This window comes from Pithys albifrons, chromosome 4, assembly GCF_047495875.1.
Source record: "Pithys albifrons albifrons isolate INPA30051 chromosome 4, PitAlb_v1, whole genome shotgun sequence".
Classification (NCBI taxonomy): Eukaryota; Metazoa; Chordata; class Aves; order Passeriformes; family Thamnophilidae; genus Pithys; species Pithys albifrons.
Genome location: NC_092461.1, coordinates 73230722 through 73478112, shown reverse-complemented (window position 1 = coordinate 73478112; position 247391 = coordinate 73230722). Strand labels below are relative to the sequence as shown.

At 40.6% G+C, this 247391-nt stretch overlaps 4 protein-coding genes across 17 annotated transcripts; 2 read left to right on the top strand and 2 right to left on the bottom strand.

Annotated features, from left to right (window-relative positions):
• Window positions 1-26548: 26548 nt before the first annotated feature.
• On the top strand, window positions 26549-38334 carry RNF138 (ring finger protein 138). 4 transcript variants are annotated; one of them, XM_071554609.1, is made up of 7 exons: window positions 26549-27070; window positions 27916-28081; window positions 29556-29671; window positions 29840-29898; window positions 32532-32600; window positions 33138-33243; window positions 34036-34125. In XM_071554609.1, coding segments are annotated over exons 1-7 (630 nt in total). In that variant the 5' UTR covers window positions 26549-26957; the 3' UTR covers window positions 34037-34125. The 4 variants fall into 4 exon arrangements, with proteins under 4 accessions (XP_071410710.1, XP_071410709.1, XP_071410708.1 ...); XM_071554608.1 differs by having other exon boundaries at window positions 29837-29898; XM_071554607.1 differs by lacking the exon at window positions 29840-29898 and adding an exon at window positions 35489-38334 and having other exon boundaries at window positions 26567-27070; window positions 32535-32600; window positions 34036-34143.
• Window positions 38335-47376: 9042 nt separating this feature from the next.
• Window positions 47377-72863, top strand: MEP1B (meprin A subunit beta). Its single transcript, XM_071554261.1, has 15 exons — window positions 47377-47497; window positions 51614-51632; window positions 51818-51868; window positions 51972-52013; window positions 53002-53082; window positions 54141-54258; window positions 58372-58550; window positions 59998-60216; window positions 63343-63495; window positions 64250-64465; window positions 66919-67386; window positions 68916-69098; window positions 69554-69800; window positions 71642-71843; window positions 72792-72863. The coding sequence occupies exons 1-15, from the start codon at window positions 47435-47437 to the stop codon at window positions 72807-72809; spliced, it is 2259 nt and encodes a 752-aa protein (XP_071410362.1). The 5' UTR covers window positions 47377-47434; the 3' UTR covers window positions 72810-72863.
• Window positions 72864-78675: 5812 nt separating this feature from the next.
• GAREM1 (GRB2 associated regulator of MAPK1 subtype 1) lies at window positions 78676-200247 on the bottom strand. 10 transcript variants are annotated; one of them, XR_011697746.1, is made up of 10 exons: window positions 199789-200247; window positions 176020-176160; window positions 114968-115098; window positions 106477-107655; window positions 101322-101488; window positions 95741-98258; window positions 83753-83904; window positions 83505-83568; window positions 81234-81409; window positions 78676-78839 (listed from the first exon to the last, which is right to left on the bottom strand). XR_011697746.1 is itself a non-coding variant. In XM_071554601.1 (6 exons), the coding sequence occupies exons 1-6, from the start codon at window positions 199907-199909 to the stop codon at window positions 97346-97348; spliced, it is 2652 nt and encodes an 883-aa protein (XP_071410702.1). In that variant the 5' UTR covers window positions 199910-200247; the 3' UTR covers window positions 92699-97345. The 10 variants fall into 10 exon arrangements, 3 of the variants coding, with proteins under 3 accessions (XP_071410702.1, XP_071410703.1, XP_071410704.1); XR_011697745.1 differs by lacking the exon at window positions 81234-81409; XR_011697751.1 differs by lacking the exon at window positions 81234-81409 and having other exon boundaries at window positions 96454-98258.
• A 6531-nt stretch (window positions 200248-206778) lies between these two features.
• On the bottom strand, window positions 206779-245775 carry LOC139671562 (ras-related protein Rab-10-like). Of its 2 annotated transcripts, none has more exons than XM_071554605.1 (6): window positions 245516-245775; window positions 239560-239620; window positions 237579-237717; window positions 222516-222605; window positions 217192-217293; window positions 206779-208197 (listed from the first exon to the last, which is right to left on the bottom strand). In XM_071554605.1, exons 1-6 carry the CDS (start codon window positions 245685-245687, stop codon window positions 208123-208125), a joined length of 639 nt encoding a protein of 212 aa, XP_071410706.1. In that variant the 5' UTR covers window positions 245688-245775; the 3' UTR covers window positions 206779-208122. The 2 variants fall into 2 exon arrangements, with proteins under 2 accessions (XP_071410706.1, XP_071410705.1); XM_071554604.1 differs by lacking the exon at window positions 206779-208197 and adding an exon at window positions 215806-216834.
• Between the last annotated feature and the right edge of the window lie 1616 nt (window positions 245776-247391).

Sequence of the window (247391 nt, the reverse complement as noted above, 5' to 3'; positions counted from 1 at the left end):
AAACCCCCAAAACAACCACAAAAAAGCGCCAAAACAACCTCAAAAGAAAGGAAAAACAACAATAACAACAAAACTCCATACAGAAATAAAGCCAGTCTCATAAAACCCCTGGATGGTTAGCCATAAACTAAATCACAAGGAGTTCCACCTCAAGATGAGAAAGAACTTTACGATGAGGGTGGCAGAGCACTGGAACAGCTGCCCAGGGAGGTCGTGGAGTCTCCCTCTGGAGACATTCCAAACCAATCTGAACACGTTCCTGTGTAACCTGCTCCAGGTGACCCTGCCTTGGCAGCGGGGTTGGACTGGGTGATCTCAGGAGGTCCTTTCCAACCCAAACAGTTCTGTGGTTCTGTTAAAGAGTTCTCAGGGTGTTCTCTTGGCTGATCTGTCTTTGCTCAGCTGTATCCATGACATTCAAACTAGGCAGAATTGCTGCTTTTTTTTGAGATTTGCCTATTAAGGCATGACATACATAGTCCTTTTGCATTCATCAGCTGAGTAAGGAAGTGACATGGAAGGAAGACAACAGTGATGATCAATACGAAATAAGTGATTTTGAACATGTTCTTTACAAATACAGAGTATTGTAGTAGGTCTGGTTTTTAACACCCTGCCACGGACAGGGCTTGTAAATGTCACAAATAAGCCCTTGTGTTTGTGGAAATCAAGGTTTGACAAGACTTTATTAGAGCATAATCTCAACAGTAACCTTTGGAAATCATTAGGCAGTTTCAAAGTATTTGACAGGTCTGTCAAGAAGTGGGAAGCTTTTATGAAGTGCTGAACTGAGACAGGTAAGTATAGGAGAGAGCTTATGCTGAGGGAGGGCTTAAAAGCTGAGATCGCTCCTCCCAAACTGCAAATGTCACGGGCAGAGATATTATTATACCTTAGATTCAGTGGGAGATCACAGAATCACAGAATCAATTAGGTTGGGAAAGACCTCTGAGATCACTGAGTCCAGTTTATTGCTGAACACCACCACGGCACTGAGTACCACGCCCAGTCTTTCCTTAAACACCCGCAGGAACAGTGATTCCACTACCTTCACTCATTATGTTTCAAATGCAAGATTTACAAAGGCATAAGAAGCCAAAGCTCATTATTTCTCCAGTTGTCAGAGGTACTCTTTATGTACAAGAAGTAACAAATTTCTATGGTAAATCTTCATGTATAAGAACCTTTTTAAAAAAAGGAAAATAAAGACGAGGGGCTTTTTCTAGTTGATATCCTAGAATTAATAGATCCTAATTGAAAGCTAAATAAAATTTGGGAAAAAAAATATCTAATTGTCTCACCTTACAAAGTCAGTAATTTGGAAACAAATATTAACTTATTCATCTACATTGGGGTCAGCAACTTCCTCTGTGAATGAAAAGTTAAATGTTAATATAGACAGTAAGAAAAAAAATAATAACCCATACAAGTTGCTGTTTTTTAGGATTGGGCCCTTGAAATATTATCTAAAAGTTACTAAATATTGCAGGGAAAAATATTTTGACTTTGACAGATTATTAGAACAAGCTGAAGGCCAACAGCCATGAATATTTATGGCTTATCCACGTTTGGAATTTCCCCAGAGCTATTCCAAAATGTTTTCACAGATACTTTAAAGTAGAATCTCCATTACTCCAGAACAGTAAACAGGTTACATCCAGTAGACTGAAGTGGATCACAAGTCCCGATCCTGTTCACACATGATTTGAGATTAAAAATTATTTTAAAATTCTGAACATCATCATGTCCTTCTGGCAGAGACTCAATTTTTAATTCAAATTTCTGGCAGAGCTTCAAATTTTGTGTGGCTATTATCAGTCTTTGACAGCCATTACAGAAAGACAAATCATTCATTTTTATTGTAGTTGTGTTGGGGTTTTTTGTTAGAGCAGCTCTGCATTCTAAGCCTACATTTAAGCCTAAATTTATTCTCTGTATATAACATGGTGTCCACATTTTCTTTTTACCTAGTGTTAGCAATGTTGTGCTTAGAATTCTTTCTCTCATGATGATCTCTCCCAGTAAGACACTGTCCAAAAGACTGGTTCTGTCATTCTAGTTTCATGCAGCTCTGCCATCTCATGGTCTGCTCTCCTAAGACAAGGTCATAGAATCACAGAATCATTTAGGCTGGTAAAGACCTCTGAGATCATCGGATCTACTCTTTGAGACAACATCACCATGTCAGCCACACCATAGCACTAAGTGCCATGTCCAGTCGTTTCTTGAACGCCTCCAGAGATTGTGACCGAGAACTTTTGACGCAGCCTGAGACTTGCCTGGTGTACCAAGGAGGGATGCACAACCCCATCTTCAATGCATGCAGGAGTTCAGGTTGTTGTATCCCAGATCTGTTACTAAAAAAATGGTGTAGTCAATTAGGATTCAAATAATATTATCTTAATCTACAAGGCAGAAGGCACATTAGAAGGAATATAATATACTATTGCTAATGACTTGTAGAATCCCAGGCCTGCCATGTGGGCACATAATTTTGGTTCCACGTTCTGTACAAATAGGACAGATAGTGGACAGAAGTACAAAGGAATAATACAATGTCATGAATCCACACCATAACCAGACAGATTATTTAACTGAAAATGCTGGTTATTACAGAGAAAGTGATGGATCAGGTGAACAGAAGTGAGAGTGTATATAGGATGAGACAGTGCAGAGGAGGCCTAGTCCCCAGGAATAGAAAGAGAACAAATAGTAAGGAAGTGTCATGACTAGATCAGAACATAAACATCACTGAGACAGAAAAATAAGTGCACTATTTCAATTGTAACAAACCCCCAGAACATTACTGTAAAATTCAGAGTTGAAGCTGCTTAGTCCTCTACCCTTTGCTGCTTCCTTGCTGCTGCCAGTAGTGGTTTTTTAATCCCTTGGGCTGGAAGCTTCCTGAACTTACAAGTTTTGTGATTGAGTCTTTTATGTAGATCACCAAGCCAGACCTTTCTGCTTAACACAGCTACTGCTGAGGAAGTTTATTTGAAACTAAGTTTTTTCATCTGTTAATAAAATAATGTTTGTATTACTGTATAGGTTTAAAACAGAGGAAAAAGAATATAGAATTACAAGTGCTGCAAGCTGAAGTTGAATCCAATGCCTTCATTTGCAGTTATTTCAATAGTGTTGCTGTAAAAGTCTGTAAAAAAAGACTCCAAGCCAAGTTTTGTAGGAGATAAGATAAAGGCCAGTCACTTTAATGAGCAAATCTTGCTCATTCAGGAATACATAGACGCGCGTGCGTGCAAGCTCTAATTTCTATAGCTTTTATAATATAATCTATCCAATCACTACTGTCCACATGTCCAGTTCCACCTCCCCTCCTGGTTCCCACCCCCTGTTGAGTTGGGGCTGGGGTTGTCGGGACCCTCTGTCTTCATCCACCTCTTCTCCCTTGGCACACAAAGGTCCTTTGTATGCTCTCCAGTGCTTCGGGTCACTCTGCTCTCTGTTTATGTTTCACTCATATATTTTCCAATCTTGTACCTTGAGAAAGAGACTAAATAGCTGGCAGATCTTAGCTGCCTGTTCTGGAGCAAGGGTAGAGATAGAGTGTCCTTATACTATAAGCTGCTAAATATTAATACACTAAAATCTACAGTGTTACCTTTACTGTGTTCCTAAAATCTACAAAATATGAAAATTGGAAAATCAAAAACCTTTCCGGCATCAATAGGAATGTGGTAGTCACAGGTTAAAGCTCATCCTTGAAGGTTTACGTCATGAACTTCCAGCTCCTTGCAATCTTCAAGTGTACCTTTGAGTTTATGCTCAGTTCAAATTTTTGTAGAGTTACAGTAGTGATGTTGTTCACAGCAATTCACTGCAGCATAACTTGAAATGAGATTTTAAGATTTAGCTAAAATCACACAGGAAGCTACATGTTGGGGGGTGGAGTTGGTTGGTTGAGATTTTTTTTAATAAACTGCAGCAATACACAAATAGTTTCAAGTTAGGTACCAGTGTAGATTTACAGCCAGTTAGCTGTTGTGTGGTAACTCCTCAAGGTTAATCTGGGACCCTGATTTCTGAACTTTTGGATTTGCTTACGGCCTTCACAAGCCTCCTGGACAATGTGGTTGTCTGTGTCAGCAGTTCTGCACCAGTGTCACTTGTATGGAAGATGTATTGCTGCTGGTTGTGGTGTCTAAGGCTGTGGTCTCTGCAGTCTGCCATGCATGAGTATTCCTCTGAGTTTCACTGCATTCCATAGATCAGGAAAAGCTCTTTAAATGACCTTCTGCAGCTTGCAAGACTTAAAAAAACAAATCATCCTGTGCTGAATCAACAAACGTTTTCCCAAAAGACAAGGGAAAATAACAATTATGAAAGCAGATTTTAGACAGCAAGGCAGCAAGAACCGTTCCAGGGGCCTCAAGTGTGTACTAAGCCCAAGTGTACCAAGGCCAGGGTGCCTGGAACACGATCCAGGTGATCCTCTGACTCACAAGCTGGCTGACTCAGGGGGTTAGATCTGAAGATGCAAGGGTTACGTGGGAAGGTTTGCACAGCCATGCCTCAGGGTGGGTCATAAAGAGGAGTGGTGGTAGCAGGGGCTCAACCTCCAGCTCTTCTGAATCAATGGTACAATCTCCCTGGCAACTCGGGATTTGAACTGTTTTCATGGGCATGGAATGGGAATGGATGGTCGAGCAGTTCTCCTTCCAGGCATGATACTGTAGCTCTTCCAGCGAACACCTTCTGGTACCTAGAGAGAGTTAGGAAGAGCTGGTAGCTCCTGACATCCTGCTCTGGCTGGAAATTCCAAGGTAATTGTTCTCTGTAAGCACTCTTTTGTTCCCTTTAGAACCAGTCATCTGCTAAACCCCTGACTGAACCTAGGATTAACAGCAATCTTCTATTTTTTGCCAGTATTGCCCCAAGACTTCTACATTATCAGCCGCTTTTTATTAACAGATGTAAATCTAAGAAAACTCCATAAGAATCAACAGAAGTTTTTCATATAAATATGGGGACTGCACATAACAAAAGAGAGAGAGTAGTAGAAAAAAAGAAGAAATGAAGGAAAGCAAATGGATCTCAAACTCAGAAACACAGACCTTGGCTCCATTCAGCACAAAACTTTGGGACTCATATAAATCTTCTCACTACGCTTGTCTGAAAAAGTGAAGTTCTCATGTTCACTCAAACACACTTTCTCTCTTACTTGCCTTTTCCTAGTTATCTGAGAGACTTCTACCTTAGATCCTTACTGGTCATTTCTTTTAAACTGTGATTTGATACTCTTCTTGATTCTGGGGGTCCTTTGTCAGGGAAATTCCTGGGGATGTTGTCCCCACTTGCTGAAACTGAGTCACTAAATTAGCAAAGGACTGACTAACAAACTGGTTCTTCATGTGTAGACAACATCAGAACTTATTTCCCCAAACTAGTTTCATTTTTGCAGTCTTAGTCACATGCCAAAGCCCTTCACTTAATGCAGCCCTAAATCAAGGTGTATACTGGAGTATTTATGAGTTAGTATGTGTATACAGTACACAGCTTTGATTTGTAAGCGATCCAAAGCAAGTAGGTCTGTGTCAGGCGGATGGGAGGCAAGCACTGGTTACAGTATACATAAACAGAAATGCAGACAAATAATTGATAGTATGAATTAAAGCCAATTAATCAAATCCAGTTCCTGTGATTCCATTCTGATTTCACTGAGCTTAGCTTTCAGAGAGTTGTTAAATTTAAGTAATATAAAGAAAAAAAATCATTGGAGCAATAATTAGAGAAACGTAGAGACAACTGGGGATGTGAAAGGGCATTGTCAAATGGATGTGTGATTCCAGAAATTTTCACGAGGTAATCATGAACATACTATATCTGTTCACCTGAGGTGAATTCACACAAAAAAATCAAAATAAAAACAAAACAAAGCAAAACAAAACAAAATCATTTTCCTTGATATTTCCTGGATATAGAATATTGTCTGTCTATCCTAAAGCTCTTTTTTTAATACCACGCTATATTAAACAACTAAATAAATCCTGACCCTTTTTAATTTACTTTGAAAAGAAATTTACAGTAAATTTGACCATACCATTCCATGTATGAAAACCAATTTTCCTATAAGACACTGGATAGCAATTTGTGGGCACACTCCAGCAGCAGCAGCAGCATTAACAATGGGGCAGGACCCAGGGCTCATGCCAAGACAGGTCTGTTGCCTGTGAAAGCTGCCACTGCCAGCTGGGAACGATGCCTCCCCATGAACAATGCCGCCCCAGGGCCCCAGGGCACTGCTGGCACAGGCAGCAGCACAACAGAACTGAGACACTGTCATGTCCCTGAGTTACTTTTAATGCAGCCTGGTTGGGCCGTGGTTTAACATACGACGCAATATTTCTAATGTATGGATTGTTGTAACTCATCTCCCTAGACAAGCTACAAATTCTCACATTACCTGTGCAAGCTGTGGTGTTAAAATCTGCAATACTGAATTTACAATGCGTTGCTATTTGTTGGTTATTTTTTGGGTTTTTTTAAGCCAAACAACAATGTGCTTAATGCAGAGGAACTTGCTAATGCTAAATTTGTCTCTTCCTCTTCCTTAAAAGGGAGTTGTGGCACATTATTGCTGGATTCAGCTGGATTTCTCTTCTGCTTTTCAGCATATTTCATAATTAGGAGACAGAAGAAGATGAAAATGAGCCAAACAGTAGATTTTCACTTAGAAATAAGTATTTTCCTGGCTCACAAAGGGTACTTTTTGTGAGGTTTTTAGTTACATAAATAAAATAATAATGATAAAATGCCCTGAGATGATAACATCAGAGTTTTCCATTGTTCACCAGATATTACTCCAGAGGATAAAATCAGTTTGAGATTTCCTGTTTTTCCTGTGATTAGAATTGCCTTTCCACAAACATACTTCTTTTACCACATATAATAGACCAAACAAATAGAAAAGTCTAAGTAAACTTCCTTATTATTTAAAGCAATTTAGTCATTTAATCAACAGTTCAGATTTTCACTGCAAAAGGTATTTCGATGCATTGTAAACAAGTAGTGGTAGAAAGGTGATTTTGAGCTTGGTAGAATTTAACAGCTGCAATAGTCAAGTTGATGAGATTCATCTATAACACCACAGGCTGTTGAATAGGAAGAAATTTTTAAAACTGCCTTGATTGTATGCTCAAAGTGTGAGAAGTAACGTTTCCAAACCAACAATTTTTTTGGTTTCTACTTAATAGAATTCACTGTGTTCCTAGAAAATGCCTTGTTTCAACTCTCAGTGATTGTAAATTATCAGTTTTGAAAAAAAAATTAAAACTGAAGAGCAGGAGAAAAGCAAAAGAAAAATACTACTCAAAGTTGTTTTCTTTTTTTTTACTAATGTCATGATCAAAGATTATCTGGGGAAAGGTTAAAGCTACACACTCCTTTTATTCTGTGTGCCTGGAGAGCTTAGGAAAAGACGAAACTGTCCAAATGGCATGTAAAATCTATGAGGTGTACTCTGTTTAATAAATCTTTCAACCCTAGTGCTCACTGAGTAAAATCATGAATAAAAATAACTACTGGGCATTTCTGTTTATCTTAGGAGCTATCATGTAGATGTCTACTTAGGGAATAATTTCACAAGTAATTGAAGCCAACTTAAGCCTCAATTACTGACAAAAAAACCCAACACCAAAACCAACAAAACAAAAACAAACCAAGGAACAACAAAAAAAAAACAAATCAAAACCCCCAGACCAAACAGAAAGCAGTTCCATTCTTCTCAGTTGCTCTTCACTTTGTACCCCCATAGGTCTTTTCCAAGTGGACACATACTCACCTAAAGCAATGAACTAACACATCTGAGAATTAACCCTATTTTTAAAAACTGGTCCAATTTACTTGGCCAGGGCTGTACAAACAGGACAAATGGGCCGTGGCAGGAGACAGGATTAGTTCTTTCAAAGGAAGCCTGGGCTGTGAGTGACCTCTGCTTTCTGCAAAATACCCTGGAGGTGATGAAATGTTCCTTAGACAGTGTGAACTGGACCTGCAGAGGCAATACACAGGATATCACTTCGGTGCTGTTTCTGTTTGGATGAGAAGTCTGCTTGCTACTGTTCCTGTGAAGGAATGGGTTTACATGCAACTGAAAGAGAAAACACCTTCCATGGACACAGCTGCTTGCACTCAAAACTGCTAACGGGAGTCCAGTTCACAAGGTGAAAAGCATCAGCTGTCACAGTCTATAAAATCTGATTCTCTCAGGACACTACTTGCTAATGTAGACATAGCCACGTGTTACCTTCTCTCCCCCATTTTGAGGGCAACTTCAATCATCTGCTGGTGTCTGCACTGAAAGTACCAGAGCTGCTTCCTCAGTAATGGTAAGGGAAAGGGCTGACAACAGGGAAACAGAGAACATGTAATTTTGTTTACTGAGGCTGGGAAAGAAGTGAAAGGGTGGGAGGAAGAGAGGCTGATAAATTAAGTATGACAGTGCTGGCTCCCAAATTGGAAAGCCCTGACCACAGAATATAATCCCTTTTTCTTCTATGTCCTGTGCTAGACATGGCAAGGTAAAATCCAAACTTTCCAACTACTTGTAAATAGCCTGCTTAAATTTTTGCATTTAGTAATTCTGTTTAATTCAGAAAGGTATTTAACATTGCAGCTGACTTTTTCTCCTCCCTAAATGCCAGTTGGTAGGAGATTTCAAAATTTCATCTTTTGTTCCACTTTAAGATAAAATACTACAGGCAATACTACATGAAAAAACAATAGACAAATCTAGGAAGCTAAGCCAGCAGTTATGAGCTACTAACTTGCAAAGAAACATGAGTGGGGAAAAAAGCCACACCAATGAACAAAGCTGAACTTGGAAGGACAACACTGCAAGGAAAAAGCATCGGACTCAAATCTCAGATGAAGATGACAGAGCAATAGCCCGGGGCTAAGTAAAGAATAGGCAGGAGGGAAGGTCTTTGTGACTGCAGTGAGATGCTCAGAAGACACCACTACAGATAGGATCAGAGCTGGAGGCAAATATGAGGAATCAGGAATTGGGAAATCAAATACCAAAGAAAGTTTCAAAAGTTTTCCTACATGTTGATAACAAAAAATAAATTTCAGGCACTATTTTTTTACTGCTAATTTTCCATGAAAGAAATTATTTCATAAGTTTACCTTCTCTTCAAGTGCTAACCTGTAGAGATATCTGTACTTACATGGTTTATTTTTTAGCTGAATTCACAAGGATTTTCCCTGGATGAACTGTAGTTTTTCAAGGTACAAGCAGAAGATAGAAATTACACCATGATTTTATAAAACCAGCTTCATGGCAACACAAGCTTTCACCAAGGCACCATGTGTCTACTTCAGTTGAGCTTACCCAATTGCTTAGTTTTATGACTCACTCTAACAAAGGTTAAGACATTAAGGTTGTAGAAAGTTGCTCCAAATAATATAATTGTCAGAGATTACTTTCTCATATAGTAGTGTCTTTAGAATTAGGTAAATAGATCAAGGGTCATGATGTAAGTAACCCCAGTGACGTTAACATTCACATTTCAAGGCAACAAGCAGTGCTGCCTGCCATACGTGTGTGTATGCTCTAGTGTCCCCCTTTGGGGTGTAGGAAATACTTACCTCTTTCTGACTTGCATAAATGACAGGAAACTCATACAAGGAAATCCTCTTCAATCTTAGCATTTTCAACTAGGACAAGAGAACAAAGAGGACAGGCAGCTTCTTTATGTGCTCCTTTTAGGTCAATCAACTAACATCCCTTGTTGAGCTTCAACATGTATCCTCAATTGTAAAACCCAGACTCATGTGTGGGTGGGAAAATGCCCTGTGGCTCAGCAGCAGTGTTCATTACAGCAGGCTGAGGTTACACCAGAAGAGTGTACTCCAGAGCCTCTGCTTGGGAACCCCTGCTCTGTTTCTCATTCCCTTCAGTTACACCCTTCTACTTGTGCAGATTATCGGCGGGGGCAGGTTATTTGATGTATGCTCTGCCTTGATTGAAGAGACAGGGAGGCCACATTAAGGGCCCAGGAGGGAAAACTGTTACATGTTTTATCATGTTATGATGTTCCCAGCACTATTCTCTCAAGGTTGTGCTTGTATCCCTTCACTGGAGACTCTGTTATGTAAACATCATGGTTTCAGTAGCCCTTGCTGTTGTCAACAAAACTAATACAACCAAATGGCAGGCTGAGCTCAGCCTGCTAGAACTCATCTCATACTGCATTTCTCTGTCTTCCCCTGTGCCTGCCCCAGCAGTCAGCCCAAAGACATCCCCTCCGTGGGGAGTCCTGGGTGAGGAGCCCTGGTCCCCAAGTCCCCAGGCTGCCTCAGCAGTGGGTGCTGCAGGGACTCTACACTGACATTTGGAGCAGCTGCAGCAGCTCAGTGGTGACAGACAAGACTGGGACCATTTCTGGGGGAGAAACTGGAGAAGGCTCAAGTCTCAACAGAGCAGCTTTGTCATTGAGTGGACTGGGTAAGGGCCAATACTACCAGAGAACTAATAGACACAGAGGAGATGATGATTTTTTTAACTTCTTTGGGAAATCAGTCTAAAAACTCATGAATGAGCATCACTGTCAATACAGAGCTAACAAGCCCCTTTTAGTTTTGTGACTCTCCAGAGTAGTTTAACAATGCTCCACCCACTGAAAAATAAGTAAAGAAAGAACTGAAAAATATTGAAATTTTATGTCTGAGTACCAAGTATGAAGTATATGGGGAAATACATGTCCATCTTTGCCCTACTTGAAGCATGGTGCACTGTAGCTATGTCTTTCAAAACTCAGTAAAAAGAACACAGCATTTCTTATTTCCTGAGTATCTTATTCATATCATATAATGTTAATTGATTTGAGTTTGAAGGCCATGAAAGACTAAGTTAAATACTCTACAGTAATGTATTACATCACCACAGTTACAAAACACAATTATAGCTGAAGCTCATCAGACTACAGCCTGAATTCAGTTTGCAAAGTCCTGTTTTCAAATGAAATGCTTCCATTTAAATGAAAGACTTCCATTGCATGCTCAGAATTATTAACAATGATTAATAGCAAGAAAGAAAACTGTTTGGCCACTTCTTCTAGGATTATTGCATGAAAATTATTTCTGTCTTTCTTTAGAATGTTTATTTATTTTTAGAATATTTATTTATGTGGTGGAATACTTACATTTCCATTATGACCTTTTGCTCACTACCCAATACTGTAGCTAACTGTTGAACACTACTTTGGACCATTAGCACTCTCCTATTAATCTGGCAAAAAAATCTTACCTGCTGTTTTACTTTACTTTGCTTCTGCTTCAGATTTCCTTCTGTTTTCCCTCATTTTTCTTCAGTTTCTTTTGATAATTTTTATTGACATATTTGATTGCTATCTACTTCTAACAATTGTCTTTCTTTCCTTCCTTTTCCAGAAAGGAATTTTAATAAAACTGTTCATTTTAATATTTAAAATATTGTGTAACACTTATCTTGTAATGAAGTCTTCTGATACACACCCTAATTTTCATTAATATTGTCAAGTTTCTCATCTAAGATGTTCTCAGGTTTTTTTATTTCTTAACTAATTTTTTTTCCAGGAAACGAATCAGGCATATGTAGACGATTTATGTGTGTATTACAGTAAATGGAGACATATCTGTAAATGCCTACTCAGTCACAAACACGTGCACGTATAACAGATCTTGCTTGCATCTGTTCTCTGTGTAACCTCATTTGATGTAATTGGTTGTGAGTGCTGTTATCTTCAGGCCACCACAACCTTCCAGCCTTGTGATCATTCCAGCTCTTCCATCCACAGTCAGGTCTCTGTGTGTGCCATCTATTGAGTACTGGAAGATTATCTTCTGTAATTCCTAAAATCTCTGACACATTTTTACCAGTGTCTTCATGAGACTTCCATTCTCCATGTCAACAATGACAATGCCATTTCTACTTTCACGTATTATTGACAAGTACTTTTAGGCTTATTTTTTGGGGTTTTTAGTGCTTTGTTGTTTTTTAAAAAAGTATTTTATTTTTATCCTTCATGGTTTAATGTTTTCCATGTATTATTCATACTTATATTAAGTCAGACTTTAATAAGTGTGTGATTTACTGGAAAAAAAACCCCCTACAGATTCAGTCTTTTTGATATTTTTTGTTATCCTTGCACTTAATTATTTTACAGTGCGTAATGACCTTTTAGCACATTATATTTTTAATGCACTCCTATGCAAAAAAAAAAAAAAAGGTAAATTTGAGTATAATTTGGATGTAAATCTTAATAAAGTAACATCAAATGTAATGTAGCAGTAGACAAAACTAGAGTCAAGCCAGTGGCATGGTATGACTATTTTCCTCATGATTGATTGAATATCAAAGAAGACCAGTAACTGACAGGGGAAGTCCATCGATTTGGTTCTGACTGACAAGATTTCACATCCTGGAACATATTTTGTTGTAGTCTCTATAACAATCTGTGCTGCTATGATTTTTGTGGGTTTTACCTAAGATGAGATGTAATTCTTCTCAGATCTGTTTTTATTATTCATCAGTGGGGTAGCATAGGAGTAAATAGTAAGTACAGGAAATATTGCTGTCCTTCTGTTGTCATTACATATTTGATTTGGCAAGTTAATAATATGACTGTAGAAGCTGTTTATTTGAGATAATAATCACTGCAAAGTTTGGGCCCAGAAAATGCTGATAACTCCTCCAAAACCATAACTGTGATGGAAATTTCCAAGAAAATCACTTGGCCGGGAGATTACTTAGTTTTACTGCAGGCCAGATGCAAACTGAAAGACACAGAATGTGTTGATGCTTTCATCTTGGAGGTGCCAAATCTACTGCATTTCCCATTTTATTTCTTACTCAAAAGTAGGTCATACTTGACTTTGCTTCTGTAAAAATATCAAACTGCAGAAAATACACTGGATACTGAAAAGTATATTCATAATCTGCCAGATATTAGGTTTTTTATGATTCCATATTCAAATTTCCTCAATAATAAGGAAAAAATAATATTATCATAAAAATACACTGCCCAAAAGATATTGACAACTATTCTAATCATACTTAATAAAGCAGATGCAACTTTGACCAAATGAGAAATACCTAGGCATATCCCAATTCACTTATATGCATGACTAAATCTATCATGCATTTTCCAGTACTTGCAGACATAAGTGGGAACACTATATTTATTCTTCAGGTGTTCAGATACATGTGGAGACACCTAGAAGGAATCTGCTTTCCTTTTTATTCATCACAGGTGAAAATAACCAACAGTTGCTTTGTTAGATTGCTTTTGACAGTGGCATTAAGGTCACTGTGAGATGTTTCAACTCCTTCCAGGATTTTCTCTTGGCTTCAGCAGTCATTTACACTGCAGGCAGAGAAGCTCCATGCACAGGGATGCTTGATGTGAGAGAATATGACAAGAAAAATCACAGCTTTGTTTCCACAGCTTAGCACTCCTTGGGCACCTTAACTTCCACTAAAATTAACTTATATTTCTGTCCACTGACAAGAACATGTCTCATGTCTTCCATTGCCCCACACTGTTATTTGCCACAGACATCCCCATCACAGCTATCATCAGTGTACTGGGAGAAGAAATAACAGGCTAAAAACAGGTCTTCCATAATCTACAAATCAAGGTCTTCCATAATCTACAAATAGAGAGAGTAAATTTCTTCCAAATATCGGTTGTCATTGTTTATAAATTTTAGCCCTTAAGTCTTTCCCTATTTCCTTTTGACAGTCTATCATGCTGGCACAATGAATGTAGGCCATACCTGTCCAGGCCTGAGAAAATACCGTTTCCAGTGGTAATGGAAATTTGTTTTAAAAGGTAATCATTGACTGAATTATCAGCTTCAAGATAACCTACCACTGCCTACAACTATTTTAAGTGCCTTTTCACTTACATCTCTGTGCTCAACAGGCACGCGCCTTGGTAGGTAAAACAGCATCACCCTCAGCTTTCTATCTTCTCCTGAAAAGCAGTAGTATTTTGTAAGTGGCGTTATGGGGAGTCACAACAAATACTGATTGATCTGATTGATCATGGTGTTCTTTAGGCTTTAAAAAAAATCCAAGGTTACCCCTACTTCCTGGATATATTTCATGACCTCTGTTCCCTGCCTTAGCACCCCTGCACCCAAGGCAGTAAAACACTGGTGACCAAAGGGGTCCCTCCCTCTCTCCCTCTTTCCCTCCCTCCCTCTGCCGCTTTCCCCGGGAAGGAGGGGGATGCTACTTGAGGCTGCAGCCCTGGCCTCGAGGTGGGATGGGACAGGCAGAGGTGCTGTGGGGTTCCCTCTCTGTGCTGGGACGGTGGTGGCCAGTGCCCAGGAAATACCTAGAAATACACCTAGATTAATCTCAGCTCAATCTGCTGAAGGGTAAAATATGCCAGAAAATCAGTTTTGGCATAGCTGCTTTAGGATAAAAGTCAGTTATTCTGGATCACTTAAAAAGTCAATGCATAAAACCAGCTGTTCTAGAGTGAGTGTGTACTTCTGGTTCAAATTCCAAGTGAGTATTTCTAGTAGTTGTCTTCATCACAAATTTAATGTGATCCATTACAGAAGTGTTGCCCTAATCTGGATTAGGATGCAAGCACAGCATAAAGATGTCATCTAGAATCAGCACACAGCAATGAATACAGGAGCAAAATTAAAGAAAAAATGAAAAGCATCTGCTAGTGCCTCCCTTCAGAAGTGTGGCACTTGGCACAGGTATCCTGCTACTGATAAGAGCAGGCACAAGTATCACTTAAGCTAGTCTTCAGGAATAATTCTGGGGAAAAAATGTAAAAAGAAAAAAGTGTAAAGGCTTCCTTGCATGTTTTTGAGTCCCTTCTTTGTTTCCAGGATCACTTTTTGGCCTCAGAGCTCATAGTCAGCTTTGCAGTGTTCATTCTCAATAGTGATCCAGCTGAGCAGTTGCACCTTTTCTCCATTTCACCTGGCAGAGCTTGTTTTACTATTTATTCCAGGCCACAGATTATGGAAAATTATGTGCTTCTGAGCTGAGATGTACACATATATGTATGTCTAAAAATGCAACTGTTAGAGCATCCTCAGTATCTTCAAGAACTAATATTTAACTTCTGTTCCATTTGAGAAGTGTTAGGCAGCCTCTGACTTAAGGCTCATGGCAGTTCTCTGGAGGCTAAACTGAAGTGAAAATAAGTAGGACTTTAGCAGTGTTCAGAGTCAATATCCTGAGATGCCTATGTTTTATTTAATCTACCTCTACTGTGTAAAGTTTTGTTTGTTTATTTGTTTTTTACCTGTTTAGGTACGGCCAGAGTAAATAAAGCAGAGTGATACATTGGGTTAAGGGTGGAGGGGTTTTTGTTGTTGAACCTGAAATGTGAAATTTTCAAATTGTTTTTACAGTCAAGTGAACAAATCACTAACAGCAAAAGACGATTTTAATGCATGAGTGCAGTTGTTCTTCACCAGTCATTCTATCCTTTATATCAACTCTTTTTCCCACTACTGACAGTTTTAGAGGGAACGTGAACAAACTGGGAAAGGGTAATGTGATTGTATACTCTGTAACAATAAAAAGGGAGAGCTCTCAGACAGCATATGTGAACCTTGTGCAGGGTTATTTATAGACGATTTATCTCTTCTTCGGGGAAACAAAGAAACCTTTTCAACCCTGTCTAAATTAGAGGCATGATCGAAGTTAAAACCTGCCTGAGGGCAAACCGCGTATAACAATTCAGAGTTTATCCTTGGACAGGGAGCGTCTTGGGTTTGGGCTGTACTCTCTTGACAGACTGTGTAATCATTTATACTCCTGTGAAGTAACTGCAAAATACCACCTTTTGTCTGACTTAGGCTTTGATTGTATTTTCTATGGCTCCATGGAGTTATAGATAAAGAAAGCTTCCAAAGAAGAGATTGCATCCGAAATTCTCCTGTAAATCGATCACAAGCTGTTAAGTTAGTTAGAAATGTTGTTGCGGAGCATTCGGGCAAGCTTGGCAAGTTGTCTTACAGTGGTTTGAGAAGGTTTTGCCTCATCCTCCAACTCCCCTCTCTGCCACATGCGGATTTGCACCCAAATGCCAAACTTAGTAGAAGCGTCTCTCAGACACATGGTGTGACTCTTGCGGATGGTCCTGTTCAAGGGCAGGAGCTGGACTCGATGATCCTGGTGGGTCCTTTCCAACTCGGCATATTCTATGATCTGAAAGAAAAGCCCGTAGTACCTTCTACTGGACTGGAGAGTTGGGAGAGGAGGCAGAAGTGGATAACCTTCTATGGAGGGGCAGCACAGGAGGATGCAAGTGGCAACATCCTAAATGGGCACAGCATTAACCACCAGTGTTTGGGCCAGTCATTTATGGATCCAGGTGCCTCTCTTCCGCTTCTGGAAGCGACTGCATTTAAATCTCCAGGAAGAACTGGCAAAACGGAGGGTGTTCCAGCTTATTACCTGTTTCAGTGCAAAGTCAGCACGTTAAGTGAAATTTTGCGTTCACGCAGCAGGGGTTAGAGACACCAGTTTTCTCCTGACATTTCTGCAGCAGGGATGTGAGACATAGCAGAGGGCACACATGCACATTTATCAGAGAGGTGCAAGGACTTTTATCACCTTCTTGTCCTTATGCACCTGCTGTCTGCACACTCACCTAGGCTAAGCAATGTGCTCACTGCTCGCAGTCTGGTTCAACAGCTTCGTCTGGCTCCTTCAAAGCCAGAGGGACTGTGAGTCGGTGTGCATCCTTTCTTTTGTCCTTCCATGCAGCCCCTGGCTGTCATTTTACCCTTCGGATCCCTATCTCAACATGATGAGGAGCCTTAACCTAATGCAAAGAAAAGCCCTCTCCTGTCCCATTAGCACCAGAACTTTGCAATGCTGCTCAATGAAGGGCAGCAATGTTTAAGTCTCTGCAAAAAACTTCACCAAAGCTTATCTGCCATACCTGACAAATTTGACAAAAGCTGACAAAAAGCTTTCAAAAGCAGCTTCAGCGACCATTAATCTAGTATGCTTTTACTACTAAAATCAGAGAAGTCGGTAAGACACTCCCCCAAGCCAGATTCCGAGATGGCTAGATCAGAGAACCACTTATCACACAACAGCCTAACACCTCCCCTGCAACTGCTGCCTAAACCCCTCAAGTGTAATTCTCCAGCCCCTGACTTCATCACGTGTTGGAGAAATTCATTCATCTTAACAACGTGGATGGTTCACAGAATCACAGAATATCCTGAGCTGGAGGGGACACGCAAGGATCATGGAGTCCAACTCCTGACTCTGCACAGCACAAGCCCAAAGTGATTGTTCCTCATAGGAGCAGCATGGAATAATCTTCTATTCATCAACTCAGGGAGACTTTCTAGTAAACTGTAGATATGCATATTTGGACATTGTACAGCATAAACAATACAAAAAATGAAATAATCTTTGCTGTGATGACAAGTTTTGAAATCATGGACTGCAGGCTTTGTCTAATCCATGGTGGTTGGGTCCCTTACTTCTGCTCCAAGCCAGTCCTCACAGTCACGTGCGTTTTGGTGCTACCAGGAGGCTCCGCTTGGCTGTTTTCAGTGCTCTGCTTGCTGCAAGCAAGGCTGTAGGAGCAGCAGGCACAATTTAAATTTTCTCCTAAGAACAAATATCCTGCAGTGTTACACCGGGGATGTCATGTGGTGCAAAATTTTTATTCTTTTTTGTATTCCCTGCCTTATTTGAAGCCTGTTTTGAAGCATTTAGTTTGGGGTTTTTCTATGTACATATTCTGTCATGTATTTCTGGAAGTTTAAAGACTAATGTGTGGACATGCACTTACTGCTGTGCTTGTCTTCCTTCTGAAGGGATTCCAGCCAGAGATATTGCCAAGAATATGCAGAGCACATACCAAAATGGCCCAGAATGCAAAACACAGGTTTACAGCCTTGAACGCTAACTACTAAATAATTCCAGAGATGTATCCATGCATGAGAGCTAACACTATTAAAACCCCTTTTTAATGGCAGGTATAAACAAAAATTCCACCAGCATGATGGCGGAAGAATAAATTTTCGTGATTTATCAAGTTCGCATCTAAATGAGCTCTAAAACACTCTGACAGTACCATTGCAAATATTAAGCTCAAACCTAAACTTATGGGACTTAAATCTTCTTGACTCCCTACACTGGTTTTAGCTACAGAAAGGACAGAAAATACCTCATGATTGTGCTTCATCAGATTTGTTATATGGAGGTCCTGAGTTAAAGGAAATCAGATAGCCAATAGGAGCAGCAATATCATATCCAAATCTTATCCTTAATGAATCTATAAAAAAGTTTTACTGAAGACTTCACTGAGGTCAGAATTGGATCCTCATGCTGGAATATTTTTTGGTTTTAACAAAGTTAGTCTAGATTTTCACAGTAAAAACAGGGCAAGATGTGAACTGCAAGGGGTTCTGCCCCAAAAGTAAAAATGTTTCCCTTTTGTCCCCCAAATTTAATTATAAAATATTAAGAGCCAGTGTAAAGGACAAATAAAATCACTACAAACTAGTAATTGTTTCACTCAAATTGACTTTACTCTCATAAGCTGAATGTTGTTGTTATGTTCGGTATTAGTGCAATACCAAACCAGTAATAAAATGCTTGAGGAACTGAGCCAGTAGCAAAGGATATTCTTCCCTAGGTACAGCCACAATGTTGTAATAAGGCTTTGAACTAGAAAATACTCAGTGATGTATTAGCATGATAGTGTCATGGTGTTAAATGCAACAAGCTGCTACTTCTCATTGCTTAGGTATGTCTGAGTGAAATGAGAGCTAATTTAGGAACTTGTGAAAAATACATAGAAAAATATGGACCTATGCAAGATCTTGGAGATGCTGTAACAAGGTAGAGCTGTAATGTTGCTGACCTTGTAAAAGCACTTTTGAGTTTGTTATCCCAAAACAGTAAAGTCTGTGCTGGTTTAAAGGTAAACTGGCAGGAGAAATGAACCTGACTCAAGAGAGATTACAAGTCAGAGTTACATTTTACTGAAAAGATTACAATAAATACAATAATACAGAGAAAAAATTGGTTTGAACCCACAAAACCCAGATGTATAAAGTCCCCATGGTATTGACTATTCAATTTCCTAAGTTACATATTATTCAGATTGCTTGCTCAGCAAGCAATTACTAGCAGTTACTATTCTGACACTCATAAAAACTTGAAAATTTATCCACACATATTTGAAAACTGACCTGAAAATATTGTCTCTACCATGCAACAAGACAATGCTCTGTACTGAAAAATAAATAGAAATCCTCTGCACAGAGCTGTCTGTACTTAATGAGGGCTCCTGAGAATTGGTAGTTTGGTCATGTACGCTCCAAGCATATCACAGCAATTAAATGATGCTTTTAGAAAATGCCTGTAGTGGTAGTGTTCAGTATTTTCATCTGTTCTTCTCTAAGGTCATGGTTACATTAAGATTGTTTTTCTGGATCAATATCCTGACATGTTGGCACAGTCATATGCAGTGCTCACAGCACCCATTAGCAAGGCTGACCTTTTGCCAGCATAGCATACATCAGGTGCATGTCATACACTCATGCTGCATTTTGGCATGGAAAAAGATTCTTACAATATCTGGCCAAAATATCTAAATGCTTCTTTTATGGTTTGTAGTACCAAAAACATACCAGCTACATCTGCAACCAGTAACAACATACTACATCTTATTCCCAAATCCTCCTGCCCTTATCGCCAGTGCGAAGTCAATAAGGGCAAGCAATGGACCTTTGCCTCATGCACCACAGATCAGAAGGAAGAGCGGTGGTAATGTACATAAGTATATTCTTTTACTGAATTTGCATGTTAAATTGGTTAATTCTAGCAACCATTGCTGATAGGATATAATAGATAAGGAGAAAATATAATTGGTTTTGACAGCAAAGGAGAAACATATCTACATTTATTTCCTCTGCCCATGTCTCACAGCCAAGAGTGTATGCACAGAGTATTTAAAATGTTAGCACTCCTATCATTGTGAGTGCTGGCCAGACCACTAAAAATATGTAGAAAGCCTTATGATGGATACAACGAACAGCTACTTACAGCCGAGACAATAACCATTATAAGGTTTGGTGATTTGCCTGATTTTGAGTCCCACATGTGCTATTTCTACCACCCTAACACACATTTGTGTGTAGTATTTGCTGTGTATTCTTGTCTGGGTTTTGAGGTTATAATTTAAGGACTGTTTATGTGGTCTTATATAGGAATCTGTCATGGTAGGGGAGGGTTAATTTCTTTTTTCCTAAGTTGTGATAACTTCACGTAAATGGCTTCATTTTGAAGGTCCTTGAAGGCTGCAAGGTCTTACTGTGACTTTGGCTGTACATCTGAGGTCCATAAGGTGCAGACTGAGATCTCAACAAGCAACTTGTCGATAATTTACTTCTCTGATGATTATTTACCATGGCATTTTAGACTCTGACTCTCACAGAAGAGATGTCTTAGAGAGGTTATAGCCTGAAGGACCCATAGACAAATCAATCAACACTCCCATTTCCCACAGTGGGTGGGATGAGGGGAACGTGCTCTGTTCCCTTATACATTGCAGGGTAGTTTTCACCACTTTAACTGTGACCATATTAGTAAGTTATCATGGAGACACAATGCCAACTAAATTGAAGGAATCACTCACTCAAAGTGTATAGAGTTTTCACCTTTATCTGAGTTCATGCTTTAAGGTATAACAGTCTGCCAAATACTGTATTTTTCAGATTAGACTCTGTATTTACTTTGGTCAACTTCAAAATAATTGCCAATAATTTTAATCTCACCTATCAGTCTATAAACTCCTATTTTTTCTCACAGAGCAAATTCATAAATAGCTGTATTGTGAAGGTGGAGGGCAGTATTATGACTTAAAACTTAGAAATCTATTAAATCCAAAACTCTATTCAGACTGCAATATACAAGATGCACAATCATGAGACATATGAGAAATGTGCATTATACAATCTGTTGCACATTTCTTTGAAACTTTATATAAACACCCCAATATTTAGAACTATGTTTGCCTAAAAATAATGTTAAAATTATAAGCAGGGAAATTAAAATGTTATCTTTAAAATCATGCTGGTTTCATAACTACTGTAGTCACCACACCATTAATACAAAGCAAAGAGGGGTAACATGCTGGAGGTGCACTTCATTGTTTGCTACTGTCCCCCCGACCCTTACCTTTAATTCTGAAATACCTTTGGCGTAATTGTTTCAGGACTTTTGAGTACCTGAAGAAGTGATCTGGCCTAGCTGCTTCCACCTTTTTATTTCAAACCTAGAATGGACACACTGTACTAAGAAAGGCATGGAATATTTGTATGTGTGTTTTCATAGTGTTGATTACCATAACATGTCAAAAAGCTATTTTCAGTCTACACGTAGTATATTCAGACATGGTATATTTCATGATAATGATCTTTTTAGCCTACACACAGTGATATAATGATAGTGCTTGAAGAAATAAACCTGCAGCTTTTATATTACAGAGAATCCAGAGGAAGTAATTCAGCTTTTCTTTTGAAGAAGTATTTTAGGCACATCTGTTGTAAGAATACAGATGACTTAATCTGTTATTGATGATCAGACAATTCCTGTATCTTTTTTGTAGCACTGCATCATCCAAACAGTGTCTTGAATGATAAACAAATAAATTATTTTTCATTAGTTTATTATTTGAATGATAACTAAATAAATTGATACATTGTTTTGATAATATGCAAAATTTTTTATTAAATAAAAGAAATGCTTTTGCATGACTGTTCTCTTGTAGCTAGTAGGAAGGAATAATTAACCATCAGATCTATACAGGCTGACAGTCCTTGGGATGTCTGCAGAGAGATGAGAACAAGTGATAGCTCATCTGAAAGTGCACTGTGACTAGCAGTATTCCTCTTACTCAAAGAATGCCACTTAACCATAACAGATCCCTGTATTTCACATTTTTATTTTTTTAAACACTGATAGTATTTCTTCTGTAAGATCTCCAAGATGAATATTGAATACTTCCTTACCTTTATTTACAGTGTTATCCAATTTGTTGTTTAACACCTGGAAGAGATCCAAGCTATTTCAGCAGATATTTTATAAGTCATCTTCAAATCAGACACATGCTCCATGATGAAGACTATATAGCCAATATTGGTATTTGCAAAATAGTTGACAGGATTTCTTTATGTGTATCTTCTTCCACACTTTTTACAATCAAAAAGTCGTGAAAAGAACTGAATCAATAACTGCACTATGAAGTCACAAAGCACAGCCAAGGTGTGCAGAAACAGCATCACCTGGTACTCAGAGGTGCCAACTTAGGAATTGTGTCCTCAGTGCTGTGGCACTGGGGTGGGACAAGGGAAAGGTACTCTGTTACCACATTTCTTAAAGGTGTCATAGATCTGACTCATGTCTATAAATGCCTTGGAGATCCCCAAATGAGAACCTACATACTTTAAATGAAAGTTATTTGTACCTAAATGGAACAGTTGTACTTCTAAAAGGTGCTGTAGCTGTTTGCTGAGCAAATAGAAAATGCAGCACAAACATTAACACACTGCTAGAATTTCTCAAGAATGTTAGTCAGTGCTTTACCTTTTATACTCATCTAGACTAATAAAGATACAAAACTTTTTTTCCTAAATAGTGCAGAAGCACTGAATAAATATGTCCAAATAGAGGGCAATGAAGAACCACTTAATGATTTTAACCTATAAGTTATGCACATGGCAGAAACAGACATATATGACAGGATTTTAATGATAGCTCACACATAGCTTTGTAATTTTAGCTAAACTTCCATATTTATTTCTATACACAGAAATATAACGTGCATCACCAAATTGGATTTTTTAATAAAGAGCATTAGCATTGTTATGTTTTGCGCAACTGGTTGAATTAATCTGTTTCTCCATGTGACATTCTCATTTATTTCAAGTTTCATTATGATTTCTCTTGGATTATGTTGCAGTGTTTACCACTAGGGAGTGGAAAGTTAGGCAGTAAACTCTAAACATGGATGTAAACTCACTGAAACCAGTATTTTGTTAACTGGTACTTCAAGCAGTCAAAATTAAACCTTTTAATTTATTAATTACTTTTTTGTTATTTGGTGATTTTTATTTTTTTTTTTACTTTCAGGACAAAAATACCATTGGACAGATTTCTGTTGAAAGAGTTTTAGATGGGTCATTTCTTAAAATTTGTTCATGTGATTAATCCAAACAGCAGCTAAGGACTACTGCAAAGAGTTGCAAATGTGCTGTTCTTGCAGCAGCAGCATTGTCAAGAAAGCAACCAAAATAGTATTTGTACATTAAGTAGTTGTACAAAGTTGTACAATAGCTGTGCAAAGGTGATGATAAAATGTACCTCTTGAGTGGAAATTACCTCCTGCAAACAGTGGAAGTTTACGAGCAGTTCTAAAAGTTTTCACTGCTGAGATTTCATTTCACAAACACATTTTATAATGAGGAACAGAAAGCTGGCAGGGCCATTGGTTTCACTTAATCTAAAAAGTCTGATTTAAAATGCTTTCCTTCCAATAAATGAATTTCATAAACTTCAGCTGCCTGATTTCTCTTTACATGTTGTTTATGTGAATGGCAAAAACTATATAAGATTTACAAGGCTGGTGCCATGGTCTGTATTGCTCCATGGCACACTAGTTGTCAACTCCAAGGTCACAGCTTTATTAAAGGATCAAGATTTACAATAATGTTAACAAGAGCATGAATGTCTTCACAGACACCTTCCTGTAGTTTACTTCCCTGAGGTCATCTGCACAATTTCTCCCCCTGGCAAAGCTACTACTCAATAAATTCTGTGGTTTCTCAAACAAAGTTCAAATGGATCTCTCATGCTGCTTTAGTAATAAATCTTTGCTTCAAAAGATGTAACCCTCTTTACCTGCAGTAGTTAATTTAACTTCATAACAGCCTTCTTGAGTGATTAGAACCTGCTCCCTTTTACAGATTGAGAAACTGAGGCATAAGGACATCCTTAGCTGATGACATACAAGAAGACTGAACAGACTTGGAAGTTCATCTCTGCCAGCCTCTCATGTGCTGAGGCTGAAGACCATGCTGCCTCTCTCCCAGAAAGTAACACAAGGTGGTTGTGTAGCATCTGAACTGAGGCTTCTCTAATTCTTCCTTTTAATGTACTTGCCACAGCATGGCTAGGGTGCACCTGAAGCTGATATACAGCTGTGGTGTGGTCCTAGCTGGTACAAACACACCAGAGAAAGGTTCTGCAGGCTATTTACTATCTAAGGTGTGGTTCTGCGTCTTCTGGCTGTACCTGCAGTGTTGATCAAGTTACTGCCACCAGTGCTGCTCATTACCCATAAAGCCTACTCATATCTCCAGGTCTGGCTTCCTGCTTCATTTCAGGGAAGAAGACAATCTCCTTAAGTAGTAGGGGGTTTTTTGCCAGCTGATGAACAGCTCAGCAAACCCTTAGCAGCAGTGATGAGCGCAGGGGAGCAGTAACCTCCTGAGTGAGCACAGCCACAGTTGCAAGAGGACATCTTTCTACACCACCTCAAATCACAGGCTTCTGCTCTCCCGTCCAGGGAGCTCTTCTGCCTTTTCCACAGAATCTTCTCCTGACTTGAAGCAGGGTCACCAAATATCCCAGCCTAGGTGACCTAACCCTCTTTGGGCCCAAGGCTTTGAATGTGCTTCCCTTCAGTGTTTCACATCTCTGGATACATAAAGGTATGCAAATTTTGTCTCCACAGGGTCTAAAAAAGAAGGTATTTAGGGCAGTGACTGCCATTTGTTCTGCTGCCTCTGCTTTTGCTTAGCAAGTTACTAGCATTAATAGCTAAAAGTATTGTGACTGACACTGAACAAGAACACAGAGGCAGCAGAATCAAGGGATGCTTAACCTCTCGTCCTCATGTGAAGAGACCTTAGCTTCAGCTTCTTTCCCTGCAGCTCCCTCTCTTCCCTCCAAACCATGATCCCAGATGGTGCTGTGGTTATTTCCTCTTGCTGCTGATCACTAGCAACTACAAGCAGCAGCTTTGATGGATGTCTGCAACATTTAGACTCTAATTCAGCTTTGAAATACTGGAAGCTGAAGGCATATGTGGACCACAGGTGTTAGTATTTTGCACTCTCTCTTCCCAGAAACTCTAATCTCAGACTAGAGAGGAGGATCTCCCACCTGGTGTTCTGAACATCTTGCTATGGTACAGACAGCTGCAGTTCCAAGGAGACAGGGAAGGCCAAGGTGAACATCCGTTTCTTTTCAGCCCTGGCACTGGGAGAGGTTGCTCAAAGAAGTTGTGGATGCCCCATCGCTGGAAGTGTTCAAGGCCAGGTTGGATGGAGCTCTGAGCGAGCTGGACTAGCAAAAGGTGTCTCCTCCCAGAGGGCTTGGAACTAGATGACCTTTAAGGTTCCTTCCAACTCAAACCATTCTATGATTCCATGATATTGCACAAGTGACCAGGTTTAGCCTGAATCTTAGACTTAGTATAATTACAACCTTCACAAATTAATTGATATACTCTCTACAAATCCATTTATTTTTAAATAATTTCCAACATTTGGTTTGTTGTTCATATGTCAAGGGTTATGTCCAAATGAGGTCAGTCCTAGATGTGCTTAACAGGTCCAAAGTCTCCTCTTACCTGGAGAAATCTCTTGTCACCTCTAAACTGCTAGATTGATATTCTTAAAATTCCTTATCTGGAAGAAAAGTGCATGGTCACACCACTGAAATAAGATCGTGGTTTTGTTTTGCCTTTTTTTTTTTCTTTTTTTGCTCAGGATCACTCAGGACACTGAAATTCTGCCCCAAATATCAGTAATACCACTCTAGAACTACTGCATAAACTCACCACTACTACTAGTCACAGAATCACATACTCAGGTCAGAAAAGACCTCTGGGATAATCCAGTCCACCCTATGACGGATCGCCACCATATCAACCAGACCATGTCACGGAGTGCCATGTCCAGTCTTTCCTTAAGTACCTCCAGCGATGGTGACTCCACCACCTCCCTGGACAAACTAATCACGCTTTCTGGGAAGAAATTCCAGCCTGAACCTCGCCTGGCTCAGCCTGAGGCCATGTCCTGTCTCTGGTTGCCTGAGGGTAGAAACCGATCCCACCCAGCTACACCCTCCCTTCGGGGAGCTGTTCAGTGATGAGGTCCCTCCGTAGCCTGCAGGCCAAAGACCCGCAGCTCCTCACAGCACTTGTGCTCCAGACCCTTCACCAGCTTCACTGCTGTTCTCTGGACAAGTGGATCTAGAAATAAAGGAAAATAGGGGCAGCCGCGGTTTCGCTGCGCAGAAGGTGCCGGCAAACGCCGCTGTTGGCGGTTGCCCAGGCGCCCGCAGCAGGGCCAGGCCCAGCGGGGCGGAGCGGGGAAACCCCCCGGCCAGGGCGGAGCTGGAGGGGAGGGAACCCCCCGACCGGGGCGGAGCGGAGCGGGGAGGGGAGGGGAGAGGAGGAAACCCCCCCGCCCCGCCTGGGGCGGAGCGAAGCGGGGAGTGGAGGGAACCGTCCCCCGGCCGGGCCGGGGCGGAGCGGGGCGGCCCCGCCGTGTCGTAGCGGCGCCGCCGGGGCGGGAGGCGATCGCCATGGCAACGCGGGCCCCGCCCCTGCCCCCCGGGTGCCGCCGGGAGAGCGGCCGGAGCCGCCGCCTGCGTCCTGCCCGGGCAGCGGCAGGTAGAGCCGGGGCGGGGCTGCCCCGGCCGGGCCGGAGGAGGGGCGAAGGGTGGGGGGCGGCTGGCGCAGCGCAGGCCGGGTTCGCTCGGCTCCGCCGCCGCAGCTCGGCCGGGATCCCACCCAGGTGCCCCCCGGTGCCGGTGCCCCCAGCGATCCGCTCCCAGCGCCCCAGGCAGCGGGGCGGGGCGCTCCTCAGGCCGCCGGGGCGTGGCTTGTCCCTCGTCTCCGATCCTGCCGGAGAGGCCCTGACGTGTTTCCATGGCGGAGGGGCCCGCGGCGGCCCCGTCGTGCTTCAGAGAGGATGATTTTTACTGCCCGGTGTGCCAGGAGGTGTTCAAAACGCCCGTAAGGACCGCTAACTGCCGGCACGTGTGAGTATCCCGGCCCCCCGCCCCTTCCCAAGTCCCTTCCTCGCCTCCTCCGGTTCTCCGCCTTGTGCTCCTCTGCTCCCCCCGCTCGGATCCTCGGCCTGGAGCCTCTGGCTGCGAGGATGTCGAGCCCAGTGCTGCCCCAGCCTCCCTTCGCCTCTTTCTTTTGTAGCCGACGCGGAGTGGCCGCTTGGGGAGAGCCCCGGCGGGGTCTGGTCGGGGGTGGGCGAGTTTCACTGCACCCCCGAGCTGCACTCACGTTTTTTAACTTAATGGTTTTCCCCTTTTCAAACAAGGACTATAGTATGAGTTGTTTTTCTCTTTTCAGTTCGTCTATTCAGCATTATTTTTTCCAGAGGGACTCTTGATTACACCGTGCTACTTTGTAGAAAAGCAAAATAGTTTTGGCAGCTGGTCCGTGAGGAAAGAGCTGCAAAAGCCGCTGCACTGAGGTCTCTGGAAACGCGTGCTGAATGAAGCTTTGGCAGTGTTTTTGGCTCTGCTTAGGGACAATAAACAGGAGTTCCTCTGATAAGATTGTCCAATATCACGTGCTTGCTGTACCATTTCATATCTAATTAATGATCAATCTGATGTGCAGCTCGGAAACACTAGTCAATATATAGTAAGAGCTTTACCTAAATTGCATTGCCAAGTTCCCCTAGTTTCCATACTCTTCTTTGTAAGCATCATTGTTTCTATTTTCTTATCAAGAATTCAGTATTTGTATTCAGTAGACTATTACTGCGAAGTATCTTTTTTTCCTCAACAATCACCAGCTCTCTTCAAGGACAAAGTATCTCACTGCACATTTGCTAACCTTTGTTTGTGGTAACTTTTTAATTTAGGTTTTGCAGGAAGTGCTTCTTGACAGCTATAAGACAAAGTGGAACACATTGTCCTCTCTGCCGGGGGAGCGTGACTAAAAAAGAAAGAACGTATCCCAAAAGGGCTCTAGATGTTGAAAACAGTATGAAGAAAGCTTCTGGGGTCTGTAAATACTGTGAGACGCAGGTAGAGTAAAACTTAAAAAAAAAGTTGAATACATTTTTCTTATTTTTGTTCAGACACACTTGCAGTGTGTGTCATTCTTGTCTTAGGGCTAAAGAGCTTATAGCAGTTTGAACTTAGCTTTGTATGGCACGTGCATATGCTGGGTATGCAGTGCCTCACCTGTACCTAATATGTAAACTGAAAGAGTGTCTTGAATTGTCAATAAAGGCATTTTAAGTGAAGTGCCAGTTTTTCTCAAAAAAGGTGGAAAAACTGGATATAGCTATACAACTGGCAAAACAAAAGCCAGGGAGCTGAACGTGAAAGTAGCAGATACATGGAAAACCTCCGAAACTTTCAGAATGGAAATGAAAGTGTGTAGAGCCGCTATAAAACTTAATTTAAAACAAACAAAAAAAAGTGAATTGATTACTTACAGTGCATATAAGATCATATGTAACTTCCTCCTTCCTCATCAGCCTTTTTACATTCCCTTCGTTTCCCTTACAAAGGGGTCATTATTTTCAGAACTTTGGGTGAAATCCTGACCCCCACTCAACCCAAGAGTAATCTCTCTTCTGGTAAAAATGGATGCAGGATTTCAGCCACACGTTTCGTTTATAAAGATTGCACTGGATCCAGGTAGTCTTCATATTTGTTTCATTTCACTTGGGACTTATTTCTGCCCATGTGAAGATTAACACTAGTGGATCTTCACAGTTCGTTACCATGAAAAGCAGGGAAAAAGAAAGTGATAGGAAGCTGGTAAACTGGAAGGAAGAACCAAACAGAAGAACCTTAAAGGAATTCAGGCACAGGCATGTGAGATATGATCTTGTTCAGCCTCTAAACCTGTGAGCACCTTCTGAAGTGCTGTTGTACCTGAAATTCTGAGTTGGGACATGTCCAACACAGCTGTCTTCTGACAAATCTAAGTAACTCATTGTCTTACCTTGAATTAAAGGTGGATAGGCAGCATCAAGTTGGTGTTCCTTCACCTATTTTTTCCCCTCCCCTCTCCAAGAGAAAATGAGTACACCTAATTCAAAAAGAAAAAGTTCCTCTGCATGAGGGAGCAGCAGGCCAGAGAAGACTGAAGTGGTGCTTATCCCCTCATGGCCCCTCTTTGTTGTAGCTCATCAGTTGTTGATCCTGGGTCTGAGAGGTGCAGTTCCAGTGACTTTGTTTCAGTGAAATGGTGTTTACTCACATCTTTCACCCCTGACAGAGCCCTCAGATGCTCGGCAATTTGGGGCTGGGAATGACGATTGTTCACCAGTCTCAAAGGGTGACAGAGGCTCTAAGGAAAGAGGAATCAAAGGTGTTGTATTGGTGAAGCAAGTGTTCCTGCTCATAGGGGAGACACAAGTTCTGGTTTCTGCTGCACATGTTTATATAATTCCTGCATGCATCGCTTTCTGTTAGCAGAATTATCTCTTCCCTCTGTCCTTGGATTGTTTAGTATGAGTTCAGTAATTTGGCATTTCATTTTCAGGTTAGATTTTCGTGGATGAGACAGCATTATAAAACGTGTAAGAAGTATCAGGATGAATATGGTGTTTCTTCAATTATTCCAAACTTACAGATTTCCCAAGATTCAACAGGGAACAGGTAATCAGGGTGTTCTATGTATAACAATTCATCATCTTCTTTCCCCACCCCCTCTCCCCATGGAAAGTATTTTCTTCCAGGGAATTCTTTGTTTTTGCAATAATTATTGTGCATGTTTTTGTGCTTCAAATTCGAGTTTTTCAGGATTTTTTTCTTTACTCTTAGCAGACAGAAGAAAACCTTTCTGCACGATGGCTTTGGAATGTCTTCTAGAGACTCTCCTAAAAGTATTTAATATTTGTAGCTTGCTTTCCTTGCCTTGACAGCATTTGAGCAGCTTAATTTGTAACATAATATTTACCTCCGGGGAAGTTCCTGTCTATTTTTATTCCCCCTCCCCTTCCTAAGTTTGTTTTAGTGGGTATCCTGTTTCAAAACATTACTGTGCAAGCTTTTGCTTTCTGAATGAATTTATTTTGAACAGATTTCTTCTGAAATGTGCAAGGAAGTTCAGTATATTAGACACCATAAAATCAAATGACACCATTTGTTTTCAGGCAGTAAAGCTAAAGAACTTTTTTTTCATACATTCTCGGTGATGGTTGGGGTTAGGGATTTTTGGTTATTTTTTCAGAATTTTTTACATGTTACTTTCAAAGAGTTTTTTACATATATTCTGTCCTTTATTTACTTTATTTTGTCATCGATTTTCTATTTTTAGCAGTCTGAACTTCCCTCTGTTCGATTTTCAACCCATCAGTATATTGAAGGTTGAAGCTGTTACCAGAATTAGCTGCAGCAATGTTTCACCAATGTGTTTGGGTATTGTTACATCACTATTTATTGAGTATGCCACAGTAGAATCTTCATGCTTATGATATCACAGATGTATAAAAAAAATGCTGTGACCATATTTGTGACTGTAAATATTCCTGTTCTTAGTAGGATCAGCATGTTGTGACAGTTTCTTCTGGCTTAGCTATTGGTGCATATATGGTCAAATTTACTTCTTTAAATGTTCCTCTTTGTTACTCTTAGTTTAGGAAGTAAGTTTGTTGTGTGTTCAGCATAAGGAACTTTCCTTATTGTAGTTGAATGTTGTAAATTATCTGTATAAACACATGGCAGTTAAATCCTAAGTCAAAAAACTTGGAAAGTGCTACCTGTCTTACATTCATATAGTTTGTGATGGTTCTGGGGTTATTGGCAGTCATCTCCATTACCATTCTTGTTGACTAAGTGTTTGTTGTATTATACAGCATTTTCCTGTAAAGTTGTGTAATATTCCACCAAGGATCACCATGGTAACTAAATTATCTGGAGAAGTCCCAGTTGACCAGAAATTAGCAAATGTGGTGCCCATCTCTAAGAAGGATCAGAAGAATGATCCAGGGAGCTCCAGGCCTGTCAGACTGACCTCAGTGCCAGGGAAGGTCACGAGGCAGATCATTCTGAGTGCGATTATGTGGCATGTGCAGAACAACCAGGGGATCGGGCCCAGCCAGCATAGGTTTACGAAAGTCAGGTGCAGCTTGACCAATCTGATCTATTTCTGTGACAAAGTGACCTGCTTAGCAGGTGAAGGAAAGACTGTGGATGTTGTCTGTCTAGACTTCAGTAAAGCATTTGACACCATCTCCCACAGTATTCTCCTTGAGAAGTTGGCATCCTATGGCTTGGACAGGTGCACTGTTCTCTAAATTAAAATGCCCGTATGGCCAGGCCCAGAGTGTGGTGGTGAATGGAGTTACATCCACTTGGCATTCAGTCACTGGTGGTGTTGCCCAGGGCTCAGTTTGGGGCTAATCCTGTTTAGCATGTTTATCAATGATCTGGATGAGAGTGTACCAAGATACCAAGTTGGGTGGGAGTATTGATCTGCTGGAGGGTAGGAAGGCTCTGCAGAGAGACCTTGACAGACTTGATGAGTGGGCTGAGGGCAAGTGTGTGAGGTTCAGCAGGGTTAAGTGCCATGTCCTGCACTTGGGTCCCAACAGCCCCAGTCAGTGCTACAGGCTTGGGAAAGAGTGGCTGTAAAGGTACCTGGAGGAAAGGGACTTGGGGGTGCTGGTTGACAGCAGCGGAACACGAACCATCAGTGTGCCTGGGTGGCCAAGAATGCCCGTGGCATCCTGGCTTGGATCAGAAATAGTGTGGCCAGCAGGATCAGGAAAGTGATTGTCCCCCTGTACTTGGCACTGGTGAAGCCACACCTTGAATTCTGTGTTCAGTTTTGGGCTCCTCACTGCAAGAAAGACACTGAGGTGCTGGACCATGTCCAGAGAAGAGCAAGGAAGGTGATGAAGGGTCTGGAGCACAAATCCTGTGAGGAGTGACTGAGTGGGCTGGGGTTATTTAGCTTATAGAAAAGGAGGCTCACATGAGACCTCATTGGTCTCTAGAACAACCTGACTGGAGGTTGCAGTGAGATGTGGGTTGGCCTCTTCTGCCATGTCTCAAATGAAAGGAAAAGAAGAAATGGCCTTAAGTTGTGTCAGGGGAAGTTCAGATTAGATACTAGAATGAGTTTTTTTCACTGAAAGAGTGGTTAGGTGTTGGAAAAAGTTGCCCAGGGAGGTGGTGGAGTCACTGCTTCTGGAAGTGTTTTAAGATGTGTCAGAATGTGGCACATGGGTACATGATTTAGGATTGATTATGGTGGTGCTGGACTTAGACTTGGACTAGATAATCTTGAAAGTCTCTTCCTACCTTGATGATTCTGTGATTCTGTAAATACTGAGACATATCTTGACCTAAAGGAAAAGTTGTGAAAGTATATGTGCCATTGTATGTTGCCTTGAAATTCATAGGACTTACTGGATTTTTTTTCCCCTACCCCCCTTACTGTTAAACTTTTAAAATTTTCATAGTGGAGTAAAATGCTCTGTAGTTTCATTGCTGATTTTTTTTTCATTTAAAGTAGCAGGAGTGATGCAATATCTGATAATGGCGAGATGGCTAATAGTCAAATACTTCAAGGAGAAACTAGGTAGGCTGCTTATTTCTCTATGGGTGTTACTAAAATAGATCCAGGTAGTCGCAGTTCAAGCTTCTACTGACTTAAAAACACAAAAGCAGAACCCAAACCAAACAAAGCAAAAAAACCCACACACAAACACCTTCAAGAAGTTGTATTAAAATAATCCTGTAGTTTCTTCTAAATGTGCATGTGTACGTTAGAATTTGGGGGTTTTAGTACTTTCCTGAAGGTTTTCACTAAAAGATGTTACCAGAAAGTAAGAACAGGGTGTAGCTGCAATTGGAACCAAGTAATTTTCTGAAGCCCAATTCTCAGAGTAATGCATTTAGCAATACAAATTAAAAATGTGCCTTAAATTTGCAATTTGGAAGTAGCACTGGAGCTGCATAAGATCTGCTGCTATGTCAGGAAGGGTGTGTGGGTTTTTTAATTGCTTTTATGAAAAGAAGGGAAAACAATTAGGAGATAACAGATGAATTAAGCTGGCTGTAACAGTGTTTCTAAAACTCTCTTTTCTTTTTAATAACTGCATATTTCTGTTTACAGTGGACATCCAACCTTCAAATGCCCCCTGTGTCAGGAAGCCAATTTTACCAGACAACGCTTGCTGGATCACTGTAATAATAGACATCTTATTCAGACGGTTCCTGTGGTAAGTAGAGTTGCTTATGTATGTTTCTTAAGCTACTTTCAGTATAATTATGTGGACAATTTTAAATGTGCAGTAGCTGCTTTATGTCTGTAACAATCACTGTGGTCTGAGAAAGACAATATACTACATGCAATGCATTTAACTTGGAGTGACTCCTATGTGAAAACATTTCATGTCCAGCCTGCTGGTTCTAAGGCTTTTCTGACTGAGCTACCTCATGTAGCTTGATGTGAAACAAGCTCAGTTTTTGAACCTGAACTCTTCTTAATTTAGTAGTTCAGATCTGTTTCTATAGAATCCCATTTGTAATGTAACTATTGTTTCACATGAAACCTACAGTTACTTGAAAAATAAGGTGTAATCAAAGGAGGAAAGTCTAAAGGAGAAAAATCTGTTTGGTTTTCTATTCTTTTCATCTGTATATGGTGTGTTATTTTTCCTTTCGACTTACTTGATCATTTCAGTTGTATGAAGATTCTCCCAAACAATGAGTAGGATGCAGTAATCACTTTCTTTTGTAACTTGACTGTGTCAGACAGATGTGATAATCTTCCACTCCTAAGCGAAACACTTCAGAAAGCTGGCAAGTTGAAATGAAGTTTTTGAATGTTATACAATTGAGGAAAAAGCACACTGAGAACTATGATTTGATGTTCACATCTCTACTGTATTTTGGTAGTGGATGAGTAATAAACTAGTTATTCTTGTACAACACATCTTTAATGCATTCTGTATTACCAATAACATTTGTTTTTAATTCTCTCTCTCTTTCCCCTCCCTCCCCAAATTCAGATCTGTCCTATTTGTGTATCTCTTCCTTGGGCAGATACTAACCAGGTTACTAGAAATCTTGTTGGCCACCTAAATCTAAGACACCGATTTGACTATGGAGAATTTGTGGTAAGCTTTTTAATTTGATGCGGGGAATAAATAATAACTTATTTTTTAATAAATAAAAATGCGAAATAAAAATTTGTACGAACCTTGTGCCCTGGACATGCCATGTTCCTACTCTGGAACTCAGAAGTTGACCTGTCTGTTCTTAAACTTTCTATTAGCAACATGAAGTGCCACTGAGTATAGATGTTGTCAGTAGCTAAACTGCCCCAAACTGACTTAAGTCTTTAGCTTGGTATTCTCAATTGGAAGTATTTATTGCTTTTACTGTGTTTATTACAACAGTTTATTACTGCTGCTTCTTGGGTAAATACAATAGATGCTACTGTGGTAGAAATTGCTAAATCATAATCTTGGTACTCAGAGTACAGCTTGACTAGCCGATCCTGCTGCTACAGCCTCTTTTCTAGTATGTTGTAGGAGATACTGAAAAAGAGATGTGTCATTAAATTGGTGTTTAGGTTGCCTTCTTTCAGATATAGTCAGTAGCTGATTTGTAAGTGAAGCCAACCTGTTGGGTTCCACCTGTGGGTTCAGAGAGCTGGAGAGTTTGACTTGTAGTTTCTCTGGAGGTTGTCAGGCTTTGGGGTGTGCTTCTTGAGCTTTGTGTGGGACAGACATAGTATTTGAGGCATAGGCAGCCTCACTGGTTCAAGATGGCAAAGACGATGTATATTATTCTCTGAGCTGAGTGATCTCTGATAAAGGCATGAAGAGCTGGGAGTTTGATACAGAGGATCGGACCCTTCACTGTGCATCCATCTTACATGTTTGATGATGTAAAACTGGTGACAGGCATTCTGACTTAGGGAAACTGCCAGAATTGCACAAAAAGGATGTATTGCTCCTGGAAGTAATAGAGTACCCAGAAGATAGTTCTGCAAAAGTAGCAGGATTAACCACACATCTTTTGTGATCTGTGTTTGCTTTCTCATTTTAAGCCGTATATTCTCAACAATTTATGATTACTGTTGTCTGGGGTTCATGTTTTTATTAATGGAGAATGTTCTGGCTGGTTAGAAGCCCTGTTATAAGAATTGCATGACAGTCAGCTTTCCTGAGCTGGCTGTTCCATAATGGAGTTGAGCAAGGGAGAGAAGACGAACCCTTCTGCTTAATGAGCCTTGTCCCACTCATCTGATTCTTCTCCTGTATCAAGTGTCTCTTGGGATTCCATTCAATAAAAGATACTGTGCAACATAAACAATCATCCAGTACACAGAAAGATGAAGAGTCTTCATCTAGGTGCCAATTCCTATGTAAAAATTTGGAAGATGAATGATTAAACAAATGACTGTGATGCATCTTGAGTATTTGTCCATTTTGATGATGTTTTCATTTTGTTTAGAATCTCCAGCTTGATGAAGAAGCCCAATACCAAAATGCGGTTCAAGAATCCTGTCGTGAACTTCTAAAGTAGAGCCCCTTTCATCTTCCTGATCATCTCCGAGAAAAATTCCTTCTGCTGGTGATCTGAATTGTATATTAATAAACATGGTATTCAGTAACCACTTTTCGGGCTAAACTTTTTTCACACTGGTAAGGACTTTGGATAAATGATTTTGCTGAAACTAAAGCTTGACATCTTTACTGAGATCTGTCCCTGTGGAATTAGGGACCTTTTTGGAACTTTTCACTGTTGTCTTGATTTTCTCTAACCTTTACTACTCTGTTAATTACACTGTTTCTATGATTAATGTAGGGTATTTTAATTCACCAAAACCAACTTTAAAAGTATCTTTAGAAAGACATCAAGGATGCTCTGTTGCACTGTTGAGTTTGTTTATGTTCAGCTGTCTCCTGAGGTATCTGAGATAATTATTTATTTGTTTCTCTTCCTTCTAAGGACAAATTTTATTTGATGTTGTGATTAATTTTTTACTGTTGCTATGTGACTGAAAATAACAGCTAAAAAAATGAAAATATTTTCTATAGATCATCAACGCAGAGCAGACCTTCTTTCAGCTTTCATGGAGAAAGAATGATGCCATTGCCTGTGAATAACTACACCTATTTTTTCCCATTTTGGAGCATAACTGAAATAGGGTGCTTGCTTACTAATGTGACCAATGTGGAGTATTCCCTGTACTCCTAACTGCTAAGAAAGATGACATATTTTATGAGCAATTTTGATTACATCATTTCTGAGCAAAGGTGATGTGCAAAAGGTGTAATTTTTTGGTCTATGACGTAATTTTTTGGTCTATGACTGTGACCAGGTAGTTTTTCATTTGGTCGGAGTTTTTTAAGAATTCCTGTGGTTGCATTTGGAATTGAAGTTTGGTCTGCCCTGTCTTTCATGAAAGGCTGTGTAGCTAAATAACTAATTGGCTTCATAGCTACCAACACTCAGAAATGAACTTGTTTATTTTCGTAGAGCTGTTTAAAACATGTCCATTTTCTGGATCCAAAGGCTTGAGAAAACAGTGCAGAAGAAACAACTTGCTCTAAAATAGTTACCAATGAGTTCCTAGTCTAGATTTCCACATTGCCAGCAAGACCATTGCTTGAAAAGAGAAAATAGAGCAAAAAAAATCCAGTTGTAAAAGAGTTTTAAGATCTTTTATTTAATACTGAAGTGGAGGAGGGGAAAGAAGGCTGCACAGCATCCATTAGGGAGGTTTAAATAGAAACTGTTTTGAGCATATACCATCTAGAACTGACTCTTCATCCTGTGTTGCCATCACCCATTGCCAGCTATTGTTCTTACTGAGTGTTGCATATGTGGTGGAAAACATCCCCAGTAATTTTCTCAGTCTAGCTGGTGACGTGCGTGTGGTAATCAGTTGTGCAGCCAAAGTACAATCTGCTTCTTATGCCTTGCCTCCAATTTGGTTTCCAAACATACGTTTTGGTTATTCTTTAAATACCGGGATATTTCATACTCCAAAACTGGTAAGGTTGAAATGCCTCATTCTGCAATGTTAGGGGTTTCAGAATTGAATCTTAGTTCTAATTTATTGAGTGTTGGAACTAAACCACTATACATTGTAACTTGACTTCTCTAGCTCACATTTTTGAGAGTGTAAAACATTCCTGAAGGCATTGCTGTCTAAAATACAGAGAAAGTTGTCCATTTCAGAAGTGTCTGAGTGTTATATCCTTTTTATAACAACGTGAAATTTCTTGCATTTTGTTACCATCTAGCTGCAGTATTTTGACAGAAGACCACACTTCGATCTTGTATTCCAACTTCCCTATTTGCCCCCATACTCCTGCCTGTGTATTCTCACTTGTCTGTTAGCTCTAGTGCTTTGTGACCATATACTGATTTGAAGTGGTTCACTGATCCAACAGGAAATATTATTTAGATTTTTGCTTTCTCTTTTGCTCTGTAAAGCCAACTATGAGACAGTGCCTCTAGACAGAAAGGAACTTCAAGGTAGCCTGATGCTGAAGTTTTACCTTTTTGAAGTAAAAATATGTACTGTGGTGAGTTATTACTGCATACATTTCCTAAGGGGTTTCAGTTACATGTAAGTTTAGTTAACTTTTTTAAAAGTATCAATTAAATATTTATATGATCTGGCAATAAATGCCTACAGCCAATACAGATTCTGAATGCCTCATGGACACTGGAACTAGTTATTTCTATTACTTGAACATATCTTGAGAGTTGCAAGTAAAATAACATCTATTTTAAAACTCTGGGAAGCTATTTCTTTATAGCAATAATTAGCTGTCACTTGATGCATAGTTACTATGCATTCTATTATGTTTAAATGTTGAGAGATTTGAATACACATTTTAAAGCAAAAATGTGTATTAATGCAATAGTAAAAAAAACTCTTGCAAAATGTTTATCCTCATTATTTAAAATCTGTATTGGCAGGCACAGCCTTGCTTAGGATTTTGTACTTTTAATATGAAGCAATTGCATCCAATACATTCACTAGGTAAGCATTTAAAGAAAACTAAACTATTTAAATATTTGCTGCTGGTCATGATCTTTCTCACTGAAACTCAGATATGCACAAAAAGCTGTGCATTTGTGATGGGTGACGCTCGAAACATGCAATCTTTACTAGAAGATTGCTATTTAGCAATGTTTTCATGTTCATGTTGCATTATGTATGGTTTCAATATGTTACATTATGTTAGAATTGTACCTTCTGTATTTTCTCCTATTAAAGTATTTTATTTTCTGTTTGTCTTTTTGTTGCATAATAAAGATGATTAGTTCCCTTGGTGCTACTTCTTTTCAGATGTGGTCAATTGTATGCCTTCACACTGTGAACTATTAAAATGGCATGTGTGCTCCTGGAACTGATGAGTTGTGACTCATCGTCCATCTGTCAGCTGACAAGTTACCTTCTATCTCATCTTTCTATTTCCAGAAAGCAGAAAAGATGGTAATTTGGCCAAAATTTATTTTATGTTGGTTTTCTCCCTTCTGTGTTTGTAAGTTGCTGTACCATGTAATGTTAATACAGAAATAACATCTTAAAAGGAAAGGGAAAGAAGTGTGCAGCACTCAGGGCCATTAGCAAACCTTGTTATTTACAGGTAGACTTACTGAGAAAAGTTAATGCTTTTCTGAGGAAAGAATTGTTGGTAAGTTTGGGCTGGTTGCAAATTTGGTCCAGCCAGGTGGCAGGTAGATGATTTATCCTTCTGCACTGTGTTTTTGAGATGAAAAACCCTTTGGCTACTTGTGCTTTTACATTCTAAGGACATACAGATGATAATACAGTTATGAAATTGAATTAATATGTTATTTTGAACAACAGAAATGAAACAAAATTATGTAAATTTCCTTTTTGTTAGTTTATTTTTCCCCACAAAATCTAATTTTCTGATCACTAAATAAACCACTGTATTTTCTAAATCTGTTTATAAGCCCTTTATTAGAGATTTCATTTGATTTTATTTTACTACAGCAATTAATATTTCAGTACTTCGGAGAAGGTACTCCATGTGTGTGGTTCTCATTGGCAGTAGCTTAGCTATAGGATGCTGGAGCTTTGTAAAACTGCCCTTTGTCCTGCTCCAGTCCTAAGCCAGGGCTTCATTCCTAGGGAGAGAGTAGGACTTTTGTGCACTCAGGTCATCTTCGACAGGTAGTCAGGGCTAGAAGGTTTTCTAAGTATTTGGGAAGCATTCCTGGGTCCCTCTTTTTAGATTTGGCTTTTGAGTCTGGTGAAATGTCTCTGAGGACTCTGCTATGAAAGAGTATGGATAGTGTATTTTTTGTATCTTTGTTTTATGCAGAAACGGACACATCAATTCATGGACACGGTTAAGAGATGTGCACTTTGCCATGTCTGATAAACACTCTCATTTGTGAAATGACTGCAGAATCTGACAGCCAAGGCAGCCTTATTGCAGGCAAGAAGAGCTACAAGAATATTTGACAAAAACATCTTCAGGTTTCTTCTAGAACTGGAGAAACTAGCAATGGAAAGGCACAAAAACTGCTTAGTGTGTTCTCAATACAGTGTACATTTGCTCTAGAGATCAGGTTTCTTTTGTGTCCTGTTGTGACTGTATCTAAAAACATGTAGGAGTCAAAATTCAGGGCATCTGCAAGGAGAAGGCTTTTCAATAATGTTAAAGCTGCCACTTCGTAGTGAATTACCAGTCTCTTAATAGGGTCAAAGCATGGGGGTTTTTCTCTCATGAGTAAAGTAGGTCTGTACTGTTTCTTGTACTTGTCCTACTCCAGGTCTGCTTTGAGAAGGACCGGTTTTCATCTCTTAATTGTTCTAGCTGTAACTTTTTTTTCCACCAAGTCATATTTATCTCTGTTTTTGTGGACATGATCAGGAAAGAGCTAGGAAAGTGGATTTCATATTTATTCCCCCACCATTCCCCAAACTGTTAGGAAATCATTGCCAAATGCATCTATGGAAAGCATCTAATTCTATTTAAAATCTGTGCCTTAAGTACTCCATATACATTTAGGACTCATTCTTCAGCTCTGTGAAACTGCGGGTTATTTCCCAGGGCCTAGAAACAGAATACTGTTTTTATGGGATTGCTTAGTCACTGGGAAAAGTGCTTCTCACTACTACTTTCATTGTCTACTGTTGTGTTTCTGTCTCTTTTTTTCATAGAGTGGTTTGTGTTGGAAAGGATCATGTTTCAATCCCCTGCCACAGAGAGGGGAGACCTTCTATTGGACCAGGTTGCTCAGAGCTCCATCCACCTTGGCCTTGAATACCCACAGGGGTGGGGCATCCACAGCTTCTCCAGGCAACCTATTCCTGTGTTTCCTTGCCTGTTTTCTTCTCTGTGCATTTCCCGACAGCATTTCTCCTAAATGTATACTGTGTTTTCCCCTCCCACTCCCTTTTCTGTCTTTTAAAGTAGCCAGCAATTAAACTGCTACAATTATATTACTTGGCTAATAATTATTGTTTCATATTCTGTATATTTTATAAGCTCCTCTGGCTGTGCCTTTCATATAAGACTGGTGTGGGCCTCAGGGGTAAATACAGTAACTAAGAAGCTTAGCACCAATAATTTCCAGAGTTCTCCAGACATGTTTACTTCTGTGGCTGGAGGAGTTTATATTTCAGGATGTGCTTGTATTTGAAAAGAATCTGGAAGTCTTACCAGACAGCTTTTATTACTTTTGAATGCATTTTAAAGCGTTTACTTTATGGTTTTCTTGAGGGAAGGAAGGATCTATTTTTTGAATTGGAGAGATTAGGATGAGGTTTGAAATAAAATCATCTCATGAAGACCAGTTCTTTAATGATAACAGCACTTCCTTTTCAGAAAACCGTGCATGAGGTTCTCTGTTCCTGCAGGTATGTACAGAAGAGTATGGGATGTTTTTTTTCCAGGGGAACTGCTGTGGCCTTAGTGCTGTAGAGGGTGAGATTCAGGTGCCACCTCAGTTGTGAGACTGATCAAACTTGAGGAGTTTCTCTCATGAATTTTTCTTCTTTCATAACTCAAACCACAAGAGGGCACTGAATATTCTTGTGCACTCTCTAAATAAAGACACTATTAGATACGGGATTTCTATACAGATATTTAATAAAATATAATAAATCTTTTAATGGCGTTGTTTTTTTCAGGTTAAGAGACTGGCTGAGGTCATTCCAAAGTACAGAAAGAGTATTTCTAACAATTTAAAACTTTAGACTTAGAGATTTACTTGTGTGCTTTATCATCTGAGGCAAGTAAGCAGTGTTCTCCCGGGATTCCACGCTGGGAAGAACAGAGTGCTCCCCAGTTCACGAGTGAACATAAAATATAATACGTTCCTGCACTTACTTGCCAGACCTTCCCTTACCCAAGGGCGGTCTCCAGAGGCGTTTAAAGCCAAGGCGCTGTAATGCAGGCAGGAGTCACACGGGGGCAGCTGAGGACTGATGCATTCTGCGAGGGCGACAACGGGAGTAGTGCTGATGTTTGACTTCTTGCTTTCCGAAACTGTACCGTTGTCATCGCCCTCACTAATTCCCTCTGCTGCGGTGGTGAGGTCCACCCAGTGCCCAGGGCAGGTATGCGTCGTTATTCCCTCTAACATTCACAGTAGTTTGGGGTTGCTACAGTCCTGTGGTATGAGTAAAGGAATTGTCCCAGATAATGCTTATCTCCATCTTCTGAGAAAGAGCCAAGTATCCCTAGAGTGTGTTTTTTCAGTGGCGTGATACCTAGTGGCCAGCTACTGATAGGCAGCTCTGTAGTAGCTGCCTATCAGTGACAGCTTGTTTCACACTGTAATCTGATTCATATTTACCGTAAAATGTATTTGTGTAAAAACATGTCAGATGTGATTCAGATCTCTGTGAGAGAGAGGGAGAGGTGTAATCCTGTATGACTAGTCATTTAATTTATGAGGTATTGTTTTCTCACACAAAAAATAATGGTTAAAGTATGTCTGAAGTGGCAGTGGGCAGAATGGTATGCAATGTTATACCCAAGCTTCTGCTCTTTGCTTTTTAACCTTGCTTTTTTAAATTTAGCTTTAGCTAAGCAGTGTGAAGAAACTGAAGGTCTGCATTTTTTATTATTTTTTTAAAATAAAGTCTCAGTCAAAGCAACCATGTCTTGTTTGCTCTTCTGCAAGAAGACTTAACATTTGTATTTGATACCTTGCCTAATTTTCACTTAGATTATATCCCACATGACACTTACTAGGATTGTAAACATTGGAGTTTCCGATCTTGAAATATTTAGGTGTTCAACTTGAAACATTCTAGATTTGACTGAGGGTCTCTTACCTTGCCTGTTTATCTGATAACTTGTATTTTCAGTGGTGCTTTTGCCTCATCAGCCAAGAAGATACTATTACAGTGTTATCTCAGTTTGGGAGATAACTGAAAAAGTGAAACTAATTTGTGCAGGAAGCTTGAGACAGGGCAAGGACAATCCACTATCTGAGAGTAGTAGACCATCTGAACATTCTCCTACTCTTTCACATTTGGTCTATAAGCACTTTTAAGTGGGATATGTAACGTTCTGCAAAACTGCACCTGTGTTATGCAATGAATTCGTATCACTTGAGCTAACACTGAAACTTATGATCAGACAAGTTCCACCCAGCTGTCAACAAGCAACCATGAATCACCTTTGTTTGCTGAGCAGTATACCTATAGTACAATTACCAAAGCATTTATGCTGACTTACAGAAGATTAACAAAACTATTCAAATATGAAACTACCTACCAAAAATTCTAGAAAATCACTGTATATAGAGAGCTAATTTTATTTGGGTTTATATTTCCCTATAGGTAACTGATATTTCATTTTGAAGTTAAGTTCTTTTGACTTATAAAAGAGCATTCTTGCCCTCTTATACTTCACTTGTTTTTCTCAGTCTCTCTGCCCTCAGTCTCTTCCCAGATTATTACCCACAGATGTAGCTTTACAAAGAAGAGTAAAACAGGTGATGTTTGCCAGCTCTATTGGATGATGCCTGATGTGTGTTCTTTCTTCTACAGAAAGGCGAGGGGTAAGCACGGCGTTATCTTTTGCGTGTACTGTTGTAGTAGTAGCTGCAGGCAACAGAGCTGCTGGGAAGGCATGAAGAGCCGATGCCTGTCCAGGGAAATGTGCAGTCTGCTTCTGTGGTGCTCTCCACTTGTCTGGTGCTTGCAAAGTGAACTCAGCAGGAGATTCGAGCGGTCACTGCAGTAGATCTGCAGCAAGCTCCTCCACACATTCTGATGTCTTTTCACTGTTTCTACTAGCAGCATGGGAGCATTTGAGTCTATAGGGAAAGAAATCTAATTGACTGGCAAAAGCTCAGATTTGCAGGTGTCTCTTACAGTTACTCAGGGCTCATAAGATAGCTTAGCACCCATGAAAGTTGTGAAATATGTTTAAGGCAAAGAATTGCAAGAAAGAAAAAAGCAATCGACCAGTTAAAGACCTGCTCCTTCTCCTTTGCATTTAATGTTTTTATTTTTCTTCAAACTTGGAGCTTGCAATCACAATACTGGTGGAGTCTACCTGCAGATCAAAATGGTAATGGAAATAACATCTTTAAGTTCCATAGGTCCCTGACTCAGTCAGGAAAGGACATGCATTATTTGTGGCTGTTAAATGGTAAGGAATTTTCCCAATTTTCCGTCAGTCGGCATTTCAGTCTGCATCTCAGTCTGCAGCTTGCAAGCTGAGCTACCTGGACCAGATGTATTCCTCCACATATATGCCCTGTGGAATAAAAACATAATGTAAGACTGCCATTCTTTTTGTTCATCTGAAAATGCACACCATCTATTTAAATAAGTTGCTCTATCCTTTATTAATTCATCTCCAGTAATACTCAGTTATTTCTTACTATGGGCCTTAGTCTTAGAAGTCTGATATGGCTATTTTCATCTTCTAAGGAAGCAGGAAAACCCTTAAGGAAAATAAGGAGTAGATATATTGCCTGAACGGTGGTCACAAAAGTAGATAAGGTCTGTCAAAAAGATCTTCCATGATTAGATAGAAATAAAACTTTCTGAAGACTGCCCATCTATCTATTCCTCCTCAACATATATTAAAAAAATCCATTATGCTACTTCATGGGTGACACTGAAATGTCTACCTGGAGCTTCTATCTTAAAAGACCTGATGTTCCCTTGTTAACATACTGCTTATTTTTCCATTGTATCTTGTTTTATTATACCCACCAGATGATGGGTTGAGGCTTCAAAACTCTGAGTTTATTTAATGAAAATGCAGTGTGAGTTGGGGGAAGAATGGGTATAGGAATTGTATTTTACAATGCAGGGTTAGCATCTACCTTTCGTGCGTTGCCTGGTGTCATTATATGCCCATTCCAACAGCAACACCTATTTTCTTCAGATAACTCACTTTTTAGCCGGTCTTGAGAGTGGCAATGGTCATGACACAGAGGTTCACACAACCCTTCATCCTTCTATTTACGATTGACAAGAAGTTGTTGCGAGGTCTCAGTAGTGGTTGATGTGTCTTAGAAGTGGGGATGAGGGAACAGAGCACAATTGTGTTATTTGTGTCTAAAGAGGACCAAAGAAGCGAAAAAGCAGTTTTCTTCCAACACCAAGTAGTAACACCAAATTTGTGCCATTTCTTTTGAGTTCACCATCTCAGGAAAACCCTTGTTAGGTACTATAATCAAGAAATAATGGATGCAGTTGCATTAGTCTTTTCATTTGTAACAGGAGGTGTATTTTTTAAGCAAGTGTTAATGCTTTTTCATGGTTACCCTACCATGCTTTAGTTTGCATCGCAGAGCACTTTTGGAGTATCCAAATTGAATTCCTTTGTTTTGAAACTAAGCCAGAATATGTTCTGCAGATCCCTGCCTAATGCAGTCCAGTTACCATCACTAATGTCCAGTCCTAGGGATCATGGAATCATAGAATAGAATCATAGAATCAATTGGGTTGGAAAAGACCTCCGAGATCATCGAGTCCAACCCTTGGTCCAACTCCAGTCCATTTACTAGATCTTGACACTCAGTGCCACGTCCAATCTGCATTTAAAAATCTCCAGGGATGGGGAATCCACCCCCTCTCTGGGCAGCCCATTCCAATGCCTGATTACTCTCTCTGTAAAGAATTTTTTTCTGATATCCAACTTAAATTTCCCCTGGCAGAGCTTAAGCCCGTGCCCCCTTGTCCTATTGCTGAGTGCCTGGGAGAAGAGACCAGCGCCCACCTGGCTAGAACTTCCCTTCAGGTAGTTCTAGACAGTGCTGAGGTCACCTCTGAGCCTCCTCTTCTCCAGGCTAAACAACCCCAGCTCCCTCAGCCTCTCCCCATATGGCTTGTGCTCCAGTCCCTTCAGCAGCATTGTAGCTCTTCTCTGGACTCGCTCCAGCACCTCAATATCCTTTCTGAACTGAGGGGCCCAGAACTGAACACAGTACTCAAGGTGTGGCCTCACCAACGCAGAGTACAGGGGAAGGATCACTTCCCTGGTCCTGCTGGCCACGCTATTTTTGATACAGGCCAGGATCCCACTGGCCTTCTTGGCCACCTGGACACACTGTTGGCTCATGTTGAGCTTCCTGTCAATTAGTACCCCAAGGTCCCTTTCTGCCTGGCTGCTCTCCAGCCACTCTGTGCCCAGCCTGTAGCGCTGCATGGGGTTCTTGTGGCCAAAGTGCAGGACCCAGCACTTGGCCGTATTGAACTTCATCCCATTGGAATCAGCCCATCTCTCAAGACTATCCAGATCCCTCTGCAGAGCCCTCCTGCCTTCCAGCAGATCGACACTTCCTCCCAACTTGGTGTCATCAGCAAATTTGCTGATGATGGACTCAATCCCCTCATCTAAATCATCAATAAAGATGTTAAACAGGACTGGACCCAACACAGACCCCTGGGGAACACCAATAGTGATCAAATTGGAGCTCTTTGAGATGTGTACAGCATAGATACCAACAGATGTTTCAATATATGGATCTGTTCCATTTGGTTTGAAGTACTTGGTAGTGTGGGTGTTGCCAACCTAACCTAGAGAGCCTCCAAAAGAAGAACTACCATCATCATCTCCCAGCAACTGGAGGTGACAGCATGCAGAATTCAAGGACTGATGAACTTGCTGAAGAGGTCTTGACAAGAGCATTTCAACCTACCAAACATCACTGACACCATCAGTATTGGTGAGTAGAGGGTCACAATATTTAGTTACTTTTGTAGAAAAAGACCCTAACATAAGAACAACAATTTCCACAATTGCTACTTCTCAGTGCATTAGCAATGAAATAAGTATGAATCTGAGCAGCTAGAAATGGCTTAGGTGTCCTTATTACTTAGGATGTTCTTTTCTTGTTTATCTGCTCTGATACTTAAAATAGTGTGCCAAGCGTTACTAGTTTTTGTATAATATTTTGTGAGTCTGTATTTACAATACAAAATCTAGTTTTTATGATGGTCTAACCAATTAGTTGGTCTGGAAAATTAGAAGGTTAGTGAAGCCAAATCATACAATTGCCTACAGATAAGCATAAGAAGAAGCTGTGGCAATTTCAGTACTCGCTGACAGGTAGGACGTAGAAAAGATGAGTGTAATTGGAAGAAACACTCAAGAGTCACAGACAGTGGTGAGTGGTCATAGTACAATGCTACTGTAATTTTAAATATTCATCTTTATGGAATCTTTAAATAATCCAGAAGGATACCATTGTTTGAGCTAGTGACAAGTACGGTGTCTCACATCTATCAAGAGTAGAAATAGAATTGCATTTTCTAAAAGCAGGATACTGAAATTATGTTGCTGACAGACTTTTTTTTATATACACACATTTCTCATTTTCACTTTCTGTCAAAAAATACATAGTTATTAATGTATTACTGTCTTCCTTGCCAAGAGTCTTGCTAGCTTTCATTGTTCAGAAGGTTTTAGTGCCAGCTTTGTTCATTGAATCACAGGATGATTGAGGCAGGAAGGCACCTCTGGACACCACCTAGTCCAATTCCCCTGCAGCACCCCTGCAGGGTCACATGCATCAAGTAGCTGAGATTTCTGTTTGGTTGGGTTTTGACTGTCTCCAAGGATGAAGACTCCACGACTTCTCTGGGCAATTTGTTCCAGTGTTTAAAACCTCCTGGAATTAAAAAGATAAAACAAAATTCTTAAAATTTCTGAAATTTAAATGAAGTTTCTTATATTTCAGTGCATCCATTTCCCCTGTATATCCATTTTCTTGTTTCCATTTCATCCAATATTTTAGGTTGCATCCAATCCTTTTCCTCCCAGCAGTAATATAGTTATGATGGACTTTGCTTACTTGACAAGAGAAAAGTAGTTAAGTTAATCGTTGTTGGGAGTACAAAGGTTCTGATTTATGATATTTGCTGCCTTAAATACCAAATTGTTCTAATTCTGTCCATGCAACTCCTGACTGGAGAACAACATGAGCTTGTTTTCTGTGCCTGTGGTTCTAACTTGGCTTCTTCTTCAGGTGGTCTGGAGTCTGGTAAGAAAACAAAGAATATGTATTCTTTATGTGATTGAGTAAGTAATGCAGCTTAAGACGAGTTTGAGAGGAAAAGACTTAAGTTTATTGATTTTGCGAAACAAGAATTCTGTTGTGATCTGTGTTGGAAAGAGAGAAGATTTATGTTTCCTTGGGGTCTTAGTGTTGCTCTTTTTCATAGACCTGGCTATCCATAGAAAGAGCTTATCTTGTATTCCGCATCTAAGCAAGACATCCACTAGTATTCAAAGCATTGTTATCAGAATAACAAGTTTGGGGTTAGAAACAAAATAAGCATTGAAATTTATTTCACTACTCCATATTTAAATTTATTTTTTTTCTGTAATACAATATATTTCATATTGCAAGTGATGCCTTTTTAGCCGCTGGGTATACTTGAAAATGACTTCTCCTTGTTCCTGCAGTCCAGCTGAAATATTTAAGGTCAAAAAGTAACTGTTGAGATTTTTGTATTTCCTGTCTTTTGTAGTGAAATATAGCATTTTGCTGATGTTGGGATGCTTTCATATAGTGGTCAGGAATTTTTGGTGCTACACAATATAATTAGTTTGGAGAACAAACCCAACAGGTTGTTGAAAGTTTGTTCCAGCTGTTCATAGTTTTTGGGTAATCTACGGAGTATTTTTACAATATTTTCACAGACTAGGTATGCATCATAGAGTTTGTCAGGGTGATACTGAGGCCAAAGTTATTGACATGCAAACAAGTAAATAGTTGAATGCAGAAACAGAATGTTTTGTTGTTGAGATTCACAGGATTTGTTGGGAAAAAAGTGATGGAAGGAATTCCTTCAGCCTAAAACATTCAGTGACAGTTTTGAAACACTGAGGACCAGTCTGGATTTCACTGAGTTGCTGAATGGCATTGTTCGGTCATGGACTCACATTTTGATTTGTGCACCAAAAGTACCACGATATTTAGCAACATTGATTTCAGTTTGTGAGCTTTTGATGCTGCTAGAGGAACTTTTCCAGAAGTTAGCCTGTTTATACCCTTGGCCCAGCTGTACTTTCTGATTAGTAGATAGGGGTGCATTGTAGTTTATAGTTACTGAAACATTTTACTCCCATTAGTAGTTAGAAGGGGATACCACATATATGGGTATGATTCTTCTCCTCCATCAATACTCTTTAACATAGAATACAATAATGTGATTTTAATTTTTTAATATTGCAAGATTTAACTTCTTTTTCTTCACAGAAATCTGTGTGACAGTGGGAATTTAAAAGGAAATGAAATCTTCGAAATGTGTATTACATACTTGGCCTGTGTACTTTCAGCTTGTTTACAAGCTGCACTTTCATTTCAAACCTTGAATATGTTGATAGTGTCTTATGCATAGTGATACACAGTGATAATGAGACAATATAAGTGCAATAAAACTTCAACATGTAGGAGGAGTCTATTGACATTTCAAATATATGGATGGTTTGCCTGAAAAAGATATCTGGGGTTATTAAACTGTATCTGTGTACAGTTCTATGCCCTTTTTTTCCTCCAGAAGTCCCCATCCTTATTTCTCATGTAGCAACGTAAACCTCAATGATAGCAGTTAACTCTGAAATGTGAGATCAAAATCAATCCTTCAGCAGTTGCATCTGCATAACTCTGAAACAAGTTTTTCAGAAGACTTGGTGAATTTTATACAGTGATACTGGGTTTTTAAGAGTCACCTGTCTTATAATCTACCAAATTTTAAAAATACTCGAAAGTGCACACTGCTGAAACAGGACTCTTTCAGGAGAAATTCAGTCAGGAAAGAGATTCTACTCTGTTTTTGGTAACTGACGCTTCAAGGACAAAATCCTGCCTTTGGACTGGGCAAGGATATACGTGGGTGATAGTTTTCAGTAAAAAAATTAAGAAGTAAAAGAAGTTGATTAAAAGCTTTGCCTGTTTATATAACAGCTATTAAGTGTTTGATTATGCCAGCTGATACCAACTAAGAATTATCTCTTTTAAAGCTATAAACTATAGCTTCTATTTTGTTTTGGCTAAAAATGGTTTGGGCAATGAGAATAAATTTTCAAAATTCAACAAAAGTTGGGAAGCAACAGTTTGAGTTAATTTTAGTCCAGGTGAATGTCGCAGGTTTGGCCTAGCTTCTTACCAAACCTGGACTGCCCTCTCCCTCCCCCCTGAGTCCCCTTAGCAAAGGAAAAAAAAACTGAAAAAAAAATGAAAAGAGAAGAACTCAAAAGAAACTGAACTGAATTAAAAAGAAATTATATTTTTCTGACATTTGCAAACACATATATACAATGTGTACACACCACATAGGACCCCACCCCCAGGGAAAAGGGAAAAGGGAAAAAGGGGAAAAACAAACCAAACAACTTGTTAACCAGAAAAGAGGAAGAAACAATACCAAACCTAAATAAATGAAACAGACAAATGCAATTAAAGGAGAACAAGCATGAAATGATCTCACCCACGTCCCAGGCCAGGAACACCACAAGAACAGAACAGACTATCCAGGCTTCTCCCACACCCAGCTCCCCGGAAGAGGGAAAAACTAAACTCCTCCTCTGTTACGTGGAAAACACGTGTGGAATACTTGTGATGTCTGCTTCCTTGGTTACACCTAGTTACTGGGGAAGCTGTGGATCAAAACCATTACAGTGAATCAAAATCATAAAATGAGATTTCATACTTTTGTATATACAGTATCTTTTTCTTCCACTTTCTGAAGTTTTGGCAAGACAGTAATTTGAGATTAAAGATGAATCTTTAATTACAAAGCTAAAATAGGGCATTCTGACAATTTCAAAGCTTTCTTTCTGAACCTTGAAATTTCATGGATATAGGGTTTTTTTCTGTATTTGGTTTAAGTTTTTATACAAATGCCATCAGTTTTAAGGCTTGCAGTTGTTTCCCTCAAAATGGTTCCCATCATTATATGTTGAAAGTCAGGTGTAGAAGAACACATGCACTTGAATCTTGCATGAATGTTCTGGCCATAGTGTTGTCTTATACATCAAAAGATGGTAGAAATTACCACAATTAATATTCCTGAGAACTGCATGGACTTGACTTTTGCTGTTTTTCAGTACTCTGAACTTGTATTGTATTGCTCATTGCTTCTAATGGACGTTGTACATACTTATCACACTGGAAAACTAAGTCCTACATGCAAAACTGCATGTACAAAAGACAAATTATTTATATGGAGAAAGAAAGACTTGCGTTTTGCAGAATTGCTGTTGTATCTTACAATTTGCTATATCTGTAAATTATATTGTCAGAGCTTAGAATAGAAAGATGCTTTTTACCTTCAATTTGTGAACTTCTTTTCAAACATACAAATACAAGACACCCAGTAATGATTGCTTAGAAAGGTTGTTCATGATATTACTCACTGTGTGAGAAAGAGCTTTATAGTACTATGTTAAGTATGTCCAAGCCAGTCCAAAATGAAGTGTCTAGTGCAATAAAAGCATAAAGATTATATTCTATAGGCATGTAATGGCAAGGAAAGTGTTCTATGTCTATCTCGTTGTATGCCATTATATCTCATTATGGTCTGTGGATTTACTGTTGCAGAAAGAGTCTTTGAGTTGTTATTGCATAGGTAAATGGGGTCCAGATAGAATACTGAACTGGGGCTGAGGAGTCCTGGGCTGTGCACCCAGTCCTTCAAAGCCTTACTGTGTGATGCCAGACCACTTGTGGGGGAGTAGAATTTCCCCATCTTCAGCTTTACAATGCAAAGTTAAGCATAACTTCCATACATTCTGCACAGCTGCTGACTAGTAGCAATACTTGAATCCATAGAAATAATAGGCTCCTTTTTGTCCAATTTCTGAAAGCGCATTCAGCACTACCTGAGTTGTGTGAGAAAACCTTAGAGAAGAAGTACTGGGTGACTTACTTTTTGGGCAGCCTGAGGTGGGGAGGGCAAAAACTGACACATGAGCAAATAAATTTTTCCAGTCAAATGAGTAGTCAGTGAGTCCAGTCAATCCAGTACAAAGCCATGTGCTAAGCACTGTCAGATGAGTTTGAATCGCATCTCTCACACTGGTGAGAGAGTAACGCGAGCTGCATTTCATTATGTGCCTTTCTAATAACATCTTTTGTTCTTTCCCCTTCCAGCCTGCTCCAGAGACAACTGGTGAGTTCCGGTTAGAGATCTATTTGTATGCACAAGAGGCAGTCAACAAAAACAGCTGCTCATAAACATCGCTAGGACAGACACAGATTTATAATTACTGTTATTGTTATTGCATTAATTTTCACACTTCATAAAGATAACAGCAAGGGCTAATGTCCTACCTCACTTTTTTTTTTGTTTTTCAGAAGCAGATGTAGATGGAGGAATTGATCAAGACATATTCGACATCAATGAAGGTTTTTCAAAATTCAATTTCTCTTTTAATTCTTTTTGATAATTTGCATTGTAGTAGTCACAGATCAATACAATAACCAAATGTTTATCTCCTTTTCCCTTTAGCTTTAGGACTGGATCTTTTTGAGGGAGACATCAGACTTCATGGGGTGAGTTCAAATAGAAAATAGAAAACCAGAAATGTGTCATTGACTTACGTAATGTCGAGTATCACTGGCGTGGAAATGATAGATATATCCTGCTCCTACTAACAATAAATGTTATTTATATAACAATAAATTGAACATGTTTGGGGATGGAAAATGTTGCAGACAATGAAGGAGTCAGGAGCATTTGCAGAAACATTATCCAGCATGAAATCTGTTCAGCAATTAGATCAATATCATTAGCTTCTTCTTTCCTTTGCTGTAGTTTTTGTGTTGGAACTTTTAAGAGATTCAGCAGCACTGATCATCATTCAGGCAGATTTATATTTAAAAGTATTCTTTTATCTGTACAGTATTTATTCTGAGCCAATTAAATTTACTGAGCAGTGCTGCAAAACCTTCATCCATATAGATTGACTAAGACCAATGGAAGAATTAGATCTGTAGTACCACATTTTAAAGCATCTGGCCAGCTTCCTTATCTGATCAATTAAAAAAATATTACATTTACATCTCAAAAATAGCTAGTAGGAACCCCCAAAGTGTGTTGTATTCTGAAAGTCAATAGTGTTTTACTCTCCTTTTTGGGAGATATGCTTTGGCCTGAGAATGTCAATGGAAGCAAGGACAGCACTTGCTAAAGGCACAGAAACAAACTGTTGCATTATGAAAAATTAAAAAATTATTAATCTCTGTTCAGTTTTCAGGACTTTAGATCTTAATGCTTCCCACAGGAGCTGAAGCTCCTATGCATGTGCATCAAAACCACAGGTAATTTCTATGGAGTAAATGCTGCAGAAGTTGGAGACACTGGTAGAAGGGAGTGAAGGCATTTTAGACCCAAACCTTAGACTTCTGAGTAATCTTTCAAGGTTTTTGAGCTCAATGTTTTTCTTTATGTGTTACTTGGACTTGTAGGTTTGCTTTAGCGCTATTCTAGTCCCTGACACTAAATCACTTTTTCCTGAGGACTACAAACTTTCTTTCTTGGATGCAGGAACGAAACTCCATCATTGGTGACAACTATCGGTGGCCCCATGTTATTCCCTATGTCCTCGAGGACAGCCTGGGTACAGTATTTGTCCTTGACAATGTCTGCACGTTGTGTTGATTGAAATGTTAAATATGGGTTGATAAAGCTGCTATGGCATCTTTTCCGTTTTGGAGCAGGCATTTTCCACAGCAGGAATGGAGCTGAATGTGCACAAATGGAGTATATAATCTTGGTATTGGTGCTGGCTCTCTCCTCCTTTCTTGAGTTATTCTTATCCTCGCATTGCTTTGGGCCAGCAGATTGATTGGGTTTTGAAAGCTTGTGTCATTGCACACTATCTGTCAGAATGCTATTTTGCCTTCAGTGCTGTAGATGATGTAAATGGCCAGGTAAACTTCCTGGCTTTAAAAAGATCTTCAGTGCTCTCTTTACTTCTGCTCAGTAGAGTTTCATGTCTCAGACACAAGCTTTCTGGGCCAGGGACACATCATAGTTTGTCTCTCCATCCCTTTGAATTCCCTTGCCTGTGCCTCTGGATGGCAGAGATGGGTGATGAGACAGGGAGCTGAAGTTCTTACTGATACCACAGAGGGAGATTACACAACGTGGGGTCATCTTTCTGCTACATGACTGGGAAAAAAGTCACCCATCCCCAGTTTAAATTCAGATTTAAACTGGGTGAAACTATGCAAATTTCTTAGAGGAAATAACACAAATATAATGTGAGCAGTTCAAGTCCTGGAGAGATCTCTGAGAGATTTGCACTAGGTAAAATCTGATGCCTTAATTTCCTATTTATTTAATGCTTGCTTACGTAAATCTCAAAAAAAGTAAATGAAAGAATTTACAAAATTAAGACCCACACACTATCATTTTTTGTCATCATCATCCTGTCACACTTTATGCATAAGCACCTACGAAAAATTACACAGGAACAAACCAGGAGGAAGATATAGTGTCCCAACAGCCTGATTTATGTTTTTTAGTTCCTTACTTGCATCTTGGTTCAGCAAAATGCCTGCCTATTTTAAGCAAAGATAGCTGGAGCAAAGGCCACCCTTAGTACTTGTCTCGTACAGATAACAGTAAAAATTTTTTGGTTCAGTATTGACAAGAACACTGTTTGATTTGCAGAAATGAATGCGAAGGGACTCATCCTCAAGGCATTTGAACAGTATCGACTGAAAACCTGTATTGACTTCAAACCTTGGGAAGGGGAGAAGAATTACATATCTGTATTCAAAGGAAGTGGGTAAGAGGAACAATTCAAAATAACTTTAATTCTGTTTGCCTTCGGACTATTTTCATGGCCAGTGTTCTCTAAAACTCACATATCTTGATTACAATTTTGTATTTTTTCTTCATTTTCCCAAACTTTTTTAACTGGAAATTGTAGTTTCTGAAGTAGGCATCACCTTAGTGGTAATGAACAATTTCTTCCTGAAACGTATTTTTAAATACAAGAGGAAATTAAGTCCTTTAAGAGGTAATTTTCTGGACATGGTAAAATACATCAGAAGAAAGGCAATTATGTTCTTGACTGATCTTTGGATAGATGGAGTATCACTTTTAAATGCTTATTCTTACTACACCTTAGCATTTATGAAAAAAAAATCCAAAAGAGATAGGATAGTTCTAACTGTGGGGCAATTAATTTGAATATAACAATGGAATTGCATGTGAACCAGTGTCACACCAGCATTCAGATATAAGAGCAATATATTTAAATGCTGTACAGAGATATTTTACTGATGGTTCACTTTATCTCCTTTGATGAACAATTATGCTATTTCACCTTAAATTTTGCAAAATCCAATAAAGAAGTCAACATTGCTCCAGCTTCTTCCCTTCTAAGGCATTCTCTGTCAAAACAGTGCAATAAGAGAAAATATATTCTCCACTCTATGCTGAACCATTTCTCATTTAGAAAAGGTGAACAGGGAAAGCTTGATAGCCTGCTAAGGAAATTTGCTTTCATAAAATAATTTCCTGGTATGAGAATGCATCCATAAATGGGAAAAGATTTTCTGATAATAAAAATGTTGCTCTTTCCCTTGGCTTGTTCTGAGATATTTGCAGCAGATAATTGTTTCAGGATTTCTTCAGTCTCTGGCTCTATATTTTCTGCTGTTTATGCTGTGCACATGACATTGAAACTCAGCTCTGAAAGATGTATAAGTGGAGACTCAGGGTCTTTGTGCTAATGACTCCGGCTTCTTGTGCTAAGTAGAAAACTCATGTAGCTGAATTTTTTAGACCTTGGTCCCATAAAGTATGCATTGAATTTGCTAATAATTGTACCTGAAAAAGAACTACAATATTTAGCCTATGGCAAGTAGGAGGCCTCTGCATGATGTTTTATTTATGTCTGTTAAAAATAGATGAGTCATGTCAATGAAGGCAAACTGTTCTAGTTGGGTAGTATATCTTGCCTTCACTGCCTGGCGTGTTACTTGCCCTGAAATGTTTCCATCACCTCAGCTGACACATCAGCAGAAGCACTTTTTAAAAGGTTGGAACTAAATGGTGCACTTTCCTGAAAACACCCATCCAGTTTCAGTGAGTCAACTTGGGTTGTACAAAGAAATCAAGATTGACCCTTCATGAACTGGCTTTCATTTCACTCCGTTCCTAACTTTGGATGTAATTGAGCAAGGTGTAAGCTGGGTAAACCAACCCATTTCTTCTCTGCTGTTCCTAATGTTTTTTTTGGGGTTGTTTTTTTTTTTTAATCAACTAGGACTCTTCTAACTGCTGACTAAAGACTTTGTTCTGGAAGGTACAGGGTAGATAGGCACACAAAGTTCCTGGCAACATAAAGTTTTACCATACCAAGAAAAAGCTGGTAAATCATCTTTGCCTTTCTGATCTTGGCTTGCATCTATAAAACAGAGGAATGTGGAGGAACTTCGTGTCAAAAGGATTTGTAATAGGCCATAAAGTCCTCATCTAAATTACCCTTTTGAATTCAAATGACACCAACTACAAAAGAAGCCAGCTGCCAGTTTGTTGTGTTGACTGCCCTGTGTAAAAACACATTTGTAGTCTCTGATGTAGGTACAGTGTATCAACACCCAGTACAAAGAGTCCTCACCCTGTACACATTCTTCATCTACCATTTGCCATGTCTTGTCTACTTACCTGTATTATGTTGACAAGTATGTAGTTTTAAAGCCAAGTGAGTAGAAGTATGTGTAAGGTTTTCTAGCACACAGCCCTTCACCTCACAGTCTATGCATCTCTAGCAAAGGTTACACTGAGGACCTATTTAAAGACTTTTTCTTGGCTCCAACCTACATGCTGAGCAAACTACTCGAGGGGTGCTTGTGAATTACAGAAATGCAGAAGCATCAGATGTGGCAAGTGCTGGCAAAGCTCACAGAACTGTCTGGAAACCTACAATGGATGTGCCATTTCTCTTTACTCTTCTCTTGAAGAGAAGGTTCATTCAGCAGGAAAACTAGAACTGTGTGGTAGAGTCAAGTGGTTAGCAGATCAGGGAGGATCGATGTCCCTTCTACTATTTCTACATGGAAAATCAGGTTTTATGGAGCAATCCCAAGAGGCCACTTCAGCTCTTTGCCACTGTGGCACACAGCAAAGGAAATCCATGCAGAAGTGCTTTGGCACAGATCCCTGGCCAACCAGCTTGGTGCTGCTTTGTCAAAGTGTCTGGGAGCTGATAGTGGTTATCTGTGGTTCTAGGAGAAGGAAATTAATAGCTAGACATTAGCATAAAAACATACGTGGAATAAGTGGCATCATTGCTACTGTTGGTATGTATGTACTTGCAGCCCATCTTCCAAAAAGAGGGATAGTGGGATTGGACAGAGCATGTAGCCTGCACCTCTAGCCTCTAATAGCATTGCAGAAAGCATTGAATCAGAGGCAGTACAGCTCTCACACATCCAGGGAAGCTGGAACTTTCCCCCACTTTCTCCCCTCCTGAGGACACTGCTAACATGTGTTTCCAGGTGCCCATTGATCTGGAGTGCCCTGTCCCACTTGCCTAAGCTTTATTCTTAGTGCAGGGTGACACAGACCATGTATTTACTCCCCCTGTGGCTGTAGAATGATGGTGGTGTAGGCATATGGCAATCTGAAGGCAAAGGGAGGATGCATCTTCTGTCATTTGAATGTTAGTTTTGCCAAGTGTCCTGGATGTGCCTGTAGCCTGCTGTGCACTGTGCAGTGGCTGTGAGGCCAGAGGTGGCTTTAGTATGAGATGGACCCAGACCTATGGTGGACTTCTTAGACTTCTGCAGAACACAATAAAAAGCTGCATAATCAATATGAGGCCTTGTTCAGGGGAAGTTCTACATGTGCTTCATCCCAGGTCTCGTAATGTGATTTTAATGAGTAATCTATAGCCAAGGCCTGTGTTGCTATGTGGAAAAAGAAATACTGGGAAACATGTTGCACTAATAAATTACAGAGTCCAAAAGTGCATGGTGCGCTTATATTTTTAAATTTCTGGGGTGATAGGACTGCAAATCCTGTGACATATTTTATGCCCAATTAATTTTGTAGACTTCATTGGGTAAGTATTGATTTATTTGCTGCATAAAATATCAATTTAAATGTAGCTCTCTGTGCTTGCTAGCTTGTGGACTTGGGGTGCCGTTTTATTGGCTTGTGCAGACAGCTCACTGAATGTTATTACCCTTTAATAAAAACTTCCCACAAAGCTGTGGTTTTGATCTTCCTTGTGAGTGTGTGTCAGCACCAAGTGCTCTAGCACAGCAAGTCACAGAAAGCCAGAAAGGAAAGAGCTTCTGAAAAGCACTGTCAAATCCCCCAACACCTCAGAAGGCAAACACAGCCATGCAGAAGCCCACCTTGCCCGACAGCCACAGCCCCATGCAAAGCAAAAGGCCAAAACAGTGCAGAGAGAAGTGGCTGCAATGGCAGAGGTGAGAATATGTGTAAACCTGGTTCCCCTTATGACAGGGACAGGCTCAAAGGTTGCTCATGGTCATGTACTATGGTCCACCTGAAAATTGTTACTTTGCACTAACTTAATTGCTCTAAGTCGTGTGCCCATAGCCTTTGATCTTCCAGAGTACCAACAAAATCCACACCAGTTTTCTTCTGTCACAAATAGCTCAACATTTTTCTGCTAAATAAAATGCATTAGAAACAGTAGAGCCAGATCTGAGGGACTGCTTGTTCATCAAAACAGAACTAAATGTGAGAGGAAAGGATATGGTAAGGAATAGATCAATGGAAAAGTTCTCACTGTAACAAAACGTGACTTTAATGCTTAGGTTAAAAATATACTTGTTCCAGTCTGGTTCTGGAGTTTGCTTGTCATGGGAGTGATATGGATCTCACAGAGCCCTCTCTCATTTTATTTGAATGCTAGCTGCTGGTCCTCAGTGGGAAACCTCCAGGAGGGGTTGCAACAGCTCTCCATCGGCTCCAACTGTGACAGGATCGGGACAATCCAACATGAATTCCTGCATGCCCTGGGATTCTGGCATGAGCAGTCACGGTCTGACCGGGATGACTACGTGACCATCGTCTGGGACAGGATTCAGTCTGGTCAGTCACACCCCTGCTTTTCTTTTCAGGCTCTAGTGCTTGGCAGTTTAGCTGTGGAACATCCCTTCCAGCCATCTTTTGGTGGTCATACTGTTCTCTTACCTGGACTTACTTTTCGAAGCCAGTATATATGAAAAAATTAAATATCAAGGAACATCTATTTGGGACAGAAATCCTTGGGTTTTGTTGCTGTGGTTATTCCTAATGCCATGGCATCTCCCAAAGCCCTAAACAGAGATCTGAGTCCTGTTATGGTGCATGTTGTAGAGAAATGCAGCAGAGAAGTATAATTTCATTTGTTTAAATGACTACTTTTAAAGCCCTATTACTCTGGGAGCCCTTAACAAAATAAAAATAACTAAAAAAACCCCCAAAAAACCCAAACAAAACCCACCAAACAACCAAAATTAAAAAAAAACACTCTGAAAAATCCAGTGGGACCAAAGCCTGTAAAAAATCTCCAGTGAAAACACTGGTTGCTGTCTGTCTGCCCAGCTGTTACACCTGCTGTGGGCAGCAGTCCTGAGCCAGCAGACTGTGCAGAGAGGGTGAGCAGGCAGGAGAAACCCCTGCCACTGCCTGCATCATACCAGCAGTTACTTAGCAATGCAGCTTGTGGATCATAAGTGCTGGCATATTCGGCACGAGCCTGAGAGCTGGCACAAGGTTCCTCAGGACTCTCCTGAGTCTCTGCCTCTCTAGCTCATTGTCATCCTCTGTGACTTTCAGGCAGTTCAAAATCAAAGTTATATACACAGACTTGATGCTTCCCTAACACAGGTCCACACAGAAGACTGAAAAAATAGATAATGATCAAATGCACTCTTATTTAGTTGTGCTCAACAGTCAGGTACATATGCAAGTATATATTACAGAAAATGTCTTAGACTCTGTTATTTGATTTCCATTATGTTTTGCTGACTCTTTAGTGACAAGTTGCACTGTTGTTAGCCATTTGAAACTGCTGCAGCATTTTTACACTGACCAGAATATAGTTACTGTATTTTGACTAATTTAGATCCTTACCCTCCTTTGGGCAGTTAGCAATGATTTTTTTTGCTCATACTCAAGAAAACATCTGGAAACTTATCCAGTGACAGTTCTAACTTGGTTATTGTGACCTAAAATGACTAGCCATTAAACAACAGAGAATACAGATTTGAAAGAGGGAGGCATTCCAGTTGCAAATTGCAGTAATTTGAGTACAGAAACACTATTTCCACTTTTGGGTATCACAAGCCCATCAAAGTTTACAAGCAGTTTTACAGGAAAAGTTTTCTGGTAACAAAACTTCATCATCATGTTATGCCCCACAGGGTAAGTACAAGTAAATGACTGCAAAAAAAATACTTGGGGATCTGTTGGCTTCTTTGTTACTGTAAGACTTTACATTAAAACTTGATTCTCTTGGGCAACAAACAATCTTTCCTTTATTTTTGCCATTTAGGTAAAGAACATAACTTCAATAAATATGATGATAAAAAAACAGACTTCCTGAACGTTCCCTATGACTATACTTCTGTGATGCACTATAGCAAAACTGCATTCCGAAATGGAACTGAATCCACCATCATCACTAACATACCAGACTTCATGGATGTTATAGGACAGCGAATGGATTTCAGTGATTATGATCTCCAGAAACTGAACCGGCTGTACAATTGCTGTAAGTTTCTCCATCTTTTTTATGTTTTATGTTTCTGGAGATTGAAAGAAATGTGGGTGATATAAACATTCTTGGACTCATCCAGACACAAGTGAAAGGGGTGCTAATGTATTTGGAGAAGTGAATTCTGTTAAAAACACCAGAAATAATGGTTGAGCTGGAAGTAAGAGCCCTCCTGCAGAAACACTGTGCTGAGTATCAGAGTTTTCTGTGCAATTTTATCTGACCTTTAGTTAAAAACCAGCTTCACTCAGCAGATGATTTTTGTTCATCCCTTGGGTGGCTGTTTCAAACCTGTGCTTCTGCATGAAGCCTATTGTTTTTTCCCTGTATTATTCTACAGCTGTTACTCAGACACTGCACAGGAATGAGTATCTCAGGCTATCATACCTACTCCACTTTCATGGAATCTGAGACAGATTGTGTTCATTCAAATAGGATACAGATGGCTGTTATGAGGAAAATGCAGACTTTTTGAATTTTCCTGTTTAGTGGTCAAAAGCATTATTTTGATCAGGTGGGATTTATTTTAGAAAGTTGAATAAAGGTAAGAGACAGAGAAATATAGATAATTCTATTACCAAATTGGAATACAATTCTGTAATTGTTGCTGCATCAAATGTGCCCTGGCACTCAGATGAAAACTTTCATCTCACCCCCAAGTAGTGAGGACTGGCTTGCAATTATATTTTAAGCCTCATTATATAGGTACCTTAAACAATTATCAAATGTTTTATTAAAACTGCATTTTTTTGAGCATACAATTCTAATGGAAGTATTTCTATTCATGTAGGTCTAAACTTAACACACACTTACACAAAGCCTTAACTTCTAGCACTTGGCACACAGTCAATTAGGCATTATAGAAGTGCTTACAACTAAGGATGTTTTTAGCAGTGGATGGGGTCTTTCTTCCTCTCCATTAATCTTACACATTTTCCAATAGGGTCCTTCTTCCTCTCCATTAATCTTAGATATTTTCCATCATTCTTGTGCATTACAGAAATTCTTGATGACATTTTAACTTTCTTCATAACCCGTAGGCACATTCCCCAAGTAAAATAACTCCCAGTTATGTTGAAATCAGTGACAAAACTGACACCACCTTCAGTGCAATCAGGATCTGCCTTGTCCCCTAGTCTGTCCCTTGGCTTCATACAGTGTTCATGATATTTGCAGAGACATAAGTGGTTGTCAGATCACCCACCACTTGCCCAAGTGGCCCCTCTGCCAGGAAGGAGATGTCCTTCATAAATCCCAGCCCTCACTTGCCCAGCTGCTGGACTGATCCTTCCAGGTTAGATCCGTCCATGTTAGACTGAGAATGTCAAATGCGGTTTAGGTGCCAGATATCCTCCCAGAGAAATCAGAAGATTATATTGGTTGCTGAGCGTGATTTAAAGAAGAATTTAAGCTGAATTTCTCCTGTAGGCCTGTGTCTTTAGGAAATTGCATTAAAAATGGGAAAAAAAATTGTTCTTAAATTGAAAAAAACCCAACTCTCAGCACAAGAAATCCTGACTAGTGGTTCAGGGGCTGTTTTTATCTCTACTTGAAGACTGTCTTTCAGGCCATAGTAGATTTTAGTCTGCTTTCCACCTCTGGCATACTGCTTTACAGAACTGACCATACAGTTTCCCTCACCCATGGAAGTTAGGACTTGGCACTCATCCCTTAGGTATTTTCCTCCAAGTCCAGTCTTTCACTACATACCAAGAAAGTATCTGGTTTTGGAGCAGATGGAATTCAAAACCTGCCTCAAATAGTGCCAACTTCCCCTGTTTCAGGGATGAATCTAAGAAATACATTGTAAACAATTGGGCCTTGCTTTTCTGTTTTTCTGTCATTCAGGTCATCACTGCATACCAGCCAGTGCTTTCTAATTAAGGTTGTTAGGCCTCTTCTTTCCTGTTTGGGCAAATCAGTTTCATGTCTTGTTTTGTATTTGTATTTCGAATAGTTCTTTCATATAATAACTATCCATTTTTCCTTATCTGCTTTGCTGTGAATACCTTTTCTTAGTTTTTATAACATCGTACTAATACTGTATCTTAAAAAATATCAATCATACAACACTTCTGATAACCTTGCATCCTCTAGAGGGTTGTTAGCTTTTCACGAGGACAGCACAAAATATCTCTGCAGTAAAACTGATTTGGCAGCAGTTCATACTTAAATGCTTCCCTAAGCTATTGCTTAAGTGAAGCGTTTGGTGTGTTATTGAGGTTGAGTTTTGTGATATGCAAGGTCTTTTTGTGATACAATGAAACCTTTAAACCTTTAAGCCACAATATTTTATGTATAGTTCAAAACCATTTTATTAACTCAGTTGTTTTCACGTCGTGGCTGGTGTTACACAATGCTCAGACATGGTACAATGGGAAACAAAACTGAGAACAGGGATAAATCTGGACTGTGCCTTCCCTCGCCTAGTCAGAGTTTGCTTCAGACAAGGAAACATTTCATATGGTGTTCTCTCTTTCATATTGAATTGCACGGTCTTCCTTCATTTAATTTTTCATTTACATGTAAGACATCATAAAATTTGTATGACATGAGATAACTGGTGGTCCCAAATGTACCTTTGCCAAATGTTTGGGGGTTTCTTTCAATTCAGCATTCTGAAAATCAAGGTTTGCTTATTGCAGTGAAATAACTCCTGCTGTTCTATATTTCAAAATATACACTCCAGCTGATACATTAGTGAACTTTTATAAAATCTGTGGCCATGTATGGACTGGTCCAATGAAAGCAGAGGAATGAATGGGAAATCTCAGGACCTTTTTGCTGTAATATGAGGATGTGTGGATTGGGTTGATATTAGTGTTCCTTTTGTAAATGAAAGATGTGGTATGATAATTAGCAGGTGCCCTCCTGTACTTGCTAAGTGCCCAGGGGGTCCCGATGACATCAGTGTTAATCACCACATGTTTTGAGTTCCTGAACGTTATACATATGAATGTTGATAGTGTTTGAAGATTCTGATTATTTAGTTTTGTTCTGCTCTGAAGGCTTATTTAGTTTTTTTATTTAGTTTTGCTCTGAAGGCTTTGGACCTTCAGAATTAAAAGGTATGTTGTGTAATAGAGGCTCACAACTTTTTTTTTTTTTTAATAAATGTCATAGCCTCCTCCCTGAGTTTCATGGACACTTGCAGTTTTGAACTTGAAAATATATGTGGCATGATTCAAAGTTCAGATGATAACAGTGACTGGCAGCGTTTGTCTCAGGTTCCTGCTGGGCCAAATACCGATCACACGAATATGGGAGAATGCAAAGGTATGAGAAAAAACATCTTATCTTTCTGAGTAGCACTTTCTGCAGAGTCATGTGAGTTCACTTCGAGCTTGGCCTTGTTATCTGTTTATTTTTTGACAAATTGCAGTTTGTTTTTTTAACTAAGCAATATAAACCTACATACTTAGGCACATCATGTCATACGTTCAATTTTCTGCTTATTTGAGAAAATGGAATGTCCTTATCTCTTTTCATCTGTTTTCCAATCTTAGTGTCATATCCTGACATGAGAACTATGTAAAAGAGTTCTAACCTGTGGTACAGGTACACCAGAAAGACTGCTGCTTTTCTGAATAATTGATCAATAAGTCCTTGGAAAGGATTAGGATTTTGAAATGATGGATACTATCAGGGCTGAGATGAACAATTATTTGACAATATATCTAATTCTATCTGAACTTGTCAGAAAGCTTCCTGAGTTCAGGAGCTTAAACCAGTCCTCCAGAGAGTCAACTATGAATTACTAGCACTGGGTAAGGAGTAAAGCCCATGCTTTTGAGTATAAATTCCTAGAGACAGCCAAATGAGAAAAAAAAGTTGCAAGGAGGATGGTTGTGACTTTAAAGAATGGGAACAGCTAATAGTCCTCAGTCAAAGGATTTGTACAGGATCTACCTAACCCTGACCTGAGCATGTCTTCTAGCTCTATTATATTACAGTGTTAGGAAAACCCCTGCACCAGGAAAATTTTGTTTTCTCTTAGATCTACCATTAATTTCTCATTGACTTTTGGCAGATTCTGGCTACTTCATGCATTTCAACACCAGCACTGGAGAAGAAGGAAGCACAGCTCTGCTGGAGAGCCGAATTTTGTATCCCAAAAGGGGCTTTCAGTGCTTACAATTCTATTTATACAACAGTGGTCATGAAAGCGACCGGCTGTATGTCCTGGTCAGGGAGTACACTTCTGCCCATCCGAATGGCACTTTGAGATTCATTGAAGAGATAAAAGGTATAGAATAAAGTTACCTTTTTTTTTTTTTTAATCTATACTCAATATTTTTCAAAGTACTGGGGGAAAATATTATAGCAAAGTCACTCATTTCCTAGTGTTGATCTTTGGCTTCTTCTCTGTCTATGTAATTGATTTCTTGCTGGTGAAATTACACCTGATGGATGCTTAGTCAGCTATTTCCCTATCCTATAATAAATTACCACAAATTTCAAACTCTTGCATTACCAAGGTAGTTTTCTCACCAAAACAGCTAAAATTCCATGAGCAGTCATTTTAACTGTTTTAAAATTGCTGATATCAGTAGCAACAGACGAAGTTGGAGTATTAGAGTAAATTACAATTAATAAGAAAGTAATAATAAAGAAATGGAAAGTGTAAGTTCCCTGGAATGGAAGTTTTAAAAATATAAATAAAACTTAAATTACTTACAAACAAGGTTTGAAATTACTTAACAGAAATATATTTGCCAGCATGTAATGATTTGAGTTGTAATTTAAAGAAAATTAAATTCTTGTGGTTTTAGGAGCCTACGGCCTACAGAACGAGCAGTTGAGGTCAGTTAATGGACAAGAGCTCTTTAAGCTAGAATTGCAAAAATTGCCTTATGATTAAATTATTTTCTCAAATATTTAACTATTACTGTGTCTCCATTTCAGCTACACCGAGTTCAGTCTTTCGGTTACATAAGGGTCTGAGCAAGTTCTATAACTAAAGAGATATCAAGTCTTCTCTTCAGCCTATTTTTGTCCCTTTAGGCTCAGGTGCTGCTGCTGCCTGTTTTGCTTTTCTTTTTACCTGCCTTTTCTTCATCCCATGGTTTCACCCCTCTGTGCTATCAGGCATCCTTGATAGACATGTCAGGGCTGCTGATGTAGCTGTAGATTGCAGATCAGTTTGAGCCCTCCAAACTCTTTCAAACACTATTCTGAAACCACAATTAATTTTTTTCTTGCTTCTGCCTTCCTCTTCATGTATATTAGGTCCCATCTCCCATTTTTGCTTTCTCAAGTCCATGGTTTCCTTTTAAGTCTCTGGTCTTAAATGTGTGTTCAAACAGGCACACTATTTTTGACAATCTCTGGCAAAACTTTCAGGGGTGGTTTAAGACCATTTTCCCCTCAAGCTGTTTCAGTTTTCTCATGTGAGAAGTTACTCTCACCAACACAATCAGCAACCTGAAAGAAACAGTGACCCTACAGCCCACTCCAGCCATGGTCTGACACCCTGGCTGAGCTGCTTATGGGTTCAGACTGGACCACCACCCTTGATTTGCTGAGGTACAAGCCCTGAACCCTTCCTGCTGGTCTGTAGCAGCTGTGGCTGACTTCAGCCAGGAGCAGAGCAGGGGTGTGGGAGTGGGACATTTGCACAGTGGCTGATCTGCTCACTGAACATGAGTCAGAAACTCCACTCTTGCATATAATTTGTGCAGTTCAGAAAACCTTTAGTTTATGCAGAGAGCAATTTCATGGAAAATATTGGGTGCTTTTCTTCTTGTTTGTGGCTTTATTTTTTTTCCTCCTAATTATCATGATAATGAAAAATGTCAAGAAATTAAAACCCATTGCTGAGATCCATTATGTAGTGTTTAGGATTGTTAGGGGACTGACGCATGAGTTCTGTACCTGGGATTGGCACTGCTTATTCCATAAGTGCAGCTGGAAGTCTGGGCATCTGTGCAGATGAACATAAACTAGACAGCAAAAGAAATTGTTTTGCTGCATGTACTTTTAACAAAAGGTTTTCTACTTTCATCGGGCTCATAGGGGCCTGTGTAGAGGTCTTTGTGTATACTGTTCTTGGAGTCAAGTGGAATTTGCTAGTGCAGGCCCTTTTGGATTGCAGCATCAGACTTGCAGTGAGGTTTTATCACATGAAGTAGGTTTTGCAAATGACTGGCTTTAATTTGAACTTAGTACCATTAATCATTCGATGGATGAATGGTGCTTCTGCATAGTCAAGCTTCCAACAACCCATTTAAATATACAAAAACAAATGAATGAACCAGTATTGTAGTTCTAGGCTCCTAGAATCCTCTGGAGTAATTTTTCTTGAGGCATGTTTTTGCTCAGTTATTTGAATATAGCTTGTTCTGATTTTTTCTTTTTAATAATACAGGTGACAGTCATTTTTGTGCATTTCATTATCACAACATCTGGACTAATTTTATGCAAGTTTCTTTAAAAAATTAAGAGAAAAATCAGTTTTAAAACCCATCAGCAATGCTTTTACTCAAATTAAAGTGTTATTATGCATATTAAATCTGTTAAAAAATTATACTGAGAAAATATGATTATGTACTGAAAAAGTAACATCTACAGAAGAAATATTCCATCACATCAGTGCCAGCGGAACTGAGAAATTCTTACACTGGGTTGGTATAGAGTTCATAGACCTTAGCAGTGTCTGACTGTACTGCTGACTCAGAAACCTCTACCCTTGTTTTTCAGGTTCACCTGAGACTTACTGGCAGCTCCATCATGTTTCTTTGAATGTCACAAGTAAATTCCGGGTTGTGTTTCAAGGCGTGAGAGGAAGTGGCATATCAAATGGAGGCCTCTCTATTGATGACATCAACTTGTCAGAAACTCAGTGTCCCCACCATGTCTGGCATATCAGAAATTTCACACATCTCCTCAACACAAATCCAGCAGGGGTAGCAGGAAGAATATACAGTCCACCTTTTTACTCTAGTAAAGGATATGCTTTTCAGGTCAGCTTGTATGTAAATGGTACCACTGATAACCCATTTAATTTAGGAATATACTTGTCCTTGATTTCTGGAGCAAATGATGATCATTTGCAATGGCCCTGTGCATGGCAACAAGGTACCATGATTCTGCTTGACCAGCATCCTGATATTCGTCAACGGATGTCAAACCAAAGGAGTATAACAACAGACCCCCTGAAATTAACAGGTTAGTTAATATCAGACATGCCACCCAATACATGTAAAGCACAACCAAAAGACAAGGAGTCACATCTTCTCTTTGTGTAAAATTAGTGCAATTTTTTTAGCTTCTAGAGTGTTTCATATGCTTGCAGCAACAATATAATTGACCCACAGAAAAGAAAAAATTAAACCTACAAGCAAGTTAAGCTGGGACTCTGGATTTCAAAGTTGATTTGCATAAGAACAGGTGGATGATCTATTCCTAAGGTTTCTTTCATATACTCTGTGAGGATGCATTTATAACTGTTTTGATGAGAATGGAAGTTTTCCAGAAGGCTTGAAAAGAAAAATACTGAATTAACAATACATGCAGTTCATACCAGATAAAAGTACAACTATTAAACAAATCCCTGCCCTCCTTGTCAAAGGTACAGTGGTGTCAGCACAAATCTACAGATGGACAAAGTACTGATTCATGTTACATAATCTGTGCTTGTTCAAGGTATGAGAAGATAAGGGACAATTGTCCACAATAACTTGGAATGGAGGCAGTTGAGGTAAAATGTAACTGAAAAATGGTAGGGATCTATATATAGAGAGATATTGAAGAAAACACCCCTATTCATTATTGGATAAAGATTTGGATTTAAGCCAAAATTACTCTCTGCATCAATGTAAGGGTTTTGCCAAAAGAAACCAGCTCCACCACTGAATTGGTTCCCTGGGCTTTCAGACTGCAACATTATATATAGAAGGAAGGAAGGCACAAAAAATGTCTGATTCACAGTATTATTTTTAAAATGGTATGTTTTACATTCATTTTTCTATGACACTGGTTCTACATGAAAACAAAGCAGGTAGTCTGGAAAGACTAAATGTCTGCCCTGTAAATGAAAGATGTACCACAACAGATGTTTGACATTTTCCCTGTGCTTTTTGCTGTTATAGCCACAGTGCTTAGCCCTTTTTCCTTCCCTGACCCTGTGGACATGCAGTCTGTTTAAACTCTGCTCCTTTTTCCTTGTTTATTCACATATTGCTAATAGTTCCAGATTCCCCAGAGAAGTCTTGTAACATGTACCCATTCTCTGACCAGAGAGGTGATGGAGCAGGCAGCTTCTTCTCCCTCTGTCAGATACTTTCATAGACAATCAGGCTCAGCTTTGAGATTTAGAACAGGGTTTGATGAAGCAGGCATCAGTGATCTGTGATCATTCAGGTTGTTCAAGTACCCTGGGCTCTACATCTACTGCAAGAGATCCTCTTTTTTGAGCGGCACTGCATTAACTCATGTTACAGATGATTCATGTACTACTTATCTTCTTGCCCACTACACTTTGAAGAACTAAAAATAAAATACAACAGGTTTTCAACTAGCTCTCCAATATCCTCATCTCCCACAGGTTCTTAGTGCATCAGGCTAAGCCAAACCACTGGAGACCTCACTGTGCATCTCATCAGTGTGGAATCTCAGGCAATTGTGATTTCTACTGAGAGACTAATCCAGAGTGGTCTCATGTTTGCATTCATTTTATCTTTTTTCTTTTTTTCCAGGTTCTTCATCAGATTATTTTTGGGATAGGCCAGATAAAGTGGGATCCCCAGCAATTTTTCCCAATGGAACAGCCTTCAAGAGAGGTCCAGCACTTGGAACAGGGGCATTTTTAACTCATGAAAGGCTTAGAAGCCGCAACTTTATTAAAGAAGATGGTGTCTATATTCTTTTAACAATGGAAGGTATGTAAACATAGCTGATATTCTTTACAGTGCAGTAAATGATGTCACACACTTACTAAGTCACTAGTGCTGTAGATAAAAATACACATGATGTACTTTGCATGTGAGAAGTTTTTGAATTATGCCTGTATCTAAAGCCAAATCATATGTTTGAACAAATTTGTGGGTAGGTACATACATGGTGTAATTTCTTTATCTCATATGAAAGTGTATAAAACAATATTAACCTTGTGCAAATTATTTTGAATAGAGTAATTTGAATAAAATTTTCTGCTTCTTAAAAAAATCTAAAGGACATATCCAAAGCACATCATGCTCCTCAAAGGTAAAAAAGACTGTTTATCCATTTTATCTGTTGACAGGCTCATTGCTCTTTATTATTAGAAACTATCATAGGAATAATAAGAAAAATAACATGAAGTAAAGACCTTATTTCTTGTGGCTTTATCATGCAGATATATCACATCTGCTCTCAACTGAGCCAAGTGTTTCACCCACTGTTGTGAGCACAACAAGTGCCAGCAGCATCAAACCTGACCCCAACCCTACTCCTACCCACAAGCCCAACATCAACACTGAGCCCACGACCACACCGGGATCTGTCACCCGTCCAGAAGAGACAGAGGGCCCATCTTTCTGTGCAGACAACCCTTGTGAAAATGGTGGTGTCTGTGTCCTGGTGGATAGAGCACCAGTGTGCAGGTAACTGCCTTTCTTCACTCTCAAATACAATTCTAGGATGAGTAATGAAAGTTTCTAGTAAAATAAATCTTGGTTCTTAATGAAAGACAGACTGTAGCTGATTAAGGCAAGTATTTCCAACTGCTCCTGTGAGACTGAACTTACTACCAATTTGGGCAACAAACCCCCTCACCTCAGCATTTGACTACTTTCAAGTACTCTGATTGGCTTTCTTTTAAATTATATTTTAAATGTGTTTATTAATTTCTGGAATGTATTAGTCCAAGTCCTTAGAAGTCCCTGTAGTAAAATGTAAGAAGAGATAAATAAATGTGGTAGAAAGAAAAAAGCATTTATATCAGTAGAAAAAATTTTTAATACTTATCAGATAGGAAGCAGCATAGATATTATTTTAGAATTTGATTCAGAAATACTGTACAGTGCAAATTATGACCATAAATTACCAAAGTGTAGTCACTTGGCTTTGAAACCAGCAATGAAGGCTGAGGACTGTTTGCCCTGCAAGAAGATTCATATCAACTTTTATTAAATTATCAGTGGATGCATTTATGTAACCCACCTGCCTGATTAGCATTGTTCCAGCTCTCAAACAAGCTCTAAACCTGAAGACAGTGACCTTATGTGATGATGTGAGGCAAACATCTAAAGGCTGAGAGCCACAAGGCTCATTAAGTGTTATATCTTCCCATTTAGAAACCTTTTAAAAAGGAATTCTTGAGCAACTCATCAGAAGCAGGTCACGAACATGAGTAAATGTCAAGAAGCTGTTCCAAGAAGACAAAAAAACATACTGAATGTTATGCCTGATTTCAGAATTATGGAAAGAGAGCATTTATTTTCTGACATCTCTGGGCTATTTGAAGCTTTAGTGCCTTTGTGACCTACTTTCCATTCTACAGGTATATGTGACCACCAGTCAGTTTCCACTCTGATTTTCTCCTGGGAAATGAGTGGGAATGTGATACAAGAGTCTGTTCAAGGTGGATTACCTGAAGTTCCCCCAGCAACCAGTATCTTTGCAGTGTACTGCAAATGGACCAATTTTCAGGGTTGAGAGTGGTTCTGAATACATGGCTTAGGAACTAGAAAATTACTACATAAGGAATAACCAAGGTTAGAAATATAGGGGCAGATGTGCACTCAGTAGTATTGCACGTATGTCTTTTTTTCCAGTTAAATCTTTTGGACCCTCAAGTGCTCACTATAAAATGTTTCGGAGCTGATTGATGCTGTATAAGGTGATGGAATCAAAGTCTGGAGGTTGTTTTCAGTCTTGAAACAGGACAACTGCTAGGATGTTAATTTCTTTTCATACAAGTTCTTTAAATTTGCAAATAATCCTTTGTGGCAATGAGAAGGTCTGATCAGAATAGGCCACACCTACTAGTGGAGAAACACTAGGCAGGGAAAGGGGAATCTGGTAGGAACACCTTTGGCTGGCTCAGTCATTGTACTGGGGAGTTCCTGCAGCTAAGTTTTGGCTCACCTGCTCTCTGGTCAGAGAAGCCTTGAGAGTACTGCCATTCAGGAGCAGCAGCTATATAGAACAGCTGCAGTCAAGCATTAAGCAGGCAAGAAGATCACAAAGGTGACTGGGTTTTCTGGCAAAGGTTCTCTCTGAAGGCATGACCCGTGAAACAGCAGGAAGCTGAAAGAAGCACATTCAGATGTGTAAGGACAGTGGGCCACTCAAGACAACTTTAAAATAGAAGTCCATTTTAAGATAACTTCATTATGCTTCTGGACATAGAAACTGCTTTGGAGATGCCGTTTTTTGAAGTAGATCTTTTCATACTTTTAATCTTGAGGTGATGGCACATGTTTCTTCTTTTGCTTTCTAGATGCCCCACAGGTGATGACTGGTGGTACACAGGACAAAAGTGTGAAAGGAAAGGCTCAACTCGAGAAAATACTGTCATAGCTGTTTCTTCAACTGTAACTGTATTTGTTGTAATGCTTATTGTCACTATCACAACTGCACTGTGCCTTAAAAAGAAATACAGGAAAGGAAAGGAAAACAGGGAGAGTTTGACGCTAGAAGAAGTAAGTATTTTGCCTCTTTTGACAGATATACATACACACATATATGTCTATATTCACTAAAAAGTAAACAATCAAATTCAGTAAGAAGTAAATGGGAAGATGTCACATTTTTAAACTCTAAAGACTCCAGCTTAGAAATCAAAAAGCTCCATTTGGTGTTACTAATTTACACCAAAAACCTCCTTAATTCAAAACCTGTTCTGCTTGCCATAGCATCCCCATACTGCCCCAATGGCAGCCTACACTGAGTGGGAGAGTGTGAAGTGGCTCATTTTCAGTTTGTAATTAAACCACTTTTTCTGCTTAGTAGACTTGTATTTTATCTATTACTGCTTTTTGTACTAAAGATCTCCTCTTAAAACACCTGGATATGGTGCTAAAAAATGCAGCCCAAAATGTCAAAACAAAAAGCAAATCTAAAAATAATTTACCTTGTTCAAAGGCCTTTTTTATGCAAGGAACAAAGTAGCCATTGAAATCATGACTTAGGGATAGGTAAAGAGGACAGCAGATTAAAACTATCTGAATGATTGGACCAGAAATGCCATGTAGGGCATAGCAGCAATATTTGGGCAGGTTTTCATAGGAAACTTCATACAGTCCAAGACAAATGGACTCCTAGTTTACATAGAGGCTTATGTTACAAATAGCAAGTGACGTAGCTTAGAGAGACTCACATGGTATAGGAGAAATTTTGTAAGCAAATTGAAGAGGAATGGCCTTCCAGACAGCAGAGTTCCATTTTTAATTTTGCACTAATACTGTTTGTGTGATATCCCATTGACTTGCAGTACCTCTGTGCAGCGTCAGATACTTGACACTGTTACTTTATGCCCTTCCAATAAATAGTTTTGGTTTCTTTGCAAGTAACACTCTTACATTATAAACATATTTTCCTTTCCTACACACTTCTAAGATGTGGGTTTGTTTTCTTCTTTTCCCACTTAGACTAAAACATCCTTCTGAAGATAATGCAAACAAGCATCAAAGAGACAAGATGAACATCACTGCAAAACCACAACTACGTCATCATTCTTTCTGCTCCTTTTATCTCAACCATCATGATAAAGGTTTGTAAAGTCTGGAAAATAATTCATCATCTGGATAAAATACTGTGCTGAAGTCAGTGAAGCGTCTGGCAGCGTTGTGTATCATCATGCAATGGAGAAAAATGGAAATATGTTGTGTGACATGCCTGCCCAGTCCTTCAAGACTACCTGAACATGAAGAAAACATGTAAAACTGCATCCTTACTTTGAATCAATACAGCAAAGTTCAGCTTTGTTATATTATCATTGTACAGATGTTTATAATAAAGGGGAGCTGGACTCTATTCACAGGGTACCCTGCAGTTCTGAGTCCTGCTACAGCTGTCAGTCACTAGTGTGAGAGTATTTGGAGTGTGGAAGCGTCTGGTTCATTAAGTTATTTGGTTGTGATCTACTCACTGTAAAAGAAATAACAAGTAATGAGGAAAGTGATAAATGAACCTCACAGACATGCAAACATTAATGAGGAAGTCACAACAGAGACAATAACGAGGATCCAGAATGCTTCAGCCCCTGATTGATGGTCCATTAAAGGAACTACTCAGGCAGAACCCTCAAAAATGTCAACCAGAACAACAATTATTAACTGATAGGAAGGGGAAAACATGATTAACATGAGTATTATGGGAAAGTTGGGGCTGCATGGGAGCTATCAGAAAAGGCTTGTGGACTTATGTAAAAACACCTATGGAATATTTAGGGGATGCATCAAAGGATCCAAAGAAAAGTGTGGGAAAATATGGCCAGCACCTGCAGAGACTAGCCTTTAAAAGAGATCTGTGTGCCAGCGACCAGAGGAGACCACATGGATCTTAGGGATCATGGATCTAGGTATTAGAGCATGGAGGGACTGGCACACAAGAGTCTGTGTGCACACAAGAGTCTGTGTGCCAGTAACTGGAGGGACTGTGGGCCATGGGACATGTAGGTCTAAAGACCAGCATCTGGAAGGACTGCTGTGTGTGTTTTGTATGTGCCTTGAAAGGTTGAGGTGCCAGCAACTGGAGAGAAGGCCATGGGCACCAGGGCTGTAGGTGTGGGTGGCAGCAACTGGAGGATCAGGTCTTGTAAGATGGGTGTGTAAGAAGTCTAAGTACTGGCATCTGGAGAGACCTGTGTGTGTTAATAATTCTTTGGTGAATTTAATCCTCTGTCTGTATGCATGGTTCACTAGCAAACTTCAAGCTGCACTAGCTGGTGAGTTGGAGGAAACATTTTCACAACTGGTCTGAGCCAGTGATTAGAGTAGAGGAGCCCATGGTGCAGGCATGGATACTAGACAGGCTGAGAGCCTGTGACCAGTCTGTGAGTGTATGCATGTTTCACTGGCAGGCATCACATTGCTCTGTCTGGCAAGCAGGAGGTGACTTGTATACCACTGAAAGGATCCCCCGGGCATGAGTATTAAGGTTTAGAGGCCATGATAACATTCAAGGGGACAGCAAGTGTGGGTGTGTTTATGGATGTAGAGAATGAGGGCACACGTTTTCACCAGAGAACCTCCATTCCAGTTGACTGGAGAGGAGGAAGAGGCTGTCTGCCTTTATGTGAGTTTGCGTAGCACTATAGATGGGCTGTGCCCTGTGTGTGTGCAGCAGTCTGTACAGCCAGTCAGCCTCAGGGATCCTCTGTGTGTGTGTCAGTGTGTCTCGTGGATGCACATTCAACCTTGTTATTGGCCAGACCTGCAAGCAGGAAAAGTAGCAGTAGCTGTATCCTTTGGACTAGCATGTAGAGATCATCTGGGACCATTTCAGACTGGGCCTGTTGACTGGACAGACAGGGTCCCAGGTGGCTTCCTTAACAACCCTGACAAGTAGGGCTGTGATTCAGTAGGATTTAGAGAAAAAACTAGTTATAGAAATATAAGGGCCAGAGGAAGCAATGTGTACTTCCCTGAGGACACTTTGCAGACTAAAATGGCAGTCACTGTGGGCACAAGTCATCACATTTGCGGTGTTTTGGAGGGTGACTGTGAGAGACAGGAGTGCCAGTAACTGAAATGTCAGATCACACCAGATGGTTGGTAGACTGGTTGTGAACGTGTTCACATTTAAAGGTCAGCAGCTACTTTGATTCCCTGGGATGGGTGTTGGTGACCTTAATATTTGTCATGCAATTTACCTTAACTCTGGGCAAGAACAGTTCAAATGTGTGGAAATTTGATGAGGGAGCAAGTCTTCCTCTGAATGCTACTGCAGCACATAGCAACAAATATTTGTGCTTCTGTATCAACATCACATATGTAGTCCTTCTCTGATTGATATTCTCTGAAATGTAGTTATATTTAAAGCATTCATAGCTGGTTTATTAGCTTTTGTTGGAACCCAAAGCTTCATGAAAACAGGCAGACAAAATTAACAAAGATTTGTCAGAGCTAACAAGCATCCTGGAGAGGAAAATACCCTACTCTAGCTGTCTTAAAATAACTTCGCTATTTCCACACGTCTTCATCAGCAGATTTCATGCAAATAATCCTCTAAATGTGCCTTCAACTAAGATATGCACATAGATTTACATGGAGTTAAGAAGACACAAATGAGACTGTTCATAAATTCAACCCTGGCTAAAATCCCTCACATTATAAACAGTGAGCATTTCACAATTTCAGATGTGAATGCCTAAACTTGTGACCACAGAGACTGTTTATATTTTTCATATCCAGATTACATGAGATGGCATAAATACTTACCTGTGCTTTCATCAGAAGAGAGCTTAATACACTGAGCAATATTACAATACAATTTCAATACATTGTGTAAGATAAAAATTCCTTCGGGTACATCCTGAAATGTTAAACTTCCATGGGAAAAAAGCCTTAAGCTTCTCCATATTCATTTAAAACAGAAATCAGTGAAGAACACAACTTAAAACTGAATCTCCCAGTTAGTGTGAACGATTCACTTTTCTGAGGTGTGTAGATCCCATAGTGCCAAAAGAGACTGAGGTTTTAATAATGTCATTAACTGACCTAAAAATACTCAGAAAGAAAATAATTTTTTTTTCAAATACACAATGCAGAAAAATTACCCAGGAAGTCCAGCATCAGATTCAATACTGCACTTTATTGCTTATCACAGAAGATATACTACTAGCTCAAGGTCCTGAACAAATATACTTTTCTTAAAAATCTGTAGCACAAATGACATCATGACTGTATTTTTCTGAGAAGAAAGGAGGAGAGGTTTCAAATGTTTATGTGGTTTAGGAAATGAGGCATTTCAATTAGAGTTTTCTTCTTTAGGAGCACCTTTTACTTGGATTTTTAATTTAACTGATTGAAGTTGCAATGCCTCAGTAATGGTCACCTCTTCTGAAAACAGCAGCAAAGATTCACCAGCACAGGCCCTGCAGCTTTCCTCTGGAGACGACTTCCCTGCTTTACCAAGATTTTTCCTACATAGTTGTTAGGACTGCATCTATTATTTATAATGAAACAGCTTAATTTTGGAGACCTACATTTGACACATTTAAGGACAATATGGATATTCATGACAGACTAGATACTGCGTTGGATGGTTCAAGAGCCATACTTGGGCTAGCAGCCTGGATGCTTCCTTTCCTGCAGCAGATTTATTCACAGAAAGTTTTACTAAAAGTCTGTGATGTAAAGATCTCTCTGTGAAATCACTGAAAGTCTAATATAAACCCCACCAGTGCTAAATCTGCAACATTCCAGTTATCTTTCCTGTCCTCACACTGTAGTGATCCAGGTTAAAATTTGCAACAAATATTTACTCTGCCTGCATCCCTGCTCAGGCACATTCCACACTCTGCACATCAGTGTAAAAAGCTTGTTACAGGGTTCCCACAAAATATGCAGGACAAGCTGTAGATGTTGATCCCATGAGTTGCCTGCCCTGCTCCTGTTCCTTGTTTGAGTGCAGATCTCTGCATCCCTAGCAAAGACCCAGGCCTAAGTGAATGTTGTCTTCTCCTTTTCTGAGCTCTGCAAGAGCCATACAGCTGGACCCAGCAGAGTATGTGCACATTGTATTTAGAGCTGTGTGCATGACTCATTCGTCTCTGCTGCATCTATCAGGAATCACAGAATGGGCTTAAAAATAAAGTAATCCTAACATTCAAGCCAGTGGCTCAGATTTGGAATACTAATCAGAAAAAAAAAGTCGGCTATTGTTCTAGTTACCTCTTGGTCTTCCTTCAAGAATCTCAGCATTGCAGAAAATTTTTTAGGCATGCCACCTGCTATCTATGAGAACAGTATACACAGCCTGATATTCCTGACACATGAAAACTAGATCAATCTCACTGCTGTTTGCATCACACAGCCCAGCTTGCTCAGTCTGGCTTTTGCACAAGTAGCAAATGACTGAGTCATAAAGCCTATGGTATAGCATTGTAGACTAGCTCTGTCTGGTACTGCCTTGTCTAAATGCCAAAAAGGGACTGATTGTAGACACCAGCTCTCCTGTCTCAGCTCAGTGTTTTGGGTGTCTCATACCCGTCCTGCCCGGCAGACACAGTTCTAGGGTGCAGGGCAGCAGTCACAGCTTGTCATTTTCTTTAGGTGTGGATCAGAACAGAGAAGTAGTATTTCTTCTTCTCCTTATCCACTGTTATTAGAGCTCAGGATCTTTTGCTAAGACACAGATGCCATCAGCTAAACTACCTTTGATTCTCATCGATAGGATAGGATCTTAATTTTCCTGTCTACTTGGACGGCATTTTCAAGTGCTGGTACTACAAATAGTCATGTCTCAGAAAAAGAAGAATTAATTAAACTGCCTTTTCTGAACAGTCAGTTGCTGTTTTTCAAATCTAGAGTTATTGCTTTGAGACTTTTGTAGTGTTGATGCAGTAATAGCAAAATATCTGTACTTTGCTGTGTCCTATGAAATGATGGAGACATTAAATATACGGTGATCTCATTTTCTCATTTCTATCAACTACTATATTCTAGTTTATTAAAAAAGACAGCTCTGAAGTTGAGTTATAATGATTTGTTTTGCACAAGAAGATTGTGAATTTTTTGCTGCAGACAGATTACATGTGGCTGCTTTCTTGTCTCTCCTCTTTGAGCATCAACAGAATGAACTGGGAAAAAACAATGACCACAACAATTCATACTGATTATTACTTACACCAGGTACATTCTAACTGGTATCATAGAGGTTGTAGACAGGTTTAAAGATTTGCATTGAAGTTCTCATTTCTTTTGCTCACAAATAGCTAAACTTCCACTTCAGATGAATCAGTCCATGCTTGATCTCTGCCTTTGACCTCAGCTACTGTGAAAACAAAACAGCGTCAAAGAAGCTTCACTGGAATGTCTGCAACTTAAAAGAACAAAATCAAACCTCATTGTTTCCCAAGGCTGCAAGGCTTAATCCTACAGTATATAAAAATGATCACTCTTCCAATGCAATACTCATGGGAAAGAAGAATTGTGTGCTCTTTATGAGATTTCAATTTGATGGAACCTTTGATTAACTTCTTAATGATAGCCTCTCTGCTTAGCAGTTACTAATATATAACTAGAACTAGCCACCTTCTGCTGCTATGTATATGTATGTGCATTTCCCCTTGATATTTTTATTTTAACACCATCTGGATCCATGAAGTCTGTGCTACAAAAAGCCAGATCAAATCATGCCAACAGCACATTTCCCTCTTCATCTCTGATTGCTTTTTTTTTTCATACTTCTCATCATATTGTGAACACTTGGGCTTGGAGGGAGCTTTCACTCATGTAAATGATATTTGTTTGATCAAAACACAGCATTATAAATTACATAAAAATAACATTGCAACTTCAGTTTAGTTTGTTAAGTAAGCTACTAGTTTATTAAGTTTGGTAGTTATTAAGTTGTTTAATAAAATAATTAACTGTGGTGGGAGTGTCTGCTGCTCCTTAGAAGAGCCAGGTTTCATTCCAGGTGCTACTGTCCCTTCATCACCAGAAAAGGTTTGTCAGGGTAAGCTGGAGCTAAGGAGAGAAAAAGAAAATTAAAGGTTTGCCTTGGCCATAAGAATAATGACCACGCTTAAATTTCAGCATGTGTGATTAAGAGGTATGGAAAAAGAAAGTTTGCTAGGATAAGACAGTATGAATTTCCTGAAGGAAAAAAAACCTCTAAGGAAAAAAAAATTGAGTTAGCAAATACCTACTATGGGCCACTTCACGATAGTGTACAGGCCATGTCTCCCAAGCAGATCCCTCCTACTCAGCATCCCACCCATTTGCTCTGCTCTTCACAAGTTGCCAGCTCACAGCAAGACCAATTGCCACTACGTGTGTTCTTTTTAAACTTGTTTCCATTACCTTATAGCAATGCCCATATCTCTCACTTAGGAGGGCCGTGAGACCTCCGGCTGCCCCAGCCACAGGGCTGCAGAGCCTCTTTGGGCAGCTCCCTCCCCTGGGAGAAGACTAGATATAAATATTTATCCTCCTGCCTTAGGAGGGAAGTCTCCATCCTGCACTCAATGCCCTTGGCCAAGAAAAGAGTGGCCCATCCCAGCACTCTGCTGACTTTCCTGGCCAGATCCCCACAAGGCCACACAGTGGGAGTGACTGCATGAGCAATGTGGTTGACATCAAACCTCCTTGCTGGCTACACCCTGTCAATGAAGGACCTGCAGAGCACTGGCTAGCAAATATGTTTCCCCCAAGACTGAATCTTGAGCTTTGGAAGAAGTTTGAGTTCTTGAGAAGTACAAATAGCCACAGATACATCCATTTTTAATGCAGTCCCAGCAGCCTCTAAGGCATTTCTGAAGTAAAATATGAGGAAAGGAGGAATAGAGGTTTATTTTTTCCCCTAGGGTTTAAAAAAGCAAGCCACTCCACCCTTTGTGCTAAGAAAGTAGAAAAAATGCTTTTCTTTATGCCATAATCATGCCTGAGTGCCTAGATCGGGTTGTGCCACTTTTTTTCCTAAAAGCAAGTTATCTTGGTGTCCACTTGCCTTGATTTATATCCATATTGCACAAACCACTTTGCAGGCATGTCAGATCACTTTCAGATTGGCTGTGGTCAGCCTTACTTGTGTATTTGCTTTCTCACTTGTTTCCCACAGCATCTCACTAACCTGGAGACTACGACTGGGTAGGTTAAATTACATTTTTTCCCATTCCATAAATATTCTTCAGCTATACAACAATTTCCTCCTTCTTATTACATGACAACAAAACCATTTTTGACGTTTTGTTCCCCCAAAGCCCCATGGGCTGGGGTGCAGGAGCTCGGGCACGTGGGTGCTTGCTGATGCACACATGGGTGCACAGTGTGGAGCCAAGTGCACAGGGCCCATCATGCAACAGGAGGGTTTTAGAGCTCAAAAGATGGAAAGTTTGATATCTTTGGAAATGCAAGGCTGAGCATCAGTTTCTTAATCAGCAGTTACAGCTGCTGTCAACTGCCTTCCTGTCAACCCCCTGCTGAAGGTGGAAATGGTTCAGGGAATATTTTGCAATACAAAGATCACCTCTTAAAGGGGAAAGCAGAGCACTTTACCATCATTCAGCTGTAGGGCCAAAGCCTTTTGCACGTTGGTTTTAAAGCACTGGAAAAAACTAAATAGCCCAATAATAAGTAGAGAATTCCTGACCTTTCTTTACTGCCATTTTATTTAGCATATATGTGAATGATTAAATTGTGCTGAATAACGTGTAGTATCTGTGAGTTCATGACTTCCTTTAGCTTTTTTAACAAGAGTGCAGTAAACTCTCCTACCCCACCACTTTGTCTTTTGTCACAAGAGGTTCTGAAAGTATTTGAAATTTAAGTAGCTACTGGTGAAGTAAAAATATTTTTGGAGATGTCTCTCAAGGGAGATGCACTCCTAACAGTCTGGATCATCTCAGACGGAGCCATGCATTAGAAGGACTACCCTTGGCAAAAGTCTTCTCCCATCTGCTGCAGGGCATGTCATTAAACCTCTGAGTGATATTTAACAAAACGGCAACTCCATGCAAACACAGAAGTGTGCAGCACAAAACTTTAATGGAAGGGAAAATGTGGCTCCCTGCAGCCAGAGCCCTGACTCCTCTCCATGGATGTGCAAAAGAATGGGTAGGAAGAGCATCATGGTCACATCCAGGGACTTGAGGATGCAGGTCCAGACCTCTGAACTGGGTCATAGGGATAATCACTAAATCTTGATCCTTTTAAGCCCTGGCAGGAATGAACTTGAATGGGATAAATGTTCAAGCACTTAAAACGTACTTTTACAATTAATTGACCAAATACTCCTGGGAAATGGGAAATCAGTTTCCACATTTATTGGAAAGAGTTAAGTTAGGACTATTAGATGGCTTAAGTAAGAGCACAGAGTAAACTGCTCTCAAACCAGATTGAGAAAAGGCAACCCACCAATACCTGTTTGCTGGTCTGATGTTTTGCTCCCCAAATGGTGTCATTTAGTCCAGGCATCACAACAAGGTGATCACTTGGTGAGACCAAACCCAGGACCTCTCCCCGTACTGCTCTACTACAGCCACAGTTGTTGATGAGACACTTCTTCCCCCAAAATCTGACAGATGTTGGCTTCACCACTGTTGACAGACAGATCTCAATAGCTGGATGAAGGTGGTGTCAGGAGGAGCCCCAGGAGTTCCTGCTGATGGGTCAGTGGATGCTAACCCTGATCATGTTAAATCCAAGGTAGCCTGGGGTGGTGGCATCAAAAAAACACAGTTTGCCTGGTAGCTGAAGGGCACTTACACTCAGCTTTATATGCTACCACTTGATCTCTGTAATAAGTACTTTTTAGCCAGTGTTTTCTAAGCTCCTTCACTGTAAAAATAGGAAGATACCTTTGACAGCATTGCAGGTATGTTGAGAAATGTTATAAGAGTTTTTCCTGTTTTCAAGTAATGAAGATCAAATTTTTGAAATTTAAAACATTCACTTAAACCTTGTACATACCTTGAAACAGCTTCTCCCCCTGTCCCCCCACCCCTAAGCTTGCAGCCTTTTATTCCACACATTATTCAAAAACACAGCTTCCATATTACTGTCACGAGGTGTAATATTCAGCTTCAGTTTAACAGGAGAAAATGGTGAACAAATGAAATCAACACGTTTCATTCTTCCAGGTACAGGAGCCTGATGCTTCACCAGCATCTCCAAAAGCACAGGTTCAGGTAATTGAAAGACAAAGCATTAGAGAAATGTGCTTGAGCCTCAAAGTTCACAAAGGGGATGGTTTCTGATTATAGAATTTTAGTTTGTTTTTTTTTCCAACTTTTCCCATCCAGGATGCTCCTGAGTCCTTGCAAACTTGGAAACCTTAAACCACTAATTAGCTCCTAACTTAACTAGTTATAAGGGTATACCAACAGTATTGGTGTGTAAGAAGTCTTAAACTGGAAAGGAAAAAACCAGAAGCTGGCATTTCTAAGGTCAAGAATGCTAAAAATATATCAATACATATATATAAAGGAACCAAATCAGTTTTCTTAAGTAAAATTTTATGTTGTTACACTGTTATTACATACCTAACACACCTCTAGACAATATCACAGCACAGGTGGATACTAAAGATACCCTCAGAAATTCTACTGTTTCAATAAATTAGATAGAAATGCTCAGAATACACTTTCCTTTAATTAGAGTTCTTGACTTATAATCCTTCCAGATGGATTTTTTTCATTTTTTAAAATTTAAGATCTCATTGCAAATTTCAAAGAAGCTTGCCTATGTCCATGCTAGCTTTGTATTTTATTAAGGGACCAATTTCTGGCTTTATTGAAGCTTTAAATAGAGAGTTCTTTGGATTGCAAAGTGCAGCAGATCCATTAGCATCATATTGAGTGCCATTATACAACTGCTTTGAATTTCTGTGGCTCCATGCGTGCTATATTTGGGTACACAGCAAAGAAATTCAGGTGCTAAGCAAATGCTTTTGACAAGAGGTTGTTGGATAGCAGATCCCACCTGCACTAATGTGGTTAAAATGCCACAGTGGTGCAGTGTGGAGCAGGCATTTCAAGTTGCTCTCTTGAGGACAGAAGAGACATACTGAAATAGGAAGATTTGAAAAGGATTATTGTTTTATGTTAATCTATTTCTAAAGCAAGCTATCAAATATTTGATTAAACTCTGTGGAGAAACAAAGAGCTTGATTTATATAAAGAAGGTGGCACCTCTGCCAGGAGCTGTTGTGTAGCAGGTTAGTGTTGGCAGCTAGTGTTACTCAGTTATGGGTACTGAAAACAAAGCATTTAGAAATGAAGTCACAACTGAACAGCCACCATGACTACAAGTGACAGAAGTAGAATAGCTCCATCAACTTGCACGATAAACTGAAGCCCATTCATGGAATCAGTGGGTGCCTCGCGTGGATGAGCAGTGCAGGATTAGACTCAATTGCACATCACGCCGCCACTAGTTACAAACATAGAACAGATGTCAAGTAAATAGGGAAGTGTGGGACAAAACAGAAATAATTGTAAAACTGTGCCCAAGGATAAAATAAATTGATCCTAAGACACTAACGAACATTCTTGTATAAGACAAAATGAGTCCTTGTACTGGGTTGGCTTTTATTTTCTTGCTAATATTGCATAACAGAACTACACTGGCATGATGAGGAAGGGGGATAATAAAATAACTTATCAATGCACTATTAACTCTACATGCTCTTACCTAATAATAAGATATTGATGTCTCCTTTAATGCGTGTCCCATTGTTGAGAACTTTCTCATTACCCTGCAGTAGCATACACAAAATGGCTTTTTTAATATACTCATGGCCATGAATGTTTGGTGCTAAAGACTTGCTTAAATGGTCAGATATCCTATTTAAGAAACAGCAAACACTTACATTGCACATTACCAACATTAAATGGAATCTCATTATCCATTAGCCAGTATTAGTGCAATTTATAACTTACTTTAGTTTGAGTTTTGCAGAATTTCTTGATCTTTGCCACAGCATCAGTTGAGAATGTGGGTGCTATTTCTTTGCTCATCAGTTTGATATTATTAGGCAGCATTATTGTCCTGGGTATTTTCCTCCAGATGCAGAGAAGTATCATAAGATTAACTATTAAATAGATGAACAATTAAATACTGGACCACTGTTTACACAACACACAAATAATAAAATTTAAAGAAATTATTAGGTTTATCCATTTTATTACAGCTCAGCAAGTGAAATCCACACTCCAAGAGGATTCAATGAGGGCTCATGGAGGACCATGGAGCCAGCTGTCACTGGAGTGGGTCTGGGGCCAGGTAAGAGGATGAAATCTGGCAAAGAGGAGATGATGACAGGTAGAAAGGGTTGTTCTCAGCTCCACAGGCAGCATGGCAGCCATCCCTCCCAGGCACAGGAAGCGTCAGGAAGCAGTGGCAAGCACAGGCCAGGCCAGGCTCTGGCTCTCAAACAATGGAATCCTTCTGAGCAGGTCCTCAGGGAAAAACTACTGCCTGCTTCTGTTATCAGTACTGAAGACTATCACAACAGGATTCAGAGCACTTGAAGCCATGCTGACAAGCATTTTTTAACTGTTTGGTAAATGCCAGTCTCTCCCATTTGACACCAAGCCCCTCTCATGGCAGTGCTGACCTTGCTGCCATGCCCATCCATGGGGCTGGCTGGCACTGCCTCAGTGGGGCTGTTAAACAAAGGGACCTTGATGGATGGAGGGGTTTACGACTGCTTATTCCTCTTGGCACGCTATTTCTTGCAAATACCTTTCATGTGATATTTGTAATATTGTAGGCAGAACCATTTGCCCTTGGGACATAGGATATTTGGGTATTTCCCCACCGAGATGGAGGATGGATGGCAATTCCAGCAGCTGTGCACGGTCACACAGGGGTATGTCAAGGAAAGGAGAACACAATGGCACACAAGCCACCAGTATTTTTTGTTCCAGTGCCTGCTTCAACCTGAGCTGCAGCTAACGCCTTGAGGCAAATCAGGACACCAAGATCTGAAGAGACATCTGCCTGGAGATGCTTGCTCCTCACTGAGCAGCACCAGCTATCCACAGCAGCCACATACCCAGGACCAGACCAGGCAGTGGGCACGCAGCAAGATCAGTGCCACCAGCAGGGCAGGGGGAAATGCTGTATTAGTACTTGCCATTAATACTTACCGATTAAGGAAACCCAAAAATCAGTGCATATTGCCTTTTATACAGTTGAGAGACAAAGCACAGACCAAGTTACAACAAAGCTTAAATCCAAAATAATTACATTTTGTCACAATTGCTTCCACACAGCCCAAGCTACCGAGGAAGTGAGCTGCCAGTGCCTGAGGACAGACATGATTCGCTCCACAGCTCTCTTCAATCCCAGCGCAAAAACTTCCACATGTTTGAAACACGGAGCAAGTAAATCTTTTAATGCTCTCTGAAAAGCAATCAGCTCACCAAACGCATCATTCAGCAGCCTCTAATATAAAATAATTAAACCATGAAAAGCTGCTGCAGTAATCTTACTTAAAAATCCTAAATTCCTTTACATTTTGAGGATCTGATGGCATTGACTCCCAGTCAGATACATAGAGGCAGGGCAGAGACCACAGGAGCTTCTCACAGATCAGCTGAACAAACCTCTTCCACTTGAGCAGAAGCAGCTTAACTTTATGAAGACTTGTTGTTGCAGCAAAACTATCCAAGAGATACAGCTAAATCCAAATTCATTTCCAGTCAAATTATATTTTGATGCAGGTCACTAGAAGCTAATCTTTCATCTCTGTTTTTCATACATGAAAACAAAAAAGAATTTCAGATTAAGCAGCATTTATCATATTAAATAGAATTAAACCAAATGGAAAATTGCATAAAGAAACTCAGTTAAAACAATCAAATTAAAAAGCCCTTTACCTGTGTGAATGAAATCTTTGATTTTCTCAGAAGAGAAGAAAACCTTATTATTAAGCAAACTTAAAAGGCAGCCTGGATTACCCTTTTCCCATTTCCCTCCACTTGAACTGTCGGTCTGTCTTCACAAGCAGATTTTACTTCCTGTCTGTCAGGCAAGTTCACTTGCTTGTTCTCACATGCTAGAAAATCTTGTTTTCAGCATTGTAGAAGCACTTAGGCTGTATAGTAAACAGCAGAAAAGTAGCAGATGACTTTTGTTCATGAACTTTTTGTTAGTTACATGAATATATACACAGACACACAGGTGCATACACACATCTGCATTCAGTTATGTAGCACAGCTTCAGCAAAAACTCAAGCTAACTGGAAGCTACCCTGCATTTAACAACTTGTTATTGATGCTCTGACTTTTAAAGTGTTCCCATCTGAAAGCGTTTATGGCAAGTATTAAAACTGTAGAAATAGCAAAGCTTTCTAGAAGACACCTATTTCAAATTATCTCACAAATACTTCAGTATAATTGAAGGAAGTATAATTCTAAGTCTTACATTACATCAATTAAAAATGTATTTATGATATTGGCTTATGGCAAAATTGAGAGAAATAAGCCATTGCTGTTATGGAGAACAGCTCTCTGGAAAGAAGTTTTCTGATACAGAACACAAGCCTAAGAGACTCAATATTGCCTTGGATCAAATTTTTGCTGATGAACATTATCTTAGTTTCTCAGCTGGAATTCCTCTGGCTTTTAAAAATCCTATTTCGTTTCAAGGCAAATTTTGTCTGAGAAATAAATGCAGAAACCTGTGCAATAAAGTTGGTTTCACACAGAACTTGAGAAATGCTGAGATTTGGGGTCCAAGACAACATTTTCCTTGTTCTTTGGTATTTAGGCACTTATCCTTTAGATCCACAAGAATTAGTCAGTGCAAATTGCATCCACTGACAACTGGGAGGGGGGTTTTAACCCAGTCAGAAAAAAGCATCCCCTAATTCAAAGTGTTCTACACATTATTGCTTGACTTTGAAGCTCTGTGAGTACCAACAAGAAGTTGTAACACTTCAGAAAAGCATGCAAGAACAGAAATACCAGAGGCAGAGTCACATATGGTTTACAAGCACAACATACTGATACTTTTTTAGTGGTGGCACTGGGATCTTTGAATGCATCTGTTTCTATAACCTAGATTTTTGCTTAGATCTTCTGATTATAATCCAACATGAGGCACAGGTAAAAATTTGCATTTACTTTCAAACTCATTAGTGAAGACAGTCACTTTGAATATATACAAAATACCACTACTGTCTCTGAAAGTCCCTGAGATGTAAATCATTGAAGATGGGGAAAGCAGTCACAAGAAATGTCCTGGTGTTTCCTGTTCCCATTCCCTTGCCATGCCCTTTGCTCGGGGCTGCTGCAAGGGAGGTGGTACCAGGCTGCAACCGTGGGCTGAGCCACTGTGGCTCAGCTTTCGCCTGCTCTTTTCCTGTGTGTTGGTCCTTTGTGTTTGGAGATGAAAGGTGCAGTGTGACAGAGAGGCCTCTTCTCTCTCCTTTAGAAATTGCCTTCTCATCTCTGCTTTTGCACAGTTCAAACAAAAGACTTTGAAAAAGATTTCAAAGCTGCATCTTGTATATGGAAATTCATGGCTTCGGGCAGGTTCATGATCAACCCTGAGATTTCAGGCTTAAGATTAAGAACCTGCAGCCTAAATATAAGTCCTTTTACTTGTGCTTTGCCCTTCTCTGTTCTTCCTTTTTAAAGCCATCAATATAAATAAGACAATATAAATTTTCATGTATTGTCTGCATAGTTTTACTCTAAGTAGACATTTCAATTTACTTGCAAAAACACTGGGTTAAGGAACTACAAACTGAAGTCATTTGGATAAGTTGCAAAAATCAGACTCCAGCTGCCTGCTAGCCAATCTAAGTGATGGTAAACTTGGAAAACTGAACTCCATACAACTAGGCAGTAGCTGAAGGTGCCTCAGAGTGGGGAAAAAACCAACCACTTTCAGGGCAGTAGTAGCAGAAATACCAGGCCATACACTGGGCTCGGGGATGGATTCATTTCACATGTTGTTATGGGTTCACCTAGGTGGGCCTAGATTTGGGCTCTGAAGTCTGGACTAGGCAGAAGCTGTCAGTTGACTTGAGCTGGGCTGAGCTAACAGCTGACCTCTTCTAGCCAGTAACTTTGTATTCCATACCACATTATGACATCATCTCCAGGGAAGTAGGAACCAGTGTGGGAGTGGTTAAGGCAATCACTTCTCAGCCCTCCTCTTGGGAGGACGCACGATGCTGTCCCAGGGGGGATGGAGAGGACCAGGCCCACCACTGGCTCACAGGGTATCTCAGGAAAGTAAAATGTGTTGTTCGGGGTCTCTCCTTTCTGCTTGGGTTTGTCTCCCTGGGGAATAAGCTTCTTCTTAAGTAATGTGTAGTTAAGACAGTAGAATTTGTGAGTTTGTTAAGAAGTTGAGGTGGGGAACTTGTTGTTGTAGACTTGTGTGAGTGTATATTTGTACTCTCTTCTAATTGTCTCTTTCTTTCTGTAAAAAATATATGTAGATTTAGTATAAATGCAGTTTGAAGTGTTTTTTTTCTTTCCCCTCTCTTTTCCTCCCTTTCCCTGGTGTTAGGAGGGAGGCTTTTCTCTCTGTGCTTGGGGGGGTTGGCAGTTGCTTATCTCAAACCAAGACACATGTGAAGAATCAGGGAAGAAGAATGAAAGAAACTTCATTGGCCACAAGTTTTGTGGTCCTCAAAATAGTTCTCTGAACTCACTGAACAACAGCAGTGGGGTAAACATTTGTTACCTGCTTTTATATGTGGATATCACCGTACCTGATTCCTTCAGGCACTGCAGAAACCAAAATCATGTTTATCTGAGGTGGAAGCTCAGAGGTTAAAGATCTAAGAACAACAGGGGTGCAGACACCAGGAGTAGGACAGAAGAGGATGGGCTGCTTTGCCTGGACATGGCAGTAGGGCTCTACCTGGGACCAGAGGCAGCCACCCACACCTGCCACCGCACCATCACCCATGGGAAGGGCACCCAAGCAGCCTCTGGAGACAAAAAAATAAGTAAACAAGGGTAACAAAAAGAAAGAATATGTTGGATTGGGTTTATAGGTCAACCTGAGAAACCTGCATTAGTACTGTTTGTTTCTTTTTTAATTTGTATGTAGTTTATCCTTGGCCTGCCACACTCCTGTTGGAGGCTGTTTACAAGTCTTAGTTTTTAGCATTGCACAAGGAGGTCAGACTGAATTCTATAAAATAAAAATGAACATTGGAAAATCTGTGAAATGACACTTCATTTTTCAGTAAATCAGCTGTAGCAGAGTAAAATCAGAAAAAGGAACAATATGTGCCCTTAGATATTTTTTTTTTTAATCAGGAAGGAAGGGTTGTTGGAAACCTTACTGTACAGGTAAGAGAAAACTTTATATATCACTGCCTAGCTCAAAAAAAAATGTTTCAGAAATCATTAATAAGGCAAGAGTAACTGCAGATATATGTGGGGCAGCTGCAGACAGAGTGCTATGCCCATGTCTACTGTAGTTTCACTGATTTGTTAGTAAAAGGAGAAATTTCAGAGCCATGAAAATGAAACAGCTCTCCTGTTAAAACAGGATGAGAGTTGTGGTTGCTTAGCCTGGAGAAGAGCAAGTTCTGGGTGACTTTAGTGCAGCCTTTTAATATATAAAAGGAAATACACACAAGAAAGGTAGAAAGAGGCATTTTATCAGGGTCTGTAGTTAGAGGACAAGGGGCAGTCGTTTGAAACTGAAAGAGGGTGGATTAAGCTTGGACATAAGGAAGAAATTTCTTATGATGGGCGTGGTGGGACACCGGAACAGGGTACCCAGAGAAGTTGTGGGTACCTCATCTCTTTAAGCATTCAAGGCCAGATTGGATGGGGCTTTGAGCAATCTGGTCTAGGTAGAAGGCAGGAGCCTGGATGAAATGATCTTTAAAGGTCCATTCCAACCCAAATGATTCTGTTTTTTTATCAAATACTAATCCCGTGCCATTTATCAGTCTTTTTCAGGCATAAACTCACTCATACTCTTCAGGAGGAAACTGGAGGGCCAGTTACCAGGATGACCTATGCTTCATTCATCATCAGCAAGGGTTGCAATCTAGGACTAGCATTTAGGATAGTTTCTAGCTGTCATATATTTCCCCCACTTGCAGAGCTGCAGTTAAATAAGACAGGCAAGATGTATGCAGTTCTTCAGGGATCTGTCAGACCTTCAGCCAGGTCTTACATAGTTGACCTATTAGCATTTCCTCCTGCTTTCTGTTTGCACTAATCCACTGAAAACCCAGCCCTGGAGACCTGCCTCACTGACCCCCATATTCATTAAGAATAATTGTTGGTACTGCATAATGGAATAGCATCAGCACAATTAAAACAGCTCCTTCTCATCACAGAGCTTTTACAAGGTTGGCAGAGAGTCCTAATGAGATCCCTGAGCCCATCTATCACCCTCTGCAGTCCCTACAGCTGGTTTCATCTTTTGCAGCTGTGTGCCAGTCTGACACTGTGTGGCACATATCAGTACTACAGCAGCCGCTGCCACATGGTCAGAGGACACGTCCCTCCGCTTCGCTGCCAGATCCTCAGACTTGGCACCAAAATGATAGTGTCTCCTTCATCCCTATTTTCTTCCCTTTTATTCTTCTTCCTCCTACCACAGACTCCCTGCAAGGAATGGTTTTCATTTAATCCAAGTGTGTTTGGCAAGAAATTCCTTTTGTCCTGCCCAGGAGTCAAGGGCATTTTGAGGTCTTGTTGAGCAATAAAGATTTGAGTTGTATTTCTATGCCCCCATTGTGACAGTCTGGTTACCCATCTTGAGCTTTCCACCTTTGGAACCTGATGGAGAGAATGGTAAGAAGACACCTCCTTCTCAAAGCCACTCTTCATATCAGCTCTTCATTGTGCCAACTGAAAATGAATACAAATAATTTATCCTGGCAAAGGAGAAATACTGGGTCCAGGCGACGGAATAAAAATATAAATACTATCAGCTTTTAACAAAATTGGATTTTCACCGAGCACGACAATCACAGGGAAGAGAAGAGAAAATACACAGAATACAACTAATAGTGAGTTTTTGTGGAGCTGCCATTCCAACACTGCCCATACAGGCAGAGGTAGTGGTTAGCAAGCAATGCCAAGGGAATCCTTAAAAATCACAGTGCCATGGAAGGCAGATGGTCCAGCAGCACTGAGGGCCTGAGCAAAATCACTGAAGGCAACTGCCCAAGCAGGTCAGATTTTCTGTTCATTCTGCAATTGCAAATCCCATCACCTGCTCACAACACAGAGAAAAGGGAGAACACGAGAGGTTTGCCCAGGTCTGCAGCTTTGAGTCACTCTGGTGGACAGGAGAAAGTGGTTACATATGACATGTGCATCTGGTGACAGAGAGTGTTTATACCTGGGCAACAGAGCGTGGTGTGGAGTGCCCTGAGCTAGTGATGACCTGAGCTGGCACAGGCTGCTGCAACTAAGGACCAGTGACACGAGACCGGATGTCAGGATTTCTCAGTACCCTGAATCCCGTAGCAACTCAAGGACAGGAGACTCAGTGAGAGGGAGAACAAGGTGTACTCACACCTAACAAATCTAGGAGAGCTCTAAATAGCGACTGTATCACACCAAGAGGAGCAGCATGTCCAAGAGCATCAAGCTTGCACTTTCCAAAGAGAAGAGTTGTGTTTTCAGGTCCCTCCCCTGCCTCTATTCTTTATTATCCATATTTATATGTAGCCATGGTGACCAGTCAGACAGGAGATTTATGTTAGGCTTGGTGACTACTAGAATATATATATATAATATGTATATATATATATATATATATATATATATAATATACATGCCTGCTTCAGGACAGCACTTTCCAGATAGGGAGATGGACACAGTTTGATATGGCCTATAGCCCTTCACTTCCCCTTCATGCAGTGAAAGCTATCCTGTATATACTGTACATCTTTTTGCTCAGGCTGGAACCAACTGATTGGAGCATTCAAAATATTAAATATTTTCTTTCCCCTTTTAGGAGAATGCAGCAGAGATGTGCCCTAGACAGACCTGATCATGGTGAATGAGATTTTCCTTAACTCGTCAAAACAATTTTGCTTCTCTCTGCCCCTTCCCTCCTCCCACCCCCAGACCTCCACAAGGCACTTCCTGTCTCCACACACACTTCTTCCCTCTCCTGGATGTGAGGGTTGGAGGCAACTAAACCCCATCTGTCTCAAACCTAACAGCAACCACTGTGTCAGACTCTGCCCTGTTTTATGTCTCATAAACATGTATTAATGAGTCTTCCCATAAAACCCTCCACAACTACCGTTGTGCAGTAGTAAACCTTCCTTTGGCCCAGCATCAGCGAACAAAGCTTCAGCCAAGGGAATTTGGCATAACAGCAACTTATCTGCATAACATGTGCGTGGTTGTGGAGCTGACATTTCCCTCCTTTTCCAGTATCGAAGGAAATGGGAACAGGCAACCTGCAACCTATAGCACGTTTTGTCTCTAATTTTCTCCCCACCCAATAAATGCTTCAGAGACTTCCTCTGCAAAGCCAGGAGTATCTGTGCATGGTCTTGCACTTAAAAGCATATCCAAGTTATAATTGAATACTTTTCTCCAGAACAAAGATAATGTGGCTTGGGAAAACAATGTTTTAGGTGAATGTCTGGTAGAGACAGGCAAGCTGTCTGGCAACAAATTCTTTGGGGAAACACAGCTCAGTACTCTTGCTGAAGGGGATCAAGTGAAATTACAAGACAGAGAAAAGTAATGTGCCTTGAGAGGTTAAATGGAAAAGCCTGATTGCTCCTCTCAATTATCCCAACCTTACTTCGTGAATTCACTGCCTAAAAAGTGCTTGTTTCCAAATTATATTGAGATGAGCAAGAGGATAAGTCAGTGAAATTACTAAATGAAAACCAACCCTTTTATATAATTCATGCAACCCAGCTGATTTAGTACAACAGATTCTGTACACATTTGAAATATCATGAAAATAGTGTCTTTAATATACAGTTTATACACTTACAATATGTGGTTTAAATTTGTTCATATACATTACAGGGATATTTATTTGCACCTGGTTTAAATAATAATCTGCCTTCAGCCTTTTACACAAAAGCCCAAAACAGCACAGAATTCCACCAAAACCATGCTTCGTTTTATAATGGAAATGTACTAAGCCAAAGTTTTGGGGCTTTCTCTTTTTTTTCCCAAAGTGGGACATATCCAAAGTGAATCTAAAGAGCTAAGAACTAACATATTTTAATACAATTCAGAAGATTGTCCAAGTGAAGATAATCACTCTGCAAATTTTCACACTGTAAATTTGGTTCTTACGCACAAAAATGGTAAAATCTGAACAACTCCCCATGACTATTAGGAGTTTAAGACATAAGAAAACAAAGAGTCATTTATTGCTAGGTCTCAACAAGGGGCCTGCATTTCCCCATTGCCCTGACATCTCTAATACAGCGAATAAAAAGGACAATCCCTCATGCTGATTAAGATTTCATCAGTAACTTCTGACTTGTATATGGGAATGCTGCAGCTTCAGAGCGTCAGAAAGAGGAGACAGGAGAACTGGGCTAAGCCATAGTCCTCTCACACAGGGCTGGTGTTCAGCTTTTACAAAGCACAGAGTACCACCTGCCTGGCTGCAGGCAGGACTCTGCTGACCTGTGCTGTGGGCAGGCACCACACTGAGAAGGACACAGGTAGCTGGTGCCAGCGCAATTTACTTAGTGGGAGGAAATCAAGGAGTTCATTCAAGAAGGGAACATGAGAAAACACTTCAATTATTTATAGACAGGTTTGAAACATGGTGCCTTTTGAGACAGCTTCACTATTTATGCTGTTTCCCTTGGAGCTGTTGTTGTGGAATGAAGTCCATTAAAGTGGCAAGTAAAACTGTTATATTAGAAAAACCCCTGTGTAATACAGTTACTTCAAACAATTGCTTCTAGCAGCAAAGAACACTTCAAAATACACTGTCCTTCTAATTTTGGATGGACCAAATGTTTTCTGTCTAAGTTTCTAGCCATAGGCAATTTTTACAATATGGCAAGAATAAGAACACAAATACACACTTTGAGTTGCTTTCAATATAGCTTTGGTTAGCCAGGCAGGCAGCAATACAAAGAATCTTAATCCAGGCACAATGAGCATTTAAAGGAAACCAGCATTTCCCCTCAAGTTCCCTCTCCATCCTTCCCCTGCTCAATTGTGTGTCCACCTCCAGAAAAGCCTCCATGCCAGAATGCAGCTTTCACTGCCGAAGGCAGCATCAGTCCTTGTGCCTCCCCCAGGACTCTTGCATAGAAAGGACGTGTTCCCTGGTGCAGGACAAAGAGATGGCTCCATACAGAATGACAAGCCAGATTTTTTGCTACCAACACCCCTGGACAAACAAAAACCCCAGGGATAATACACAGCTCAGACACCAATAAACAAATAAGCACCAAAGGCCTTACATTTATTTAATCTGAGAAGAGAAATCCAAGGTTAGGAGTGGCCTATTATAGTAGACTGACCCCAAAAACTGTGAGATTTTAGGACCACTCTGGCACAATGTGTGGTGCCTGAATTCAATGGCTACATCTCTGTTAGTAGACAAAATGGGGCAGAGCTTGCTTTTAGACTCCAAGGACAATCAACACAATTCCCATAAACATGATTACCCTCGAAAACCAGACTGGTTTTTCCCCACTGCTGACCTCCAGCTGTGCCTGAGAGTTGCCACAGCCCAACAACTATCGAGAAGTGCTCCCTTCCATAAGCCAGGACTGAAAGGCCAAGCTACCGTACTCCAGTTTGCTCATCACACTACTGATTTCTCCAGAGCACATACTTCAGTCCAGCTTGGGCGTCACAGTAGGTACCTCGACAATGCAACCACACAATTCACAGAACACAGATATTAGGAACATCTAAATCCCAAAAAATGGCTTGGAAAATTAAGGTGATGAATGGCTAAGGGCAAAACAAAAGGTTAAATGCTAACACATTATGCATAAAAATAAGTAAGCAGTGCCAAGCCAAAACAAGACAACTGGAAGGACATCAATAGCAAGTTTGCAGTTAGAGGTCCTAGCTGGACTTTTGCACACAGGCTCTGCTTCTGCAAACAGTGCACATTTCTGGGCCTTTCAGTGGGCATATTTCAGCATATATGAAGTCCATACAGCACAGTCATGAATGCAAATTCCATCAGGCTGTTTGCAAGAGTAACCACTCCAAGCAGGTAGGCAGAGATAACAATATAGGTGTCCATCCATAGTCAACCACACTATTTTCTCAGGGATGTTACTATCCTGGGGAGAGTTTGCAGCATTCAATGTTAATATTACAAAGATTGCAATCTTTTTATTTTTCCTCTTTGAGATATTTTAGTTTTTTCACATGGAATGAACAAGTCAAGCAAAATAATGAAAACTACCTGACATTTAAGATTTGGCCCTTTCAAATTTGAACACACATTTGACACCGTGGGGGTTAAAAGGCAATTCATTTCAACTTGCATGTGTCTACCAACAAGCATACACATCTGAACAGTATTTCAATTGGATTTCATCTTATTTGCAGCTAGAATATTTTAGGATGTTAATTAAAAAGCATCCAGAGAAAGGTATTGATCTGTTGCTAAAAGTCAATGTATTACAAAAAAGAGTAGGATTATGAACTCTTGGGGTTTTTCTATTGGGATATTTGTTGGCTTTCTAGTACCCACAACAATTAGGCTTTGCTCCCTGGTTGGGAACTGGGGTTTGCATTACTGCAAGACAAATAATGCATCTTGACTTTGGCACAAAGACATGATATGAAATTTGACTGAGCAACAGAAAACTATTTGCAAATAAATTCTTTTTCATGAGTCAGTATGTTTGAGAAAACAGGCAAACCCAGACTCCTAATTTTGTCCCTGCTCTGTGTTTTCTCCTGATGCTCCCACTATGTACCCCACAAAGAAGAGATTTTTTTTGTACCTCAAAAAGATAAGAAAGGCAGGTGATGGCGTCCACCTTGCCAGGGCTCTGCTCAGCAGCAAGTAAAGGCAAAGTTGCTCTAGCATCCCTGGCTCTGACCACATGAAGATCCTGGACATGCACTTGTTGAGGAGGGACACCACAAACTGTTTCCTGAGGACCTCCAGAAATCTTTGAATCCAGTATACAAAGGAAAGGGATACCAGTGTTATTCAGACATAATTCAGAGAGCTCTGCCCACAACAAGAAATCTGCAAAGGACTATCAAGAGCTAATCCTACTTCTAGCTGCCTGAGCAATTAAATTGAGAGATCTCCAGGGGCAGACTAATGCCCCCTTACCACCTCTGTGCTCCCTTTAAACTGCTACTTCTGTGTGACGTCTATTGCAGTGAGCTTGTCATCTGGGCAACTGAATCAGCCCATCTTTCAATGCTACAGTCCCTCCCACTCTGATATCCACATCCTCCTGAGCCCACTGCAAACAAGACAGGTGAACTGAAAACATCACAAGCATTTCCCATGGCGTGGCCCAAAACCTCCCTTAGCCCATTCTCCAGCCATGCTCTGCTGCTGATCCCTCCCACCTCACTAATGCTTTAGTTCCAAGCCATGCTGAAGGAGCACTATCACCTTCCCACACAGATCCGATGGCGGATCAGTGCATTTTCACACAATTGTAACAGCAGCAGAGGAAACACAGGAGGTTGTTACCTTTCACCACAGCAGGGCTACTGCAAGGGATGTGCTAGCAGGCTGCTGCTGCAGGCAGATCTCCTGAGAAATGATCTGTGCACTGCACTGCCTTTCCCATGAGAAAGCTGCACGACCAGAAGTCATGCTATTTACTCCAGTCATCTGACTACAAAAGCAACTTTTGAAATCTACAGGTCATAAACTTTTAATTGGCCAGGGAAGAGTGGCTCAATAGAAAATCCCCTTTCTCCCTTCCCTCTGGGCAATGAGCTGACTCTTGTTTTAAAAACATTTAACTCTTTTTGCTCAAAGGAACACGGAAAATGCATCCACATTACAGACAGTCAGAAAGATACTGTTAATAAAAATAATGCTGCAAGAATAGTGTTTTAGTGGCACTTCACAGCAGTTCTTAACATTTTCAGATGTAGTGTCAAAAACAATGTTTTTGTATATCTGAACATGCTTTTTTAACAGAAATGGAAGAAAGTCACAGCATGTGGCCAAATATTATTTGAACAGCAGAATCCTGTAAGAAATACATTTTTTGCAGTTGACACAAAATTGTAAACTGTATTGGTGTGTGTATTTCAGCATCAAATTGTTCAGTAATAAATACGATTAAGCCTTAACAGACTAACAGACTATGGAGTAAAAGTTCCCTCAGTGTCCAGTTTTTAGCAGCTGTTGAATGTTCAGGGATGCACAAGGCACACCACTGCAGATTCTCTACCTTTATTATTGACATAGAAAAAAAAATCCATCCACCACTCAAAAATGTTTATCTGCATAGTAAGAATTTGTCTACTACTATTTACAGGAAGAAATTTTAGTGCAAAAAACAGGAAGTGATGCATTAGCTGAAGTGCATCAAGCACACCTTGACAGTTCCACTAATAACCAGTCAGCATCACATCTTGGGCCGCCAGCCATTAATGAACTGTAGTATTTTCTTAACCTGCAATTTGCTTAGTTTGAAGTCTTCTGATAGGATTTCTTCTGTAAGCTGAACCAGTAAATTGCCATCAATCTTCTCTGTAACAAAAAATGATATGACATCTTCTGACAGACCAATAAACCTCAAAGATTTAGACACTTCCTCTATCGAGAGTCCAGAAAGGTCCGTGGGTGGCTGCCAGGGAGAGCCATCCCCACAGGATCTTGGTGCTAACTGGAGGTGGAGGGGAGATGAGAAGGGGTAAGACACAGAAAATGTATCCTGCATGCCCTTTTTAATGAGATACTGATCTTCCAAGAGGTCTGGAGAGCCAGTTTTTGACTCCTCCTCTGCACCATCTATTTTAAGTGGCAATGGACTCATGTCTGTAACCGCTTTGTCTTCACTTGACTTCGGCGCCCGAGGAGGTAAGGCAGGACACGAATGGCTCTGCTTTGTGTTGCTGCCTCCCAGAGTCTTCTCATCAGTGCAGTCTAGAGAGTAACTTGCTGACTTTGGACAACTAGAGATGGTGTTTGTGAACTCTGCTGGGGTCAGTGGGGAGTACCCCGCTGGGAGATCACACCCATTGAAGTCAAAAGTCAAAGGTGCTGGACAGTTTCTCTTTGGCGTACCTGGAGTCTTCTGTCTGGGGTAACTGTAGCTCCTGCTTGGATCCAGCAGGAAATCACTCCTATTCAGGCCTTCAGCAGTACCAGAAAAATGGTTTGGCCAAGATAACCTGGAAGGCAGAGCTTCAGCTGAGGAGCTTCCCAAAGGCATCATGCCCTCTGGTTCTTTGGATTCAGTTTTCATCATGTTACAAGGGTAGCAGGAAACAGGTGTGCTCTCAGTTGAGTTGGTGCTGTCGCTCTCTGTGACATTACTTAAGGAACAAAGCAGAAAGGATGTTGTTACTATGAAAAAATGTAGCATTTGAATAAACTCATAAATCATCTGACAGAGTCAGAGGGTGACTGTCACAAGAAAAGAATCTTCTTTCCTCTGGCAGCACTTTTTAGATTTGAATTAACACATTGGAAGAATTAATGTATTAACAGTTCTTTTACCCCTTCTACAAGCCTGACAAGATGCTGATATACCCAAAAGCCTCATGTCTCGTTTTTTTCAGGCTTGTAAAAATGTAGATGTCTCAATTCAGTTCTGTGTCATCTCATAAATACTCAGTTTTACACTGCTGAATTCCTGAGGGATACCACCATGGATAAGAAACAGCTTCACATACACTAGAAGATGTTCTAATCCAATATTTTCTATTTTTATACCACAGATGTGTCATGATATGCAAAAGCTGGTATCAAAGCAAGTCACCATTGGACTAGACCATGTGCACCAGGGCACAGACACAAACTTAATGCTTACTGCCAAAGGAAGAGTTTTACCTGGAAGGGTAGGCAGACTTAGCTGGATGTGTTGAAGTATCAGGCTTTAGGCTTATCCCACAGTAACTTGTTTGTGTGTCCATATCTTTAAAAAACTTTGAAAAGAAATATCTGCTCTTCAAAGGCACCTAAAGAAAGCTACCCTGATCTACTAAGCTCAGCTTGTCTGAGGGAACTGATGGTTTATATATCCAGGTGTTCCCATGAGACAGAGATGCCAACAAAAGCATACAATCCGTTATCAAAAGCAAATGTTTGTTGCTTTCATGCCACTTTAAAAACAAAGTCTGAAAGATTGTGTTGATCTTTGGGATTTTGGCCAGATGAACCAGAATACTGGCTTATAAAATCCTTACTCAACACAACAGATGGAAGAAAAGAGTTGAAAAAAATCGTTTTAATTACTCACCTCTCTTTCCTGAAAACTAACTATTCAAGAAAGAAACTAAATAGTCATGTTGTGGCAGCTCAGTGAAAACTGCTTGAGAATAACAGCAGCTTTCAAAAAACCAGCATTGTTTGGAATGGATTGACACAAAATTACTTCCCTGTGTGCTTACAGTGAGTCAAAGAGGAAGCCAACCTGGCCCTGTCCAGCTCAAACACAAAGTGCAGATGAGTAAAAGCAGCTCTAATATCTATGAGCTCCAACAGATGCAGTTTCCCTGTGTCTAACCATCCCTCAGTCTCCACCCCATGCCATCCAAACTTTTTTCCTGTTCATGCCACTAATACAAGTCTGCCAGATAAAGCAGATGGATGTTTACCATAGCAGAGATGGGGTTTTTTTTCCTCCTCAACAAGGGCACACCATCAGCTGGTCATTTCTGGCTGCTTAAAGACCAACTGGTGTAAAATACACATTGCAAACCACTTTTCCCAAACCAAGACATTGGACTGCTCAGTTCAAAGAAAATGAGATCACTGATTTAAATGGCAAAGCAGCTTCACCAGCAATCTGGTTACTCCACATATTGCAAATTTTCTGGTAGCTTCCTCTGCAACACCAGGTCAATTTTACCAAAATGGAAATATCTGGTCTGGACCCAAGCTGGACATGAATTACATGCAAATACTGTGAAGTGAAGTTCAAGCTAAAACACTGAATCACAGAATTGTTTAGGTTGGAAAGGATCTCTAAGATCATCAGGTCCAACCATTAACCCAGCACTGCCAAGTCCACCACTAAACCATGTCTCCAAGTGCCACATCTATATGTCTTTTAAATACCTCCAGGGATGGTGACTCCCACATTTTCTTAGGCAACCTCTTCCAATGCTTGACAGCCCTTTCCGTGAAGAAATTTTCCCTAATATGGAATCTAAACCTCCCTTGGTGCAACTTGAGGCCATTTCCTCTTGTCCTATTGCTTGTTACTTCAGAGAAGAGACTGACCCCCACCTCGCTACAACCTCCTTCATTCCTGAGAGACTTCACTTCTGTTTTCCTGGTTTCTTGGAAGGCAGATGTATTCTGAACTACAAAGTGAAAAAGCAGCATTTGGTGTGCCCCAGATGCTGGGAGGTCTTGTGCTGAGCCTCCTGTGGAGTAGACCTTGACAGAACTACCCAACAGGCATTCATAAAAACAAGCAAGCAGCCTTGATCTGGAGTGATCATTGCCAGATACACAACACTAAGCTGCAAATGTGCAGTATGGCTTAGAAAGGCAATTCCAGCACAAGTTATTATACCAACAGCATCCAAGCTGAAATTATTTCAGTGGCATCTCAGATGAATTTGTAATGTTCAGACAGGTATCATCTTGTCACTGAAGGGGTACCAAAAATAATGGCAACAAGATATCCAAGGCAAAAAGAAGGTGAGGCTTCAGAAGTGCATACGCTTTCTAAAGTCAAAGGAAGAACACTGTGTTGTTGGAAATGCTATGCAGCAACATAATTCAGAATTTACTGTCAACTTTCAACTAGACTGAGTGGATTTTCCAGTTTGTGGGTTAGGTTTGTGCTGAAGTCTGTTTGATCTGAAAGTAATCTGGCTCCCTTCTGCCACACCTCACTTTGCACTCAGTGGTGTCTGCTGGCCTCTCTGTCCTCCATCACACCCGCCCCGTAGGTTCACATATAGTTGGCTCAACACACTTGTGGATTGTCACACTCAAAAATTTTTATGTCCCTGGTTATCAGAGCTGGCTGCACTGTATGCATGTGTAGCACTGAAATCACACCCAAAACACTAGCTTCGAGATGGTCTGATATTAAGATTCAAGCCTTTCAAGAATCATACAGAACTATACAGGATTTTCCATTCAGACAGCCTGTGTCACTTAAGAGTGACATTACCTGTAGCAATATATGCAGGTATTTAATATAAACTGCTATGTCCTATCTAGTAAAACATAGTTTCTGCTGGAGCTTTGCTTCCTTTTGAATTTTTAAAGATGACTTGACAGGTTAGCCCATTTCACAACTCAGCAAGTCTGACACTGTACCATGCCTTAGAAATGAGCACCTTCAAAAGGAATACTGCTAAATTTACCTTCCTCTAACAGTGCTAGTACAGTGCTCTCACAGATCAAACACATACATGTTGTGAAGTCCTGAAGAGTAGTAGGACAGAGTGGGGCTGGGAGAGCGGGTCTGCTGTCGTGCAGGTTTGACTGTACGAGGAGGGATGGAAGGACTGGTGGAGGACGGCTTTGAACTCCGCGGTGGGACTGGGGGAGCGTTCAGGAGTCTGCATTCCTCTTTTACCTGTACAAAAGAAGAATGTGTAAGTAAACAGCAAGAAAATCTGGGCAACAGCAGTCTCAATCAGATGAAACACATCTGGTTCTACCTTATTCTTTGGAAGGAAATAGCTAAGAAGGGAGAGCAGAAAAATGAAAAAGTATCTACAATTGCAACAGTGTGTAGCTGCCAAAGAAGTCCAAAAGAACGCTCAGCTACTAGCAGAGCAACTAGCAATCTTTTTAGGGCACATTTCAGTAGCCTGATATCCACTCATTTAAAAAGTAGCAACAATGAAATAATGTAAAAGAACCTTTCCGTAATACAGAAAATCAGTCAGACTGTTCCTGATATTACACATTTTGTAAGGAGCAATTAATTAGGTTTTAACTTCACAAGTGCTATTTATTTAGGTGTAATAAACCAAGCTCATGTAATGAAAAGATCTCAGTAGACTTCAATGTTTCCTGACTTACTTGACCAGTGATATTCAGCCATCCAGCTCCAGGACAATTCCCACCCTCCCTCCTTCAGGAATAGTACATGTATCTCACATTTACCAGCTGCTGGGATTCAAACTTGGAGCTTCAAGTTCTTCTGTAGCTGGCAAAGCAGTCCAGAATAAGGTTGTAGAAAATGTACAAGTGTGGGCAGAAGAGCCTGTTCAAATAATGCACCCAACCAACAGGTCTGCTTTGTGCAGCCAGACAACCTTACAGCTTTAAAACACACAACTGTAGCACTGCTTAGCTGACATTTAGTTTGGTCTGTCTAGGTAGAAGCAAAATATCAGGATCCATCCTCACAGAAAAAATTATGGATTTAAATGCTTAATCTCATCAGGATGTATTTGGGAGGGTAACTTCATTTAGTAGGGCTGGAGGAGAGCAAGGCTACTGGGAACTGGTCTGCCAGGCAGGATTTTTAACAACTCACCACCTGCATCTGGGCATGAGGAGACCTCTATGTTCTCCTTGTCTGAAACAGTCTTACACGCATCAGAAAAGGGAAAATATTTTTGTGGTTGAAAGTTACATTTTACCTTTAAATTTTACAACACTGCAGAACTGAAAGTTATCTTAGCAGTTCTGCAACACATAATTAGCAATTAAAGTGATTGAATTTATTTAAGAACAAAATAAATGTGGAACCTTTTGCAATACACTTCAGTGCTTTCAAAATGCAACAACCCATTTAGTACTTCTGTGAAATGGAAAACTGGGGACTAGAACATTGTAGTACATTTTTTCCCTAATTCAAAACAAGTAAAAATTACAGGAAATGCCCAACAGCATAAAACACTGAAATAAATCTTGTTCTAAGGGTTCTTATCTGCTCTTTCAAGGAAAAGAAAAAAAAGAATAATCAATTTTATTCATGTTTGTTGTTGAATTCAGGCATAAAACTCTTCAACCATTTTAATGCTGTGCCTCAAGGACACCCGAGGATTTATTTTTCCCCCTAAGTCAGACCAGGCAAAGTTAATACTGTGTGCTATTGAATATACATCCATGGGGTTAGAGAGACCATTCTGGGGAGCTCTTTGAGCACAGCAGACAGCCAAAGGGTCAAAGAGATTCTTTCCTGGGAAGACTGATGGCATTCAAAGGTGCTGGCCTAACAAACTATGCCAAACTCCCTTGCTGACCTAGACCGCAGATGAGAACGAGGCCATAAATAACACTGGTTTGCAGTCCCAGTTAGTCCCTGTCATAAAACCGTAATTACGGCTGCCAGACACAGTCCCCAGGAAACCCAGCAGAGGAATAAAAAGGAGAGATTTTGCAGATTAAACTGAAAAGAGCAAGGGGAAGATTCAGAGGAGAGCTACCCTCACTAGGTCCAAGAGAACAGCAATGAAATAAATGCGGGAGGTAAGTGGAACAGCCACAGTGCAACATGACAATCACCTCAATGGTTTCTCCTCTTAGTAGGAAATACTCCTTGGCCCAGAAGCACTAGATGCCATATAGCTGTCAGATAAAACACATTTGCACTGCACAGCCTGAGATTTCTGTTCCATATTGCCTGAGCTTTCTCGTGCTCCAGCCCTCCTTCCTGTGACCTGGGAATGGTGACCCCTTTCCAATGGTGTGAGGTGCTATGTTGATTCTTTGCTGATAGCCCAAGCTCTGCCTGCACTCCCAGGGCCCTGGGGTGTCACTCCTGAGTCTGAGCATCGCAGGGGCGCTTTGCAGTGACCACTTCAGAGGCTGCCTGGACAAACCCCACCCCATCACCAGCACAACTGTGAGAGTACACAGAGCACCTCAACACTCCTTGTCCACAAGAGCACTCCATCGGGGATGGAGTGCTGTATGTCGATCAGGAAAATAGCCTCTGATTTTATGCAAATTAGTGTTTGGGGACTGAAGCAATGACTGACTTACAGGCCTTAATTCAAAGGTCATTCTCCCCTCCCTCACCTTCTGCCTTTACCCTATTTTCATTTCCTGAAAGGTATTTAGAAAATACACATGAAAAATCAGAACGCTTCATCCTGCTGGAGAGAAGAAAACCAGAACAGCTTCTGAAATATCCAGATGCCCTTTTGTCTCCTGCAAACAGCTCCTGGACACACATTTTAAATTTAGTGCATGCAAAAATACAATTGCCTGCCAACCTTTACAAAGAAACACTATGGAGTATCATTCTGTAGGCAGTGATGACTAAACCACATGTTCATCAGCAGCTCCTGAGATCCACTTACTCTAAAAATACCTACATGGAAACCATGCAAACATCTCCTCGGCCCCAGCCCACGAATAAATTCAGTAGGTCACTGATAGTCACTCCAAAACTGTTCCAGGAAGTCATAAAAGCAAGTCTAGATTATTATAATCTATGGAAACGTAGGGGTTTAGTTTTGTTTTATTTTTAATGGGGTTACACTCCCTGCTCACCTCTAAACGCAAGCTAATATCTTTAGCAGAAATTATTTCTCCACTATGGCTAGAAAGCAATACAGAAACTGCTGACAGCACTCACACAATACCTCAGTAATGTAAGATACACATGACAAAACTGCACACTTTCCAATGTAACTTTAAAATACAATATACACATCTAGGCCAAATGTCAGCCTGCTGCCTCCAAAAGGGAGTCACAATGCCATGAGAATTCCCCAAGTATGGGGGTCCACACCAACGCTGTGCAGGTGTTCCACAGCTCTCACAGCATGCCACTGCCCATGCGTCCAATGTAAGACACTCACACCTCAGGGTGACCCAGGTACCCCCATGCCAGAAGGGCTGCCTTCCTCCCCCACCACCCACTCCTGGTGCTGGCTCTGGCACTCCTTTGACCCCGTGCTGAAGCAGTTCAGCTCACAGGAATCAGCAGGAAACTAATCATTTTCCAGATCCAGACCTGGCTGTCTGCCCAGGCACAGGAGTGCCAGAGCCAGCACAAAAGAAAGGCCAGGACCATGGGGCTGTGAAAGGAGGAGGATGGGACCAGCTCCACATCGGTTAACATCAGTGTAGGCTGCCAGGGAGCCTCATCCCAATATGGTGCTGCTGGGCACTTGTCCAAGAGTCTGGACAGTGTCAGTGAATACCTGACCTCAGAGGCAAGGAAGTGCTCTCGGGTTCCTGCACTTAGACATTACATGTAAACACTCTTTGCTAAGAAGACATAATGTCTTGACTTCCCTGCCTGCTGCAGCTGTTGCACTGCTTTTTTGGGAAGTTTTGGTGGCACAGCCCAAGGGCTGTAGTTGGGCATTTCATGCCTGCATGGTGCCCTTCTCCCCTCTCCTTGCTGCACCTCTCCAGCAGATACAGAGCCTGGCCAAGGGGGATCCCCATGGCAATCTGCTGCAGGCTAACCCAGCATGAACAAATATAACTTAGCTTTCCACCAGATTGTGACTTGACTCATAATGTAAAGGCTATAAAAGGTATGGGATCACTACAGTTTGCTGCAGTTTGGTCTCAAATTAGTCCTAGTTTACCTGTACAGCCATGCTCCTTAATTACCACAGCATTTGCAAGTGAAATGATATTTGTTTTTAATTCCAGAAAACTCCATACATAATTAATTTATTAAATAATGATATCACCAAGATTCATGTGATATAAGTATATATAATTTACATTTTGCTACAGACTCCTAGATGCTCTTTCCTGTGGAAATCTTCTTTTTCCCTTTCATTTTTTGAAAAAAGTGTTTAGGACTATTTTCAAGAGACCACGCAATGGATTCTACAGACAGTCCATATAAGCTCCTGTTAAAACATTTGTATTTCTGTCTCTTACAACTCCATGACATTTCAGGTTTGGAGAAGTGATTTCTCCCATGAGTTTTCATTGGAAACCCTAGGCTGGGAAACATGCTCTGTTTAAAACTCAGTCCTCTAGAAGGTTCATTTATCAATTCTGCAGAGTTCCTATTTCAACGTATTTTCTTTCAATAAGCAATACAGAGCGATTAGTTAAGGTCTGGTTTAATAAAGTTTCCTTGAAGACAATGACACTTAATAGTCTTCAAAATCTGCCAAAGCCTCAGAGAAGAAAATCCCTCATTAACAAATACTTCAAATTCATATAAATTCCAGTTGTCCTTATGATCAGGGCCTGTTAATTGGAGGTGCACACTCTAAGGTCATCCAAGGCAGTTCAAAGTAGAGTCAAGCTCCACATACTTTGGCCACAGAAAATATGAGAAAACATGGAGGTCACATGGGGAGATGATGTGGAAAGCAAGAGAAGGAAGTGGCTCAGCATTCTTAGACCTTGTTTGTGTGATCAAGAAATGCCAATAAATACCACCTGAAAGTATTCAGGATTAAGCTACTAGATCAGTAATATTAAATATACTCTGGTGATTTTTAAAACATGACTTACACATGGTAGGAAACTAGGTGAAGTCGCATACCTCTTAAAGTCTCACCATTGCCTTGCCCTTTATGTGCCCTTCCCTTCTCCACCAAGACTTCCCTAAAAAAAACTCCAAGCAAACTCTTCACCATCAAAAAAAGAAACAAACTAAGACAAATAACCCTCACTTACTGCTTCTGATTTGGGAGGCACTGGAGGTGGAGGTAGGGAAACATCTGAAGACTTTGTGGTTGCTCCGACAGTTGCAGGCACAGGAATGGGTGCAGTACCACACTTAGATCGGAAAGACCCTCTGTAGTTGTCACATTTGTTCTTCTCACTTAATGAGCATGAGAGAGGCTGATCACCACCCTTTCCAGACCCTTGGTCCAACCAGAGCTCTTCATAAGGAAGTTCTGGTTTTGTAGGGAGGAACATGGATTCTTCGCTAACTTCAGGAAAAAGGTAATCACTGCTACTGTCACCAGACTCCTGGTACTGAAGAGCGTCGTGAGAGAACAGGGCCCACTCGTTACACAAGTCCCTGCAGCCATGGAGGTTCACCTCACTATTCCCATGCAAGTTATTTCCATAGACGCACACTGAAAGCCGGTGGAAGGACTGTGTGAGCTCATCCCGCGCGTAGCTGAGGGAGCTTGGCACGTGGCTGTGACCTGTGCATCGGCTCTTCTTCGGGCTCTTGCAGTCCTCATTCCAGTCAGCTTTTACATCTCGCACGGCACGGGAATACTCATCTATATCAAACTGTTCCTGGCATATATTAAACCAGTGCTGGATGAGGGATTCGTGCCACAGCTCCCCCTTCACCAAACTGTCAGGTAGAATAAATTTTGGAAGTGTCAAGTGCAAGGGAAAATGCATGGGAATAATTTTGTTTCCACGAAGCACACAACAAACTACCACAGTCTTGGTTTGGATATTGACAAACTTGTACCTATGCCCTTCACGGATAAAATGCAGGTCGTAAGGGTTTCTTGGTGTGGGACTAGGCACGGTCACGTTAACGGGCAGCCTGGTTTTTTCTACTATGTTGCGAATCGTGTGTTCACCCTCTTGCATCTGCACCTCCAGTGGGCTGCGGGTGCTAAACTTGCCCTTACACTGGAAAGGAAGACTGATGCTCTCATTGGTCCTGTGGTTCATGCAGATGAGGCAGGGCATTTTGCCTCTGCCTAGCTTACTAATCGAATTAAGTTTCCCAATTTTTTTGAAGATGGTGTTGAGTCGTGACTTCTCCTTAGAAGATTTTGCATAAAGAATTTCTGCTTGCCCCATTAAAGTGAGCTCATCCCCAGTACAAAGGGTAATGTTGTAAACTTCAGTGTCTTCGTTACATTCACCTGAAGCCACCTGCAAAACAGTAATAAAAAAATTTGGTTTTCCCCCACTGAACACAATACTCCAAATCATATCAAATCTACTGAGACTGAACTTAAAAGACTATGCACAGGGAGAAACAGAAGTAACTCTATTTGCACAGCTGACTGATCAAGTGCAAGGTGTTTAACCTGAAGTTCAGTTCAGTAACCTTTTTATATTGTTCTGCACATTCCTTCATCTTACTTGAGAGGAAACAACCACTTGAAACTACCAAAGAAGGCATGAGAACAAATATAACCACTTTTTCAAGGAAGGACAAATCCATACATCCCAGCAATTCAAATAGCCACTTGTGTCATACAGCTATGACAGACCACGTCTGGATTCCCTTGGGCATCTTTTCCCTGCACCCTTGTTTTTGCTGTTTGTTAGAACATATTTGCCAGGCTCTTGAAGGAAGTAAACTTCTTTTACCATCTTCAGCTCCCTGCAGAGCAGAAAAGGTGACCTCATCATTACAGATGAAGCATATCCCTTTGTTATAATCTTTTCCAGGCTAGGGGGAATGACAGATGACATCTATTCCCTGAAGGAGAAGTCAAGAGTATCAGTCTATCCCATATGCCTAACTCCCCCTGTGCTTTGCTCTCCTAGTCATAGACTTCCTTCCTCATTTTTTGATCATAATTGCAATTTAAGAGATTAAACAACATATGCACAGCCATGTGTGAGCTGGTCTAGTATGGAAATTGTACCGGGGAAAAAAAAAAGACAAAACAGATGTCCAAGGCTCATTTGTTCCTGAAGTTATTTCCTTAAGACTGAAATAACTCTTTATAGACAGGATTGCTCTACTTCGTATTTGAGTGGTTTAACATGAAAAGCCCTTTTCAGGGAGCTAACAGGACCCACCCAATTCTTCCACAGCAGCAGCAGATACCTACTCATAAAGGAAGATGCATCTGATAAAAACTACTGGCCTGTTACAGGCCATTTTACTGGAGAATATTGAACATACCATAACAACTGCAAATGAAAACATATCCTAAAATTGTACATCTCTTCCTCACCTCTGCAACACCTAAAGACTGCATGGACCTGTGTGAGGTTCAAAGTCCAGGCTTCAAACTCTGGTATCATCACACAATGGCCATTGCACGAAATCAAAGCTGTAATTCCAGTAAGTTAATAACTGACAAGCACTGTGAATAATGCTTCCTCTTGTAAGATGTGCTCTGCAATTGCCCCATATTTGTCAAACTGTGATTATGTTCTGCAAGGCTCTCAGAGCATTGCAGAGGCAGCTCAGCCGAGGTGTGCCGACTTAGCACTTCGGACTCAGGGCTTCCGGAAAGGAAGTCATTCAAGCCCTGAATTATCTAAACAAACACTAATTGGCCTAATCCAGGAAACTACTAGGATTTATGGTATGTAATACTCCTTCACAGCTTGCACCACTGGCCTGACAGCATTTTGAAACACCATGATGTGAAAGAAAAGCTCTCGGGGTTTTTTTGCTGGTAACACTGGTGTGACGCTCATTGCTGGTTTCTCCTCAAAACCTCCACAGAGGGCTGTGTTTGAGCTGCTGCCATGTAGCCCTGCCTTTGGCTGGGCTGGTAAGGGCTGAGCACACACAGGGCTCTGCGCATGCCCTGTGTGATCCCCCCCTTCTCTTCCTGAGAGGGCATGTTCTCTAAGAATATTGGTTTTTAGCATCGACAAGTTCACACAGCTGTGAGCTTTGACAACGCCAGCAACACTCTCAGACACTTTCACCTGATACAGTATGATTACAGCTTTTTCTCACTTCTTGTGGGACACCCTCAGGAGTGAGGAAGGTGTCACAACCTACAGCTGTGGGTGCTCCTGGCTGGCCAACCTGCAGTTCCCTGGTGATTCACAAACAAGCCACTGCAGAACGAAATGGTGGGTCAGATGAGAAACCACAGAGGTAACTCAATGGCTGAGCTTCACAACCAAGATCATGTGAAGCAGCTATCTATTAATGGCATCCATTTCAACCAGCCAAATAGCAAATGGACTTTTAAAGTCAACAGGCATAGTTAAAGACAAAATTATTCTGAATTAAAAGAGTCTGAAAAATATTTTTTTAAAATAAAAAAATACAGTCACAGGATAAAAATGGGTGAAATAAGGCTGAATTTTACTGGGCTGGAACAAAATAAAGATGATGCCCCAGTTCTGGTTTGACACTGAGAAAAATGCACTCTTCCTTCTAAACAAAAATATAAGGTACCAGTTGCTGTCCAAAATTGTAATAAAAACCTGAAAAAGTGAAATTAAAACTCTAAGACTCCACAACTTTACCCACTAAACTCTTCTCTGGTGATGTTAGGAATGCTGATACACCTCAGTAGGCTTTAAAATTACACTTTCAAAACACACTTTAAAATTTAAGCTCTGAAAGCCAGGAAAGTGAACAATCCCTCTTCTTGTGTTAAGCTAATGAATTCATTACCACATGCTAATAAACACTATAAAACATACATGTAGGTAAATATGTGTTCCAGAATATTAGCAACAAAGATATACCATATATATCGTATCTCTCTCTCAATGCACATAGCAGCGCACCAATATCACTAGGCTTTTGTTTCTCAGATTACCCAGCTAAATGATCTTTGACAAGCTTTGTCCTTGAAGCAATGACATACGAAAATAAAATTTACTCTGTCTTATTCACTCAAACATTTCAGTTTATCAACGGCCACAAAACTTACAAAAACATCAGCAAAGAGCCGTGGACTTTAGCAGGGCTTGACACTGCCTTTGGTGAACTTCACAGGGCCTCCATAAGCCCAGGAAACAGTCAGGCATAGCAGTTTCTCAGAACAGATGGGACAAGAGGAGATGGTCTCAAGTTGTACCAGAGGAGGTTTAGATTGGGTATTGGGAAAAATTTCTTTACTGAAAGGCTTGTCATTCATTGGAACAGGCTGTCCAGGAAAGTGGTTGAGTAGCCATTCCTGTAGAATTTATAAGAGATGGAGACATGGAGCTTAGGGACATAGTTTACTGGTGGAACTTGGCAGGGCTGGGTTAACGGTTGGACTTCATAATCTCAAAGGTCTTTTCTGACCTAAATGATTCTATGGTTGTATGCCAAAGTGTACACTTAAGGCAACATAAAGTGCATATCATAAATTATTCCTAGAAGGCATCATGGGTAACACCACACCAGACTCACCTACTTCTACCGACCCAGCAGGATGTGCATCTTCAAGCAGCTCCTACGCTCCTGCAGAGCTCCGCTGAAAGCACTCCCTGGCCACCCTCTGCTTCCTGCTATGCAACTGCTAGCAGGATGTAGCACAGCCCTGTGCTATTTTATACACTTGGACCTGCTAGTGGCAAGTTCCAGCCCCTGCAGGTGACACAGCATATCACTGGTGCATGCCAGAGAAGACAGCAGTGCAGAACAGCAGTTAAGGTGGTCCAGATCACAGACTGATGATAACCCTATATTTTTGTGTGAAACTCTTAAAATCTCATTATAATTCTAGAAAACAGAAGGCAGAAAGCACCTGAGAAGCCTTACTTTAGTTGCATCACACACCCAGAAGGGCTTTATGCATGGTAACAATAATGTTTCATTCATTGCAAGAATGACTTTTACTTCACCCTTGCCCTTCTTTTGCCCTTCCCAGTGTCAGACACCAAGGTGTCAACCTGTATGTACTGGGGACAGAGAGGAAAGAAGCAGATAAAAAACCCCTTTTGGAGCCAAGTCTCATAAGGCTGGCATCAACCTAGAGGCAACAAGGGGACTAAAGCACTAATTTTGAGGTGAAGTATTAAGAATTGCCTGAAAGTTTGGAACCAAAACCTATACACTATTTCAAGTAAGTCATTATTGCATCACTTAAAAATGCCACCATAGGTTGCAACCTTCTATATATGTGTTTTATGGACACTGAGGTTGAGTTTATCAGAGGCATTAGAATTACAATTAGGAGATCAATTTTACTGCACTGTACTGCATTAACTTTAAAAAAAAAAAAAAAAGAGAGAGCAAAGTTTTCATGACAGGTTTATTTCTGCCAAAATGCACACTGTACTGGCCAACACGGTTAGATCACTATGAAAAGAGGATTGTGTTCAAAAAATGAGCAATTCAGGTACAAAAGTTCACACCAGTCATACAATGTCTTTGATAGGGAAGAAAAGAATCATTACAGGGCTAATTCACTACCACGCCTCTCCATTCGAGAAAGTGTCTGCAAACAACTTCACAGACTCCCCAGGGAGAAAAATGTCGTCTTCAGGACTAAAATGTTTTTCTGGAAGATGTGAAGAGTCCTGCAACATTAAATGGGCTGGTTTTTTAGAGTACAGGAGTTCATGGCTTATCCAATGTTTAGTCTATCAGACAATATTGTTGCTTTTTACTAGAAACTTTTGTGAATTGCCCTCTGTATGATGTGGGGGTTTGTTCCTGGTTTTGTTTTTAAGCCGTGGTGCAAACAGCTTCCTGGGTGTTTGCACAGACTGACATCTGTATGGGACCAGAGCAGTCAACAGCAGAAATCTATTGCTGTTGCTCTGGCAAAAGCCAGGGCCCTGAGGTAGCTGAACTTTCTCAGTATTTTTGTTCCTATTAATAGAGAATCAAAACATTCTCATCTTTGTAGCATAATGCTGCTACACAAACAAAATTCTTTACACTGAATGCTATTATAAAAAAAGGTTCTCACATATCTGGTCAGTGAAGAAAGGATGCCTCCAATTTTCAAACAAGAACAGATTAAATACCTATTGACTGAGTGAAATTCCGTTATCCCAGAACACTCTAAATTGCTTTGCCTGTAGATGCTGCTGGCCACTGGGTACCTGAGGCAACCAGCTGGATATCCAAGCACAGTACTGATGCATACAGATGCCCAAAGACTTGCCACAGGTAGTTTTAGCTATTACCAAAGTTTTATTTAATCTAAAATTTTTATTTGCTGTTCTGCTAAAAGTGACTCCACCTTCCCCTTCCAGCTGTGCTTGATGGCATGTGTTTCAGCCATCCTCCAAAAAGCCAGCAGGTCCCCAGCTCTTTGCCTCAGCACACTGTCCAGAAAGCCTGCCCAGCTGCAAAACCATGGGGAAAGAAGGGAGACCCAGCTCCATTGACTCCCCAGGATAAGGTAGCTGATTTTTCCATTGAAAAACGAATACATAAAGCAAAAATAAAGTAACCACTTTGGAGAAGATCTCACAGCCTGTCACAGTGAGAAGGTGGTTTGCTGATGGCAGCACCTAGTTGCAAAATCCTGCTGGAGCAATAGAGGATTTCCACAAGAGGAGTAAGGTTTGCACCAAGTGGAACCATAGCTCTGGTGCACTGGCACATGCAGGCAGACCAACGAACACAGAGAAAAGCACCCAGTGACTGTCTGGTGGCACCTTGTAACTCTACAGGCTCTTTCTTTAAATATTATGCATGAAAGACTTGAGTGTTTGGAACAAGAAAGAATTCACAGACTTCAGAGTTACTTCTCATCTTAAGTGCTTTGCTTCATCAGGTTTTCTCCCATTTTTTTTCTTTTTATATCGGATTAGCTACTTTCTGACACTCTCTTCTGAATTAAAACAGGCACACTGCATTGGACAGAAATCAACCGTACTTAGTATTCCTCCCTTTGCTCTAATCAGCTTGACAGAATCTCTCCTATATTAAAATTTTAGCATACATAATTCTCTTGCATGTAAAGGGTTATTAAACACTTTAATAAATCCTGCTAAGTTCATTTATTTTTTGGAAGATGATAACCTTGGAACAGACTTCTATGAAACTGGAAAAACTGCCAAGAGGAATACTGCCAAGCTAACTGTGTAACTGGGTTAAACCTGGATTATTACTACCGTTATTTACATTAAGGAGTATCACTATAAAACCTTTTAAAAAATGGATTTGGTATCAACAGTAAGCTATTCTTATTTCTTAGTTTGCTAAATATGACAAAGAATTTCAAAAACACTCATATTAAACTAGAGATATGGCATTTTACATTTAAACAAGCCTGTAGACAGTTTTCTCCTTAGAAAATCAAAGTTGTGCATTTTACTGTGCCACTTGGCTTGACTGGTCATTGATCAAATGAGAAATCACAGCACAACACTAGATAAGGCTAGTAGTCCCAAGGTAAGACTGATTTTTGTGGGCAGAAATGGAATTTTCTTGTTACCATGATTTGCCCAATATGCCCAGAAGATACAAAAGTGTTCCAGCTTTCTCATGAAGTCTTCCTTCATGAAAGCCTCTGTCTTACAGGCTCAGGTTAATGGACAGCATAAAGGAAAACAACCTGTAGTCTTGAAAGGTGTGAGTCTGTATTACTAAATAAATTATCTGAGGAGCTCTTGCACTTCAAGCAGTCTTCAACACCTATAAAAATTGTGAACTAGTTGGTGTCCCCCAGCTGTAGCAGTAAAAGAAAGAAGAAAAGCTATTAAAAGGTTGTTATAAAAACTCCATCTTGTTATGCATGGGACCGGGAAACTCTATACTGCTTTTGCACCAGCAGTATCAGTCAGGATACGTGATTTGGATCTACACCATTGCACCCTGGCTCTAGGATGCTCTTGTACCAGTCTGTATCAATTCAAGCAAACTAGGTAAGCCTGAAGACCACTCTGATCTGATGGCAGAGCTGACTTACCCTGTGTAGTATAACACATACAGGCAGGTCAAGGAAGTAAAAGTTCTGTCTTTGTTGTTTCATGCCATTGCAGTGTGTTTGGTGATAGCAAGTGACCCTTTGATGAGCTCAAGAGGCATACACATGCAAGCAAACACACATGCAAACAGAGAACAAGTGTGTCTTTTGTTTTGGTTTTGTTTTGTTTGCTTTATTCACAATGCTATTTAGCTGCAGTAATTTTGAGACATGCAACCCCATCATTTCACCCTATGTGCTCTCTGAGAATGAGGCTTTCTGGAAGGGATTTGAGCAGCTGCTGCTTAGCAGAGAATGAAATTCAGACTGCTGGAGGGGGAGGAAAAAAGGGGCAACAAACAACATTTGTTTAAAATCTGGCAGGAGCATCCTAATTAGATGAATTATTGAATGGATCATCAGGACTGCTCCTCAAAGTGCTATGGGGCAGGAGAGCCCTTAGAGGACATGTTGATATAAGAAGACTAGAGGACATGTTGATTTAAGACTGTAAAATTGATGCTAAAGAGCACCATCACCGAACGTGGAACACTAAAGGCTCGTTTGTCTCAAAAATTACACTTCCCACACAGCACTGTTGCTCACTTGCCATGTATATAAAGGTTGTAACAGTTAATCATTTAGACAGGGATAAATATTTATTCAGGGACTACCTTAACGTTGAATGTTATTTCCTCCATGACGTAAACTCGTTCAGGAAATGCTTTAGCCACCTCCTCCACACTGTTAAAATACTGCACTGGCTCCTTAATATCTCGGTCTTGTTCCAGCAGCTTAAACTGCCCTGAAAACAGATGATAAACAGAAGAATTGTAAGATATTTATACTGGACAACTGTCACTGTGGCAACTGCTGGCTCAACTTCTTCACCATTTTGTTCAGTCAATTTTCCCATTTATTAGCAACCAAACAAGAAGACGAAAGACTGCAGAGAGTCTCCTGAACCTGCCATGAAAGACACCCCATTTCACCCGGTCGGAATGGAAAGAATGTGTGGCAGCCAAAGTCAAATTTAAAAAGATCATTTTATCGCATGCTGTCTAGAAACAGTAAATAACTATGGAGGCAATTGTGTTTGTGTACATAATTCAGTGTCATAGCATCTGTACAAATAACACTTTTGGCCTTTATTATTAAAAGTTTTACAGAAAGAAAACACACCCACTACTACAAAATCCCAAAACAATAAACATAAGAGTTTGGGGGTTGTTTTTAGCATCATCAAACAGCTATTAAAAATGCTAGGCTAAAACTGTTTTCCCTCTGGGCTTCCCTGAGCGTGGAATATCATCTAACTTTCCTTAATCATAAACTAAGCCCTTTGAGAACTTTAGCTGACATGATATTAAACCATACACATTTAAAACCCTTTTGAAGGTGGTTGCTCTCAGAAGAGTGCAAGAAAGAAGTCTTTCTTCCTGACTTTACCTCCCCCAGCATGAAAACCTTTTGGCTATTTTCTATGTCTTGTAAAAGGCAAGAAGTAACATGGAGGGATCCAGTCCGGGCAGACCTGTCAGGGACAGCCATGCACAGCAATCACCTCTGCGCACTACGAACACAAAGTTTAAAAGCTTTATTTTATAAATACAGAGATAACAAAAATATGTTAACTAACTGTGTGACTTAAAATCAGTGGAGTGATCTTTCCAAATGTCGAAACATTAACTACTGCTGAATTAAGGGCTGGTCTCAGCAAGACTTAATAGAAGAAACAACTACAGAAAATGAGCAAAAGACTGAGTAAAATGTATGGCTTTACCATGGCTCCTGTAAATCACATTTTAAAATTAGCAATGCATGCAGCCACTGGATTATTGTTCCCAAACAGTGCTCAGCTTCATGAAACTACAGCCAATACATGAGGATGTCAGCCACCTACAGAAATATTTTCTCACTCCTTCAGCATTCTTGCACACAAAACCCTGCTGCCCCTTTACATCCCAACAGGCTTGGGACTTGCAACACGTTCGTAGAACTCACCCACACTGAACTATTTTAGGCCACTTAGCAGCAGAGGAGGAAACAAATGCAAACTCAACGAGCTCTGACACCCCGCGAGAAAGACCCGTCCCACCACCCTGCCAGGTGTGCACATACGTGCACCCACCCACCCACACGCTCAGCTCCTGTGCCAACCACAGCACCCGCTGCCAGGGACACACCCTTCTAATCAGTACACTCAAGTACTGTGCTTGCAAGCCTAAATATCGACTTGCAAGGCAGAAGACTTCCATTTATACCCTTCCATACACTTTGTCTTTCTAAAGTGACCATGGTAACTTGCAAGTATTATTAGCAGAGTAAGTACAGATGCTGGCACTTCTCACTGCAAGACTGTATTTTGCAAAGGCTTAATAATCTTCATCACACTTCGAAAACCAGTTGAGAGTTTTCTTAACTTGATGTCTGCTTCAGGACACGCTACGATTTGAAGTTCAACCAAAACAATTCACGTCCTTTGAAGACCAGCAATGGGGTAGAACCAGCAGAACCTTTTGTCTGACCCAGTGAAGCCCTTTCTACAGTGTAATACAGCAATGTAGCTGACTACAGGAATGGCTTCTGCAGGCCAGATCAAAGCCGGCCTCGTGCAGCAATCTGCTTTAGAGAGGAGTAAACAACAGCTGTGTCAGGAGGATGGATTTTAAGAACAATTACAATACCACCCAGAGTCTCCTCCACAGCACTAGGAGGAACTCATGGCTCAAGGGTTCCCAGAGCAGGTGAGGACTATCTTTGGGCTTAGTAGCTCCAGAGGTTTTCTTTCCTGTAAATATGTTTAATAGCTTACTGAATATATCTAAAACTTTCATTGTGGACATACCCTCTTGGAAAATTCAGAGAAACTCATCTTCCACATAATTTACAGTACCTCTGGGATTATGAGTACAAATTTTAGGAGTGACAAAGCTACACTTGGCAGACACTGTGGGTAGCATCAGGAAACCTGACAGCAGACAGGCATTTGGAAATATGCTTCACATAGTCAACAGAAACACACCAGCACACTAAAGCTGAATTCCTCAGCCTGTGGGCTCTGAGCCTCTTCTGGTGCAAAACAATAGCGGGGCCAGGCAGACAACACCTCTGGGCTAGGGGAATCTGAACAATTAGCATGGAGGTGCTCAGTTAACTGATGCTGGAAAGTGTGTTGTGACTGATGACAAGGCATGGACAGAGACAGCTGAAGAGAGAAATGTGCCTTTAAATCCCCAGTCTGCCATACAGACCATTCAAGTCCTGGTTTCAGAATTTCCCTGTCAGCCACAGCCTAACCAAGAGGAAAATACATTCTCCAGCTGTACAGGTCCTTTCCCCCAACAGGCACCCTGCTTTCCTGCAAAGGAAACTCAGGAGTGAGGGGGGAGCTGAATGAGGTCGGACGTCCTCCTACACGAAGTTAGGATGTGCCAGGACATCACACAGCAGCAGGGACTGTGAATTGCACCAGGGAGCATTTGACAGCACAGAAAAACCACTCCTCTAGAGCACAGAGCCAGTAACTGTATTTCACACATAGTCATTCAGGCCAAGATGTTATTAAATTTAACAGAAGTTGTCACACAATGTTCCTTCACCATGGGCTGACTTGAGACAGTTGCTCTCTCCTGCCTATTTCTTGATTGCTATCCTCTCTGACTACCAACACAGCCATTGGGATGCAACCCTAACTGACTGTCCAGTTTGGGATCCAGGGGGTCTGATTTGCAGGATTCCTAGCTGTGGTTACTATTTATAATGAAAGCAACCTGTGATTACAATTTATAACAGCATTTCACACTTTTAAATTCCTCAAAGAAAAAAAAGCCCGAATCACAGCAAGTTTAAGTCACCTTAGACAAATCTAAACTCAGTGGGATTGCTTCTGATTTTACACTCCCCCCTTACATACAAAACAGAGTTGAATACAATACTGCATGTAAGCTGTGTATTTTTTTGAAACTGTGATATACTGCAGTGATAAAATTTTGCTAGTTCAGAAAGAAATTGAGAACCCACTTCAGAGAGGGAACTGAGTTGGGCACAGTAACAAAGCATAAATTCACATGAACAAGAAAGGAAAACAACACAGTGAACAGCAATACATGATATGAACTATACTCATCCAGCCCCAGCCCTTTGGAAGAGACAGTGGTCTTTAATTCTAGGTTCTCTAGTTACTCTGTTCGGAAGCATAATAATACTATTTTTCAGTGACTATGTATTTAAAAACAGTCAATCTGCTGGCAAGAAAAGGTCAGCTGCTCCTTGCAACCCAAAGTTCTACAAAAAAGTCCCAAATTCCTCAGCACAGAACAAATGCTCTAGGCTGTGTGTAACTGGGAGAAGGGTCTGCTGTGTACTGCAGAATTACACATATTCCTGTAAAAAAGTAATAGAAAAGCATCATCAGCTGGAGCTTTGCTTTGGTACAAAGCGATGCTCAGAACTGTCTATGTCACTATCTGTGCCATCCTCCCTGTCCTTCAGCTGAGCCTCACAAACACAAAGCTGTCTGTGCCTGCACTGTTAATAAGCAGCAGTTCATGAGGAAGTTGACGACAGAGGAGTACACACAGATCCCAAAGCATATAATAGAAGGGCAGCATTAATCTCTGCCTGTTACAAAATCACAAAGCATGCTGTGCATGGAGGCTGTCAGGGCTAGATGTTAAAATGCCTCTTCCTTGAAAAAAGATGGGTTTGTAACTTGAGATTTTCTATAAACAGTTTTTTAAAATTTATTTCCTCACTGAAAAAGTATCGGAAGGAGAGAAAGAAGGGCTGAAGAGGAGACCACAATACACGTTTGAGCCAGATGTCAAGTAACTAACTAATGTGGAGTAAGGAGACAATCTCTTACTATATTTCTCCACGGTCTCTATTCAGGCTGCCAGAAAAGAAAAGACAGCAGAGCTGAAATATAAGTTTAATGGTCAGAAGCCTGGCTTAACTGCAAGTTAAAGTGGAATTTTATTATACTTCACAAGAGGCACAATTTCATCATGAGACTTTACAGAACTAACAGCAAGCTTGAACAAACCACAGGACAATTAAATTGTGTGTTAATTAGGAATTTAACAAAAAATAAAGAAAATATACTCTTATAAAAGTTCACTCCTCTCTCTCTCACTAGCATAAAAAGAATAATGAAATGTTTGTGCAGTAAATCAGTTAAGGTTCAGAAAGATCAGAGATTCATGATACCTGCATGGTCCACTGAGCAGGTATGGCTCTTCCTTTGCAGCCAAATGCAAGGGAGAAATGAACAACTACTGCAAGCTTTATATCTCTATCTTTCTCTGTAGCCTCTGGCAGGTACAGTATTGGAACAGTTTCATCCTAGTATATATTATCTCTGAAGATTATGAATTCTCTGTGAAGGTACTTACAGCAAGACAGTAAATCCACTACTGCTGGAAATGAGTCTGGAAAGCTAAAAAGACAGGGAAGAACCTAGAGCATGGCTTGTTGTCCCGTTCATGAATGCATTTATTAAAAGCTAGAAGGAGCAGGAAGATCAGTCCTTCTTCTTTCTTCCCAGGTTGCACCTGTAATTTCTGCGAGCAGGGACATTAACCAGCCCTTTCTGTCCCAGTTTTTGCTGTTTCCACTGCTCAGGTTCTTGCAGGCTTACGCACATTCATAACTGCAACACATTCCAATAATCCAGAATGTTTCCAAAACAGAAACTTTCATTCTGTACAGTGTCTGCACTGTGCCTAGACCTAGGCAGTCCTTATCTGTGGCAAGGGTTCACAGGCTGAACAAACAATCAAGTTTTCATTGATATAAAGGATAAGAGGATATTCATGTTCATGTACCAAAAAGAAAATCTGGAAGAAGAAATTCCATTAAAAGAAAAAAAAGAGCATGTCTTCAATAGGAAACATGGAAGGTCACTGAAACATTGAAACATCTGCTCAATTGCGTTTAGCTGTCACATGTTTCTCCAAGGAGGGAGGAGCTGTATTGTCATTCAGCAGCTTTGATTATTTAGTAAGTCTCTCATCTCTCTATGTGAGACTGTATGCAAAGGCCAGTGCTTCTCAAGAATGCGCAGACAGCACAGCAGGGTAGTAAAAGTACTGTAGAAGTTTATGTTTCCTATTTGTTGACTGCTGACTGCATTTTAGTATTCCAAAGAACAGCAGAGCTGACTGAAAAAGGAAAGGCTCTATCTGACAGAATAACACCATTTTGAAAAAAGACAATTTTTGTCCACGTTTTCTGTGCATAAAACTGATGGCAAATGACTTCAATTTTCTTCACAAAATGGTGATCCTTGGTATAAGAGTTGAAGAAGAGTTGAAGAGCATAAGCAAAAGGCATAAATAAGACATGATAACAAAGGGCACAGAGAGATGGCTTTCAAGATACCAGGGAGATGCAGCTGCATTGAGTTGCGAAGTACACTTCAGCACAGCTGGTTCTTACCTGGACCTGTATAGTATTTATCTAACTCTGTAGACAACTGTCCTCAATGGGTGATGCAGATATAAATTTGTCTCAATGAGGGACAATGGAAGGAAATCTCAGTTTATGGACTCATCTGTCAGCCCACCAACTAGATCATATGATAGAGCTATTTCGTCTCTACCTAATCCTTAGACAAGGCAATCAGTCGAGTATGAGCATGGCAAACCAAATACTCTAAAATAATAGATTAAGACATAACCATAATACTCCAGCAATTTGTAAAAACATCAACTTCTTATTTAAATTGACATTTGCCAGTATATCTTTGCACAGAATGTCCATGTGGTGGGAAGCAGCCTTGTCCTAGCAGTGGCTGTAGCTGTCTAGACTCATCTTGAACACAGCTATTACATGGCTAACTGGAATCATGGTTTAAAATTAATACGGAAGCTCTTTCAGGGTCCTATCACTAGGTAAATGTGAAATGGTTTGGCAGACATGCAGAAGTAACAAGTGGGAAATAAATGTCTTGCTTCACTTTTGTCATCTTACAGCTTGTTGAAACTGACCATTTGTTCAGAGCTCTCCAGAGCAGAGAAGAGTGCTGGCAAGCTCAGATCCCCTGGAGCAGTGGAGCTGGTGGGTCCCCACTGCAGAGGGGACAGTGCAAAGGAAAAGACTCATCACAGAGGGAAACTGTAAGTGTAAATGGAATTACAGAAGGCTGTTTTTAATAGAGGAAGCAGACAGTAGTCCACAAATGAACTAGTGCAGACAGGCTCATAGCCCTACTGCCTACAGAGAAGACAGGAAAGTGAATCACCCATTTTGTCATCTCTGGGCTCTCCTTAGGTTGGGACCTGGCAGTAAACTAACATGGATACAGTGCTATGGTAAGTTCATTCCAGCAGTCAAAGAAAGAGCAAGATAACCCAGTGGCACAGGTTCATCCTCATCTGCCACTCTGATAGCTTCTGGGAGTAATGCAAAAAATGGTTTGGGGGCATAGAGGGAAATTTTTCAGAGTTATGCCTAAGAATTTCTTTGTTTATTTTCATATTGTACCCTGCTGAAAACATATTGAAGGAAACTATAAAAGGGTGGAGAACACGACAGGAAAATACACAAGTATATCTTCCGTACACAGCTTCCAATGGATAAGAACTGAGCCACAAAACAGAAATGAAACAACTGATTATTATAGCACAATCACCTTGAAATAGCTACCAAAGAAGCTGAAATATTCCTGCTGTTTTATAAGAGCTGCCTGTCAATACTTTTTTTTGAGAACAGGGATGAAGAAGAGGATCTGTGTCCCCATCTATACCCAATCTTCTGGAAATGTTGGGAATGTATTTAAAAAAACAGATGAAACATGAATTAGAGACGTATCTAAGTAAACATGATACAAGCAGAATTCATCAAGTGTACTGGAGCTAAACTTACAGCACTGCAAAGCAGAGGACAAGGCACAAAGGCACATTCAGTCAGTAGAGATTGTGCAACATTTCATTGGGAAAGAGCCCTTCAGAATGAATAGTTTTACTTCTTGGAAGTATTATGAAGATTTTGAAGCCTTAAATGCCTTTATTCCTCACTGTGTTATGTCTGCAGCACAAATATCCATTCAACCAAGAGAGAATGAGTCAGGCATCACAACCCGGTGAGACATGTCGAAGCAGAGCATCAGCCTGCTGACACATCACCTGTGTGTATGCACAGAAACCATCTCAGAGATCAAGGAAGGGAATCCAACCAACTTTTTCACACAGCAATACAATGCTTGTTAATCAGAACCTCTAATCCTATGCTGGCAAAGCAAAGGGGATGGCACAGCCTAGCATTCTCTTTTCTCTTATCTTACTTTTATGATTCTTAAGTAGCACAACAAAAAAAATCATTCTATTGGCAGCATAACAAAGAAAAATCAGTTCAAATGGTGACTGATGATAGCTTAAAGCAGATTTAACTCACAGATATTGCATGAGAGGGACTTTTAGGTTACAGATGATGTAAAAAGACAGACAGCGAAAACAAGCCTAACCTCTAACCTTTGTTTCTTAAGTTATTATCATTACAAATACAAGATTACCACAATGAAATGTTTCATTTCACAGGGTCACATGTTTTGACTGTCTGGACTATAAATTAACTAGATTTAACTTACTGGATTATCATCTATCTAACATGTAATAGCATAATTTTATTCCTTTCCCATGTGCTTCCAACAGACATGAAGAGTATGTTCCATAAGCAGTGTGTTAATTCACACACACAGCTGACCATGCAAAGGACTCTGATGACGATCACATCGACTGGCCTTCCTAATTACTACTAACAAAAGCTGTTCTAAGTTTCGTGTTGAAGAGTGTGAATGAAAGGACACACACATGAAGATGACTTGCAAGTACAAGCGCTCACCCTGATCACATTTCAGAAAGGGAAAAACAGAAAGAGAGAAAAGTTACAGAAATCCCAACTAAACCAATCCAGAGCTTGCTTGAAGCAGCGTTGAGATGACTACATTTAACAGCAGCTGCACAACGAAAAAAGCTTTCCTTATGTGAGTCTAAGCACTGTTCCCTTGGTACTGGAGTGGACACCCACTCAAATCTCAGTTATGACAATGGTTAACAGTCAGAAAGCTTATACTCTGACCTATTACAGCAGCATTCAGGATCCTTATGAGAACATCTGATAGAACTAACTGCCTGCCACCTGACAGGAAGATTTGATAAGAAAGTAAAGACAACTTACCCCTCACTTAGCAGAAGCCTGTAGCAAAACCTACTGTTCTCTATATGAACAGCTGGAAAATAAAATGAGGTAGAACCAAAGGTGGAAAAGTACATGGTTACAGTTCTTACCATACTTTAAAGCACTTGCCTTACTAAGTAAAGGCATTGCTTTCACTTACACATTAACACTGATCCTGGGCTAAAAATCAATCCTAAGTAGCAGAGATCCAGCTTAGATATGTCAATGCAAACCGATCATCAAACTTTGCATTGGATGGCAGACAAGTTCTGTAACAGCATCTGACACTTCTGCCCAAGTAGATTTTCCTATTTTGGCAAAAGGTATTTCTTTAAAAATAAGAAGCAACACAGACTTAATCTCCCCTTAGATCTATTCTTAACTAGGTGATCTCCCAAATCATCAGTATACACTCATCCCAAGACATACATATAGTAAAAGAACAGGGTTATCTACAATAGATAAACATTTAATTAAAGTACAGAAGACAGTTGAGATGAGAGTAACAGAATAAACTCTTAGTTAACATTTGAAATTAATGTTACTACTTTCAAGCAGGCTCAAACAGAATATGTTAGAACACCTGTTAAAGGTTAGCCAAGTGTACTGGGATTTCATATCACAGCTGCATCCAAATATTCAGCCTTCATACCATGGGTTACTCACCTTATTAACACTGATCTTAGTAGAAATTATGAATGTTTAAGATTTCCTCTTCAATGCCGACAGAGCAAAATCCCATTTTTTTGTTTCAAAACAAAACTTGTGACTACTAGCTTGAAGAAAACACAGTAACACAAATCTGTTCCATGTGGGCTGATGCCCCACCAGCAATGACGCAGTTGCAGTCCATAAGCTGTGGGACTCCAAGCACCTAATGAGTACAGAAACCCAATACCATCTTTCCCTTGCTTCGGCACATGCCACTTCTTGGGAAAACCATACAGAATGAAGCCTTTTTTCTCTTTCACTCTCCCCATTATGGTTGATAAACTGTGAACTTTGGCTTCTTGTGCAGCTGAAGTGTCAATGAAAGAAACTGAAATATTTTCTAAGGGCAGCAACACTTCAGGTTCTGAGTTCAGTGCAGCTCTAATGGGTAAATTTTTTTCAAAAAGATGATGAGGACTTTTTGCACTGATAAAAAGTATTTTAAACATAGCCTGTACTTACAGAGAGTAGTTCAATCTCCTCATTACCTGCGGATGGAAGTAAATGATGATACTTATTTGAGGTTAAAATAAAAACCAGACAGCATTCATAAAAGAAATCTGTTTCACCTGTGGCAACAGAAAAATCTTACGCTAACAGATAGAAGAGGCTTTGTTCTTAGAGGAATAGCTGTGTTTGGAAAGAGGGCTAATCATTCTAGGGGACCAAAAATTAATGGCACTGAAGAAAGACAACTTCTGTAATTTACAAAGTAGTAGCACCACTCAGGCCTGCTCTGAATTATATTATTTGACTTTGTTTAAAAAAACTGGAGAGATTGCAATTATAGGGAGAGATTAAAAATGTGTAGAAGTACATTTTTGATCACAACACAGATTGCAGGGATTCTAACCATAAGCAAGTTGTTGATTTATACCAGATACAACTTTCTGAGTTTGATATCCATTGCTTAAGAAATAAATTTGACAGAATGATGGTAGCTTTTCCAAATAATTTCATCCACATTATTTCTTGTCAAGTCAAAACTTTTGCTAAAATAACAATAGCAACCTCTAAGCTTAATCATTAACTTTGCCTTACTGAGTAACACCTTTTATTTTGCAAAAGCTTCGAAGTCCACACTCTCCCCAAAACTCAAGCTCAGTGTTTCTGACCACAGTGCAAAGACACTTTCTTCAATTGTAAACCCTCCACTCTTTATGCTTTCTGCTCTTTTGCTGACAGATCTTTTCCCTCCTTCTACACCCACTAAGTATCCCCATTTCGATGGCCTGACTTCAGCACCATTCACTGCCTTCTTGCTCATTGAGAAGTCTTTTGTGCCTTTCCGGTTCTGACCCCATGGCCTGCTCAACACAGCCCAGTCCAAGTGTAGGACGGTGTGTCCTCCACTCAAGGGGGATAGTCACATCACAGTACTGCCCCTGGCAGGCACTTCAGCTGCAGTAAATAAAGCTCAAGAAAAAGTGCATTCACAGAGCAGAAATCTTTAAAATGCACATAGATCAATTCTATATAAAAAGTGCTTTTGTTTCCTGCTCAGGAACAGGTTTTTTAATTAACTGAATGGGAGGAGTTGTAAAAAACAGGAACAATGACTGAGTCAGCAGCTCAGTCAGTTCTCAGTAGCTTAACAGGGCTTTACATGAGACAGAATAAACTTATTTCATTCAGTTAGACATTTTTATCAATGTGTAGAGGGACTTCAGAGCTTGGGCTTGGTATCCTGAAAGACTGTCTGTGCATTATAGAGCAGCTTATTGTTTCAAAGCTCGTATCTCATTTGCTTCCTGAATATATATGTGGTTTCTAGCAGAGCCTGCATTTTTTCCCCTTCTCCTCTCACCCTCAACAAATCTACTGAAGTATTGTACTCAAACTACTGGAGAACCTGTTGCTCAAATAGTTACGAACATTTGTGCATCTGCAGTGGAAAGTAGTAGTTGCTGTTATTCTGTGTGATTCAAAAGACAATTTTCTTTCCAAAGGTACTATCACTTTGCATTGTCAATGCCTGTCAGTGCAGACTGTAGTTTACATATTTACAAAGTGTTTAAATTAGGAAGGAATTCAATTTAATTGGAAGGAGTTCAATTTATTATAGCTCTTACCACTAGCAATCATGAGCGAGTTCTGAAAAACAAGTTCACTTTACTCCTGGAACAAATTAAACAACATTTTAAAAACTGAAATGAAGCCAATTTCAAAAGAAACTCCTTAAATACACAACAGATATGGTTTATTCATCTGCAGTTTCCTATCAAGGAGAGTATTCAGCTTTAAGTACATTTATGCTACAGCTAAAATTACATTAAGGAGAACCTAAAACGAGTGTAGAGCCAAAATAATACATGATCTAAAAATCACCTTGATGAAATACACATAGCAGATAAAGCTCCAAAAATGTCATCCATAACACTGAAATATCTATCAAGCATACCAAGTAACTTGCAGCAAGCAAACATTTCTAATTTTTTTGGTTTAGGATCAGCAGTCACGTTTACATCATCACCTCAGCTGGGAAGCAGAAGGTGTTTTGATACCCACATTCTGCATGAGGTAAGCCATCTCTCCACTCACTCTCCATGAATGCAACAGAGTTTGTCAGGATTGTCTGGTTTCCAGTACAAGAGGACATTGATTCAGCATTGTGCAATTTATCCACGAAGCAGACAGAGCGCTCGATAACAGCTCAAGATGAATGAAGGCAGCTTTTAAGATGGAGCTTTTTGGCATATGTTCACAGCATGTGCTAAAGTGTCACCGGGGAAAAAAAAAAGTGAAAAAGGGAAAGAGGAGATGAGCTGAAAAGGTGGGTGAATAGAGATGATGAGTAAAGAGCACATTGCTTCAGCACTGCCACTTCATTTAATTTTCAATGCTACTCAAGAAGGCAACAAAGATGATAAATCTAAAATGCAGATCTAAGCAAGATATGCATCTGCCTCAGTTCTCTTGAACACATTCCGTCACACATATTTTGTTTCATTACCTTAAATAAGGTGGGTACCATCTAAACCTCTCTCTGCAGTTCAAAACTTACCTTGGCTGAATTCAATAGGTATAAAGAAACAGAGTGCCCAGCCAATTTTCCCCTCTTGTAAAATGCCTGCCAGCTTGCTGAGAGCCAAATGAAACCTGTTACTGGAGGCAGCCAGCCTAGTCTAAAACAGCTTGATAAAAAATAAACGCTACAGACTACACATTGGGTGGTTTAATTTCTAAGGTGTTTTTAGACCACTACTTAGGGGATTTTGCTTTCTCCATCTACATGATAATTCATGAGTTAAAGAGTTGTACTATTAAATATTTTATCCTGGATGTGTTTCTAGAGAAAACTTCTCACTAATATTGGTTTCGGGCATCTCTTGAAAGGCATTTTTGCCCCAATTTCACTTTATAGCCTTTCACAGAAAGGGCTGTGAAGTGGTAATCATTAGAGTGGTTGGCTGCCTATTTGTCTTTGAATGCATATGGACTTTCACAGCTGCTGGATTATCATGAAATATGTTATTATGTACTGATTTCTAAGTACACAATCCAACATTAGCAGCTGCAAATATTCCAGTGAAATTATGTGCTTTAATTTCTGCAAAACAACCTTAGTTGTAAAGCAAGGTGATCTTAAATCTACCTCTGGAATTAGGAAAAATATTTTTAATACTTTGGTTTAAAAAAAATTTATTCCTTGAATAATGAAATTAAATCAATACCAAGTAATTTGTCTTAGCACAAAGATTTAAGGTCAAGAAGATCCCATATATGGGAAAAAAGGATATTAGGGTATCAGACAATTAGAATTGGTTACTGTAGATACTGAGAGACAGATGGTGCTTAGAGACCAGAAAAACTGGGCAATCCCAAACTAAAAGCAACTCAAAACCAAAACCCATGATAAGATCAGTCTTTGCTAGAGTTGTTACAAACTATTGAAAAAGTTTACTCAACAGCCTAAATGTTCCTTTCAGGAAAACTACTATTTCAGTTGAGATTGCTGAATATTGGATGCAGAGACGAAAGAAACAGTTAAAACCTTCTGCCTTTGAAGTGACACGAATTATGCTCTTTTGAAGCACAACTTTCCTAAAAAACATCCTTCCTTTTTCAGCTGCATTACTGCATACTCAGCAGAGCCAAAACCCAACAGCACATGTGGCCTCACACCCAGTGAGCCTCCACAGACACTCCACAGCCCTTCAGTCTGCCACCTCCTTCCACCACGCAGAGTTGCCCTGAGGGGACCGCGTATCCATCCTGCCAAGGCCCTGCTACTGAAAGTGAGCGTCTTGACCACCAGTAAATCTTGGCCAACCGCAGGTGCTGGGCTCACAGAAAGCAGCCACAGGCAGGGCTTACTCTGTTCAGACACACGGCACCACAGCTAACGGGCTTATCAACATATAGTTTCAATTCCTGCTTAAATAAATCAGTACAAAACACATTTAGTTAAATCACTGGAAAGACTGTAACCAACTAAGCAAAGCCAGATACAATTCAGTTTACAATCTATGTCTTTTTGTCTGCTGGGAGATCTTTGATTGAGGGACAGTGGGCAATTCACTGTTCTTCCCTGCTGTCACTCTCCATGCTTTGAGCATGTATTATTTTGGCCTCCCTGGCCACTCTTTAGCCTGTATTGCCCAAGTGGCTGGGAGTCTCAATAGCTATAGCAGTTACTTGATGTCTTACCTACATATTACCCTTCACGGTATGACACGCCAGTGTTGCACTCCTGCCTGCTGTGAGCTCCTCCTGGCTGACCAGGCAGCTCAGTTGCCAGTTCTAGGAAGACTCAGCAGAGCTAGTTCTCAGAAAGCTGTATGCCAGCTGATCCAAGGTTGTTCTTGGACAGGAGTCAGAAAACCACTCTGCACACTTTCCATCTGATCTACACTAAACGAGCCTTACAGTAGCCAAACATCCTAAAGCAACAAACAACTGCACTACGGTAAAAAGGTGACTTTTTCATTTTCCACAGTAGAGCAGACAACTACTACATCCAAACAGAATGAATGCATGAGTCACGTTCCACACTTCTGCTTCCTTGAACCAGCATGTCTGACAGCAGTAAGGCAGATATGGCAGCACCAGGTTTCACCCTCAGCAGCACAGGATGCCTCCCAGAGACTCCCAGCACACAGAACTTGGCTGCCATCACATCCTGGGCTGCTGCTCCTTCCCTGCTATTGTTAAACAAGCAAGGCAGTGCAGCTGTGATCTTACACATACATGATGGCATGTGGGCAGACCCTGGATGCCTCACTTCCAGGTTTTCTAGGGAAAGTCTTAGGCCTTGCAGACAGCTGATCCCTGAAGGTTGCACACATCTTCATGTAGAGCTGGAGGCTAAATGTGGCCCTGTATATTTTCCTTACTCACTTTTTCAGTGGCAAACATCATGTGTGCCAATTCCTCTCTGTTCCCCTTCTCCCTTACCCACAATTACTGCCCTCTGAAGAAAAGGAAAAGCAAGCAGAAGAGTATGTGTAAAATCATCTTCTGTGATTCTCCCTCCCCTAGGTAGTAGCATATCCAGAAATCACTATGACCCAAATTTCATAGTAAATACATGAAATACACAGTAAAGAAATGTATCCTATGAGAAATGGTTTTTTAGTTCTACCATTAAAAAAAAAGCTTCACAGCTAGTATTAATAGCGAAATGAAAGCTAAAAATCATTCTTCCCAAAGTAACAACAGAGGATGAGTTTATCTATGACCATGTAGCCCACTACTCTAACAATTATTGAAAAAAGAAGGTTAATTAGTAAGTAAATTGAGCCAGATACCAATCCTTCACAACAGAAAAGCTTACATATACCAGAAATATCAAACCCACACATTTAAGATCTTCGTGCAAGATTACAGCATTAAGCACTGTAGGGTAATCCGGGAACACCAGACAATTTAATTACATTTTCTACTGAAAAATTAAACCATATGCATAGCTCATCAGATCAAGCTTTCTAATGTGTCTGGTTTTGATATCCAACATCTGTCTGAAAATGAGATTTTTATTTCCCTCATGAAATCCGATTCCACCTACATGGCCAAACTCATGCAGTGTTGATAGAAAGAAGTGAGGGAAAAAAACCCCAACTGTTGGGTCATCTGATTGAGTCTTTTCACAGAGTTCAAACTCTAAATACTAAAAATCTTAGAAAACAACAATTCTTTCTTTCACAGGCAAAGGCAATAGGGAAATGCAAGAATAATCAATTTTTTTTTTCTTAACAAATATATCCTAAGTTGTCTTCATTTTCTTTAGAACTACAACTAATCAGGGTCTTGCCCTCATTAAACATTTTCTCCCATGGTGTAGTGGTATCTCAATGGTTTTGGCTGTCTCCTTGAGAAAACCCTGCAGAAAGACTGCAAATGTAAAGACAGAAGTGACACAATGCTTCTGTTGGATCAGCTCATCTGCCACCTGCTGTCACTGAGCAACATGAAACATTGTGAGCTTTAGAAAACCTGCCTATCATGAGGTTCTGGGCAACACTCAGTGCTCCAGCTCCTGCCAGTGAAACATCTGTACTAAGGAGAAAGAAACAAGTAGTGATTTAGCTCCAAAAATGGTTGCTGTGTTATTTAACAAAGTTTACACCAATTAAAAAGTGCTTTTCTGAAGGAAGAATGCAAGCCTGCATACTCTATCTGTATTTTATCTTATGTTAGCAACTTGCTTGCCCATTTTTGTAACAGCCGCTTTCCAAAGAATATTCAAGTTTCTTTGAAAATTTTTTTTTCAGTGAGTCTACAGATGAGTTCTTTATTCAGAAACTGGGTTAAACTTTTTTGTTGCTCATACAAATCTGATGCTCTGGAGTTCCTTCTTTCTCTTCTGCAACAGAATTATTCTGAGACCCCTTCCCAGTGGTTTGATGCCCTCAGAAGGGATGCCTGCATGCCTTCTCACTCAGTGCAACCCTGCACCTTGGTGAGCCAGTAGAGTTCACTTTACCCCTCTTCCATTTCGTTGGAGCTACCAATTTGAATTCAGTTTCCCACATCCCTGATACAAATTCAGTCTTTCTGCCACAGTCAGAAGTTTACATACAGAAAAAAAAAACAAAACAGAAAAAAAAAAAGAACGAACTGCTCCAAATGTAATCCTTGGGGCAGAGCAGCTGATTATATGCCCTTATAGTCAAGGAACTCTGAACATGGGAAGCAAATTTCAAGTCCCTGCTTCAAATCCAGCAGGGCACAAAATGAATGAGCATACATATTTTATATGTTACAAGTTTTACATCACCAGTTATTGCATGGTACGATTTTCTATTTCCATTGTGGTCTGAGAAGCTTTTCAATAAAAAAACCCCCACAAACCAACCTTTAGACTGAACTCAACATAGTCCTAACAGAAGTTTGAACAGCTCAGCATTCCCAGGAAAAAATGGTATAGCTGAAAATTAATTCTGCCAACCCTAATTTCAAACCACTCTGAAGAAATAATTATGAACGTTCACTTGCACAATTCACCCACATTTACATTAATAGCTTGTATTTGATGACAAATTTCCTGGTGACGGAAATGCAATACAAAGCAACAGCAAAATGTCTTGCCCACGCTGCTGTCAATTTAGCAGAAAAAAATTAAGCTGCATTCCCCTGGTTCAAGAAAAGTTTCATCAGACAGCAGGATCTGGAGCTGTGTATACATTCATTTAATGATTTCCAAGTAGCGTTAGCTCATTACATTAATTAAAATAATAGCTCAATCCTTTCAGGGTCAACAGTTTTCTAAGAAGTAACTGCTTAATTTCAGGTTCCTCCATCACCAAGAGTAGGAAATTGTTCTTACACCAGAAGGGGGTTCCTTCTCACCAAGCAACTTACAGGATAATCCTAGATGCTGCAGCATTCAGAGAAGCCAGGCAGCACAAGCAGTACATTGTCAGAAGCCCCCTGCCTTGCAGAGGCACCCTGACTCCCCTTAGGGCAAGGGTTCAAAGGCTTTATATGAAGCAATGGAAGGGGCAAGCTGCAGTTCACCCTCTGCCCTGTTGTTGTTCCTTGTCTGGGGTGCCAGAGCTGATGCCTTGGAGACAGGTTTCAAGTATCAGGTCTCCACCTTGAGTTTCTGCACTCTTCTGGCTTGACAAACTCTCCTGAAGGCTGGTGGCAGAGAGAGGGCGGGGGCTGCCTTTCCTTCCCTGTCAGGACTAGTCCCACAGGAGCACAGATCCAGTTAAGCTATTACGCAGAAGGGAGTTTTATTTCCATTTGGCAGCAGAAGTGATACAGAGAGTCAAAGGGAGGATCAGCACTGAAGATTCATTTGTATATGAAGGGGAAATCCAGAAGCCATTGAAATTGTTTACAACAGGTTGAAAGAACAATACAAAGAACAAACATTGTGCTGACAGATATCCAGATGGTATTTGTAGGCAAATCTCAGTGCCTTTAGCTCAGCTAAGGTTCATTAACATTTACATATCATTTCAGGATTTTATTTCCAATACTTAAAACGCAGCAAATTATGAAAGTTTCTGAGAAATAGGTGTCATTATGCCTTCCCTCACCCCCTCCTGGCTGCTTTTGGACTTTTTGACTGAATTGAATACACCTGGCAGAGCAGAATGGTTCAAACCATGCAAATGGTGCAGATGACAAAGAGAGAATGGAGGAAAAGGTGTCATGAACTGGAAAACTAAAGCATGCTGATTGTGCAGCCCTGAGGACAGGCAGAACTTCTCTGTGCCAGAATGTCACAGAATTCCTGCAAAGCTTCACACTGCCAGAACTGGCTATGCAGAAGTTTGGAAAAGGTAAAGCACACATACAGCAGGAGAACGCAAGTCCATCACCTTGTATCCAAACACAGACTCACCCGGCAACATAATTTGAAATTCCTGTGTCTAGGATGATGGCAGACTACAGCAAGAGATGCTTCCCTACCAGATATAAGAGCAAGTCAGGAGTGATGTGTCAAAGTCTTGCAGTATCCCATGGAGGACATTCTTTCCTCAAGGGGAACGAGGGCACAAGTAACCCAACTTGTTTTAAGACAAGGAGCCACAAAAGTTGAAAATATCCACCCACAATTTGTATGAATTAAAAGTTTAACAGGCAATCCCTACTTTTATATGCTCTCCCCCCACCACCATTTTGTGATACCAAAATTTCCTTGCTTCTGTACCAATGTATTCCTGTCCCCATCACTGACTGCTGTTTCATGCACTAGGTATAGACAGAGTATGAACTATTAACATTTTTCAGTCTATCCAGATAAATCACTCCAGTTTGCTGCTGGAGGTAAGACGTAAGAAAGGATGAAAAAGTAGCCCTGAATCCTTCACTTTCATGTAATGTCATTAAAGTTAAAAATAGATTTATAAAATATTTGCAATCCTTAATCTCCCTTCAAATCAAAGGGATGGTGAGATTCACTAGTGATTACAGACTCCAAGAGATTTATTTGTAAATGGCTGGCTCAGGATCTGGTAAATCCTCCTTCTTTTTATTTAGCCAGTTTGGTGACCTGGGAACTATTCAAAACAAATTTTAATGAGAAAAATATCCAACCACCTCTAGCATACTAAACTGCTGTAATAGACATTATAAAGGACCAAAAAAAACCCCAAAAGGTGTTGGTTCATGCAGTGCTGTGGAGGAGGGGAGACCTTTTCAGCAGCAGATGAATTCAGTGTTGAGAGGATGCCTGAATCTTCAACACAGGCAATGTGTTTTGTGGCTCCCTGCACAACTAATCTGTTGTTACTTATTCTTTTTTCCTGCAGTATAGATGGACCCTGTGTAGCAGGGAACAGGGTTTTGGAGAACAGCTCTCATTTTGTTCAGTACAATACAGCCTTCTCAACCCTTATGCTGCCACTTGAACCCTCAAACTGTGCACAGGCAAGAGAAGGACAATTTTGCAATGAATAAAGCAAATAACTGATTTGAGTCTCCTTTGGGTGCAAAGTCACATCCCAACTCAAGGGCTAGTAAAAGCTTTTATTTAATATTTTCCACACCTGGAAGTTTATACAAACATTCCCTATGGATATTTCTCTGCATTCCAGAGGAAATACAGTTGCTAATGTCCTGAATAGATTTCCAATCAGATGTTTGGTGAAGATCAGAGAGGAAGGCATTACATGTCTGCTTGCACACAACCAACTGGCATCCACTGCAGACTAGTGGACAGCTTTACTTATGTAAGTAAAAGGGTTTAGGCTTTATCAGTGACATTTTAGATCACAGCCAAGGAAGGTTTGCTGATCTACTGTGACTCATCCAGATTAATACTTCCCATAAGAAATGTAGTAATACAGAAAGAAGTATAAAAGTGCCCACAATAACTCAGAAAAAAATACTGCCAAAAGCCATTTTTTATGAAGGCTGTTATCTTTACATTGCAACACCTGAGAACACAATTTACATGCTAATTGTATTCCATGCAGATAAAGTTTTAACAGATTTTTATCCATAAAGGCTGAGAGACATGCAAGCACAATTCCCAAAAGATGAAGGAATTCCCATTTTCATAGTTAGACGTGAAAGGAGTGGGCTGGAGAGGGAAATGACTGTAGTTAAAACTGTCAAGGCGTCTCAAGGAATGAATATGTATTGCCTGAACTGAATCTATTCCAGTTTTACATGGTATGAGAACAGAACATTTGTTTCCAGATGAAGAACAAAAAAATAAATGGATTTCCATGGCTTTTCTGCGTAAAGTTATATTTGAGTTTGTTTTGAGACAGCACACTTTGTAAAATCTTTTGGTTAATGTTAAATAGTTCAGAGCACTTCAGGCTGGTAAAGGATAAAGTAGTTAAGATTTTAGCTCACTAAAATAATACTGCTTTAAAGTATTGTACAACATCAGAAAAATTCCCTTAATTTCAAGCAAAAAACCCCAAAGCATGAACAGCAGGAGGCTTATATTGTACTTTAAACAGGATGGAATTTATTGCTCAGTAAGAACATTCAGGATGTCAGATTTTTGATATTTGGTGCAAAGCTGGACACTGGTGTGAGAAGCAGGTGTGATGTTGCAAAGAGTTGTTCAAGCATGCTTAAAGCAAGCACACTGTGAACTCCTCCAGAACACTAAGATTTCATTTAGTAATTTATCATCTTAAAGTAGTTCTTGTCACCTGTAGGTTTCTGAACCCAACTGTGACCCAACATAGTAGTGCACATCATGCACACACTCAAGGAGAACTTAGGACTAACCTCCCTTTTAAGGATATCTATGCTGAGCTATGAGACATGGAGCAGGACTTCAAGATTCACTTGTTTGGAGAAGTCTAAATTGAGAGAGATTTAATTTTATCTTCTATAAGCAACTTTTGTCAATTGTCATTACCAGTACAGCAAGAAAAAATTGTGGAAGATGGAACAGGGTGGGGGTGGGGAAGAAAAAAGACTGGTGATATTAATAGTTACATCTAGCAAGAAACCAAATTCACATAGAAGTATAAAATTATGAAGCTTAGAAATCATGGTCTTCTAGCTACCAAAAGGAAACTCTACCCTAGTTAGCAGAGTGGCAGTGCATCAAGGCCATTCACATTCACCTACGATTTGGACTCAGTGATCCTTGTGGGTCCCTTCCAACTCAGAATACTCTGTGACAGTGTGACAGTTATCCATTCTATCCCAAGAAATGAGGGGGAGAGGTCAGGCAAGGACTGAGAGAAAGCTACTTGGCATCCATGTCAGAGAACTGTTAAGCCCTCTCCTTCCATCCCTGCCTGAAGCCTCAACCCACCAGATCACAAAGATGAGCTTCCAAGGAACTAACTTATGCCCGAGTTAAGAGAGAATTCTGGAACTGCACATATGAAGAAGGAAACAGTGAGGCTCAAGTATATTGGGGTCTTTCCATCTGATGGCAAGAAAGTTTGAATGCACAGATAGTCTTGGGGAGGTGATATGAAGAACAGGCAAAAGGCTGCTTAGTCATGAAAAAAAAAGAAAAATACTAAAATGCAGAGCTTGGTTTCTGCTTCTACCAGGTCACCTTGTAAAAACCTTTGTGGATGTTTGACTAGCCCAAGTGGTAACCTGGACAGGTGGGGACAATTTTGTGGAAGCAAGAAAACAAAGAGGCTGAAGAAAGAAGAAAACTGCGTGCATCAGCACAACTACTCAGATGAGCATGAATCTTCCCAACTTGGATGCATAAAGGCTTAAACCAGTAGGATCCAGTTTTCACAAGTTCACAGCCATGAGCAGAGAGACCTTCTCTCTCCAGAGAAGGCAAGAGAGGGGGAGGAAAACCAGCAAGTTAGCCAAGGAAGGCCATCTGTTAAGTGAACCTCAGCTTTGAACTCAAGACCTGCCCTTACTAGGCTCAAACACTAATGGAATTGTCCAGAAAACACCAACAGCTAAGCAGTAAAATTCCTTTAAATCAACTAAATTGGAAAAAAACCCCATGGAGGCACCTTATTTTGAAATAGTGTTACCATATGCTATAGCAAATTAGTCACAAATTAGTACAAAATAAACCTTACAACAAACAACAGAGTGAAAACATTCTTAGTAATTTTGAAGGCGTATTCTTGTCAGTTAGGAATAAGTCAACAGTTAAATGGTATGCACATGCCAAATTTTCTCCTGGCAGTATTTGTAAAGTTTAGAAAGAACTATTTTGGACAGATACAAGGAAGAAAAGGGAGTGAGACAAAAAGCCTCCCACACACATCCCCAGCTCCTAGCGGAAAGGGAGAAAACAGTGAATCTCAACATCAGCTCCAGATTTCATGCAGTAATTCCAAAGGTAGGGAACCAGAGAAACATGAGAAACTAGATAGCTATAACCCTTACCACTACACCATAGAACTTCCTTTCCATGAGAAAGAAGTACCACCAGTTGTACTGCAGGTGATAAAGACAGGTTCATTCCTTTCCTCATCTTGCTGCTGCCCAACTCTTAACATCATCTCATTAAACAAGACAAACATCAGAATAAAATTGTCTGTTTTAAATTAAGGTTTCAGTACTACAGATTTAGCATTTAGTAATAAATAGGAAATAAAGGGAAGGGATGTCTATCCTTACAGGACAAATCTATAATGTCCTTAAGGAATCATACAATTTACTTTAGAAGGGACCTTTGGAGGTCATCAAGTCTAGTCTCCCACTTAAAGCTAGACTAACTTGAAAGATGGATTCCAGCACACAGTTCCATCAGGGTTTGAAAGTGTCCAAGGGTGGATGCTTCATGGCACCTCTAGGTGATCCCTTCCCAGCTTTAACCACAATCATGGTGACAAAGCTTTTCCTTACATCCAAGAGTAATTTTCCCTCTTGGACATTGTGTACATTGTTCTTTCTTTGTGCACCTTTGAGAAGAGTCTCACTTGTCTCCTTTAGAAACCCCCTTTGACTGGTGGAGATTGTCATGTCCCTGACGTTTCTCTCTCCAGGTTGAACAAGCCTGACTTCCCCCAGCTTTTCTGATACACCACCAACTACCCCTGTGACTTTTTACTGTTCATTACTAATTCCAAATATACTAAAATTTGCAGATAGCTCTTCATAGCTAAATAAGTTTGCTGGTTTAAGAATGATCTTACTGTCAATCTTCCTTCTTTGACATTCCATTCAGATCGTACGTTGCTGCCATTTCCCTCAAAATGAAGGAAGTATAGCTTCATAATTTTATCTACAAATGGTTAACAAATAGTGAAAACATAAGTCAAGCCTTCTCTACCCCCAAATAAATTCATGATATGTTTAACACGAAAAATACCCACTCCTCCTGTTACAAATATATTTGTAAATCTAACTGTGGAAGTAGTTATGCTAAGGTTTACGGGGTTTAACTGGGCCTGTGGTGAGGTAACTTGAAACAGTAGTGGGGGCCCAGAAACTATTGGGAACTTGCTAGGAACAGCAGGACAATAATTAAAGCGATCAGTGAAGTAAATAGAACCTGAGGAAGAAAACAAACTGTTGCTTAAAGATAAGATTAGAATCAACATATGTAAAAGGTTTGGTGATGGGGGCCTAATTAACCAGAATCCTGTGTTAGACGAGCGTGGTAGATTTTTAACCCTTGGAGACGGACATCAATTGTATACATATAACCTATGTAACTGATTTATGAACGAGACCGTGTGTCTTTGTGCACGTACAACGCTGTAGAAAAAGTATAAAAGCTGTCTTCGAGAACGGCTCGTTGGAATCCTGGCTTAGGACAATAGTCCCCAGGTTTCCCGGGCCCAGCAAATAAAGCACCGCATAAACTGATACTCTGTCGGTTTGTGTTTCTGTGAACGGGCAACAGTTTTCTGGCGCCCAGCGTGGGGCTCCGAGGGTTGCTGGGGCGGTTCGCGTCCTGATCCACTCCAAGCCGGCACCGAGAATTTTCCTCGGGGAGTCATCAGTTCGTGCCCGGCCCCGCGCCCGTCGGACAACTACATAGAGGTGAGCCCGAAGGTGCTTTATTTTGAAAGGGGGGTGGCTTTATTCTGAATGGGGGTGGTAAGATTGGTTGGTTGGTATTGGAAGCCTAGGCACCGGCCGTAAGACACGTACATAGAATTCGTGCAGGTCCGGTACTTGCCATTCGGTAGCGACTAGAATTGGCAAGTTGGGGATATAGGTTGGTGGTTAGTCGCAGCGTCGTACGTGTTTCTGTTATATATGTTGTCATTCGGGAGCTGTGGGATAATGTCTTCTAACGATAAGGATATTCCCGAGGATTCCCCCCTCGGGTGTTTGTTGAAGCACTGGAAAACGGGGAATTTTGAACAAACTATGAAGAAAAAGAACTTGATTGATTACTGTAATCATGTTTGGCCAGAATATGAAACGGGGGGAATGCAATGGCCGCGGAATGGTACAATGACTACGGAGATTATCTCCCCTTTGATGGGTTTCTTAAGGGAAAATGATAAATGGGATGAGATACCTTACTTAGATTTGTTTTATCATTTAAAAGGAAAAACTGAATGGTTAAAAGAATGTGGTATGCTGGTTTTGGAAACTATTAATAATGAATGTGTGGGTTGTAAAGAGCGAAAGTTGCGCTTTATTGAGCCCCCGGAGGAAGATGTGTCGTTGTTGGTCTCCCCTAGTGCACCTCCGTGTCCCTCTCTTGAAAGCCTTAAAATAGGAAAAGAAAAGACCTCTGCTCCCTCCTCTTCAGACGAAGAGTCGGAGCTAGATAATAGGGGTGATGTACAAAGAACCCCATTAGCTGGACGCACACGCCGGGGAAGGCAAAAGGGGAAGGAGGGGGACGTGCGACCTAAATTGACGGCACCTCTACGGGAGGCGGTGGGGGCAGATAGTGAAAGGGTTATAGTTAAGGTCCCGTTTTCACCTAGCAATTTGATGATTTGATGATGTTGGTTGAAGGAATTTGTGATGGTATTCCTAAAACTTTGAATTGGTCAAAGCTATACTCGGTGAGACAGGAGAAGGGGGAATCTCCGTCGGCACTTTTTGGAAAGGTTGAAGGATACTGCTCGAAAATATACTAACTTGGATGTAGAGTCAGAATCTGGTAAACTTCAGCTGGCCTTGATATTTATGGGACAATCGCAGGAGGATATTAGGAAGAAGTGCAAAAGTTGGAAGGGGAGGAAAAGACATTCCTGCGGCCGCTTGATATTAAATTTGGGGGGGGGAAAGAATTTGATCATCAATTTTTTATATATGCCGAACAGCCCAGAGTCACTACTTGGAAGAGATTTGCTTTCGGTTTTACAAGCAAGAATAATATTTGATAAGGATAGGGTAAAATTGGAAATACCAGAAGAAAACTTAGCAAAATGTTTATGATTAAGGAAGTAGAACCAGAGACGATACCAGAGGTGATAGAGCAGGCTGTGGCTCCGTGGGTGTGGGAGACGGGATCCCTGGTAAATCAAAAGCGGCTGAGCCGGTAGTAGTAAAACTGAAGGAAGGAGCGCAACCGGTAAGGGTGAAGCAATACCCAATAAGGCTTGAAGCAAGAAAGGGAATAGCTCCAATGATTGATCAGTTTGTGAAATTGGGAATATTAAGGGAATGTGAATCAGAATATAATACCCCTATTTTTCCAATAGTGAAGCCAAATGGAAAATACAGACTGGTGCAGGATTTAAGGGCAGTTAACGCAATCACTAAAGATATATATCCTGTGGTAGCTAGTCCGTATACGCTGTTAACATCTGTCTCTGAGAAATTTCAGTGGTTTACTGTAATTGACTTGAAAGACGCCTTTTTCTGCATACCCCTGGCACTTGAGAGTCAGCACATCTTTGCATTCGAATGGGAAAATCCAGACACGGGACGGAAGTGCCAACTGGCTTGGACCAGACTGCCTCAAGGATTCAAATCGTCACCTACTATATTTGGTAATCAGCTAGCCAAAGAATTGGAAGAATGGAGAACTACCCAGGTAAAAGATTCACCTTTTTCATATGTAATTCTACAATACACAGAGATATATTCCTGGGAGCTACAGAACCAGAACTCTGTTGTAAACTGACTATTGATCTATTGAACATGTTGGGGCAAGCGGGATACCGAGTTTCTAGGGAAAAGGCACAGTTGGTAAAACAGAAAGTTATCTACCTGGGTTGTGAAATTTCCCAAGGGGTACTAGATTGGGAACGAACCGCATAAAAGCAATCTGTGACATTCCAGTGCCTCGTAATCACCATGAGTTAAGATCTTTCCTAGGAATGACTGGATGGTGCCGGCTGTGGATCCCTAACTATGGACTAATGGCTAAACCATTGTATGAGGCTGTAAAGAAGCAGGTGTTTACATGGGAGCCAGCAGAAGAAAAAGCGTTTCAAGAATTGAAACAAGCCCTTAAGGAAGCGCCGGCCTTGGGACTGCCCGACCTGACCAAGGATTTTCAATTATATGTGCATGAGAAACAGCAGCTGGCGTTGGGAGTCCTCACCCAGAAACTGGGGTCGTGGAAGAGGCCAGTGGGGTATTTCTCTAAACAGCTGGACGCAGTGAGTAGTGGTTGGCTGGGGTGCTTGAGGGCGGTAGCAGCTACCGTGATACTGATACAGGAAGCTCGCAAATTGACTTTGGGAAAACATATGACAGTCTATGTGCCCCACATGGTGATTACTGTGTTGGAACAAAAGGGGGGACATTGGCTCTCCTCAAGTCGTATGCTCCAATATCAGGCCCTGCTAAGGGAGCAGGACAATATCGAATTAAAGCTAACCAACCACCTTAACCCGGCAGAATTTTTAATGTCTACTCAGGAGGAAGGGAAATTGGAGCACGACTGTGTCGAAGTGATTGAACAGGTTTACGCTAGTCGCAAGGACTTAAAAGATGAACCATTACCGGACCCTGATTGGGAACTATTCACAGACGGATCCAGCTTTGTGGAAAACGGCACCAGTTATGCTGGATATGCAGTGGTCACCCTGCGACAGATAGTGGAAGCAAAAGCACTACCACCGGGTACCTCAGCGCAAAAAGCTGAAGTTTGGGCTTTGGTGCGAGCTCTAATTTTAAGCCAAGGAAAAAGGGTGAACATTTGGACCGATTCTAAGTATGTCTTTGGAGTAGTGCATGTGCATGGAGCCCTGTGGAAAGAGCGTGGACTGCTTAATTCACAGGGGTCTTCGATAAAACATCGAGAAGAAATCCTCCAGTTGTTGGAAGCTATTTATAAGCCTACCGCAGTAGCAATCATGCATGTTAAAGGGCATCAAAACGATTCGGGGAAAGAATTTCAAGGTAATCAACAAGCAGACCAGGTGGCACGCCAGGTTGCCCGGGAAGTATAGACTCAGATGGCATTATTACCAACCCGGGAAAACCCGGCTGCATCTTATATGGAGACAGTGCCTCATTATTCTCCAGAGGACGAGAAACTTGCACAAATGATGTGTGCACGGAAGAATATCAAAGGATGGTATGTAACCCCTGTTGGTCAAGTGATACTGCCGGTAAAAATCATGAAGCAGGTGCTTGAAGTGGAACACAATAAGTGCCATTGGGGTGCAGAGGCGTTAGTAAAATTTTTAAGGAAAGAAATATTCTCAAACCAGATGTTAACATTAGCAAAGAGGATCAATGCCATGTGTGCGGTATGTATTAAAAACAATCCAGTGGTAAGGAAACAGGTAAAAATGGGTATAATTAAAGTGGGGCCACAGCCTGGGGATTATTGGCAGGTGGATTTTTCTGAGTTTCCTAAAGCCCAACATTTTAAACATTTGTTGGTTTATGTGTGTACCTTTTCAGGATGGCCAGAGGCTTTTCCCTGCAGGACTAATCAGGCAAAGGAGGTGGTTAAAACGTTGTTAAAGGAGATTATTCCGAGGTTTGGAGTACCTTTAGGAATTTCATCAGATAGGGGACCCCACTTTGTGGCTGGGATTGTTCAGGATCTTTCTAGAGTTTTGGGAATTTCCTGGGATTTACATACCCCTTGGAGGCCTCAGTCTAGCGGACAGGTAGAACGGATGAATCAAACATTGAAAAATCAAATTACAAAAATTTGCCAAGAAGCAGAAATCCAATGGCCGCAGGCATTGCCTTTAGCTCTGCTAAGAATCAGAATTAAACCCAGGGAAAGGGTGGGAGTTAGCCCATATGAGATTTTGTATGGGAAACCCTATCATGCTGCTACATATCAGGGGGACCCTCATTTAACTGGGGATCAAATGTTGCTTAGTTATGTTTTGGCTCTGAATAAAACTCTTACAGCAATCAGAGGGACATTGCAGTGGAATCGACCTTTACCCCTGGAGAATCCAGCACACGATATTCTTCCGGGTGACCAGGTGTATGTGCGAAAGTGGTCTGAGGAGCCGTTGAAGGAGAGATGGGACGGACCTCACCAAGTGATTATGACTACATATACCGCCGTCAAGGTTCAAGGGATCGACAACTGGATCCATTACACCAGGGTGAAAAAGGTTCCTCTGAAATGGACAGTAGAACCACTGTCACCCACCCGATTAATATTGTGAAGTCAGCCCTGATATTATGGTGGTGGATTGTTCCAGTGGGAGGGGTGGTAACGGTTGAAGTTCCAAGATCTTATGTAACTGTACGTGAAGGGAACGCTGTCAATCTAACTTGTTTATTTATTTGCGATCAGAGAGTTGGTTTCCGAGAAATTAAAGCTAGATGGAAGGCTCGATGGGATGGGGCCGATGACGATCAAGAATTGACTTCAAAAGTGACTTGGGATGAAAGGATGCGAAGGGGCATTTCTATCATGCATATACCGAAAGCTACAAAAATGTGGATGGGACACTATACATGTACAAAAACAGTTCAAAGTAGTAGGGAACAGGGAAATGTAGAGTTACGGGTGATAGGTTCCTCTGATCAGGAACCTGTCACTGACTCCCCGAATTCAGGGGTAGGTTGGGAAAAGGAATATAGACATCGTGAAAACTTAGTGATAGGTCTAATTAGAGATTTTGGTTTGATACAAAATGTATCTCAGATTACCGCCTGTTTACCTATGCCCCGGACTGCAAGTGATCCTATTCCGTGGGGGATAATCGCCGTAACCGTTATGCCATTATCAGGCAAGAATTTTTCATGGACATGTCATAAAGTATTTGGAAAAGTACCTCAACCAGAATCGAAAGGGGCTGATATATGTTTGACTAAACGGGTAATGACAGAAACAGAGTGCAAAAGGAAACCTACGTATTATGTATGGCAAAGGGACACAGGTAGATGTTATATCGAACCCCCTTTTGATGAACCCTGTGATCACGCCCGTACTGGGGCACCACGACAAAATATAAAATGGGAAAAACAATATACTATAGAATGCCGGAACGTTACTCATGATGTTGATATCTGGAAAAAAATGGAAAACTACTTGGGGTTCTAGTATCTCGGAGCATTATAGCTATATTGGCAAGGTGCAGTGGTGTATACAGTGGACGGGAACAGAAGATCAGTCACACCTAAAGGTTTTTACCACTGAAACCTCTTCCAGGTATTTTCATACGCAGCTAGAAGAATGGAATTGTACCCAAGTATTTACATGCGACACTCCGGAGGACCAGATAGGACTTGTTCCCGTAAAAATGGTATTGAAGTGGGGATGTGAGTGTAGAAGATATAAACATTATATTACTATAGAACAGGAAGAGAAGGCTGTTAATTGTAAATACTCAACTGTACATAGCCCGGGAAATTTAGTATGGGTACTAGGACACGGGCAGTGGACAACTCACTTGCCCTTAGATGGACTGATTACACAAATTACTTTAGGAATTCCTACATTATGCCCTTTTTGGAAGGAATCAAAATTAACTAAGGAAGAAAAACAACTACGAAGTAGACGAAGTGTGGATCAGGATTTGCAGGACTTAGGATTAGATAAAGAAGGTTGGCATGAACCCTCAGGGGGAGTTAAATTTGAGTGGGCTCTAGAATCTTTGTTTGCACCAGTTGCCTCCTATCGGAATAGGGAGATGTTGTTTAAATTAATGGGTCAAACTGAAAGATTGGCAGCGGTAACCAGGAAAGGATTCTAAGCTATAAATATCCAGTTGCAGGCTACTTCTAGGATGACTTTACAGAATAGAATGGCTTTGGACATGATACTTCTCAAAGAACACGGTGTTTGTGGGTATTTGCATGGTAGAAATGAGCACTGCTGTATACACATCCCTAATGTTACTCAAGATGTCGAGAATGACATTCGCCAATTGGGACAAATCGAAAATAAGGTATGTGAGGTAAAAGAAGAAGCAGAACATAACTGGATTGGACAAATCTTTAGTTCCCTAGGAATCCAGGTCTCTGGTTGGCTCTCCTCGATTATACAGTATGCAATATCAATCGTAATAATTGTTGTGGCAGTTTTAATTGTTTATAAGTGTCTTTTAGGAATGATTCTAAAAGAAAGTCAGCACACACGCCAAGTAATCAAGGCTGTCACTCAGAAAGAAATGATTATACCAGGAGCTTTGAAGCCTAATATGTCAGCTCCTCCGCCCTGTTCGGAGGCAACTATTTGAATGATTGAGCATCCTTGCGAAAAAGAAGCTCGAAGGATGCTCAAAAGGGGGGAGTTGTTACAAATATATTTGTAAATCTAACTGTGGAAGTAGTTATGCTAAGGTTTACGGGGTTTAACTGGGCCTGTGGTGAGGTAACTTGAAACAGTAGTGGGGGCCCAGAAACTATTGGGAACTTGCTAGGAACAGCAGGACAATAATTAAAGCGATCAGTGAAGTAAATAGAACCTGAGGAAGAAAACAAACTGTTGCTTAAAGATAAGATTAGAATCAACATATGTAAAAGGTTTGGTGATGGGGGCCTAATTAACCAGAATCCTGTGTTAGACGAGCGTGGTAGATTTTTAACCCTTGGAGACGGACATCAATTGTATACATATAACCTATGTAACTGATTTATGAACGAGACCGTGTGTCTTTGTGCACGTACAACGCTGTAGAAAAAGTATAAAAGCTGTCTTCGAGAACGGCTCGTTGGAATCCTGGCTTAGGACAATAGTCCCCAGGTTTCCCGGGCCCAGCAAATAAAGCACCGCATAAACTGATACTCTGTCGGTTTGTGTTTCTGTGAACGGGCAACACTCCAACTACTTGGTTCTACTTTTTTCCAGATTTTACCGTTTTTCAGGTTTGTAACTGTAGAGTAGCTTCCAGCTTTTCTACACTAAGAATGAAAGAAATTTGCATCAGTAACTATGTGGCTCCAGAAACTGTGGTGTTAGACAAAATAACAAATGAAACAATTACTGAAGAAAAAAAAATTGAAATCAAGAACTGAGAGGAATTCTCTTGATGGTAAGTGAACATTGCCCTCCCTGCTACGAGAAGAATAAAAGCTAAAAGATACTCCTCTGACACAAAAACTGATAGAAATACTTGTGATCTAAAAAGAACAGGCACAAAGACTGAAAAAGCCACTTTCACAGAGAGATTACAAAATGCCAGTCATGGGAAAACCCTCCTTCCACTCCCATGAGAGCTGCTAATCTCCCATTTACTGCCCTCCCCTTGCCCTCCCCCCACTTCTATTGGAAAATAAATTCTGAAGCCAGAAAGAGCCAATGTAATCATCTAAGTCTTTATCTCTTTGATAGCACAAGCCAGAGGACTGCAATGAATTATTTCTTTTGAGTTAAGGCTTATAGGCTTTGCTTTTTCCAAAAGGGAAGAAAAAAATTTCCCTGTCAATTTTGATTGAATTATTTATAGGGAAGGAAGTTTTACCCTCAAATTAATATTTCTTTCCTCGGGCTGATTGCTACTATTTTGTTTACTTTCATTTCCAGTTCTGATGTGACTTGGCCTCGCAGGCTCTTTCAGCTTTAACATCACATGGCTTAATTTCACTGCTTTGATAAGGGAAAACTCTTTAGGACTACAGCTGAACAAAACTAACTTCGCTTCCAAACCCCCAGAGTTTGCAAGCAGTATTATTTGCCAGCCTATTATGTTTACATGTCTCTTCTAGGAACCCTGCTTTTCTCCCACTATCTCTTCCACTGTGGAAATCACATAAATTGTATTATGGCTGCAGTCACATCAGTCCCAAAGAAGAGATTTTTATATGCCTCTTTTTTATATATCCATTGGTTACATGAGGCCCATTTACCACAGAAATCAGAAAGAAAATCTCACAGGGGATAACCAAGTCCTTTTCAGAAATGGTGCTTCTTAAATTAGTGTTTCATGATCCTGTAAATGCAACTTAGATGCTTTCATTCTGGTGTATATAATTTTTGTATCTGTCTGTAATAAAATAAATACCATTGTAATGTAAAATATCATCTAACATGGTTTCACTTACTAATTGTGTCTGACCTTTTTTTTCCCAGACCTTTAATTCATTAATAGAAGTACTAAAAACACACATATCTGAGAAAGAATATGTATGAATGGAGCTAAAGCATAGGAAACAAAAGCATATTTACAAAGAATCCTTCTCTCCCTTCCAATGCAGAATGTACTATCTCTAAACCAATTCTAGCAAATGTCTGACCTGCTCTTAAAACTCCTAACATAGGAGATGTCTCAAACTATCAAGGCACCTTATGGCAATATGTAGCATTCTTACATTCAAAAAAGTATTTTGGGTTACTTGGGATAACACATTTAAATCTCCCTTCCTAGGACCTTTCCCTTCAGAGGTTGTTTTCTAGCTCTTGATTATTCCTGCTTCTGTAACCTAGATTTTGCAGTTGTCTGCATTTCTCTTGTTCAGTGTCAAAAGTGAACATGCTGCTCAGCTCATGCCTTACCAACAGCAGAGAGAGCAGAACCACATCATCCTACAAACTAAGTTTCATCTCAGACACTTCACCCCTCCTCTTTCCTTGAAACAACATCATGAAATGGTTGACTCATGTTCAGATTTATAAACAGAAGTAAACTATTACTAAATTTGTTTTCCATCTCTAAATATCTAGCTGAAAATAAAATCTTTGATGTCTGTTGCAAGCAATGTGCTCAATGACTGCGTTTAACTTTTCATGCTCTCTTTCTAAAGCAGATTCCCTTTCAGCTGTCAAGAATTTTCAGACTGAAACAATCAGGAGCTTGGATGGTTGATTTTCAAAAATATCAAAAGGCCACTTTCTTATCAAAAAAAAAAAAAACATAGCAAAGCAGTAAATGCAGACCATAAATACTTTTTGTTGAATCTCAATTGTCTGTATGCGTGAAAGCTTTCATTTTGGTTATCTTCAACCACCCTCCAATGTACCAACTCATCATGGACAGTATCTGCTATTTCTTCAGGAAAAAGAAAACCTGTCATTATAAAAAAAAATAATCAAAAATCAAAACAAAGAAACATGTTCTTTACTTGCCTTGTTCTTTAAAGTTTCAGTAAGGTAGAACATCTTGGAGTACTGAATCACAAATAGGAAAAAGAGGCACCAGCAATGATCTCTAAGGTAAACAAGCAAAGTGTTCAGTAGCACACATAGATTTCTGTCTTTCTAGTAACAGCAAATTGGACTATAAAAACCCAGGAAGGGAGCACTCAGACTACAACTCTCTAAAACATTCGTGAGTTCAGGGAGGTTGTGTTCCTTATATATAAAAACAAATGTTCTAATCTCAGATATACACTCCATGTTCCACATGTTTTAAAAATGCATGTAAATAATATGCACTGCAACTTTAGAACATGACAGAAGAGATGATGTTTGTATCAAACATCACTACAATGATTTTCCAAAAGGGGAGCTGATGTGCAAGAGCAGTGAGGGCAGTGTGGGATGGTCAGTGAGTTGAGGAAGAGTCAAAAAAACATTTTAAATATGTGAAGCAAGGGGTAGGAAATATATCATGCATATGTGAGTGTCTTAATTTCCAATAGTTCCTAATGAACAGAGAAGAACAAACACTATGAAGGAACTGTATGACTCTTAATTTTCATAAAAAAGATTCCTAGTTTTTACTAAATGCTGTTGGACAGACAGGTAGTGAGCGGCACAATCTGTTGCTTGAAGCAATTAAATTTAGGGTTACTCATTATCTCTGAAGGTGTCATAAAGATCCACTTAAAAGTTCTGACATGGGCTTTGAATTCCTTAAACCAAAAAAACCCCAGGAAGCTTCTGTTGAATATCCTCCTTCTGAAATGTGTCAGACTTTTTTTTTCTCCTCCTAAGGAAAACAGTCACAAGAAGCATTAAAAATAAGCAAGAATTTACAGAAATAACCACAGAAGTAATACTATAAAAGGCAGAAATGAGCCATAAATGTGACATGTTCATGTTGCCTCCCAAGTGATGATTAATATTTTCCTTACCTCATATATCCACACAAGTTCTAGAAGCTGCTGCAGGCCTAGCAATATCCTTCTTTCCAGAAGAAATAAAAATCTCTGTATTTTTCTTTTTCAATTGCTGTAAACCAGAGTAGCATGAAGTAGTTTAAGTGAGTCAACTCCCATACTTTGTACACTGAGTGCAGACACCATCCTGAAACCAACTTGAATCTCAAAAGCTGCTTTCAAGTACTGGCACTTAGACAGCACTAGCCCTCTGTACTCTAGAAAGGAACATCATTTAAGAAACAGTTCTACCTGATTTCTGAATCACTACTTATTGTAGATTTTATTGAATATTTCTAGATACAGCATTTTTCAACAACAACATTGAAATCTGGAAGGAGGGGGACAGACTTTTAAAATACTATTAAAAACATCCTCATTTATAATGAAAGATGCTACTGATTTACATGGGAGCAACAGACATGAATTGCATTATCTGTCAATGAACAAAGTGTAGCCTTTACATTTTACTAATTAGGCTTTTCTATTAGAACACATTTTTTCCAGTTTTCTTGGTATGATCCCATTCTCAGCTGTAAGATGAAAGTGACTTAACCATAGTCAAGATTTCAAAGTCTTTTATGGAAGCAATGTTATACTTATCAAGATAGGCAACTATCTAAATATCAACAACAGTCTTGTCTGGAAACAGCACATGAAAGTGCTCTAGGTTCTAGAAATATTTCTAGATGTACAGCCAATATTCTTTTAAATTAAGTGCTTAGGTCTCTCCCTCCACTCCCCAACCATCAACAACAACAAGCATCTTTAAATACCTCACGGCTCATCTGACTTTTCAGGACACTGTCTTCTTAAATACTATTAAGCCTACTACTCCCAATAAAGACTAATGAAAGAAATCTAGAAAGGTCATTCACTTTCTTACACAGATACAATGTTGTATTTTTCACTATGTAGGTATTTTCAGCAACTAAATGCAAGTAAGACGTTTTAACACACACATCTTCTACTACATGTGTAGTATGGCATATTTGCCTTTATTGCCCATACAGTGCTTAGAGTGATTATAATATTTAGGATGTGAAGCAAAACAGTTTCAGGATGTTATTTAGAGAATCCAAATTTTCTTAAAGTTGCTTTAGGTTCAGACCTATTAGAAAACACCAGTAGGGTCTTTTCAAATGGTTAAAGTGCCTAAACTAAATTCTTGCATGTGTGGCTTCTTTCATCCAGATTAATTGCAGATGGTGAACACATGCAGCATAAAAGAACATGCACCCAGATCACTCCCTGAACCCTTCTCATATTGGCAGTCAGTAAACAAATGCTTTTGAGCAGAACTTAGAGAAGTTTTTTTAAATCCATTCTCAGTCAGTTAAGTGTAATATTACATAGTAAACAACCATCTTCAGACTTCTAAATAACAACTGGTTCAGATCAGAGTATAGGAAGGCACATGCAACTGATGCGATACTATAGCACAGAGATACATTAGTCAGGGTTAGTTTGGCTTTCTTTTGTTTGTTCTTTTCATACTATTAGAATTAGTTAAAAAAGTCTCTATTTTAACTGTATAAGCCCCCCAAAATGGTCATTTCTAAAAAATCTTCACTGGATTTTCCTACTACAACATCCTTAATCATACTTCCCTTCTTAGATTTGGGACTACAACAGGCAGCATCTCTCTTCCATGTCTCAAAAACTAAGGAGTCATCAGGCTACCCTGCAACACAAGTGGTCTGGCCTTCCACTGAGCTAGACCAGGGACTGAAGCGGAGATGACTCATGTTCAGGCAAGCACTTCTGGCTACTCTGTGAGAAGGTCTCCAAAGTGACTATTTTTCTTGTAACAAGAAAGCCTTCTCTCCTCATTTGCACCTTCACACAGACGGCAGATTTGCCAGGTGCTGAAGCAGCAACAATGAGGTCTTAGATGAATGCACCACTCCCCATCCAGGCTGGATGGGGCTTTGAGCAGACCGGTCTAGGGGAAGGTATCCCTGCCCATGGCAGCAGGGTCGGAACTAGATGAGCTTTAAGGTCCCTCCTATTATGCTATTATGTAGCTCTCCAGTGGTTCTCAGCAGAAAAGTGGCTCAGGTTTATGGACCTAAATTATAAAAGCGAAGGCACCCATCTTCTCCCAGGCAATCCATTCATTTCCCAGAGAGGAAAGCACTCTCCCTGCAGAGCCAGGCTGGCTTCTCAATTCTCTGTAATGCCCTTTGGAAGAGGTGGTTGGCAGCTGTACCTCCAGGTAAGGTCTCTCCCATGGCTACCAGGCAAGAGTCACTCCAGTAAGATTTTAATTCTGAACTCCCTTCCCATCTACAATTAGACCAAGTACTAGTAATCCATCACCACCTGGAAATCTCAGACCTGTGCCTAGGGCTGAGTTTCTGCTGTATGCATAGAAGGTGAAAAACAGCTCTACCCTTCCAAGGACGTAGTGGTCATCCATCAGAAACTAGTTTTCCAGTTAATACACACTGTGGGGAGTATTATTCTGCTTGGGCTCATCTGTGCAGGATTTCCAGCCTCTGACTGTGAACTGCATGAATCACATATGAGCTTCTAGTTTCAACTAAGAGGACAAGCAGAGTATAAGTTTCAATTGGATGCCTTAACCAGTCTATTTACATTTATCTACCCATACAAAATTGTGAATAATTTTTCTCATTTGCTGCAGGACAGTCACAATTATCCATAAACCTTATCTCCTTATATAGATTTTAATTAAATTTGTTTATAACTTGTTTGTAAGATTACAGACAAACCCTGAATCTCCAGGAAAACCCTTAGGAAGCATTTAGTAAAGTAAGAGAATTCACAAACAAAAACACACCTGGAAAAAGGTAGATAACTCAATGTTTTGGCAGGCCCCCAATAATTGTTTTTACGGTAGTAAGCAACATTCACCACAGATTCTGATTTGTCATCCACTACTTTCAAAATGATGGGGCCAAGTCATTAACTCCAAATATCATCTTAAGCAAAACTTCCATTCCAATCAAGCTTCCAAAATAATTTAGCTAGATAATGTACCATTCTTTTCAAGTAAAAGGTAACACACACAGTACAGAAAGTTTATGCTTCAGAGTAATGATGTGATAAAATCAAGTCCTTAGTAGTTACAGTTACTCTTGATTAGTCCAGAGGTAAAATGCAAATTAATGCATTTTAATGCAGTACAGCATCATCTCAATCAGCTAGGCATAACTGAGTCAAAATGTAATCAAGAATCCTCACAAACACAAGTTTCATCATCTAAGTTAGACCAGCTTGCCCTCTGACTGATGTAAGCATACATCAGCCTGCACAGGAACTAAAGTCTTTATATATAAAATAACCTAAAGAGCAACAAGCCCTGTACATCCAATTCATTCACTAGGAAAGAATCAGACTAGCAGAGAACTGACAGCAATCAACATATTTAGTAACCAAAACCCAGTTCTGTCCTCCTACTCTGCTATGCTTCCTATTTTCACCATCACATGAAAGATGTCAACATTTAGTAGTGCCAGGCTTGCTCAATCTCCATCACTATTTCTGCTCTATTTAAATTTCCCTTTCTAATTTGATACACCACCTAAGTGAACATGTACCAAATGGACACCTGTGGGGAAGATTTCTGGGCCCGTGTAGCGCCAAGTAGCTTATCTACAACAGCAGAACAGGGTGAAAATTACCACACCTCTGTCTTTTACTTGGCTTGATGATGTGTTGATGATCATATTACTTAAAAGAGAAAGTACTTCTTTCAAGGATGCTTAATCAGTGAGGCGTGACCCTTAATTTGTGCTTTACATTTAATTTTCTACCAACTGCTTTATATTTTCCGGCAGGGGTTTAGTACACAGAGTTCAGTTCAGTACACAGGAGACCTGAGGGAAGGGGAAGATTTCCAAGTATGTTACCACTGCAATAATGGCTTTCAATGGTTCATCGACTACTTTTAATGCAATTGTGAAAAGTATGATTTTTTTTCTTGTTGTTATTAATCTTATGCCAGCCACAGAAGTATCAGGATATTTACAAAAAAAAAAGTGTAAATGGGTCAATCACATAACATTAAAATGAGAACTCTGGACAATTTCAACAGCAGGCAAGTGGTCCAACCTCTTCCATGAAGTTACAATGACTGTCTCCAACTCCACAAGTCTGCATGAGTTTGCTGTGTTAGACAGCCACTTGGAGTAGTCCTGATTTTCAACTTCCAACTGTTAGAAGTCAGAAATAAGGACCAGCATCACCACCAAGTGTCACCACCACTTTGCTAGTTCACCAAAAACCAGCTAGTAAGTGGTGCCACAGACCATAAGCTAAAGGTCTTCTCCTGGAACCAAACACCTCCAGGAATCAGTTAACTTGGCAAGATTTATGAAGAGTAGCAATGAATGAATGAAGTCTAAGATGCTGAGTTCCACATAAGCATAATTAATGTATCCAACTATGAAGCATAAGACTGACATTATCTTGGAAAAGCTCCAGGGGTCACAGGCATGATACAGGAAAGGAAGCTACAGAAGGAGCTACTGTATTTGCTTAATAAATCTACTGCACAGACTGTTGTCAGTGGATTTTGTACCAGGAAACTATACAAACAAAACAGTCTTTACAGACTGAAGAAAGGGAAGGGGTGAGAGAGAGGGAAGAATGATTTGATCTCATGATCTCTAACAAAGTTGAACAGCTGAAAACTTCGCGGGCAATGTTTGTGGAACTTATTAATTTTTTAAATTATTCTGACTAACTTAAAATTCACAACTTGAAGGAGAAAATGACCACTTATTTTAGAAACCATGAAAGTGTCACAGTCTATCATTTAAATGTGAGGGTGCATTTAAACAGACAAATTGTTTCTTGTTGAGCCGTTTGCATTCTTTGATAAATTTTCCATCTTTTTCCAAGAAGAGAGTCATTCACACATGGTCTATAATAGCTTTTCCAGTAAAATAAATGGATCAAATTGTATACAATCTACTTGCCTATAAGATCACCAGAGAACCCTAAATATACTATGCTGCCTTTCAGTTAAGTTTAGTTAATATATCCCAAAAGATGTCACTTTCATGTCAGACTGGACAGTAATCACAGAAACAGAGTATTAGGTAAAATAATTATACAGGGTACTACTGCCTCTTTCAAGGTTGTATTGAGGAATCATCTTTGACAGGACTCGCAGATAACTTAGTAGATATTAATTGAAGCTTATTGTAGAGCAGTAACCTCACATACAAGTGTGTCTCTTGTAACTCAGAAACTCCTTGCAATTAGCTCTTGGCACATGATTTTGGAGCTCATTACCTTCCAAACAGACTTAATTGTTCTGCAGAAGTAGTTTTTCCTTCACTTACTGGTGTTACTACCCTGTTATTCCTCTGTTCTTAAGAACAAGAAATTAGCCTTTGGAAACAGCATCGTACAACTCTGAATTGCTAACAGTCACTAAAAAAAAGGTGGCAGTAATTAGCAATCAATTTCATATATATATGTATATATAGAGAGATAAATGTGTGTCTATATATACTTGTATATGCAGGAGCAAATTAGTATATATGTTATAATAAATACATAAAATTTAAAAACATGGACCTTACATATCAATCCCTGCAAAGAAACAAACAAAACAAAAAAACCCCACTTCATAAACGCCTAATTTCCCCCCCCTTGTATTTCCGCTTTTCCACATCTACACTTAAGGCATCTGTAGATGTTGGAATAGCATATTCCTTCAACACAAAACCCTGATCCACTTCACTGCAGAAAGCTAGTGAAACAGGCTCCAAATATTTCATTCTGCAGCTGGTCTTTACGCCCTAATAACCAAGGGAGGTTGAAGTCACTCTCTAATATCCTAATGTGTAAGAATCAACAGAGCTCCCCTTTGAGCAGCCAGCCTACGCCGGAGCACAGAACAGATTGTGTCAAGTGACAGCTGCTTTCTGGCAGAACATGCAGGCTCCCTACCAAGAAAGGGAGGCAGGAAGCATCACTCAGAGGTTGCCAGATTTAATAAATAAATACATAAATAAATAAATAATCATACAGCCATTCGAAGATCTGCGCAGTCCTAAAGACTTGCCTGAGTATACCCTAAATGTATATACTCTGTTGTCATCTCTTCTTCTCCTCTCGTCTGTTCCCTGCCTTCACCAGGAGGAAAGTTTCCCACCACAAAGACTATTTGCCTATGTATGTGCATAGTGCTTCAGATCTTACAGCTGCTCTACAAATACAAAGGATTGTCAAGCTCTCTAACTAGTTAAACCAAGTTTGAAATTGAACATGTCATACACATATTCATTTTTCTTTAAAAAGGAGTTAGATGTAAGAAAATAAGCTGTAGTCTGATGATTGATCATGGATATCACTATGTGCATATACAAACGCACAAGCACATGGAAGCATGTTTCTTGCAATTGTATCAGCATGCAAGAACAAGGCACAAAATCAAACATGGTTTCACGGCTCCATGTTCTGCCCATCTTGTGCAAGTATTATTTTGATTTGGAAGTACCCAGTATGGATTCTGGATACATACAGCTTTGAATGGTTGTATGATTATTTTTTTTTTAATACAGCTTACAACCAGTCACAGCTCATTTCCAGTAACACATTTCTGAAGTTACCTTAGCATGGTTTTTGGAAGTCTACAATATTCTGAGCACAAGGGTAGAATTGTTTTTAAATGCTACAGTTTTGAAGACAAGTTGCTGGAATTACACTTTTGTACTTCCAGGTGTATTAGGTTCCATGATGAGGGAAAAAATCCAGCCCAAGCACCTTTTGCAGCTCTGTAAAAGAAATGGAATCATAAAACTCCCATTAAACTACAGACTGAAATCTTTCAAGAACTCAGAAATGGCAAACGAGCATAACGCAAATACACCAGACATTAACAGTTCAATTTGTGGATGAAAGAGGACTACCAGCCCCTAGGAATAAACATACTTACAAACAGATCCTATAATAGGAAGAGTTTTGCAATACAAGGTAATACTAATAAAACAGGAAAGATGGTTACAAAATCCACTCTTGAAAGCGTCCTGATTACATCATGAATCTAAGAGATTATAAATTATTGTCTTTATTATATCCTCTAGTGCTTTACATTCTGCTTAGCAAACATAAATAGTATATGCAAGGAGTTTGTAGCAGGTGTCCCACTCGGCCACCACTGGCCATACGCCAGCAGAGGGGCACCTCTGTGGAGCTGATCCTCCAGCCCACAGGACAACTACGGAGTGGAGGCACAGCTGGGTCACATGGATGGAACTCAGGACCAGACTCCAGCACTTTGTAACCAAAAGCTGCTGCTACTACTTTTGAGATGTTACTGTCTGGACAAACATCTTCCACTGCAATTCCATGATGCACTTCTAGTTTTGCATCTGTGTTGGTGAATACACTGCAACACAGGGCCAAATTACAACTGTTCCCACAAAGATTCCTCTCTAGCCAGATACCAAGTACTTTTAAAGCTGGTCTCTGGTCAGGATCAGGCTAGTTCAATTACTATTCTTAATACAGGGTCTCTATTACAAAAGCCCACACAAATACTTCAGCCCAGAGCCAGGAATTCCCCTTCATTTTCCATCACCTCAGCCTGTACCATCTGGCAATAAAAATACAGAGTCTCTCATCTTAGAGGAGGGGCTTCTTGAGACATGGCTTATGACTCATTCTTGCTACATGTGCAGCTGAGGGAACTTCAGTCTCTCCACCTTCCTGATTGACCTGGGAATTTTTCCTTTTCTCCTGGCTGGGCATAAACGTTGAGATGCATCCAGAACAAGACCTTCAACAGCATGCTCATAGTCAAGAATGCAATTCATCTCACAAAGAACCACCACGATAGCTCCACTGTCTTGTCCTTGCAAGTTTATAGCAATGAGTAGCCTCTGACTGGAAGGCCTTACAGAACTGAAGAAACCATAGAAAACCTACTGCCACCAATCCAGACCTGAGCAAGATTTATTCTAACACAAAGCGGCCTTTAAGACCATATACTAGTAACTTTTCAGAACAGTAATAATGACTTCTGCCAAATAATATGTAGGTCTTGCTAACCGCGCAATGAAAGAGGGGAGTGTTTAGTTTTTGGGTGGTTTGTTTTCGGTGGTTTTGTTTTGTTTTTAAATCGTCTAAAATTTACCCTCACAGTTAACAGCTATTCAAAAAGACCATTACAAACTTCTGCCGGTCAGTTGCGGCATAAAGATACTTCTTCCCATTACTGCTTTTCACAGATCTCAAGATTACAAAGCTTTTACTCCTAAATGCTAAGGTATTGAACTTGCATGACAGTGGTGCTTAACAGCTCACAGAAGAACATGCATCCCTGAGCCACTGCAAAACAAGAGGGAGAGAACAATCTAAAAGTGACTTTGCTATATTTAGGAATAGCACAATCAATACAATACAGACATCAACTCCACAAATATAACTCGGGTTAGTCGCCAATGCCTGAAGCCAGTACATCTGCAGGAGAAAAAACCACCAAAACAGAAATAAATAAATAAATAAACCAACAGTTAAAGCAGTCTGACAAAGAAGGGAAGAAAAATCCAATAAAAGGATTTGCCAGGCACAGAAGGAATGCTTTCTTTCTTTTGTGGGAATTTACCAAATCTCTACTCAAGTTTAGCAATCTCTTAGCTGTTGTTTACATACTTACTTTGAGTTAGTTACTGTGAGACTGTGAGCAGTCAAAAACATTAAGGTGATACCACACACAGGCTCAAAAGGATAGCAAGAAAATACTAATGGCAATGTAACAATATCTACTGACAAAATAACTCCAACTTTGCAGAGGGAAATGTTGCATTATAATCTGGATGCAATCAAATCTCTGGTGGGTTTGTAAATCATTGCTAAGAATAATCTGTCTGGTTGTTTACACTATTTAGAAGAATATTGGTGTCGACACCCAAAGTTTGATTTTCATGTTGGTCTGAACTCTGTAACTGCTCACAGACAAAATTTTGTCATCTTATTAGTCAGACTGTCTGGAATAGTCAAACATTGAAGTTATTAGGTCTCCACAAATCATAAGGGATAACTCCCATGTAGAAAAGGGAGAAAGAAAACATCTACCAGCAGACTAAAAGACATCCATGAAAACATTACTGTGGGATTTTGCATTTACTGTGTTACTGACTTCTCCAGGGTATACCTTCTATTCTTGATGAGAAATCCTATAAACGCACATGGGCATGAAAACAAGTATATTTGACTACTACAGTTTGGGTGTGGGTTTTTTTGTTGTTGTTTTGCTATTTTAAATTAAAAAACTGTCATACAGAATTAGGCTTTATCAGTTAGTTTTAATAGTTGCAATTATATCCACTGGAAGGGACGAGAGGACAAACAACAGTTGAGAGCATTTGTTTCCAAATATTTGATTGGATATGGTTCAAACAGTCTGCAGAACAACTCTTACAAGAAGAGATGTTCTTATTAAATAATACAAGTCCTTTGTCCATGATCTTGCACCTGCTCTTTTCAGTGGAAATCACATTTATACTGTTCTTCTCTCCTAAAATGTTTCTAAGCCACAGCAGCCAAGACTAAGGAACCTAGAAGGTGCTCCAAAGCACACCACCATTGCTGTGGGTGGTTGGCACTGACTTAATTCAGTGCATTTAAAATTATTAATTGTACTTACATGCTTTGAGTTTCTAAGTAGGCATTTTTGTTGTTGCTGCTATTACAACCAAATCAAATTTAATGTGGAATCACATTTTTGTTTTTGCTGCAATTACATCTGAATTATATTTAATATGAAATCATCTAAACAACCATATGCACCCTCCTATCTGCATTCCATTCATCCATCCTTGGGCATTAAACTGATTTGGCTATAACTTACTTCTACAAAGATATAGATAGACGTTCTTTTAGAGCCACTAAATTAAGCTTCAACGTTAAAGGCAAAAGACTTTTGAACCGTAATTGACTCTGAGTAAGATTTGAGAACCTTCACCTCCTCTCATTGAAGTGAACCCCCAGGTCCAGGGCATTATGTTCAATTAACAAGAAGCCACCCACATTGTTTTCTTGTATTTCTCACTTTTTGAACCACAGTAATATCAGTACAATACCAGGGAGAAAATACAAGTATTTTCAGATACTCAGAAATAGGTTCTTCTCAAGAGCCCTTTTTAGTAATCCAGCTCTGCTCCCACTGAAATTACTAGGACTTCTATCACCCTCTTGGAAAAAAAAAAAAGGTAAAACTATAAATTGCTGATTCAGTTAAGAAAATGCTACGTACTTCTGCAAAATCACATGTAGAGTTTTTCTCTGACCTGAGGCCAGTGAAAGAGTTTTATCTAATCCCTCCCTGATGCTGTTTGCCTTTTTGCTTACTCCAAACATTATGCAAAAGTTCTGACATCACCCACGTGCCATAACCACTTTCTTTCTACTGCAGAGAAAGAAGAGTTTTTACAGTGTGGAATTACCAAGAGTAACAACTGATGAGCATTTCAAATGAAGTGAATTCTTGGTGAAGAATTCCCTGATAAGGGTTACTAAACCCTGGAACAACAAAACCAGTCACTCTAAACAAATTTCTGAGTTACAGCATTTGTTACTTTTAAGCATAATTAACTTCTTGGGCCAGATGAGTTTCAGAAGTGCCATGATATAACACACTTTAGCATGCAACAACCTGGAGTTGTGGCTCCATGCCACAGGCAGACCTTAAATGCAAAAAGACAACACACGCAGTTATTTTTAAATCCATTTCAGAGAAACTGTCTGAGGACACAGGTAAGAGGGCGTTTGTATTCATTTAATGGTTCCTCACATGAAAGAGCAAACTTTTAAAATGGTTTTGTTTATTTGTTTAGTACGGAGAATTCCTGTAGGAGAAACTAATATTTATAACAATGCTAGTCAAAGTATTCTGTCTCCATTCCCAAGATCATCCCTCCGACTTCAGAAAGCAAGAAACAGAAAGCCTCATCCACCAAAACGAACCCAAATTGTTTCTATTGTTGATTTCCTTTGAAGTCAACGATACTGAAGCCTTAGGCAAATGCTAACCAACCAGGTCCCACATTTTAGTTTTCCAAACAGCTATCCACACAAGGTCTTGAGCTTTATAAACAGCTAAGTGTTTACAAAGAGAGTGTGTTTTAAACTGATCCAACTAAACTATGAACAAGAGATCGAGTATTACTCAAGTGCCACCCTTCAGGATGAAACAGCTGAAACTTTTGATTCAGGTTTGGAAGAGCAAGGCTTACTGTTGCTCAAGGTGAGGCCCCAGGCAGTAATGCCTCTTTTCTCCTCCACTTGGTTTTATAAATGCATCTGAAGATCCCTGTGACTGGACTAAGAAAATCAATACCCACCATCACTACACGCAATGCAAACACTGGAAATACACATATGAATCACACATATGGTTCCTGTGATACAGGCCCTTCAAAGTGAGGGTCTTTATTTACATGCAGTACAGCTTCTATCCATCAGAGCAGCTTATGAGAACAGCAGGCATTTAAAGCTGAAAATGTTTTGATCCTGCAAAAGTAACCTTGAACTAAGCAAGGCAGCAGATACTTTGTGCCATTGATTTGGACAGAGCAATGCACTCAGAAGCATTCATATAGTGGCTCTGTTTTCAAAATTTGTGGAACAGAAATTTAATTTTATAGGCCTTAAAGATTTACTAGGTTTCTAATTCTAGGGCTCAACTCCCCTTCCCCATTCCCTTAAGAGCTTTTTCAGAATGGAAAGGATAGCTTGCATTCATCTTTTGCAGAAACTTTCTAATGGAAACACCAGCTTCCTACCCTGCACACCCACGTAGATGTATAAAAGCTGTGGCAAATTGTCATACAGGAATTTCACAGCATCCCAGACTTCTTTCATTGTCTCCCTCAAACACATTAATTAACTTCATTCTGTGCTCTTAAAATTTGTGACATTAGACACTTGGAGCCTAATTTAAAAATATTAAAGTACAGTATTTTGTTGAAAACTGCATATAAAAGTATTCTTTTTGCTAATTTTTGAGCAACCAGAGATGGAAAATGCAAAAGCCTTTGGGTTGCATTAAATTTACCTTACCCTTTTTCAGATTAATTTAAGACAATGGAAATAAACTAGAGACCTTATTAGTTTATTCCCAAGCAGGAAACAATTAGTCACTGCAAAAACTTTTACCACTTACTGCACAGTCAGTCAGCAGGACCTACCAACTCCTGATTGATCATATTTAGTTCACCATGCTAAAAAGTGTACACACCCTTTATGCTTTACAATGGAAAAACTAGATTTAAAAAAAAATTTTAAAAAATCCCCCTATGGGCATCCCAACAGTGAAGAACACAGTATAGCCCAAAATGTATTGGTAAAAATAGGCAATTATGCTGAATTGCTTTTTTAGTTACTTGCCCATCAGAGCACACCTTCTTTAAAAAATATTTATTTTTCCGCCCCCTCAAAAAAGTTCAAGCCCCTCACATTGACTGTTTTTTACTGCTCATACAAAAAGAAAATGTATCTGGGAGTAGTCTGGTTTCTGGCATACACAATGGAATGTGGAAAGATACTTTGGAAATCAAAGTGAGATCTGATATTTGTGTGTATCTGTATCTATAGCTATCTATCTATTGAGAGAGAGTGGCTATTACTCACACCTTGCTATGATAATATGACTTGGCAAATACAGAGGGTCAGATGCCTCCCCTCCACATTGTGCTGCTATAATTGGTCACCAGCAGTTTGACATAGGAAAGGGTTGCACAAACCTACTCAGCTGGTGTGTGCCAAGACCAGGCTGGGGAGGGAGAACTTCACAGGAGTCTCTGCTAGACAGGCACACTTGGAAGAAAGCCTGCAAGACTGCAGAATAGCAGTGTAGAACAACACCCCAACACCCAGACTGTGTTGGCCAGCTGAAAAGCTCGTCCCCAGATTTCAAACCAGTCTGTCAGACACCAGATCTGGCAGCGCCTGAGGCCACCAGCACAGCTCTGTTTCCTGGCTGCTTAGATAACAACTGTGCTGCCAAGGGATGGACTGGGGGAAGTTATTTTAAGTTGCAATTACTAGTTCATACCTTATCAAAAGAGCTGGATGAGCACAATCATTGCTGCTAATAGCTTCCCTTCCTCTTCTGAAAGAGCAACAAGCATTTTAGTCATGGCAACTAAAAACAGAGTAAGTGAAGAGTTTGGGAATGCTGCTGCTGCTACCACCCCAGTGAACTCCAGAATCTTCCATGCCTTTCACAGGCAGTCCTGGTGAAACAGGTTTGAACCACAGGTCTCTTTTTTCTTGTAGAAATACTTCCACAGCCTCTTTCTTAGAGCATCAGAGAATCCAACTAAACCACCATGTAGTGGCAATAGTCAAGGCCAAGGAACGCACAAACCACCCTATCTTTTTAGCTGAGGGATGGAGTCATCCCAAACATACACAGAATGAATAGCACTTCACACTTTCAAGGCCATCACTGGGTGGCCAGGAGAAGTGCTGGAAATCTGAGCAAGAAGGAAAAGCAGCACTACTGCACATTAGGTGAGACAGCTTCAGGGGGTTAGTATCAAGATGATGGAATGCAAGGTATTCTCCATTTCTTATAAAAAACTAATTCCAACATGAGAACAAATGCTAACGTCAGATACAGTATCAAAAATCATTGCCATAGCACAGAATACTCTTCAGCAAGCAAGGTTAAGTGTTGAAGGACAGCTGACCTTGCTACAAGTTCATCTGAAGTCATAAGGCTGAATGAGGAAGTTGGGCACTAATAAGTTTTCACTTGCATGAATCCTTACACAGCTATGCCTTGGCAATGGATTTCTCTTAGATCAGTCACACAGCTGCTACTAACAGCAGAAACTGGTCATCATAAATTTTATGCTTCCACACTGGCAGCACCTACAGTTTAGGAACAACAGTCCTATCAATCCTCCAGACCCACTACTGGCTACCAAATACAGTATTTTCCATCAAGTATTTAATGAAATTGATTTCAATATGATTTTGTAGACAAGCTACAATCACTTACTATGGCCTTTCAGACTACAATGACTTACAGAAGTTAGACACTATGCTACTTGTTTTATTTATAACTTGAAAACTCTACATGCTGTAAAAAAGTACATACAGTATCCAGCCACCATTGACAGATAAAGAACTGTGTGCTTTCCAGCTTTCTAAACTAGGTTCTGGAAGATTTTCTTATAGTTTTAATAACAAATTGTTGAAGAAGCTTCTGCAGGGTTTTGTCTTTCTCCAATACTCATATTATGACCTGTTTTCTGCTCTGAAAAGAGAAAATCCACCAAAAGGTTGCAGGATTTTTACTTTTTTTTGGCAAGAAGATGCTGCTCTAAGACTGCACCACACACAAACTGGATGAGCAGCCAACTGCTGAGTGGGAGGCTCATTAAAAAGGGCCATTTGCTTGCCATATGTCTCTTTCTTCTAGACAGACTAATTCTAGTCATTAGAATTTTAACCAGAAATGCAAATTAGCAAACCAACTTTCTGTTAAAATGGCACCAGAAATTTTCATAACAGAGTACTGAGAAGCACATGGTGCTCAGAGCAAGTTACTGGTTTGCCACAGAAGCCCTGATCTCAAAGCGGGGTGGGCAGAGCGTCTCATCCTTGCAAACCCAGCATTTCATGACCTCCCAGTGGCAAGCCCTTGTCCCTCCATCTCTTCCTGTTCCTGCCATCCAGAACCACCCAGGCCGGTGCTGCTGCTGCTTGTCTCCTGCTTCCCCACTCCACCACCAATTCCTCCTCATTCCTCTCCCTCCCTAATACTGTCCTAACATTCCCACACTCAACAGGATGACTACAGAAGTATAATCTGATAAAATCAGCCAAGTCTATCTGCCATTGACAAGTCTGTGCACTGTGTTCCCAGAATAGGGAGGCAGGACAAGCACACCTGCTCCCAACCATCTACCTAGAACAGCTCTTACAAACCCTTGGGTCCATTGCACCCATCGAATTCTTTGACACCTTTGTATATCTTTAACATGTGTGCTACCACACCAGAGACAAGCACAGGTATCCCACAGACATCCACAGACTTCCTGCAGTGGGCTAGCACTCAGTCAATGGGAATCAAATTGACAAAAAAGGAAAACGACCAACCAACCCCAATCCCTTAGGACTTCAAGTGCATCTCAGCCTCTTTTTTAGAACCAGATAAAGCAGTTTTTCACATAAAGAACATAGTCATCTTGATCTTTTAATAAATGTAATTCTCTCTTCTATTTAAATACTGGTTTAAGTTACTACAAGTTAGAACTCAAACTCAGGTTCTCTGTTTATTTTATTTAGAAAGTTTGTCTAAATTCACATGTTCTGTTACTATAACAACTGTCCTCTTGGAGGGTTCAACAGCACTGCACAAGAAAAATCCGATACCATGAACATTTACAAGTACTGACCATTACCCCATCCAACATCCCACAACATCTAGTGAAAGCTAAAGCTGATTTAATATCATACAGCAACTCCATTTCTTCTCAGAGTATTTCTCATCCCACACCCCAGGACATGCTGCAGCCTTTCCCCTGTACTGACTCCGAGGGGGACATCCTTCCCAGCAGGTGGCTCTGGGTTTCAAATACACATTTGTAAGAATCTCTCAGCTCAGATCCATGAATCTGTATTGCAGCACTACTTTATTTCCACTTTTGGAGATATCATTTGTGTAGCAAATGTCTCAATCCTCCCCATATACTTTTAACCTTAGTAATTAATTTAGCAGGGACATGGTAGCTGAAGAACTGCGCTAGGCAAGTCACCCTGCCCATCCATGTCACCACTATTTCAGTTTTCCCACCAGGTTTCACAACGATCCCTCTTGGCCTACACAGACTTTTTCCTTTTTGAGTTTGGAAACACAGAGACCCGTACAACATTTTAGGAGAGACAGCTTTCCCCAGTGAGTACTTCTGAACACTCTGTCTCCTCTATAGTGGCCTATGTTCAAAAGGCTATTAATGGTTAAAAATAAAAAACAAAACAAAACCAATTCTGGCAGAAAACAACAAATGCACTTCCCTTCATTTTGATGAAGACCTTCAGATGTGATCTTGCATCCTAATGATATGTCCCTCTTCCTTTCTGTGCATGTGTGCAGCCATCATAATGAAAATGGGGCCTTTCACATGATGAGCGGGTCCACACGCAGTAGAAGACTGATCAGGTCAGCACCATGAACTCGGGTAACAAGGAACAGATGCAGCCAGTTTGAATTACTTCAGCCACTCAAATGCAGCCAGCCAGCCGTGGCTGGCTATTCCCAGTCTACTGCAATACAGAATTCATGTGAGATGAACCAGAAAGGTTGAACCGGTGACAAATATTTAATGACTGTGCTGTGAAGGTGTCTCCCCTGAAAAACATAATCTTCTAAGCATTTTGATTTAAAAGGTTCTTCTTACTCTACATAGGCTATCAACTATCCAAGATGACAGTATCATCTGTCAGTGTTGTGGATTTTGTGACAGGTGGCTCAGTAACCAGACATTCCTAGCTTGAGGACACTCCTGAAAGCCCTCACACAGTGTAAAGTCTGTTTCCTTCTCTGTCCCTGCTCTGCCCAGCTTTGGGATCAAACTGCAACTCTGGTTCAACAGAAGAGTTGAGTCTCATCTGCAGCAAAGTAAACGAGTGGAAGAAGCAGAGCTTCATGTCTGTACATAAAGCTGTGAGAAAGTAAGTACAGGCTTTCAGTATCCCTCTAATGTGTAGGACCTTCAGAGTAAGAAGGTAAATAAAAATGTTTCTCCTGTTACGCAGGTAGTAATGGTCACCTTTGCTATTAGTGTTAACAGCTTCCCCCTCCCCCACGGAAACAAATTCATCTCAGCCAACTGAGAAAAGAAAATCTCTGCACAACAGCACACCACAGGAAAAAACAGTCAGGTTTTCCACTTCTTTAAGTTTCAAAGCTCACACAAGTGCCTTTCCCTGACACAGCAGAATTACTGTCTTGGATCACGGGCTAAATTAAACACACAAATTACATTCTCCATATAAACAGTTATACATGACTTAAATAGCATGGTTTTATTTTCCTATTGGCACCAATTGGTACAGTAGTTCAGTCAAAGCTTAAGACATCAGTGATGTCAGTTGCTTTAATAGGCAGCACTGACGTGACCAGCTCTCGTTCCCAGACATGAAGTGTTCTGGTTTCCGTGGGGAGGATGCTCCAAAGAATTCCTACTGCACTTCCTATCAGTTGTTTTGAGCAGCAAATACTGGCTCCAGGGAGGGGAAAAAAAAAAGGGGGGAAAAAAAGTCTGTTTGGGCATCCAAAAATTCAGAGAGTGATGTCATCCTGTGTGGCAGATTTCTCTGCAGCTCCCTCCCCAAACACACATGGCCTATCAAAACTCCTGCTCCACATTCCTGCCAGCTGGGTTCTGTATTTACAGAAGGGAAAGACATCAATAATTTTTGTCTTGCTTGTTTGCCATGTTAGCTCAGTTGTAACAGTTCCCCTTCCAGCCCCCAGAAGCAAAAGGGGCAGTCTGTCTGAAAGAGATTTTATAGACTAATTATAGAAAGCTCGTGGCAATTTCTTGCCTCACAAATTCCCATGCAGATATAGTCCATGTAACAAGTCAGAATATCAGCAAATGAAAGAGTGGGGACAGACGTAAAGAGAGGGATGCCAAAAGCAGAAGAGTCAACCAAATGAGGTTAAAAAAATAAATTATGCAGTAGACCTTAACATAACCAAATTCCTCAAGCATTAAGGCCTGTACTTCTTTGCCAGAGTCTTCATCTACTAGCATGCACTATGATCCAGGTAAGAGTCATGGGATGGTTGCATTGGTGACGACATCATTCCTAGCAGTCACATGTGCTTGCTTTCTTCTGCACCTGGTACTCTATATGAAAAAATCATGCAGCGTTATGTAAGAGATTAACAAAAGGCCCAAGGAGCTGGGGTTGTTTAGCCTGGAGAAGAGGAGGCTCAGAGGTGACCTCATCACTGTCTATAACTACCTGAAGGGAAGTTATAGCCAGGTGGGGGTTGGTCTCTTCTCCCACGCACTCAGCAATAGGACAAGGGGGCACGGGCTCAAGCTCTGCCAGGGGAAATTTAAGTTGGAGATCAGAAAAAAATTCTTTCCAGAGAGAGTAATCAGGCATTGGAATGGGCTGCCCAGAGAGGTGGTGGATTCACCATCCCTGGAGGTTTTTAAACCGAGACTGAACCTGGCACTGAGTGCCATGATCTAGTAAATGGATTGGAGTTGGACCAAGGGTTGGACTTGATGGTCTTGGAGGTCTTTTCCAACCCAATTGATTCTATGATTCTATCCATATGAATGATCAACTCAAATCATAATTTTTTTCAGAATTTAATAAAAATTCTTCCTCCAAGTTTGCACAGAAGAGAAAGCACTTTTTTTTTAACTGATTAAACAGTGAGCACAACCTTTACATCTGCCTTCTCTTTATACTCTTCTCCCATCAAAGGATAACTTCGAGGCCAGATGGGTGGTGTTAAAAATATAAAATTCCTGCTTTAGGGAAACTGATGTGAAGTTCCAGATTGCAATTACAGAGCATAGGCTAACAGACCTTCTTTGAGCTTCTTAACCACCCTTCGAGATTTTTAACTGTACGGTTTTCTACAGGCCTGAGCAGCTAGGTCAGGGTACGAAAGGTGTGAAGCAGTTTGACACTTAATTCACTCCTTGTTTCAGTGCTTAGAAACAGGCACCTCATCCCTGCCCCAGCCTTGCTGGCGGGAGCTCACCAGCTCGGTGGGTAGGCTGTAGTGTTCATGCATGTCCTCCCTTTTAAATTCTTAGGTTATACCTCACGAAAGAGAAGAACAGCTGCCTTTTGGGAACTCAGGAGCCACATTTCAGCTTCCTTGCGGATAGTGCTTAATGCAGCCTCAAGGGGTCAGAAGCAGCGGATCAGATCGGAACCTTGAATGTAGCCCTGAATACACCTCTGATTCCCAGTGAGAATCAGCCCTTTCCTCTCAGCTTCCTAGTGGCTAAGTTAGGCAGCTTTTAAGACCCTTCTCCCAAGCACTTAAGTCTTTCCAGCATCATGTAAATGAGCCCAGTACTCCACTGCACCAGCCAAGAGCTAAGGCAAAATAATTCAAGCAATGCCAAGCAAATCCTGTGTGATTCAGACCATTTCCCAGTCTTCTGGGAACCAGTTTCCTGGCTGCTATTCTACCTCCCCTCAACTGCAATCTTTCAAAAAGTCATCCTCCCCAGTCAGTTTCTTTTGTGCAAGCCTCTAGAGGTTTTTCCTAATTGATGAACTTCAGTTGTCTTCTTTGCTGCCCACAAAGATCTGAAAGAAAAAGAAAAAAACAAAACCAAAGAAAAACACCCCCACCACCTTACAGTGAATGCTTGTAAGGTCACAGCTGAATTTCAGCAAATTTCAAGTTTGCAGACTGAGTAACAGCCAAGAACTGTGGAAGCCTGACAGGAACATGTGATACTTGGAATCATCAGTTGTGAAAGTTTCAAGTTTTCCTTCTCTCCTCCTACTCCCTTTCTTAGAAATAAAACACAAAATTCAACGCTGAGGCAAATCTTAAGGGTTTTTTTTTTAAAAAAAGGGTAAGATTTTACTTGTGCTGAAGTCAAAGTAGAGGAGATAAAGCTGTATATAAAAGCATGCACCTCTTTCCACCTAGTACTGCACTGTAGTAGTACTGAAAAGTATCACTATCATTACAAGCTTTTGGTACCTTTAAGGCACCAAGTAAACTCCTGTGAAACCAAAGAAATTTTATAGTACAAACTGGTGTCTACAAACCACAGACTCTTAATTCCAGGTTAGAAAGCAATAGAGAAAATGCAAGTATTTTCTTTCCATGAACTTCTGGTACATAATCGGACTTTTTCTCCATTACTTGGAATACTATCACCCTGTGAACTAACCCTACTGTTCTTGTTACATCAAAGAGCAGAAGCCTTTGAGAGCTGCAGTAACAGTTCCAGTTTGCTCCCTGGGCCATCTCAAATACCTCAAAGGTAGATTTGGAACTAAAAGGAAGTTGAATGTGGTTTCATTAGGAAGCTGGATAGAAACTTTGATATATCCACCCAGCAAACTGAACATCCAGTAAATTCTACAAGTTTTGTAGAGGATACCAGGAATCTCAGAGATACAAGGTTGTATATGCACAAAGAGAGAAACAGTCTTACAGCCCACTGATTATAATTTATGATGATAGAAACTTTGGGGAAACTAGACACTGCAAAAAAGTCTGGGTGACTCCAGAGAAATGAAGTTAAGAGTGAAGGATTCTCAGCAGTGCAACATGATGAAGAATTGTAGACTGCTGTTTCACCAGAAGATAAATCTGAACCATCTCCCCACACTGAAAAGGTTATTTCTGATCCATAGCTTCCATTCTGGGAAGCTGCCAGTGCACAACACTAGAAGCAAATAGTGTATACACTCAAAACAAACTCCTTGGGCTCAGGGCAAACTGAAAAAAAAAAAACCCAACAAACAACCCCCCAAAAAACCCAACCAAAAAAAATAAACAAAGGGAGGACATATGTGTACACTCCTTAATAGTTATAGAATAAAATGCAAAGTATAAGAGATTCTCCAACACAGGTGCTATGACATAAAGGGAATAATATTTCATTAAAATTAGGTAGAACTGCTACTTGACCAGATTGGCTAGTAGTGGGAAGATGAAAAAACAGGAAGAACAAGTGCACCCATAGATGCAAAAGGAATAAGCAATTCTTGACATCAATTTTACTGACTTCATTTTGATTTTGTGGTTTGATATTGCACTGTAGATCAATGGAGAAGTGTTTTCCAAAATTTGAATGGGCACAGAAAAGTGGAATTACAAACGGATAGGACCATGGGAAAATCTAACAGCAACTAAACTTGTTGAAGGTAACTCTCTGAAAAAAAAGAATATGGATATTTGCTCATGTATATAACAACAGTTCATCCATTATTTCAAGGTGACAGGTTTGAAAAATCCAGGAATATGAAGAGTTTCCAGACTACAAAGCTGTGATTTCCTAGAATAGAAAAACTAAGTCTTTGGTGGAGAAAAATGAGATAGAAACAAAACTAAAATCAAGTTGCTAAATATATTTTAAGGCATAATCATGTACAGAAAAGCGTGTAATTATGCTATTTGGGCAATTAGAAGTGTTTCAGACACTACTGATCTCAGACTTAAGAGCTGGAGAGGCACACACTGCTCAGTAAAATGAATGCCCTCCCTCTGCAATACCCAGGTGCTATTTTACAATCACACTTTCAGATGATTACTAGACTTTCTCCTATATGTTTATGGGGGGAAAGGGTTGCAGTTCTCAGGAAACTTCACAGTCAAGTATTCAGAGCTGCAAAAGTTACATCTCTTCTAAAAGCATGAAGGCTATATGCTGGTAGCAATGCTTTTTTTAATTAGCAGTACCTGTGAGGAACAGCTTTCAAGCCTCCAATTGCTTTTTTTGTACAGCCCTTTTCAAGAAAAAAAAAATTAAACCCAAACCAAACTAAAACTTGGGTACCAGAGGTGTTAAATGCGCAGGTAGGTTGTTTTCTTGCTTTTCTTCTGAGGACATCCATTCATTAATCACCTACCCTGACACATGGCAGCCTGCCTCTCTCAAAAGCACTGCATTCGGGTCCTGTTCTCCAGAAAGTGATATTCAGTTGTAGAGTACAAAAGCCCCAGGAGAACTCTGTTGTGACAGCTGGGTGCCAAGTTAAGTTCAAAGCCAAACACAAATTAAAATGCAAAACACATTTTGTATCAGGGAGTGGTGTACCTGTTGGCTGGAAAGGACTCACCTAAGTTCCCTACTCCAGAGCAGCGTCCCTCCCTGTCTTAGATCTCAACCACATCTTTGAACTTAAGATTACCCCATCAGAGCTGTAGGACTCAACTGGCACAGAAGAACAGGCATAGCTCTCCCTGGCACCACCCACCCTTCCCAGGGAGACAAAGGCCCAGACAAAGGGCTCTTTGTCTGACACTACCTTCCTTGACCAGCAGACAGCATTAAATTGCACCTGAGGGAGTACAGAGTCTAAACTGAATGTAAGACGAGGCGGCCCCGCTCTGTTCCCAGAGTCACACAAGTTGGCAGCAGATGCCATAATGCCAACAAGCAAATGCATGCCAGTCTAATGTTTTCTTTTCTCCCCAGGGCTGGGAAAAAAGCATACTTACAGAAGATCCAACATACTATAAACATCTAAGGGGGCTCAGCATAACCAAAGTTAAAATCTAAGCTCTTGCAGACCTTGGATGCATCAGGTTCAGGGTGGGTACTGTGAAATAGCAGCTTCTGCCATCATCTCAAGACAACTAGGAGATTCCTAACTCTTCACTTCAATGGTCTCCTCCCTCAGTGTCCAAGGGCTGACTATCCCGGAGCGGGCAGCAGCAGGCCTGCAGGGATGGTAGATGCAGCCATGCCTTTGGACCTGAGAAACTCCTGCAGCTGCACCTTGCAAAATTTCAAGGGATTTTGCTCTACCCTGCTCCTCCACTGTCAAGGCAAGTTCACTCCTGAGAAGACCTGCAGAGAGTGTCTTCCTCTGTGTTAGCCGGACACAATGAGGAACAGGCACATCAGGCACCGCTCTATGATTAACAAATCAAACTTGTAGAAACAGGTTTCAGTAAGACGTTTGTTGCACACCAGTTTCAACACCAGAGAAGGGACTTCTGACTCATTCACCTCCAACACTCCTGCTGGGGAATGCTCACAAGACAGGCTTTTATATTTACACATTTAAATGATATTAAGAAAGCTATCAGAACACGTAGATAAGTAATTGGACAGGTCACCTGTATTAGCAATTGCACACCTTCACTCTGTGCTGGGGAGGTGTGAGTTCACCGCAATATTTCCAGCACCCCAGATGTGTTGTAGTGTGGCACATCCTGGAACAGGGTGTTACTTTCTAATATCTTTACAAAACTATTTTCATCATTAGTTGCCTCCTGTGTGCACACAGATGGCAGCAGAGACAAGAGGTCTCCTCCAGACCCTGGGCAAAGCTGAGCAGAAGCTTGAAGAAAAAAAAAAGTCTTTTTATGTTTGTCTTTTTTTAAACATCATTTCAAAGGAATAGCTTTACTCTCAGAATGGAAAAAAACAACAAAAAGACAGTAGAGAAAATGAACCATCAGTTGCAACAACAGAGATAAGGCTCTGAAAAAACCAACAGTAAAAGTCCTGTTATGATTTGATTAAATGTCGGAGTAAGTACTTGGGGCAAAATAACCTACATGTTGCTAACCCAACCCAAAGTACTTCTTCTTTCATTGCATTCACTCACCAATACTAGCCTGGCCTTTGAAAGAAAAGGCTGCACTGTGTAGGTGGGGGTATGCAGACTCCAGAGCCCTATGTGCTGCTTTTCCTGTACAGCAAGTTTTAAGCAACCACATCCAACTCGATCATCAACTTTCACATCGATAATCAGCACACATGAAGAATTGTGGCCATGTAGCACAGGCATTTACAACAGACTGAACCCAAGATGTTTATAGTCAGAGCAGAGCACCCCTGTGGCTTCATGAGTCCTTGATAGTTTCGAGCTGCTGAGTCCTGGAAGCAAATGCAAGAAGAGTCAGACAACACCCAAGAGGCAGAGTATTAAAACACTCAGACAATGTCTTCCATGCCTTCCAGTTACCACAGAATACATTTGAGACATGGTTATCAGCACCCCTGGGAGACATATTCCTACTCAGATACCTCTGCAGAGGAATGAGAGATGACCCTCTTGGTGAGCAGCAGCACAGCAAAGTGTAATTCTGCAAGACACCAACATGCCCTGTATCTTCCAAATTCAGATGATTAATGAGTATTTTCCAGAGGCTACCAGGGGAGACATTTGTCAAGGTACAGATTACAGTGTGCCTAAGCAAAAGGTTACAGTAACATCTAACATCAGCTGGAGGATATCAGTGATACACACTCGCTTTTAGAATAGGAATTTAGTATTAAGGATATCACAGGACCAGGAAGGGAACAAAACAAAACTAGTTCAGACAGAGATCCCATAAGACCTTCCTGTAAGTGTGAACTGTGTACCTAAGGAAAGCAAAGGACATCAGAACAATGTCCATTTGCTCTGGTGGTTTACCGTGGACTCTTGTGAAAGTCCACTCTTTCACACAAAGACAGGGCACTATCAGGACGTTAATTTCGATAGGCTCTCCTTTCTATATGTACATGAAGACTTCTGTTGTTTTAGGACCCAGAAACACACTAGTCATTTAGTTTTAATTACATAAAAACTGAACTCGATGCTACATTAACTTTTACTCTGAAGAGAAGCAGACTGGAAAGACTATTCAAGAGGGAATGGTTAGATTAACAGATGACTGTTAGCTAACAGCAATTGCAAAAATTAACCATATCTGCCATCCCCAACAGAAACAACCAGGGTAGCAGTTTCCCAGTAGGGAAAGGACCCTTGGGAAGACTGAAGAACTAAGTTTCTATTAATGAAATTTCACTCAATGTAAAAAACCACAATTTTTCTTCTGAAATAAGGCTTTATTATATTTGTTTTGTATTTGTTGTATTGCATTGTTTAATAAGTGCATCAAAACCAGATTTAGCAAGTAGCAAAGTAAGATTTACTTTATGTTCATATTTATATATATATCAGTAATGACTTTGTGGTACCTAAGGCTATAATCTCAAGAGAGTAACATCAGTTTCAACTTCTCTTCCTGCTCAACTGTTGCAACCTACATCATGCTGCAATTTGCGACATTAAAATTCTTCTAGGACTTAAAAAAAGGTATTCCATTAAAGCCAAAACAAACCTAGAAAGTCATTTCAGTGAACTCTCATGCTCCATCTCTAAGGGTCATTCTGGTAGGCAGTACATCTTACTTGACAGAAGTTTAAAGCATGCAAAAAATCAAAAATCCTACAATCCAAAATTTATATAGCATTACAGTTTACAAATATTTGCCTATGAGGACATAGAATCCTTCCTCTAAATCAAAAACTAATGGCTGAGCCTCACATCAATATTGTACTGTTCTAGCTGTGCTTTCTGCAAAGACAGAAAGCTCTCACATGACTGTGCCAGCCAGCTCATACAATAATCGTCACTTGACGGCACTACCTTTGGGCAGCCACGTGGCCCTTCTCAGAAAGGTAATGATTCTGGAGCAGCTGCCACCTCCCACCCTGCCCAGAGCTCAGTGCAGAGCAGAGGCCCCACTCGCTCCAGAGCCAGCAGCATCACTGAGTCAGGTCAGCACCCAGTTACATTAAACTTGGCCTGTTTCATGTAAGGTTCTGGATCCCAAGAGCAGTGACCGGAAGGAACTGCACAATGTAGCACTGAAAGCACACTCAGTGTTAGGCTGTGGATCTCTGCACAGTACCCCAGAGCAGCACAAGTTAATGTTTAGGGTATGGAAGGCACCTCTAAATGTATTTAGATGTTAGCATCCAAGCACCAGACTGCAGCGCTTTGCTAACTAATCCTCTGTATGCTTAGATTCCTCTCTCCTTTCATGCAGGCAAGCCCATCAGACATGCTCTGATTCTGTAAGTTAGCACTGGCCATTTTTGTGAAGTTCCTTTGGCAGCACTAGAGCCCATCACATATTCAGTAGGTGCCCTCAGTATATGACAATTTCTGAACTTTCAAGTATTTTCATCTCATTAATGAGGGTTTATGGCAGGGAACTATCTGGAGATTGACAGTAAAATATATTTTGCCAACTAAATGCACTCTTTTCCTGCATTAACACAAGCCAGGAAAAAAAGCACATTGACACTTTTGCATTATTTAGGGGACAGATTTTGATTTTGCTGGTGTCTGTGTAATGAATGGAAACATGGAGAGTCAACAAACTGCTTAGCAGATCTTTGTTAACTTGAAAAATGAAGAACCAAGCTTCAGTAAACCCCTAAATCTTCTTTCATGCCAATAACCATTTTATTTGCTGTTCTCTTTCTTCCAGGAATCATTGTGAGGATTTTAAAATGTGGCATTCAGTTTGAAGGAAGCGAAGTGTTTATCTGTCCACAGCACTGTGTTATTAAGCATAAGCACCAGAAGCTGTTTATGCTAAGAAAGTTAAATTCAGAGAGTCTTAAAGCCACACCTATTATGACATTATATGCCATCAGACCAAAGCTTTTAAATGCATCTTAAAAAAAATTAACCTTCCAGAAGTGAACTCCAAGGAGAAACCGTACATAAGGGGTCAAGTGGTGTAAGTTTCGTCTCTGAAATAGCTGCATCTCCACAGCTGCAGCACTGGTATGACTGACTTCAAGCATTTCAGCAAGTTCTTGTACAACTCAACACACCCACACCCTCACTGCACTGATGTTTTAAGGGAGACCGTAACAGAGCCGAGTACATGACTCAATTGACAACTAGTTATACGGAAGACCAAGTGAAACATTAAGCCTCTGTCTCAACTTTGTAGCCATGGCTCTTTCAGTTCAAGTTTTCCAGTTTTTAAAAGTTTTTAATCAACTGCAGTAAGATAACCACTTCCTACTCATGGGGTATTGTTCTATTCAGCTTGTGAATAAAGACATTAAGTAGCAGGAAACCGTATTAAAAATAATTTCCTAGGAAATTAAAAGTAATTTGAAAACATAAAATAAATATGGATTCCTTGCATCATAGCTACTTGGAACAACAGTGTTTACTACATCATCCACAAAGGCTGACAGTGACAAGGAACTACTGAGGAGCATTAGTTTTAAACTGCAGTATTATTACAAAGGATCCCTGGCATTTAACATAGAAATACTAAAAAATGCCCCCCAGCTTGAGTATGCAATGAAGTGTAAAACTCGTTCCATCTTTGTCTAAACATTTCAAGGCATTTTCAAACTTTCGCACTTATGTCTACACATTCACAGATCAGAAGTGCTGGCAACTCATTATGCTCCAATAGAAACAAATTCCTCTACATAGCTGTGTGTTCTGTCAATGTGCTGCTCAATAAAATACATCTATTTAGGAGCCCTGGGAGCAAGTCAGTATCTCTTGCGCTCTGCAACATTACTAAAAAGTTAAGTCACAGACGCTGGCAACAGAGACTGAGCTTCTCTTTGTCAAATGAAGTGATCAGTGTAAGTGGTAGGCAATTCATTCTTTTTGAATTTGTATTTCAGGTCAACAATAGCTTTACCTGCATAATGTACAGGGATTTCTATCTTTGGCCCTATGACGTAGTGACCCTCCTCCAGACTGTGAGCTGTGATTGTTGTCCACTGCCGACACGAATGAATCAGAAGATAATCGCTCTCCCGAAGACCTTCTACAGTTTCTCCTGCAAAACAGATGTAGGGGGTTTTTTCAAAAAAACACACTTACTTCATGAAGACTTATGAAAATGTCACAAAAACCATTTTATTCTTATTTATTTTTTCCAGAATTTTGTTGTTTAAAAATACAATTAAGTAAATTTCAATTCTATACAATATTAATTTTTGCAACATAAGCACTTTACCTTCCAGAAAACAAACAAAGCAAAATAACTCAGTGCATGCATACAATGTCATAGAGATGCAATTAAGATTACTCAGTAGTGGCTTTGGACCTCCTTTTTCAGCTTTCTCCATCAACACTTCCCATATTTCTGTTTCTATATGCCTATCTCATTCAATACAAATACTTCAGAGATCTTTTAATTTTTAAATAAAGGAAACCCCCCATATATTCATATGTTAAAAGATCAGCATCACACTACCCTACAGCCACCTGAGGCCAAGTCTTGTTCATCACTATTAAGTAACTGGATATCACACTTGCAGGTACAGAGATAACATCTTTGTCATTCTATGTCATTTGCAAGCCACTGCCTAATTGGCCATTCATATGTCTGTAAACTTAATGCTATCACTTAACGAGGATAAACAAAAAAGTAAAAATTCAACACACACCGAAGTCCCCTCTCAGAAATAAATTCAACTAGAAGCACCTCCAGACAATGGCCCTTTCTCATACTCTTGTACTCTGGTGTCTCTCAAATCAACCCCAAACACAGCCAGAGATAGAGCTCTCCTTTATTCCCCTGTCTCTACCAACTCCCTGCACTTCTGCCAAGTATTTGCCCCTTCTCCACAGTTTACAGCACCCGACTAGAATGCCTTGCTTGGTTTTCCAGCAATTGCAAGAGCCATATTAGACAGACCACTCAAAATGCCAGCTATACATGTCAAAGGTGACACATGAACAATATTTCACGGAGCAGGGCGCATCATGACCAACTGCTCTTACACACCTGCAGCCCTGCCCAGTATGCTTCTGTATTAAACACACAAACCCCAGCGTTTCTCGAGGTATCTTAAAGCAGTCACTTGAACTTTCAGGAACACTCAGTAGACACAAAACACAGGCCAAGAATAATGGAGTTTTAAATTTCGTTTTCCTTCTCTCTCACCAGCCCTCTGCAGCTACAGCCAAAAATAACGCAAGTAGTTCAGCCCTGGAATCAAGTTTGGACAAAACCCATCTCCTTCAGCTACTACAGCAAACTCCACTATCCCCTCACTGTCCCCTGACATTCCTAAAAGTCAGTGGAAGAATGAGAATTTCCTCAGCCCAGGGCAGCAGACACTTCCCCTGTGCAATCTCTGCAAAGGAAAGCTACTTCCCACTGAGATTTTTATGCACCCACAACAGGCACTCTTTTCCACCGCAGGCAACAGCCACTACACACCCCATTCCTGCCTGATTTCATGCTCCCATTCTAACAGAAAGCACCCTCCTACACGATTCAAAACACAGCAACTGGCTGTGTGAGAATTGTTAGATCTTAAATCAAAAGAAACCATTACAATCATCTGCTCTGACACCTCTTGGCCGCAGGATTCTGCTTGTTTTCTCCAGAAACTTGGATATGGCTAAACAAGGGAGAGACCTGGCTCAACCTGCACAGTCCAGTAAATGGACTTCCCAGGGTCTGCTGTCCCATGACCTCTTAAACCTTAAGGAAAGTTCCTGTTTTGCAGATTTGGGACTTTAATTTCTAACTGCATAAACTACTATTATGGAGGTGTAGAGGAGGAACAAAAAAACCCTGAAAAAATTAAAAGGTATACAGAGCTCCTTTTTCACAGCACAGAAAGTAGCTTCCAGGTAAACAGGCCATTTCACAAACTGGTTTCCAAGTGTTCCTTGGACCACATTCCTTGGCAGCCCAGACAGGCAGGCTGCTTAACAGCAGCTCCTGATCCCTGGGAAGCATCACCCCTCCACCCACGCTGGGATAAGGGACCTTGGAAAGCCTAGGGAAGAGTGGAAAAACTGCCATGCTACACCAGAAAACTCCCAATCATATCTTGAAAGAAATTCAGATCTATTTGCTGGAGGAATCATGCATCAGCTAAATTTTAGCAAATTTTCAGACCTTGAGCATTTCCTGTTTCTCTTGTTTTCTGCTCACAGGGTAATTCCTAATACTTATAAAAATTATCTTCAGTGTGCAGCAGAAGTTTACAATTTTGAGGGAAAGCATAATAGTAAAATAATAATAACAATAATAATAATAATAATAATAATAATAATAATAATAATAATAATAATAATAATAATAATAAATGGTGTTTTTTGAAACTCATGTTTCAGCTCACAGTGTTACACTCATGCTTCCTGTAATCTGTGGCAACAAGTAATTATTCTGTCCCACAACAAAATCAAACCAATGAAACCTAAGGGAAGAATTAATATTTTACTAGTTTCACTGCCAGAAGTAAAAAAATTCAGAATAAAATACAAAGCATCTCTGGTATGCTTTTTCTCTGCCTTACAAGCTGTAGGTATAATTTCAGAGCATTACCTAAAGGAAAGCTGGATTCTACATCCAGGATTGCAGGGAAATAATTACAGTATGGGTCACCCTCGAAGAGTCTGAGAAAGATATTCTCAGGAAAATAAAGACACCCATTATGAAGAGGTGCTTCCAGTCAAGGCTCGCATGCCATGATCTGTTAAAGTGGTTACTCCACTAAAATTGGATGGGACAGGTGAGTGTAAGAAGAGATTAGTAAGGCAGGCCCAGGAGTAGCTATGTAACTGAGTCGGCAGCTGGAGTAGCTGTGTTTTTCAAACAGAACCTTGGAAACCACAATTCTTATTACACCAATTATTTGCTGCAACCAATTACATCGGAAATGAATTTTGTGCTTTGCCACAGGAGACTAAGCCAAGGAGAGAAGGTGGAAACGATGTGACAGGCAGCTGACATTCCCCCTGGCTCCCTCACAAAAGGCAGGTCTGTCCTTACCAAGCCCTGATCTTTCCTAACCATGGGCGAGACAGATTCCTGGGGTTGCTTTAGAGGAAGAGGTTCCTTGTCACCAAGGGATTATGTAGTTGCAAAAACACCTGGCTAATGATGGCTTCCATGCTATGGGAGAAAAATGTGACTGAGGACAACACAACACGGCAATACATACTCTCTTCCCTTTTCTTCTAGTCTGTCTCCCCACTCAGACTTGGTCACTGCTTTTAGAGCCATTTCTTCCTGGAGTAGAAGACGTTCCAGGCAAGAGATACCTCTGACACTTGCTACATGACTCTGCTCCCAGCCCAACCCAGACCAGACTTAGCTCTTTACACTTTTCTCGGCCAGCCATGCCTTGCAAAACAGCCCCACACATTCAATCTGATTTTCCCTCTGTCTCAGTAACACAAGTTAAGCAAGCCTTCCATTAATCACATTTTAGCTTTGTGGGAGAGAACTCAGCAGTCCTCACATTCATCAACTATACAACTCTGTTCTTACCTATTCAACATACTCCTACGCTCCTGCTTACATCAAAATAAGACACCATGAGAAAACCGAGAACACAGGCCACTCATCTTTAGTAGCAGTTTTGTCTCTTATGATCCAGTATGGATTAGCTCTACCTTTTCACTTTCTCCTCCCCACAGCCCCCATGCCTGGAATATAATTAAACCACTACAAAGAATCTACATGCAAATATTAATGTTGGTTTTCTTCCCTGCAAATGAAAGTCAGAGAAGCAAAGAATTATAAAATGCAACTCCCCACCCTTCCCCAAGTTGCCTACCTCTTTCCAAAATATGAGTCAAGTTTATTCATAATAATGCCTGAGACTAAGAAACCCATGATTTGGTAACAGTGCCTAAACCCCAAATAAAACATCAACACCCATCCTTGCCTGAGACTGAAAGCCTCACACCTCTGAACTGAAAACTTAGCCTGTATGTTCCATCACAAGCTGTCCTCCCACAAGCACTCTGACCACAAACAGTATTTGGGCTACTTCAACCCTGCACCACCAAAGCAGCACTGCAATAGGTCTTCACGTGTTCATTGCAACTAAGATTCATTATGTTTTTTTTAATTACATCATCCATTTCCACACAATTCATAAAAACCTCTAATACTGTAAATGCCACCCTTGCTGAAGGGCAGGTGCAGGCAGATACTGACCAGGAAAGGCAAATAGTTCATACGTTGATACAGCTATAGAAAAAGGTAATTGCTTAAGAGTCCCATGCTTATTAAATACCACCTACATTAAATGCCAATACTTCTTTAAGAATTCTTTCCAGTTCCAGAACTGGATCATCCACATTTGGCAAATCTTGGCTGTGTCACTGTAAACACTCCAATATCAAATCAACAGCTAACAACTGCGGAAAGACTGGGAGCAGGATACTTTGATCTAAAATTCAGAGATGAATTTCTATTTTCATTTTCAGTTTTTAAGAACCAGGTGAGAAAACAGAGGTCAGCCCTGCCCAGGGACTGAGTTTATATATGTCAATGCTGCAGAACAGGAAGAAGCAAGCACTGACCTCTCTGTAAGTTGTTGCCACTGCTTACTTTAGAAAGACATGCAATTTTATTTATTTTAGCCTTTCACAATTCCCAAATGTCTGGGGTAAAGCCTCAGAACTGACGACCACTCCGATTTCGAAGAGTCTGAGCTCTGCAGCCTCCTCTTTGCTTCCTTCTGGATCACAGAATATCTTAAGCTGGAAGGGATGCACAAGACTCGCCAACTTTAACTCCTTGCTTCTCGCAGGACTAAGACTAAACCATAAGACCAAGAGAATCACCAAGACACTCCTTGAACTCTGATAGGTTTGATGCCCTGACCACTTTTGTGGGAAGCCTGTTCCAGTGACTGACCACCCTCTTAAGTGAAGAGGTTTTCCCTAATGTCCATAAAAGAAAATTCACACAGGTCCCACACACTCTGTCTGCCAAAGACAACAGTGACTTTTCAACACCAACCACTAAAGAAAATGAATCAAACAAATGAAAAAAAAGCCCAAAAAACAACAACCAAACCCCAATTTTTAAGGTTCTCCTCCTAGCATTGAAAAACTAACATTCAAGTCACTGCAAAATGTCCAGGCCAATATGACTCATTCACTCACAGAAACTACACTGCTAAAAATAAGCAGTGATCTACAGGAATATAAATGCTTTATAATGCCACACTCTTTGTCATCGTAGCTAAGAGTTTGCATCACTGCCTTAAAGCATAAGCTTTGCATCTGGAGACATTAAAATAGTAGGTAACAAGGTAATTCAGTGAAAAAGAAGTTGCATGCAAGGTTCCAGTGACGCAACAGATTCCATTTACACACACCAGATGAACTAGACACCATTTCCTCCTGCCACAAAGATGGTTACGGAGACATTCCACCCATCTCATTCATCACAGAAGACTGCAAAGTGAGCTTAATGCTGTCCCTTGCAGATCAGTTCAAGCATGCTGAATTTGCTCTTCCTGGAACAAAAAGGCTTACAGAAAAGAACTAGGAGCTCACAAGAAACTTAAGATGGCTTTTGTGAAATAACTGGTGAAAAAGATGCCTGAGAAACCCCAGGGAGAACTCAGCAAGACTTAAGGCCATGTGTTTTCATTAAGCCTGAACACCATCTGCATGCCAGGCAACAGATGCCATACAATTAAGTACATCACCCAGACTATCTTGGTCAGCTAAGTAGGTGGTGAGTTTAATTATTCCATCTAATGTTCCACAATTACATTATATATCATTACATACAAAAATCTCAGCAATATTAAAAATTTCAGTGGGTGCTCAGCTAGATACCTACAAAACCATGCAAACGAATAACTTCAACTTTATCCCCACTTGAGTTTGCACTAACATTTGTTAGGAATGAAGGGTTAATTTGTGCAACTGCAAAAAGAGGTGGTTGCCTGGTCAGGTGAGGGGTCTGCTGCAAAGGAGCTATGCAGAAATGTCAGCACATGGATAATGTTAAAAGGGAAGAGGGTTTATATTGCAATAACTGAAAGCTAAGAGAAAGTAAAATGATTAGATGCTAGAAAAAAGAAACAAGTAAAGTTCTTTCTTATTTCTTATGCTGTCTTTGCACTGAGGAGCCCTACTTAGATGGTATCTGCTCCACTGGGCATGTAGCTTCACTGGACTTTCCCTGGTTGAGGACCAAACAAGCCATGCATTAACATGCACCTTAACATTATCCTACCGCGTTGTGAAAAACAAAGGACAGCCCCAGCCAGTATGAAATGAACCTATAAACTACTTTTTAAAAGTTAAAAAAAAAACAAAAAAGAAAAGAACCCAAAAAACCAGTATTACAGACTTCATGACTGTGCAAAGAGATGTTTTGGGTCAGAGGGAGGTCACACTGCTAGCACATATAAATGCCAGCACTGCTTTTTCATGCCAAAAGAAGAAACCTACAACATTGCGCACTAGTAAATTTATAAAAGTTGTCTTGTTTATGGAAAGGCAAGCTTGTGTTTCTACAGACACAGCTAGTCACACAGCTCCCACAGAAGATAACACTTTAAGATGAATTTGATTTCTTTCCACCATTCTGGAAGATCCACAGGAGGTAAAAGCTGAAGCCAAGGCCTCCTTTCAGCAAAAAAGTTCATGGGTCCCCGATCTAAAATTTGGGAAGCCTGGGGCCCAGCACTGATGAAACAGCACACCTGGGTCCATACACAGGTTAGAAACACCCAGCAGTGCACACCAAGCACCAATGAATGCAGGTATTGCACACACCAGCTTCAGCCTCCTTTGGCAGTGAGGGCCTGTGAGCATCACAGGTACCTGCAAGGCTTTCTAAGCTACACTTTGCAGTACTCCCAAGTCTTAAAACCAGGCCGGGTACCACAACTTCCTTTAGTCTTAAAAAAAACCTCACTCATAACTCAGGGCCATTCTCATCTGCGAGTCTGTGTTTCGTCTCCCTGATGGACACCTCTTTTACATAATCTTCACACACCTCTCAGCACTTTGGTTCTTGTTCAGCCAGTTATTTGTTTGGGCTTCTAATCTCTTGAAATACAACACAACAAAAAACAAGGCATAAGAATCCACAGAAAAACAGCAGACGGCAACTTCTTGTTTCACGTGAACAAGTAAGCCATAAAAGATGTGTGTCAGGCTGCATCACAAATAGTGTTCACAGTTCATTTCAATTTGGGCTCATTAGATTCAGGCCATATGGAAGCACCACTAGTGCTACAGCAGCACTGTACTGAATGTGTTGTTTTCATGGTAATAAGAGCACAAGTTCTCTGAAAAACATAGACAAAATACTCCACCTAAATTGTTAGCATGGGCAACAGGCTAACGGAAAAGAACTCTAAGCAGTCAATTTTCCAAACTCTTGAATCTTGGCATCTGATTTCATTGGAGCCTGAATTCAAAGAGCAGCATGAATTCTTTCACTTAGGGGACAAGACTATATGCCTAAATAACCCTCTTTGGTTTTAACACATACAACAGAGGAGAAAAAAGAAATTAGTATGTGACAACTCAGTAGAAGATAGATGTAGTATATTCTATTTGTTAACCTGTGTTGCCATCATACATGACTATCTGATGGCAGTTGACTCAGAGTGGGTGAAAAACAAGTGAGCAAATGCTCTTTTTTCCATTAAAAGTATCGACTTCATCTGAAGTCATCAAGCGGTTTTGCTGTTTCAGGCAGACTGAAACTGCAACACTGCACAGGACAGCGTCCATCAGACCTCCACATGGCTGAAAACACACAATCCTTCACCACCTCGAGCACTCAGTCACATTTACTGCCACAACACCTCACTGGCAGAACAGCTGCCTCTTCTCCTACAGACCATTTCACTGATATTTAAAGTTTTCATCTTTTATAAGGACAAGTTTGGAATTTACATTTTGGGTGAAGAAACAAAAGCTAAGCCCGAATATTCAAATTAGGACTAACTTGTAATTATTACTTAGCAGGTCATGCAACCTCTCCTTATGACAACTTCTACCTGAACTCTGAGAGAGGGTGGAGTGAGGAAGTCAAACCTTTTGTTCTCTGCATGCTGCATCATACTCAAGAGTGGCTGCTGGGTATTTATCTATGGAGACATACCTCAATGAATGTCAAAGAGTAATAAATATTAAATTAGAGTGGTTTGCTTGCTTTAGCTTTGGCACTCTGAGTCAAATCTCCATGAACTGTTCAGCCTGCCAGTTCTATTTCTTTCGCAAAAGTACTGGTCTATATGTAGGTGAAGAGAAAAAGTTCAAATTTTCCATCCAAATTTTCCAGCCTGAAGGAGCAACAGGAATTTGCATGGAAAAAATTCACATTCTTGTAACATTCCTTAAAGGAAGGAAAGGAAACCCCAGAAATATTTAGTTACATGATAAAGCCTACTTGTAGCAACATTAGACTTCAATTTTTTTTCTTTTTTTTGGTCACTCTGACTGAACAGATGCTTGGAGTATTTGCATAAAATGTATAATGAGAGAGAAGTAAAAAGAGCACACAATTGTAGAAAACACTACTACTGAAGAAAAACCTGCTATGAAAGTCTCTCCATGTTGTCAGTCTCACTTTGTTATTCCACACAGACACAAAAAGAGGTTGATTTAAAAATTACAATCTAGCTGATCAGACAACTTCCTTGTTTAAAGGAAAGCACAACAACTTGCAGGGAAGTGTATCATGCAAAGTCTAAATACAGACTGACAGTGAGCTAAAACGGTAAATATTGTAATTTCTAGGAGCAAATGTAGTTTCTAGGAATAACATGAAAAAAAATCCGACCAAAATAAACCCAACCCAGGTTAAAATTTAAACATTTCAGGGCTACAAAACACAGTGTACTAAATTTTTAATTTAAAGTGGGCAGAGATTCATTAGGAAAGCCTGACAGTGGTCTCATCTGACTGTCTGTGTCTGAGTATAGTGGAAAAGATGAAAGCAGAGGGCTCTGTGCCCAGCTACACAATCTTTGAGCTTGGCACACAAGGGTCTGGAATAAAAATTCCAGTTATCTCTAGGACTGTGGATAATCAGCCTCACTTTTCAGTTTCCCTTCCTCCTTGTCAAACAAATTTCCAAGTAGTTTCCAGTATGTGCTTCCATTTAACACTTCCATTCCTGCAGCACATTAATTTCTTCTGCTTCCTATTATCTGGATAAACCAGTACTTCTGTCATGATTCAAACTGTCATCTGGCACCTCTCTCTCAAAAAAAAAATCCAAATACTGACTTAACCTTCTATCAGCTGCATGGACTCCAGATCTTCCAGTAAATGTCAAGTTTCCCTTGACAGCATAAGGATTCATAATTATTCTGATTTTAAGATAAGTTATATTCTTTCTTCTTCTGTCAAAAGCAAGAAAAGGGGAAAAGTTGCAAGTACAGCAGGAAAGCTCAGGCAAAATTAGTTGAAAATCTTGCGTGCTGTCTCTCAAATTAAGACTCAAACTACTGGTCTTTAGAGTTGCTGTTTACATTACAAAAAAGTACAAAAAGTTTTAAATTTTAAAAAATATTTTTATTTGAGCCACAGGGGAGCTCAGGCATCAAAGCCAGCTCTGGCTGTACCTCACAAACTTACCAAGAGTTTCACACAATCTCTTTTATTCCACTGCAGAGACAAGACAGGAAATGTCCACAAGACCCATCCAACCACATAGCCCAGAGTGAGACACTCAGCTGCCCAAGAGCTGCACATCTGCAGGAAGGTCTGTCACCAGCAATTACACTTGTCTCAGCTTTGGATGGTGCAGGGAGAGACACTGAATCTTCTTGCAGCTTCAGGAAGAGCTCAGCAAGATGCATCTGCTTAAGAAATACTTTGTCCAGATGAAGCCTTTTCCCACTGTACACTTTTTCCCTTGGATGAAACACGACTGCTGTTGGCTATGCTGCAAGAATTTTCAGTTGTCTGCACAGGACATCCAGTTTGCTTCACCAACCCTACATGCTTTGCAGGGAAGGAGCAGGGACAGCATCACCCTCAGATTGCCTAATATTACTACTTAGGGTACTTCATGCATTGATGTAATCCTTCGGCCTCACAGTACCGTGATCAAACTTTGCTCTGGATGACCATTAAATATTTCACAATCAGGAGAAAAGAGATAAGCATTTATTTCTGCAATTTCCAATCCCTCTGCAAAAGCCTGATACAATCAAATTGCTTCAATCCAACTGATCCTGAACTTATCACTCACTAATACCTAACAGGAGAGCAGAAACTCCCATCCCCCTATTCTTTTTATGTCTCCCAGCAAGAAGACAGATTTATTTTTTTAGGATTAGCATTTTGCTATTGGAATGACTGGATATACCAGTACTGTTGCAACAAATCAGCATAAACCATAATCTCATTACAAAGCTATGGGACAGATTAATCCACTGAAAAATCCAGTTTGTTCCAAGACAAGGTTTTCTCCAGCTCCAAATACATAGAGACAGCATCTCAGTGAGCCTTAAAAAAAATCTGTTTGACCTACTGCAGGGAAGAGCAGAACAAATATTTTAAATAAGCAGTAAGTGGAATTTTGGTGCCACTGCCACTGACGGTAAACGCTCTGCTGACTTTAGCAATCTCACAGTTTGAACCTTGGCATCTTGCTTTCTTTGTGTTCATAAGGAAACTAGTGAGGAAAAAAAAAGCAAGAGTAGTAACAACACAGATTTCATTGAGCTTTGTTTGCGTTTATTTCAAGCCTTCAGAACAAACATCCCAGAATGAGAAACCTTACATTTTATGAATTCAAGCCAAACAAGCCAAAACACATCTTTCAACACAGACTGCTCTCCACTCCCACACAGGGGGAAAAACCACTCAGTACAACATCTTAACATTTACATTCCAAAACACAGTAACTTTCTGCTACTATCATATTTACTCTTCTTATTAATATTGAGCATCATCGGATGTAAATTGCAGATTTGCTGTATCCTTATGACAGATTTAGCTCTAAGATTGATCCAACAAAACAGTCAAGCACCATGGTTACTTACAGATCACCTAGAAAATCTCAGCAATTCTTCAAACTATTCTGATACCCTGCAACATATTGAATAGTGCCAACTATTTATTATGGTATTTTATATTTGAAGTGAAAAAAATGGAAAAAATATCTTAGATTCCCTCAATTGATTAAAAATTGAGATTCTTATGGAAGAAAGCCTTCTGCTCTTGAAGCCACTGAAGGCCACAAATCTGAAGGGTTAAGAATAATAGCAAGGCATGATGAGTTTTAACTACACTTGAAATGGTCACAGAACAGAAATGTTGAGGAGAAAGCCAAATAAGTTTTCATTGCATGCAACAGAGCTTCCAGCCTAGTTTATTGTTACCAGAGAGAGGGAGAGAAAAGAATTATGTTGATCCCATGTTTAGTTTATTTTCCATTTTGAATTCTCATGACCAAAGTTGAGAGGGTTAAAAAAAAATTAAAATATTTATCTGCCCTTTAAAATCCAGGCACCAGGCCTGGAAACGAGGAATCGAAAGAGCAGCTTTCATAAACAGTCTGACAGGTACAGATACAGAGAAAGACAACACTACCTGACCAAAAGAAAAACACAGCAGTAATGAGACCTCTGAGCAGCCTGCTGCCATCCAAATCAGCTCCTTTAAATACTTCATCAAGAGACAAGGTTTTCTTTCATTCCTTAGGAAGCAGGCATTCCTTATGCTAGAGAACTCCTGCTTAGATGTGTCTATAAATACTGTGAGGTCCACCAGAGGATACACTTCTAAGTGCCTGTTTTAGGATCAGATGCCTCAATGAAGAAGTTTAATACTTAAGAGGTGGGAGGTCTCAGCATTTAGCATTGCATTACATGCTGTTACTGACTTCTTCTTTATTTCCAAGCACAGATACAGAATGGTTGCTTTAATAGTTACCAAACTGGAGGTGGCTATACCCCTTAGCTGCTGCAGAAGTCATCTCTCACCGTGTACAGTGGGGTTGGGAGTCTGGTCAGGGAAAGCTAGCTAAAGCTCCCCAGATTCCAGATTCCAATGAAGAAAACTTTTATCCTACCAATCTCATTGATTTAAGAGCTAGAATGTAATTCTAGATTGTCCTGGCAGACAGAAAAACAGTCTATTCATTCAGACTTTTCCTGGGCACAGCATGAGAGCTGGGGAGCTGCCATTGATAGTTATTTATAATTAGATGATATTTTAAAATAGTATCCAAGTAAACATGCTCTGTCCTCTCATTATATATCTCCAGTCCTAAAGAGACACTATGCCACTTTGTGTTGCTCAGCAGTGATCCCCATTTGAACTTGGGGTATCTTGGATGAGCTCCCAATTAACAATACAGCAGCCCAAATGCAGGAGCTGCTCAAGCATAGTTTTCTTTGGCTTTGAGAGAACTCATCATTACATTTAATTCGTCGTTCATTTTTCTTGCAGCCTGTATAAGGATGGAATAAAAACAGCTGGAAGTGAACAAAAGTTCAGCTCTGCTCTGAAGTGGGGTTGCCACCTGGCTGCTTGCCCAGTGGCCTGGCCCACCTCCCCGTGCTCTCACAGACCAAGCAAGCACTAATGGATTGTGCACACAGAACACCCACTTGTTGGAACTGCCATTGCCTCTGCATTTTAGCTATGTCCATTCTGTCCCTTCTGTTCAAACGAGAAAAATCCAAATATCACCAACGTCTTTTCAAACACAGGCTGACTCCATACACAGACAGAAGTTTTGAATGCTCAACTCTAATTAGGCACCTGTTTGCTTTGGTTGCATTCTGGAACAGTAAGAGTTTCTGAGTAATATGGGAATACTAACAAAAGGAATACAATCAAGGTTGACCCTACATCCTTACTGATCAACACTTTCAATCCTGAATGCAATTTATTTCCATTGTTTCAGAGAAACCTACACTTAAATTGCAAGATAAAAAGAATGGCTTTGTTTTTAATATAACATAAGGGACAAGCTCTTAATAGCTCTTTGATAATATTTGTATGATCTTAAGAAGGCACCAAAAAAACCAAACAAACTCCTCCTGTGAATAGGAAAGCTTCTGTTGGTAAGCAGCATGCAGAATACAGAGTGAAATAAACAAGACCATCATGCCTCACTTTCCCCTTGAGGGCACATTTATCTTTGCCCACAGGCAATGTGGTCTTAAGATATTTTGTTATATATTGACAGGAATCCAAATGGTATTTGACACTGCAACCCATAAGATATGCAACAGAAAAATCTCCAGCTTGCCCTACATTCAGCTGCAGTGCTGTTGCAGCTTTGCTGCTTGTCTACAGCCACATCCTGGGTCCAGTGGCTGCAGTAACACAGGTGTGTAATGAGTCATATTTTGTATTTTCATACAGAATCCTATCAGCTCTCTGAGTCACACATGTGCTGAGGCTTTCTGTATTTTCCTGCTATGAGTTTCCTGCTTCACATTCAGAGACTAAGACACAAAAAAACCTCTGACCATAATGAATTTACATAAATGCAACTCACATCTCTGATTTTACTCATGTCTGTGGTTATAGTCCCCTCTTAGGAGAAATGAGGCATTTTGACCTTTGCATAAATTGAAGCTTCAACAAAACTGCTAAGAAAGAAGCAGAAATAATTAAATGTTTTGGAAACCAGCAGGGATATACACGTGTTGTAGTTTGGGATTATTATGTAAATTCTCTCCCCTGCCACTAACTGCCCATGCCAGCAGTTAACAAAAGAAGTAGTTAACTGCTGATCACTTGGATGGGGGCAGGTTTGTCTCTTTTGGTTTTGGGGACATCTTTCCTTGCTTAGCTGGGCGGAATGGGGGAGCGGTGGCTGCCGAGGAGGGAAGCTGCTCTGAGGGCTACTGCTGGGGCTTCTGGCTGAGACGCTGTTTTTTCTTCTCGCCGCGGCTGTTTCTCCTGGTTCCTGCATCTGGGATCCCGGCTTCTGTTCCAGTCTCACCACCGTCTGCACTGTCACGGCCTGCCCGCCCCGGCTGGGGCAGTGACCCGGGAGAGAGAGGTTTGCAGCTGCTTTTGCAGGACACGTGGTGGTTCCCCACGTTCAGCTTTCTTTTTCCTTCATCTTGGACAAGAGACCCAGAGTTCATCTGAGAGCTCATCACTCGTCTGTCTCGCTGGAGAGGGACTGGGAACTACTGGGAACTCACTCCGCAGCCAGCCGGACTGTGACATTTGACACTGCTTAAGTATAACTTTCCTCCTGGAGGAAATACCTGCTGGGTTTTGTTGTTGTTTTTTTTTTCTTTCTCTTGTGGTGTTGGGGAAGCGGTTTGCACTAGTCTGTTTACATATATATATATATATATATATATATATATATATATATATATATCAGTTAAGAACAGTTATCCTTCTTATATTAAAGTTCCTTTTTCTTAAATTTGATAAAGAGTGGTGTGATTATTGTGGAGAAGGCCCCCTCCCCTGCTTGTGGGTAAACATTTTGTTTTGGTTTTTTTCCCCTCAAACCAAGACAACGCATAAGATTCACCTTTCACTCAGCACATCATATAACAAATGGATAAGGATTACTATTATTCCTACAAATACACAGCATCCCCACTCTCGTTCTCTAAATTGAGCAAGCAGTCAGCACTGCCTGAGAAAAGGGAGCATTACATGCAAAGCCTACCAAATCTCATTTGAGTCCTGCAAAACTCCCTTCACTGAAGTGAAACAACAATGCATATCAACAGATTGCACAAGGGAAGATCCCATGTTACCTGCACTGATAAAAACCATCTCTCTGTAGCAAAGCCCATAACATGTCTCCTTCCAACAGCAACAAGCTGTAGTTCCAATTTCTGGTCTCAGTGACCAGAAACCTTGCAGTCTCTAGAATTTCCTGAAATAACCTTCCCTGGCTGCTTTCTCACTTCTGGTAGCACATTCACAGCTATCCTTCCTGAAACATGCACACACAAACATCATATTCTCTGGTCCAAGAAACACCTTTTATCTCCAAGTTGAGGGAAAATAAGGCACAGAGCAAAAAGATGAGGGCATGGAGGGACGAAGAAGCAGAGTTTGCACTGAAACTAGAAGAAGCTGGAGGAAGACAATACAACAGATGGAAGAGGTGAAATTAAGGACTATCCCATCTAAAGACAGGAAAGGATAACAGAAAAATAGAAGTAACTTCTTGCACTGCTCCATTCTGTCACTGCTAGACAGTACTGAATGTTCTACCTGACAGTGACCTCAGAAATGACTGCAGATAACCTTGCAACACCTACTGGAAGTCCACAAGTGCAGCACAGTAGCCTGCAGAATGATGTAGACTGGAGCCAAGAGTTCCTTGAAACCCAATCTTGCCCTGAAGAGACCCACTAAAAGATGCAACAGGAAAGCTGGACAAAAAGATCAAATCTATGCCCATGTGCCTTTTTGCTCCCACTCATTAGAGAAAAAGTTTCCTTCCTCTTTCCACCCCAACCTTCCCTCTTTCATCTCTAAAACGATGAAGTGCCAGGAAGCAAAAAGAATAGTCAGTGTTCACTTTTAGTGGAGCAAATAAGCAAAACTGCCAGTTGAAACAGCAACAACAAAAAAGCTGCAAACAGAAAAACCAACACAGGAGTGGGGTATCCAAGCATTTGTGAGTTACTTTGAAAGTTCCTGGAAGTCAGTAACTTGAGTATTTAGAACCAGCTGCGAGGCAAGCGTGCACTGCTGCAGTCCAGCTCAGTCAGTGCTCACCAGCAACCCTGGCAGCACAGCACAGGGTTGGGGGACAATTTTGAAATGCCTGCTTAGGTTACACACAGGGACCTTCCTCCACTTGTGCCTTTGGGTAAGGCTTGGGCGCATAGTTTGCACATTCAGGACAGAATGAAGGCTTATTCACTCTGTTTAGGGTGGTTAATCTCTGTGCAACTAGCCCATATCCTTCTTGCAGAGAACTGTGTCCCCACACAGCCTCAGGTTCAGCACCTTCCCTCAGGAGGACACACCCCCCAACACTTCATCCTGGCCAGGGGTTGATGATCTCTCAGACAGTGACCGCAGCCTCCTGGCCTGTCCCTTGAACCTTATCACCCACTGACCCACATCCTCACCCATGCCAGGTAGACACTGTGCCATGAAGGCACCAAGACAGCAAGCAAAGCAGCACATGGCACACATAGTGGCCTGTCAAAGGGGGTTTTTCTTCCAATTTTCCCATTCCCTTATCTCTGACTGTAAGGCAAAATGCCTCAATTTCCTTGTAACCACCACAATGTTTTCCTTGCTCATTTCACAAACAGAATTGCAGTATATTGTGTTTTACATAATATTTATATTTGAATCACTAAGGTTCAGCCTTGGCATAAAGGAAACCAAGTATCGACTTCATAGGTTGAACTTTTAGACATCTTCCAGTCTCTGAGATCATATTTAAATCTTTATCCTTGGCTCTCTTTAGAAGCCCAGCAACATTCTCACAAACCAGGGAAATATGCAAGCATCCAAGTTCTCCATGATCACAACAAGACTATAACAGCAAGAAAGAAAAACCCAACAAACAAAAAGGGCACCTTTCAAGCAATTTTGCATTTCTTGCAAGTTTGCACTTTCAGGAAGCTCCAAGTGACCTTCCCCTTTTAAGTGACAAGATTTACTGCTTTTCCTGGTAAAATCACCATTCACCGTACTCTGCTGAGATCCCATCAGCTCTTGGCTGGGCATGCAGATGCTGTGGTCTAACACAGCATTCCCCACACACCCAGAACCTACAGCTCCAGCAGCAATCTCTGGGCACTTCATGTCTTCATTGTGGCTTGATCCACTCAGCGTGAATTCTACAGGCTCAGGAGCATCTCCCTCCGCACAACAGACAACCTGAAGGATGGGCAGGCTGGACTCCAAACCCTCCCCACCGCCAGCAGACACTTCTGGCCCCCAGCATGCAGCACCAAGCTTGGCAGAGCAATACACCATGCAGCAGCAGTACAGAAGACAGAGACTTAGCAGTTATTCTTGCTAGTGCAAAGCCTCAGCCAAGCTTGCAGGTGCCCTGGCAAAGCTGTGATTTATTAGTTTCATGCTGATGTGCACATCACCTCAGAGACTGCAGAGCAGATGTGGCCCTGATCCTCAGTAAAGACACTCTCTTCAATCTGCTAATACACCTCAATTTTACATTTCTGTGCTAAGCCCTTTAGGTGAGCAGACATGGCTTACAGGTGGAGGCACAGTGAAGTTCACTCCACAAGTTTTTCATACTGCAAATGGTATGAAAATTGTAGACCACAAATGCTACATAAAACTTGTTCCAAAGAGAAGCATCATTAAAAGCAAAACATTTCAGACTTGAAATATTGGCTCACTGAGTTTAATGAAGGTTGGTTTTGAGTCATATGCAATCCACATTAAGATGATAATATTTTCCTATAGGGGAGAGACTTAAGTTTCCCTAATCCAACCAACTTGTTACTCCTAATGCCAAAAGGAAATACAGCAACACCCATGCCCTTTGCTGCTGACAAACCACCACTGAAATGACTGGAACACACCGCAGTTCTTCCCACAACTTCCATCAAATCCTGTAGCACCAGACCACACTGTCCAATATCCTCCAGCACTTTGTCTTGGCATGCTCCCTGGAGCTGCCTTTGCTGGGGCATTACAGAGAGTGCCAATTCACATAATCACCAAAGCCAGGAACACCTAGTTCCAGAACAGCACCTACAGACAATGCAGAGAACAACAAAACCCTTCTTTCCTATGCTAGACTTAAACCATTCCTTGCAACAGCAGCATATGATTCATCAAACCACCTTTGTTTTTACGATTAAGGGTTTTACTAACTGTTCAAGGCACCTTAATACCTTTGATTTTATGTATATCTTGTGCCATATTTGAAAGCTAGATGCAATTTAAATGGAGGGGGGAAAAAAAGAAAGAAAAATTCCCATGGATTTAAAGTCACAGCACTTGAATTCCAGCTAAGAAAAGACTAATGGCATTTCAACTTTCCATCCCTACACTGCAGAATTACCCAGGAAGTGTTTGTTCAGGTACATACACAAAGGCTTCACCTAACAGAGCCAAAACTTTATAAATTGAAACAAAGAGCTAGTAGTTTCACACCCTGAATAACAGAAGAATATGAACATCTATTAAGTATGCAAGAAATAAGAGTAAGGCAACTTTTCCATCTTAGGAACCCTTCCACACTACCAAGGGTTCAAACAGCTGAATAAAGAATGCAGAATACACAGTACTGCACATTGAATCATTGCCAACCATAAAAACAGCTCAAAGAAATAATGGATTTTTAAACGTAAAATGGATATGCTGCTGAAATCTGTCTACCCTACTGGATACCTGTGGTACTCCTGGGAATAGGTGTTGCCAAGTTACTGGCCTCCATCTCCAGCAGGGCACTATAATCTTCACAGACACCATTCGGTAGCTGCAGGTTTTAAATTAATTAATAGCTTTTTCACTAAAATGTTTCTGAAAGACATCTCTGTCAGCAGGGGAGAAGGAAAAAAAAAAACAAGTAAAACAAAAATGCAGAAGCAGTGGCTAGTGGCAACCTGACAATTGCTTTTTCATTCAATTGTCTGGATGGAAACAGCAGACCGCACAGTAAAGCAAGAAAGAAGAGGAAGCAAGGAGGAGATGCTTCTGAGATTACACTTTAATGGCAGAATGCACAGAATAAACAGCTGGAGTTTCAAAGCTGCTCAGCACGTAAGGAAGAAATCAAACCATGTGGATATAATGTATATCTTGAGGAATTTTGCCTTCAAATCAGAGATACTTGTCTGTCTGCCCAATACAAGAGAACTGTCACCTACCACACCACAGTACATAAGATGCCCACCTAGAGTGGGCAATCAGATCACAGTCACTGCCCCCGGTCTAAGCATATCTGAAACCTCTTTCGTGGTCCACTGAAAAGCTTTGCCCAACCCTCACATGATGCCTTTTAAAGATTTATTCAATAACGGACTACTGAGACACCCTGCCCTACCTTCTCAAAAGAAGGAGGTCATTCAAGACAATTAGAGCACGATAGCAGCATTCAGACCTTTAAAGAGTAAGTCTCTTTGTAGTTTTGAAGTATTGTTTAACTGCACAGATAACCCACATTTGCGGAATGACGCAAGACAAAATTTTCATTATGTACACAGTCATGCTGTTCTATTAAGTATGATGTTCTTTGATAAGATGTGAGGGTGCTCTGTTTCCAGATATGTGGAACTGGAATCAGCTCTACAGTGATGTGCTGCACAGAACAATAGGGCCCTGAACATCACTGGGGTAGACAGATGTCACCATGAAAAAGTTTTAAAATGGAAGAGAAAAAGAGAATCTGAAAAAAAATAAATAAGTAAAGAAAATCCCTTCATCCCCAGGAGCAACAGCAGCACAAACTCATTATTCACCCACTGCTGATATGCACATGAGCTGTCTCAGGGGTAAGAAAGAAGAAATAACCTTTTAAATGTGTTATCCATTTTACAGATTAGTCCTTTCCTTATAGCCACTAATTCTGTCATTTCATCTTACAGCACATTTGCAATGCATAGGGAAGAATTTCCTTCTGAGTCTCAGTGGTTCATCAAGATCCATGATCTCACTTCCAGCAAAGTTCGGCATGGTTTCCCTACCATGCTAAGTAGGGAATCGCTTCTCTGTGAATTGAGAAGTGGCACTATGTTTGACTCCAAGAGCCCCAGGTTCCATAACAACTTTTTGAATTTTTTTTTTGAGCATGTGTAAATATGTTTATCCCTTGTCCAAAAAAACCCATAAAAATCAGAGGATCCCATGCACTCTTACTCCCAGAAACTTTGGCCTTTGTACACAAAGTGTGAATTTCTGCGAGTTCTTCCAGTTCATATCCACTACCTACTAGCAAAGGCTACTCTTTACTTGTGGAAACAGAGCAAGTGTCTGGGAAAACAGGAGTTCCGCTAAGAGAAAGAATGACAGGCTCTTGGGAGTCCAAAGGGAGCAGTGAGCTTACAAAAAAATGCTTGGCCTGAAACTCAGCTCTACGCAAAGCAATATTTTCCAGATCTTAACCTTGATAGCATTTCTCTTTCACCCTGCAAAACTGTCCTTAGAAAAATAATTAACAGAAATTTAAAGCCCTGAGATAACCACGCACGACACTGTTTCCGTGTCAGCAACAGGACACAGCCACAGTTTTTTCTCCTGATGGTCTGAAGAGACCCAAGCCAAGCCTCATGTGCACCCCTGGTTCTCACAGACCAGCGATGCTCACGTTTTGCCCTGTTGCAATCACCACACTGATAAGATCTCTTTCTCCTGCGGGTTCACAGAGCAAAATCTTTCCCCCACTGTACCCACCCACAAGTCTCTCACTGGGGTGGGATTCAGCCGTGATAATGCAAGTCAGGACTGGAGGGCGGCGAGGGGGAGTGGGGGATGAAGGACAAGAAAAACACAGCACAAAGTTTGCTCCTCTCTTGCTGTTTAAATCTTCCTTCTTTTCACGTGAAAGAACCCACTCAGTGAATTCCAAGTGTGAGATAAAGCCCACGCATTTTCTTTGGTATGGTGTTTAGTACTCTTTTAGCAGTTTTGTATTAGAGCTACCATCTAGAAATATTTCTTACAGATGTTGAAAAAACCCCAAACATTTACTTCACCTCAAGAGTGACAGGTTTGGTGTTTTTTTGTCTATTTGTTCAATGAATAGAACAAAATTTGCCAGCAAAGTGTTAAAACACATGAACAGATTAAAATTAACAAAATTTGATTTATGACGTAACAGCATCCATAGGCATAACTCGAAACACAGTATTAAAATTTAATCTGAAAAAAGAGAAGTTGACATATTTATCATTTCTAGATGGATAATGTAGGCACCGATGCCTACCTGCTTACAACTGTATCTGGATGTAACACCAGACTACTTCCTCCTGTACCATCAAGAAAAACCCTCCCTTCTTAGGAGAGGACCAAATTTAGTGTATATAAATATTTCATAACTTCATCCTGTCAAGAAATCAAATTGAATTACTTAAGGGCATTTTTCCAGGAGCCACACATGCAAGTTCAAAGAATAAAACTGCATTCAGCAAACCCCTTCTCTCCCTTCAAATTGGAAGGTTCAAGGTGAAGCAACAGTGAAAAACTGGAGATCTTGTGTGGGTATCATCTAAGAACATTATCCACCTAGTGCTAAACTCCATTAAGAAATGTAGAAACAACACAGCAAGACTGGCATCTTCTGAAGAAAATACAACTCCAGATTTATAATCCTTCTCCTACATCCTGAACCAACAGTAGAAACAAATTCTGCCTTTCACAAAACCTCATGATAACTAAAGAACCAGCCTAGAAACAACTCGCTGCTAAAGACAGAGGCCAACTACAAAATCAAAAGGTGACTGAAGACAGACATCTACAGGTGATTTCCAACAGCACAAAACACAGGCAGCTTCCGCTGATCTGGAGAGGAGTTCAGCATTTAAAGAAGAGATGAGGCCATTTCTGTGTAAGCGAACCCTGACCTAGAGGCAAAGCCGCACCCTGACAAAACTGGCACAAGAGCGACTTTGCTAACAGAGGTAGCCTTAAACTTCCTAAGCATTGGATGACACACATTTGGATTGGACTTGGCATTTATTTTCTTCAGTGTTGCATCAAGAAATTCTCTGACAGTGCTCACTTATTAACCTTGCAAGACAAGGACAGGGATGCAGAGCAACCATTTGTCAACAGCCCATGCTCCAGTCAATTCCACAAACATTGTACATTCCTAACTTTCCTCCTGTAGAAGACTATGCGCCGATTCATAGTTACTTTTTCTTATTGCAAGACAATCTCCTGTGGAAAAGGGAAAAGCATTCTCTTTGTATCACCAAGACCATGGCGTCTGTGTTCTTTATAAAATATTGATTCGTCTGCCATCTGTAGTCCCAGAAGTTAAAAGTAAACCCATATGTAAGTAAAACCAGACCCAAGAGCCTCTGAACTGGCCAGACCTCAACTAGCTCCAAGTCAAAGCCCTTAGCACAGGGCTGTACCTCAGCCTGCCTCCTGGCAGGGCTTAGTGCGAGGTTGAACTGCTACTGGAGGGAAACCTACACCAACAGCTGCCTCATGTCTGGCCATCTCAGGGCATGGGCAAAAGAGCTCAGCTCTGTATTTATCTACTTGCCTGTGCATATGCTGTAAGTGTGGTATACGGGATAACAAAGCCTTTGTCCAAAATCGACACCATCTTCATCTCCCCAGCAATTACTCCCAACACTGGGTCCAAGACAAGACCCACCCCTTCCCGCCCCCCAAAACTGCTTGCTTCAAAGCCCATAAACCTTCTCTACCCACAAAGCTCTTTCAGGTCCCTTTCAATAAAGCAAGTCAAAAGGAGTGGGGAGGTAGGGAAGTATAAGACACAGAGAGGGAAATTAATAAGTCATCAGTAGATGCATCCTGTTAAAGCTTGAATCACTGCCAGGAATCTCAAGTACATTGACAGCCTTAAGGGCAGTGACTGGAGGCCATCTTAGCTGTGTCTAGTGACAGAAGGTATTACATGAGGAACTCCGTAACACACCAACTTTGCCACTCTCACAGGACAACACACATTTGACAGCATGAAGAACAGGCAGATGCAGTTAAAAGAGTAAAAAGCTTTTCTTTAACCTACTCCTGAGCGCCAGCTCTGAGAGCACTACAAATGCAAGGAAAAGTACTGCAAAATCAAGAGACAAAATCAAAAATCATCATTAGATTATGGAAGCTGCTGTTAAGTAATAAACCAGTCCTCATCCTGACCTGCACACTGGGGAATAACAGAGGATGATGCCTGTACTAAATTTTTACTTTTCAAGTCAATGCAAAAACTTGATAAATCAAGAACTGCTCTATACTACATTGTGGAAGTACATGGTGAATTCATAAGGTAATGAATTAAAAACCCTGGATTTTTTTCCCAATTTGTTGGGTTATCCTCTGCATTCCCTTAGAGAGTTGGATTGTTTTCACGGAGCCACCATGCAATGCACATACATGTTATTACAAAGCAGCTGTCTGAGCCTTCGTAAAAATTTCCCCCTACTGCTCTAGTTGTCTGTGTAGACACATTACTTTCTAAGACACGGATCTAGGAAAGGTAAAAGGCTGCTGTCATATCTCTTCTATCAGGCTTGTTTCTTATTTCCTGAAGTAAACAAAAAGCTGCAGACTGGGAAACTGCCGGTGAGACCCAAGTGAACTGTAATAGAAAAAGTTATCTGGAGACTGTAAAGGCTTCTCACGTTACTGTTTTTACAGGTCCGTGGCTTTCTAAGTGAAGTGTAACACTTGGAATTTAGCCCACTTGGCTACTTAATATCCCTTCTTATTTGGCCGTGTTATAGCACCACTTCATCGCAGCACTGGCTATCCAGTGCTGCAAATGCCCTTCCACTCATAAGGTGGGACTGCGAGAACCTCTCTCAGCAGGGCAGGCAGCTGACAGCAAACACCGAGCTCAGCTCCGCAGACACACATGGAGCGGGGACGGGCGGACACGACCCAGGTATTTTGATGCAAAGCACCGCGCGTATCCCGACGCGAGCGAAGCGGCGCACCGAGCCGCGCTGCGGGCAGTGCCAGGCGCAAGGAGCGCCCGGGGAGCCGCGGGAGGCGAGGGCAGGGAGGGGAAGGGGTGCCCCGGGAGTGGCCGCGCAGCCCGCCCGGCCCCGGCCGCGCTGCTGCCCGCCCCACGCACCGCTGTCCAGCCGGGCGATCTGGGGCAGGCGGTAGGTGCTGACAAGCAGGTCCAGCGGCACGGCCACCGCGCTCCACTTCACGTCCTTGAGGCTGCAGCCCAGCGGCGGGCCGGGGTCCATCTTCCCGGCCCGGGAGCAGAGGGAGCAGCCAGACAGGCAGCGCCGACGGGGCGGCTGCCAGCCAGGAGGGCGGCGGAGCGGGAACGGAGGGAGGGAGAGCCCGGCTCGCTCAGCGCCAGCCGCCCCGGGAACACGCGGGGCTAGGCGGAGCGGGAGGCCCGCGGGGCACCCGCTGCGGCGGCGGCGGCGGCTGCTGCTGCTGCTGCTGCGTGTGCTGCTGCTACTGCGTGTGCGGCCGCTGCTGCTGCTGCTCCTGCCGCCCCCCGGGACCGGCGGGGGCCGCCCGCCACCGCCGCCGCGCCTGGCCCAGGAAGCGCCATCCCAGCACTGACTAATCAACAGGGTGCGAGCAACGCCTGCGCAGCTGCCGCCCCTCCCCGCGCCGAAAGGGAGAGTGCAGAGTGCCGCCCGCCCGCCCGCTCAGACCCGCAGCCCGTCGCTCTCGCTCCACCCTCCGACCGCTCGCCCGACTGCAGCAGCAGCACCGACACCGCGGCCCGCGGCGCTCACCTGAGTCACGCGTGTCCGCGCCAATTACCGTGCGCAGAGCAGCGCACACAAGTCACTGCTGCAGCACACGCAAGTGTTGCATATATTGCGCTTTCAGAGGTCTGCAGACCACGGGAAATTTTGAAAATTTGTAATCAATCAACTACTCGTTCTCCCTTCAAAGTGGCTTCTGCGATGAAGTCTTACGTGATCTTCATAAGATACTTAATGTTATCCTTTCTTTTATGCATTCTGATTTCCAGACTGCCAGACTGCAGAAACTCTGGGAAATGAAGCCAGAAAAGCCAACTCCCACGTGGTGAGCACTACTGTGATTAGGTTATTTTGTTCACATCTGTGTCAAAACTGTTTATTTTACTGCAATAAACTTGGCAACAATTAGGGCTGTACTGTTAAATAGAAACATAAAAGTGCCTTGCAGTGATTGCTAAAACGACTGACAACATCCACAGCCAACATCTCTCTCCAGGCTGCATCTTCTGCGGTGTCTATCTTTGAGACTGCCAGGGATGGCAGAGCTCAGGGAAGAACTGTGGTATGAAGAGCCCTTCTGCCGCCACTTGCCCTTCCCCATGCCCTGGGTGAAGGGCCAGATGCTGCTGCATGCCTTTGTCACTGCTGGTGCCACAGCACCGCCAGCACGAGGAGGGCTGAGACAGACATGCTCTTGTTCTGCTCTGCTGCAAACAGAGACTGGGACTTTATCCATGGCCTCCATGATGAAACAAAGACCGTGGTAGCCAGTCAGCATAGAGGATTACTGAAAACCCAAGTTATCATGCTTTAAGTGGATCTGGATTGGTTTGAACCTCATCCTGCTATGGGTCCATGCTTTGGCTGTACAGTTTGGCACTGGGTTTTCCCAGCACTATGAAAAAACCTTCATTCTCTACACTCAGTCATGCTGCTGTTAGATCCTACCTACTTGAAAAGTTAGCTTTAAAAATTTTTAAAAATTGAGCTTTGAAAATACATCTCTTTTCAAAGTAGTTTCCTTTTTACAAAGTTCACCATATGCTTTGAACAACTTACTTGAATCAAGCTACTGAAGTGCAAAGTAGTATCACAGAATGAGTAAAGTTAGAAGGCACCACAATGGGTCATCTGGTTCAAACTCCCTGCTCAAGCAGGGTCATCCCAGAGCACGTTGCACAGGATTGTGTCCAGTCAGTTCTTGAATCAGTGAGGGAGACTCCACAGCCTCTCTGGGCAATCTGTTCCAGTGGATGGTCACCCACACAGTGAAGAAGTTCATGGAACTTCCTGTGTATCAGTTTCTGCCTGTTGACTCTTGTCCTACTGCTTGGCACCACCAGAAAGAGCCTGGCTCCACCTTCTTCACACCCTCCCTTTAGATACTTGTATACATTGATGAGGTCCCCTCTCAATTGTCTCTTCTTGAGGCTGAACAGGCCCAGCTATCTCAGCCTTTCCTCATAAGAGAGATGCTCCAGTCCCTTAATAAACTTTGTTGCCCTCCGCTGGAACCGCTCCAGGAGCATCATGTCTTTCTTGTACTGAGGAGCCCAGAAATGGACAAGGCACTTCACATGTGGCCTCACTAGAGCTCAGTAGAGGGGCAGAACCATCTCCCTTGACCTGCTGGCAATCTCCTCCTTAATGCATTTCAGGATTCCACTGGCCTTCTTGGCCACAAGGGCACTGCTGGCTGATGGACAGCTTGTTGTCCTCCAGGGCCTGCAGGTCCTTCTCCACAGAGCTGCTTTCCAGCAGGTCAGCCTGCAGTTTGTGCTGGTATATAGGGTTATTCTTCCCCAGGTGCAGGACCCTCCATTTTCCTTTGCTGAATCTCAGATGGTTCCTCTCTTGCCCATCTTTTCCACCTGTTGAGGTTCTTCTGAAGGGCTGCACAGCACTCTGGGGTATTGGCCTGTCCTCCCAGCTCTGTGTTATCAGTGGACTAAAGCACTATTGACAAAATACGGAAAGCAAAAGCATGGGTTTAACTCATTCAGGTTAGACAAGGTTCCCAGGTGCAATGCATAAGGCAGAACAGATCAGGACAGACTGGGATTCACCAGGACTTGAAGCACTAGTCTTCCAAGAATTGTTCTTAAACACTGTCTTGGGTACGATTAATTCCAGGATAGGTACCATCTCACACCATATGCTTCTCAGACATCATGCACTTCTGCTATCTAGGAAGAAAAGCGTCTTTTGCACAGAAATAGTTACTGTTGATTTTTCTTGAAGGATTTTTTTTTCCTCCTTCAGATGGTACTAGATGTCTTATGGCTTTTAAGTCTGTCTTCCTATAAAGGTATTTATGTTCTCTCCAAGCAGTGGAAATCCAGCCCATTTTTAGCCATTTTATTGGAACAAGGTGCATTTTTAAAAAATTTAACTTCTACATGCTATCTGAATTTCATTTAGCTGTTTCCAGGAAGAGACATCATAGAGCTTATAGTATTTAAATGTCTTGCTCTTGGAGTGGCTTTGTTACATGTTCTAACTGGACTACAGCTCTCTCTTTGTGAAATACACTTTAACACTATATCTCAGATGATTTCTTGTTTTAACTGCACCTTATGTATAATTAACACTTTAGAGATAATTTTTCTGATGTCTGGGAATGCCTTAGTCCCTTAGTGTGATCTCTTACCAGGCTCCTACTGGTGCAAAATGTTAACGAAGTCACCAGACCTGGAGAGGAATCCCTGTGAGCAGGCCAGCCTTAGGGCCAGGCCCTCAGTTATGCAACATCTTAGTTCTTCTGTATGTGCTTTTCAGATGGTGTTCTCAGACAGTCTTTAACAATCAACAGAAAATTCTTTTCATAAAACCATATGCAGTGGCAGAGGGACTCAGAATAATTCCTGGAATTATTCTTAAATGCATTTTGAATTGACTTTCGTGTTGATTTCATAACACATTTATGCAGCAGGCTGTAAAATTTCTAGTATATATTTACTCCATTGCCAATGCTAACATCTGAAACAGCTGTTTACAACAAACTGATTTTAGTATGATTCTAATAACATGCTTTACGGTGTAGTATGTATACATCAAATAAAACTGAGCTTTATACAGTAAGTTTCATGTGAAGCCATAATAGTTCATATTTCTTTAAAAAAATCCCCATGAATGTGCATTCCTTCTTTCTACATGTGATTTGCCTTTATATCAAAAGCCTGATTTTCATAATAAATATTTACAAGTCCAATGGGATGTAACAGAATATGCAGTGATCATTTCAGAATCAGATCCTAAATATCTAACTTTCTCTGAATCACAAAATCATTAAGCTTGGAAAAGACCTCCAAGATCATCGAGTCAGCCTTTGACTGAATGCTACCATGTCATCTAAACCATATTACTAAGTGCCATGTCCAGTCATTTCCTGAACACCTCCAGGGCTGTTGACTCCACCACCTCCTTGGGCAGCCTGTTCCAATGCTTAATTCTTTCCATGAAGAAATTCTTCCTGATGTCCAGCCTGAACCTCCTCTGGCACAGCTTGAGACCATTTCCTCTTCTCCTGTCACTCGCTGCCTGGGAGAAGAGACCAACCTCCACCTGGCTACAACCTCCTTTCAGGTAGTTGTGGAGTGACAAGGTCTCCCCTGAGCCTCCTTTTCTACAGGTTAAACAACCCGAGCTCCCTAAGCCACTCCTCATAGCACTTACCCTCTAGACCCTTCACCAGCTTTGTTGCCCTTCTCTGGACATGCTCCACCACCATAATGACTTTCCTGGAGTGAGGGGCCCAAAACTGGACACAGCACTTGAGGTGCAGTCTCATCAGTGTCAAGTACGGGGTGACTTGGTGGTCTGAATCCTGCTGGCCCCAGGATACCATTGGTCTTCTTGGCCACCTGGGCACACTCCTGGCTCATGTTCAGCTGCTGTCCAGCACCCCCTAGGTCCTTTTCTGACAGGCCACTTTTCAGCCACTCTCCCTCAAACCTATAGTGCTGCATGTGTTTGTTGTGACCAAAGTTCAGGACTTGGTACTTCTCCTTGTTGAACCTCATACAACTGGCCTCAGTCCATTGATCCAGGGGGATCCTGAGGTGAGGGGGAAAGGGCAAAGAGAACAATGCATCTGATACAGCTGATATCTGTGCGTCTCATGTTTTGAAGAAGAACACTATTCTTGTATTATTGGCAAAATCTAAGCAGTCTTTGTTCATGCAAGGTATTATCAAGAGATCTGAGGGTCTGGTGTGAGCATTCACATTTTATCTTTCATTTCACTCTAAGAGGTGTCCTCCCTTATTCAGTCAAATCCCTTATTTAATCTTTATTTATGCTAAAAATTCCATCTGTGGGAATTTGTGCAACACTGTCATCCAGCCAGCTTTTTAGAGAACTAAATGAAGACAATACTCTCAACTTACATCCTATTTTCTAGGTCAGAAAATGCCTTTAAACACAGTGTGTTCCAGTTCAGCACAAGTCTTTTGGTCTTAGTGAGAGGGGTGGTTTTTCCCAGCTCCATGTTCCTCTGAATGTATTTCACAATTCAGATGCTTAGAAAACCACAGTTGCTTTCCTCCAGGAGATGCAAACCAGATAGCACTCATGGCACCTGCAGTGTTAGGTGAAACCCACTGCATCAGATAGCAGGAGTGACACATCCTGCAAACACTGCATGGGAACCTGGATATTTGCATCTCACTAAGGTGGGCCAGTGACTGGATCATACCTAAGCCACAAGTAGTAGAAAATACTCTGAGAATTAAAAATGTATAGGAGAAATTCCTGTACTTGAAATTCTCATTAGTTACAAAGGGAAAAAAACAAAATTACAAATCCATCTGACCCTCTTTCATCTATTTTCATGGTTAGGAAAAGGTGGAGGAATTAAATGAAAACATAAACTCAGAGAACTAGCAGTTAAACTTCTGCAAGTTCAGGACAGCTGAAAGTTCATCAGAGATCCACAGCAGAAAGGCAAAACTGCAGAATTTTATCTGTTCAGAGGAGGAGGAAGTGAAATAAAGACTGAGTTGATTGAATTGTAAGATCTTCAATGACCAGAAAAAAATTAGAGAGTAGGTCAAATTCTTGAATTATGAATAAATGTATAGACTATGTATAGACAAAACCTGAAAGATAAGGTCCCAAAATGTTACAAAAATGGATTTAAAAGATAGCAAGGATGTTGATAATATGCATAGCAAGAAGATTAAGGAAAAAATTGGTCTGTTATTCCATAGAAGGGGAAATCTATTTCATCATCCCCTAATGACTAGTGATGCTGAGATGCCAGTATCCTTAATGCCTTTTTTTAACCTCAGTTTTCAATTTTAGAAGGCAATTGTGATTTCACTTACTAGTACCACTGACAAAAGTCTAAGAGCTTTGGCTAGAAACATGAAGAGATATACTGGAAAATACAGAAGTTAAAGATTTTTTGATGGACTAGACCTGATGAAAACTCTTTATGGTTCAGACAATAATAGAGCTGCCACTGATTATCTTCAAGAACAAATAGAGAATGAGTGAGGTTCCAGAAAACCCAAAGAGATTGCACTTCTCTCAAAGGGTGGAAGGTAAGAGCTCTACAAACTGATTAGGTGAATTTCTACAAAACAAAAAAAAAAAAGAAGGAAAAAATGTTTTCAACAGGTAATCCTACCATTTGGAAGAATCTAGAAAGTAAAGATATAAGAAACAGCATGGGTGTGTCAGTAGCAAATAATACCAGATTAGTCTAGTCTACTTCTATTAGATGGTAATAGAATTTGTGGATGGGATACAAAGAGTTTCATATAAAGTGCTCTTAACAAAAAAAAAAGGAAAAAGCTGTCTCGACAATTATATATAATGAATGCAGAAACAATTAGGGGAGGAGAGAGGAAGGGAGGGGAGGAAGAAGGGGAGGGCAGGCAGAGATGTTCACCTACATAAAGAAAGGAGAACCTATTTGCATGTGTACCAGTTAGGTTAGGTATTAGCAAACTCTCTGCTTGCAAAACCAGTTAAGTAAGAACTGTAGTCACTCAGAGACATTCTGAAATCTCTATCACTGCAAGTCTCTAACCATCTTCCTGCACTACAGCAGGAGCAGCTGATCAGAGGTTGAGATATGATGAGGACCTAGACAGTCTCTCAAAATCCCTTCCAGAACTATCTCCTTCCTCTGCTGTGGTTTGTAATGAAAGCAGGGATTATCCTCTGTTTTTTGTTCTCAGATTTTGCAATAAACGCTAGCGTAAGTGACTGCCCATGAGGAGTAGTCAGGAGCAGCTGCACGTATGCAGCCATTCCCATCCTTTGCAGCCTTTCTGCAAGCACACTGACTGGGCCGGTGGCACATGAATCTGGCAGCATGATCAGGCACATTTGGTCCCATGTGCTTCAGAAAGCATTTTCCAGTAGAGCTCCCTGTCTCCAATACCAACTCTAATAATAAATTGATATTATGACAATCTGCAAACAGCCCTCAAAAAAGAAGCAGGCATATTTCAGGAGCATGGTGACAGTACAGTAAGCCCGTACAGGTAGTTATTTTGGATGTGCTGGGATAGCTTACAACATAGTTTTTCACTATAGTATTATGCATTCACAAATGGTGATAAAACAATTAAACTTAACAATGAGAAAGAATTACATCTCCCAGGGAAAAAAAAAAAGAGGACAATGTAGTCACCACAATTTTTCAGATTTCCCAACTTGTGTTTGCTTTTTGTGTGTCCTGCAGGTTTTATTTGTGCTCTCTTTGCCTTTGATTAAAGAAAAAGTAACGAGCAACCTGATTCTGCCCTCATGTAAATTTATCTAAAATCTAGTATCCTCCACTGAAATTAAAGATATTACATAACAGTATAAAACAGACCTAACTGAGCAGAATCAGGTACCTAATCTATTTATACTTTAAGAAAATAACAGTAATATTTCACAGGATCAAAAACTTTTACTGCCATAATTTGTGACAAAAGGAACACTGGAAAATACAAGTATGCTGCTAACACCTGCGTGAATTATTTTAAAGAATGATAAAATTTCATACCAGAAAAATGATTATTACTGGATGCATTGTGTTGTTCCCTGTTTTCTGCCTTCTTAAGAAGATTCAGCAACATGCTCTAGTGGAAGGCATCCCTGCCCATGCCAGGGGGTTGGAATTAGATGATCTTTTAGCTCTGTTCCAACTCAAACCATTCTATGATGCCAATGTTGTATATGGTTTATTCTGTTCTCTCAGCCCTCACCTTTGCAGCCTCCCTATTCAAGGGTATAGCACATATGCTTCTGAAATAGATATAAATGAAACAAAAGCCAAAATTCCCCATAGAATTATCTTATACAATTGAGTAAATATCAGGTGCTTAAAGAGATGTTATATGATTTCATGTATCAGAAAGTTGTTTGTGTGATGATGATGTCAATGTTCATTACATTACAAATCTGACATAAATAACAAAGGGAAAAAAGTCAAGGTAATTTTTTAAATAAAATTAGTACACATAAGATTTCATTTCTGCAAACATTTGTATGCAAACATAGTCATCCCGTGATGCGTCTAATAATTCCAATATCAGATAACTGTTTATCTTCACATTAAAAATATGAAAATATAATGTAAGCATATAAAATCATTTGGCAACAAAGTCTGTGTAATACAAAGGGCGCCTGAACACTGTGTTTTGGTATTACAGGCTTATTTTAAAACGTTGTATGTTTCTTTGCAACACAATATTTTCTGAAGAGAAAATGGAATAAGAAACAATATTTCAGAATGCACAGCAGGTTCTCTTCTTACTTTCACTTAGAGTCACAACATCTAAGTCATATAATACACAGGATTTCTGTAAAACAAACAAAAGCAAACAATTAAGGCAACTAGAACACAACAGCTGAAAAGCCTGCTTTTTCATGTATTTTAATGTAAAATATTTGGTGGGGTCACTAGATAGAATTTTTCTTTGAATATTTAATTAAAAGATTGGAGTTTTCCAATAAATCAGATGGAAACTGATGCCTGTGCAAGTCCCAGTTTGGCATCTTTACATTCTGCAACTGCCTCAAGCATATCTCCTAACTGTGAAGGTGACAGATGACAGAAAATGTCTGTGAGGAGACACTACACACTAAAAGATCCTGAAAGTCATTACTCACATGACTTACTCTGTAAGCACAGGTTCTTCTGTTGACTACACCAATTTTCACTAATTTTCACGTAAGTGCATTAATCTTTGAAGTACTGAGAATGGGGTGCAAAAGCCCAGTTGAAAGGAACAAAAAAATACAGAGTATCAGTATCCATTAAAAAAAAAGGCAGAGGCTATTAACTGTTAGAAAGGACTTTAACTTGTTTTGTGAAACTCAATAAAATTCTGTTTTCTTGCCTCTATTTAATAACCACGAATATCTCCAAATGGAAACAGGTCAGTCTTTATCATGATAAACTATCAAAATAGCACTCCACTGCTGTAAAACATTTATGTACTGATTGCAAAAGCAGATTGTAACAATAATAAAAAACCATCAAAACCAGGACTCTTCCATTCAGCAATGAACTCAACTAGATAATTAGCACTGACCAGAGAAACAATCAAACCCAGTTGTGCAATACAGTACAAATACATGTTGCAATCTTGTACTTTGAAACTGTGAACACTGAACCCTGAACTAGGGCACAAAGACATGGAGAATATTGTCACATGCCGAGGAAAAAGAAATCCTACCTTCTCTGTTTGCCATTCTCCTGCCTGCATCTTGGCAGGTTTACCAAGTAGGTAATGATACACAAAGAAGTTAAATGCAACCACTTGATTCACCACATTCCTCTCTCAACCCAAACCCAACAGCCATTTCTGAAAATAAAGAGAAGCTTCCAGATACAACAGCTATCTAAGATGGAATTCAGGAAATTTAAAGCACAGGAAAAAAGAAAGAAGAGGAAAAAATCATCATATACAATGCTAATCATGATTCAGAATTGAAAGCTTACACATAAATGTCATAGGTAGTTGAACATTGCCTACATCCAGAAGGGTTCATCTAAAATTACTCAGCTGAATCAGAATGAGGGCAAAATAAAAAGTTACCCTATGCTACAAATAAATCTTATGCCTCTTTGGCTGAGAATATTTATCACTACCTAAAATTCTGGACAGTTTCCTTTTTCCTTCTGTAGCAACAGTTTCAGCTCTTCCAGCGTGCTGGCTGCCCTGTGCCAGGGCTGTGCCCACAAAGAGGGTCGCTGAGCTTGTTCCTCCCTCAGGCTGCAGGGACCCAGGAAGACTTCGACTGTGCATGATGCTGGGGGAGAGGATGAAACACCTGGGAGGGGATCAGAAGGGATGGACAGAGGCAGGAGCAGAGGGCAGGAAATGTATTGGAGTGTCTAAACCTCAGGATAGATGCTGAGGCTGTCATCAGTAAAATAATTAGCAAATACTGTTTCTGATTGTAGGATAGTGGAAGACTGTGATCTATTGATTTTACGAATTTCTTGTCTTTAGTCACATAATGAAGAAACACAGCATTTGCACTTTCACTGGTTTTTTTGAGGGGTTGGGGTTTTTTAATTGTTTTTAATTTTTGAGTGATAAGGACCAAGAAACTTAACATTTTTATTAGCCTTGAGAATTCACTCAAATACCAACACACAGATATATAACTTCTGATTACTTTCAACTTTTTACACAGTTGCCTATGGCACTCGAGTACAGGCAGCAGCCATTATGATTTGTGCTACACAGGGACATGACTTGATAGTCTGCAAGCACAGGCAGTAAATGTCAACTATGAAGACCTTTTAAAAAGAGAGTGCAAGGCAGAATCACAAGTGCACAAACAAAACCTTGTCATCTCAAGGAACAAGACACCACTCTGGTTTAGAGATAATATTCTGAAGGGAAAATAAAAGATTTGTAAGATAATGGTAGAGTAAGAAGTTTAAATTCACTCTTTTGAGACCCAGAAATAACTGAACATTGTTTACTGTGGACATAAACTATATAGGCTTTGTTTCACCCCTGCTTCTTCTGGAGAAAACAAAATCAGTTTAATTAATAGAAGAGTTCTAGTAAAATCACTATTTGAACAGTTTCAGAATTCAGGTTTCACTTAGTTAACTTTTAAGGAAACAGGTAATTTGAAGACGTTGCAGGCTGTACTTTAGCATCAAACTTCATGCATTCAGTCAAAGGGGAGAAACTTGCATATTTCTTGAGGATGCTTATTTGCAAAAATTTTAGTCCTTAATAATACTTTTGGGTGGCAAGTAAGCTGTTCATTTATCCTTAGCAAGGATTCTCAGTACTGTAAGTAATTAAGAACAGTGAAGCATATTTGATAATGCAATGGTTCTTATAATCTGTAAAATCATTATCTGATAGTTTATCAACAAACTAGCCAGGACAGAAAGACAAGAACCACCACTCCACAAATAAAGAAGAGCCATTTTAAAATCCTTTTTAAAGTTGAGGACTCTTAAACATTTTAGTTTGGTATGACTGTTCCATACAAGATCTTTGTGAAGCAAATAAGGGCCTGGGATTCATTTAGGCAAATGTGCTGTACACACATTTGAAAGTGCACATTTATAATCAAAAGAGGTATGAAGAGTCCTCTTATAGAGCTCTGAAGCAACAAGATTTGGGCAATCCCACGTAGTTCTTAACTTCAACCAAACCTAGGAAGAGGTGGGGCACCCTCTCTCCCAAAATTACAGCACAGAGGTATGCAAATCTCTCCCACCTCTGGGAACAAGGCAGGCAGCATTCCTCCCTCCTTCAGGGCTCCAAGAACACTAACACTTCCAGCTCACATTTCAGCCTGTAGTAATTCATTGCCTGACAGTCAACCAGCAAACAGCAAAAAACTCTGAAAAAGTGAGAAGCACCAAAATGGTACCAAGAAGCTTGAGTTTCAACTTAGGCATCTTGAGCAAAGTGAGGTTTTGAAAATACTGCCACAGACAGAGACGCCACTCTACCCTGCATTTAGTGATTTTAATAAGACGTTGAAACTTTCTCCTATCAAATACTAGTTTTTCCTGTTAAATAGCACACCAGACATGTCTCACCTAACAGACAGGTAGGTATCTGTTCAAGCCAGTTTTGTGCTTCCTGCTGTCTCCCCTCCTGGCTGTCTCTCCTCCCCAGCTCTAAGCAGTTTGTATCACAGGTGTACAACAGATACCTAGACACAGGAATAGTGATGAGATGGCTGAGATCACAGTTTGGGTTTTTTTTAATCAGGCAAAGAAAGGTAAGGTGGTATACAATGGGAAATGTAATGAGAAAAAAAGATAAACTCTTTGAAAGGCTTCCTATGGAGTAAATCTGTAAATCTTTGTCAAGATCAGCTGAGAATTCCTTGCTGAAAAACTGCTAAGGTCAACTGTGTTGTACCAAGTCAAATGATTTACCTACTCAAGCACTAGTTCTTGGCATTTTGATACTGGTTTAGTTATTTCAGAGGTAAGGCTCACTGTGGGTTTGGAAGAATACAGGATTTTACTCTATCCAGGTCATGTCCCCAGGCAAAGTTAGAGGTTACTTACTATGATTTATAACTTCTTTAAATTTTGAGGATTTTTAGTCTAATGACAAAATGACCTTACTTAATCACTGCACTAATTTTGTATTTAACAATGATAGTTGACAAAGACTGGCAAAGCATGGTAGAGAACTTCATGCAACCAAATCCATGTGACTTTTGTGCCTGAACTGCTAGTAGAGAGACCTCAGTTATGAACAGTCCCGATACTTTCTGTGCATTTTCCCTATATTCCATAATTCAAATTACTTGTCCAAAATGCAGGACAGTCCTCTCATAACAGCAATGGGCAGGACATGGCACATGTAGCATTAAGAAAGAACTTGGGATATATTAACAGGGAAGGCAATCTCTGTGGGAACAGGAACAGGAGCAGGATCTAACTGCTGATGAAGATTTTCCTCAAGAAATGTTGATCAAGGCCTTGCTCCCCAAACCAGCTATTCCACCATGTCCGAAACGTCCAACCTACTGTGGGGCTCTATCTCCCTCTTCTGTTAATACCAGGTAGACTGTAACAATGTTGTACTGCAATTAGTTGTTTCACAAACTTGAGAAGACAGCCGTGGTCCTCCTGTGAGGTTCCACAACCCTACAGATCATCTAGGTAAAGTTTAGTATATAGTTGCACCTCAACAATCCTATTTAAGAGAGCAACATGTCTTCAAAGCCAGGATCCCACAGAGGAAGTAAATGCCAGAAGTAAGTCAAGTCTGTAACATTCTTTTGGTTGATCTCATCAAGTTTAATTTATTTAATTTGAAACATATGAAACCATATATGCTCCAATATGGAGCCCTTTATAATCAACGGAGAGAGAAAGGCACCTCCAGAACACAATTTTATCCTAGAAAGAGATGAGTTTGAAAAGACTCATCTCTTTCAACTGTACAGAGATGATTCAAGATAACCAGACCAGTCATGCAAATTTTAGCTGGCTAAGGTTGCATGTTAAGATGAATCTTATCCCCTATACCCAGACATTGTGATTAAGTTTTTATTTAGATGACCTAATTATATGCTGCTGTTTCCAGAAGAATATCTGGCTCATTCAATGTCCAGAATAGACTTTTTTTTTAATTAAGTAAGATAGTGTAGCTAAATTATGCCTTACATTGCACCAGCACTAAGTGAGTTGGTAGCACTTATCCTCTTTGCTTTAATCTCTGTACCTTGGTTCCCACGTGTGCAATGCTGAACATACTACCTAATGTTACTAAGAAGGTTACGGAGATAAAATTCTAAAGTAGGTCTAAAGTACACATTACAAGCATTATGAAAACCCTCGTGAAAGAATTAATATTCTGTGGTCAGTATAAGATAAATAAGGGGCAAACAAAGCCTGGGGCTCCATGCATGACTGCGGTTAACAAACACTGAATATGCACTGCTGGAGACACAGGGATCTTTTAGACAAACTAACAATTCCATGAACCTCAGCAATAATGAAATATGATTTCCTATGGATTTGGGTCTTGATGTGAATTAAATTTGGTATCTGTGATGCAAGCTCCATCTGGAGTGGCTGGTTGAAGCAGTTTTCAGTCTCTCTAGAAAGACTATTATGAACTTATGCTGGAGACTTTCCATCTTCAGAATACTCTGCCTCTCACCTTATTTTCAAGGAACTCCTTGGGAGCTTAATTATCTTTTAGTTTGACCTGTCAAATTTGTTTAAAATCAGCTAACAAATTTCAAAGAGAACTTTAGGAGCAAAGGAATGGGGCATACAATGTAATCTTAAAAATCTGTAGTCACAGGAAAGGAAGGTAAAGAAATGAAGGAAGGGCAGAATTGAGGCCTGCTACTTCTGAATGCTCATCTCAAATGACATCCAGCTGTTCAACATTAAATATTGCTCTCAACAGCACAGGGCAAGGTCCTAAATGGATTTTCACTGTTCTCTACTCAGCAGATATATGTTTATTTAATGTGATTAAAATAATCTTAGTAGTCAATCACTCTTGGGAGGTAGGCAGACCTTAAAGTTTTGGCTAAGTTTGATTGCAGTTTTCAGGAAAAGGTGAAAACTACACTCTTTTTTCCTTTTTTTTTAATACAGTTTCCCTCCTTCTGCTTCTATTTTAGAAAAATACCAACAACTACACACACAAATACATAAATACATAGGTTTATAATAGTTTTTAAAGGTAGGTGAGAACAGTACTACTCATAAGTCATGCAACCAAACACAACAACAGTGCAAATGCTAAATGCATTCTGGGTGCTATTTGTTTGCGTTTAGTTGTTTTTTGAGAACTGACTCACAAGTACAAATAGTTCACTGGCAACCACAAGAACTGTCAAAGAACAGCTGTCATCTATTAATGAACAGGTTTAGGCATATCTGAGACTCATAAGAATTGTGAATAAATAAAATACTGTTGTTATTTGTCAGCATGTCTAAGCAATATTCTGGAATAATCTGTCAGTAACATTTATTTCCACAGCAGCCTTTCAAATACAATCACATCAGGTATTATGGCCCTTCCCCAAAAATTCATTAGAGGAAGTTAAAATTAAAGTTATTATTATCTGATTGGTTTGAAAATTGTGAGTTCTCAGAACTATGGCATGACTCCTTAGCTGTTAACAACGTAAGCTGTCAAATAATATCTGATAGTTTCAGTGAAACTACCCATGTAAACTAGAGTTGTAGGACACAGACCAGCACAGAACAGCTGAGATGGTGAGTATTGGAAAGGTCAAGCAGTACTTCAGTTACCCAAATCACTGGGATACAGAAGCCTTCTCTCTCCCTTAAGCCCACTACAAGAAAAACTATAAATGAAGAGATAGGAGAATGCAGCACAAAATGCTGTCAGTACAAACTTGGCGCTTTTTTGTTTTGTTTAAATGTCTGACATATTTTAGTACATTTTTTTCCAATCCTCCATTGAACCACAACTTGTTCTCAATTTGAAAAGAATCAAGAGACCTAGTAATTCTGTATGAGCTCTGTAACTCTGGACATTGATCTTTCCCATCTATAGGAGTGTTTTCTGTATATTTGGTTAATAAAGAAATGTCTGTAGTAGATGGTAGGCAAGACTGTATAAAAAATCCTAGATTTCCCCAGATTAATACAATCTCCTGCAATGTATCTGAAAATGGTCTACTGCTTGTCAGCCTGCCCTGCCTATTTATCTTACCCCTGAATGACCTTCACATATTTCCCAAAAGCATAGCCATAATAGACTTTTCTAGGGGGTTCCTCAAAATGAGCTTCTTCTGTGGGACTAGTAAAGCCATGAAATGCTTCCACTGAAGGATCTGATCAGTCTGGGACATAGGTGTCTTAAGCCAAAACTTTGCAAAGCTGTATCTCCTTTTCACAATCAGCAAGTAGATATTTCACCCCTACAGAATGGATGTATGACTGAAATGATCTCAGACTGGCACCTATCATGTCATTTTTCACAGCTACCAGTCACAGTTCCTACTGCATTTTCCATTCTCGAAAATTTCATCAGTTAGAGGAAGTTAAAATTCAAGTACTACATTCAGATTTCACAGTTTTGTGAACAGGCAAATTATTTTGTCGAACCTGAAAACCATGATGAAACTGTATGATGGTAGATTTTTATTTTTTTTTTTACAGCTAACTCTCTTACCAGGCCAGTGGCAAAACCAATTGGGCTAAAGGAGTCCTTGTTTAAATCAACAAATGCATTTAACTAAAAATGGCAAATTATACACCAAAGTAATGGTATGTGATGCCCCACCAGGATTCCAAACATTTATAGTTAAGGTGAAGTGTTACTACAGACAAACTCATCAGATTCTCATGGGCATATTTTCCAAACACAGACATGCATGCAGAACATACAACTGTTCAAAGCAGTTCTAATTAACACCATGCAGTGGTGTAACATTTTCAACACGGTCTGAATTTGTTTGCCATGTCCACACTAAAAACCCCATGAATTTTCATGAAAATGAGTAGGAATACTGAAGTTTCATTTACAGTAAAGTAAATGCAGGCAATTGTGAGAAATATCCAAACACCATTTTTGCACGTTGTAGAGAATTCTTAACTCTTACTCAGTGCACTGTACAGAAATGCTCACTTTGCACATATTTGTAAATAAAGGCATAGCTATTGTTTTGTACTTTTCACATTTCATACCAACATACTAATATATTCTCTGTTTACAGCAGTCAATGTCTTTTTCATTTACAACAAAATCAGAGTGAACTTATTTGAGACTTTTTTCCAACTCTTCAAGGACCTGCCATTATCCTCCTGTTCTACACAATATTTGACTCTTGAGTTGTTGTGCTTTATTTTAATGCTAAAGTAATCAAAAGATTTTTTTCATCTTTTTTTTCTCCCCCAAAATAACCAACTATTACTTGTGTTACTATATAATACCACAGGACCTCGACTTAGAAGCAGTCCAACCCTGAGCTATTATTCTGACCATTCCCTATGGCTACTTAATCAAAATGCTGCAACTTGTGACTTTGTCAGTAATTTTGCTCATTTATCTTTATTATGACTTTGAAAGTATTCGGAATGGAAGGTTAGTTTTGTATAACTAATATTGGTGATGAATGGCAATGATAATGCATTGCATGAAGAACATCTATTAATGTCTAAAATAATATTCTACTGTCTAAAAATAAATTACAATGCAAAACATTTTCAGAGCTAATGAACAAGAATTCTGTCCTATAAAAGTATTGCAACTCCAAGGAATAAGGACCTTCAAGCCAAAACACTCAAGAGATTCTGAATCTGACAGCTACAATATTGATTCTACTACTAATTAGCTCAATTTTTCAGGTCAAGAAAACTTCAAAAACACTAGTGTAAATCAGCCAAACAAACAGCTATGAACCTTGGATAAAACATTTGATTGCTGAACATAAAAGATCCACTGATTCCATGAGCATACAGCATCTTCACTGCGTGCACATTCCACAGGAACCTGGAGGAAAATGGAATTGTCCTGGTGCAGAAGTGGAAGTACCCCAGAGCAGTTAACCAATCTCTTCAAGAAAAGCTCAGCAAAGAAAGCCACAAAAGCAGTCTTCCTGAATTTTCACTTTCTCTCTGAGCTGTATTTTACCTGCTCCCCACTATTGTTTTTCTCTTCTGCCACAATTTTCCCCACGTTCCTCCTCTATATGCCTGTGACTACAAGATCACTTCAAAATATTAACTCCATAACGCAAAAAAAAAAATTAGCTGTGCTTAGCTAAACCTGTTCTGTATTCACAACCTTGTTTACTCAATCTGTCACGAAAAATCTCCCATTTTCTTTCTACTTAGAAAAGAAGCCTACCTTTTCCAGTATTTCCTTAGTCAAGATTGAGAATGCATGCTCAATGTTCACATTATCTTTAGCACTTGTTTCAAAAAATGGTATTCCATATTCCCAAGCAAGCTGAAAAACAAATGCAGGCAATGGGATGAACAGTCTTCAGAAAAAAAACAACTTCCTAATACTAATATCAAGAGAAATTGAGGTGTTCTGACTGCTTCCAAACACTGATTAAGTACATGTTAGCTCAGTAAAGTACTCCATATTCATATTCATCCTTTGTTTTTAAATTTCACGTAGCTCTTGAAACACTATTCTTAAATTTTTGCAGTTTCAAAACAGCTTTTTAACCTATCTTTACCTGTAAATAACAAGAATAATCTCCAGTGGGTCTGTTCTCAATGTTTTGATAGATTTAGAAAATTAGCTATCTTCTAGGCAATTATTTAGAGGAAACTAATGGAGAGCCTGCAGAAAAGTATAGATAAAATATGACAAAAGCTGTAGAAAAAGAGACATGATGAAATATAAAAGAGATGTTCCTTTCTGTCAGAGAGAAACACAGAGATAACTGGCAAGCAAAGAAAAGATGCATGTGCAAAAAATATGGTAATAGGCAAAGAGAAAATACTTAAAAGGACAGCACAGACTTTATATTGGTTGGTTTTATTTTATTTACCCATGTTCTCTCATTTCCAGTATAATTCCCTTACAGATAGCTTAGAGTTATGTTGGCATGAAGAAAAGAAACCCCAGTACAAGAAGTCATAGATTTTTTAGGGTCCTAAACTTTTCCTAATTTATACAGTTAAATATATGGAGAAAAAGAAAACACAATTACATGATTGCCTCCCAAGGGAGGAGGCCAAAGTGAGAATAAATATGCAAAAAATAGGGGGAGGGTCTATTAATGCCCATTGCAATGGATTCCTTCTTGGTACACATCTGGAGAAGATGATACCATGCAAAGAAAATACCCTATTGCTTATAATGTATAGAAAATCCTGTATTTACTGAACATTAATGATTTATCTGGAAGGATCACCATTAGGATAAAAAGTCTGATGTTGGCAGTTCTGTTTGTTTTCAAAGGGCTCTAGAAAAAACAAATCAATGCTTTACAAAAGTTCCAAAATCACACATGAAGATACAGATAAAAGAATCAGACTTCAAAGTTTTAGACAAAACATAATAAAGGTTATATTAAAAGTAGAAAGTAAGCAAAATGGTTTTCTTTCCAAAATGCTACAAGGAAATGTAATTCTGAAAATAAATATCAAATCTAGACTGTTTCTTTAGACAAACTGCTTCATAAGGGTTCTGACTGCTGTAAACCATTTTCAGTACTGCAGCAACTTGTTACAGAAAGTTAAGATCGTCTGGCTCTTGGCAAGTGTCAATACAAACGATGCATAACGGTTCATAAAGAAAAACACAGGCAATATTGGGCAACTAAAGCAAACTGCTTAGTGGTTTATAAAGTACACATAAGCTACTATTAAAAACTCCCTTTTCCTTGTATCTTGTAACAGATTTCTAGAGGTCACCTATGAACAAACTCTGACGAACACAAAAAAATGTTTAGTCATGGAATCACAGAATTAATTTTGAAAGATAACCTCATTTGAAATGGGGCTACTGCCCATACAATACAGAGTCTGCCATGGCTTTGCCTACCCAAGTCTTGAAATCCACCAGTGATGGATATTCTATAACCTTTATGGGACCCTCTTCCATGGCTACATCACCCTTTTAGTGCAAGTGGTATTCCTCACGCCAGGACTTGTGTCTGCTGCCACTGGCTTTATTGTCTGTCTCTACAAGAGAAGAGTCTATTTTTGTAATTTCTTTAGCTACACTTCAATTGCTGCAGACCAGTACCTGCTCCTTACCCTACTCTTTACCCAGCTCCCCTAGTTGTCCTCACTGGTTACTGGTACTAGACCCCAATCACCTTTGTACCCACCTGCTGGACCATCTGCAGTTTCTCAACACCCCTCTTGAGGTGGGGGAGCCTCAGCTCCAGTCTCTGCTGGACACAATATTCCATATAGCCTTGCCAGCACTAATTAGGGGGGGCAATAATCTCTCCAGATCTACCATCCATTACCCTTCTAATGTCACCCAGTATGGTTTTAAAATATGAGGGAACACTGCTGACTTATATTTACGCTGGTGTTCATTGTAACTCAAGAGTCTTTTTGCAGCAGGGCAGTGACTCATGCATGGGATTATTCCATCACAGGTGCAAATCTCTGCACTTCATGAATTTAATGATGTTTCTGTTGGCCCAGTTCTCAAGTTTACCAACATCCCACAGAATTGGTGTTCTTCCATTTGGTGTACCTGTCACACCCCTTAACCTCCTGTCACACCCCTTAACCTCCTGTCACATGCACATCTCCATCTATCATCAGCAAGATCACTCATGAAGATGTCGAACAACGTGACTGAAGCGAGGATGACTGACTATAGTTCCCTAAACCCCCTTCCTTGCCATTTTTGAAAGATATGTATCCTGTTGGTATCTTTCTAGTCGAAAGGGATCTCTCCCAACCATCATGATTTTTCAGAGTTGACTGAGAGTGGCCCAACTGATCAACTCTTTTGGCACAACTGGGTGAACATCATGACTGTGGATGCATCCAACTTTCCTAAGCAGTTTCTAATCCAAAGCTTTCCCACTGCTGGCTGAATTGCTGCTTCCCAAACCAAGACAGTACCAGCAGAGGTCTAAGACAAACAGACCTGTTCTATTTGTGAAGACCAGTGCCAAAGAAAAATGAAATCAAATCAAACCAAAAAACCTTGAACACTTTAGCCTTCTCTGTATCACGTTACTACATCGCCTACTACATCTATCAAGACACCTGGATTTTCCCTATATCTGCAAAATATTGGTCAAGGAAGATTAATGTACATATAATTTCAATTCACCCTTCATACTGGTAAGTTCTGTCGCAAGCAAGTCCTCTAAAAAAGTAACCAGATGGAAAAAAACCCACCAGTCCAGTGTTAAAGCAGTTGGAAATACGAACACAGATTTGGCTACTCCCTCTCATATAGAAACTGGAAAGGCACATTCAAAGAACTTTTTTTTTTCCTTTGGGAGCACCTTGAGTAGACCCATAAATAAAATACCTAAATACATTTACAAACCCATGGGAATTACATTACTGGGAAATTTTATTTTATAATATCCTTGAGAACAGTTTGGAGATCTTGTGTGAAATAAGCTCATATCTTACTTACAGGAACAAAATAGGTAAGGCTAATATCACTTTTAAGATGAAATTTAATTCCAATTGTTCATTTAACTCAAAATATACTACTTCCTAGCAAAGTGCTGCTACAATTTCTTGTGTTGAATCAGAGAGATGTGGCTGAAATATTCCTAGAACTGTGCAGAGTATTTTTAAAAATTTTTATTGTACATGTAAAACGAGCTTTGAAGCTATAAATCAGCTTCAGCTATGAAGACAGCAAAAGCAAAAAAAAAAAAAAAGTAGAAAAATTTTGTTGGGCTTTTTCTGTTAGAAAGATTTGATAGGAGAAAAACTGCCACATTCTACCCAATCTATAACCTTCAATATTTTGATTTTTCAGTGAAAATGGTAATTACATTGACAAGTTAAAACTTTTGTCAAAGTGAGTAAGAAGCAATTAATACATGAAAATTATATGGCATAGTGTTCATAGTGTTAAAATTAAATATATAAATTTCTGAGTGATCAAAATTACATAAATACAAAATAAAACAACAAAAAAAATTCTCAGCATTACATTAGTCAATGAAGTGATATATGATGGCCAGTACACTATAACAGAAATTCCAACATAAATTATAAGATTCCCAGGGAATCTAGGGCTCTTCTCTGCAAGAGACCGAACAGAACAATACTTACAGCTCATGCTCTCAGGGTAATATGAAATACATAAGTATGAATTATTATGTCTCAAACTTAGTATCAAACTGTTTTCCCCTCTTAGTAAGGATATTTTCTTGTTTGGAGTGAGGAAAACTACTAGCTCTCACTCAGCTAATGGAATATTTCTCCAGCATGTTCAGTCAGATGCTTTAGCACTTGTAAATCATATTAGAAGAAGAAACAGTACAACTGAAGAGTTGCCTTGCGTCAAAACACAGGGGAAATCTAGAAAGTAGACTTACTGGGGAGGAGGTAATGATTTGTTTCTGATAAAAGTACTACATAAAGAGAAATTTTGATTGCATGGTTAAGAACACAGAAGTCAGAAAATGTCATGCTTAATACCATATGCAAACCCCTACTACTGCCCTCTTGTGCACATGCATCCAGTGACTCTTCAGATTTCTGACAGTATATTCTTTGTGTGGGAGTACACATGTATTTTTCAGCAACCTTATTCCCTGTACACAGTTGCAGTATATTAAAATTGAAAGCACCTTGCAGACAAACAACCAACTTTCAAGACTGTAATGCTGTCAAAAAGGTGATGTTATTTTTTTTAAGTTCCCTAATCTGGAATTATATAACTGGCAAGATATCATCAGTGTGTTTTTCTTTAAACACAAGACATCCTGCCTTACTCATCATGCCTGAAAGTGTAATAGGAGGGCTCATTCCAAGTTCCAGATAACAAATGCATATAGTTTGCAGTAGCAAAATCACTAGTACATAGACCATGCTCTCCTGCAATATTTAGTTATTATCTAAATTTATTCTGTCATAGCACGGTTTCTGAATCTCCTCACTGGTTCTCAGTGAGAGTCATTTGCCACTGCCTTTAAAACAGCACTCCCCTCTTCCTTAAAGTTCTTCCCCTAAGCATGGTCAGCAGGTATAAACTATACTGTAGTGTCAGCTGCACCACACATACACCATTAGGTCTAGGGGAGCTGAATGTTCAGTCTTTGTCCAGTCTTACTTTGGGTTATTCATAGACAATGCAGATCACTTTGCACAGGCTGCCAGAATCGTTCTTTATAGTCAGACTGTAGCAAAAAGATCATTGATGGGTGGTACCAGAAAAATTATGCAGAATGTATTACATTTTAATATTCTACATTACAACAGTACTCTGAAAATGCAGACTCTATATAAACTTCTGTTGTAGCACCTGAAACTTTTGAAGTGCATTTTAACCTTTAAAAGTATATTCGAAAGTGATCAGCCAGGAATTACCTTAATGTATTTCTACTCATATCCTAAAAAAATACCCCAACACTCTAGAACTCCACAACTGGTATTCTGGAGCAATTCCTAATAGAATTTTTGGGATTCAGGAGCTTTTCACCATTTTCAGTTTAACAGCTTACAATCACATAGATACTCAAGAGAACCCAAAGAAAGTACCAGTGATACCTTTTCTCCTTTCTGTTTGGGAACTACGCGTTCTGACTCCTTATCACACTTGTTGCCCAACAGTATTACGTCCACTTCATCACCTGCTTTCTGAAAGAGAAGCAGCATTAATTAATGTCAAGTAAGAAAAAAGCAAGCAACAAAAGCCCCTCACCTTCAGTTCACGGGAACCTTCAGCACTTCATTTCCTTGAAAGTAAAGGCTAAATTCTGTCCTGACCTTCAGATGTGGAAATATTTTCCATCAGTTACTGGGACTTGGAGTGAAACAGCAAGACTGCAAAGTGCAGAAAAAGCTACTTAGAAGTGCCATGTATAATTTCCAACCCCTTTCATTAGATATAAAGTATATGGTGCATGGGCACCATCTTCTGATGAATGCTCCATCTGGAGGCTTTAAAATGACTGGAAATGTCCTGAATTCAGACACTTCCTTCCCCAAAGTAATAGATCCATGGATTAGCGTATAACTCCAGTCTATACCCAGCACTCAGAAGTAAAAAGGAAAGAATTTTCTGCACCTGAAAGATCAGCTCTCTGTGCTTCGCTGTTGCACACAGACAGTAAAATTACATTCAAAGTGTTCAAACTCAACATAAAAGTTTGATTATTGTAAGACACTAGGAAAAAGGCAATAGATTTTTAATGAAGTAAAATGTAAAAACCTCATTGATGCCAAAAGGAAGGAAAATCTACCTTTTTGACCTTGTCTCCATCCTTCGTTCCCCTAATCCACTTACGTGTATGATGTCTGTGAAATGCGCCGGGTTCTTTACATCAGTGTTATTTTAAGATAAGCCATTGTAACTATGCATGACTGTAATAATGACAAGGAAAGGGAACAGTTCTGCAACATGTGGAAGATGAAAAATGACATTTGTTGTGAAAATCGTAATGTTTAAAACCACTTTTGGTGCTTAAATAGAGGAAGCTGAGGGTCTCAATCTAGAGACAATTGAAGTTAACCTGGTCTGATGCCGTGGCTTTTATTCTGGAGGTACGTGCTCATGCAGCTTCTCTGATGACTCACAAAGCCTGGTCTCAGGCTGCACATCTCTCTACAGGGACATTGATGAAATCTCTGATCTCTGTCAGCCTTAATTTTTATAACTTTGCCATAAGACAGAATCAGTCACAACAAACTGGCCAAGAGCTCACACAAATTTATGCATGTCCCTCCCTTTAGAAAAATGCAGAGAAAAGTCTATTCGTTAAAGGATGAGAGAATCATTATTTTTAGTCTATTTGTACTTCACAACTAAGTTGCCTCATTTGAAGACTACAGCAGTAGGAACAATTAAGGAACACAATTTCATTTTTTTTTAATCCATTCTCCTCTTAGAGTCAACTCAACTTATTTCATACCCACAGCTGATGTTCAGGATAAGATAGCCCTAAAACGAAAAACATAACATAAAAGTACAAAGTACAGCTTAAAATAGTGAACAAATCTAACCTGTATTAATAGACAAACATGTTTGTAGTTTCAGAATACATTGGAGATTCACTCATTAAAGTCAATGGCTTTTCTACATAAAATCACATTAATCAGCCCCAAAATAGCGTAAATAGGCATAATCAACTTTTCATTTGGAAGAAGCATGTATGTCGATGACCACTTTATGAGTGATATTTGACTCTACTCTGAAGTTAAAGGTCGAAAGGAAATACTTGCATACCACATGTACAAAATCACTGAATTCTGCAACTTTATTTCTGTATAAGCAGCACAAATTTTTGCAGTAAAAATGTTTTTTCTAAACAGCATCAAACAATAACAAAATCTAAAAGAGGTTAGAGGTACCAGGCCTTTCAGTAAGTATTCATCAGCATTCCCAATCACTAAGTATTTATTTCTGCAAATAACTATTATTTCTATACCAATATAATGTATTAATGTATTTTTACATGGTCTGGATCCTCCATCAAAGCACTTAAAGTACTTTTATAAAGATGGTATCTTGCAGTGTCTTGCATTTAGAAAACTAAAAGGATGTCCACTTTAGATTCTGAAAACTGATTATGAAGACAAAGACAAAAAATAAAGTCAATACAACTAGGCAGAAGTTTGACCATGTGCTCAGTTGGCACAAAAAAGCTGCAAGGGTACACTGATTTGAATCGGCCAAGAATATGGCTCTTCAGTGCTTCCAGAAGCTCAGTGTGTATTTCATATGCTGTTATTTACAGCTTGGGAATAAGCTTTTTAAATGCAAAATCTATAGCTAGAAAGAGCATGGTTATTCTACTGTTGTTAAAATGCTGCTATGCAAGTCAGCACTGAGTAAGCTCATAGACTCAGGAAATATTTTCCCCACGATATCATGGAGAAGTACTATTAAATATTTCATCAATTTCATCAAGGCAAAAAGAATTGGTTTTTTAAAGATAAAAAAGACATTTTTGCTTTGGTATCTCAAAATGCCAGATTTTTGGTTCACCCTCTCAGTTTTCCTTTGAAGTTTACAATAAAAATAATCTGAACTTGTAGAAAACCTATACTATTTTATTTTGAAAAGGAAAATATCGGTACTATATTTCTCTCAAAAAATTGGAGCCAAGAGATTTTTTGAGACTAACCAAGTTTTCTGAAGTGTTTGGCAGAGCTTGGGAGTCACTAGGTTTCGGCAAAAGTGTTTTCCTTCCGCTGGATTGCCAGGCAGCTGGATCTGGCAGCAGCAGGAGCCAGGCTGCTCTGAGCAGTGGCCACGGGAGGGAGCAGCGGCAGAGCCTCAGACTCAGCACGGCCACATACTGGGCTGGGAACACTGGACATTCGCACCACAGCACCTCTTTACCGACCGGCTGACAGCGGGACATCCACCCGTGCCCTTCACTCTTCTGCTTAATGTTCACCCAGCCTGGGCATCCAAGCAGGCAAATACACAACTCACTGCCTGACTACATGGCTACTAACAGAAATCAAAAATGAAGAAGGGAAAATACCTTGCTCATTCCTTTTGTATCTGTTTTTTTTTCAAATTTTGTTTTCTTCCCCCCAAATGTTAGGTCTTTTTTCTCTGCAGTTCCTATTTTCCAGAAGCACTGTGAACTTCTGTGAGTATGAAAAGCAGCAGACACCTTTACTGTAAGAGAACATCACCACATCTGTACCTACCCATTACTGAAGAAACTATCCGTTCACTTCTTAAATGGTGAACACAGACCTGACCACGAATAGCTAGCCGTCCCCTGACCACGAGGATGATGAGCTCATACAGAATCCTTACAGTATAAACTGATCTATCCAGCAATACATCTTCCAGAAACACCCCCTTGTCCCTCCACCACACTTCCAGGGTGGAGTTGTGAAGGGCTGCATGGTTTTGATTCTCATTGACAACGATTTGAAAAGGGAACAGAAGTTTGTTTGTAGGTCAAAATGCACATGGTCAAACAGCAAGATGAAGGCAGAGCAGAAGGCCATAAAGCTGGGAAGTTTCCTCTTCTTACTCACTAGATAATGACACTTGAAACTTACCCTTTGTAACACTGAAAAGCAATTTGTTAAGAATAGACTGACATCACGGTCTCTTTGACAGCATCACATGGGCAGTCTTCATATTATGAGTCCCATATATGTCTCTTTCTATATATTTTTCCAAATGCCACCTTATGACCTTAGTTACAAATGCCTGGTTTCCAGGACTTCAGTGGAAATAAACAATAAAATTTGTTTATCTACTAGCAAACTTAAATATAAACCAATTTATCCCAAAAGAAATCTGGGATTACAGATAAACCTATTTAGCAAAGTCACAAGAGGAAGAATTTTAAGTTCCAATCAGAGCCATATTAACAAACTCATCTACAAACTGGAACAATTTGATCTTCTGACATCAAACTTTCCCATTTCAGGAAGAAAAACTTAGAGAATTTGAAGTCAAATTAAATTACAGTTTTAAAGCAGTTTGCTGTGATGCTTTTATTTGTGACGCAGAAACACTGAAAGACAGTCCAGTCTCCCAGATGCACCAGATGAACAGAATCAAAAAAGGACACTACGCAAAAATGTCAGCAACCCAAGACACCAATACCATTTATATCCTGGTTGAGGGGTCACTTCTTCAGGTAGGACAAATAGAAAACTAATGTATTCCACTAGTGAGTTAGGTTGGCAAGAACTTCTTGAAATCATTCGGTCCAATTACCTCCTTGAAGAGAGGGCAGCTTCAAAGTGGGGTCAGGTTGCTCAAGGCCCTGTTGAATGGAATTTTAAGTGTGTCCTTTAAGTGTTCCTCTCTGGGCACCTGTTTGAGCATTTGACCACTATTGTGAGGAATTTTTTGCCAATGTTAGTTGGAATCTTGTTCAAAACATTCTGGAAAGAACTGATTTCTGCAAATGGATTTGGTAAACAGCTGCTTGTATTTAATTTTGAAAGGCAAAGCAGAACAAGTGCATACAATAGCTAAAAGCCACGGCAACAGACAAGAGGAACACTTTAATAAATTGGACATAACCTGCAATCCTACAAATAAACAATGGTTTCAGGTTCTAAAATAATTTTCCTGCAATTACCATGGTCCTAATGAGTGCATTACAAATCCAATACACTTGTACTGGCTTTGCCAATAACGTCCTAAGATATTAATCTGTGAGGGAGTATATTTTTCTAGTAAGCTTTTTAAGTATAGTCATGTTACTTAGTTTCCTCTAGTTCTGAATGCAAATTTTACAGCAATACAGATATGGCAGCTTATTTGTGTCTTGAACTTCTTTAAACAGTAATTAATTTTAATACAAAATTTGCTGTATTCCACACTTAAAATAAATGAAATATAATGAGAACATTACTGCTAATCTGATTGTAATTGCACCAACTGGCCAGTTTTTATAAAATCAATGGAGTTTTGAAGATTGCTAAACTGCTTAGACTGTTACTTTCAACTGTTGTAAAAATGGCTTAGCGCACTGAACAGATTTTAAAAAAACATTTAAATTTTTTATGTACAAAGAATTAAAAAATGAAAGCATAATTGTAAAAATTGAATTGTCTCAAAAATTTAATGTTTGTTTCAGATGCAAGCTTTACATTACCTACTAGTCTGGTATGTAATGAAGCCTGTTTCCTTTTCAAAACTTATTTATTTTTTCTAAGCTTGCATATCTGAAAGGGTGCTGCAGCAATAGCCCCTTTGATTCTGGACATTTGTGGGGAATTAAATACTGGTTTGCGTTCACAGACCAAAGCAAATGCAGGGAATGTCACCGACCTCCAGGAAGTAATTAATTTTCATGAAATGCCCTATGTTTAAACAGTTATTGCTTAAAAATATTTCTTTTGCAATGAATGGCCCCATATATTTTCACCAAGACATTTCAGAAATTGATATCCCACTAGGACTAAATTAAATTTTTATTATTATCTAGCTTTATTACAACACTAATTGCTAGTTTTGAGATTGGTACAATTAATCATGCAATTTACATTTCTAGAAATTGTTTTAGACTCAATTTTTTATATTTTTTTTACATTTTAAACTACTCAAGTACCTTCAAGGGTTAAGATTGAAAAGGCTGAATATTAATAGCTTGAGTACATTTCCACAAAAGCTTTGAAATGTCACAAACAGAAAGCAGACTTGTGCAGGTGTCATTTCCTGACTGACTTTAACAGATCTAAGCCTGCATGGTGGCTACAGGGGCCAGTCCCATCCTTCCCTGCACCCAGGCCATACAGTCCTGAAACCTTCTTGCTGTTTATGCTTGTGCATTATAACCCACTGAATTCATCACCCTGTTGATCTAATTAACAATGACAGAAAAAAATGACCACTTTGGAGCCAGGGTGAAAACAGATCAGTATTTTATACTGAAGTTCATACACACAAATATACAGATACATGCAGAGATAGACAGATAGACAGACAGATGGATAGACGGACGGATGGATGGATATGGATATATATGGATAATATACATTTTCAGCATCAGATTATGATAAACATACTACCATACTGTGTGCTGAGTAAAATCTTTGTTAACCCTGAAACTGTACAACCAGTGGCCCATCTAGCCGTGGCTTTTGTTTGCCTAACAGAAAGGCATGTGCTTTTCTTAAAAAACTAATAAAACAGGTGTGTTAATTTAAAGTGTGTGCAGACAAGTCAGTAAGAACATTGTGTCATCAAATCTCCTTTGTAACACATTACTGAAGTTAGGCTCGGTTGCCATTATGACTTTTAAGATGGCTCTAAGGTCAAGGATAATGAGGTACTAGGTCACCATAGTAATGTTGTTAATAATGAGATAATGTAATGTTTTACGCTATGTATGTATTATTGGATCTATGACCACGTGTAGTTCATTAATTCAGCTGTATACTGAAGCTGTGAAGAGAGAAAATGATGCATTCGATGGTTTTATTTCAGGCCCACTTTCCCAAGATGAACTCTCCCATCCATCATGTCATATTCCCACCAAATCACTAGAATATTAAAAAACTGCCTGAATGTTTACTTGATTTTAAGCAAAAAAGGTACTACCTTGCTTGGATTCTCACACAAGCACACTACCTTACACAAGCACACTAATTACAAACTCCCACAGTCTCACTTGGGTGCAATCTTACTGCTCTCTACCACCTCCCAAGAGGAGGGGAAGTAAAGAGAGTTGTGCTGATTCTCCCTGGTATCAAGAGACAGGACACATGGGAATGGCTCAAAGTTGTGCCAGGAAGGTTCAGACTGGACATCAGGAAGCCTCTCTTTACTGAGAAGGTGGTCAAACACTGGAACAGGCTTCTTACTGAAATGGCTGACTCGCCAAGCCAAGTTAAGAAGGATTTAGACAATGCCCTTAAAAACATGCTTTAACTTTTGGTCAGCCCTTAAGTGGTCAGGCAGCTGGACTAGATGATCACTGAAGGCGCCTGTGATAGGTTTAGCTAGGCCAGGCTTTAGATTCTCATAGTAGGCCCTATGTTTCTGTATTGGTTGATATAGGAAGGGATATAGGCTGTCAGCTGACTTTACCTGACCAAAGAAATATTTCATATCACATGATGCCAAACCAGATATAAAAGAAAGGGAGAAGGAGTTGCTCTCCCTCTTACTATGGTGGCAGTCCTTGAGAACAGACCTTGCTGCCTTGAGCTAGGAGATCCAGAGATTCCTCATCACTGCTTTTGTGGGGAAGTAGGTATTTCTTCTGTTAGCTTGACTCTGTGTGTGTGTGTGTGTCCTAGTTCAGCAGGAGGGACCAGCTAACCCTGTGTGTGGGTGATCAAAGCTGTGTATTCTACCCCCTCTATTCATTCCCCAAGGTCAATGGGCCATTAGCAGCAGCTGCCCAGGGAGCCATTATCACCTTCACACCCAGCCTGAGGGGGGCGGAGCTGCTAATGGGCCATCAACAGCTCAACACCCCCTGGCTCCCAGAGTTAATCACCCATTGTGTGAGTCCCCGCCCAGGGGGAGGGACTGAGAGCTCCCTGAGGGTACATAAGTGGTGGGTAAGAAGACCTCGGGAACCTCTCGTCGGATCCAGAGCAGCAGCAGGACCTTGACAGGAGGAGATCCCCGCTCTCGCCCAGACCACAGCCCTCGCCTGCACCAACAGGTTTTTCTTTTCCTTTTGCTCTGGACTTGGGGGAACCACAGGGGTCTCAGCACAAGGGCAAACAAACCCCCTTGGGTTTGTGCCCCAGGACACTGGGTTATACCGCTGGGGTTTTGTGAGTTGAAAGCAATTTCCCTTGTGTGTCAGTGTTGCTATTGTAATATTATTATTAAATTTTAGGTCTGACTTATAATCTCTCTCGTGGTGAGTTCATTTCCCCTGCTGGTTCACCTTTAAACCAGCACATCTTTTGGCGCCCAATGTGGGGCACGAGAGAGAAGTCAGAATTACAATTTCATTTTGTGTATTTGGATACAGAAACTCCCTGACTACCATGTTGCTTGATGTATTCATGTGGATGGTGTATCTGGGCCTGTTCATATTTCGACACATGGGGAACCATGTGCCTATTTTGATGCTCTCTTTAATACCAGGGAGAAGGATCAAAATTGCTTTATTAATATACTATGTTTATGTTGTCATAACATCAGAAGCAATGAATTTCATTGTGAATGTATATTCAGTCTGGTGTGCCTGTCCTGGTTTGGGTTGTTACCTCTGGGGTCTCATTAAAAATAGCACCCAGACTGTGGGGAAAACAGGTGGAGATGGTTACTTCCACCTTTTCACCTCTGCTACAACAATCATTGAAAATATTGAGCTTCCTTTTGATGTTAGGGACAGCATAATCTTGATGTTAGTGTTGCTTTGTCTCCTCTGTACTGTATACACCATGTTTAGGGTCAGAACTGGGCTTTCTAAGGAGACTTGCTGGAGGCCTGCCCTGGGAGCGGATGATGTTGAGTGGCACGGAAAGTGGGAAGATATGGGCCAGTATTTGGAGACCTTCTCTCCTCAAATGATCTGGAAATTCACCCCAGAACAACTGCAGGACCCTGCCAAAATGCTAAGCTATGTGAAAGGAAGATGCTCTGGTAGTCCCAGAGAGGTGCAGCTCACAGCAACCTGCTGGGCCCTGGCCACTGCCTACCGCACACTGCTTGGTGTGGTACAGCATCATCAGGAGGAGGAGAAAAGGAGCAAATCCACAGGCACCATGTCCACCCAAACCACGGCTGAGCCAGAGAGGAAGAGAGATACATCAACCAGCAGCATGTCCACCCAGACCATGACTGAGCCAGAGAGGAAGAGAGGTACATCAACCAGCACCATGTCCACCCAAACCATGGCTGAGTCAGAGAGAAGAGACACATCAACCAGCACCATGCCCAGACAAACCACAGCTGAGCCAGAGAGAAAGGGAAACAAATCAACCAGCACCATGTCCACACAAACCATGGAGGAGCCAGAAGGACAACAGAAACCGATAGCAGTTGCCCCTGTCCAGAAAAGAAAATCAAAGACCAAATCAGTTCGTATAGCGCATGACGAGGAAGAGTCAGGACCTTCATCTCAAGCAGAAGAAATGGAGCCAGAAATAATCACCCGGTCCCTATCCCTGGGAGAGCTGCGTGAGCTCCGGAGAGAGTTCACACGACAGGCAAATGAGTCCATCTTGACCTGGCTACTTCGAATCTGGGATGCTGCAGCCAATGATACAATTCTAGATGGGAGTGAGGCAAGGCAGCTGGGATCCCTTTCTCGAGATGTTGTCATTGATCAGGGCATTGGAAAGAGACAGGAAACTCTCAGCCTCTGGCGGCGACTGTTGTCAAGCGTGAGGGAGAGATATCTTTGTAAGGAGGACCTCCAGGTACAGCAAGGACAGTGGAACACGATGGAACAAGGTATCCGGTGCTTAAGGGAATTAGCCGTACTGGAGATAATCTTTTCAGAGGATGAGAGATTCCCTAAAAGTCCAGATGGTGTCCAGTGCACATCCTAGATGTGGTTAAAATTTGCACGACTTGGGCCAGAAATGTATTCTCGCTACCTTGCAACATTGCAGTGGAGAGAGGGAGAAGACAAGGTGGGTGCACTGGTCAGCAAACTCAGGATTTATGAAGACACTGTCACTGCTCCATTACGAGCCCATGTCTCAGCTGTGGAAACAAAACTGGCTGAACTGGAAGAGAAGATTAAGGAAGGACTCTTTCATATCTCTCCAGAACAAATGAGAGTCTCTGCCATCAGAAGCAGGCGTCTTCCAGCTAAGGAGAAAGGGTACACTCCACGCGGCAATCTGTGGTTTTACCTCCATGAGCATGGAGAAGATATGAGGAAGTGGGATGGGAAACCCACCTCTTCCTTAGCAGCTCGGGTACGTGAATTGCAAAGAGGCACAACTAACACAGGAAATTCCTCAAGGTTGAAGGCTGCTCCGGTCTCTCGTGGGCAAGGCTCCAGACAGTATAGGAATGATGATGTTATGCCCGATCCTCTTGAAGGAACCTCCCGGTCATATTCACAGGGAGAGCGCAGTGAATACCATGACCAGAACTAGGGGGGCCCTGCCTCTAGCCAGGTAGAGGAGAGGGACAATCGGGTTTATTGGACTGTGTGGATTCGGTGGCCTGGCTCATCAGACCCACAGAAATACAAAGCTTTAGTGGACACTGGCGCACAATGCACGTTGATGCCATCAGGATACGTCGGGGCAGAATCCATCTCTATTTCTGGGGTGACTGGGGGATCCCAACAGCTGACTGTACTGGAAGCTGAAGTCAGCTTGACTGGGAAGGAATGGCATAGACACCCCATTGTGACTGGTCCAGAAGCCCCATGTATCCTTGGCATAGACTACCTGAGGAATGGATATTTCAAAGACCCAAAGGGACTGCATTGGGCCTTTGGCATAGCTGCTGTGGAGACAGAGGAAATCAGACAGCTGAGCACCTTGCCTGGCCTCTCAGAGGACCCTTCTGCAGTGGGACTGCTGAAAGTTGAAGAACAATTGGTACCGCTGGCCACAGCCACAGTGCACCGTCGGCAATACCGCACTGACCGAGACTCTGTGACCCCCATACACAAGATGATTCGTGAGCTGGAGAGCCAAGGGGTGGTCAGCAAGACTCACTCACCCTTTAATAGCCCCATATGGCCAGTACGAAAGTCCAGTGGAGAGTGGAGGCTGACGGTGGATTACCGTGGTCTCAATGAGGTCACACCCCCCCTGAGTGCCGCTGTGCCGGACATGCTGGAGCTTCAGTATGAGCTGGAGTCCAAGGCAGCCAAGTGGTATGCCACCATCGACATTGCCAATGCCTTTTTCTCCATTCCGTTGGCAGCAGAGTGCAGGCCGCAGTTTGCTTTCACCTGGAAGGGGGTGCAGTACACCTGGAATCGACTGCCCCAGGGGTGGAAACACAGTCCCACCATTTGCCATGGACTGATCCAGACTGCATTGGAAAAGGGTGAGGCTCCAGAACATCTACAGTACATCGATGACATCATTGTATGGGGGAACACAGCAGGGGAGGTTTTTGAGAAAGGAAAGAAGATAATCCAGATTCTCCTAAGAGCTGGTTTTGCCAATAAACGAAGTAAGGTCAAGGGACCTGCTCAGGAAATTCAGTTCCTAGGAGTGAAGTGGCAAGACGGGCGTCGTCAGATTCCAACAGAGGTGATCAACAAAATAGCAGCTATGTCCTCACCGACCAGCAAGAAGGAAACTCAGGCTTTCCTAGGCGCCGTGGGCTTTTGGAGGATGCATATCCCTGAGTACAGTCAGATTGTAAGCCCTCTCTACCTTGTGACATGGAAGAAAAATGATTTCCAGTGGGGCCCTGAACAACAACAAGCCTTTGAGCAGATTAAACAGGAGATTACCCATGCAGTAGCCCTTGGGCCAGTCAGGACAGGACAGGATGTGAAGAATGTGCTCTACACTGCAGCCGGGGAGAATGGCCCATCCTGGAGCCTCTGGCAGAAAGTACCTGAGGAGACTCGAGGACGACCGCTGGGATTCTGGAGTCGGGGATACAAAGGATCTGAGGCCAGCTACACCCCAACTGAGAAAGAGATCCTGGCAGCTTATGAAGGAGTTCGAGCCGCCTCAGAAGTGATTGGCACTGAGGCACAGCTCATCCTGGCACCCCGACTACCAGTGTTGGGCTGGATGTTCAAAGGAAAAGCTCCTTCTACCCATCACGCCACTGATGCCACATGGAGTAAGTGGATCGCTCTGATCACGCAGCGAACCCGGATAGGGAATCCTAATCGCCCTGGGATTTTGGAAATCATCACTAACTGGCCGGAAGGTGAGAGTTTCGGATTGTCCTCTGAAGAAGAAGAGGAGCAGGTGACACGAGCTGAGGAGGCCCCACCATATAACCAGCTACCAGAAGAGGAGAAGCGATATGCTCTCTTCACAGATGGCTCTTGCCGCATTGTAGGGACAAGCCGGAAATGGAAAGCAGCTGTATGGAGTCCTACACGTCGAGTTGCAGAAGTGACTGAAGGACAAGGTGGATCAAGTCAGGTTGCAGAGCTGAAAGCTGTTCAGCTGGCTTTGGATATCGCTGAACGAGAGAAGTGGCCAAGACTCTACCTTTACACTGACTCGTGGATGGTGGCCAATGCTCTGTGGGGATGGCTGGAGCGTTGGAGAAAGGCCGGCTGGCAGCGCAAAGGGAAACCCATCTGGGCGGCTGAGATGTGGCAGGACATCGCTGCCCGGGTAGAGAAGCTGAGTGTGAAGGTCCGTCACGTAGATGCTCATGTACCCAAGAGCCGGGCTAATGAGGAGCATCGTAACAACGAGCAGGTGGATCGAGCTGCCAGGATCGAAGTTTCTCAGGTAGATCTGGATTGGCAGCATAAAGGTGAATTGTTTCTAGCCCGATGGGCCCATGATGCCTCTGGTCATCAGGGCAGAGATGCGACATACAGATGGGCTCGGGACCGAGGGGTGGATCTAACCATGGACAGTGTCTCACAGGTTATCCATGACTGTGACACATGTGCTGCCATCAAGCAGGCCAAGCGGGTGAAGCCTCTATGGTATGGTGGACGGTGGTCAAAATACAGGTATGGGGAAGCCTGGCAAGTTGACTACATCACACTTCCCCAAACACGCCAAGGCAAGCGCTATGTGCTGACCATGGTAGAGGCAACCACTGGATGGCTGGAGACCCTGTATCTCACGCCACTGCCCGGAATACCATCCTGGGCCTTGAGAAACAAGTCCTGTGGAGACATGGCACCCCAGAGAGAATAGAGTCTGACAACGGCACCCACTTCAAGAACAGCCTCATAGACACCTGGGCCAGAGAGCACGGCATTGAGTGGGTGTATCATATCCCCTACCATGCTCCAGCTGCCGGGAAAGTTGAGCGATGTAATGGACTGCTGAAAACAACCTTGAAGGTGTTGGGTGGGGGAACTTTCAAACACTGGGAGCTGCATTTGGCAAAGGCCACCTGGTTGGTCAACACCCGGGGCTCCATCAATCGAGCTGGCCCTGCCCAATCAGAACTCTTGAATACTGTAGATGCAGATAAAGTCCCTGTGGTCCATATGAGAGGTATGTTAGGAAAGACTGTTTGGGTGAGTCCCACCTCAAACAAAGGCAAACCCATCCGAGGGATTGTCTTTGCTCAAGGACCTGGTTGCACTTGGTGGGTAATGCAAAAAGATGGAGAAACACGATGTGTACCACAAGGGGACCTAATTTTGAGCGAGAAGAGTTTGTAATGTTTCATTGCATATATGTATATATATATGTATAGGTAAAAAGGGGATTAATTTGGGAATGACTAGATGGAGTAGAATAAGGGGTGGATAATGTCCTAGTTCAGCAGGAGGGACCAGCTAACCCTGTGTGTGGGTGATCAAAGCTGTGTATTCTACTCCCTCTATTCATTCCCCAAGGTCAATGGGCCATTAGCAGCAGCTGCCCAGGGAGCCATTATCACCTTCACACCCAGCCTGAGGGGGGCGGAGCTGCTAACGGGCCATCAACAGCTCAACACCCCCTGGCTCCCAGAGTTAATCACCCATTGTGTGAGTCCCCGCCCAGGGGGAGGGACTGAGAGCTCCCTGAGGGTACATAAGTGGTGGGTAAGAAGACCTCGGGAACCTCTCGTCGGATCCAGAGCAGCAGCAGGACCTTGACAGGAGGAGATCCCCGCTCTCGCCCAGACCACAGCCCTCGCCTGCACCAACAGGTTTTTCTTTTCCTTTTGCTCTGGACTTGGGGGAACCACAGGGGTCTCAGCACAAGGGCAAACAAACCCCCTTGGGTTTGTGCCCCAGGACACTGGGTTATACCGCTGGGGTTTTGTGAGTTGAAAGCAATTTCCCTTGTGTCTCAGTGTTGCTATTGTAATATTATTATTAAATTTTAGGTCTGACTTATAATCTCTCTCGTGGTGAGTTCATTTCCCCTGCTGGTTCACCTTTAAACCAGCACAGTGTGTCTGTGTGTGTCTGTGTCTGTGTGTGTATTATGTTTTTTGTTTTTATTTCTTCTTTTCTATGTAAATTGCCTTATTGTAAATTGCAGTTTTGTGGGGCTTTTTTTCCTTTTCTTCCCCTTCTGGGAAAAGGCAAGGGGCTGCTGTCAACAAGGTGAATACTTGGAATTTTGCCAAGGTCAAAACTACCACAGCCCCTTACAGCTGAACTATTCTATTATAAAACTGACCCACCTCCACCTAACAGAGAACATAAGAGACCTATCAGTAAAGACTTGGAATACAGGGTTACAGGCAGCTGAATGATCTCATATGTAAGGACTTGCCTACTCCTCGCTCCCTGGTTCTTCTCTTCACATTGTTCCCGTATGTTCTTCTCCTGGTCTTCCTATTCTGCCTGTTTACCTTGCACCAAGTCCAGAAAGTGTCAGACCTTTCTATGAGCCTCTTAAACTCACTAGTGGAGCAGAAAAAATCAAATTTTTTTGCTGTGTTAGTTTTCTATTGTGCTAGAAGGTCAGAGTGAACCACAGAGGGCTCTTGACAAGCTCCAGAGGCAGCACAGTGGGAACCAACGATTAGGAGCAGAGAGGTGGGAACACACCCTGTCTGACAGCCATGTGCTGTTGAATCACTTCCTGTATCACATGAAAGCACGTGTTTCTGGCTGCAGTATCACAAGCAGATGAGCTAAACAAATAGCTTCCCACCTCACTTCCTCCCTCTTGAAACCATCCTCCCAAGGAATATCCAGCAAGGACAAAAAGGATGTTTAATTCCTTTGATCTTGGGATGAAGTAACTACACTAAAGAAATTAAGGAAAGGGAACTAACTGGCTGTGATATGGAATTTTCATATGGAATCCAATTAAAATCCTGGGATGAGCTCATGGAGATTGACTTATGTACAGCCACTTAAGTTACAAAAGCATCACAACTCAGCATGCACAAAGCTGGACTGGAACTACTTCAGAAAACACTTCTGCATCACTGTAGTCTTGTCCTGTATAGTATATACTGTGTTTTAGTTTCAGATGACTGCAATTCTAGAGTCATACTGTGTGCTGAGTTAAAGGCAAGAAATTCTGGTTAGAAACATACAGAAACAAGGACGTCTCATGCAGGCATTTAAAGAAACATTAATTACATTCATTAAGAGATCAACCACTTGCAGATATACTTACCTCGTGTATGTCTTCCATCCACATTGTTATACTTTGAAAACTCTTCAGATCTGTGATGTCATATACAAGAACAAAGCCTTGTGCACCACGGAAATAGCTGGTACTAAGTGTATGAAACCGTTCCTGGCCAGCAGTATCCCTGAAAGAAATTGTAACAAATCACACACAAAAACAAACAAACAATAAAAAGATGATCAAACTGGAGAACTCCCACATATTAGCGGATTGAAAAAGCCCACCGATACGGTGGAGAGGTTTCTGCTTCCAGGAGCAAGGCTAGGAAAGCGGCAAGCAGGGCTCCCCTAGGATCAGGCCCCTTAGAAGCGAGGTCGGCTCCTCCCGCCCCCGGCCCAGCGACCGCCCCGAACGGAGTAAGTCTGCACTCGCCAGGAGTCCATGAGGAAAAGCCAAGTTTAATGCCGCGTGCTAGCTTATAAGGAGAGCATGGGAATTCCCCGGATGTAGGCGGGGAAGAGGGGTGGAGACGGGGCGGAGTAACGCACTTCATTGGGTGCATGCAAACGAAGGGAAGGAGGGAGGGGAGGAGCGGCAAAAGGACCAATAGGAGAATGAGGTGGGCGGGGAAATTCTACCATAGGGCTTCCGGTACTTCGAGGCAGGGACAGCCCCCGCCCGGGCTCTAGCGGCGCCTCGTGGGCGGCCCCGCGGGCAACCGCCCCCATGGCCAGGTCGCGCCAGGACAGGGGGCTGCGACCCAGAGGGTTTTGTGGGAAGAGGAAACTTGGACAAGGAACGACTAAGGGAAAGTGACTAGGGTAGACATATTGGGGTGTATAACATTCAAACTGGGGAAACATCAATATAGGGTGTGAACTTATTAGAGTCCTTATAAGTCTCTTGCAGAGCTTCCATATTTGGGGAGCCGGGTTCCTGGACTTTGGCATCCTCATCTATTCATCTCTTGTAGTATTTTTGCCACTGTATAAACCCTGGGTCTCCTCTGACACCCACAGAAAATAATTTTATTTTAAGGAGTATTGCCCAAATTTTAAATTATGTACTCTAATGTGAAAGGAACAAGAAAAGATATGGGTGAGAGATACAGCAGTAAAAGAAATACGCTGGAAATTTATTCTGAATAATACAGCCCTACTAGGGAAGCCAAATCAGTGGTTGAAGTCTGAGTGTAAAGTCAAGTCTACCATTGCTTCTTTATACACATAATCATTATGATCAGTACAACTCAGGTGATAAAAAAAATCTGGAGTACAAGCACTGCAGGCAGGAGTCAGATGACAACCCCATGTTCTGACAAATACTTTGTAAACTATGACACAAATAATAAGCTGGTTTAGATGGAAGACAGGTTTCGGGAAAAAGTCAACAAAATAGAGGGATGAAGTGATTCCTACATACAATTATGCCTTAAGAAAGCTCTAAACAAGCCTCCAATACTTCTGTGTTAAAGCCTGAGAGGGAGTAACTGCAGATCTAATACTGGTCAGATAATTCATCTACAAATTTACTCCTTGAGAAGTTAAACACTGATAAATACTGATAATCTTCAATATTGGATGCCTGGAGAGACAGCTGTCAGTAGCCCTATGTAACCTCTAGAAAAATCTCCAAACCAAAAAGCAGTGTATGTTCACAGACTCCTCTTACTGGATTTCTCTTGGTGATGCTTTCGAACATGCATTTGATGGCTAATGAAACATAACCTTTTCTTGCTTTGTCACTTCCCTCAATGTTACTGTACAATGAAATATGCTTAGTATGGATCGTAGATCTGCACTGCTTATACGCTGCAAGTTTTATTGTTAAAGCATCCCACTGACAACCCTCTTCTAAACTCACATTAGTTGCTGCAAAAAACGTGCTCCCGTAGGCTAAATTCAAATTATAAAATGATCTAGTAGGAACACCTGTATGTTAGGAAGACATGTGATTAAAAGCAGATATTTTCCATGTTACATTGCAATTTAGTTGGCTCTCATTTGTGATACAAATCAAAACCTACCATATCTGAAGTTTCACTCTTGTATCATTAAACATTACTGGCTTTACTTTAAAATCAATGCCTAGAAGAAAGAATGAAAATCTGTTAACATTTCTCATAATGACATGGATTCCCTTTGAAGAGTCTTTCTTAGCTCCAGTTATCACATAATTTTGAACAGAAAGAGAAAAGGAACAATACCAAGCAGAGAATAACTAGCCAACCATATACATTCAAAATGAAAGTTGTAAAAGGAAATTATTCAATGGTGAAAGCAACTATGTGTCAATACATTGCACAAATACAATATGATGCAAAGTCAGTACCAAGCAATGGAGGGACAGGCCAAAGCAAAGGTGCAGATGCTCTGAAACACGTAGGTATTTCCATGGATAGGCAAGTGACATGACAGCAGTTTCATGGCCTCTGCACAATAACACATTGTGCAAGTATCTCGGTGATTTTGAACAGCATGGCAGCTACGAATGGAAAGACAGCAACGCTTACAAAGCTGTTACATGTGCACCATTTTTCTGTCCTTACTTTCAAATCCCTAAAAAAATTATGCAGGGTTACATGAACAGGAAGACGAGCTGGCTGTACTAATTAAAAGTAAAGACAAAACTTACATGGGACTTAATTCAATATGAAGAGGATTGTCTCTACAGCCTAAATCACCATGTATCAGAGATCCAGAATGCCAATGCTAAAAACAAGTATTAATATTTATGTTGTCTCTACATAGACTAAAGAGATTTCCTCAAAGTTATTTTCCTTATAATTTATGATGCCCTCCTTTATTATATTACCAAATTAGTACTCCAAATGTGGTAAATGATACCTGGATTTATGGGCTGCTACAGTTCCAGTTTTAATACTAGAATCAGCCAGCTATCAGCTGCTATCTTAGAGTGGCACATTTTCTCAGAGTTACCTTACCCTGTTTCCCCTGTTACTTTATTGCTGAAGTTTGAAATACCACTTGATAATTCCTCTGATAGCTTTTTTCCCCACTGAAAACCAAAAGGTTCTTTTTGTCAATTATATTAAGTGAAGTTAAGGTGATATTGCAACAGCTGACCATACCATATCGTCAAAATTCTGTAAGATCAAACCGAAGCTGCTTAAAATTACATCAGAGTGGCTTTTCACCAGTAGTAATGTCATTTGAAGGAACTAGACAGATTATAAAATCACAAAAATCTTAATACCATTGTACTGATTTCTGTAAGAACCTGACTGCCAAATTAATTTATCAAAGGAAAGTATCCATGTCACCAAACCAAAAATGCAACAGAGGAAATGTTCCCTTCCTTTGTACTGACAGATGTATTGTGCACAAAAGGTTGAGAAGTGCACTCTCACATGCATGATTCCAATGCTATTAACATTTTTTGTGTGTATGTGGTAAGGGAGTTGAGGTGGATTAAAAAAATTATTAGGATAATCATGTCCTTCACTTGATGAATTTTCATTGAAGCTTCAATGGAAAGGAAAGATGAAATAATATAATTGGTATCTGTAATTAATACTACACAAAGCTTCCCTGATGGAATTAATAATGTCAAATGGAAATGTAATTTAAGTCAAATTTGCTCCTGTAAGGTGAAATTTCAACGTAATGGAAAACATTTGCTCCTGAAATTCACATGGTTTTGTTTAATTATCTGTATCATTTTCTACAATTGATGTTGAGAGGGACAGGGTACACACTGGGAGGCTGGAACATCCCTTTCAAATGGTGGGTTGGGAATACAGCAAAAAATTATAATCCAGAGAGGGATTCCTAGACCTATATGAGAAAGTTCTTAGTTGACATACATTTTAACAATAAATTGCTATATGCTTTATTTATTTATTTATTTATAAAAAGGGAAGTGGAGTGCTGAATCAGACTAAAACTTAATCTAAATTAAAATCAGGCATATTGACATCTTAAGTCAACTTCAAAATTTATTGACCTAAAAGGTCAATGAATGTTAGTGAAAAACAGAAGTCAATATGTTCTGCATGCATGAATTGTTCATGTCTTTATATGAAACTTCCAGCAAACTTAGCAAATTGCAAGGCAGCAAAGAAAAATGAGAAACACAATGCCAAAGACAGCCCACATTTCAGATGCTTTTAGGCCTAGGTGTTATACAACATAATCAACATAACAAAGTGAGCATTGATTACAGTTGTTGAGATAGATGTTATTGGAATGCAACAGCTTGTATTTGGTTCTTTTAAGCTGTCCAGTAAAACAAAAAGGGATATGCTGAGTGCAAGTTCAAATTCTAGTTGTTATTGCCAAGTTTCACAGCCATAAAATTAATTTTTTTCTTTATATTCCAAAAAGCAAATATTCCCATATTAGGACTGAGGCATCCTATAGACAATTAGCCAAAAAAGTCTAGAAATAGACAGCGACAGGGTAATTCAGCTGTGAAATGCCCCTCTTTTCCCTCAATATCTATAAAATAGGCTTCAGCCATCTGCAAAAGCCCTCTTTGAAGAGGGCTTTTGCAGCTGACTTAGAAAATTACAACACACTTTTCACCCCAACAGAGCTGTGAGTTTCTGACAGAAAATGCTCAAAAAATGTGTCTATCCAAAGAAAATGCAAGTTTGAACAGCTTAGCAGGATGAAACAGTGAGCACATGGGCAGAGGATGGTGGATGTTCCCTTACTGTCAATACAGCATCTGCAACTCCAGAAACGGGGAAGCAGCTGCTCTCAGCTCCGGTGCCCAAAGCGGGCAAGGGCCCAGTGAGATGCTCTGGGCTGAGTTTCCACTCTGTTACTCCTACCTATGCTCAACCCCTACTACTTGTTGGTGTCAAGATGCACATATCAAGAAATACCAGAAGCAGTGTGGTCTCCGAGCAGTCACATGGACTAATAATTGCTGCTTTGCCAAGAAAAGCAACTCGCAGGATAAAATGGTTTGCTAGAAAAGTAACAGTGACAAAAAACCTAGCCTTGTAAAAACAAAAATAATTAAGATGTGAATTGCTACTTGTGGTGTTAACGTATACCTTCACTATGGTTCATTTTTTCCTCATTAGCTCTACTTTATTTCCTTGTAAAGTAAGTATCAGGATCTCTACACAGACTTTTAAATCCTAATGCTGAAGCTGTACCACTTCAACTGTGATAGATTTGAGAGGACTCACAGCCCTGCAGAAATATTTCTCCCAGAAAATGTGTTCTGTGGGACCACCGCCACTGTTAATACAGCAAAATATCCTCACAGTCCATGAGAACATAATTCTGTTCACTGGTGTAGAAGGGGTTTTTTTGTTCATAAACTTTCTCTATGGTTTTATATGCAATGCCATTGTTTAAACAAAAACATTTATTCTTTATAGTCTATTCATAACACAATGCATCCACCTTATGATGCGTATAAGTTTAATTAGAAAACTATAACTGCTTCTAATTTATCCGAACTGTGTAATTGAAGAGGAGGAAGGGCACCCAGCCTGGAGCGTTTAAGTGATGCATTAAAAGCTTTCAATGAAAATTTACTGTTAATGCATTTTTTGCTTTTTCCTCATAAAATACATAATTTTAGAAAAGATCACTACTACTGGAACCTACCACAAAATGCTTGGTTGGTTTTTTTCCCTGCAATAACACTGGGAGTTTTCCTGGTAACACGGATCTGTGAAATGAGACTTTCAACAACCTTTTCCCTTCTGTGCCTATAACCCTTTACCACTAAGGAAGGTGGTGGCACATGATTTTGTCAGGGAACTCAGAAGGCTGCCAGACTGCACAGCTGGGATAATCTTCCTTCTACTCAAATCACTTGTTACAGCTGGACAGGTAAGGTGAAAAAGCAGTTAACAGCAGATGAGCATTTAGTAGCCAGCCCGACAGAAAGGGATCATTTGACTGAGCATGAAACAGGCATCCGGATAAAAAGAGTTACTTGTTCTGATGGTGTCAACAACAGGGAAGAAAACCTACAAACTGAGAAAACATTGTATTTTGTGTTCATCCTTTACACCATTAGTAGCCACAACAGGGCATTCTCTCCACTGCAACAGTCTACATGAAAAAAGAAACTTCCAATATTACCCTTTTGGAAGACAACACCCATAATCTCACCTGTTTTCAAACTCTGAGCTCTAATACACCTGTTAACGGAATTAAATGAAACTCAGTATCTCGGAAATAACTTTAAAAACACATTCAGGTAACAAATACCACATTTGGATGATTCATTTACATTTCAGATACACAGTTTTTAAATCTCTCAACAACCGGTGTCAGTAGTAAAACTAACAATGTTAATCTCAATCCATACTTTCACAAAAACTCATCTTTAATTTTCCTTAAAATAGCTTAAGTCACAACTTGGAAAATATATTGCTAGCATCATGACTTTATAAAAGATTTTGAGTCTGCAGTGGACTGAATTAGGAGTACAAGAAATTGTATCTCAAAATAATAACCTCATAATCAGGAACCTCTGTTCCAATATAAAACACATCAACAAAGCTGAAGTTTATTTTCATGGCCATTCTTTGGGATTCTTTGCTAAGCCTGTCGAGAAGTTGGCTGTTTATTAGGATCAATTTCCTGACTTCACTGTTAGTTGTGTTCTTTCCTCCTTGTTTATGATGGTTTCAGAAACTATTTTGCAAAAATGGGCAAGGAAATAAAAAGTGGTTTAAGTTCAGCTGTTCTCATGTGGGCAGGTCAAGTCATCTCATGGACTTAAGTATTTCCTGGACCAGCTACTGGCACAGCAACTATCTGTTATTTAATTCAGTTAACCCAACTCCTCCCAGACTGAAAAATGTGTAAAAGAGCCATGCACATTCCAAATGCAGGAATACACAATTCCCTGGCATACTTTAGCCTTCTTTTCAAGAGCAAAGAAAGAAAAAAAGGCTCATATTCACAAACTTTTAAAAATTAAAATTTCCCAAGAGAAAATTGGGAAAATCTCCACTGCACACACATAACACATTTTCCTGCTGATTATGCAGGTCCCAGCAGGTGGACTGTCAGGGTGCTGTTCCCCATGGCACTGTGGGGCTGGGATACCAAGGCAGTGGGGAGTTCCACATCATCCCCCACCTGCAGAGGCTCCAGGGAAGGCAGAGTGGTGGTATAGCACAGAACTGACATGCTCTGGCAGGGCTAATGGCTCTGCTTTAATCCCATGCATGCAGCTACCTACAGTGCAAAGCAACTTGACTTTATACTATATTAAAATTATTAGTACAAAGTTAAATCCCTTTCTAGCCTGAAAGACTGATGTCTGACATCTCTTTGAGGTTGTTATCTGAAAGGAGGTTTTAGCCTGGTCAGGGTCAGCCTCTTCTCCCAGGCAACAAGAGAAAGGATGAGAGGACGTAGCCTTAAACTGAGTCAGGGGAGGTTTAGATGGGACATTTGGAAGAATTTCTTCCCAGAAAGGGTGATTAGACATTGGAATGGATTGCCCATGGAGGTGGTGGAGTCACTGTCCCTGGAGGTGTTTAAGGAAAGCTTGGATGTGGCACTCATTGCCATGGTCTGGCTGACATGGTGGTGTTGGCTCGCAGGTTCGACTCGATGGTCTGAGTGTCTTTTCCAGCCTCATGGATTCTGTGACTCCCTATGGTTTTCTCTGCCCCTGCACCAGCGTGCAGCCCTGCAGCAGCGCCTCGTGGGCACAGGAGACAGTAAGGACACGCTGTCTTCCTAAGTTTAAACCAAGAGTAGGTTCCCAAGGCCCAGACGAACAGAAGGGGCAGTGCAAGCAGCCGGCACTCTGCCGTGACTCGGGCCCAGGTGACACATGTCCTGACACCCTCGCACAGGTTTAAGTTTTTGGCCGTGACTGGACACACGCAGGGCTCGGCAGAAGGAGATGTGACGTGTCCCAGAGCGGCAGTGACGGCCTGGCCGTGTGTACGCCGCAGGCAGCGGGCAGGGAGGGCGGCGCGGAAGGGAGGAGGGCGCTGGCGCTCGGGGCCCGGCTCCGGCACTCACCGATCGTGGCCAAGTAGGAGGCGGCGGCAGCGCCGGCGGGCGGCGAGCCGGGCTCCGTGTAGCGCCGCACGATGGAGGTCTTCCCCACGCAGGACTCTCCGGCCATCACGATTTTCACCAGAAGCGGCGGCGGCTCCTCCGCCCCGCCCGGGCCGTGCCTCGGCCCCGCCATGGTGGGCGCCAGCGCGGCCGGGCCGGGCCGGGGAGAGCCCGGAGGCACCGCGGGCTGCGCTCCAGCTGCTGCCCCGAGCGAGGGTTATGAAATTATGCAAAGACGAGATTTTTTTCATGACGTTTCATCATCGCTGAGGAGAGAGGGAACTTTCACAAGCCCCGTGACGCTTCCCCGTCAAGTACAGAAATAAACAGTCCGGCTTCGCGTTGCTTCCTGGAATTAAAGAGAGAGATAGAGGAAACAGGTTTAAAGAATTTCCTCTTTTTCGCATTTCATTTGTTCTCATCTGACAGTCAAAGCGACCTGTAACCAAAAAAAAAAAAATAAAAAGAGCATATGTATGCACAGTGTGGACACTTGCTGTGTGTCTGGATGTTCTTACCAGAATCCCACAGTGTCGCAATTAAAAGTCCCTTAGGCATTTGCCAGCATGCACATGGAACTCGTCCAGAGTCGTAAATGTGGGAACTGGATATATCTGAATGAATAGTATTAACATATGTTTGCAAATATTTGTGTCTATCTAGGCCTGCAATGACTCTTCAGGGGTTTGACATTGTCATCTTCAACCCTTCAGGTAATTCCTCTGTAGGCTCCTGTATCACAGAGCAGTGGATTGACATACTCACTTTTTGTGAACTCCACTTAGCACAATTCAGGATCATAAAATCATATAATCATCAGGGTGGGAAGATGCCTTTAAGATCAAGTCTAACCAATAATACAGCACTGCAACCCCTAAACTATATCACCCAGTGCCAGATCCAGATGCCTCTTGAACACCTCCAGGGATGGTGACTCCACAAATACCCTCTTATCAAAGGCCAAATGTTATTTCAGGCTTACCTTCCCTTCACCTGCGCACCAACCTGCACCTCAACTTGCCAGTATCGGACTGGTTATCCACAAACCTCTAGGACTTTGTGGCAGAAAGTCTTCAAAGGGTGTCAGCCACCTGTTTCTCAACCATTGCTGGAAGAATGAGAATTTCTGCTACAATCAGTAGGAAATGACAGATAAAACCAAATACCAAGTTAGCTGGACTTTTTAGGAGCGAATTCTTGAGATGTGACTGTATAAAAAAACCCAACACTAGCAAAGAAGGCATCAGTCAAAGTATTGCCATTAGGGTCAGAGTAAGGTTTTGTACTGATGAGACCAAATACATTCTTGAGTGACTGCTGGTAGAAGAAGTTGAGTGCACAGTACACTTTCAGTTGACCCATGGCATTATTGAAGGCATTTGAGGAGCCTGCCCTGTGCAATGAAGCTGCAGTCATGTGGCTTGTTTATTTGGACAAAACAAAGGCTAGGAGGAAATATTATTACACTCTGCCAGGAATTAAGTTACAAGGTGTTAAAAAAGCTGCTTAAACAAAAGGATAATAGGATGAATTGATACACACTGTTTGCCAATATGGCCAAGCTAAAATTTTTGAAGTTTCTAATGATAGTTTAGAAAATTAATAAAGGCTAAACAGATGAACATGTTAGGGAAGCTGTAACTGCCTGTGATAGGGAAAGACTGGACTTCATAAACCAGAACACTTCCTATGACAAACATCCCCTGCTATCTCAGCAGCCCCTTGAAGTTCTGCTTCCCTGGGCAGAAACTTGAAGCTACCCTTGATTATCCCAGCTCTGAGGGATGATGGGGTGCTGGCATCTTCTGGTAGTTCTCATGGGTCAGAGGTGATGATG

Coding starts and splice junctions, on each gene's coding strand:
- RNF138 (XM_071554606.1), top strand. CDS start 26,958: ATGGCGGAGGGGCCCGCGGCGGCCCCGTCGTGCTTCAGAGAGGATGAT. Junction 32,601..33,137: donor ATACTTCAAGGAGAAACTAG/GTAGGCTGCTTA, acceptor TTCTGTTTACAG/TGGACATCCAACCTTCAAAT. Junction 34,144..35,488: donor TTGACTATGGAGAATTTGTG/GTAAGCTTTTTA, acceptor CATTTTGTTTAG/AATCTCCAGCTTGATGAAGA.
- MEP1B (XM_071554261.1), top strand. CDS start 47,435: ATGAGCTTGTTTTCTGTGCCTGTGGTTCTAACTTGGCTTCTTCTTCAG. Junction 67,387..68,915: donor AGACCCCCTGAAATTAACAG/GTTAGTTAATAT, acceptor CTTTTTTTCCAG/GTTCTTCATCAGATTATTTT. Junction 69,801..71,641: donor GATAGAGCACCAGTGTGCAG/GTAACTGCCTTT, acceptor TTTGCTTTCTAG/ATGCCCCACAGGTGATGACT.
- GAREM1 (XM_071554601.1), bottom strand. CDS start 199,909: ATGGACCCCGGCCCGCCGCTGGGCTGCAGCCTCAAGGACGTGAAGTGG. Junction 107,656..114,967: donor AAATAACATTCAACGTTAAG/GTAGTCCCTGAA, acceptor ACTGTTTTGCAG/GTGGCTTCAGGTGAATGTAA. Junction 101,489..106,476: donor TGCCTCCCAAATCAGAAGCA/GTAAGTGAGGGT, acceptor TCTTTTGTACAG/GTAAAAGAGGAATGCAGACT.
- LOC139671562 (XM_071554604.1), bottom strand. CDS start 245,687: ATGGCGGGGCCGAGGCACGGCCCGGGCGGGGCGGAGGAGCCGCCGCCG. Junction 239,621..245,515: donor CTCCTACTTGGCCACGATCG/GTGAGTGCCGGA, acceptor TCTTTCTTCTAG/GCATTGATTTTAAAGTAAAG. Junction 222,606..237,578: donor GGATGGAAGACATACACGAG/GTAAGTATATCT, acceptor CTTCTCTTTCAG/AAAGCAGGTGATGAAGTGGA.